Here is a 288,358-nt window from a genome sequence, read left to right on the forward strand (position 1 = left end):
CCTAACGAAATTTTGTTAACGATTTTTCCTAATTTCTTGGAAAATACTGTTATTATTGAGGACTTCTGGGCATAGCTAAGCTATCTGTTTGCTGATAGACCTAGCTGACATAATTTTCTGGTGAAGTGGGTAGAAATATATAATTGATTTACTCTGTCTCATTCTATTGAAAACAGATAAGATTTCATCATTGCTATGTAAGTATTAGGCCTACTGCTCAAAATATTTTGGTTATATACGTTATTTTTGAAATTTAGTGTCTTTAAATAGATTAGTGGTATTTTATAATGAGGATATTTCACACTGTAATGTAAGCATTATTTAGTAGTGTAATTGTGACGCATCATGTCTTTCCATGATTTACCATGCAAAGCAGCTAATGTTAGCAATAAAACACTACCACAATGCGGAACAATTAACAGTCATAATCGCTATCTTACTTGTAAGCTATGTTTACAGACTAAATAACTAAATACTATTTATAAATCTATCAATCGAACCTCATCACTTGACACTTGGCTACTCGATCCTGTCGTAGACGATGACATAATTTTTGGTACTGACAGGCCACCGTAGCTTCTCCTACGTCGTTGGAAAGGGAGGGGTGAGGGGAGATGGGGGGGGGGGGGGGTGGGGGTAGATCCCACTAAATTCTACACACTGCCCCTTTAAATAGGAATTCATTAAAATTACAACCCTCTGCATGCACAGTGCATTCTCCCATCACGTGTGCAGCCCAAATTACTGCCAACACTACCGCACTGTCTGAGCCAAAGGACTACATGCTTTCAGGTAAGTTTTGATTATATTACTGGAGTGAATATATTTTATGCAAGGTACACAGTTTATACCTTGTTAACACCTTCTGCTAGCTAGCTGTTACCATGTGATGTAGCTTGATTGAGCATGCTAATTGAGGAGTTTTTATTAATCTATTTCCATTCATTCTTTATTGTAAAACATTTATTTTATAAATGAGTTGTTCACTTTAAACCCTAAGGCCTATTCTGAATTGTTATTTTGTTATGTTTTGTTTCCATCATGGAAAAAGGGGTCGTAACGAATATTTTTAGTTGACGAAATTAACGCCGTCTGATAAGTAGGATATTTTTATCGCTGTGAAGCGGCATGGAGACGTCGTATAAATATTGGTAATTTTGGACAAGCAGTTAGCTTCTCTTCAAAACTTTCCGTCTTTGGTCACGTAGTGTGCTGCCGACGTCACTTGGCACTACTCACGGTATTCTACTCGTCACTAGAACTGCCGGGTCAACTGACCCATTGCGCAGTAAAATGGGATGTATTTTGTTAATGTTTATTCCACATGTCTGTCATTCCTTGACTTTTTCTAAAAACTCTTCAACTATCTATGTAAGTAGAATTCTAAAACACTCGGAAGACTGTTTTTAGGTTTTTTTTTTAGTTGTTAAGATAAAAATCTTTTTTTTTGGAGGGGGTCATAGAGAATATTTGCAATTATGTCTGCTTATGATATAGTAAAAGGTTTGTTTCTATCTGCATATGACAAAGTAAATGCAGTCTGAGCAAATAGGGCTATATTTCCATTTTATTCCCATTGAATGTTTCCATCCTTGAATATTCCCGGAATTTTGCAACCCTAGTATAGACACACAGAGGACAACAAATAACGTTACAGAGATGAGGACATGCCATAGCTAGCCAGCTATATAGTTAGCCAATTTTTACTCATGACACTTTTAGGATATGACTAATCCCTGGAACATAATCGCTATTTTCTGATATTTTTTATATTTGCTGTATATGATATTCATATATTTGCTGTATATGTAACGCTATGGTGCGCCGTGGGTCTGGACGGTTTCGTGCTTCTTCTGAGCTATGTGCCGTCATTGAAATGCATTGACGCTTGAGGGCAGTGCCAGTTGGAATTTGAAGCAAGCCCACACAATTCCTTCAGGCATTGTAACCTTTCTAGTTTCATTTATTCTCTTGTTGCGTGTCCATTGTTGGTTGAATCGGACGTACTTCCGTTTACTCAGAGTCTTGTTGCCTTCCGGTGAGTTCTCTCTTTCCCCCCCTGTTTGGCTGCTTTCTTTTGGTGTGGGAGGAATAGTATTCATTGTTGCAATCATGGAATTTGATTTAGTGATGTTTTCACTTTATACTACCTCGGAGCAGTTTGATAAGTGCCGTAAAGATGATGTGCTGAAAATCGCACTTCTTTGATATACCGTTGTCCTGTAATGAAACCAAACAAGTAATTAAGTTGTTACTTGAGCAGAGGATTTTGCCTGATGAGGCAGATGACGGTGGTGCTGGGGACAGCACTTCTGGGTCAGAGGAGCGTGCCTTGAAGTCATCTCCTGTCATCAGTCCCGGTACACCTCTTTATGAACCCCATCCGGTGGACTCATATTTCACTGCGTTTGAACGTGTGGCAGGCAAGTTTAGGTGGCCTAAAGATATGTGGGCTTTACTTTTTCAATTTAATCTTACACGTAAAGCTCAAGAAGTATTTTTAGCCTTGCCTATTAGTCAGTCTCTGGATTATGATACTGTTAAAATTGCTGTACTCTGTGCGTATGAATTGGTGCTTGAAGCGTATCACCAGAAATTTAGAGCCCATTCGAAATAAGCCAAAAACATTTGTTGCATTTGCCCGTGAAAAGTCTGTTTTCTTTGAGAATTGGTGTGTAGCAACCAAGACAACAAACTTTGAGCAACTTTGTGAACTTGTCTTTCTGGAAGATTAAAAAAACTGCGTTCCAGAGGGTGTACTGCTTCACTTAAAAGAACAAAGAGTTAATTGTCTTTCTGAAGCCACAGTATTGGATGATAAATTTGTCTCCAGCTATAGAGGCCCCACTAAAAGAAACTTACCAGGTTTTCTCCAGGCCAGTAAAAACGAAGGTGGCAGCTGAAAACCCGAACACACCCAAAATTCTCTCTGATGCCTAGCTGAAAAGCGTGTGCATTTCTATTGTCTTGATCCAGGCCATTTTATCTCTGATTGTAAAGCTTGGAAACAAAATAATAGTTCTCTAAAGCCAAAAAGTGTTGGTTTGGTACGTACTGTGTCCGGTTCCGCTAATCTTACCCGGCAGTCTGAGCCTTCTGTGTATGACCCCATTTCTCTTAACTGGCTCTGTGTCTCTCCCTACTGCGACAGAGACCAGACCTATTTCAATATTGAGGGACACAGATGCTGCAGAGTTGTTTATCCTTGAAGTGTGTTGCCATTTTCAAATGAAACTTTTTGCGGCATTTTGGTATTTTGGTGCAGGGCGTTGAACTTGGTTGCGTTAAAGTTCCTCTACACACCGTGTATTTAAAATCTGAATTGTGACTAATTTAGTAAAATCTGGCTTTGTGAAAGTAGGGGTGCACTCTCAGCTGCCTGTTGAAGGTGTGAGTTTTACCCTGGGGATTGACTTGGCAGGTGGAAAAGTCTTTCCCCATATAATAGCTGCTGATATCCCAGATGTCTGTGTTCAGCCTGAGGTAGCAGAATAGCTCTCCTCTGTGTTCCCTGCTTGTGTCGTGACTCGTGTGAAGACCCAGAAACTTGAGGACGTCGTTGATCTTTCTGACTCGTTCATGGCTACTCCCCGTAACGCTGTTGAATCTGAATTGTTAGTGCAATCTGAAGATTCTGTTGTGTCCGATTTAGGAGGACTTTTCTTTAAAGACTGGCAGAAAGCAGTTGGCTGCTTCACAAAAAACTGACCCCTCCCCAGCTGGTTGTATTGCTGTGGCAGTAGAAAAAGACCAAGTCCCTGAATCAGGAGTTCCTTTCCTTTTGGGATAATGGTGTGCTTATGCCCTGGTGGATGTGTTGATGCGAGTTGGAGAGCCACATATAAAATTGTTGTGCCATCTACTGCTCGCAAATTCTGAGACTAGCTCATAATCACGTTCTCTCAGGCCATTTAGGGATTAATAAAACCAACCAGAAAATGTAAAACTATTTTTCTGGCCTGGTTTGAAGATGGTAGTCTCAATGTATCGTCGTTCCTGTCATGCCTGGCAACTTTCAGATAAACCAAACCAGATAATTTCCCTGCCCCACTCCGACCCATCCCAGTTTGAGCCGAAAAGACTGTTTGAACGACTTATCATTGATTGTGTCAAAATCTGGACATCAGTACATTTTAACATTAATATGTGCTGCCGCTCGGTACCCTGAGGTGATTCCATTGTGGAATCTGAATGCTAAAGCAGTGATTAAGGTGCTGGTAAAATTCTGTTCTACATTTGGGCTGCCAAAGGTCATTCAGACACACCAAGGAACACATTTTACATCAAAAATTATTATTCAAAGTAATTCAAGAATTGGCTGTGAAGCACCAGCTATCTAGTGCCTGTCACCCGGAATCGCAGGCCACTTTAAAGCATTTTCACCAAACACTCAAAACAATGTTGGACACATACTGTGTTGAGGCAGGCAGAGACTAGGCAGAGGGTTTGCCTCTGTTGATGTTTGCTGTGGAGGAAACTGTACAGGAATCATTAGGCTTCAGTCCATCCGAACTTGTGTTTGGTCACACAGTCCATGGGCCACTGAAGCTTCTGTGGCTATATGCTCAGTGAACACGAGTGAACATGTGCTCTCTCAGCCTCCTACCCTCTTGTCTGTTCTGGAGTATGTCTGTAGTTTTTTTGAGCGACTTCATAATGCCTGTAATGTTTCTAGGGCCAGCTTAGCAGGTTCACATCAAAATGAAAGAACGCTTTGATAAGAGTGTCAACTGGAGAGTCAGTTGACAGCACGGAAAGACGGCAACCGGGGCAAGTTGGGCTAGCACCCCAACTTTTATCTTGTACCGTGAGGAAGAAACCAAATCCAAGCTACGAGTGAACCTTCTGAAGCATACCCCCAGGGGATCCCGGGGGGGGGGGGGGGGATGAGATCCCCAACAGGACAGACCCAAGGATTTCAACCCATGCTAACGGCAGATTCATCTTGCGTTCATCGTCATGATGAACGCAAGATGAATCTGCGCAGCCTCAAAAGCCATCAAGAGAAACAGGTGCAACGCACAGGATCACATCCTGGTAAGACGCAGGAGGAGCAGGGCCAGGACTCACCCCACAGGGCCCAGTCCCTCCACGTGCCTGTACCCCCGACTCCATGCAGAGTAGTTCGACAGCAAATCAAATGGCCTCCAGGAAATAACAAGAGTGAGTGGCAGCAGTTTGAAGAAGACGTGTGCAGAATCCTACAAACAACAGCTGAGGGCGACACTGGCAGACGGTTGCAGTCAATGACAACCATCATTGTTAGCTATGCGTCTGAGAGATTCGGCCACATCGAAACGGGAAACAAGAAACCCTACAACAAAAACCGCAAGGCCACCAAAATACAACAATTGTGGCAGGAGCAGAGAACTCTCAAGAAACAGTACAAGGGGGCCAGTGAAGAGGAATGCCAACCACTAGCAGAGCTGCAAGACATCCTGAGGAAAAAGCTCATAAGTCTTCGCAGAGCAGAGTGGCACAGAAGACAAGGAAAGGAAAGGGCCAAGAAGCGGACATCTTTCATGGCTAACCCCTTCGTCTTTACCAAGAAGCTGCTTAATGATAAGCGGAGCGGCCGCCTCGAGTCCCCAGCGGATGACGTAAACACCTTTCTTCGGAACACCCTGAGCGACCCTGCGAGAGAGCAGGAGCTTGACCACAACAAGGCCCTAATAAGCCTAGCACCCCCAACAACTGAGTTTGACATGAAGGAACCAAGCTGGAAGGAAGTCCAGGAAGTTGTTAAGGCAGCAAGATCAGCCTTTGCCTCAGGGCCCAGCGGAGTACTGTACAGTGTGTATAAACATTGTCCGAGACTCCTCCAGCAACTGTGGAAGATTCTGAGAGTGATCTGGCGGAGAGGAAGAGTCGCCAACCAGTGGAGGTGTGCCGAAGGTGTTTGGATCCCCAAGGAGAACTCCAAAATCATTGAGCAGTTTAGAACCATAGCCGCGTTTCCACCAAAATTACCCGGAACTTTCAGTCCCAGGAACTACTTTACCAGGAACTAAAAGGTTCCTTCAGCCAATGGTTGTCTGCGTTTCCACCGGGGTCTAAAGTACCGCGAAGATTAGGCAAATTAGCCCACTGACGTTGTCGTCGGTCCATCTGTCATATGATTTCTTCTGTAACCCCATAGGCTACTACCACCGAATATTTTCTAATAACCGGGACAGCCCGGAGGGGTTTATTCCACTTATATACAACTGGTTACCAACAATGACTATATATGGTTACTTTTGTATTTATTGATTTTCATATATCCTCTCAAACACATTCATTAACAGCAGAAAACATGCACACGTTGTAAACAATTTGCTGTTTTATTACCTTCTCGTCGTCAATTCCATATAGGCTAATCGCAAAATGACAAGAATAGAACGAAAACTCGGACTTGCGTGAAAATGTAAATTAGTAGTGGTACAGCCACCGTTTGCTTTCCTTCGAAGTTACTGCTAGCCGAGCAGCGAAGTGTGCCCTCCAGATGCGAACCATGCACTATAAATTAGTCCATAGTCTTCCTGGTCTTTTCGTGGAAGTGAAAAATGGCAGTAAAATTGAGTAAAATTACGGCAGTCTGAAAAAGCTAAAGGGAAGATTACTAGAATTAACCTGTTATTTTACCCGGATAAAAAGTGCGGAAGGTGATTTCCAGTTTGCTTGTACTGTATCACCAATGTTAATTATGCAGAACTACCGCATACCTCACATAACTGTATCAAACGTTTTGAGTCAATTACAACGGGCTAACAAAGAAAATCCGGAAGAAAATATTCAGCAACCGAATTAATCCGTTTGAATGTTTTGGTAGCCTACGTAATATGATGTCCCAGAACGAATGCTTAGCATTTTATAAAACGAATACTAAAGCAAGAAAAGAACAGAAGAGCACACGTTATAATTCCAAGACGTTGACAGGCTATAACAAAAAGTAGGCTACTGCGCCGCATAACATACAAGTTTGATTTGAAGTTATTATGAAAATAAATTGGTTTGCCGCTGCATATTTTCAAACATGGCGGGTAATGGCGGAAAATAAATACAACACAAATGCTACGAGTACTCGACCAATCAGAAATGTTCAGCGCTGCAAGCTCCACCCAAAAGGTTCCTGTACTTTCGGAAAGTACTACCCCCCGAGCAGGAACGTTTTGGGGGGTAAAACAAAGCCCCCAGAACTAAATTTAGACCCTAGTTCCTGCGGTGGAAACGCACTGAGTTCCTCAAAAGGTTCCTAGTTCCGGGGTATAGTTCCTGCGGTGGAAACGCGGCTCATCTCACTACTCAGCATAGAAGGCAAGATATTTTTCAGCATCTTGTCCCGACGGATGACAAAGTTCCTCCTAAAGAATAATTACATCGACACGTCGGTACAGAAAGGTGGGATCTCTGGAACACCTGGCTGTTTGGAGCATACAGGGGCAGTCATGCAGCTCTTAAGAGAAACAAAGGAAGGCAAGGGACGCCAACGCCTATGGGTCCATACCGCACAAACTGGTTGAGGAGGCTCTTCGAAGACACCATGTTCCCAGCAAGATCAATGACCTCATTCTGGATTATTATAACAACTTCCGGAGGAGAGTTACTTCTGGATCTACAACATCAGAGTGGCACAGGTTTGAGAAGGGAATTATAACTGACTGCACCATCTCAGTCATCCTTTTCGCCCTCGCCATGAATATGGTGGTCAAGTCAGCAGAGGTGGAGTGCCGAGGACCCCTGACAAACACCGGTGTGCGGCAGCCACCAATAAGAGCTTTCATGGACGATCTGATTGTCACAGTATCATCAGTCCCTGGCAGCAGGTGGATCTTACAAGGACTTGAGAAGCTCATCTCATGGGCAAGGATGAGCTTTAAACCATAAAAGTCAAGGTCCCTTGTGCTGAAAAGAGGGAAAGTGGTGGACAATTTCTGTTTCACCATATCCAAAACCACCATCCCAACATTGACAGAACAGCCAGTCAAGAGCTTGGGGAAACTCTTTGACTGTAGCCTGAAGGACACAGCTGCCATCCACAAAACCAGCAGAGACCTTGAGGCCTAGCTTACCAAGGTTGACAAATCTGGGTTGCCCGTTCATTTCAAGGCTTGGATATATCAGCATGCCATCCTGCCTAGGGTTTCATGGCCCCTGTTACTATATGATGTCCCTATGTCAACTGTGGAAGCCCTGGAGAAGATGATCAGCAGCTATTTGCGGAGGTGGCTTAGCCTGCCAAGGAGCCTAAGCAGTGCTGCTCTGTATGGATCCACTAACACCGTACAGCTCCCCTTCAGCGGCCTCTCGAAAGAATTTGTGGTGAATTGAACAAGAGAAGCCATGCAGTATAGAGATTCCAGGGACCCTAAAGTAGCAGCAGCTGGCATTGAGGTCTGCACAGGCAGAAAGTGGAGTGCTGCCGGAGAGTTGCAGGTGGCAGAGGCACGGTTGAGGCAGAAGGCTCCTGTTGGGACGGTGGCAACAGGACGATCAGGCCTGGGCTACTTTCCAAGCAGCCAGATTGGCATAGCCAAAGGGAAGGAGCGACAACATCTCCTCCAGGAAGAGGTTCGCGCAGGCGTAGAGGAGGTACGGGTTAGAAAGATGGTGGGACTCAGTCAACAAGGAGCCTGGACAAGGTGGGAAAACATACGGCAGCGGAAGATCACTTGGTCGGATTTCTGGCGGGCGGACATTTACCGCATCAGATTCCTGATCCAAGCTGTCTACGACACCTTACCAAGCCTGACAAACCTTCACACATGGGCAAGAGTGAAACGCCTTCCTGCCCTCTGTGTGCTGGGAGAGGGTCCCTTCAACATCTCCTCAGCAGCTGCCCCGAAGCCTTGGCTGACGGCCGCTACCGCTGTCGCCATGATCAGGTGCTCAAGGCAGTTGCGGAAGCGGTCACCACAGCCATTCAGTCCAGTAAACACCACCCCAGGAAGAAAACTATCCCTTTTCTCAAAGCTGGAGAAAAGCCAGTGCCTACTTCCCACAGCCCCAGACTGGCAGCTGAGAGTGGATCTTGGAAAACAACTAAAGTTCCCTGATCACATTGCACAAACAACTCTCCGCCCAGACATGATCATCTTCTCAGATTCCACCAAGCAGGTGATCATGTGGGAACTGACAGTGCCCTGGGAAGAACACATGGAGGAGGCTCACGAGAGGAAGCTTGCCAAATACCAGGAGCTGGTGGAGCAGTGCAGAAGCCGAGGCTGGCAGGCTCGCAGCAAGCCAATTGAAGTGGGCTGCCGGGGGTTCGCGGGGCGCTCACCCTGCAAAGCTCTGGCTGGGCTTGGAATCACTGGTGCAGCAAAGAGGGGGGCCATACGTTCCATCACTAAAGTCGCAGAGAAAGCCACTAGGTGGCTTTGGATAAAGAGGGCAGGCCTGTGGCTTGTTGCTGCTGGGATGCAAGCCGGGACTTGATCAACCCTGGCTGGGCCACCTGGGCGAGAGGGTCCGATGTTGAAAGACCCGAACCCCCCTTTGATCCCAGGAACATCACTGATGATGCATCCCAGAGCATCCAAGAGATGTATCTTGCAACCTGAGTCGAAGCTTTTAGCTTGGTGATTCAGTGCTGGTTTTTCTCCCTATTCCTCGTTCGGCAATGCAGGCTAAGTTCTCCGGTCCTTATAATGTCAAAAAAAAACTTTGTGACACTGATTATGTTGTGTGCACACCTGACCGTACACAGAAAACATATTAATATGTTGAAACTTTATGTTGCCAGGGATGTTACTGATCATTCCTGTCCTCCCACACCCCCCCACCCCCCTGTCGGAGTCAGTGAATGTTGTGCCTGCTGCTGCGTTGTTGTCTGACTACTGTCTTGGGGAGGATGGTTTAGTTGCGTGTCATATTCCATTTGGCTGTGGACACCTGCCAAACTTTGGTATTCTGGGAAATTTGGATGCTTACCTGGAGCATCATCCTGAACCTCAGCATGGTGATGTGGTTAACTTGATCATACTGTAAGTTATCCTACACTGAGCTCCCCCTGCTTATTTGTTCCACAATTGTATGGTTCTTTTAGATTTTGCACTGATTATCACAAGGTAAACAGTGTTAACAAGCCTGATTCCTTTCCTCTTCCCCGTATTGAAGACTATATTGATAGGATCAGTGCTGCAAGTAATGTAACCAAGCTAGATCTGCTGAAGGGTTATTTGCAAGTGCCTTTAACTGAGTGTGTATCAGAGATCAGCGCATTTTATACTTTTTTTAACATTGCCTTGTTGGTCTGGTCAGTGCTGGGGACGGGAGAGAGGATTCCCACCTAAACCATATGTGTTGTGCCCCTAACCTAGACTGGGGAATTGGCTGTAATTAGTCTCCTGACAGAACTTATGCGTGCCGCTCATTAATGCATAGGCTGTTCACATACTGAAATAATGGCACCTGCCCTGCTTATTTACACTATATAGCCAAAAGTATATCAACACCTGACATCCAACATGTCATCCAAAATTATGGGCATTAATATGGAGTTGATTCAACCTTTTCTGTTATAACAACCTCCATTCTTCTGGGAAGGCCGTATACTAGATGTTGGAGCATTGCTGCAGGGATTTACTTCCATTCAGCCAAAAGTGCATTAGTGAGGTTGGGCGCTGATTTGGGATTAGGCCTGGCTTGCAGTTGGCTTTTCAATTGTTCCCAAAGGTGTTGGATGGGGTTGAGGTCAGGGCTCTGCTCAGGCCAGTCTATTTCTTCAGTTCCATTCTCAACAAAACCATTTTAATATGGACCTCACTGTGTGCCTGGGGTCATTGTTATACTGAAACAGGAAAGGGCCTTCCCCAAACTGTTTGGGAAGCATAGAGTCATCTATAATGTGATTGTGTGCTGTAGCATTAAGATTTGCCTTCACTGGAACTAAGGGCCCTTGCCCAAACCTTGATGAACAACATCCCCAGACCAACGGGTGTCCAAAAGTACTAGATGCTGAAAACACACTTGCAGCACAGAGCACACTGCACTGCTGCGTATAAATACTTCAGAACATGCCTCAGAAATACACGCTATCAGTAGGACTGCCACTTCATACCATACTTCATTCTAATGACAAAGATGATGGTGAAAGTTAAAGTACACTTTTTGGGGATAGGGATGTTTATTTCCACGAAGGATGGCATGCAATTGAGGGTAAAGTTAAATTGTAACTGACAAATTCTAATCGGTTCAAATAGGTTACATGTTTTTTCCACAAAATAGTGGAAAATAAACCTGAATATTTGCTACACCATTCCTAATGGTTGACTAATGCCACATTTGCATGGTAGTATCAAGTCAAGACATCAACGTGGCATGAAGTTTCATGATGATCAGCCAATGCTAAGCCTGTAAAATGGATGCTGATAATAGATTGGCTGGCATCGGCCATGTTTTTATAGATATATTTTGATCTTTGGACCCCCTGTGGGGAACTTGTACAGAGATGTATGATACCAAATTTCAACCTGATTGGCTAAAGAGTTGAAAAATTATAGGCATTCTTATAGGCAAACTCATTTGCTTGCTATATTGCAAAACCTCCATTCCATAAGGGAACTTTTCACATCAATTAAATTTCCTCAGTTGGACTGTTCTCATGCCATCAGCAGGGTGTTCTGTAGTGATCTGTCGTCCCAATCGCAATGTAAAAATCTGATTTAACCGCAACTTTAAAATGGTACTCACAATTTCCCAAATAAACTCTTTCTTTGAAAGAAAATCTATCATTGGCAGCCTGTCGAAGAAAACCTGCAACCAATGTCAAACACAGTGAGAGAGAAACCCCATGGGGACGATTGTTTTGGTACATCATAACAGACTGGCCAGCCGAGGATGGATAACATCATACTTGTTGTTTTTGGTACACAAATTTGATCGTTCGCGTGTAATGCAAGATGCATATCGATCATTTGCTGTAATTTTGTATCCTTTTTCATATTAGTCTAATTTATGGTCAAACTAAGATAACTTAAAATTGACTCAATTTCATCTTGGGGTGGCACGGGTGTGCTGTTAGTAGCATGGTACCAAGTTCGATTCCCAGGTGACAGTCAAGGAGTAAGCTGTTCAGAAAATGGATGGATAGACAATTTCATCTTTACCAGCTTCTCAAACTACTGTATATGCATACATACTGCGGTACTCTGCCACCTTTTGTATTATCTGCCTAATTAGCTCTACAGGGACAGGTATCAATAAAATAAGTGAAATTAGCAGCTTTATTACAGTATGAAATCAGCACACATGGGGTGTTCACTGGATTATGGTAGGAAAACACTGCACTACAATGCCTTTGACTGCAAACAAATTAGAATTACAATTACATTACAAATTTATGTTCACAAATTATTAGCAAAGGCATTTTTAAAGACTGCAAATCTGTTTGTAGACCAACAACCATTTGGAAGGCTTACAGTTCAAAGTTATTTTTAACTGAACTGGTCCATAAATGTTAATTCATGCACGAGTCAAAAGAGATTTTTCAAACATAGAATGTTTTGTTTGTATTAACTGATTTTGAAGAGGTCAGGAGCTGAAAATGTTCATAGAGTTGGAAAGAGTGTAATTCAGTCTGTCCTCCACTCACCCCCACCCCCCTTTACCCAGTCTGTATTACTTCATGAGCAGACGTCCTCCCAAAGACTGGGCATGAAACTTGTAAAAATTATTGTTAAATCTTTTTAATAATAATTTTCTTTAACAGAAATTTTCTCATGTTCTGCATTTCACACAACCTCATACTAGAAGTGCAAACACCAAGTGCAAAAACAGAAGGAGAAAAAGCACACACCCAGAACTTCCTCATCTAAAGGACATGTGATATATGTACAGGAAATGTAACAGGAAGACTTGAAAATAGTTTCATGCAAACGGTTGTGCACATAATTTCACAGCAATCAACTGATGACAGGAATGGAAAGGATGTCTCCATTGCCACTTGCCTCACTCTGCATCAGTCTAGCAGCCATAGGTAGGACAAGTTAGATATACTGCTCTTCTTTTGTCAGGGATCTAAATTTCAAGTCCTGTTGTATGCACATAATATATTCAGATGTTATGTATGCATAGATTTTCTCCAGTGCTTTTGAAGACTCACTGTGAGACTTCTAACTTTTCATGTGCCGAAAAGACACATGCTTCGAGTGGTATTTCACTGGGAAATTGCAATAATCTATTGATTTCTGAGTTAAGCAGATTCTGAATTTAAATTTAGGCATTTTTGTAATACCTGGGTGATTTTTTTATTCTTGTGAAAAAACAACAGAAGGTAAAAGAGTGACAACAAATGCCCCGACGAAGGTCTTGTACCGAAAGCTTGCCATTAAAAAACACATTTTTTGCAATACCCTCAGTGTGCCATCAGCCGTTTATTACATTGAAAGAGTGACAACAGACATTTATATTGCACAAAATTAATTGCATATAAGATTAAATGAAAGCTTTTAAATTGCAACAAAAATGTTGGTAGTCAACCTTTCTCTGGTTCAGATTGTTAAATATGCTAATTTTATTGTTATTAAAAAATAATTAATACTTTTTTCAGACATTTTTTTGCAACATTAATTGCATTCACCTCAGGCCATACTCAAACTTGTATTTGGATGTGTGCACCTGCCTAAGTATTTTTTGCAAAGCATGAATTATACATGTTTTCTATGCATATTTTCAGACTTGTGCACATGCTTATCTTTTATACTGAGAAGTGCTTCCTTGTATGTAATGGAAAATGTAAATGTGTACGGGTTAACCACAATGCCCATAGATGGACAAAAATACAGACACCAGAATTATTACACTTAGACTGCATTAATAGTACCTTAGACTAAAAACGGAGGAGACTTTAATTATGAAAAACTATTAAAATAAGGCTCTTGAAATCAAGAAATAGTTTCTGCATATCTGCCGTAAAATATCACCATAGTCATCACTTTAAAGCTGAAAAATATTAGAAAAGAATAGGAGGCTTTACAATAAAACAATGTCAAAAAAATCTTCCAGTTTGGAAGCCAGCTGTTATTTCGGAATGGTTTTCAATAGGTCCATATGGAACAGTAGCCTTTTGAAGAAAACATTAAAGAAGAAACATAAAAAATATGTGTAATTATTGGAATGGCAGGTATGCCATCCCGCCAAGTTACGCCATGGCGGGGCGGCATGCCCCATACCTATACAGCACCAAGACTTTGGCACTTTTCAGGGTTTCCTACAGAAATAACAGCGACAGACTCTCAGCCCTTAAAAACATTAATTTCTGTACATTCTGACCCTATTTCCACAGACAGAATTCATAAACAACTTCACATGTCCACACAATAAAGCCCCAAACTAAGGGGATTTTGCGTTTTTTCCTTCTTCTTATTTTTCAAGTGACTTGAAACAATTGAGGAAACATTGGGTAGCATTGCTTTGGAATATATGCAAGGTAGCATATTGTTTGTAGTACAGTAACTTGGCATCATTTTGATATCAATACGTTTAATGGCAGGCGTAGATTTTGCCAGTTTGAATGAATGAGTTATAGACAGTGCTTTGTATGTGTGAGTAACTTGGCATTTTTGTAAGTTGAAAACGTGTTGTTTTATGAGATGTATATATTCACAGCCCATATTATCTTCCCATTTGATCAATATGATGAGAGAGGCTGCACATGAACTGTAATTGTGTAAATGACAACATTTGAATCTAGTAATTTTACCAATATTTTTTCAAAATTTTACAAATGTTAGTACACACCAATTTCTCAGCAACCAAAATAAATAGAATATTATGCAGTGCAAATTTTTCCTTGGATGTGATTTTTTCCATAAACAAAGCTTTCAATATCAGCAGACAGTAAAACATCTGTTGATTGTACTGCAGGATAACCTTCGTGATCTTTTTTTGCTTGTGAGCCTTGGGCCTTTTACTTGTGAACATTGGGCCTCATTCACCAACCGTTCTTAAAAATAATTTTCTTCTTGAAACCCACTTATGCAGTTTTCACAAAGATTCTGACATTCACCAATGTTTTCTTATCTAGGATTTTTTCTTAGGTAACCATTTTCATTATTTTAAGGTGCATTAGCTTTAAGGTGCCAGGTTCCGCCTTAGAGGGTGGTTGCCTCAGCGGGAGTTCATCTGTAAATAAATGATAAAAATCAAACCATTGTAGTGACCTTTTATTTTGGGGTGGTTTCAATTATGCAATGTCTGGTCTATATCGCAAAAGCAAATGTTTAAATTTATGAATACAAACTAAGCACTTTTTAAACACATGGACATGTTGAAGAAGAGAACACATTCAGAGGCGTCACTAGGGGGGTGCGGACCGCACCGGGTGACACCATCAGAGGGGAGTGACACTGAAATGACTGGCAATAAATTTTTTGTGCAGTGTTTTGTGTAGCGACGGGTTGAAACAGCTAATTTCTCGCGATGCAGTTTACTGCTGGTTGATTTAATTAGCGGTATTAATGTGACGAGAAGCGCTTTGTCGTTCGAATGCATAACACGCAATTCCTTGTGCCCACTCCCACCACATTTTTTTTTTTTGCCGCCTCAGATTTGACATCAAACCATTTTTTTTTTTTTTTTGCTTAATCAGTTGTGCGCCCTTCTCCGGATACAGCATTCACTGAACGAGTAATAGCATCCCATGCATCTTTTTTTGTGTGTTATTTTATATCCACTACTGACGCTACTAAATATGACAGGTCGTTTGCTGTTCACTTCCTGCAGCAGTACCTCCACTTCAGAACTACTGAAGTTTTTCTTACGTTTGGAGTCCGGTGCTCCACCGTCTTTAGATTTTCGTTTGGGCATTCTTGACTTCTGTCTCAACTTTTCTTTTCAATTTCTGTGTGCACACGGCCCTGCAGTCTCATGCCCTTTTATGGGGATTGGCAAGGCGTTTACCTATGCTAATTAGGAACAACTAGCATGCGCTTTCAACTTAAGAAGACAATGAGATTCATCATTATAAAAACACGGGTGCAAATAATTCTGCGGTTTAAGAACACGCCATGAATCTGACGTAGACTTTTCTTAGGACCTTTCTCAAGAACAAATATAAGAAAAAACTTAGGAAGATATTGGTGAACGAGGCCCATAGTGGCTTTGCATGTTGACTTTTGAGCTTGATCTTTCAAATCAATGGAATATTCTCAGCCCTGGTTAACAAGCGAGGGATGACTGGAAGTGAGGTGATGCTTAAGTTTGCTTGGAACCATTGCATGTTTTGAGTTTTTCCCTATGTGCAATGTGTAATGGAACAGGGTAAAATTAATCCCCTGTGTATATAAACCTGCAGGAATAACTGTCATGGTGGAGTCTAATGCTCATCAGTCTAGCTTACTTACTGCTCTCCATTAAATAATCAGTGCTGCCACAGGAGGGTGACAGTGATGGGTCAGGAGGAGTTGGGGTGTTTTGTTTGACGGATTAGTTGAATTTAGCTTAGGTCTAACTTTTCATAATGTAGCTGTCCTTGCTAAATTAGCTAGCTAATGTTGCAGACTACATTTTCCAGTGCAATCAAAAATAACAAACTCACTCACATTGATGTGATGCTATCAAAATTCGAAAACCATTACATTTATGGCAACTATCCCCTACTCTAACATTCTGATGTCTCTTCTTATGAATGGCCTTGTTGATCTTATGCTGGAAAGAAGTTAACACCCGCTTTTTGCAGACATTAAAAAACAGATGCAGTTACCTTTGCCGCACTGGCCACCAGCCATGATAAATCACCTGTAGGAGGTCATATGCATAAATTTACATTATCTCCTCCAATATTTTTGCAGTCTAACATCAGAACACCCTAAAATACATATGCATTAACCCAAACACAGAAATTTTATGGATGTCGCATTTCTCTCATTTTACCAGTGCAAACCTCCAGTGTGACACCTTACTACATATGGAAAAAGCTATTTGTCTTGTTAGTGTCTATAAAAGTGCCAAGGAGGCTTAGTAAATATGGTCCTATGGCTCTTGTGAATGAGAATCATTCATTTTACAAGACAAGAACAAATATTCCTAGATCAGAATCTGGGAGCTCTATTTTTTGGCCAGTGCATGTGGCGAGCTGTCGCAGGGGTTGAATTACCATTTTCATCATGGATTTTGATGTGCTTGAGCCTTTTTGGTAACTTCATGGTTCGCTATGAGTCAAAGTGGCACTGCTGGGGGTGTGTCAGTGAAGAACAAATTAGTTGTTTAATATTATCCAAGGTATTTATGTTCAGTGTTCACACTGAAATACAATTATTTTCTACTGTAACATCTGAAATAAAATTTGTTGGTAATAAATATGTCCTTTGGAAATGGTTGCTGGAATAAATTAATTAATGCATAGGCTATTCACATACTGAAATAATGGCAGTTGCCATGCTTACTTACACTATATAGCCAAAAGTATGTGGACAGTTTAGTTACAATATCAGTAAAACACCTGAAATCCTATTCTGATGGGAATATAATATTTTAACAAACTTCATATTAAAGTAATAATCTTGAGGATTTTCATTAAAATTAATGTCTGTTAAGTCACTATCTATCGCCAAATTAGGTAAAACAATGGTGATTAAGCGTATTATTATATTAATTTATATTATTATTATTATTATTATTTATGATTAAAGAACTGGGTGTCTGTGGCGACATTCCGCCAGAGAGGGTAGGCAGAGCTAACGCAACAGGCTTGCTCTTCAACTCACTTGTGTGTGAACGGCGTACTGTTTTTTCCGGTGTCTGCCAGCATTACAATAACAGAGAAGGGGGGGCGGGTTATGAAACCCTAAAACGTTTTTGTGTAACATGAGAGGTCATATTATTTGTTGATGTAGATTTCGTATTACATTTGATGACAATGTAACCTTACTAAATTACATAGCTATTTGCACAGCTAACACTAGCTACCGGACCATGTCAAGAAAGGCAACATTAGTTTAGACAACGTTGCGCACAGTATCCATCTCTCATATCAGGTAACGTTGCGTTAGCTAGCTAGCTAATGTAAATAACACAATCTGATGTCAGCTAACAATTATAAAAAACATTAGCTAACGCTACCGACCGGTACCGACCTCGCAAACCGTCTCTCGAATGCAATGCTACCTAGTTGCAACGTGCAGTGTAGCTAACTAAAGGCCAGTTCAGATCAATGATTCGCAACGAGACTGGATGCAACTTGCAAAATTCCAAGACGTCTGATTGTAAACGTTCTAAAACTGCACTTGGCGATTTGACAAGGTGGGTCTTTTGAGACCCCAGGCAACGGCTTCAGACGCTCTGCAACTAACCAGTTCACACCACTACAATTTTCTCTGCAACATTCTAAAACTATTTTGTGTCGTTGCGGATCATTGATCTGAACTGGCCATAACGTTACCGTTATTTACATTGCCATCAAGTTAATAATGATCGAAATAAAGCCGGGGTATAGGTGGGGCAGAGCCGGGTCTAATTTCTGTGTAAAGATGTCAAGCCGGCGAAAACTAAATAAAAGAATACGGCAGTATGGATTAGCGTTGTTATTATTTTATTACGCTTCCTCATATGTTCCTTCAGCCTTGATGCCCTTTTTTGATGAAATCTCCTTTGCTTTTGTTTTGTTCTTCTTGTTCTGATTGCTAATTTAACACCCAGCTCAGCTTTATCCTCGAACGGTTTAGCTAGCAAAACCAGAAACACCAAGGGTAACATTTTGCAAGGTGGTTGTTTCAAAAATATCACGCGACAATCATTCACCAAAAAGACTGTTTATTGTGCACGAGATACATAATTGCACGAACCACAGCGAATCCCGCGAATTCTTCTCTGCAGTGTAAAGACATACCAGGCAAAAGGTGGATAAAGAACGTTTGTGGAAATTGATCATCACTAATTCTACCCCAGGTCTGCTACAGCATTTTAACTCGGCTCAGCAGTGTAAAGACAGTTTAAGTTAGCCTAATGTTAGACAATGAATGAGTATGTACATATTGTTACTTTTATAACAACCATTTTTTATTCAGTAAATAGTAAGTGTTATAGTTGGCGTGGCCCATGTGCCAACTGACTGACGTCACACGAGCGACACTGGTTGGATCCGGGTGGATCTATGGGAAGTGAGGTCCAAAAACACACCTGCAATTACTGCTTCTCACCATTGGTACCGCCAAAGAGAACGAAACGGAAATCTTCGAGATTGTAACTTTAATAGCACAAGTTATAACTACTCCTGCTACACCCAGTCCCAGTTCACCTCCTAATCACTCTGCCTACACAATAACATTCATTTTGCACATTTGCGAGAGTCGCCATCTTATACAATTGTTGTCCGAGAACTGAGTAAGCCAAATATCATCCAGCGGGAGGTGTTCAGCCCTCTGATGCTCCCTCAATAATGTGGAAATTAAAATGCTGGCTTAAAAGCAATTGCTGACCCAGCAGGCATCGTGTTGCTTAATGCCGTTACTAGAGTTATTAACCAAATTTTTGTCCTTTTTCAAAAGAGAGTTATCTGAAGCAAAGTTATCTAAAGCAAATACCGTTGATTAAAGTGTACTGACCAGTGGCGTAAGGTAGTTTTGACGGGCCCCAGTTCACGCTAGTTACTAGTTATGAAGCACACACACACACAAACACACACCATTAGGCGTATATATATTTTACCAACAATAGCCTACCTAGCATCTACTAGGCTATTAGCTAGCTAACCATAATTTGTAGGCTGGCTATCCACCTGGTAGCGACCATAATTTACCCAACTTGTAGCCTAGTAAGCCTACCATAATGTATGTATAACTTGTCTTGAAATTTATATCTAACAATAGCCTAATGTTACGATTATTTAGGACTAACGAAAGGTTATTTCACGTATGATTTCACATTTGAAAGCAGAGAACTGAGAAGCTGGTTGGGGCCTTGCAGTTTCACGTTGAGCTCAGATAGATAGTGCGTAATGTCAACCATGAAGGCTAAATCACACAGCCACTTGCTATCGCTGAGTTCCGCAAAAGGTTTCCCCTTAGTCTCCATGAATTGTTTGACCTCATCCCGCAATTCATAAAACCTCTTGAGCATGTTCCCTCGGCTCAGCCATCAAACTTCACAATAGTAAACCAGATCCCCGTACTACAATTCAAGTTCCTTCAGTTGCTCCTTAAACTGGCGGCTGTTTAGCCCTCTGCTTTTGATAAAGTTTATGCATGACACTACTGTTGACATCAGGTTGTTGAACCACAGGGACTGCGCATACAGATTCTCTTGATGAATAATGCAATGGCATATAATTAAATCAGTTGGATCAAGACTGAGACGATTCATTTCTTTTTTGATAAATGCAATTAACCCTTTTTGCGAGCCAACCATAGCTGGGGCTCTGTCTGTTGTAAGGCCACTTAACTTGTCAAATAGTAGCTGAAGCTTGTTCATCGCCGAAACAACTTTCTCAAACACATCCTCACCTCTGGTAGTGTCATGCATGGCCTCTAAAGACAGAAGTTCCTCTCGCACTTCAAAGTCGGTGGTAATCCCATGAACGAAAATGGCCAGTTGGGTGCTGGTAATGTCCGTTGTTTCATCACAAGCCAGAAAGAAAAATTCGAAGTCACTTGCTGAGTCCTTCAGCATTTTTTCAATATCTTGTGCAATGTCAGTAATTTGATCTGACACGGTTCTTCGAGACAAACTAACACTCTGAAACAATTTGACTTTTTAACTCTGCAGTAGCGAAGATGCACTCTTTTACGAACTCTTCCTCTGCATGAGGCCTCAGATTTTTGGCGATTAGCTCACTCACCACATAACTTGCCCGAGTTACGTTGTCTTCCTCACAATGAGGTCTCGTGAAAGTGGCTTGTTGTGCATCCAAACCCCGCCAGAGAGCTTTGATTTTATCCAGTTGTATTTGTCCTCGCAACTCCTCGAGTTTCACGTTTCGTGCTGTAATGATGCTCCAAATTGGCCTTTTTCATTACAGCTATCACATCCCCACAAACCAGGCAGACAGGCTTGCCTTTCACTTCAACAAAAAAATAACTGTTTGTCCATTTTTCTTGGAAAGCTCGACATTCCGCATCAACTTTTCTCTTCTTTGCAGTAGCCATTTTACAGAGGGGGACAAAATGTAATGTAGCCTACAAACGTAGCAACCTTTGCGCTCTCAAAAAAAACAACCAATCACAATTAAACTCAAGCTTTACATTTAGTGTTGATAGCCCAATCAGGACTGTCAGTTCCACTGGCTGGCTGCAGTAGGCTATGTTCGAAACTGAAAGTAGCCTGAACAGCGTCGGCAATATTTTTTTGTTTTTTGTCTGCAGCCTATTGATGAAATTGCATTCATGGAATTTCCTCACGGGCCTGATCCAATGGCCTGGAGGGCCGAACCCTGAGGTTCCCCACCCCAGGTCTAGACGTTCAGATTTTGCGCCTAAACTAGCTATATCATATCGTCTCGTCACATGATCAAATAGAGACTTGACATTGGACAGCAACATACATATTACCCAGCGATCATCATTGCATATCTGTATATGACAAAAATACTAAAGAAAATAAGAAATTATTCATTTAATCGAATAGTTTTTATAGTTTATTTGTAGTTTTTATAATTAATGTAGAATAATCATATAATTTTGTTATAGATTACTACAGACTATTTTACCAAAACAAAAAGAAAACCATGACAGAGCTGGGTCTGCCTTTTCGAAGGCATATATAGCAAATGGCACCGTTTTTAATTTAACGTGAGTTCCTCTTTGAACACAGGTGTACTTCCGAGGTGGCAATCTGAATCACTCGCAAGGGCCCGTTCTCCGGCAAACACATTGTTGGAGGGCCCGCTCTCTCTAACCCTAACCCTAACCCTAACCCCCATACTATAGTACTATACATCCTGATCTTAAGGAATTTACATTTTTCTCAAGCACTCAAGAACAACTCCGGAATAGACCCAAAAAACAATTCAATCTTCAGTTGTTTCTTGTGACATAGGAAGCTTCTGTATTTCAAACCACAGCCTGGTATTATTACAGCTCAAAGTTATTGAAAAGCAGCACTCTTACAAATCCTAGAGATTTAGCCCCCAATTACTCAGCAACCCAAAATTTATTTCATATTTTACGTTGAGTTCAAACTGTTTTATTCAGTAAACATCACATATCTCATTCAGTATTGTGGGAAATTTTTAAAGTATACAGTGCCCTTGGAAAGTGTTCAGACCCCTTCATCTTTTCACATTTTGTTACACTACAGCCTTAAAAAATTCATTTTTATTCTCATAAATCTACACACAATACCCCATAGTGACAAAGTGAAAACAGGTTCTTAGAAATTTTTGCAAATTTATTAAAAATAAAAAGTATTCAGACCCTTTACTCAGTACTTTGTTGAGGGACCTTTGGCACCAATTACTAAATTTGGCCTCGAGTCTTCTTGGGTATGACGCTACAAGCTTGGCACACCTGTATTTGGGGTATTTCTCCCATTCTTCTCTGCAGATCCTCTCAAGCTCTGTTAGGTTGGATGGGGAGCGTTGCTGCACAGCTATTTTCAGGTCTCTCCAGAGATGTTCGAGAGTGTTCGGGGCTCTGGCTGGGCCACTCAAGGACATTCACAGACTTGCCCCGAAGCCACTCCTGCATTGTCTTGGCTGTGTGCTTAGGGTCATTCTTCTGTTGGAAGCTGAACCTTCGCCCCAGTCCGAGGTCCTGAGTGCTCTGGCGCAGGTTTTCATCAAGGACCCCTCTGTACTTTGCTCCGTTCATCTTTCCCACGATCCTGACTAGCCTCCCAGTCCCTGCCACTGAAAAACATCCCCACAGCATGATGCTGCCACCACCATGCTTCATCGTAGGGATGGTATTGGCCAGGTGATGAGCGGTGCCTGGTTTTCTCCAGATGGGACGCTTGGCATTGTGGCCAAAGAGTTCAATCTTGGTTTCATCAGACCAGACAATCTTGTTTCTCATGGTCTGAGAGTCCTTTAGATGCTTCTTGGCAAGTTCCAAGTGGGCTGTCATGTGCCTTTTACTGAGGAGTGACTTCCGTCTGGCTACTCTACCATAAAGGCCTGATTGGTGGAGTGCTGTGGAGATGGTTGTCCTTCTGGAAAGTTCTCCCATCTCCACAGGGGAACACCTCTCTGACCAAGGCCTTTCTCCCCCGATCGCTCAGTTTGGCTGGGCGGCCAGCTCTAGGAAGAGTCCTGGTGGTTCCAAACTTTTGCATTGGGTACAAAGCATTGGGTACAGAATGTTTCATTTGTGTTCAATATTGTTAATAGTAACTTGGCCTAATTTTGATATCAGTACTTTTAATGACAGGCCTAGATTTTGCAAGTGTTATGGGCTTATATTGCTTAGTATGTGTGAGTAACTTGGCATTTTTGTACATTGAAAACGTGTTTATCTTCAGATATCATTTCTTTTTGCAAAGTGTTTGTTCTGAGAAAGTAGACTATGAGAAGTATATGCGTACAGATACATACATGCAAGCATGCATACATCGTAGCTGGTCCCGGTGTAGACTGGTGTGATTGGGAGGCAGAACAAGGTTTTGCAGGAGCGAAGTTTATGACATAATTCATGATGAGTAGCGCAGCGGACCTGGGTGTAAAAATGCAAAGTAACCCTTTAATAAATGATTGTGGATAATGGTTATCTTTGTGTGAATTTTTACAATGTGATGAATGTGTACTGTTTAGCATTTTCACTTTGCTAGATGTATAAAGCAATGGCTGTGAGAAACGTTGGGGTGGCGGAAGTATAAGAGACTGGCACCATGAGAAATGCAACAGAAATCCCCCCAGTGTATGTACTCACTGATGTGACGGCCATCCAACAAGCCTTCATTGAGAAAATTGTAAGCAAGGTCCTGCAATTAGATCTCCCGAGGTCTCAACTTGTGTACCCTTCTGTCCTGCTCCGTTTTCTGTTATTTATTCTGAGATCGACTTTTTGCGTTTATAAGGCATTTGGATACGCTTAGCTGTAGGTAGGAGTCCTCTTTGCAGTTTTCCTTAGGTAGAGGACTGATGCTACATGAGAATTCGAGAAGTAAAAGTAGATAATAGTTGTGAGAAGTAGAACAGTTGACATTGGACAAGAGCATGCGCAGACATATTTCCCAGCAATCTTTGCATCTCAGAAAATAACAGTAGTACCAAAGAAATGACCAGAAATTATGAAATTGAGTAGCTGAAACAGAAAAAATATGTGTTCAGCAGAATGGGCATTTATGTGAAGTTTGACATGATCACTATGGAGGAATATTTTGGACAAAATTAAATAAATAAACACATCATAAAATGTGAGCATAAATAATTAAATACATCATGAAATAAATAAATACATAATGAAATGTGAGCATAAATAATTAAATGTGGCACAAAATGTATGTATGTATTTATTTATTCAATTATTTATTTATTTCAATGACACTACGTGTGCGACATGAAATAAGGCTTGAAATTAAACCGTCACTTTCACCCATCAAAGTTGGGAGGGCGGGCTCTAGTGAGTACACAAAACACAGGAGGCTTAGTGATAGGTGGAGTATTTCTGAGAGACCCGCCTCTAGTGGCTTCAGTCTACCGCAATCAAGCGATGAGCGATAGGATTCCCAAGGCAAGCAAAGCGCAATAGCACACCATGTTGTGCCAGCGGGCGGTCAGGACCAAGCGGCCAAAACCAGACTTCGTTTTTGAAGCTCATTTCCTGGTGTTGTAGTTCCTGGTTGCTCACTAGCGCCACTACGGATGGCTCCAGTATAGGTCTTTTCATATCCGGTTTCCATGTAAGTCTACGGTACAAATGCGATCAAAATACAAAGTCAATAATTTTTTCTCACAAGAACAAATAGTCATAATAGGTGTATTTTATTCGTCTTATGACTGTCCATGGGTCGATTTCATGATTTTTTGTGTCATTTGGGCACAGTGCCAATATTTGTTCTGGACCAATGAGGTACAGCTTGCACCGGATTACTGCGGAGGACTAAGCTACAGTAGGGGCTACAGTCTATGGTCACTGGGGTAGGCGGTGGCGCCTCTTGGCCTTGACATTGCGGCTCCGGCCACGGTCCACCTGTGCGAAGGCAGAAAATGCAGGCATCCCATTTCGTAATGGTTTCATTATGGTGTGTGCTATTTACAGCTGCACTAGACGACCATAAAATAATCTTCCTCTTAAGTTTTTCGGTAGCCGAGTCATTTTCACTATTTCCTTTAGCCTACTTAACCAAATAATTAGTTGGCAGAAAGCGTAATCAGCTTGCTATATTTGGTAGTCCAGTAGCCTATGCTAAAACAGTTCGCAACTTCGGCTACCAAGCCATTTGACTAGCTAACTAACCTTAACCGGCAAATATTCAATCTGTCAGACGTGTTTGATGGCTTGTCAGTCGTGTACATACCGTAAATGTCTACCTGGGCCATGCTTGACGCATGTGACAAAGCTACTATAATCCCGATTTTGGATAAACATTTTTTCAGTTTCACGAAGCGAATTAAGAGTCTCAAGGTTAATTTGCTGAATAACATACAACACACGATGAAATCACACATACAGAATTTAACGAAATTAACCATCTTGGCATTTAGAAAGGAACATGTTTTTAGCATTTAAGAGACCGACAAGCTAGGCATTTAAGGCAGTGGTTTTCAGAATCGGTCCTGGGGGCTCCTTGCGTATATTGGCTTTTCTCCATTGGTTTTGATGATTTACAAGAAAAAAATAATAGCCTAATAATAATTAGAAATTCAATGTAGGCTACATTATTTTTGTCTTCATGCACCCGGTGGAAAACTTGCTGTACAAAGTGCGTTGTCATATTTACACGCAGATCATTTATTAAAATACTTGGTAGATTTGTTAATCACCGCTGACAGTGTTAATTTTTATTTGGTAGAAAGTGATTTTCGAACGATCGGTCAGCTAGCGTCACCCAGCAAGTGAACACCACAAACGGCGATGGAGTAGCTAGTAGCAGTTACTGGCTCATTAACTGACTGTGGCGAAAACCTACGACGATAACTTGCTCGGTTAACAGCAGGTCTACCAGACAGTTATACGAAAATTAGCCTTGTCAAATCACCAGTAGCCTACACATCACTGATTGATTGACCATCAGTGTAGTCAATGTTCTTCCCCTGTGGTTCATATTGCTAATGCGTGAGCTAACCACGGATAGCCTACCTAGCTCACTGGCAAGCTGATATGCTAGCTAAGCATATTCGTTTTGCTGAGAAACATAAATTAAAGCTAACTGAACATAATTTTATTTTTAATGTCATACATATAACGTGATTACATGACACAGTACAGTCACGGATGGAAATTAAACTCCGTAAACATCTGATAATATATATACAGTGGGGGTGCTACTGGCGTCATCACATGCACATTTTCCTCAACAGAAAATTCTGTCTTTGCTGTGGAAGATCCTGTGTTGTTTATGATATTGAAAATTGGAATATTGGAATTCACGGTTCACAAGCAGTTTGAGTGACATAAAAAAGCATGCAGAGATTGTTTTGAGTATACTGACCATGATGTTCAAGGATGTGTTCATTGATGGTTTGTTTTCGATAAGTTCACATGTTGTTGAGAGTATACTGCCTACTTTAGCATTACTCAGAGAAGTGAGAGTTACCGTTAACTGTAATGACTTATTGCACACCAGTGGCACATGCTGGTGGATTACATGCCCACAAGCCTGCCTGTTGAGCTGCACACAACATGTCTTCTTCCTACTCATGTCTGTGTAAAGCTGACCGGGCAAACTGCAGTGTGATGTGGACAAGTGGTTTCTGACATCACATGCTTTGTCAGAGAGCATGTACATCTATCTCCTAGTGTTGGCAATCTTCTCCCTTTGTGGAACCAAGTCGGGACCGGTGAAGTAACACACTGACAACCACTATCCAACTGAAATGGTTTTATTACAATACATGAAGGGAGATGCGCCATGGCACATCGACAGTTGTTCTGTCCGAATCAAAACAAGACAGACACAAGTGAGGGTTTACGTATCCTATTAAGCGGTGTAACAATTGCCAAGTGTGAACGTTCCCAGGAATGAATATACATTGCACTCAGACTTCCCGAGGACACCCATTTGGTCTGCTGCTAGTGACACTCCTTTGATCAGTGACTTTTTTATATCATCACAAATCATAACATAACATAATATAATTGATTGCCTACTGATTACCTACAGACTAGATAGTATCTAACACTGTATCAAGCCTAGTCTTGAAGATCCCCAGATTTTCTGCCTCTCCTGCGTGACCTGGCAGGCTATTCCACACATTGAGTACTCTGCGTGAAAAAATTAATCCTAATGTCTGTATGGAATCTACCTTTGGTTAATTTCAATTTATGTTCCCTTGTCCTACAAACGGAACTCAACCTGAAGAATCTCTTGTAGTTCACTTTGTTGATCCCCTTTATGAATTTAAATGCCTCAATCAAATCTCACCCCTGAGTCTCCTTTTACTAAGCTTGAAGACGTTAAGAATTTTAAATCTTTCCTCATAGCTTTTATCTTTCATACCAGGAATCAATTTTGTTGCTCTTTTTGAACTTTTTCCAGAGCCTCAATATCTTTTTGTAGTACGGTCCCCATAACTGCACACAATACTTAGAATAATTAATTAATTATGAATAATTACGAGGCAGCTATTAACCAGGGCTGAAATCTCGCCCAGACCTCCGTCTCGCGGCTACGCCATGGATGTATAAAGAGAAGGGCTACGTGAGATTACAACACAAAAAGTTAAAAGTGTTTAAAGTGGCTTTAGTTTATCTAATATTTTTTCATGGCATTATAAGCTGACAGCAAAAGTCTTGCATGATTACCATGAAAATTAATTACAAATGAGGTTCAAATGATTCATAATCAGGTCTGACCACTTTCTTCCATCTGCTTGTGTCAACAGTGTCACTTTCTATGACTTTCACCATTGATGTCAACAATACCGAACGCTTCAGGAAGAACACAAATGAAACAGGATACTTTGGATACAGAGCTCTGCAATATATGAATGGGACGGAGAAATGGTGAGTGTTGTTTTACTAACAGCTATGGATGAGTTTTGCCATGCAGTACAACATGTATCATAATATTATACCCATCGTATTATACACATTGTATCACAATTAATGTAAAAGCAAAATGTCATCAAAAATGTCGAAAAACTTGTATGAAGAATAATGGATATATGCAAAGCAGAGGCTACCATACAGACATGGTTTATCCATCTATTAACCATCTCAACATAGGGTCATGTGGAAGAATCATAATTGTATATTTAGGTTTATTCTCAGGAACTGATGCATGTTTAGTCTTTACTGCAATACCTTGAGCCACCACAGTAATTAGCTAATATGCTGCATACCTTGTTCTGTGTGCCTGAATACAAAGAGCTTTATTTTAACAATCATAGTGCATGGTCTAAAGTGCATGTGCATTTATGACATATCCAATTCCACTTTTGCTAATTTAACAGCGGATATATTTGAGCACAAAGTAAGGCACAAGGTTCAAATGGGTGGAAATGAATTAATTCAGTTCAATTTTATCGTATTTGCGCTTTTTACAGAGAACTGTCACAAAGACACTTTACAGAGTAGCAAGGTAACAAACGGCAAAAAGTGTAAACAAGGCAAACACGAGGCCTGAACCCCAAATAGCAAGTACATAAGATTAAAAAAAAACTCCCAGTGGGGAGAAAACCCTCAAACGGTGGTGAGAAAAAACTGTTCATTGGGAAGAAATCTCAAGAGGAACCCAGCCCATTCTCCACTGGCCAACCTGGTGTAACGTAGCAGCTGGATGGAATGTAGCAGAAATGCTACAGGGGCTCTATCACAGCAAATAAAATTAGTTAAACAGATTACAGCTGAGGTGAAAGCTAACAGGAATAATAGAAGATCAAATTGTATAGTTCAGAATACTGCAGTTTAGAGGAGCCGGGTGATGGATCTGAAGCTCCAGGCTACATCGAGGCATGGGCAGGGGAGGAACAGGACTGAAGCAGTCTATGACTATGGAGTGAAGGACAGGGCTGAAGAGCGATCCCATGGATTCAGGCCAAGGAAACAGGCTGGAGCGGTCTTTGGACTCAGGGCGAGGTAAGGGGTGGGAGCCCCATGGAAAGAGCAACAGAAGACAGGGTTACGGTCAGCTAAGCTACCTGGTGTGTCAACTCCATAGGGCCAGCTTGACACTTCTCCCGTGTGGAACCAAGTTGGGAAGGGTGAACACACTGAGGACCACTTTCCAATTGAAAAGATTTTAATACGATGTGCAAAGGGAGACTCGCCACGGTGCCACAACAAGCGTTCCGTATGAATCTCAACGAGACAGCCACAAGTGAGGGTTTAAGTATACTGTTGAGTGGTGTTATTGTCTAGTGTGAACATTGCCAGGTAGGAATATACATTGCAACAGACTTCCCGGGGACACCCAGATGGCCTGCTGCCGGCGACACCCCTTTGATCTGTGGCTATTGTATATCCTTACAAACAGTGATTGAACTCTATTTGTAGCCATTTGTCTATAACAATGGGAAACAGTCTCAGAGTGTGAGTGTGGGAAGTCATAGAGTGGGAATGTGTGTTCAGATGAAGTTAAGGTACATGAAGGAACTTCTTCAGGCTGCACCTCTCTCCATCCCTCCCTTCCCCCCTGTAAATGACTAAACTTAGGGTTGTAACTAGGCAGCTGTTTCATAGGTTACTTAGTTGATGCGCCTGTCCTAACGACTACTTGTATTTTTATTTATTTTTATTTTTCCATAGATTGCGTTGTTGCCGTTCTCGTTGTTAGTGTTAATCAGTTTAACCATCAGGGTCCAAGTTGAACTATGCGGTTGTTCCCTGTACTTGGACCGGTACTTCTCTCTAGGGGTTTCGTCATACTTGTTCCTGGTTATGGTTATACACTTTGTTGTACGTCGCTCTGGATAAGAGCGTCTGCCAAATGCCTGTAATGTAATGTAATGTAACTTAATTGTTCAAACCTATCAAGGCTAAGCCAACTAGTGTGTCCGCTCGGTTGATGCAAGCTTGACACTTAATGCTAAGGTCCCTACCCAGCCCAGACATGCATATTTCATTTAATAAACTCTGTGATTGTACTTGACCATTTAACAGGATTATAGGACTATAGGAATGGCAAACTATAAAACTGACTAAAGAGGTAAATTTTAAGCCTTCACTTAAAGACAGAGAGCGTGTCTGAAGCCTACATAGGGAGATTGTTCCATAACAGAAGAGCTCTATGAGAAAAGGCTAGATAGTCAGGGGCTAAACCATTTAAAGCTTTATATGTAAACAGCAACATCTTATAGTCGATTCTAGATTTATCAGGCAGCCTGTGAAGAGATTTAAACACTGGACTGATATGTTCCCATTTCCTAGTTCAAGTAAGAACCCTAGCAGCTGCATTCTGAACAGTACAAGTTGTAGACGTTTGACAATATAACATTACAGTAATCAAGCCAAGAGGATACAAATGCATAAACCATTTTTTCAGCATCCTGGGGTGACAACACCTTTCAAAATTTAGATATGTTCTTTAGGTGGAAGAAGACCACTCTAATATGATATTATTAATGTGGGCCTGAAAGGAGAGATCTGAATCAAAAGTTTAACAACTGCTTTGGAGGGAGGTGACAGAGAAGCCATTTATATTTAAGTAAAAATTGAGAAATTATCTCTAAGAGATTTGGGAGCTACTACGAGCATCAGTTTTATCAGAATTCAACATGAGTAAATTTTGCTTCATCCAAACCATTGCATCTTTAAGACAGGTCTCTAACTTGGCTAGTGGATCAACTTCTCCTGGTTTGAAAGGTATATAATGTTGGGTGTCATCCGCATAGCAGTGGTAGTTAACACCATGACTGCTTATGATGCCCCCACAAGGGAAAAAAGCAAAGGACCCAACACAGATCCTTGGGGTACTCCAAAGTTTACCCTGGAATACTTAGAGGACTTATTGTTTAATTAACAGCCTGAAATCTGTCAGTGAGATAGGATTTAAACCATGTAAGGGCTTGCCCAGTGACACCAACTGATTTTCATAAACTATGGAGAAGGATATAGTTGTCAATGGTATCAAAAGCAGCACTCAGATCAAGCAGGAAAAGAACAGAGATAAATCCACAATCAAGGGTGAGAAACAGATAGTTCAATACTCAGGCAAAGTCTGTCTCAGTACTATAATGCTTCCAAAGACCAGACTGAAACCTCTCATACACATTGTTATCCTGTAGGAAAGAAGATAGTTGTTGTGCTACACATTTCTCAATAACCTTTTTATAGAAATGGGAGGTTTGAAATAGATCTATAGTTAGCCAGGTCTGTCTGATGCAAATTTGATCTCTTGAGCAGTGGCTCGAATTCTGCCTTCTTAAAAGATATTGGAACATAGCCAGATAATAGTGAAGAGTTAATTAAATTAAGAATTGGTTTGCTGAGAACAGGCAGTAGCTCCTTCAGTAGCTCTATGGTTATGGGGTCAAGAGTGCAGGTGGTTGAGCTGGAAGAAGAAACTAGTTTGACTAGTTCACTCAGAAGTATGAGAGGAAAGGATTCCAGTCATTCTATGTGTCAAGGAGACAGGTCTGTTATATCTATAAAGCTGTTGTTGACTAATGTGGAAGCAGACACATTTTTTAAATTCCTATTATTTTACTGCAAAATGAAGTCAAGAAATCATTGCTGCTACAAGAAGCTGGAAATTGAGGTTTAGTTGCTGCATGATTATTAGATCAGCAACTGTTCTGAATAGGAACTGGGTATTATTCAGATTTTCTTGTATAAGTTTTAAAAAGTAAGTAGACCTTGCATTGGAGAGAGAATGCTTATAGGCACCAAGATTCTCTTTCCATGCTAGGTGATATACCTGCAGTTTAATGGAATTCCACTTGCATTCTAGTTCATGAGACTTCTGTTTGAGAGCCTCTGTATGATCAGTATACCTAGGTGCAAGTCTGCTCTCTAACTTTTTTACTTTTTAATGGAGCCTCTACATCAAGGGTTTTACGTAGTGCAGTAGCCAATCCCTCCGCTAGATCATCAATAGACAGAGAGGAAGCTGAAACGTCTAAATCAAAGTATTCTGAAATTATATCAATAAAGTTTGTAGCAGTGGAAGTAGTAATAGTGCGACCTAAGTACATCTTAGGTTCAGATGTTATAGGTTGAGCCAAATTTGTGTGCACCCCAGACAGTTTTTAGGTTGCTTGCTTCAATATTTAGATATTTAGATATACCCGTGTAAGCAAACACCCCCCCCCCCCATCCAATAGAAGCCCATTCAACATCAAACTCCACGTTAGACTCATTGTAAACTCACGTCCCTGCTTCTCATGACTGATATTGTCCTTCTAATGGACAATATCATTGTCCTACAACTGCTGAATACTGCAGTTTGAACCATGTAGTAGACCTACTCCTGTTAAGAATGACCAAAGTATGCAACAGTCTCCCACTCTATATTTAGAGCTACAGCTTTCAAAATACTTTTGCTTGGATACTTCTCCTTTTTAAGAATACTAAGGATATCACTTCCTCTTGTGAACAGGCAGTTGCCTCTTGCAGCACCTCAGTGAAGGAGGAAGTTCTTTGACCTTTATCTGCATCTGGTACATATTTCTGACTATGCCTCTGAGCAGCTGGTTTATAAGTCAGAATATAATTGCATTGTGTCTGTTATATTGTCCTGGTGCTTGTTACCACTCATTTGATAGACTGTGAAATTTAAAGTTGAGGCCAAAAGTTTACATACACCTAGGCTAAATATATTCAAACTCAAGTATTCAAAAAAAATATTAAAAAATTAATTAGGACATCTACTTTGTTCATATCAGAGGTCATTTTAAAACAATCGATTAGAGACAGCTTTATTTCACTATATCAGTGGGTCAAAAGTTTACATACACCAATTTGATTGTCTCTATAAACAATCTGGAAGATTCCAGAAATTGATGTAATGAAACTTCTGATTGGCCATTGTCATAATTAGGAGTTAATTGGGAGTTATTTGCCACCTGTGGCTGTATTTAAGGGTCTACCTTTAGAGCCACTGCCTTTTTGCCCTTAATACCATGTGAAAATCCAAACAAACTCAGACAAGTCCTCAGAAAAAAATTTGTGGACCTCCACAAGTCCACAATTTTTTAGAAGCAATTTCCAAACAACTGAAGGTACCATGAGCATCTGTACAAACAATTGTATGCAAATATAAAAATCATGGGGCCACACAGACACTGCATCATTCAGGAAGGAGGCACAAATTAAATCCCAGGGCTGAATGAACTTTGGTCCAAAAGGTTCAACTGAACCCCCAAGACAACAACAAAAAAAAACTGGTGGAGGCATCAGGTACCAATCAGAGGTGTTACTAGGATGTTATCTTTGGGTGGGCATTTGGATTATTTGGGTGGGCAACAACAAAAATGTTGCTTTTCCTATAGGGTATGTAGTTTAATTTTGAGAAGGGGGGGGGGGGGGGATTACAATTACAGCATCCACTTTTTGTAGGGGGGTCCGGGGGCCATTACCCCGTGAAAAAGAAAAAAATGTCATAAACTGAATCATTTTGCACGCTGGTGCCACTCCCCGCCTGCACAGTCACCCTCTGCTGCTGTTCCTATAAACATAGTGCAGAACCAGCGGGCCACATTCAGGCATTGCACATGCCGTGTGGGCGGAGCCTCCATACCGCTCCTCATTGATACCGGGGCTGAAGTGTCCCTCCTAAATGAAGCCACGTATGAACGCTATTTCAGTCACGTGTCCCTTGATGTAGCTGCTAACTCCTTGTCAGGCTACGGCAATGCCCCTATCTCCACTTTGGGTGTGGCCTGTCTCCCGGTGGAGTATAACTGCCAACGTGCTCCTGATGCTAAATTCTACATCACACGTACGGGAGCTAACATAATGGGCCTAGACCTCTTCCACGCACTGAACTTTTCTCTGACTGATGCTGGGGGCCTGCGGGTCCTACAGGTCACAACCTCCTGGCCTGACCGCCACCCGAAGCTGTTTGAGGGCCTGGGGTGCATGTCCGGGTTCGTACACCAACCTACGCTGGACTCATCTGTACGGCCAGTTATTCAGCCATTACGGCGCATTCCCCTGGCCCTCCGTGACGCGGTGGGGGAGGAGCTTCGTCGCCTCGCGAAGGCCGATGTCATTGAACCAGTCAACGCCTCACCCTGGGTGTCCAACCTGGTGGTAGCCAGGAAGAGGGGGGGTGGACTCAGTCTCTGCGTCGACCTGACGGACGTCAACAAAGCCATTATCCCTGACAAGTACCCTCTCCCCACCGCAGAGGAGCTCACCAGCCATTTTCATGGCTCTACAGTCTTTAGCAAGATGGACTTACGGCATGGATATCTGCAGGTTCCCCTGGCGCCGACCAGCAGAGACCTCACAGCCTTCGTCATGCATGTGGGGGTGTTCAGATATAAGCGCATGGCGTTTGGATTGTCCTCGGCCCCAAGCTGTTTCCAGAAAATAATGTCACTCATCCTGGCTGGCATTCCGGGGGTCTCCATCTACCTGGACGATGTGGTGGTGCACGCGCCCTCCACCGCACTGCACGACGCTCGCCTGGAGCAGGTCTTCCAGCGCTTCAGACAGCACAACGTCACCCTGAACGCGGAGAAGTGTGTGTTTGGGGCCGAGGAGGTCGAGTTCCTGGGCTTCAGGCTCTCCAGGGCAGGCATCACTCCGATCATGTCTCACACTGAGACCATTCTGTCCCTTCCAGACCCACGGTCACCGTCCCAGCTGTCCTCGTTCCTGGGGATGGCTACCTACTACCTCCGTTTCCTGCCACACTACTCCGACGCAATAGCCCCTCTGCGCCAGCTGCTTCGCAAGGATGCTGTTTGGGACTGGACCCCGGCCTGCCAGGAGGCCGTGCGCATCATTAAACGGCAGCTCACATCCCCACCCACTCTGGCCCATTTCAGCCTCACCGCCCCCACCCTGGCGGGCGGTTATACCAGAGACACTGAGGACCAGAGTCCTACACATGGCACATGAAGGCCACCTGGGAGTGGTCAAGGTGAAGCAGCGCTGCAGAGACACAGTGTGGTGGCCTCGCATCGACTACGACGTAGAGGAGCTGGTGAAAAACTGCACCTGCTGCCTTTTGAGCGGGAAAACAGGCCAGCCAGCCACAGCACCCCTCACCCCACTCCAATGGCCATCCGCGCCATGGGAGCATATTCAGATTGACCTCTGCGGCGAGCTTCACGGGGCACCTGCACACGCAGTTCGTCCACTTGAAATGGCCGGAAGCCTTTGAGCTGGGCTCCATTACCACACACGCCATCATCACCTGCCTGGACAAGCTTTTCGGGCGCTGGGGGCAGGCTAGCACCGTCACGTCGGACAATGGGCCCCAATTCATATCGTCTGAGTTCTCAGAGTTCTTGTCACGGCGGTCCATCAAGCACATCAGGACAGCAGTGTACCACCCGGAGAGTAATGGGGGGGTAGAAAGACTGAATAAAACCCTTAAAAACGGAATACGAGCCTGTTTGGAGGAGGGGAAAACCTTCAGTGCTGCACTCAATCAAACCCTCTTGACAATCCGGGCATCCAAGCACTCTACCATGGGGGTGTCACCGGCCCTGCTCATGATAGGCCGGGAACTAAAACAACCACTGGACTGCCTGAGAGCCAAGCCAGCCCCTGCACGTGTGAGCCCAGGTCTCCAAAAAGCCAAAGTACAGGTCCGCAGCTCACAGGCACAGATGAAACAGAGGTTTGACACCTCGCGCAGAGTACGGGACCCCTCCCTGTCCGCAGGGGACTGGGTCCGGATCAAACATGCACACCGCAAGAACAAGCTGCAGTCATACTGGTCAGTGCCTCGACAGGTGACTCGGCAGCTAGGACCGGCCACCTACAGACTGGACGATGGGACTCGGTGGCACTCGAACCGCCTGCACAGGGTTCGGGCCCCGACAGGCCCTGCATCATCCCTGTTCCCCGCTGCATCTCTCAGCTGGCAGCCTGTTCCGGGGACTGGAGAGTTGGGGGTTAACACCCCGCCGCCTCCAGGTCCTGCTCCTCAGCAGGCTCGCCCTCAGAGAGCAAGGGCTCCACCTGTCTGGTTCAGGGACTATCTGCTCCTTGGCAGTAACATCTTGCCAAACCTTGTAAATAAATCTGGACTGCTTGAACATCATCTCCCTGTGTCGGAATCCCGAAAGAGATTCTGACTGACCAGGGCACAGAGACACAGGGGGATGATGTTCAAGCAGTCCAGATTTATTTACAAGAGTTGGCAAGATGTTACTGCCAAGGAGCAGATGTTAACACTGTCATGACAGAGAGGCTCCCTTGTGTGGGTGGGGATGGCAGATTTAACCTGTGCGCACTGATTACCTCACTATGCACAGGTGCAGCCACTCCTGTTCCTGGGTCCAATTAGCCTGGCCAATTATCTCATTCTTAACCAATTATCCAATTGGCCAGGTCTAATTAGCTTGACCCAGGGCAGGTGTGGCTGCTTAAACCAGCCATCCCCACACCACAAATGTATTTCCAAAAGTACATGTCTCACCTCAATGAAAACACCCTGCAATGTAAGTCCAGGGTGTATGTAGTACCCACACCAAATATCATGTCAGTTGAACTTGCTATTGCTTTACAATGTGGCAGTATGTACATGAAAAACCTGGCGCCTGAGCCTTGCACCAGAAAGGACACTAGACCTAAAAATGTTGATAGAAATATGTTTTTATTCCAAAAGCACAATTGAAATACTATATATATATATATATATATATATATTAGGGCTGTCACTGTTAACGCGATAACGCATTAACGCAAATTCATTTTAATGCCACTAATGTTCTTGACGCATTAACGCACGTTCTGTTATGATGACCATTTACCCAACCCTTAGCTTAGGAATCAGCTAGCATTAACGTTAAGTCGGATGGTGATAGCAAGCAGCACTGGATAAAGAAAAACGTATTTTGAATGGCAAATTCGGCTACAAAGCCCTGCCAGATGGGTCTGTCGACAAGACCAAAGTTATTTGCAGTTACTGTCGATGTAAATTGTGTTACCACCGGAGTACATCTAGTCTCAAATACCATTTGCTAGCCAAGCACACAGCTAATGCAGACAGCCGCGTTAGCCCCAAAATATCTCGCTTGCGGCAGACCACGCTTGATAGTGTGCGAGGAAAACCCCTGGACAACTCTACAAGCAGCAAGCTTTCAACAGCAATAGCTAAATGGGTGGCTACAGCTTGCAGGCCAATTAACATTGTGGAGGACGAGGGTCTGCGTGAAATAATTCAGATCGCATCCAACAACTGCTTATGAATTGCCTTCGAGAGCCACCACTGTATCGAAGATACACAACTTGTATGAAGACGAGAAAGCAAAAGTAGCGGAGGAGTTGTGACTCACTACGACGGTTGCACTCACTGGAGGCTATTGGACTTCACTCAGCAATTACAGTTACTTAGGGGTAACAGCACATTATTTTGACCAGCAGTGGGAACTTCGGTCACATGCTTTGCCTGTTATGAAGACAGAGGAGAGGCATTTTGCTGAAGCGTGCGCCGAGCACTTTACGTATGCAAGTAGCCAAACAGTGGAACATTGAACATAAAGTCAGCACACTCACCACCGATAGTGCGTGCAAGGGGATGTTTTTGTGAGCCTTTATTTTTCCTATGTGAGGTTGGACACAATTACATTGTGTGATTTGTTTTAGAAGTGTGAGGGATCCAGGGAATGATCTTGGAGTAATGGAAAATTTAGCTGACCAATGTACCTGTTGTACAATGTGTCTGTTGTTGCGATGCATTGGGGTCCATCGTTTTGTGTTAATGCTTAAAAAAATGGGATGTTTTTGTGAACCTTTATAAGCGTAAAGTTGGACACACTACATTGTGTGAGTACTCATATTACTAAGTAATGTTAAATTTAGCAGGTCAATATGCCCATCTGTTGTTGCCTGTTGGGCTTGAGTTTGCCATGTTATGATTTGAGCATATTTTTTATGCTAAATGCAGTACCTTTGAGGGTTTCTGGGCAATATTTGTCATTTGTTTTGGGTTGTTAATTGATTTCCAATAATAAACAAACATACATTTGCATAAAGCAAGCATATTTGTCCACTCCCATGTTGATAAGAGTATTAAACACTTGAAAAATATCCCTTTAAGGTACATTTTGAACAGATAAAAAATGTGTGATGAATTAGCGATTAATCGCGATTAACTATGGACAATCATGCAATTAATCGCAATTAAATATTTTAATTGATTGACAGCCCTAATATACGTATATATTTAACGTCATTGTTTTGTTATTGTTTTTTTTATTATACCAGCTTGTTTTTGCGTGTTTGCAGAGAAACGCAAATACTATCAATAAAAAATGGTTTAGCAATTTCTCAGCATAATAACGGATTCAAAGACTAAACAAACTCACCCGATATTGTCTTCAAATGGATCCATGCCAAAGAAAAGGAATTATTCATCCTCTCAAACTAACAGACTTTAGCATGAACTGTGGCACTGTCCTCCATTGCTCCCCGATGCGCAAATTTGGGCATTTTTGTTGACATAGTTAAAGCACCATAGATTGTACCCGAATGACTAAAGATACATGCCACTCAAAGTTCAGGGCCTCCCCTCATTAATAAAATAAAGAAAACTGAGTCGGCTTCGGAAATTACGGAGATCTTTGGTAACGACAAATTGTAGTGATTTATGATGCCAGAAGGCGTTATCCAGGTTCATGCACTTAAGAGAATCCTACATCGCCATGGCCTGAAAGGCTGTCACGCAAGAAAGAATCCCCTACTCCAAGACTAGCATAAAAAAAGCCAGAATGAAGTTTGCAGGTGATCACCAGGACAAAGACCTAGCCTTTTGGAGGAGTGTTCTCTGGCCAGATGAAACAAAAAAAAAGAACTGTTTATCCATAATGATCAGCGCTATGTATGGAGGAAAAAGGGTGAGGCTTTTAATCTAAAGAACACCATCCCAACTGTGATGCATGGAGATGACATCATGTTGTGGTGGTTCTTTGCTGGAAAAGGGACTGGTGCACTTCAGAAAATAGATGGCATCATGAGGAAGGAGGATTATCTAGAAATACTGAAGCAACACCTCAAGACATCAGCTAGAAAGTTAAAACTTGGTTGCAACTGGACCTTCCAGCAGGACAGTGATCCTAAGCATACCTCCAAAGTTGTAACAAAATGGCTTAAAGACAACAAAGTGAAAGTATCGGAGTAACATTCACAAAGCCCTGACCTGAATCCCATAGAAAATTTGTAGACTGAACTGAAAAAGCATGTCTGAGCAAGGAGGCCCACAAACCTGACTGAGTTACACCAGTTCTGTCAGGAGGTATGGGCAAAAATTCCAGCAAAGTATGGTGAGAAGCTTGTGGAAGGCTACCCCAAGCGTTTGATTCAAGTTAAGCAATTCAAAGGCAATGCCACCAAATACTAACAAAGTGTATGTAAACTTTTGACCCACAGAAAATCTGATATAGTACATAAAAGCTTAAATAAATCTGTCTCTAAGCTATTATTTTGAAATTCCCTCTCATAGAAATAAAGTATATACCCTAATTGACTTAACACATGGTAACATGAAATTTGTGGAGCTGTGAAAAATTGAATTTGAATGTCTTTAGCTTAGGTGTATGCAATCCTTTGGCCTCAACTGTATGTATGTATATATATATTATTAGGTACACATTGCTAGTACCCGGTGTGGTATTCTGCTGCTGTAGCCCATCTGCTTCAAGGTTCAACGTGTTGTGCATTTAGAGATGCTCTTCTGGATACCTTGGTTGTAACGAGTGGTTATTTGAGTTACTGTTGCCTTTCTATCAGCTTGAACCAGTCTGGCCATTCTCCTCTGATCTCTGCCATCAACAAGACATTTTCACCCAGAGAACTGCCGCTCACTAGATATTTTCTCTTTTTCGGACCATTCTCTGTAAACCCTAGAGATTCTTGTGTGTGAAAATCCGAGTAGATCAGACGTTTCTGAAATACTCAAACTAGCCCATCTGGCACCAACAACCATGCCACATTCAAAGTCACTAAAATTCCCTTTCTTCCCCATTCTGATGCTTGGTTTGAACTTCAGCAGATTGTCTTGACCGTGTCTACATGCCTAAATGCACTTAGATATTTACGTTAACGAACAGTTGAACAGGTGTACCTAATAAAAGTGAGTGTATATATATATATATAATGTATGTATATATACAACCGATCTAGAGTTTAGAACACCTCAATTTTTCTAGTTTTATTGAAATTTAAGCAGTTAAAGTCCAGTGAACAACCTGAAATGGTACAAAAGTAAGTGGTAAACTGCCAGAGGTTTTTTTTTTTTTTAAAGTTTAGGTTACCAAAAAGTGGAAAATGAGGGATTCTGCATTTTACAAATTTCACCACCAAAAAAATACTTGCACTATAACTAATGTCATAATCCTAGAGGCAGTAAGAACTCTCATACCTTGCTAAATGTACCCCTAACACTGCTAAGACAGGTGTAGTGATTGAATCAGAGTGTTGGTAGTAAGCTACAACCAATTAAAAATTGGGTTTATTTTATGTGAACTACACAAAAGTAATTGCCCAACAACTTTGTTTGGAAATGAAATAAAGTATTCAACTTGAACTAAAAGTGATTTTACCAAAAATTTTATTTTAAATTACACAGGTTTTAATATTACATTGTAATGTGCCCTTGCTTTTACTTGGATTAACTACATTAGACAGTTCAGAATAAGTTTTCCCATGGCAGTGGCATATTTAGAATTACCCATGTTACATGAGTGGATGTGTTTAAAGACAATACCTCCTTGTGTACTACAAGATTTACAAGCAATTCTTAAAACATTTTAATTCCTGGACACCAAACATTATAATCTTATTCTGTTAATTTTGTTGTTTTCCTATACTCATATTTTTTGTTTTCAATGCTGCACAGTGGGAAATTTTGAGAGTTTGCAACAGATGATTGCAACCTATTTGTCATTTTCACACTGTAGAGCTGAGCTCATCTCAGCTAGCTTCCTCAGGAAATGAATCAGTAGTTCATGTGTGAACATGTACACACAAAACAGCCTTTCAATTTGAAGCAAGTACATTCCCCATTGTGGTCATATTGTCTTGTTGGCAAAGCAGTCTAGTTAGCTGCTGTACAGTGGGTTTAACTACGCTAGCAGGATGAGTGTAATTTTTCTTTTTCTATTAGGAGAATCAAAGCACAATTCTTTAAATTATTTTAAAACCTTAAAATTCAAATTCTATATGTAGTATATACATGTTGACATGTAGAGCTTGACCACTCCAAGTTTTCATGTGACTGAATGTTCTGTACAGAATAGTCATGTTTTTTAGTGGGCTTGCTTCGACAAGCCCACTTTTGATATCTTTCGTATGTTTTTTATTTTTATTATCTGCACTTTCCGCCTAGCTCTAACTAGTCCTACAGTTTTTGCAATACATTCACTTTTTCAACTTTTTACACCAAAATGAAATATTCTAAACCTTTTGAAATATTCAACTTTTTGTCAGCATTTTTTCCCCATAGGAAAGCATTGTAGAATGTTCATTTAGGTGCCCTCTAGAGTCCACAAAACATATTGCTCATACCCATGGGTAAGCAAGCCCACAAAATTCCTTCAGGAATTGTAACCTTTCTAGTATCATTTCAAGTCCTAGGGCTATATGTAAAGGTAAAATATAAAATAATTTGCTTATTCATTTTAATGTACCATGCACTATTGGCTTTTAGGAAAGCAGGCTGCTATTCACATTACAGTATTACAGCAGTACATCTAGCTCTCCAGCCATAGTATTTTGCAAACTAGTTATGTAGCTACTGCTATTAATGGAAGCTAGGGTATCTAATGGCTATCTAGTGCTCTAACCAAAGTCAGCATCTGATGTCATGCTTTCTAGATAATGGCTAATATTCATTTACTCATAGTGCTGTATGATGAACAGGACATCAATCAGTGAAGATTGAACAGCCTAATATTAGCAATGAATATTAACTGACCATGACACTGCTTGGTTAATATTAATGCATTTTGTATCTGTAATCTACCTGTTTGATTGGTTCCAGTTGTTTTATTTTCCTTTGTAGGCTCACTTTAGTCTCAATTGTGCACCTTGTAAAAAAAAGAAAGAAAAAAACAAAACAAAATGCTTTACCATGTTTATTTCATGGATATAAAAAATGGAATTCTGTGCAATTTCACCTTCTTAAAAAGGTCATGGACCTCAGGGATGTCTGTCTGACTGCTTCCATATTACATTTTCTGCATTTGTACTGATCTTGTGTGGTTCGGGTTTTGACTCGCATCCTGCTTGATGAGTGCATTACTGTGGTTGCCCTGCCACACCCACACTTTATTTTTAAATACAAGACAGAAGGGAGTGGCAGTACAACCACAATGATGTGTTTATCAAACAGGATACATGTCAGCACAAGGCCATTGGGGCCTTAACCCCTTTGCCCAGATTCTATGCAACTCCAGATGTGGGCATCACAGAGACTTGGAAAATGGCTTAAATGAAGCTAGATAGGTACCATTTACCATTCTTACATTACTTTCATTTATATTCATAATTTAGGCGGAAATAAAGTGCTTCAAATGCAACTAGAAAGGTTACAATTCCCGAAGGAATTGTGTGGGCTTGCTTCAAATTCCAACTGGCACTGTCCTCAAACCTCAATGAATTTCATTGAGGGCGCATAGCTCAGAAGAAGCACGTCCAGACCCACGGCGCACCGTAGCGTTACGTATACAACCGGGGATCAGCAAGTAGCGATTATGTTCCAGGGATTAGTATATCCTAAAGTGTCATGAGTAAAACTTGGCTAACTATATAGCTAGCTAGCTATGGCATATCCTCACCTCTGTAACGTTCTTTGTTGTCCTCTGTGTGTCCATACATCTGTATCAGTGGTTGTAGCGTCCATGTGTCCATACATCTGTATCGGTGGTTGTAGCTGTGTGTCCGTAGGTCCTACTCATGCGTGCAGGATAGCATCCGTATGCGCTAACTAGGTTAACTAAAGTAGGCGAAACGCTAACATGTTAGCGTAGGCGATAAAGCTGTGCTTAAAAATCTTGTGCCGTTGGAAGTGCGTCCTACTAAACAGGCATCACTAGGGGGGTGCGGGGGTGCGGACTGCACCGGTGACACCATCAGAGGGGGGTGACACCAAAATGACTGGAAATAACTTTTTTGTGCAGTGTTTTGTGCAGCGATGCAGGTTACTGCCGGTTGATTTAACTAGCGTTATTAATGTGACGAGAAGCGCTTTATCGTTTGAATGCATAACACGCAATTCTTTGACCACCTGTGCATGCGTCCTACTACAGCGTTTGACTAAACGTCCTGAGTGACTCTCTATGGAGTAACCACAAAAATAGTTTTGAATATTTAAAAAATCTGAATACAAGCAACAATGTCTGGACCTAGCCGGTCATTTGGTGTAAAAAGTTTGAATGTAGTGCAAAAACTTTAGGAGTAGTTAGAGCTAGAAAAATTGGGCAGAAAGTGCAGATAATAAAAAAAAAAAAGCAAGATAGCAAGAGTGGGCTTGCCCGGAAGCAAGCCCACTAATTATCTTGGTGAAAATGCAGAAATGAAGTTGTTCTTCTTTAGTCTGAAATGAAATGTGGACAGATCACATATATAAAACAGATAAAACTATAGTCCTGATCTTGACCAAAAGTCTGATATGTGGAACTACTAAAGATCTATGAAGGAAAAAGTATTGTGCATTGCTGTAAATCATTACATAATCATGCACTACATGGCCAAAAATATGTGGCCACCCCTTCTAATTAGTGGATTTGGCTACTTCAATCACACCCATTGCAAACAGGTGGATGAAATATGCAATCTCCATAGACAAATATTGGCAGTAGAATGGGTTGTACTTGGTGACTTTTGGGTGGCACTGTCATAGGATGCCACCTTTCCAACAAGTCAGTTTGTCAAACCTCTGCCCTGCTCGAGTTGCCCTGACCAACTGTAAGTGGACTGGAGTGGTATAAAGCACACCACCATTGGACTCTGGAGCAAGGGAAATGCATTCTCTGGAGTGATTAATCACGCTTCACTATCTGGCAGTCTGACAGACAAATCAGGGTTTAGCGAATGCTAAGAGAATGCTGCCTGCCCAAATTCATAGTGCCAGCTGTTAAAGATTGATGGTGGAGGAATAAAACTCTGGGGCTCTTTTTCATGGTTTAGGCTAGGCCCTTTAGTTCCAGTGAAGGGAAATCTTAATGCTACGGCATACAATGATATTCTAGAGAACATTGTAGCAACAGTTTGGGGAAGGGCCTTTCTTATTTAAAATTCTTTCTGTCCATTATAAAGCATATAAATTTGCCCCTCATGATGGTTAATGATGAAACATTGATGTAACTGATAACACACCACACTGTGGTTCACATACCTATTAGTGTTTGGAAGTTCAATTCTTTAAAATAAGTCAGTACATTTGAGTCAGTACATCAAAATGAATCGGCTTTTTCGGTTTTTGAGTCATTCGAGTTAAGACAAAATGCGCTTTGCCAAATATTTTTTTTATTTCTGATTGTCTGGCTTGAGCTGGCTCACTTACAACTCAGCAAAATGTAAGTGCTCGATACACTGCATTTTAACTGTTGGGGGAAACTGTATTTCCCTTTTCCTGCTTAGGTACTACCCATCATCATTAGAAGAATGTATGCTCTTATTAGAAGAATGTATGCTCTTTTAGCACCAAGATAAACCTCTTCATTGAGCACAACACTATGGGGTCTTTCCCATGCACAGGCTACTCTCACGTGGTATGAAGTCACCCTTAGTTCAATAATTATCGACAAAAACGCTACTGCAGACTTTACTTCTATAACACTTCAAAATTTTTAGCAACTGCAACATTTATTTTGCAATATCAGTCTTATAACCTTTCTGCGCCACACATCCTCTGTCAAGAAACAACTTTGTAATTGCCTCCATTCATTTCATTGGGAGTCAAGTTTTTGCGTCCGCAAGGCATACTGGGATGGCTGGTGATGTGAGGCAAGTGGGCGGAAAGACAGGGAACATGGTGCGATAACCAATCAGATTAAAGATCCAACATGAAAAATGTCTTTGATTACATTTTTTCACCCATTCCACATAGTTCTATTATGGAGGACTCGTTAATTATTGCTTTGTGGCGATGAATGAAAGGCTATTGGTGGTGATGAGGTCCTGGCAGTGCATAGGTGCATAAAAAGTAAGAGAGCTGGTATTCTTGAATGCCAATTTGCAATAATTTACTCAGTATATAAAATATATAAGCTATGTGGCTATAGTGGTTCATGTAAGAGAGTTTTTGTATTTTTATTTTATTTATTTTCCGATTTATATGTTTATATTAATTATTCGTATTCCTTATTAATATTATTATTCCTTTCCTTCATTGTAATTTCTTGATCATAGATCTTGCCATTGGCTACCTTTATTATATTTTCAGTGTGGATTTTATATATATTTTATAGTCATGTATTTCTATTTCTCTTGATTTGTTGTTGTTGACATAAAGATTTGCAATTACGTCCAACATCATTTAATTGTATAATATCAATCACAAATAAGTCAAATTTAAGTATTATGATCTGTTCGTATTATATAATTAAGAACAAGGAAACCCTTTCTAAGGACAAGCAAAATAACAGTTTGCTAGGCTGCATCCATTGGGTTTTGTATAGAGAAATAGCCCATGTGCTAATGTGGTCATTTTTATCACGAGGGGAATATGCCCATGTAGCGTTTAAAAATTTCAAATTATAAACATCCCCGTGACATTATTTTGAAAACCTAAACACTTCTTTTACAGAGAATTTCCTGTTTCTGTTAGTCTTGCTGCTGCTCGCAGCAGGCAATAGTACGCCATACACTCGGCGAGTTGTTTCTCTTTCAGTAGGCTACTTTTTGAGTTTTTGTATCAATTGAATCTTTCAGCACATTTTGTTCATTTGCGTTTTTGGTATGTCATGGTAGAGACCCCCTGGCTCAATGACACTCAGTGACTGGAGAGAGATGGAGTGGGGTTAGGTCCTTAGGGGAGGGTGTGTCTGTGACTGAATGTGTATGTTTCAATAGTATATTTTAAGGTTTGTTTATTAATTGGATTAGTGTGTGTATTTGGGATAAGTCATTTGCCATATTGGAGGAGGTTTTAGGGACATTAAGAATACCCTTATATTCATTAATTAATCACCCTAATGCAATAATAGGCTATTGGTCATGCCAGTGCATCAGTTATTGGCAACTCATCTTATTCGTTTAAACCCATCCTTCATTGTAAGGTGGTTTGTGTTAAGTATGTATAGGTGTCCATATGTGATTGGTCCCTGTTAGTTTAAATGTGTGTCTGATGGTGAGGAAAAGGGCCGATGGACAGTGGCTGGTTGCCTCTTGCGAGGGTCAGTTTTGCTACCAGTTTTAGTGCACCACATCTTTTTGCCAATAAAGTCTACAAAATGACAGTCGGTCTCCCTGCACATTTCTGCTGTGCGTCTGGGCTACTAGGGCAGCCCGTGACACAGTAGGTTCAGCATATTCAGTTCATTTAGTTTATTTGAGCCTTTCAGTAGGTTTAGTACCACCCGTTCATTTTCTTCATTTGAGTCATTCAGTAAGTTCAACATAATTAGTTCATCTTGTTCATTTGAGTCTTTCGAAATTTCAGTAGACAAACAAATTGAACGAAACTAATGAAAGACCGGTCTGACCCACTTGTACAAAGTGATTTTGCGTCATTGATTTAATGACATTAATAGTATTTGTAATACGTACAGTGCACATACGAAAAAAATCCCACTTGTGTTGTAATTGCTGATGCTTACACTTTAATAATGTAGTGTGTCTTATGTTGGTAATAGTAATGAGAGCCACGCAGTGGCTGACAAGAGAGCCCAACTTGGTCATGCAAGCTCATTCTTGAACTGGTTCAGTGAAAAACTGCTCAGAAATAAGTCACCTACTGTCCTTTGTAGTTGAATTCCTATCATAGCATACATCGTTGTTAGGATTTTCACCAATATTTTCGCAATATTTAGCCTGCATTTAGAAATAAATATGTCTGGGCAGGTATTTGTGTCATTTACTAATGTAAGAGGCGTAATACACACACCAAATCGCTTGCCAACTTTGTGTTATTTCTTTCACCATGTTCACATTTGGTTGTGAGAGTTGGGAAATGAATGTGCCTACAGTTAGATCTGGTTGCTCAGAATTTTGAGAACACAATAACTTCTGTAAGTCAGAACCTGAAAAGGTGGATATCAATGCTGATCTCTCTTATAGGTTGCATTACCATTTTAAAGAAGAATATTGTACCTACGTTTATTATGCTCCACCGTCTCTGTTTTTCACCAACATGAAATGACTCTTTTCCAGATTTATCCCAAACCCAAGCTCCGTCTTTCACATCTATACCTCCAATATGATAGGGGAGGACTCCAATTCCCCAAATTAAAATGGTACTACTGGTCAGCCCAAATACGATCAGCAATGTTTTAGTTCTCTGGGAAACCATACGTGTCCTGGGTACATATTGAAATGACCATAGTGCAAGGCCTCTCTATTGATTCATATATGTACTTCACATCTGTAAAGAAAATTAAGACGTGTGCTAATAACCCCTTTGTCAGGAGCACTCTCATTGTGCCTACAAATAAGGAATTTTATTTATTTTTGTTTTCTTTGAATAAATGCCTTGGAATAGGGCAGCTTTCAATGATTTATAGTAAAAAAGTTGCATCCCACAAAGACACAACAAGGTATAAAAGACATGGGTGAATAAAAGGCCTACAAGATTATATAACAGAGGTTGAATGGAATGAATTATGTACAAAAGCTCTATCACAAACAATTAACACATGGCTGAGACTTATAGAATATACATGGAATATGAGAATATGTATCACACCAGTAAAGCAACATGTATTTAATCCCAGTATTTAATCCCAGTGTGTATTAAATGCAGTTTTCAAAAAGGGACTTTGATCCATTGCTTATGGAAATCCCCCAAAATACAGTCCTGGAGAGTGATAGATTACATTTCAGAAATTACAGAACATCCAGTACCTATATCATTATGTATCCTTGGTCTTAATCCAAATAAAGTTTCTTTACGTTATAATGAGAAAAAAACGAATTAATTGATTCCAGCTTTATACTGGAAAAATGTATGTTGCCCTCCTCTTAGCCAGTGACTTAAGGAGCTTTCTGCAAGTCTGGCCCAAGAAAGAATCTCATATACAGTAAAGAATAAAGCTGCAGAATTTTACAGCATATGGGGCGTTTTCTTACACTTTTTAAAGAGTAGTAACATTTCTGATCTAGGAACATGACCATCTGAGTGAGGAACACTTATTTGTCACAACGATTACATCCTTCTCACACACATACTAATAGACAAACACACATACACACGAATTAATTGTACATATATAAAGAGCAAATAAATATTATAGAGGAGAGAATAAATACTTTAACTTTATATAGAGAGCAGAAGTATCATTAAGTATGTCTGTTCACTTTTTTTTTTAGTATGATTGTATATAACTTATTTTGGGTATATACCTTATTTTAAAATTTTGTTGCCTGTTTTTTAAGTCTACTTGTCATGTGTTCTGCATTGTTCATTCATTTTACTTTTTTCTTTTCCTTTTTTACTGTATTGGATGTTGTTTTTGTGTGTTACGATTGTTTGAAGATGTTTAAATATAATAAAAAATAATAGAATCCAATCTTATAATTTTTTAAAGCATTCTGTAAAGTTTAGAGCTGTGTGATGTCACCCCATTTACTTCATCAAGTCACATATTTTTTCATCAAGTTTTTTTGCAATATACTATGATGTGAGTATAAAATCACTATCAGATTCAGTAGGTGGAGCTCTGGGTGTGTTAATCAACTTGTTGGCGTAATCCCAGAGTGGCCATGACGCCAACATCCTTAGATTTTTCAACTCACACTTTCAGTGCTACTGCAACCAAACTATGAGTTGAAAACACAAACTCTGTGTTTGGGGTATATTAGTAGACATTTGGGACAACTATACCAAATACAGAGTTTCTAAGCGTCACCATTGTTGTGCTGGTCGTCAATTTAAGAAGCACACCTTCCCTGCAGTCTCATCTGCAACTACACCTCCCACCCACAACAATAGTGTTCATTTGAGCATTCATAAAAATATTCTTTCACCACTAAAAATTTGTATTCTGTCATAACAACAAGATAAACCAAACAATAACCCTAAGATATGCCAATACAGCAGTGTGAATGCTGCTCACTGAATAACAAAATAAACAAGACAAATTTTTCTAAAATGATACCATGTCATTCTACTGTCAATATCTGGGACTAAATATGGAATAAATATACAACCTTACCATTGGTTTTACGCATAGAGATGTCCCCTTTGAGACTGAGTGGTCATATATTGTCTTGGACAATCCATTTGTGAAATATATGCTAATTTGTGATGCCTGGGAACCTTTCAAAATAGCTGTGCGTAATACCACACACGTTGTTTACGGTGTTGTCACCCTTTGTAGTACAATCTGACTTGATTGACAATCAATCTGTCCAATAGGTGACAGAATAAGCTTTTAAACAATGTATAACATGCGTAATTTCACTTCTGGAATAGCGTTTTATAGCTCGGCGTAACCAAACGTTTGCTCTCATCATCGCCTCCTTACATATTCTCTCTGTGCTAGCAGTACAAGATACTGCACCTGGTGAAACTTCATTGATGAGTTTCCTCATTTCTTGGAAAATTTGATTATTCTTAACAACTTCTGAGCATGGCTAAGGCATTTGTTTGCTGATAGACCTAGCTGATATACTGTTTTCTGGACTGTCAGAAGCGGGCAGCATTGATTTTCTGTCCCTGTCTCTATCTACTGAACACAGATAAGATTTCATTGTCCATATGTAAGTATTACTGCTCAAAATATTTTGGTTATATGTGAAATTGAGTGTCTTTAAATAAGTTAGTGGTATTTTATAATGAGTATATTTCTCACTGTAACACTGTAAGCGTTCATTGGTAGCTAAGCCATTAGCTGAGTAGGGTTTCTGTTTCAAGCACCGGATGTGATCACCAAAACGTGGTGGACGGTTGAATATTGTTTTAATGTCGTCTCATCCCCATAAAAGAAAATATTACATACTATAGAGTACAGAAAAAACATAGGAGAGTTAATTATTACACATTTAGGTGCTGTACCACATTGTGTGACAATGTTTGTGCATTATTTTAAAATCTGATATCAATGTTTCATCTTAAACTTTCATAGGGGGCACATTTATATGCGTTATAATGGAAAAAAAGCATTTTATTCATTTTTTGAGAGGTTTTGGATATGTTTCGGGACCCCTAGATATTTTAGACTTTTTTATTTTATTTACTTACTGATGGAAAGTAATTCCCACTTGAAAATGATGCAACAGTGAGTTTCTTGAGTAAAATGTCGTGAAATAGGCCTACATGATGATAATGTGATTTACAGCAATTTATAATTTAGACATTTTGGATAGATTTGGAGACACTGAGTACACTGCTTAGAGTTCTGCATATCCACCCTTAGATTCTACTCACTTGTGCTCAATTAGTTGTTGATCCAGGACATGTATAGTTTAACCTGTTTGATATATGGGATCTCTCAGTATTTCATTGCAAACTAAAAAAGAGCAAATTTATTTTTGCTTTTTTGACTAGGCAATTTAATTTGTGGCACTTTATTTCTTCCTAAATTATGAATATAAATGAATGTTATTCGTATTGTAAATGGAACAAATGTCCTGCTTCATTTATCAAGTCTCTGTGATGCTCCCAACTGGAGTTATAAAGCTTTAAATAAGATACCCCTTAAATGGGCTAGGATTGGGCAGATTTGGTATCTATGCAAAGGGATTATGAAGATGAAAGTGTGTAAAGATCTAGGATACCATTCTTACACCAAGATTTATGAAGGATATATTTGCCCTGTATTAGATTATGTCTCTTGCATAGGGAGATTCAGTGACCATGTTCAATGTAATGCTATCCAAAGCCATCAGTGCAATCCTGGGTGCGCATAGCTTCTTGGATGTGCATATATTTGACCCTAATTTGGCCATTAATGGGTACATGGGCTTGGAACCTTGTGGTATTAGACATAAAATAATTATGGTATAAGACTGTAGAACAGATTGTACATATGCCTATAGATTCACTATGAAAATATTCGATTGGGATGTGTCACAACTTTCCTTGGCTAAAGAGGTACTAGATATTTTTAGTGAGGCTGGTGTAGGTCATGTTTTCAGGAATAGATTACCATGTGGTGTTAAGAGAATTAATTACCTTGTCTGATCACATTTTTTTTTCTTCATGTGTTTTATATGGCCAGGACACCACAAGATGCATGACAGTATATTTTTCCCTGGGGCTTCTACACTTCCCTTGGTCTGAGTTCCCAAGCCACTCACTCCCATGGTTCAAGCCCACGGCTTAACACAACCTGGAGCCCCAGATGCATCATCCTGCCCCTCTAAACTGAATATCATACACCCCTTCTTTTGGACTTTCTACTTCACCAGCTAGTTTAATATCTCAACAGTAACTTGCTCAACCCATTTTATTATTTGCTCTGATGGATCCCTAATTACATTTCTGTTACGGTCCATTTTACCTCTACGTTGGCCATCAGAGGATGCCAGGTTCCTCCCAAGATTTCCTCCCATTGTGGAGTTTTTTCTCACCACTGTTTCAGTTTTTTTCTTCCCACCAAGGAATTTTTGTAACTCTGCTTGCTTTTTGGGAGTTCAGGCTTAATTTTCCCCTAGTTTTCCTTCTATTTCTCTGTAAAGCATCTTTGTGACAGTTCTCTGTAAAATGCGCTATACAAATACATTTGATTTGATGCTATATTTAATTAATTTTAATTAATCCATCCTACTGTTGTCGAGGAGTTCAACATGAGCATTAAGCTGCCGTATAAGTGCATTTTTGAATATTATAGTTTTGATTGTTAATATGTTTTAAAGAAAAATAACACAGATGTAGCATATGTCAAAAATTGTGAATTTTGAGTGTTATTTAATGTAATTATATATAATTCTATAAGTAAATATGACATTTACCAATTAAGAGTCCATTACATTAGTTGCTAGTGGAAGGGGTTTGTTGCCTTACCAACACAGGCAACCTTGCAAGAAGCAATGAAACTGAAATTGATTCAATTACTTAATTCTATCCTGCTGTTGCAAACCTACAAAATAAACATGTATTATTTAATAACATCACATTAATCCAAACACTTGCAGTTTTAAAGATTTTTAAAAATAAAACCTCTTATGCACAATGCATTCATCCATATCAATCAGATACATTCTGCTAGGTGACTGCTCTATATGTATTTAGTAACTAGAAGCCCCTTCACAATTTCAAGAAATGTAAGTATTTTGAAACAAATAATATGATTTTTTTCAGCATTTGTGAAACAATCACATGACCGGGCTTCTCATGCAAGGCTTCAGTTCATTACTCAGTACATTCCTGCCTATAAAGCCGAAGCTATTTAACACATCAGTTTCTAATGTAACATCACAACAAAGGGCTAAAACACATCAACGTGGCTCCATAAACCTGATCATCAATTAAGATACGCCATGGTTCTCCAACACCCAAAACAGAAAAGCGATGGATAGTAATTGTTCAGAACGATTACAAGAGATGATTAAAACATGATAAAATAATACAAGTAATACTTTCTAGTATATATAGAATGCATGAATAATGTTGTAACTAAAATAAAACAATATTTATACTCCTTATTTTTAAATGTCCAAACATGTTGTTGCATGAACAGAATATTGTGACTAATTGAATTGCACTTAATTTGTGCAGGTTGTGCCGCGTAGATTAAAGGGAACTAACTGTAATGGGTGCGTGATTCCAAATGTGAAATGATCCATATTTTTCAAAGTTCAAACAGCATTCTATAATCTTAATAAACGATTAGTTACTGTTTTTATGTTGATACAAATTATTTCCTTTTAGGTTGTGGTATAGGGGCTATTTTCTTTGGAATGGACTGACATTTCTTTTGTTTAAGTTTTACAAATGAGCCAGTTGGCAACTTGCAATTGAACAGATGTCATTTTTATTGGTTGAGAATATGTCTGATTCGAACATCTTTTTTTTTCTTTTAGGATTATTGCCAGTGCACCAATGTTTCGAAATGGGACTGGAAGAATCTACAAGTGTTCTCCAACCAACACAAGCTGTGAACCATTTCACATGGAAGGTATCCATTATTTTACATGATATACTGTACTGTATTTGATAGAGAGCAAGCTTTTTAATGGACTATGGAATTATGCTGTCATGTATAAAATGGTGATCCAACTGTACCAGAAAGTATCTCATCTCATCTGTTACAGCGAATGAAAGATGAAAATGATAGACTTGAGTATTTGGAAAAGAAGCATTGCTAAAATAAAATTATTTATGAATATACACTCACCGGCCACTTTATTAGGTACTTGCTAGTACTGGGTGTGCTCTTCTGCTGCTCTAGCCCATCTGCTTCAAGGTTTGACGGGTTGTGCATTCAGAGATTCTCTTCTCCATACCTCGGTTGTAACGAGTCTCCCCCTCACTACCCATCTTCCGCTGTGGCCTGAAGACTCAGTTCTTCAGACTATACCTAGACTAACTGCCACCACTCTGTACATTTCACTCTAAATCCACCCCCCCGCTTTTATGACACTTGTTACATGGTGCCCCATCCCAGCACTTTTTGGTAATTTGTATTTGTCCTAATACTGTCGCTTATTCTTCTGCCTAGTTGGCTTTGCAGAGGTTAGGTCAGAATAGCGTTCACTGTGTGAACTAAACTGTGTTCTTGGCTAGAAATAGCTGTACAAAATAAGTATTGTACCTTATTGGACCTGTGTTTAGTAGTTGTCTATGACCATGAAATGCACTTTTTGTACATCGCTTTGGATAAAAGCGTCTGCCAAATAAATGTAATGTAATGAGTGGTTATTTGAGTTACTGTTGCCTTTCTATCAGCTCGAACCAGTCCGGCCATCCTCCTTTGACCTCTGCCATCAACAAGGCATTTTCGCCCAGAGAACTGCTGCTCACTGGTTATTTTCTCTTTTTCGGACCATTCTCTGTAAACCCTAGAGATGGTTGTGCATGAAAATCCCAGCAGTTTCTGAAATACTCAAACCAGCCCATCTGGCACCAACAACCATGCCACATTCAAAGTCACTTAAATCACCTTTCTTCCCCATTCTGATGCTTGGTTTGAACTTCAGCAGATCATCTTGACCATGTCTACATGCCTAAATGCGTTGAGTTGCTGCCACGTGATTGGCTGATTAGATATTTGCGTTAACGAGCAGTTGAACAGGTGTACCTAATAAAGTGGCCGGTGAATGTATAAGAGGTGAGGGGGATGATATATTGGACTTTGTTGGGAAACTGTTGGATGAAAAGTTTTAAATCCCTCAAGAACAACTGAACACTATGTGGGCACCTCACTCACCTACAGGTAAAACCCCAGAATCAGGTTCAGGGACATTATATTGTGCTTTCTTGACTGGGGTATGAAATGACATGTCTTTACTTCTGCTTGGGCAAAAAGGGATTTGAATTCCGCTGAGCTCAAATTCACTTTGAGTCTTATTTTACACTAAAACGTGAACACAGGCACATTCAGTGTCAGCCAATTAGAAAATATGTCACAGAGAAGGGATTTAGATCCCACTAAGGAAAACTTAGAGGAGTACGGTGTTGTTGTCAATGAAAGCCCAAGAGCAGGAGGAAATGCTTCTTGGATTCCTATTCTGGCATGGGGAGAATGGTGAACCTAGATATGAGCACCTGAAAATCCTTTTGTGGAACATGCTGAAATCTGAAGTTGAGAAGCACCAGCAAGTTGATATTAACTAGTGATGGTGATGTACAGCCATAAGGTGCTGTTAGTATGTTCCTTTTGAAACTTAAATGCAAACTTTCGTTACTGATTCTTTTTGTCTATAGAAGGATAATTAGAAATGACTACTTGAAAGTGATAAAAACAATTAATGCGTAAATAGTATGTGAATTTGAACTGGATATCTTTCCTGGAGCATGACAAATGGACTGTATTTCTTCTAATTTTTTTTCTTTTTGTATTTTCTTGTTTTTAACACTGAAACACATAGTAATATTGAAAGCATGGCTATTTGCCTCAATTGTAAATACGAACATAGACCTAGGCATTTTTCACAACTCCACACATTTCATGTTACTATACATTTCCTGTGTTAAAGGGGAATTGCACTTTATAACACTTCTGCTTCTGGTGATTGATATTGTCTTTCTAATGAATGTGTCGCCCTCCACTTTTCGATTAGTTATTTCATTACGTTATTATTTTACACTGTTTTGTTGTTTTCCTTTACAAATGCAGGAAGTAGACCCAGGCAGTTTAGTGTCGAACTCGAGGATCCATATCATTGCGCAACTTCCGATGTGGGCGTACCTGCAGACAATAACATTAGGTTGGTCGTAGAAATAGTGTTGTATGACTACTAGCTAGCGAAACCGAAAATGTCTTAGGACATTAGCTGGCTAATTTGCAGGCTGATCATGCGAGAGTGAGAGTGAGTCAGGAGCGGGCTGAGATTGAGGAACCATAAGCTATTCCCAGGACAAATGACAACTGGTGGTAGACATCTTATGTATCACAGACAGACGCGATAGCGTTAGCCAGTCCGCATAGTACCTACCTTGAGCCGTTCGACCAACGATCGGAAAACGGTGGGTACAGCTCCAGGCTTCAGACGGTCGCCTTGGTAGTCGGTGCCTTCAGAGTAGTTGCTGCATACCCTTAGTCCTCGTTTGCAAACTTCTTTGGCTGTTATGTTGGGGTGTCTGATTACATCCAGCCATGTCTGGCACAAAGTTGCATCGCGTTGAAAACTATGAAAATGTGCTTTCAAGGCAAGTTTAACGGGGCCATTATAACAACCGGGTACCAATATCGCATCAGACAAAAGCTAGCAGACGTTAGTTTGTTCGATTTCAACGCTAAGTTAACGGAATGTTTTGCTTCGTTCTTCTCGATTTTGCTGCGAAACGAAATCGAAGAAGAAGAAAATACCGGAAACCATACTACTATGTAGACTTTGTTTCTAACGTTAGACATTTAAAATGAAATAACTAATCGAAAAATGAAGGGCGACACATTCATTAGAAGGACAATATCAGTCATGAGCAGCAGCAGTGTTATAAAGTATAATTCCCCTTTAAGTCAATTCGGAGATCTACTTTATTTAGAATATTTTATTTGCTCTATTATTGGACATTTGTCAAGCTGAATGGTAATTTGAGACAAAGGTAACCTGAGGAAACACAAAACAATAAAATAATTTTTAAAATAATAATAATTTATTATTTATTATTAAATGACAAAAGTTTTCAAACACCCATATCACCCTTGTGAAAAAAACAATTGCCCCATTAAACTTAATAACTGGTTGCATCACCTTTAGCAGCAATAACTGCAACAAAACGCTTCCTATAATTTGTCTTTCAGTCTTTCACATTGCTATGGAGGAATTTTAGCCCGCTCTTCTTTACAGAACTGTTTTAATTTGACAAAATTGGTTGGTTTCCAAGCATGAACTGCTTGTTTCAGGTCCTGCTATAGTAACTCTATTGGGTTCAGGTCAGGAGTTTGACCACGCCACTAGTCAAAGTTTTGTTTCTTTTCAGCCGTTCAGGTGTGGACTTGCTTTTGTCTTGCTGCATAACACATTAGTGCTTCAGTATTCTCCTTATTAATTTTATAGTATAGTGCTGAATTCATGGTTCCTTCAATAGTAGCAAGTCGCCTAAGTGTTGAAGCAGCAAAGCATCCCCACAACATCACACTACCACCACCGTGTTTGACTGTTGGTATGATTTTCTTACTGTGAAATCCTGTATTTGCTTTATGCCAGACATAATGGGACCTGTGTCATCCAAAAAGTTCCACTTTTGACTAATCTGTCCATATAACATTATCCCCCAAAGCCTGGAAATCATTCACATGCTTTTTTGCAAATGTGAGACAAGCATTGATGTTTCTCTTGGGTAGCAATGGTTTCTGACTTGACTCTCTGCCATGAATCCCATTTTGCCCAGTCTTTTTCTTATTTGGGAGTCATGGACACTGATATTAGCTGACGCAAGAGAGGCCTGAAGTTCTTCGTATGTTCTTCAGGGATCTTTTGTGACTTCCTAGATAAGTTGTTTCTGCGCCCTATGAGAAATTTGGCAGGCCGGCCAGTTCTGGAAAGATTCATCACTGTTCCAAGTGTCCACCATTTAGAGATAATGGCTCTCACTCTGGTTCAGTGGTGTCCCAGAGCCTTATAAATGGTTTTGTAAACCCTAATTTCCAGACTGATATATTTCAACCATTTTTTTCTCATCATTTCTGTAATTTCCTTTGATCGTGGCATAGTGTGCTTCTGGAAACTGTGGTGACTATTTCACTCTCTTGGTAAGGGTCAATATCAGTGGGGTTTAGATTCATCTGGGCTAGCTGCAATCAAACCTGGCTGTGTTCAATCAACTGAATAGCAATTATATTAGGTTAATTGAGTAACCAAGGGGGCATTCACTTTTTCACATGGGTCATATAGGTGTTTTATAACATAACATATTGATGAGAACAGGCCATTCAGCCCAACAATGCTAGCCATTTTCCTGACTAAATTAGTGCTCTGATTACCTACACTGTATCAAGCCTAGTCTTTAAAATACCCAGAATTTCTGCCTCTGCTATGTGACCTGGCAGGCTGTTCCACACATTGACTACTCTCTGCATTAACTTTTGCTAATTTCCATTTATGTCCCCTCGTTCTGCTAACAGAATTGAAATCTCTTGTAGTTTACTTTTTTTGATCCCCTTTATGAATTTAAAAGGCTCAATCAAATCACCCCGACGTCTCCTTTTAACTAGGCTTGAAGATATTAAGCATCTTAAGTCTCTTATCTTTCATACTAGGAATCAATTTGGTTGCACTTCTTTGAACCTTTTCCAGAGCCTCTATATCTTTGTTGTAGTATGGTACCCATTCCTTGGATTTATACTCAATACTTCTGGCTATATAACCCAGTATCCTGTTAGCCTTTTTTTTTTACGGCTACAGCACAGTGCCTAGAATCTGAAAGGCTTTGATCAACCATTACTCCAAAGTTTTTTTTAAAAATTGAGCCCATTCCGAATTTGTTTCTCCCATAATGTAATCCTGCCTAATGTTTTTATTTCCCACATGCAGAACTTTACATGCTACTGAATTCCATTTGCCAGGTATCTGCCAACTTCTGGATTTTATTTAAATGTTCTTGGAGTACTTTAGTAGATTACAAACTATCAGCTGGCCCAGTTTTGTATCATAGTAAACTAATGTACTCTCTATGTCCCTGTCAAGGTCATTGATATAACTGAGGAAGAACAGTGGTCCCAGCACTGATCCCTTTGGGACTCCACTTCTAACAGTTCCCTGCTCAGATAATATCACTCTTACTACTACTCTTAGCCAATTCCAAATGTAATCTGAAATGTCCTCTAATTCTTACTGTCTTCATTTTGCTAACAAGTATTTCATGTAGTACCTTATCAAACGCCTTTTAGAAATCTAAATATATAATATCATAAGCCCTGTTATAATCAAAATACGTGGTCTTCAAAGAATACCAGAAGGTTTGACAGGCATGATCTTCTCTTGCAAAAACCATGCTGGCTATCGCTTAGGATCTTGTTATTTTCAAGAAACACTTCCAACTTGTCTCTAATGATAGATGGCAGTATATTACATATGATGCAGGCCTGTTTCCTGGATCAGTACGGTCCCTTTTCTTATATATTGGTATTTTATTACCTTGATTCCAGTCCTAAGGTATTTCTCCAGTTTCTAAGGACTGTCTAAAAATACCTGCTAGAGGTTTAAAGATGATCACAACTAACTCTTTGAGTACCCTTGGGTATATGCCATTACTTGTCTTTAGTTTACGTAATTCATCCAGTACTTCCTCTATCTCAATATCTTATAAGACATTCTGAGTACAAACTATGTCTTCCAGGCTATTAGTAACCTCTTCTCATATATCAATCAATCAATCGATAAAAATGTATTTCTATAGCCCACTTAATCCACAGAGGCATCCCAGTGTGCTTTACATAAATAAAAGCAAAAGGAACAAACAAAGTACAAAGTACATAAAATAGAATAAAAACAAAATTAAAAAAACCATAGTCATTCCCATCGGGAATGACTAGAGGTCTACTTAAGTGCAATAAGCATAGAGTGCAAGTTTTAGAGTTCAATCATAAGCACATGAAAAGAGAAAAGTTTTTTACCTGGATTAAAAAATTTCAACATGTGGGGCACATCAAAGTTCTTCTGGTAATTTGTTCCAGTTGCATGCAGTATAACAGCTAAATGCTGCTTCACCATGTTTAGGTTGGACTCTGGGCCCTACTAGCTGACCTGAGTCCAAGGATCTAAGAGTCCTACTCGGTTTATACTCTTTAAACATATCAGATATGTATTCTGGGCCTAAACTATTCAGTGATTTATAGACTAGTAGCAGCACTTTAGAATCTATTCTGTAACTAACTTGAAGCCAGTGTAAACATTTTAGAACTGGAGTATTGTGCTCTGTTCCTTTCATCCTGGATACAACTCTAGCAGCCGCATTCTGAATGAGCTGTAGCTGTAGATTTCGGACTTGGTCTTTGGTTTTTAGAGCCCGAGAATCAAGGTGTTTACTAATACTAATTCTCTTCTCTTTGTTGCCAAACACAATAATCTCTGTTTTGTCCTTATTTAATTGAAGAAAATTTTGGCTCATCCTGTCATGGGTTTGGGGTGCAATTCCATTTTTGGCCTCCCGGCCTAATTATTTCCTCATTGGATGTACCTGTTTCCAATTATTCCTCCCTATGCCGTGATTTCGGCCACCTGCGTCATGCAAGACTATTTAAGACGCTGTCTGACTTTCAGTCCTTGCTTCAGTGTAAACTTACGTTCTCATTGAGCCGGTAAGGTATTTCAGAGCCTGTTCAATAAACCTCTTGTTCTCTCGCTTCTCAAGAAGCGTTTCCCCCTTAGAAGTTTTGTATTTCGGTCTGTGTTTCTGGGCTTCCTGCCGGCAGACCGTTAGGGCTTTACCTTTTTGTTTTCCTAAGTCTTAGGTTCTTGGGTATCTCGGTGTTCGACCCCAAGTTTTCCTTTTTGTTTTTGGTCTGAGTTGCGACTCAGTTACGCTGGGTTTCCTTGGTTTCTATCCCAACTATATTTAGTTCCTGAGCGGTGCTCAGTGTTTTTATTTCTCGGTTTCTCGCCCTTGTTTTTACAGGGTTGTTTTCTGTTCGGCCATTTTTTAAGGCTTGACAGGAAGTTTGAGTTTTCACTCCTGTCAGTCTGTTATTTTTTCCCTTCCTCGTTTCCTCTAGCCTCAGTGGCTTATCACCTCGGGGATGAGCTTTTCAAGTCCCTGTACAGTTGCGTGTGGTCCTCCGACACTCTCCCCTCCCTCACACATCCAATAATTTATTTGCTCTAAACATTGACACAGTGAGTCTATTGGGTTATAAGCATCTGGTGAGAGTGCCAGATATATCTGTGTATCATCTGCATAACTATGGTAATTAATGTTGTTGTTCTGTAGAATTTGGCCCAAAGGCAGCATATAGAGTTTGAACAGAAGGTGTCCGAGAACTGATCCCTGGGGGATTCCGCATGTCATAGCCACCCTATCATATTTATAACTGCCAATGGTGACAAAGTAACTCCGGCCTTCTAAATAAGATCTGAGCCAATTAAGGACTGCTCCGGAAAGTACTACCCAATTTTCCAACCTGTCCATCAGTATTCTATGATCTATAGTGTCAAATGCAGCACTGATATCTAGTAAAACCAGAATTGATATTTTACCTGAATCAGTATTCAGCCGTATGTCATTTAACACTTTTATAAGAGCCGTTTCCGTACTGTGGTAAGGTCAGAAGCCTGATTGAAATTTGTCAAAATGACCATTTGAGTTAAAAAAATTGCTGAGTTGATTGAGAACAACTTTCTCAATGATCTTAGCTATAAAAGGAAAATTTGATACAGGTCTATAGTTGTTTAACACAGAGACATCCAGAGTTCTCTTTTTTAAGAGTGGCTTAATGGCAGCTGTTTTTAGTGACTTTGGGAAAATGCCTGATAGTAGTGAGCCATTAACTCTGCTGCAAATCAGTAGCTATAGTCAGACGGCAGTATGTCGAGACAACAGGTTGATGATTTAAGATGCTTAACTGTTTCCTCTAGAGTTTTTTGGTCAATTATATTAAATTGTGACATAATAGTCAATTTATTTCTAGGTGGTCATAGGGACGGCATAGTTTCATTGTTTGACTGTGTTGTTAATGGTCAGTCTAATAGTTTAGATTTATTCACTAAAGAAGCAGGCACATTCATTACATTTCTCTGTGGAATGGAGTTCTGGGGCTATCTGTTTTGGGGGTTAGTAAGCTTGTCAACCATGACAAATAGAGTGTGGGTATTGTAGGTGTTCCTGTTAATCATCTTAGAGAAATATGGCTGTCTAGCTCTGCATAACTCATTGTTAAAACGACTAAGGCTTTGTTTACAGAGGACATAGTGGATTTGAAGTTTAGTTTTTCTCCACTTACGTTTAGCTTTCCTACATTCTCTTTTCAAGGCTTTTACCATCATGGTGTTTCTCCATGGTGCTTTCTGTTTGCTTAAAATTTTCTTGACTTTTACCGGTGCTACAACATCCATGACATTTAAAATTTCAAATTAAAATTATCCAGGACTGTTTCTGCACTCATGATTGGTGACATAGCTATGGTCTCCATAAACTGAGCACAAGTACTCTTGTTAATGTACCTTTTCTTAACAGAAACGGAGCTTATTTGAACATCCGGAGTGATCAGTAAGTCAAAGAAGACACAAATGATCAGAAAGGGCCAAGTCCTTCACCATAACAGAATAAATGTCAAGATCCTTAGAAATAACCAGATCCAAAGTGTAGCCTTGCGTGTGCGTGGGCTCTTTCGCGTGCTGCTAGAGATCAAAAGTGTCAAGTAGTGCAAAAGATTTCTTTGGCATTAGTCCATGTTATTATCTATCTATGTGGATGATAAAATAAAATTTACTGGAGCTGACTCATTGAGGAACAGTAGCACTGCTGCCTTCTACTAACCATGTCTCAATACAAAACAGAAAATTTAAATTGTAGGATGTTATAATGTCATTAACTAAGAATGATTTGTTGGCTAGAGATCTGATATTAAATAGAGCTAGATTTGTAGAGATAATAGGAGCCCCTAAGTCAGTCTGAGGTTGTCGTGATACAGGTAACACATTAGACCGATTTACCTCATAAGCTAAGTGCAGTCGATTCCTTCTATTTCTAATCAACGCAGGAATAAAGAACATTACAGGCATACTGGGTCCCAGCTTGGTCTCAGAACAGCTGTCAGTAACATCTTTACTATAGCAGGGACCCTGAACACATCATGTGCTGTCAGTGTTTTGTACTCTGCTGCTGTTATCAGTAGCACTTGCTGAACTTGTGGGCTGAGATGGAGAGTGAGAGTTTAGTCCCAGCATGCACCAATTCCTTCACTTTCTCTGAGAAATCCAAATGTGGAGGGGATGATGTTGAGAAAGAGAGGGTGGAGGATGAGAGGGATGACTGCGGAGAATCTGCTGGTGACTGTAGCATGATTATCTGATTATCTCGTCCAGTGTCAGGAACTCAGCCTGAGTCATGTTCTCCATTGGTGGGGATTGTGATTGTACCTGTATTCTGTGTCTCTATTTGTGATGAGGTGTTTGATGGTTCTACATCATGGTCGGGGGCAGGTGGAGGAGGCTGTGGCTGCACCTGTAGTGTTGAATCAGTGCAGGGGGAAGATGGGTGGCGAAGAGCAAAAAGAAGGTTATCCTTCAGTGCTTTCACTCCAGTTCCGCTTAGGTGGGCACCATCGGGTCTAAATAATTCTCTGCGCCCCCAGAATAGATTAAAATTGTCAATATAATTCAGAACTTTTAGGCTGCAGGTTCTGCTCAGCCATATGTTGAGGCTAAGCAGATGAGAGAACATATTAGTTCCTTGGGCTGGAAGAGGTCCACTGATGAACTTTTATGCTGTTAGCTTCTCAAATGTATTAAACAGTTCAGTGAAGTCCTTTTTTAGGATTTCCGACTCTTCTCTACAAATGTCATTTTTTCCCACATGCAAAATAATTTGATCGATCACCGGGTGCTGGGAGAGAATGTTGCGGAGCTCCTTGTTTAATTCTGAAACTGTCGCGTTGGGGAGACTGCATGTTAGCACCGGTCTGCTGCCTACGTTCCGGACAGTGGAATCACCCAGGATCAGAGCACTCGGGGCAGTGTTGGCGTCAGGCAAGAGCCACAGCTTGTTAGGCCTTGTGTCTTTGCTAGCCCGCTTTGAGTCCCATTTCGTAGTTAGCGTCGCTGATTTTGCTTCATTGTCGTTACCACTTGGAATATACTTGCCCAGATTCATTAGCAGTTCGAAACGGTTCAGCAAAGGAACCGGTTTCAGCTGCATTATTGCCCTTTTTTCACGGGGTGTAGTAGCGTTAGCATTAGCTTTCCGAGCTCATGATGGACAATGTGGTGTGGAGGATGTTAAGACTGCAATCTGTTGGTTTCATGTTTTTGGTTTCGCTCCAAGCTTGTGCCACCGGCTTATACTCTCATATTGCTTAGTTTTGTTTACCATTTTTGAATGAGCTATGTCGAGCTTCGGGAAGTCTGTTAAGCACTCTAGCCTTAGCTTAGCTTGTTGTGCTGTATTAGCGTTAGCTTTTGTTGACTCTCCCCCGAGTGCCCGTGGAATAACACTGGAGCTATTTCTCCCGTCCTCTCTTGGTTTGTGGTCTGGCAGAACGGTGAGCATTTTTGTCTCAAGTTCTCTGTCATTTTCCAATGCGAAGATTCTGGTTTCCAGTAAAACAATCTTCTGTAACAGTTTACGACAGTCTGAGCATTTGAAACATTCCGAGGTATGAGGAGGCATGTTTGACAGTGGCTACAACCAGTCTCAAAGCCAAGAATAAAATCCAAGTAAAAACCGAAGAATCAAATATAAGACAATATAAAACAGTAAAATAATAATAAAATAATAAATAAAGTAAAAAAAAAAAAATAAATAAAAATAATAACAGAGGCTGCGAAAGAGGCTGGGAAAGAAAGTAGAACGATAAAGCTGCGGGAGCTCACAGAGACACGTCTGCTCTCTCCGGAGTCCAAGGTTCGAGTCTCTCATATAAAACTCTCAATAAAATAACTATTTAAGGCATCATCAATACCTCTGGTCTTATAAAGCAATGCTCCTTCTTCATTCTTGCTGCACCCGATATCCTCCTTAACTTTACTTTTCCTACTACAGCATTAAAAGAAATGTTTAGGATTATTTTTTGAATCTTGGGCATTTTGCCTTTCAAAGAGCCTCTTGGCTTCCCATAGTTCTTTTTTAATGCAACATTATTCAGCCTTATTACTCTGTGCTGTCATTTTTATATATCTTATATAGTTTCCTCCCCCTCAAACTCTCTCGTATGGCTTTGTTCATCCACTGGGGAGTCCGCTTCTTCAACTTAATTTTCTGCACATTAAAATTTTCTTTTATATAGAGAGCTACACCCCAACCTCTCTTACTGGATCTATCCTTCCTAATGAGTTTGTACCCGGCTACATCCCATTCCTCCTCCCCAAGCCATGTCCATACCAACTATGTCATAGCCTCCACTATTCATACCAGCCTCAAATTTCAAAAATGTTTTTTTTCATACTTCTAGCGTTTAAACAAAGAAATTTCAGATTGTTACTTCTTCACATTCTCATCCGTTCCCTCACCCCCTGCCACCCTTACTACAATTTTGCTTTACAAAGATTTCATTGGTGTTCACACTATTGTAGGAATCCTTGACAGGCTGCACCTCCCTACCCTTTTCACTCTTTGACCTCCCTGCCCTCCAAATTCCTAGTTTAAATAATCTTGTGCTATCGCATATGCTGGCTCAGTGCAGCAGTACTCTTCCGGTTCAGATGCAGCCCATCACACCTGTACAGGTCGCCCCTGTCCCAGAAGGAGTCCCAGTGCCCCATAGACCTGTACCCCTCTTTCATACACCAAGTATGTACTCATGTGTTAAACCTCCAAATAAACTTTTTTCATTAAATAAATAAAATCATTTGTGTTCACTCGGTTTCCCTTTCCCTAATATTACTTTTTGTCTAAAGATCTGAAGCCATTCTCATGGCACTGTACATTCCTCATAGTAGAGACTCCGCTACAATGTAGCCTATGTCTGACTGTATTGAATAATTTGTGAGTAATCAATGCATTGTTAATCAAGGAAAATGACTAAAAACAGGTCAAGACCAAGAATGAGTTTAAGGTAAAATTTTATGCCCTGTCAATTTTCAGCTCTGCTGCCACTGGTGTATCGGCTATGGGCAAAAATACGGGAGAACCTGAACCCTTTGTTGATTTGTGCTGGGGTTTTGTATTTCATAGAGCTATACTTTCCTGTACACACAATAGCATCCTTTAATCCATTATGCTGGGACTTCAGTTATTTTCGCATGCTGCCAAATTGCAGTCTGTTTGAAAAAAATGATTGTTTAAAATCTCAGAGCATACACAGATAACATGCAAGTCCCAATCATCAGAAACCTGCTTATATTTTCATATAAATATTATATGAGAATATTCTCTTTAGATGGTAGGATGAAAAAACACAGGGCCAAGTTACTTGAAAATATTAAGAATAACTTGGGTAGCAGCATTGCTTCGGAACATGGTGTGTTAAATTTGTGTGAGCTAAGATAGGCAATATTGTTTCTTATAACTTGGCCTAATTTTGATACCAGTATTTTTAGTGGTAGGCCTAGATTTTGCAAGCATGAATGGCTTGTATACAGTGCTTTGTATGTGTGAGTAACTTGGCATTTTTTATGCTGAAAACATGTTTTTCTTCAGATGTATACAGTGCCGTGAAAAAAATATTTGTACCTTCCTGATTTCCTCTATTATTGTATATTATTCACACTGAATTGTGACAAGGCAAACTGAGTAAACACAAAACAACATTTATTTAATGAAAAAAAGTTATCAAATACCAATATCACCCATGTGAAAAAAATAATTTCCCCTTTAGTTACTCAATTAACCTAATTTAATTAGATTCAGTTGATTGAACACAGCCAGGTTTGCATGCAGTTAGCCCTGTTGTATCTAAACCTCACTCATATTGAACCTTAACATAAGAGAGAAGTAGCCACCACCACTGCCTACCAAATTTCTCCAAGGGCACAATGACAGAAAAAAACAGAAAGAGACTGGGAAAAAATGGATTCATGGGAGAGTAGCAAGGCAGAAACCACTGCTAATGAAGAGAAACATTGATGCTCATCTCACATTTGCAAAAATGGGATAATGTTCTATGGAAGTCAATAATGGAACTTTTTGGATGGCATGGGTCTCATTATGTCTGATATAAAGCAAATAGAGCATTCACAGTAAGAACATCATACCAACAGTGAAACATGGTGGTGGTAGTGTGATGGTGTGGGGATACTGCCTCAGGGCCTGGATGACTTGCCATTAATGGAGAAAACAGGAATTCTACTCTACTAGAATATTCTTAAGGACATTTTCAGGTCATCTGTCTGTGAGCTGAAGCTGGAGCAAAAATGGGTAATGCAGCAAGACAATGATCCATGACACAAAAGCAAGTCCACATCTGATTGACTGAAAAGAAACAAAATTAAAATTTTGGTGTGGTCCAGTCAAAGTCCTGACTTGAGACCAATAGAGATGCTGTGGCAGGACTTGAAACATGCAGTTCATGCTCAAAAACTTACAAATTTGTTTGAAGTAAGTAGTTCTGCAAAGAAGAGTGGGCTTAATTGACTGATATCAAATTATAGGAAGTGTTTGGTTGCAGTTATTGCTGCTAAATGTGGTGCAATCAGTTATTAAGTTTAAGGGGGCAATTATTTGACTTTTACTTTACATGAGTGATTTAGGTGTTTAATAATTTTTTTTCATTAAATAATATTTTTAAAAATATGTTTTGTGTTTACTCAGGTTCCTTTTGAATAAAATTACATTTTGCCACAAGATCTGAAACCATTCAGTGTGACAAATATGCAATAATAGAATAAATCAGGAAGGGGAAATCCTTTCAAGGCAATGTATATAAAACTACAAAAAATGGCTCACAGAGGAAAATGTAGTAAAAGACATTATCCTTTGAAGTATGGTCCTATCAATATACATAAAAATTCTAATATATAGATTTATTTTTCAGAAATGAACACCACCAAATCAACTGGAATAGCTCTGGATATCCGCTCCACTTCCCCTACGCGGATCACCGTAAGATTACTTTTATTTACATTGTTAAAAATTATTAGTACATAAATCTCCATATTTTAGCCAAGTCAAATTTTACTACAGTAATATGCAATTGTGGACCTGAAGTCCTGTGTTGGCTGGTTGGCCAGCTGATTGGTATGCTCATTAAGCAATGTAGAATGTCAAACTAGCTGATTGCTGCTTAATGAAACTTTCTTATTCACAGTAATGGCAAGGCTTCCATTCATGTCAGAAGAAAATATATTCAGAAGAATATATTTTCTTCTGAAAGAAAGTGCACCATCAGGGGTTTTGGGCTCCACCACCCCTGAAAATCTTATGTTTGTAACACACGTAGAAACTGGTTAAAATTGGTTAGGAATGCACAGGGTTAATTTTTTGTCTCCAATGTGTTTTTCTGTAATTGAACTTTTGATGCTGAGTGGTCATGCTTGTTTACTGTATTCCTTTTGGTGAATTAGTTGTGATCATGCATGTTTGTTTGGTTTTGACCTTATATGTGATTGGCTGCGCAGTTTAGTTTGTTACATTGTTGTAAATTGATGTCTGGGTTGGAATGGTTACAAGAGAAAACAAAACGATTAGAGATCCTTCTTGGTGAGAGTTGAAGCCAGGGAGAGTTGGGAGAAGGACGGAGAAGGTTAGTGAGACTTAACGGCAGGCAAATGTGCAGCCGAATGTCTACAATTCAGAGGACAGACTGCTCGTACCCTGGAGAGAACCTACTAGGAGATCGACTCAGGTGTTTCTCAAAGGATTGTCTCCAGTGCTGGAATCTCCAAGTTCTTCCTCACCAATTCTCTGTAGAACTGTGTAGGCAGCCATGAGTACGATGACCACAGGTGCCCCAAAGCCACGGAGAAGCATGCCAAAAGGTTTAATTTTATTGGCCATTTGTGTACGTTTTTTATTTTGTGAATCTGTTTAGCTGTGTATGGATTAGGGAAGTATTTTGTTCATTGGTTACGAAGGCTATGTGAAGTAAAACAATTCCCTTTAAAACTTACTTATGGATTACCTGGTTTGTGGGTTTTGTAATTTATATGGGGGCTCATATACATTGTTTTAATTTCACCAAAGTTAACTACATGGTCACTTATGGTTATAGGGTAGCTCATAGCAAATTCAACATCTACATTGCTAGCCCAGGCCTCTAGACATGAGTCATAACCAGAGTGAAGTTTGGATGTCGCTGTCTCGTTTCCATCCAGGAAATAATTAAATTTAAATACTAGTTAAGAATTTGTTCTTTACCTCTGCTGGTACAAATTAAATTGATTAGACATGATTTGGAAAGGCACACACCTGTCTATGTAAGGTCCCACAGCTGACAATGCACGCCAGAGCAAAAACCAAGCCATGAAGTCGAAGGAATTGTCTGTAGACCTCCAAGGCAGGATTGAATCGAGGTACAGATCTGGGGAAGGGTGCAGAAAAATGTCTGCAGCATTGAAGGTCCCGAAGAACAGTGGCCTCCATCATTCTTAAATGGAAGAAGTTTGGAACCACCAAGACTCTTTCTAGAGCTGGTCGCCTGGCCAAACTGAGCAATCTGGGGAGAAGGGCCTTGGTCAGGGGGGTGACCAAGAACCTGATAGCCACTCTGACAGAGCGCCAGAGTTCCTCTATGGAGATGGGAGAACCTTCCAGAAGGACAACCATCCCTGCAGCACTCCACCGATAAGGCCTTTATGGTAGAATGGCCAGATGGAAGCCACTCCTCAGTAAAAGCAAGGCTCCAGAGTGCGACCATTTTGCTCACACATGCGACCAAAAATCTGTCAAGTGCGACTAAACATTTTCATCGGTCGCACCGGTGCGCCTGACATTTAGCAGGTCTGTCTCTGTGTGTGTATGTGTGTAGCGTTGTTTTTTGTCCCCACCCGCATTCTGAAAAGCCCCTCCCCTACTCTGCCTCTGGTTGGCTCTGACCCTGATATTCTGGGTTGCGGGTGGGTGAAATAACACATAATTAATGAGGCAAATATGAATTACATTCTCTAAAATGTGAACATATTTTAAGATTCATTTTTCGTCAGGCACAAATTAGGAGACTAGACTCTCATTGTGCCAATTACGGCGTCCATTTGTCTAAAGCAGCAATTGAGGCAAAAAAAGATACGAGAGAAAATTTAAAAAAGGAGAATTAAAAAAAAAAAAAGGAAGGGCAGAAAAGTTCCGTGTGGGAGCGATTTAGTGAAACACTTGACGAGTCAAGTGCTGGGTATATCATATGCAACAGCTGCGAAATAATGAGAAATAACGGTAAAGTGTGATCGGGAATTAGGGCCAAATTGAAAGGGAATAAAATCGGAGATTTTGAGAATAAAGTCGTAATATGAGAATAAGGTCGTAATTTTACGAGAGAAAAGTCAGTATTACGAGAAGAAAGTCGTAATTTTAGGCTACGTGGGGAAATATCAGAAGAGCAGCCTGCCGCCTGCATTAAAATGAGGAACGTGGAGCATCTTGTGAAGTTATACTTTAGTATAGGTTTCACAAATAACGAGATACTTAATCTTTTAGCACATCAGCACCACATTATCATAAGTAACAGGACTTTGAAAAGATTGTGCAAGAAACTTTTCTATTCCGAAAAAAGAACCACACGGACTTGGAGAAAATTGCAGGCTCAGGCTGCCATTAGACTGTCCTCTCGCCCATTTTGTTGGTTGCTAGTAATATATTTTCCTAAAAATGATGTTTTTTTCCCTCAAGATTTTCAGATTTTATTTACGTAATATTATGATTTTTTCTCCTAAAATTATGACTTTATTTCTTGAAATATTAAGACTTTATATTATTCTCAATAAATTATTACTTCATTCTCGTACTATTATGACTTTTTTTCTCAATTACGGCTTTATTCTCGTAATATTACGACCTTATTCTCGAAATCTGTGATTTTTTCCCAATCAATGTGGCCCTAATACTCCGTCGTAGGGGTGCGGGTCTCTAAATTGGAGAAAATAATTAGTTCAGGTGGGTGGCGGGTGGATGATGCGATTCGGATGACATCAGAGCCGATCCGTGTATCACTAGTGTGTATGTGTGAAACCGCGCCCTGTACTCCTCCGGGAGCAGCGCACACTTATGTTTGAGTTATTTGAGTTTGATTTATTTATTTGAGTTTGTTGAGCACTTTAAACATCAGCACTTTTTTTTAGTTCATTTTTTAAACAATTGAGGTTATTGCGATTTATTGTTTGTGCTGTGATTTAAATAAAGAAAAAATATTTATCTGCACCTTTATTTTTGTTTACAATCATTTACATAATGTGTTAAGAAATTACCAATGTGTATAGGAACTGACAAAAAATGTAACGCTTAAAATGTATTATTGCGGCACCAAAAGGTACGGTGAAAGAGTTAGGCGTACCAGTGCAACCAATGTAAAAAGTTAGTCATGAGCCCTGAAAAGGTGTATGACAGCCCGCTTGGAGTTTGCCAAAAGGCACGTAAAGGACTCTCAGACCATGAGAAACATGATTCTCTGGTCTGATGAAACCAAGATTTAACTCTTTGGCCACAATGCCAAGCATCACATCTGGAGGAAACCAGGCACCGCTCATCACCTGGCCAATACCATCCCTACAGTGATGGATGATGGTGGCAGCATCATGCTGTGGGACGTTTTTCAGTGGCAGGAACTGGGAGACTAGTCAGGATCGAGGGGAAGATGAATAGAGTGAAGTACAGAGAGATCCTTGATGAAAACCTGCACCAGAGCGGTCAAGACCTCAGACTGGGGCGAAGGTTCACCTTCCAACAGGACGACGACTCTAAGCACACAGCCAAAACAAAGCAGGAGTGGCTTTGCGACAAGTCTGTGAATGTCCTTGAGTGGCCCAGTCAGAGCCCGGACTTGAACCCGATCTGACATCTCTGGAGAAACCTGAAAATACCTGTGCAGCAATGCTCCCCATTCGGCGTGACAGAGCTTGAGAGGATCTGCTGAGAAGAATGAGAGAAATACCCCAAAACAGGTGTGCTATGCTTGTAGCATCATACCCAAGAAGACTCGAGGCTGTAATCACTGCCAAAGGTGCCTCAATAAAGTTACTGAGTAAAGGGTCTGAATACTTATGTGATATCAGTTTTTTATTTTTAATAAATTTGCAAAAAATTCTAAAAAGCTGTTTTCACTTTGTCATTATGGGGTATTGTGTGTAGATTGATGAGAATAAAAATGAATTTTATCCATTTTATAATAAGGCTGTAACGTAACAAAATGTGGAAAAAGTGAAGAGGTCTGAATACTTTCCGAAGGCACTGCAGTCCTTTCTCTGAAGGCACAAAATGCTTTATTTCTGAATAAGCTCCCAAATGAGCCTGTGTCTGTTACATTCGACATTCCAACTCCATCTTCCACTTCTCTTCAGCATCGCCAGACCCCTCACGCCGGATACTCATAATTTTAAGATCAAAGCTATAGATGACACTGGGGGGATTAACAACCTCTTTGCATGTAGTGGAGGCAGAGTAACACTGCACAGTACAGTAATATGCTGCTAAAAGGAGTATCTAATGTTTCATAAGTGGTGCAGAGTCAGGGACATTACCAGTGGATGACTGCAGGTTCATATAATCGTGTGAGCCAAGAGCAGGTGAGAGTATTTAAAGGGCATTTTCATCACTAAGTAATATTAGCTATAGTGGCACAGCTGCATGGCACACTTGTAATATGAGCGATACTGTATTTACTATGATCCCACTCAGTTCAGTTAAGTCATGCCATTGTTGTGAATTAATGACAGACTCGTGTCATAATTTTTCTGTCATTTATTTAAGCACCACTGATTCATTTTACTGCTTTAAATGGAATCACTGGTTTATTTTGTTTGATAAAATGTTAAGATACTGCTGTCATTATTTCTTAGCTATAGCATAGTTTTTTAAGCTGAGCGTTTAGGTAATGTTTGAATTCTGACAGAAAAACATTTGAACAAGTGCAAACAAATTTTTCTTATTTATGAGATTCGTTTGGACTCATTTTTCAAAAAAAGTGACAGCCCAACACTGTCCCTCCCACAAAATAACAGATTGTGAGAAACATCTGATTGATATATCATTATCCTTGAAGTTGGCAGTTTACCCTGCGCAATGTGCATGACTCTTAAAGGGAATGAAAAGAGGTAATTAGATTGGTCATTAATAAATCCACCTGCACCACACCCACTGATAATATATTCAGTATAACCCAGCTCTGTTTGTAGGTGCGCTACACATTTTTCCCAGTGCGCTCCTCACCTCTGGTCTCGAAAATACCAACTTTCACTAGCCACACCAGCGTGCCCAAATGCCATTGACTGTGCCTATGCATCGTGTGACATTGATTCCAGAAAATAGAACCCTTTATGTTTACAAAGTTGTAGTAATTCTGGACTCCCTAAACTGGGAAAAACAAGAAGAAGAATTGCTTATAACTGTTTGTTAATGTTAAGGACTAGGGATGGGTACGAGTAATGGATTGATCTGTTACTTGTTGGATATGTGCCAACTCAGTCTTTTTTATTTTCTCATTAAGGCTATGTATGTACAACTAATTGTTATGTATGCACAACTTATTTATTTATCATACAGTTACCTATGTAAAAAAAGAAACATTAAAATAGAGGATATTTCTTCATCTAAAATGAACAGAATAAAGCAAAATATTTTTTGAAATGCATGTTTTGATTGAAATTGTGCTTTTTGTTGTTGAGCCATTGTATAAGTGGGATAATGTCTGAGCAGATGAGCATTATGCAGTTTGAATGCCCTGCACTAAGGGCAATTGCCGAGGCCAATTTACTACCTCCATCAACTGTAATGAAACCATGTGTTTCAAAACATGTGATTCCATTGCAAAGGAAACGTCAGCCTACTTAAGTATTCTAGCAAATATTCCATACCCTGTAGGCTACCACCTAGTAATGAACACCTCTGTCTAGTTTAGTACCTCAATCGAGTTACCTAATATTAAAATTCAGTCAGGTTTTAAGTCAAAATGGTTTCATAGCATGTTTAAAAAAAAAAAAAAAAAAAAAAAAAACATGGATAGCTAGCTAGCCAGCTACTGAAATATATTCAAAACAGAGGCTATTAGCTAGACCAGCTGCCCTCTATACTGTACAGTCATTCATGGGCATCAAACAGACTCAAGTATGATTATGAAACTATTGGCTTACTTGCGCTTTCAAATTTCCACTATCGACTCCGACGGATGGACATTAAATTAGAATGGTGATTGAACTTTTGCAGACGCTGCTCCATATTCAGGATTATCTCGAGAAATAATACACATGTCCCAGGCAATCAGAATTGAGTATTCAGCCAAGCCATTTTGTATTGGTTTTTTTTGAGTTGAAAATAAAATTGTGTTGACATTGACTGTGTTTATTGACACAAACTAAGTATTAATACTTTATTATGATGGAAGAACTTGGGTACTGATGTGTGTTGTTTTGTGTTCATGCATTTTCTATACAACCAGTGGTGCTGCCCCGCCAAGAAGCGTTCTGAAGATAGATTCTTCCCAATGCTAGGAATTTATTTGGAATCAAGCACATTGTGTGATACTGTGAGATAATTGAAAATCAGCATCTCTATTAAGGACACAGCCCCAATTATGAGGCCTACTGCTTGCAAGTGGATTTGAGTTTCATTTAATTGCATCCTGTCTTTCTGTTTCTAGACTTGCAGCCCAAGTTTGTTTCATGAATGTGACAGCAACTCATACCTAAATGGCATCTGCTATCACTCCACTGATAATTTCAACTTTGGGGGTAGCTTCAAAACAGCATATCAAGGTACAGTTTTAAGACTTTCTACCTCTCAAAAATGCATGGCCTCCACTGTGGATGAATAAATATTCTTGTGAAAGTTTAAGATTTACAGAATGGGTATAACTTACAGTAGCATTGGCATAAGTTACGGGGGGGATAGGGGGGTTATAACCCCCCAATATTACAAAACAGGCCAAATAACCCCCCCAATAATATAGCGTGATGATAAGAAAAATTGTATACTGTAATAAAGATGGGGATTTCATGATGTGTTTGGGATATAGGCCACCAATCAGTAAGGCTGGGCGTATGCCGCAGAAGTCACTAAATTCCTCCATTTTAGTGATTTCCATGGTTTCGGCAGTTTTGGATGGTAACCTGTCACTGTTAACGTAGTCTGTATTATATTATTTGTATAGGCCTATGCATTTTAACAATAGCCTATTGCCAACTGTTGGGAGAAAAAAGTGTGATAATGTAGGCCTGTACACATTCTGGAATGCATTGGACACAAGATTCCTGTCCTTGTCAGTTCTTGTTTGATGTTTGACTGCCCCTGTCAGCAGTGTTGCCCAGCAGTCATTCCCCATTACGGTAATGTTAGTGACAAAAGCTCCATCAAAGATTCAAATCTCGCAATGTACAACTTAACAACTGTAACAAACTTTTAAGAAATAAAAACAGATGCAGTCACAATTTTAGTGATGCAATTCAAGTATGCTCTATTTCTAACAATGTTCAGTCAAAGGCAAAAAAAGCCTGTTCTTTCTTGCACATGTTATTTAAATCTTTTCCCACTAATGTGATGGGATCTAATTAATTAAAAAAATGAATGTAAAAAATCTCTGATTTCTTCCACTTTTTTCCCAGTTTTTTGTGACTTTCATGGTGTGGACATGTTTCGAAAGAATTGAAAAACTATAGCTTAAAGGCATACTATGCAGGATTTTTAGCCTTGCTGTGGTCCTGTGTTTACAATCAAAGAAGTCTCCTCTGTCTTCAACCACTTCGAGTACCCTACCTAACATAGCAAGCTGAATAGAGACGGAGTGTAGCACAGTGGGTAAGGAACTGGGCTTGTAACCGAAAGGTCGCAGGTTCGATTCCCGGGTAAGGACACTGCCGTTGTACCCTTGAGCAAGGTACTTAACCGAAATTGCTTCGGTATATATCCAGCTGTATAAATGGATACAATGTAAAAATGCTATGTAAAAAGTTGTGTAAGTCGCTCTGGATAAGAGCGTCTGCTAAATGCCTGTAATGTAATGTAATGTAATGTAATAGCTAGAGGTAACATTACTTACAGGTCCAGGAGAAACCAAGTGAACTCTGTGCCGCTTTTTGTCCTCTTGGCAAACTTCAGCTGATACCACTGAGGAAAAGCTATTCCAAGGTTAAAAGATTGCCGGTGCATTATAGATATGCCTTAGCATGGTTATTTTTACAATATGTTCAAGGTATTTGAATGCCTTTTTCAACATTTGAACGCCTCTATCTATGAGCTTTTGCCAGACACTAAACACCAGCAAGGTCTTGGTCATTTTTTTATTGGCAGTCCTAGCCCATCGAGGTCACACCACTTAGTCTCACCTCTTCTTCGCCTGGGTTTTATGGTGACTACAGCGTGACAATTTGTGATCAACCTTTTTACACAATTCCTAAACTTATAGCCCTCAAACCTCTCCAATTCATAGTAGCCGTGGAACTCGAGATTACAATTATACTATATTGTTTTTTCTTAATTCATATATGTTAATTACGATTTCTCCTTTTTTCTGATTAACACTACAAGCATTGTATCAAATGTTTGTGTACTCATTTTTTCACCATTGTAGAGTAACGCTTTGCATTTCATATTTGTAGTGTTATATTTATCTGTGCAAGTTGTTTCTATTTGTGATTGCTTTCAGGTTTCATGTCTATAATTCTTCAGGAAAAAAAATCTAAATATAAAGGATTTCTGTGACCTGTCTTGTTTAATCAGAATGCACTAAGAGGAAAGTGGACCTTGCCTTCCTGTTTGATGGGTCAGAAAGCCTGAAAGCAGACGATTTTAAGAAGAACAAAGACTTCATTGCTGACATCATGAAGACACTTTCAAATACCTCTATACAGGTCTACACACTTGTACTATATTATGTGTACACCATACACGACAACCAGTTCATTGACATAATTTGCTAAAAAAATATGTCAATGAAGTGGCTGCACCTGCAGATTTGCTTCTTCAGGTGCACATGAAGTGCTTTCTTTGACTCATTCACATCTGACTGCATATAAACTGCATTGTGATAAAAGCAGCAGTTGATGTCACATGCATTAGAGGACACACACATTAGTAGCAAGATCTTGAAGAAAAATATTTTCTATAGATATCTCCAGCATTCAAACCTTACAGTCATAAAAATCACACAGTCAACCACACACTGGAATGTGATGCTGATAGCCAAATTTTACTTTACTAATGGACCAACTGAAATTAGCAGATGATGTGTAGCTTGAAATATGAGAGCATTCAATCTGGATAATATGGAGTGATGGAGAAGGTGCATGGACCTCGTGGAATAATGTGGAATAATTGTCATGTGGAATAATTGTCATTAAATTATTTCATGAGAAACTTCTTTAAAATTTTTCAGTTTGCAGCAATGCAGTTTTCGAAGACGTCCCGCACTGTTTTCACCTTTAAAGACTACCAGGAAAAGAAGGCATTCGATCTCTTAGAAAAGGAACAACACATGAAGGACCTCACCAACACATATGGTGCAATGAACAATGTTCTGTGAGTCACTTTTTTCTTAGATGGCTAAAATCAATGTGTATCAGTATTGTTTATGCTGAATAGATACTGTGATAACCTTAGTCCTGGGGCCTCATTTATAACACTTCACGAAGGTTCTACATCAGAAGGTGAAGCATGCACAGAAGAAGAAAAGTGCATATGGTCCTGATTTATAAAACTGTGTAATTTTCTCTTTAAAAATCACAATCAAATTGACGTTTTTAGTACATGCATGGGCCTTGTATCCTGCCTTGTTAACTCCCACAATGAACCATAAAAGGTTAATGGATAGCCCATTGTGAATATGGACATGCATATACAGTAAATCAGCCTGTCATTCCAATGAAATGTCAGGGAGAATGGAAATTCTCCCTGACATTTCACAGCAACACAAAGAGCAACTTCACAGAGTGTGAAATGGAGATGCTTGTTACGGAGGAAGAGGTCAGATGTACCATATTGTTCAGTGGAAATAGTTCTGGCATATCTATCAATGACATGGTAACAGCATCATTGGAGAACATGCCAAATAGGCCGTTGTGCCCCCCTCCCCCAATTTCAAAGGTTAGTCTACCATAACCAGGAGTTTATAATAATTGTTGCGATTAATTGGGTCATGACACTTGCCAGCCCGTGATGAGACATTATTCAAAATCCAATACAACATCATACAATAAGATAGTTGCAAAAATGAAAGACAGATACATTCACACAAACCATGCAGATATTATATCCATGTAAATATCTCCCCAACCCCTTACCATCAAATTAAAATCACATTGTTGGACCGCACATTTTGCATTTAAATGGATTCTGTGATAAAACATTCACATGAAGTAAATACATTGTATAAAATTTCTTATGTTGCAGAGAAAAAATTTTGAACAACACAACAGCTGGTGCCATTCCAGATGCTACAAAGGTTCTAGTAATCATCACAGATGGAAATCCATCTGACAAGGATTGGAAAAATGTTGTCAAAACTATGGATGACAGGAATATCACCCGTTATGTTATTGGGGTAAGATATGTGTAAGAATTGTTTTTCTGATATGTGAATATACCATATCCAAGAGTGACTTACGAGATATTTATCAGAAAATTGATTATTTTGTTTGTGAGGGGAAAAGCTAAGCAGCCTTGGAAACATGCTTGTCCCTGCAAACAAGACTAATGCAAAAATGTAATTAGATAAATAAACAATCCTAATAAAGTAATCATATTTATTGATTGCAATTACTATCCTATGCATTCAATGACCTCCTGAAGTCTGCAGCCCATAGACATCACCCGATGCTGGGTATCTTCCCATGGTGCTCAGCCAGGCCTGTACTGCAGTCACCCTCAATTCCTTTTTTGTTTGTTTTGGGGCTTTTGCCTTCAGTCTTGTTTTCAGCAAGTGAAATGCATGTTTAAGTGGATTCTGCTTGGGCAACTGATTTGGCCAGCCTAGAACATTCCAGTTTTTGGCTCTGGTCCAGGCATTTGGCTGGATCTGAGCAGATAAGATTTCTGACTTCAGAATTCTTCCTGCTGTTGCCACAAGCAGTCACAGCATCTTTTTTTGGTATCGTTGTTCCAGAAATCTATGGGTTTTATCTACTTAAAATTATTATTATTTTTTAGAAAACCCTAACCCATTCTGTTCCTGAGGCTGACCAATGGCTTCCATTTTGTGGTGAACCCTCTGAGCTTATGCTGGTGTCTTCTTTTCATGGTAATCTCAGAAAAGGAAAAGAGGTTTTCTGAAAGTGAATGTAGTCTCTGAGGATCCACTACAGTGGTCTTCTGGTTGTCCTAACAATGTATCAAACAGTTCATTTTGACACCCAATGTTTTGGCAATGGTCTGCTTAACTGGCATTGATATTTTTTGTCCTCATGTTGAGAGACAACGGGTACAGACTCCAAATGCTGAACTTAAATCAGCTCTAGACCTTTTGTTAGCTTTTTGTGCATGAACTAATGGTGCAATGGCACACAGCTGGCTGAGTAACCAATTGTCCAATAACTTTTGGTTCCCTTTATAATGGGGGGAGGGGGCCTATGTACATAAAGGACTGTAATTCTCACATGGATCACCTGATAGGGATGTAAATACCCTATAATTAAAGCTGACAGCCTGCATTTTAACTCAAAGTTTAATTTGAAATCCAATATGCTGGAGTACAGAGCCAAAACAACAAAAATTGTGTCACTGTCCAAATACTTATGGATGGCACTGTATCTGCCATTCATATTGGTTAAGGGTCAATGACAAATACGGGGTTTAATAGTGAACAGCATATGAAAATATATATGCACTACATGGCCAAAAGCATGTGGACACATCTCATCCAAAATTATGGGCATTAATATGGAGTTGGTTCACCCTTTGCTGCTATAATAATCTCCAATCTTCTAGGAAGGCTTTATACTGTGTTGGAGCGTTTCTGCATGGATTTTTTTTTTTGCATTGTCATTTGCCTTCACTGGAACTAAGGGGCCTAGCCCAAGCAATGAATAAACAGCTCCAGACCAAGGGGTGTCCAGATACTTTTGGTCATGTAGTGTATTTCAGCACTCAATATGAAATGATAATTAATTACTGATGAAACTTCTGATTGGGATAAAATAGGATCATGATAATTTGTGACCTGGTATTTTTGCCAGGCAGAATTTCCCCTAAATATCAACATTGTCCCCTGAAAAATAAAAAAAATTGCTTCAGTTGAGATTGGAAGATAAGTTTTCTATATTGAAATAAGACCCCCTATGCATATATCGTACAACTAGTGCATGTACCCCTTTGCAAGGAATGGCTTGTACTGAATGGTTTTACAGTTGCACCGAATGATACTGTATATTATTGTATGATCAGTGATATCAAGATGATTTGCAAAAAGAATTAGCAAAAAACTTGAAACTCCTATATTATGTCCACGATTTCATTTGTTGAAAAATTACATTTCCTCCTTGGCGGTTTGATGAAAGACATGTGACATACATTCATTCGTTCAGGAGACTTACTGTAAAGTAGGCTTATACTCAAAAGACCATGGTTGCAGGAAGCCAACTAAAATTGATGTGGCATAGCTTAACACATAAATTCTAATAACTCCCAAGTGGTTTGATGTAAATTAATAAAATTTGGTAGCTATATTTGTGCTGACCCTAGCACAACCGTAAGGTATTAACTGAAGTCCTAACTGAATCACGTGGCGCAAGAGGGCACAATTTTTTTAAATTGATAAATTAATGAAAAATCACTGTCGTCTTTAAGACATTTACAACTTGCTGTAGAGAGCAATTTCCTGATCTGGAACACACTGTCCCCAGTTTTGGTGTAACCACATGGCTGAGACCTATGAAACTTGCAGTGGTATATCTCCCTTTGGCCACTGCGTGATTTTAGCACTCACTGAATTATCTGCATTTTATTGTTTTTTTGTAAAAGACTTAAATAACATCTAATGGTCATTTTTACCATTGGTAATCTAATGGTGTAGTCATGTGATATTTGGACCAACCATGTGATATTTGGACCAATAGCTGAGAGGGGGAGGTCGGAGAACAAGAAAGACATTTTCTAGAAGTTCTCCCTGGATGCCGTCACACACTGCACCATGAGAACACACAACACCGTGTTTTTGTTCTTCAGTTGGTCTCATTGCGTCTTTTTGCTCAAAAAGTTCTACTTCTTACTAAGTATACCACCTACTTAACTCGGATCCCCTGCCTTACGTCTTTCTCTGCCTCTGCCCTTATGCCTCCACCCAGCTGTTTCCTCTCCTAATCTCTATAGACCAGTTTGTAAGTCCCCCCACGCAGAAGCTGCTTGGGGTGAGTAATCATTACTTCTATCTTGCGTCCTGCATCTTGCAAGCGCATTTTAATAGATAGCGGAACTTTTAACTTCATACACATGGGACGTTGTACCATCAAAATATATTATGTGGTCTACACTGGAAACTCCTAAATTATTTATTGCGTGCATTGTTCTCCGATAACATTCTGAAATAAATGTATCAAATGATTTTGCTTCCATTCTCTGATTGTTCTGCTGCTGTCTATCTGGAGACATGTGCATTCTGGTCCTGACCCTGACAGTTCTCCAGTTTGTAATGATGATTGAGGTTTTATGGAATTCTGCACTCATAAAAACCTTGGTTTTATTACATTGAAATTCCACAAGTTAACTACCAAAACTGGATTAGCTAAAGGTAAGAGGAGAGAGAGGCTGTGCGACCAGTGGTAGAGGTAAACAGGTAGAGGCAGAGATTCATTTCTTTTACATTGCACATATTATTATCAAGAAAGGGAGGAATTCCTTAAAAATATAAACATTGTGTTCCCCAACATCCAAAGAGTGACTCCAAAATTATCTATAATATTAGCATAAGGGCCTATAACCCCACAAACAGCTAAACATGTAGCCACATGCCATACGATGATGGACATGGAACAAATACTCTGCATCAAATATTTATATTTGAAACATGTATTATTTACTGTTAATTGTTTTTTTACATTGTGAACATGTTTTTTAATATTATTATTGTTATTGTTGTTGTTATTATTATTGTTATTATTATAGTGCTGTGGGTCACACTTGTTGCATGTTGTATATGTGGTTTCCATGTTTCTGTGTATTGTATGTGTTGCTTTGTAAATATGACTTGTTGTCCTGCCAATAAAGCACATTGAAATTGAGAGAGAGGGAGAGGGAATAATTCAGTCTCTTATTTGGCAGGTTGGGAATGTCGCCCGGGAGACACTGACAGCCCTGTCATCACATCTCCCAAACAAGAATACTACCTTCCCCATAAATGACTACAATGGACTGAAGGGAATCTTGGATAGTCTACAGAAACAGATCTACAACATTGAAGGTATTATCATATTAAGTATCCACCCATGGAATACACTGGTTATTACTTAATGTTTTGTCTTTGTGTTTAATCTAATCAACAATTTAAATACTTGGCAAGACACATGTCTAAGCTGTCTGCAGTTCCAGAAGTCATGTAACACAAAACTTGTAAACTTGGCTCTAAAGACTTAGGACTTGCCTTCCAGTAACCTACATTCTCAGGGCTTTTATAGAACTAATGTAATTATTCATTTCTGTTGTGTGGACCTCTGTAGTGTGAATAGCCGGAGCAAGTGCCATGGTAACCATCTCGCGTGCCACTACAAGCGTTCCATAACAGCGCGTGGAAGTTGGGCTGTCAGCAGGAAACTGGCAAAACAGTCACTCGGCATTAATTCAAGTGATGGAGAACTGTAATAAATTGGAGCTAACTTGCTAATAATATTGTTAAGTTAATAGGCTTCGATGGCCAGCAGCGAAAGGGGCAACAACTGGGGGGATAGTGAGGTGAGGGAGCTGTTGATAATTAGAAAGGAAAATTAAATAAAAAAAACAAATTGACGGGATTAACGTTATTATTTTATTACGCTTCCTCATACGTTCCTTCAGCCTTGATGCCCTTTTTTGATGAAATCTCCTTTGTTTTTGTTTTATTCTTCTTGCTCTGATTGCTAATTTAACACCCAGCTCAGCTTTATTCTCGAACAGTTTAGCTAGCAAAACCAGAAACACCAGGGGTAACATTTTGCAAGGCAGTTGTTTTGAAAATATCACACAACAATCATTCACTAGAAAGACAATGTTTATTGTGCACAAGATACATAATTGCATGCGCCGCAGCGAATCCTGCAGATTCTTCTCTGCAGTGAAGATGTTCATACCGGGCAAAAGGTGGATAAAGAACGTCCGTGGAAATTGATCATCACTAATTCTATCCTTGGTCAGCTACAGCATTTTAGAAAGACTTAGGCTGTGTCCCAAACCGCATACTTCCATGCTCTGAGTGCGCATAGCGAGCATGCCTCCATCTTGGAGTGCGAGTCCAAACTGAAGTTCAGTTGTGCGGAACACGGATAAAGTACCCGGATGCGCACTCCATTTGATCAAAATTTGTGTGCATCCGTGCATGCTCCGACTGGGAAAAATTCCATAATTCCTTTCACGAAAACGGTCAAAAAAATGGTAATGGCAGATGACAGTCTAGTGTAGGCTACTCTCTCGGATTGGAAACTGAAATCATGTCATAGGAAAATGGTACACAGTGAGGAGTTGGTATATAAATAAAGTGGTACAGTGTTAATGAATAACGCAATACGTAAAGTATCAGTTGTATTTTTAGTTTAAAGATATGGGCTGCGTTTCCCAGAGTCTCCTTAGTGCTACGTGAATCGTAAGGTATACTTTAAGGTCTTACTTTAGGTCTCAAGCTGTTTCCCAGTGCCTCCTTAGCTAAGGTATACCTTCTGAAAGGTATACCTTTAGAAGGGTGGTCTGAGGCACTCGTAAGCTGTCCCTTAGCGATGCGCTTCGCTCATGCTGTCACAGGTCTAGCCTTATTATGCCATTTTTCTTTTCAAATCAACAGTTGTACTACAGTGCGCATCTAGTAGCACATCTGCATGCGAAAATGCCATAGATAGTTTAATATTAACTTTACGAAAATTAATTATCCACTCAACGTTTCTGTGCATAGCACGTCATGAGAATGTTGTCGTTTCACCTGTTTATTCATATCATGATGGTATTTTAAGTATAGGGCCATATAATACTAATCCAATTTGTGAAAAAAAATAATACATTTTTTCAATTTATACATAGTGGAGCTAACTGAGGATATGGCTTTTCTGACTGCACACCCTGTAGAAATTAGTTCGTTTGTGTGTGCATCAATGATCACACTGACTTGGAACAAACCGCCGGTTTATTAAGAATATAAAACCCGTGTGAGCAAAGCCGACGTGGAGTGAGTCAACTTGAGCCGCGTTTCCACCGCAGGAACTTTACCCCGGAACTAGGAACCTTTCGAGGAACTCAGTGCGTTTCGACCGCAGGAACTAGGGTCTAAATTAAGTTCCGGGGACTTTATTTCACCCCCAAAAAAGTCCCTGCTCGGGGGGTAGTACTTTCCAAAAGTACCAAAACCTTTGGGGTGGGGCGCAAGCGCTGAAAATGTCTGATTGGTCAACTACTTGCAGTGTTTTATTTCAACCGCCATTTTTAAAAATCTGCAGCCGCAAACCAATTAATTTTCATAATAACTTGAAATCAAACTTGTATATTATGCGGCGCAGTAGCCTACTTTTGGTTATAGCCTGCCAACGTCTTGGAATTATAATGTGTACTCTTCTGTTCTTTTCTTGCTTTAGTATTCGTTTTATAAAATGCTAAGCATTCGTGCTGGGACAGCATATTACGTACTAAAACATTCAAACGGTTTAATTCGGTTGCTGAATATTTTCTTCCGGATTTTCTTTGTTAGCCCGTTGTAATTGACTCAAAACATTTGATACAGTTATGTGAGGTATGCGGTAGTTCTGTGTAATTTACATTGGTGATACAGTAAAAGCAAACTGGAAATCACCTTCCGCACTTTTTGTCAGGGTAAAATAACAGGTTAATTCTAGTAATTGTCCCTTTTGATTTTTTAGACTGCCGTAATTTTACTCTGCCATTCTTCAATTCCACAAAAAGACCAGGAAGACTATGGACTAATTTACGGTGCATGGTTCGCTTCTGGAGGGCACACTTCGCTGCTCGGCTAGCGGTAACTTTGAAGGAAAGCAAACGGTGGCTGCACCACTGCTAATTTAAATTTTCACGCAAGTCCGAGTTTTCGTTCTATTCCTGTCATTTTGCGATTAGCCTATATGGAATTGACGATGAGAAAGTAATCAATTCAACAGCAAATTGTTTACAACGTGTGCATGTTTTCTGCTGTTGTTGCCAGTTATTTGTGGAATGTGAATGCATTCTGTCGCCTCGAATGTCAAGACATGAAAGTGAATGTTCGCATAAAAACAATGAATGTGTTTGAGAGGATACATAAAACAATCTGACTATTAGCCTGTTATATCCTATTTGTTGTATAACAATGGTCCAAGTTTAACTACCAACAACAGTTTTGCTTGACAACGGTAAAATATGCCCAAGCGGCTGCGGAAGAATATTTCAATTTCAGGTGATTAAATCAATAAAAATCAATAAATACAAAAGTAACCATATATAGTCATTGTTGGTAACCCGTTGTATATAAGTGGAATAAACCCCTCCGGGCTGTCCCGGTTATTAGAAAATAATGTAGGCTACTTCGGTGATAGTATGGGGTTACAGAAGAAATCATAGGACAGATGGACCGACGACAACGTCGCTTTTTCATACGTCAGTGGGCTAATTTGCCTAATCTTCGCGGAACTTTAGACCACGATGGAAACGCAGACAACAATGGGCTGAAGGAACCTTTTAGTTCCTTGAAAAGTAGTTCCTGGGACTAAATGTTCCGGGTACTTTTGGTGGAAACACGGCTTTGCATGACCAAACTAGAGGGAACTAGAGCACAATGATTGGCCTAGCCATAAACACACATACAGGTACGGTGGCTCATAATGAACAAACATAGCCAAATGATCTACATCCCCTTCCTTTAGCTCACACCTCCTATATAAAACAAAATAGCACTGGGTAAATATCAACATTACCGAACATTTCTTTCTTATCATGTCGTTTTCAGATTTTCGGTAAACAACCCAATAATGATATTCTTGGTTACATTTAAGATTATCCAACAGCAAACCAAGGTTGATGAACATATCACTTTAACAGGTAGGCCTATTCATAAGGCATACCCGGTATAGAATTAATCGTGATCAATTTCCACAGACGCGCTTTTGCCTTTCATCTACCATCATTTTTGGACTGCAGAGAAAAGTCTGTGGATATGCTGCTACAGTTGCCTATATATTGTGTGACAAAAACAAATTAACATTAGACCTTTGTTTCAATAAGAACAAAATAATTCACCCATATGTTGCCTATATCCTTTTTACTGGGCTTCCAAGAAGTTCCAGACCATGGCTAATATGTCCCGATTGATGCTCTTTATTTTATCTTTTGTAGCCTATATGTACGTATTTATTGAAACTATCACAAGGTCTCGTCTTGACTCTTAAAGAGATTAGCAGATTATCTTTAGTAGGTATAGCTTCCTCTTTCGCAATATTATATTGATGTCAAATGATTATGACAACACTTGTTATATTAAAACGTCATTCATAAGCCTTTACAAGTGAGACAATCGATTCGCTTGGCATCGATTGATAAACTTTTCAGCACCACAGTGTAGGCCAGCTCCTTTGGAAGTGTCTTAAGTGTCTTAATCCCTTAAGGGACACTTCCAAAGGTTCCCTTTTAAAGGTATACCTTATGCTACCAATGCAAGTAGGAACGAAAGGAGTCTCGAGTAAAAGAGAAGAAAAAAAACAGATCCTTTTTATTAACATTAATTTCATAAAAACTATGGTAGGGAAGCTTCCTTTATTTTCTCCAATTCATAAAATGGTTTAATAAGCAATAACATACACAACATTTAACATTTCCACCCCTTACTGCAAACAGACTACCCAGCTGGCTTGTACCTTACTTGTGTTTGCTGCGACCTTAGAGAAGGGAATATATACGCCTGTGAATGACACACTCCATTAAGGTACACTGCAATTGTAATCACACTGCAAACTCCATAGAGCAAAGTAGAAGAACACACAAATAGTTAAAGCAAAGCCAAACGCTCTTAGTCAAGCACAGAAATCTAGAAGGGGCGTAAAGCAAACCCAACAGCATGCAGATAGACAAGCCCCCTCAAATTAATGGCAGGCAGAGCACTATGAATAGGCACAGCAAGACTGGGTTAGCTGATTGAGTTAGGGCGGGGGAGAATGGCTAACATGAAAACAAAAAACAATTAAACAAAAAGAAATGCTCAAGCTAGCTGACCAGCTCCGCGCGCTAGCTGATCAACACAAGGGCAGATCCTATGAGCGGAAGCACGCTCACTCGCGGTAGCTGGGCAGCTAATTTGCAACATGCACATAAATCGAAAAGAAGGAACAGCGGTCAATCCATGCATCGGCCACCTATTCAAAATAAACCTTCTCCAGCTTACATACAGTACATGCACTCCCGGATAGGCAAAACAACCTGCAGTCCTAACACGGGACCAGCACAAACCATTTATCAACGCCGCACACAAACGTTCCACTCACAACTATTAACCGGTGTAAGGTTGCAAGGACGTTACCATGTCATCTAATTGCCTGCTCACCTCTAGCGGCTACACTTAGAAACCTTCGTAAAACGTTAAGGTACATCGAAATTCGGAAACGCAGCCATGTACTTTTAACGAGTGTAGCGAGCTATGTTGAATTCATCGGTGCTAATCGTCCGGGTCCCGTTTTGAATTATAAACTGCCGTTTTATCCTCGCCACTGCCCATCTTCTTTTCATTTAATTTGAAATACACCCCTTGCCTATGGAGTAGCCACCACAAACATGACAGGCTCCATATATGTTGTCTAACTGAATACCCAGTTGTTCGCACACAGTTGGTATACAGCGCAAAACTAATGAACAAAACAGACACGACTGTTTACAGTGAAATGGAAACTTTATTATGGGGTTGACAGTACACTGAAAGCTATCCAAACTGCAATTAATATTTTCCAAGCTATCGTTGCCTTCCACTGCTCTTCTGACAGCAAAAAGGAGAATTCAATTGAAGTGGCTAGCTTGCAAAAAGTTGCTGATATTGCTGGTTAGTCTAGATCATAATATTTCAGCAATAGCCTACTACTTTACTTATAGAGTGTGAGCATCTATCAACCAAGTTTGTTCGGTAGACAGAAAAACATCAGATTTTCAACTGTATTATTACAGTTATTATTACGTTGTTTTTGAAATTGAGTATCTTTAAATAGGTTAGTGGTGTTATATAATGTGGATATTTCGTAATGTAAGCGTTGGATGGTAGTATAATAGTTTTTGTGAAGCATGCAACAGTGATGACCTGAGAGTTGGAACATTGCCAAAACGTGGTGGACGGTTGAAAATTGTTTTCAAGTCATCCCATCCACATACAAGAAAACATACCAGAGTACAGAGCATAGAAATACACACAAGTTAATTATTACACATTTAGGTACTGTACCGCATTGTGTGACGATGCATTCTTTTTAAAATCTGATAGCAGTGTTAAGCTTCATAAACCTTCATAAGCGGCTCATTTATATGCTTTATAATTGACAAAAAACATTTTATTTAATTTTGGAGAGATTTTGGATGTGTGTCTGGACCCCTAGATATTTTAGACCACTGTATGGACTGAAAGCTTGTAATTCCGACTTGAAAATGATGCAGCAGTGATTTTCTTGAGTCAAAACAGTTGATTTGTAGTGAAATACGTGAATATGTTGTGATTCACAGCAATGCATAATTTAGACATTTTGGATAGATTTGGAGACGCTAAGTACACTGCTTAGTTTTTGCTTCATACATCTATAATAGTTCTACATATCCACCCTTTGATTTTATGAACTTGTGGTCAAAAAGTTTTTGATCCAGCACATGTATAGTTTAACCTGCTGTATATATGCAATCTCTCATTATTTCATTGCAAACTAAAAAATTCAAATTGCAAATTCATTTTTAATTTTTTGTCTAGACAATGGCATGTGGCACTTTATTTCTAAAATTGTACAAATGTCTAAAATTGTACAAATGTCTTGCTTCATTTACGCCATTTTTCAAGTCTCTGTGATGTTCACACCTGGAGTTATAAAGCTTTAAATAGGGTACCCCGTAAATGGGCAAGGATTGCCAAGATTTGGCCTGTGTGCTAAGGGGTTAATTAAAATGTGTATAAATACTTGGTGCAATCCCCGAGTGGCCATGACGCTGGTGTCCTGAGATGTTTCAACTCATACTTTCAGTGCTCCTGCAACCAAACTATGAGTTGAAAACACAAACTTTGTATTCGGGCTTTATTAGTAGATTGGCTTGCGAGGCTGTCTCTTTTTTCACTTCGTTCAACAGAGCCTGGCCGATGCTTTGACGTTCTAGGCATAAATGAAGGAGGCAACCTTCCCAGGATAGTTGTATTTTCCCAACCAATCAGAGTTCAGAGGGGTGGCGCTCCAAATGTGGTGACGATTTTGGCCAGGCGAGGTCTGAAACATGCACCGGAAAAATATTACCGGAGGCAAACTTTTCCACAGACCCGCATCAGTTCGCCACTAATTGGGGAAAATGGCTAATGTTAACATCAGAGCACCAACCACACCATAAAAGTTTATCACCGAGATATGCAGAGTCTGCGATTCGAGGTTTGATAATAAAAGAAACAAACACAATTTATTTATCGGTGATAAATTTATTTATTTAATTTCTTTTTGGTTCAACAATTCCACTTGCTCTTCCATTATTGATTGTAATGGGCAAACGATAAAAACCATTGCTTCTTCTGGCCGTTTTTCTGGGTATTTATTTGATAGCAGACTGCATACCGTAGGTCACGCTTGAAAAATTTAACTTTTGCCAAATCCTGTAGGCAAGCAAGCGAGTACATCTCTGTTCGATAATAGCGTATCCAAACGTACGCGCTGAAGGTCCTTCAATGAAGTCACGCCATGTATTTGGCAAGTCTGTGATATAACAGAATTAAAATCTTCTTCGAATTTGTCCATAATTCTGTTTTTAGCAGATAATTTGGGTTAGCTCGATAGCTTTGTCTGTTTCGCTGGTGTGTTTCAGTTGAGACTTAAGCTGGCGGTATACTCAGTAAGAAGAAAGAATTTCAGGATTGAGAACCACCAGCGAACATGTCCACGAACACCGTTGTCGGTATACTCAGTGAGAACACCGCATCGTTTAATGTCACTCCACGCCGCTGGGGGGCACAGAATAATTATGAGGCAGCTATTAACCGGGGCTGGAATCTCGCCCAGAACTCCGTCTCGCGGCTACGCCATGGATGTTGTGATAGAAAAATTATGCTTAGCCATAGCAATAAGAAACAGTAAACTGAAAATTACAAATGTACCTCTCACCCCTCCCTTAAAAGATGTGTTGTTTGCTTCACGCGAAAAGGGAACTATGCAAGACATGCCTATGAAATGTTAGAAGCTGTTCAGAGAGCCTTCATGCAGAAACTTTTTTTTCTATGTGTGAACTCTCCTATTTGGCCAAATAAATGTTTGAACTGAATATTGTGTGAAAGTCTATTTGACTCTTCTCACCGAACTTGGAGATCTAGAGAATTTCCACCACAATGTATAAAGAGAAGGGCTACGTGACATCACAACACAAAACAACAATGGCGGCGGTGATAGAAGCACAAATGCAACAGAGACAGAGAGAGGAGTTTAAAGTGGCTTTAGTTTATCTAGCTATGCAAAAGAAGAAAAAAAGGCAAAGGAGACGGTACGTTTGCCCTCTAAATCAGAATAATATGGAGAATGGATAGTTTTGTCTGTACATTCGGCAAATACGGAATTTAGATGAGGAGGTCCACTTCTCTTATTTCCGAATGTCTGAATGTTTGATGACTTGCTGAAACAAGTAGCACCATTCATAAAACATGCGGGAACTCACAGAAATCCCATATCTACAGAAGAGAGATTGGCGTTGACTCTCCGTACATTAGCATGTGAAGTCTGCCCTCTGAACTCTCAACCGTGACGTAACCAACCATGTGTTATTTGTATCAATCGCTGGGAGGGGAAGGTCGGAGAACAAGAAAGACATTTTCTAAAAGTTCTCCCTGGAGGCTGTCGCACACTGCACCGTGAGAACACACAACACCGCATGTTTTTGTTCTTCAGTTTTCTCATTGCGTCTTTTTGCTCAAAAATTTCTACTTCTTACTAAGTACACCGCCTGCTTTAGATTGCAGCACACACAAACAATGGGAGTGTCGGGGGGGGGGGGGACCGGCACACTGAGACAGACAGTTAGATTTACCAATAGGGAGCCGCTGCTGGCCCCGTACGGCAGGCGAGGCTCCTCCCCTTTGCCCTGGAAAGTACATGTGTTCGTCCAGACGAATTAGACAAGTAGACGATTCAGGACAACTATATTCATAAACGTTACCATTGTCGTGCTGGTCGTCCATTTACCAACAACCCCCTCCCTGCAGTCTCATCTGCAACTACACCACCCACGACACACTGGACAATAGTGTCTATCTGGGCATTCATAAAAGAATTTTCACCACTAAAAATTTGTACTACGTCATAGCAACAAGATAAACCCAACAAAAGCCCTATGATATGCCAATGCAGCAGTGAAAACCTTGCTCACTGAATAACAAAATAAACAAGACAAATTAAAAAGGATACCATGTAATTTACTGTCAATATCTGGGATTAAATATGGAATACAACCTTACCATTGGTTTTATGCGTAGAGATGTCCCTTTCGAAACTAAGCTTTCTAATGATGTATAACATGTCTAATTTTACTTTTGGAATAGCGTTTTATATCCCAGCGTAACCAAAAGTTTGCTCTCATCATCGCCTCCTTACGCATTCACTCTGTGGTAGCAGTAAAAGACACGGCGCCCAGCAAAACATTATTGATCAGTTTTGTCTTTTTTGGGAAATATTATTATCTTTGTGAACTTCTGAACATGGTTAGGGCATATGTTTTTGCTAATAGACCTAGCTCATATACTGTTTTCTGGACTGTCATGAGGGGAGAACGACGGCATTGGTTCTCTGTCCCTATCTCCTTCCACTGAACACAGGTACGATTTAATTGTCCATATGTCCAAGTGTTACTGCTCAAAATATTTTGGTTATATACGTAATTTTTTAAATGGAGTGTCTTTAAATGGGTTGGTGGTATTTTACAATGAGGATATTTCACACTGTAACGTAAGTGTTCGTTGGTAGCTAAGTTGTTAGCTGAGTAAGGTTTCTGTTTCAAGCACCAAATGTGACCTGAGCTGGAGCATTGCCAAAACGTGGTGTACGGTTGACAATTGTTTTAATGTCATCCCATCCCCATACAAGAAAACATTACATGCTGTAAATACAAGAGTTCATGATTACACATTTAGGTACTGTTAAGTTACATTTTTGTTTTATGCATAAATTATGCATATTTAGTTCCTAGAGCTGGTTCATAGAATCACAACTTTTATTGAAATGTACGGCACATCAACCTGAACAAACCAAAATTTTAATGGTGTCGATTGGTAAAAAAAATGCAGAAACTACAGCTAATTTTGTGTCTATGCAGGAAAGCTAATTTAATCCTATTGTTTTGAATGGGCTTAATTGCCATTATACTGTGTCTTGATGTTTTTTGATTTTGGGCAGTCCAAATACCTGGCACAGTGGAAGAGGGTTATTTGCAGTTGTGCAGAAGTATTTGTGACGCTATAATAGTCATTTGAAATTGCAGCTTAATTAACCCCTTTGTGCAGATTTCAAATCTGCCCAATCCTTGCCCATTTATGGGGTACCCTATTTAAAGCTTTCTCACTCCAGGTGTGAGCATCACAGAGACTTGGAAAATGGCTTTTTAGTTTTTAAATACTGATATTATTACACTCTGGATCAGAGCGGTACGGTGGTGCATTTGGTAGCACTGTCGCTTCACAGCAAGAAGGTTGTGGGTTCGAATCTTGGCTTGGGGCCCTTTCTCTGTGGAGTTTGCCTATTCTCTCTGTGTCCGCATGTGTTTCCTCCGGGTACTCCGCAGTAGGCTAATTAGAGACTCTAAATTCCCCATAGGTATGAGTGTGTGAGTGAATGGTGTGTGTGCCCTGTGATAGATTGACGGCCTGTCCAGGGTTTATTCCTGCCTGTCGCCCAACGCACGCTGGGATAGGCTCCCGCACCCCCCATGACCCTGCTCAGAATGAACAGGTATAGATAATTGATGAAAGGATGGATGTCCTGGATCAAAAACTTTGACCACAAGTGCGTAATATCTAAGGGTGGATATGCAGATTTACTACACATTGCAAAAAGTAAGCACTGTCACTGTTACCTTGGAATCGCAAAGTCCCAGGATCTAATCCTGCCTCGGCCTCACGCAAATCTTTCATTTCTTATGCACATTTATTTGCTAACATATAATTGTCTATTGCTTTTAAACTACTGCTGTTGCAGTTATCAGAATATCAGAATCTTCAATGCATATGTTTAGCAAATGTCACGCACGGCCAGCATATGCATTTCATGACAGCACGTTCATTGATTTTCTTCAACACTCACAATAGCTGACCACTGTGGCATTTCTACTAACTGCTTCTTGGTGACTGTAGAAAGCGTTCTCATCAGCAAATGGCAAGTTTCTACATTCATGTTACCTCACCCTGTTCTATCTACCAACATACAAACAATTAGTATGTCTGTACTGTCTGAAACAACACATAAAAACATTACATTTCAAAACATAACTCATTTATAATTATAACTACTAGTAGTCTGTGTGAAAAAAGAAAATTTGTACAGCAGTTTTTCTATGCAATTTCACGTGTTCCTTGAACAAACGTATACAGTTGAGGCCAAATGTTTAAATACACCTTGGATAAAGACATTAAAACTAAATTGTTCACAACTCCTCACATTTCATGTTACCATACATTTCCTGTGTTAAGTCAATTAGGGTATCTACTTTATTTCCATATGAGGTAATTTCTAAATGATAACTTAGAGACAGATTTATTTCAGCTTTTATATACTATACCAGATTTTCAGTGAGTCAAAAGTTTACATACACTTTGTTAGTATTTGGTAGCATTGCCTTTTAATTGCTTAACTTGAATCAAATGCTTGGTATAGCCTTTCACAAACTTTTCACAAATATTTTGCCAAAATTTTTGCCCATTCTTCCTGACAGAACTGGTGTAACTCAGTCAGGTTTGTGGGTCTCCTTGCTCAAACATGCTTTTTCAGTTCAGTCCACATATTTTCTATGGTATTCAGGTCAGGGCTTTGTGATGGCCACTTCAATACTTTCACTTTGTTGTATTTAAGCCATTTTGTTACAACTTTGGAGGTATGCTTAAGATCATTGTCCTGCTGGAAGACCCAGTTGAAACCAGGTTTTAACTTTCTAACTGATGTCTTGCAGTGTTCCTTCAGTATTTCTAGATAATCATCCTTCCTCATGATGCCATCTATTTTCTATTGAGTGCACCAGTCCCTTTTCCACTAAAACGCCCCCACAACATGATGCTGCCACCCCCATGCTTCACAGTTGGGATGATGTTTTTCGGATTAAAAGCCTCACCCTTTTTCCTCCATACATAACGCTGATCATTATGGCCGCACAGTTCAATTTTTTGTTTCACCAAAGTTTTTTCAGTCCTGGGAGTTAATTTGTGCCTCCTTCCTGAATGATGCAGTATCTGTGTGGTCCCAAGTTTTTTTTATTTGCATACAATTTGTACAGATGCTTGTGGTACCTTCAGTTGTTTGGAAATTACTCCTAAGGAGGAACTGGACTTATGGTGGTCCTCAGTTTTTTCTGAGGTCTTAGCTGAGTTGCTTGGATTTTCCCATGGTATCATGGTGGCTCTAAAGGTAGGCCCTTAAATACAGCCACAGTGCCAATTAACTCCTAATTATGACAATTAGCCAATCAGAAGGCATTACATCAATTTCTGGAATCCTCCAGACTGTTTAAAGAGACAGTCAACATGATGTATGCAAACTTTTGACCCACTGGAATTCTGATATAGTCAATTTAAAGCTGAAACAAATCTGTCTCTAATCAATTGTTTTAAAATTACCGCTGATGTGAACAAAGTAGATGCCCTAATTGACTTGCCAAAATAAATGTATGGAAGATAACATGAAATAACATGCATTGTTGTAAAAAACAGTTTGAAGTGTTTGAGTTTGAATATCTTTAGCCTTGGTGTATGTAAACTTTTGGCATCAACTGTACATTCAGCATTCTAAAAGCCAAGTAAGAAATTTTTAATTGTACCTTGAAATTTTGCAAATTACCATAAGTATTTCAAAGACAGATTCAGGAGAGTTTTCAGTCAACCAGTCACACTATTAGCTTATTCTGCTCATTCGTTTTAACTGGGAATACAAATTGGCAGGTTTCCATGATGTCTTGTGTTAGCCGTTTCTCGCACTCCCAAACTGCAATGTATGTCTTGATAAACCTCTTGATAAATGTGTGTGGTATAGAAATTTAATTCTACTGACTATTTAAAAATGTGACCATGCATTCTTATTTTTAAAAAAAGTCAATGTCATTCCATATTTCCTGTTAGGTACTCAGAATGAACGTGGCAGGAAATTCAAACATGAGATGTCTCAGAGTGGATTCAGTGCAGTCTACTTGAAGGTGAGGTGCCATCAAGAGGGTCTACAAAATCTCACCATGCAAACCTTCCCTATATCAGTCATATATTCTAGGTCCAAACATGTCTTTAAAACATAAACATGTTTATCTATGATTTTAAAAAAGCTTTGTTTATGTTTTAAATATGTTCAGCAGACAACCAAATGAAAAAATGCTTTCTGACTCCATGTCATGTCACCTAAAGCTGTGACAGCCATCTCAGATTTTTTGACAAAAAATGTTTATTGGTTGCATAGGAATTTGCTAATTAATTTGGGTCAAAGCAGCCTTTTTCATTTAAGATTGTTCTATTAATATTTTTTAAACAGAGACCCAGCAAAACCACAGCCTTTCATTAAATTTCTGAGCCCCTCAGTTTGAACATTTAACTGAATGAGTTCTTGTCCTATCTGTGCGGTGAACCTGTTTGATATGCATTTCACAGCTGCTCCTGACATGTTGCCCAGTATGGGTGCAGGTTTTTGTTTTAGCCCAGCAATAAGACACCTGATTCTACTTATCAAGGTGACTGAAGGCCATGATTAGTCAAATAGTTAAATCAGGGATAGTAGTTTTGGGCTAAAACAAAAACCTGCGCCCATACCGACCCTTTTCGGATACGATCAGACACCTCTGGTGTAATCATTGCTGAAATGAGTGTGCCTACAATGACACCTGGAGGATGACTGTTGATATTTTCTCCGGGCTTTAATTATTGGTTATTAACTTGCTTCAGAGTAAGAGTAGTGCATTTAAAATGACCACGTAAGTAATGTAAGTACCAATTCCAATAAAGGAAATGGTTGCATTTTTTGTTTGACTTCACTTTAACAAGCATTAAACACTTCTCTTTCCAAGCATATCAAGTTCTAAAAGACTTCAATTCCCAAAGTTTTTGAATTTCAAATGTTTTTACTTTGCATTTGTTCTTCTGCAGGACACGCTGATTTTGGGATCAGTTGGTTCCTACAATTGGAAAGGGTCCCTAATTGAAGTTGCTAACGAGTCAGATTACAATGAAATTGTGGATGATAAAATGGAGGAAGACTCATATATGGGTAAGAAGTCACAAGATTCTGTAGTTAATGCTATTGTATTTTATGAGATTCTGCCCATGAGAATGTTGATTTCAGGTGGGATGCATTGACATGGTTTTGGTTGTTTTGATGTAAAATTTGAAAAACCATTGAACATTTTATTGCTTCCTTTCTATCAATGCAGGGTATTCTGTGGCAGTTGGAAAGAAAGCTAACAAGTCTCTATATTTTTCTGGAGCACCAAGGTTCCAGCATATGGGACAAGTTTCGCTTTTCCTCAAAGCCAACGAACATTGGGAAGTGAAACAGAGGGAATATGGGTCACAGGTAGGCACTGGTACTTTGCAACTCAACTTGAATTTCTGTGGTCTGAAGTGTCTACAGGTATTTTCTGCAGCCATGCTCTACACCAGTCGAGGCAACATGTATTACGCAAGTGCAGAGGTGGGTAGAGTAGCCAAAAACTGTACTCAAGTAAAAGTATTGTTACTTTAAAATAATAATGACTCAAGTAGAAGTAAAAGTAGTCATCCAAATAATTATTTGAGTAAGAGTAAGAAAGTATCTTGTGAAAAGACTACTCAAGTACTGAGTTACTTCATATAATCTGATTTAATGTTGAAATAAGCAGAGCAAGATGAACGTAAAAATCCAAATGTCCAAAATATAAAATTGTAAATGCTTGTCCAATAGAAATAAACAAAATATAAAATAGCCATGTGCAAATTCAAATATGGCCTAAATCATATCCCTTTAAATAAAACAATACACAGGAGGTTCGTCAGAAGAGGAGGATTTTCGCTTTCTGTTGTACTCTATTAAGTCTGTATACCTCATCAGTTTGTTGGGGTGAACCCTCCGTTGACAGAAAAAATATCAATGAGGCTACAGGGGATTTATCCATTAAAATAGACTCATCATCACAACAAAGAGGAGCCTGCTCAAATTCAAACAGAAACTTTATATGTGGAAAACATAATGCTTTGTCGCACCATTATTGTACCTTATGATGCACTTATCCACAATATTCCAAAGTCCCATGATGCCTTGCGCGGAATATGTGCAGAACTTCCGGTTTAGCGTAAACAAACTTTGGCTGTGTCTCAAACCACACACTTCCATGCTCCGAGTGCGCATAGTGAGCATGCCTCCATCTTGGAGTGCGAGTCCAAACCGAAGTTCGGTAGTGGGGAGCACTGATAAAGTACCCGAATGCGCACTCCATTTGATCAAAATCTGAAGTGTGCATCTGTGCATGCTCCGACTGGGAAAAATACCATAATTCCTTTCGCGAAAACGGTCAAAAACAACGGTAATGGCGGATGACAGTCTAGTGTAGGCTACTCTCTCGGATTGGAAACTGAAATCATGTCATAGGAAAATGGTACACAGGAGTTGGTATATAAATAAAGTGGTACAGTGTTAATGAATAACGCAATATGTAAATATCAGTTGTTTTTTTTAGTTTAAAGGAGTACCATGGTGATTGTCACACTTTCTCGGTTTTATGTGCTATTTGCACAAGAGGCATTGAAGAAACACAATGAGTAAAGTATTAAATATGTCCGTTCTGTATTTTTGAAGAAATATGCGTTTTAACTTTATCGTCCTATTTTCAACCGGTTGAGAAAGTTGTCAACTTGGTGCTTCACAAACACAGTAACCACTCCCCTTTCCACGCCCCGTAAACCGGGCAAGACAATGCAAATATTTGACTAACGTTAGGTTCACTTAAATTAGAGTGCCTTTTAAGGACTATTAGATTATTTCTGGTTATATTAATTTAGCTAGCTAGATAACGTTAGCTAGCTAGGTTGCTTTTATGAGGACGTTATAGTTGTGCGTTTATCTTAATGTAACTAGCTAGATAGCAAAAATTATAATTGGATATAAGTCAACGTCCTTACCTTAGCTATCTATCGATACTTGATATACTACTAAGCTAGCTAGCTTATGATAAGTGTCTCAAAAAGAGCGCGTATTATGAGGGTAGCTATGGTAACGGGGCACGGTCTGTCAATCATAGCTAACTGACAGTTCTCATTACCACACCCAGACGGATTGGGTGAACTTTTATAGTGGGAAATTTAGGCTTAGAAAAATACGTTTTAAAGTACATTGAAATGACTGAATAATTAAAAAAATGCACATTTGTTTTTTTGTTGACTAAAGACAACTGGGAAATGTCACGTTCAACCACCATGTTACTCCTTTAAAGATATGTACTTTTAACAAGTGTAACGAGCTATATTGAATACATCGGTGTTAATCATCGGGTCCCGTTTTGAATTATAAATGGCCGTTTTATTCTCGCCACTGCCCATCTTTTAATTTAATTTGAAATACACCCCTTGCCTATGGAGTAGCCATCACAAACATGACTGGCTCCATAAATGTTGCCTAACTGAGTAGGCTACACAGCGCGAAAATAATGAAAAAAAAAACAAAAACAGACACTACTGTTTACAATGAAATGGCAACTTTGTGATGGGGTTGACAGTACACTGAAAGCTATCCAAACTGCAATTCATATTTTCCAAGCTATCGTTGCCTTCCACTGCTCTTCTGACAGCAAAAAGGAGAATTCAATTGAAGTGGCTAGCTCGAAAAAAGTTGCTGATATTAGCCTACTGGTTAATCTAGAGATCATAATATTTCAGTAGCCTACTACTACTTTAGTGTGAGTATCTATCGACCGGGTTCGTTCGGTAGACAGAAAAACATCAGATTTTCAACTGCAGTCTATATAAAATATAAGTAACAACCTGTACCTAGTTATGTAGAAAAAAACGTCCTTGTTATCCTCCATAGTTAATTTTTTCAGTACTTTCGCAATTTTTTTCTGTGCCGGGAAATATATATATAGACCTAAAAAACGCTATTCCAAAAGCAAAATTAGACATGTTATACATCGTTAGAAAGCTTATACTCTCACCTACTGAATACATGAATTGTCAATCAAGCCAGACTGTACTAAAAAGGGCGACAACGACGTAAACAACAGGTGTGGTATTACACGCAGCTATTTTGGAAGATACCCAGGCGTCACGAATGCGCTTGTATTTCACAAACGGATTGTCCAAGACAATAAATGACCACTCAGTCAAATAGTTAGCTATCCACAGCCAAAACTAACCTACAACTTACCGCCACATATTTTCTCAAGTTCGAAGTTGAGTTCTTGTAGGCTGAAATGTCCACATTTCTAGGCAGACAAAGAAGGCAGCGCATAATGTAACTACTGTTTTTGTAAGTAAAACATAGTTTGAACGTGAGGCCAGGGGTGTTCTGCCTCCTACGAATCACCCGCCGTTGTTCCAGCCATTGTTCTCACCCACTCATCCTTCTGTGTGCTGTTTCTGGCTACGTTTGATTGGTGAAACAGAGTCATGTGGGGCTATGACAGCGCCAAAGCATAGACCAGTCAGCCTCATTGGCTGAAGTCTCTCTGAGAGAAAGAAACAAACAGAACGTGCGTTGAATAAAAAAATGGGTAAAAAATAAAAGTAACGAGCGGAATGTAGCCGAATATAACGGAGTAAAAGTAACATTTTTTCTTCGCAAATATACTCGAGTAAAAGTGAAAAGTATGTTGCATTAAAACTACTCTTACAAGTACAATTTATTCAAAAAGTTACTTAAGTAAATGTAACGGAGTAAATATAACGCGTTACTACCCACCTGTGGGCAAGTGTAACGTCTTTGCTCAGTCTAGCGTCAGTTTGAAGCCACGTCAATTACAGACATGGCAGATGGGGAGAAGTGGATCCACAGGTCAATAGTTTATACGTCACATGTTCTGAAAGAAAATACTTCTGGAAAGGATGCACTTGTGTATCCTCACAGTGAATTATTCAATTAATTGTGGATATCACAGCACTGTCCCTGGCAGACCTGGGTCAAATGCAAATACTAATCAAATAATTTTCATTAAAAATATTTAGGGGTCCTACGAAGTAGGAACCCTATTGTTTTAATTGGTATTATATTATTATTATTGTTATTATTATTATTATCATTATTATTATTATTATTATTGTTTTTGTTGGTATTATTATTATTATTATTATTATTATTATTATTATTATTCTTTTCCTGGACTTGGTCAAATAACTCAAAGTCCTTGACTAAAAATGATATAAATTACCAGGTCAAAACTAGAGACCATGAGTAACTATGCCAGAAAGAATGACCATGATCCGTCCATAGGTGGCGCTACAGTAACCAATTCAAAACGCAAATTTCAAAATGCTGGTATTTCCACTCCGTTTGATAAAAATTAATGAAACCATGTGTACTTGTGTCATTCCTCATGAGGAACAAATATGCCTCAAGAACCGATTGGTCCGAAATTACCCATGTACATGTATGGTGCATGTCTCCCTATAGCATGTTAACAGCTAAGAGATCCATTCCAAGATGGCGGAGAAACTGGTGTTTTAAAAAAACAAAATTTAGTCATAAATTTCAAGTGCTTATAACTTTTTACAACAATAATCTAGGGTCTGGACTGGGCATAAAGAGGGCACTACCATGTTGTAGCATGTCGGCGCAGTTGCAGATATCTCAAAACACACCGAAATTACAGGCATTTGAAATTTGACAATTTTGGTGGGAAGCTAATCCTAATATAATGGTTTAAAACTCATCTTCTCATGAACACTTTACCTGATTCCATCACCATCACACGTGTACTCTTGGGTATTCTCTCCATCAAGGGTGATAAGGATAAGTTGTTTCGTTAAAAATTGCGTGATTTGTGGCGTGACAAAGTTAGCACTTTATGCTAATGCACATTCATATTTCAAAGTAATGTTTCTCATGAACTGTAAGTTGGATCGTCTCACGCACAGGTATGTAGATTGTCTAAAATCTTCTGTAGCAAATGAGCGACAGAAAATTTGCTGGGTTAAAAGATGACCGTTTGTAGGGCCCCGCATTGCTGATTGCAGCTATATTTGTTTTGTTGATTTAATGTATTCCTTTTATTTGAGGTATTTGTAAATCAGTGGTAAATAGAACAAATGCCTTCATTTTAAATAATGGATATAATTCAAATAATGGTTTCAAATGCTATTTTAAAGAAATTGAATTTATACATCATATTGTTCTGTGTAATTACTTCAGACACTTTAGAAATAGTTTCAAATTAAATTTTAAATATATTTAATAAAATTAGAATGTCTCAGAACTAGTCATCCCCGCTTTTGTACAGTGGTTTAAGAACTCATTTGGTGCTGCCTTCCTGAGAAATCTTCCCGGCAGAGGCAAATTGGCATATATATTTTTTTGTTTTTCTGCAGTAACTGCACAACCACCACCAGGTGGCAAGTGTGAGCACTCTAAATCATAGCTGACTGTTATGGGGCTGTTACAGGCCATTCCGGCGGTCAAGGCATTCTATTCATTTTCTATGGATAGGCCGCATGGTGCATGATTGATGCAGTTTGGCGAGTCATGTGGTACATTCCCTGGTTTTGTATTTGCATAGAATACACTCTGCCCTTATTCTATGCAAATGACACGTCCAGCGCAGCTTGCCTGGCTCAAGAAACTTGGAAACTTTCGAACAAGGCTTTCCAGCTCAAATATGAATCAATATGCAGCAACTGCATCTCACCTCAAATGTTTTCAGAAACATATTTTTGTGGAATGTTTATATTAAATAAGAGAAAGTTTATCAACATATTGTTTCAGTTTTGAAAATGGGGTGCCGAAACCAACCACAGTGCACCTATCCAGGCAGGTGCTCCCAGTGCTCTGTGGTAGAACACTGTTAGCACCTGATTGGGTCGATGCATTTGTTCATATTCTGCCTATAAAATGGACAGTTTGGGAGTCTGGTGCGTCCCATACGTCCTCACCAGATTCGGAGAGAATGCAGCTTGAAGCTGAGAGTACACCTTGTGGGACTGGCATGGTGTGCTTTGTGGACTTGGCTTTTTTCCCCACAGTAATAGGTAAAAACAGGACGTGCTACATTAATGGCTAAATTTACTTTCATTTTTAACTAAATGCTTTCACAGTTTCACAACCTAGTCCACCCGGAAAGAGCAGAACACAGCCCCATTTAATATTAGGGAATCTTTGAACATTGTCGGTTAGAGCTAGCCACTACCTCTAAACTTTCGTTTCTCTTCAGTAATGCTTTATTTAGACAGTTAATCGCAGCTGGCTATTAGGCATGCATACCCATTGCTTGAAGAGGCATAGAAAATCTGATGTGCTGTGTAGTGCTTATAACACAATATAACCAAAACCAACCCACTGCCAGCTTCCAAAACTTTAGTGTAGATGTTATCACAGTTGCCCTTCAAACAGATGGCTGGGGTTGGCGTCCTGCTTGTGACTGGGATCATAACTTGTCATTGTATTGCTCATGCATTTAATCATACCTATTGAGTTTTCAACCAAATGCAAATAGCCTAAAAATACAAATATTTTTGGACTTGAACAGATAGTGGTATTCTGTCACACCTCTAACGATTAGGCTAATTCACCACTTCATTGTTTCTGTATTGTTTTTTCCTTAGTTTGTTATTTTTTTGTTCAATTTATTCATAGAGATAAAACCATTATTTTATTTATCATTTGTTCACTGTCTAATTAGAAAATTAATCGCTTATAATTCAGTGATTGCAATCTCATAAAATGTCTTTTTACAGTGTACAGACATAGCCATAACACAATTGGCTGACATTTTTGAAAGTGCAATAAAAAAAGAACATGGGCATTTATATGAAACAAAAGTGTTGGCTGTGTCCTTAAATGCCAGAGGAGAGACGGATACTTTGGCACTTGGGTACAAACACCTTTGGGCAGACACAAACTTCCTGTGTTTCACTCTGTAAACTTTCATAAATTTTAAGCCATTCTTTCAGATTTAGCCTATATGTTTGTTTGAATAAAAATATCCATAAGTTTAATGTACTCCAAAAATTTAAATAAAAACATTTTTATTAGTTAGCTAGCTGGCAATTATTAACAAATAACTAGCAACTAATATGTTTCATGGCCACCTTTATTTCTGTGTTTCTCAAACAACCAGTTACGTATCACTCTGCTTCAGTGCCACTGAATTAATCTTTTATAGTCTCAATTAGATGCCAGCATCTAAAAATAGCATTCTTTTAAATTATTGCTTTTATTTGTCACTGATTCAAGGTGCACAGCTGCAACAACTACACCGTTGTAAAGCTTAGACTCATCACACTTTAATTCAAAAAACCCTGTCTCAATCGGTAAACAACTGATGAACACTTTCACACACAAAAGGATATGCTTATACTTGCTTCTAAAGTTAATTTTACAAAATGTACAAGCTCTTTTTTCTACATTTGTGATTGTAAAATATTGTACATACTGTACATCCATAAATAATATACAATTGATATCAATACTTTTATTGACAGGCCTAGATTTGAATGAATGACTTAGACAGTGCTTTGTATATGTGAGTAACGTGTTTTTGCAAACATATTATAGCTAAAAGAAATACATAGATATGGATTCAAACATTTGGAATAGAAGTGTTTTTAATGGGCTATTGTACACATCAGACCTATCAATTGTTTGTATGTCAGTAGAGGATATATAAGGCTAGCTAACATTCATTTGTAAATGTGGCATTGCAGGATAGCTACAGTAGCCTAGTTAAAATGTAGTTACCAGTATAGGCACAGTGGTGAATGAGACCAATTTGACTTAAAGAAAATAGATATAGCCTACCTGCTATGAATAAGTCATTACCTTGTGTCAGTTTCTATACGTTACCTATCGGGCTGAGGCACACCGCAGATTTTTTTAAACAAAATGCCGACAGCAGAACTGCATAAAGTGCGGATGTATTTTATTTGGATTTCAGTAATATAAATAAGTTTCCTACAAAGATTATACAGATGCAAAAGCAATTGTTTAAATATTTTATTTCTTGTTACCTAGCAAACCAGTGTAATGAGTTCGAGCTTTGCTTGAGGGGGGATGTAAACCTGGCACTGTCACTCGTCCAAGAGTCCCATACGCAAATGCGCTATCCAGTGAGCACCTTGTAACGTAGATGTTGGGGCTGCAAAGTTTTGTTCTTTTACATTACATTACATTACATTACATTACAGGCATTTGGCAGACGCTCTTATCCAGAGCGACGTACAACAAAGTGTATAACCATAACCAGGAACAAGTATGACGAAACCCCTAGAGAGAAGTACCGGTCCAAGTACAGGGAACAACCGCATAGTTCAACCTGGACCCTGGTGGTTAAACTGATTAACACTAACAACGAGAACGGCAACAACGCAATCTATGGAAAAATAAGAATAAATAAAAATACAAGTAGTTGTTAAGACTGGCGCATCAACTAAGTCACCTATTAAACAGCTGCCTAGTTACAACCCTAAGTTTAGCCATTTACAGGGGGGGAAGGGAGGGATGGGGAGAGGTGCAGCCTGAAGAGGTGGGTCTTCAGTCGTCGTTTGAAATGGGTCACAGTCTCAGCTGTTCTGACCTCCACAGGGAGGTCATTCCACCATCGTGGGGCCAGAACAGACAGGAGACGTGTTCTGGAAGTGCAGGTGCGAAGAGGGGGAGGTGCTAGGCGTCCTGAGGTAGCAGAACGGAGGGATCTGGCTGGCATGTAGGGTTTGAATATCTTGTGAAGGTATGCTGGGGCTGATCCCTTGACTGCCTGGTATGCTAGAACCAATGTTTTGAATTTGATGCGAGCTATAACAGGCAGCCAGTGGAGGGTAGTGAGCAGGGGAGTTACGTGGGAGTGTCTGGGGAGGTTGAAGACCAGACGAGCCGCAGCATTCTGAATGAGCTGCAGGGGTCTGGTGGCAGATGCCGGTAGTCCAGCCAGAAGAGAGTTGCAGTAGTCCAGGCGGGATAGAACCATTGCTTGGACCAGGAGCTGGGTTGAGTAGGTGGTGAGAAAGGGGCGGATTCTGCGGATGTTGTATAGGAAAAATCTGCATGCCCGGGTTACTGCTGCAATGTTGTTGGAGAGGGACAGCCTGTTGTCCATCATCACTCCGAGATTCTTGGCGCAGGGTGATGATGTCACTACGGTGTCCCCTAAGGAAATGGAAAAGTCGAGGAGGGGAGAGGATAGAGCAGGAATAAAGATTAGCTCCGTCTTTCCCGGGTTGAGCTTCAGGTGGTGATTGTCCATCCAGCTCTGTATGTCCCTCAGGCAAGCGGAGATGCGGGCGGGGACCTGTGTGTCCGATGGGGAGAAGGAGAGAAAGAGTTGCGTGTCGTCGGCATAACAGTGATAGGACAAGCCATGGGCAGATATTACAGGGCCAAGGGATCTGGTGTACAAGGTGTACTTTTAAACTAGTTCCCTTCTATATATGTCTATATATGTTGTGTAAGAAAAAAAATCAGCAGGATAAATTGTCAGTTTAGAAATGCCCTCAGTTGTGACGTCACAACTGACCTCCTGTGAAAATCGGAAATTATTTTAAAATATTTCATTAACATAAACCGGCCCTGGGTTAGCCTTGTCTGAGTAGGCAGTAGACGAGCAGGGGGTAACTTAATTTTATGTGATGCTCTATGTTAAGTTATATTGTAGCATATGAAAGTGTATCGGTACATTCATGTAAACAATGTTTGTTCACTTTTCTGGAGAGGGATTGTAGGCAGGAGATTGGAGGGGCGATTGTCCCATTCTGGGTTACTTAACCAATCAATAAAGAGTATGAGAAAATGTGAATACATGTCAGTTCCCACCCAAAATGGCCTGTTCAGCTCAAAGAATACACCCGCTGGATTTATATTTTTAAAAAATGGACTGGAATATTTTTCCCTTATCAACATATTTTATTATCAACGTATTATCATTTCAACTTGGCCCTGTGTTTTTTTAATTTTTTATCTTTCAGCAGTTTTACAGCAATTTAAAAAATTGTTGAAGAAATTATGCTATTGTCTTATTTGGCAAAACATCTTTTGAATATCAAGCCTATAGAACATTATTGGGGAAAACATGTTTGGATAGGTTTGTAAGATTCAGTATCATAGGCCTAAATATTATGTGTATTTATTTGTTTAAATGTGTGTTTGTAAATGTGAATACTATATGCTGCTTGGAAAATATTGTCATGGGGATAATGAAGTATTCTATGTATGTATGTGTGGATGTATGTATGTACTTATGTATGGACAGTATTTAGAGTATTTTACAATCAGAAATATTGAAGATATTGAGAGCTTGTATATTTTTTAAAATGAACTTGACAAGTATAAACATATGCTTTCTGGTGTGTAAGTGTTCATCAGGTGTTTAAAACCTTCATTTAAATGATGTGTTCTTCCATGTGGCCATTTTTTACTTTCATGTGACACTTAAAAGTTTGAATTTCCACAATGTTTTCAGTTGGTAAGATGAAAAAACACAGGGGCAAGTTACTTGAAATAATTTACAAAACATTGGGTAGCAGCATTGCTTTGGAATACAGCATGTTTAATTAGTGTTAGCTAAGATCACCAATATTGTGTATTGTAACTTGGCCTAATTTTGATATCAGTACTTTTAATGGCAGGCCTAGATTTTGCAAGTGTTGAAGACTTATAGTGCTTTGTATGTGTGAGTCAGCATTTGTTTTTCAGATTCTGGTATACTATCCCATAAGTAAATTCAATTAGGGAAGGGGATTTCTAAAGTACCTTTGTATTTTTTTCAGATTGGTGAATATTTTGGTGCAGAGTTGTGTGCCGTTGACATTGACTCAGATGATGAAACCGATTTCATCCTTGTGGGTGCACCACTGTATCATGAATCACACAGAGAAGGAAGGATGTTTGTCTACCAACTAACTAGAGAGGTAATGTTTATTTTCCCATACTGTGATTTGAAGCAATCAAGTTCATTTCTTTGATTCATTTTTGTATTGAGGACTTTGAGTCAGCTGTACTTATTTCCAGGGGGTAAATGACAGAGAACTGAGAAGCATACATTGGTGGTCAATATTTACACTGTGACTGCAACATACACAGCAAGAGGCACATTTTTGTAATTGTATTCCATAGTGTCTGTTAACTATACCACAGGCAAAATCATCATCAAATAAATTGCTGCAATAACTACTAGCATATGGAAAAATATTTTTGAATACTATATCACAGCAGTCACAGAATGGACATCTACATAAACGATAATCAAATTTTAATTTGATAGTGGCAACACATTAGTTAATTAAATTGCACAAAATGTATTTGACACTGTTCTGTTTGATAGTGTGCATTCCTTTTAACATGACCCTCTATTTGTACGTGATGTGCAAATTTCACAGGTGTTTTAATAGTGCATGGTTCTCACTTTGTGTCACAGACATGTTTGGTTTTATTTTCCCTGGAAGCAACCTATAGAAATGTGCCACAATTTATTTTTTGTAAAGGATAATGTGGTACTTGATGTTTATCGATATATGCTGTTGTATATTACAAGCTGTTACATTATGACCACACTAGGAGGCATAGGTGAAAAATACCAATTTCTACCTTTGCCCCTTTTTTCCGCTGACTGAACGTTTGAAGATCTAAACACCTCAATCATATCATTCTTGTTTCATTTTACTAAGATGTAAGAGATTACGGGCCAGATTTACTGAAGGATTGCAATGGTTTTCTTTACATGCAAAAGCAGGTGGTACAAGGAACACAATATCTACACTGGATATGCTAAACAGCACAAATCGGTTAAAATAGCTATTCGTGGATTCTGTCCTTTTTGTACAGTTAAATCCGTTCACACACATGTGAATCAACTTACCCAAGGTATGCCTTAATTGTAACTGGCCACTTTCCATGAGGACTTTAAGAACTCCTGAAAGTTGAACACAAATTGAATCAAATGTATTTGTATAGTGAATTTAGCAAATATTTGTCATAATATGCTTTACAATGGACCCAGGACTAAACCCTCACTAGGCCAAACCTAGGGTGATGGTGGCAAGGAAAACCCCCCTAGGTGTGACAGAAAGGAACAGACCTTGGGAGGAACCAGAATCAAGGGGGGAGACAATCGTCCTTTGGCAATTGTTCAATGTTAATGTTCATGTTAAAAAATTAACGGCAGCTTGCTGGCAGTCCTGAGGTTGTGTCTGGAATAGTGGGTGAGGCCAGGCGACCACGGTGGGATTTGGGGCAAGGATGGGGAGAAAAAAATAGAGAGCAGGCGGTTAGACAAGTGATAGATAGCAACATGGACCCCATTAGGGATTATGTAATGTGTGACTCCACCAAGAGTTTTCTATATCTGCAGAACTACTAGAAACAAAGAATGTCGTAATTTGCTGAGCACTGATATAATCTTGGTCATGTTCTATAAAAGGTATGTTAAAAAGAACTTTTATTTCCCAAACATGGCAACAGTCATCAGAACCAGTAGAAGGCACAGAGGATAAAGGCAGAACAGTATAAAACAGCAGAGGGTTTTTCAGTTAACTGAACATCAAGCAGTGAAGCAATATAGGTTGCACAGCCATACAATAATCATATTAGTGGAAAATATAAAAGAGGAATGTGAGCCCACAGATCAAATCTCTAGCCAGCTATGGTGAGGTTGCTCTCAATTTTACATTTGTTTCCTTCAGAAAGAAAATTAAGGAAAATTAACAATCCATATTTGGTTCTTTACTGTCTCGGGTACTGGATGATTAGTTTTTATACTTACACTTAGTGCCGTCCATAAAGAGACAAACATTTGCACGAGGGGCACTGAATGGTTTGATGAGTATGAAAACGCTGTGAATCATAAGCTCTGGCCCTCGCAGTCTCCAGATCTCCGCCTAATTGAACACCTATGGGAGATTTTGGGTCGACGTGTTAGACTCCACCACCATCATCAAAACACCAAATGACTAAAAGTATCTGGAAACCCCTTGGTCTGGGGCTGTTTTTCATGGTTTGTGAAGGCAAATCTTAACCCCTTCGTGCAAGCCCCCTAGTGGTCAGCATGCGGGCGTGCCCAGATTACTGAACTCAGACATTCAGTGCTACTGCAACCAAAGTACGAGTTAAGAACAGAAACGCGTTGTTTTAGTTTCATAAGTAGACGATACACCACAACTATGCTGAATATGGAGTTTTGCAGCGCCACCATTGTCACTCTGGTTGTTCATTTAACATGCCCCCCTCCCTGCAGTCTCATCTACAACTACACTCCCCACCCATGACATAATGGACAATATTGTCTATCTTGGCATTAATAAAAATATTATTTCACCACTAAAAAATCGTATTCTGTCATATCAACAAGATAAACCCGACAATAGCCCTAAGATATGCCAATACAGCAGTGAAAACTCTGCTCACTGAATAACAAAATAAATGAGAAAAAGTTTTTTAAAATTATGCCATGTCATTCTACATTCAATATCTGGGACTAAACATTGAATAAATATACAATCTTACCACTGGTTTTACGCGTAGAGATGTCCCTTTTGCGAATGAGTGGTCATATATTGTCTTGGACAATCCGTTTGAGAAATATAGGCTACGCGCATTTGTGACGCCTGGGCTATCTTCAAAAATAGCTGTGCGTAATACCACACCTGCTGCTTACGGCGTTGTCGCCCTTTTTAGTGCAATTTGGCTTGATTTACAATTAATTTATTCAGTAGGTGAGAGTATAAGCTTTCTAACGATGTATAACATGTCTAATTTTGCTTTTGGAATAGCATTTTTTTAGGTCAGCATAATTGAAAGTTTTCATATCATCGCATTTACTTACTGATAGCAGCAACAGATTTAATTCTGAAGTGCACAGAAACATCTGCTCTGGTTCAAGCAACTGCCTCCAGACTCATTGGATGGCCTCCATCCTACAGCAAGACAATGATCCCAAACATACTGATAAAGCAACAGAGGATGTTTTCAAAGGACACTTGACTGCCCAAGTCATTCACCCAATCTGAATCCAGTTGATCATGCATTACATATGCTTAAAAGAAAATTGCAACTAGCCCAAAAACCAAGCCGGAGTATAGGAGTTGAAGATGGCTTCAGTACAGGCCTGGCAGAGCATCGCCAGTGAATATACTCAGTACATAGTGATATCTGTGGTTCACAGGCTTAAAGCAGTCATTGCATGCAAAGGATATGCGACAAAGTACCAAACATGATTACTTTCATTTACATAGCATTAAAATGTTCCAAACATTATGGTGCCTTGAAATAGGGGGCTATACTTAGAATGCCCTGTAATTTCTATATGGTGTAACTAAAATGTGTAATAACGCTGAGAATCTGCACTTATAACCAAAAGTGAATAGTTGTTTGTTTTTGTTTTTTTGTTTTTTTTTTACAAATCTAAAATTGTGAAGTACAGTGCAAAATCAAGGGGAAAAAGTGTCTTTGTCCCAGAGATTATAGAGGGCACTGTATTACTTCTAATTTATTTTATAGCAAAATTTGCAAATGAGAGCATTTTTTATCCTGGACTGTGAGTATTAGTAAATTGATCATTAATGTGTCAGGTTGTGCGACTGCAACAGGGACACAATATAGTAAATATTGTTGTAATGGGACAGTTTACTTATAAAAAGCCTGTCCTTGTATATTTTACATGTTGTACCAATAAACAAATGATTTCCCCTTATTTGTACATTTTCAATAGCTTCTACATCTTCCTTGTGGTGAGGAAATCAGCAATCACAAAAGTTAGCCATTAGCCAATCAAATTCTAGTCTTTAATATCAATAATGTTTTTGCTATGTCCTTTTTGCATTTGCACATTGTGAACATCTTGCTACTTGAATTCACTGTATTTTGGTTAGTGTCAATAGGTTTTCCTCTTTCATGTCTTCCTCAGCTTACGATGCAGGAAAAGGCAAGTATTACAGTGGCATCTCAGGGCCGATTTGCTTCTTCCATCTCCTCACTCGAAGATTTGAATGGAGATGGTCTGAGGGATGTGGCTGTGGGGGCCCCGCTGGAGGGTGACCAGAAGGGGGCGGTGTATATTTATTTGGGAGATAGGCAGAAGGGCATACGACTTGAATATTGCCAGGTAAGAAAGAAACATATTGAAAACCTAGCCGTAGATATTGAGTGTTTTTTATAACAGCTCAACTTCAATTATTTTATAAAGTAATCTGTTTTGGTGATTTAATCTACAGCGTATAGCAGCCCAGGAAGTGTCATCTGGACTGAGGTTCTTTGGACAATCAATTGATGGTAGGATGGACTTGGAAAAAGATGGACTGACAGACATCATAGTGGGAGCATATGAAGAGGTTGTACTATTTAGGTGAGATTGACAGTTTTGGAAAGCGACTCATCTTTCTTTCTGTATATTTTAGAATGCTCCATACAGTTCATATTAACATATTAACCTTTTCCATCAAACCACTGTAGGTCCAGGCCAGTTGTCAATGTCTCTGCCCAACTTTACTTCAGCAAACCACAAATCAGTACTGACAGATTTATCTGTCAGGAGAAGGAGAACATCTTAACTGTTGGCGAATTAGCAGTCTGCTTTGTGGTGAAAAATGCATTGAATAATGCTACAGGTAAATTGGGTTTGGGTGCCTTTGAAGCATTCCATGTTTATACACTGTTACAATTTCATGCTGCTATACAAAAAGCCTTTCGTTGGAGTTCCAGAGTAAAACACGTGGTGTTATCTTAGCTGAACCACCACACCCAGTTGTGAATCTGTTTGATGAATCTTTGACGATCAGTTTATTCACTGTTCAAAATATGGGGGAGCAACCATCTCTTCCTCATCCACTGTCTCAGTCTCTTTCACCATTCTAGAAATACCCTTGATAACCCGCTTGTGGTTCTGCTCCACCTAGCTATAGGCAGGCCTAACTATGTGAATATTTCACTATGCTGATGGGTGATTTCCCTGTTCCATGCTTTGTCTAGTGCTTGTTGAAAGGGCTAAACCTTTCCTTATGCAAGAAAAAAAAACAGCTGAATTGGAATTAAAACCACAACTAGCTAACGTTCACAGCTACAGCTGGCACTAGTTAGCTACTTCTGTAGCTGTGGCACTAACAGATCTACCATCCTGTAGGTTTTCACTCTAACCCTAACAAAGCACACCTCATTCAACAGCTACAGATCATGTTGACCAATCACATTTGAATACCCCACCTAACGTTGCTAGCTGGATATCTAAAGATAACAGTACCATGAAATGCACGCCCATGAGTGACAGTAAGAAGGCAGATTCGATTTTAGCTTAATTCTGTTATTCTGTATGTATTGTCAATTATGTAGTGCTTAGATTATGGCCTTAGAGAGGGAAACGGTGAATTTGATACAATATCATATTGTTTCTAAGAATGTGGGCTGCCCTGCTTTACACAAGAATCTAAGCAAATGTCATTGGGCCAATTCAAAAACCTCTGATTCCCTAATCTCGGCTGATGATCAGTGGGTTTTACCTCCTGCAGAGTTTGTCTCAGAAGAGACAAACCAGAAGACACAGGACACTATATTGGGGGTCAGAGACCCTGCATGGCTACACGCTTAACATTTCCCTTTACTTTAAGTTTGAATGCAATCTTCAGGTAGGCCAGTCCATGTCATAAATGAGTCTGACCCCCTTTCCCTTCTCCCCTACACCTTAACTCGGCATCACCAAATCAGGGCAAACATCCTCTAGTCGTGCTGGGTAAGGTATTTAAGATGGCCATAGGAAAAAGTTGTTGCGGTTGGTTTCGGGCCTTGGAGAAGAAGCGTTTTTCTCTCTTTATTATGATTACATCATCATAAATGCTCCAGGCCCACAAAGAAAATGTCCCTTCATTGGAAATGTAGTTACATCAGCCAATAATAACACTGGATACACATGAAAAATGGACATACATACAAGTGCACACATTTAAAAAACTTCACTAACAGCTCTCTTTAATCGACTCACCGTTTAATTATTTATTCATTTTTTGCTTCCCACCCTTCATAATTGCTGATGCCATGCATGAAACAAACATACACAGAAAAAGGAAAGAATCCATACAAGACATTCCATCAAGGTCCATGAGAAGCAATTTACTCTTCCAAGGCATTCTGGAAAAAACAGCAAAAATCCATAAGAAAGCATTAATACATTCATGTTGACTGACTGAATAACATATACCTGAAGAAACAGTAAATCAAACCTTTACAGACTGCACAGACTGGGTAAACTGAAATCATATGCTTTAGCACTGACATCTTATGCAAAATCTGCCTCTCACTAAGCAAATACCCAAACTGCTCATCACAGGCCTATCGTTGCAAAATGTTGAACAACGCAAACTGGTCCAAGGGTTTGGGAAAATTTCTCTCCAAAATAGTACGGCAACGCAGGGTGCTTTTCCCTGAATTTTCAACATGCTCTAGGAAATTTTTTTCCCCTCAAAAAAAAAAATTACTTACTAAACGTTATTAATTAAAAATGTAAACTTGGTGGATATTTAGAAATTTCAAGTTTTCTGTGCTGTCTCTTTGTTTTCCAGGGTCAACAGATCTAGGGCTGACTGTGTCCTACCAGCTTGACCTAGACAGTGTGAGACAAAAGAGTCGAGCCTTTCTGAAGTTCAGCGACAAAGGGAGCAGGAAAAATCACTCTTCCCTGGAGCTGAAGCTAGGGCAGACCTGCCTCAACTACTCTCTCTACATGCCAGTAAGATGGAAAGAGCGAGCTAGAGATAAATTGTACTGAGAAATAAATGAAAAGTCAACAGAACAAACAGGAAAAGAGAAATTTAATCATGAGAAGAAAAGTGTAGGGAAGGGTGAAGATTAACAATTCCGTCAAATGTGTCATCATATCCTTTGCATCTAATATTCTTGGTGCAATTTAATATGGTGTGTAGTTTATTGTTCCTTCAGTTATAGCAATTACATTGTTACAGAAAATTTTAATTGATGTCTTTTTTTCTGTAAATTTAAATTCAATGTAAGTTACCACTGTATCACACTGACCCCATTCAAGGAGTCCTTTAGCTGAAGCATGTGCATTCCTCCAATGCACACACTACAAGCTATTGACTTTTTCTTCAGTCCAGGCCGCACATTATTAAAGGAGGTATGTGCAGAGGTGTAGCTCTCACTGATGACAAATGCAAGACAGAAGACCTGAGTCAGGCCAAAGTTAATTTGTATCATATGGTACTTTTTAGTTTGCATTTCCACACTTGATGCTTTTCAAATTTTAGTCCTTTATAATAATAATTGAATAAGGTATTAACAATTGATAGCCTGTGGGTACCTGGCATGTTACGGAGAGGAACCCATGGAAGTGTGGCTGACATAAACCCTCCCAGCCTCTGGGGTTATGCAGCCAAATGTTTCCCACCACTGTGGACTCTGGGTCTTTGTCACCCAAAACAGAGCTTAAGTTTGAAACTGCTGTACTTCAGCAATAGTGCCATATCTCAGTCTATGTGAGGTTTGATCCCATGTATATAAACACAAAAGCAAACGAAATGAAACAGAAAAATAATGTTCAATCTCTTTTTTTGCAGGACTGTGTGAAAGACACTGTGTCACCCATGACCATTAAACTCAACTTTTCCCAATCTGACAGCCCTCAACACATTCACAATACTGTTCTCAACATTGACAGCAAAAATGTAACTCTGATTGAGGTACATTTCCCCTGGGATTTTATTAGATGTTCGGGCAAAGTGGCAGACTGTGTGGCGCATTCTCAACCCATATACAAATCCCCCAATCAGGAAACATGTACACTCAGTGGCATCTTTATTGGGTACACCTGTTTAGTCCTGGGTAGGACCCCTTTTGCCTCCAGAGCAGCTGAATTGTTTGCTGACTCAATAGCATAATGTTTGCACAAGGCAGGATGGATCGATGGATTCATGTGGTTTATGGCAAATTCTGACTCATCTGTATGTTTCATCAGAAATGGATATTTGTGAGACCAGGCAACATTTTTCCAATCTTTAATCATCCAGCTTTGGCGTTCACTTGCCTACTGTAGTCTCATCTTCCCGTTCTTAGCTGACAGTACTGGTTCCCGGTGTGGTATTCTACTGTTGTAGCTAATCCACTTCAAGGTTTGATGCATTGCACTTTCAGAGATGCCCCTCTACACTAAACTGTTGTAAACAACTGTTGTTTGAACATTTGTAGCCTTTCAGTTAGGTTGAATAATTCTGCCCATTCTACTCTGACTTCTCTCATTATCAAAGTGTTTCCAACCACACAACTGCTGCTCACTGGATGTTTCCTGTTTATCACATCATTCTCTGTAAACTCTGGAGTCTGTAATGTGTGAACAAGGAGGGATGCTGAGATGCTGGAACCACCATGTCTGTCACGAACAATGCTGTCTTACCACAGTCAAAGTTGCTTATATCATGCTTCTTGCTCATTCTACTGTTTGATCACACAACAACTAAACCTCTTTCCCATGTCTGCACGCTCTATGTATTGAGTAGGAGCCACTTGGTTTGCTGTTTGGAGCAGGCTATTTGTATTGATGAGCAGGTGTACCTAATAAAGTGACCACATGCTTTTGCTTTAAATTGGGATGCTTGAATGCCCACACACCTGACATTGTAAACCCAGCTGTTTGTTAGAAACTTCTGTAAGCAATCAAAATATCCATCATTGTACATAAAAAATGAAATTGAAAACATGCACAGACAACAACTGAAATGATATAGAAATACTCCAGGAAATGAACAATTACTGTTATATACTTGCTGACGTCTGGTATAGAATAACTTGTTGGGATGGGATTTGAAAGGATCTTGGTTCAGAATGTTGACATTACTCATGTCAAGGGGTCCAAATACATATGGCTGTTGTGAAAGCTGGGGGGGACTCAAAACTGAATAACTGACAGTATGAACAAATACCTCGGAGACATCAGTATATTTTGTGAAGGGTGTTCTGAGAATGTCAATATTGTTATTAACTTTTTCTCTACACACCAGGTTCCATTCGAAAAGAACTGTAAAGGGAATGAGACCTGTATCTCTCAGCTGGAGCTGGAGCTGGACGTTAATTCCACGTATGTATCTGCTAAACAATAATTGTGAAACTGTGTTGTACTATGAAACTAGTATTATCATGTGTGGTATAACCTATATACATTGCCATGATGTATAAAGGTTATACATCCTGGTTTCCCCTATTACTGCATATTTGTCACACTGGACGGTTTCAGTTCTTTCAACAAAATGTAATATTAGACAAAGGGAACTTGAGTAAACACAAAACACGTTTTTAAAATTATAATTTATGTTATGAAAAAGTTATCAAAAGTTATCACTGTTATGACCCCAGTTTGTGTTTACATTTGTTACTTTTGCGTGTGTTTCTTTGTTCCGGTCATCATCTGATTGGTTGTTTCTGTATCCGGTTGCTTGGCTTGAAAAAGCTGCCGTTTACTGCCTACCAGCAGAGACTAGCTTTTCAAACTCGTGGTTGGTGTGGTGTGATTAGTGATTGCTTCGTTTGACTTCGCATATTTGACCCTATCTTTGTTTGACTCCGATTCCCATCTAGCCCTTCTGGTTTGTTTGCTGATTTGATCTTGTGTATGACCATTGACTCATTTCCTTCGACTCCGATTCTTTCCTTAGCCCTTCTAGTTTGTTTGCCCTGTGATTTTGTTTTTCGGACCATTCGCTCTTGTATTCAATTCCGATTCTCGCTTAGCCCCTCTGCTTTGTTTGCTGATTGGATTTCATGTTTGACTGTATGCTCGTTTTTGACTTCAACTCATGTGTTGCTCTTGCCGTATAGTGCTCCGGTTAGTTAGTGTGTTCCTGGCTGGACTAAAAATCCTTCCATCGGGGCACAAGTTTGTTATTTTGTTTTGTTATTTCTTTTATTGTTTTTGAAGCTACCCTGGGTGGAGATCTAACGCTCCGAAGGGGGTACGCTATTCGGGCTTGTAGTTTCCAACTATCAGCTAATTGTCCAAAGTTCAGCGTTCAAAGCCGCCCCGTGCCCAGCAGCCTCTGAAGACTAGCCAGCAACCAGTTAGATTTGGATAGACAGATAGGGACCGGAGTTATTTATCGGTTCGTAGTACATTTCCCTACTCATTTCCCTTTCATTCACCCTGTTACGGCAAGACCAGGTCGTAACAATCACACTAATGTGAAAAAGGTAATTGCCCCCTTAAACTGAATAACTGGTTGTACCACCTTTAACTGCAATAACTGCAACCAAATGCTTCCTATTATTTGATATTTGATATCACATCACTGTGGAGGAATTTTATCCCTTTTCTTCTTCTTTGCAGAACTGCCTTAATTCAGACAAATTGATAGGTCTTCAAGCATGAACTGCTTGTTTTAGGTCCTGCCACAACATCTCTATTGGGTTCAAGTCAGGACATTGGCTAGGCCACTGTTATGACCCATGTGAAAGTAGCTGGTTGTCCTCAGTTGCCAGAAGCAAATAATTTATTTTATTCTAGGCAACAGGGTGTTATGGAACCCTAAAAAGTATTTGTGTAACATGAGAGGTCATATTATTTGTTGATGTAGATTTCGTATTACATTTGATGACAATGTAACGCTAACTTACATAGCTATTTGCACAGCTAACGCTAGCTACCGGACCATGTCAAGAAAGGCAACATTAGTTTAGACAACGTTGCGCACAGTAGCCATCTCTCATATCAGGCAACGTTGCATTAGCTAGCTAGCTAGCTAATGTAATTAACATAATCTAATGTCAGCTAACAAACAGAAAAAACGCTAGCTAACGCTATCGACCGGTACCGACCTCGCAACCCGTCTCTGGAATGCAACGCTACCTGGTTGCAACGTTGCAATGTAACTAACTAAAGGCCACTTCAGATCAATGATTCGCAACGAGACGGGATGCAACTTGCACAGCTTAAGTTAGCCTAATGTTAGACAATGAATGAGTATGTACATAACGTTACTTATATAACAACCATTTTTTATTTAGTAAATATTAAGTGTTATAGTTGGCATGGCCCAGGTGCCAACTGGCTGACGTCACACAGGCGACACTGGTTGGATCCGGTTGGATCTCTGGGAAGTGAGGTCCAAAAACACACCTGCAATTACCGCTTCTCGCCATTGGTACCGCCAAAGAGAACGAAACGGAGATCTTCGAGATTGTAACTTTAAGCAACTAGCCTTTATTTCATGGTATTTACATGCATATGTTTTACCATTGAGTACCATCATTGTGTCACCCCATTTTTAGCTGTGCAAAAGAAAGTTACTTGATGAAATTATATCAAAATCAGGGTAAATCAAAATCAAGTCTAACGTTTGTTTGGATAGCCAAGAACTGCATCAAGATTACGACCCATTGATATCACCTTTGGTGTGTTCTTTGGAAATGCCTTTCCGTGCCTTTACTGCAGCCAATTACAGTTGATCATTGTTTTAGGGTTTTTCTTCACAGCTCTTAGAATTTGTCTTTCATCAACTGCAGTTGTCTTATCTAGCTGACCTGTATGCCATCTGCCAGTGGTTTCAAGACTCTCTGAACTGCTGATAGACTTGATATACCAAGCTTCTATGGCAGGGGTCCTCAATCTTATCCAGAAGGGGCCGGTGTGGGTGCAGGCTTTTGTTCCAACCAAGCAGTTACACACCTGATTCTGCTAATCAAACACTAGAGTCTTCTTTGCAAAGGATCTTGATTAGTAGAATCAGGTGTGTAACTGCTTGGTTGGAACAAAAGCCTGCACCCACACCGGCCCTTTCTGGATAAGATTGAGGACCCCTGTTCTATGGTATCTTTCTTAATTAATTTTGTCTTATCGACTTACAGTAGTTGTTTTTCAGCCATAGTTAGTCCTGTGGTCTTCTGACTCCAAATGCTCTCACCACAGATTAAAACAAAGTCTAAAACCAAGACTACACACTCACTGCTTTTTTATGTGTGAACAATCTGTACAAAAGAAACATCTGAGAAACAGTTAACACCTGTCAGTCATCCATTAACTTCCTTTTACATAGCTGCAGCGGCGACTAGTGAGCTGAAAATTGGTGGGGCGCAAAACTTTCCTTTAAACTAATCATTGATCTCAACCTGTTTTCATTAATTTGCCTTTATTATCAAGCGTGCCAACAATCGGACTAATCAAATGGCAAGTAGCCTAACACACAGTGTCTTCATACCGTGCTAGGGGGATTAAATCATAAATTCAATTTATTCGTCAAATATCAGTTTTAATCACCAAGTAGCCTACACTTAACAAACAAGATACACCAGTCTTTTATCTACCGTGTTAGCTTTCAGAATAACCAGCAAAAACAAAACCTGCACTTCAAGATTGTTTACAATCTATGCATTGCAGATATTTGCCATGAATACGAGTGTGGAGAAAGCAGTGCATGTATCCGCAAATAATGTTGATTAAGAATGGGCACAATTTCGTACTGCAAATGAAAATAAATATAGGCCATAAGGCCTAGGCTACTCGCTAAAACTGCCTATTTGGGGAGAGCTGGCTATATATGATAGTATTGAGTAGCCTATTTTGTGGATTAATTGTATTGATACACAAGGAAAATCAGGGGAAGTTTCCACCACTGCTTAGTGATTAAAACAGGTTTTTCTAAATCGCATTTATCATTTAACCTCTCTAACACAATGCGAAGAAGCTGTGTATTACTTTCCAATTGATTAGTCAGATTGTTGCATGCTTGTTAATCACTGAAAATTAATTAATACAGTTTCAGTCAATGATTAGTTTAAAGGAAAGTTTTGCGCCCCACCACTTTTCAGCTCACCAGTCGCCGCTGCATAGCTGAAAATGGGGGGACTCAACAGAACAACAGTTGTTGTAATATGTATTGTAATATGTATATATATATATATATATATATATATATATATATATATATATATATATATACCCCACGACATATTGACATTAGTACTTTCATCAATGCATAGATAGTTTGTGCTTTAAAACTATAAATTTTGGTTATGTCCCGAAATGTGTGCTAGTTAATTGGGAGCCTGACACCAGAGAGGAATTGCAATGCAATTGATGGTCAGCAGGGACAGCTCATGTTGCTAGTATACACACATGTAAATACAATGGGGTAGGCTCTACAAAATGACTTGTGTTGTACCAAAGTGAAAGATCCCTTTAAGTGCGTAGCAAAAATAACAAATTTCACTCTGCTGCTCCCATACTATTGGAGGGATAGTAACATTAACTATCAAGGGCATGGGGTAGGAATCAGTTTATCAGGTATATTGCCATATATTCTGTTATAATACTATACCACTGGTCACAGTATTAAATTGAAAAGGATAAACGAATAATAGTAGTAATATCTCCTTAATAACTGATACTATTGACTAGAATATAGATGTTTCTGAAAACCAAAAAAATATCTGTTCGAGTCGAAAAGATTAAATAAGTATCCAGCTGAAGTGCTACATAACAAGGGGCTGAATTGAATATAGAGAGACCAGGATGTATTTTGAAAATACAGTCATACCTCTTTTTGAAATATAAAGGTTTTTAAAATACATATTTGGAATACTTATAATGGAAACTTCCCATACCTGACAGGAAAACACAAATGTAGCTATTGCAATTCATGTTCATCTTTTTTTCGTTCTTTGGAGGTTACCGATACTTTGTATCTTTATCTTTGTATATTGTTTTGATCTTATCTAAATAGACACAAATTGCACAAATCAGTAACATAACTTGGAGTGTGGTGTAAATCTAAGCTATTTATTATATCAAATATGTTTATATGTTTTCTGTCATAGATGCATTTGTTTGTTCTGTAAGTCAAAACACCATATTGTTTCTTCCCCTTAGGACTTCCACTCTGCTAGTGGTTGACCAAGACTATTTCAGTGTGACAGGGAAGTTGTTCAATCATGGGGATGACTCCTATAATACCAGCATCACCTTCCGCTACCCTCCTGGGCTATCCTTTTCCAAGATGGAAGTTAAAGAGGTAATCTGTACAAGGCAATATTTGATATTAATTAATGAATTATAATTAAACATTAAGTATGTGGGAAGTTATCTTGACACTTCAGAACAGTTGGTGTAATGTTAAACATTTAATTTTTAAGAAGTGTTTTGAGTGATTGCATAAATGCTGAAATGGCAAGATGGAAAAACAGGTGGATTTCCCTGAAATAAATTAAGGAAACAAGGTAATTGATTTGATTGTGTGAGGAATATGGTTGAAATTAGTTGTAAATTGGCTTAATTTTGATGTTGATAATATAATACTTTTTAGATTATTACATATTTGCAGAAATTCTTTGGACCAATTAAAATTCTGTGTAATGTTTTGTAAGTGTAATATACTATGAGCTCCGTTATGGTTGAAATAAACCCCCCCCCCCCCCCCCCACATTAGGGCACCATAAAATTTGGGACATATTAGTGTTATGTAAATGGAAGTAGTCATGTTCAGTACTTGACATGCATATACTTTGCATGCAATGACTGCTTGAAGCCTGTGACCTACTGTATAGACATACTGTACATATAATACATCTAGCTAACAATACGGTCTGAAACCATAACATATTAGCAAGTATATAAGTTAGCAAGTACAACACCATACATTTAGCTAACATTAACCAGAAATAGAAAGTTCGATTTCTAAATATAGCTAATGTTAGCTACTTGCAGTAGCGCGCTTACTCAAAAATTAACGGATCACATTGATATAATTAGCTAATTACTGAGCAAAGGCAGACCAATTTAACACAATTTAAATACACAAAACAAATTGTGAAAAGGAATTTATTAATGTTCATTGTTCCATATCAAATTAGTCAGTTATCTCGCTGTTTTACATTGGAGAGCTGACCAAACTTATAATGAACGCTACTGCATTAATATCATATAAATGTCCCTTTATTAAGTATTTGAAGACTAACTAAAGCTCAAACATCAGATTAAAGGAACACTAAGAGATACAAGGAATACAATAAGCAATCAAAAATGCAGTGTCATGCTCCAGCTCACAAACTATGGGTAGCCACAGGTATGTGTTAAATCTGTGTCATTTCTGCTTTTGGAATTAGCATTAACTGGCTAGCATTCTTTATCGAACCATTAGTGGCTGTCATATGGCAAAGTAATTGTATCGAAGGAATACAAATTCTCAACATGCACCTTAAAATCAGCTTATATGCAGATGACGTACTGCTTCATCTGCAAAATCCACAGACGTCACTTGAAGAAGTCATTAAACTAATAAACACATTTACCAAAATATCAAATTATTCTTTCAATTGGTCTAAATCCACTATATTACCACTTAGAAAAGAGAGTTGGGATTCGGCAGCCCAAATTCCACCCATTCCTTTATCCACTGGCACTATCAGGTATCTTAGTATTAATATTTGCACCAAGCTGTCAGACCTGGCCCATTCAAATTTCAATCCACTACTAAGCTACAAGTTATCACCAATTGTATCCACCCTATGGAGCAAAGTAACACATGGATAACATGCAAAGACATAAACATCTCGGACCTCCCATTTATCAACCCTCCCATTAAACGCCATAACTGTCTCAAAAGCATTGCCATAGCAACGGCTCTGTAAACAGTTGTGCAGGTCGTTCTGAATAAGATTGTCTGCTAAATTCCAGTAATGTAATATAATGGCTGTGACAGGTTGGTGGAAAGCTCACAAAGTCACTAGATCACCAATGGCACCATGCAAATACACTCAATTGTGGAATGACCCTCACTTTGTACTTAACCACTGTAAAAAAAAAAAACTAAAAAAAAAACACTGTACTTCACATATTGGAAACAAGCATTGCACAACTTCAGTACTTTATTCAAAACAATACTTTTATGACATTTGAGGACCTGGTCCAGAAGGAAAATATTGGCAACAAATCCTTTCTTCAATATCATCAACTTAAATCCATTATCACATACATCAAAAATCAATATAACACAATATTATTTACATCCTCCTGCTCTAGAAGAAGACATTTTAATTTCAAATTCCACAAAAATCCTTTCAAAATTATATAAACTGCTCAGCTACTTGGACTTGAAAATATCTGGATGACTTGAAAAAAAACTGGATGACTACCAGTACTAACTTGCAACTTATTCAATATAAAATAAACCACAGAATACACATAATAATAATAATAATAATAATAATAACAATAATAATAATAATAATAATAATAATAATAATAATTAATAATAATAATTCACCAAATGGCTTTTTTGGAATCAGGAACTTGTTCACTCTGTCCCACCCACACCCCAGATGACTATATTCATGCAATTTGGCAGTGTCCACCTGTACTTAATTTCTGGCAATAAGCAATGAATAGACTGTTATCTCTTCTAGGCTGATAAATTCCACTCTCCACACCCCTCAGTCTACTCGGAGATGTGTCAACAACCATTATTCCCAGTCACCTCATCCAAATTACTGTCATTGCCATAACTATTGCCAAAAACCATCCTCCTCAAGTGGAAAACAAGAAAGAAACTAAACACTACACAATGGATTGAACTCACTGAATACAGTGCCTTCGGAAAGTATTCAGATCCCTTCACTTTTTCCACATTTTGTTACGTTACAGATTTATTCTAAAATTGATTAAATACATTTTTTAAAGTATTGAGACCCTTTGCTATGACACACAGGATTTAGCTCTGGTGCATCCTGTTTCCATTGATCATATGTCAGATGTTTCTACAACGTGATTGATCCACCTGTGGTAAATTCAATTGATTGGACATGATTTGGAAAGGCATACACCTGTATATAAGGTCCCACAGTTGACAATGCATGTCAGAGCAAAAACCAAGCCATGAAGTTGAAAGAATTGTCTGTAGACCTCAGAGACAGGATTGTGTTGAGGTACAGATCTGGGGAAGGGTACAAAAATATTTCTGCGGCATTGAAGGTCCCGAAGAACACAGTGGCCTCCATCATTCTTAAGAGGAAGAAGTTAGGAACCTCCAGGACTCTTCCTAGATCTGGCTGCCTGGTCAAACTGAGCAATCAGGGGAGAAGGGCCTTGGTCAGGGAGGTGAACAAGAACCTCAGAGTTCGAATTACGGAGGGGATTGGAGGGGTCTGGCCCCCCTAATTAAGACTTGGACCCCCCAAAAGAGGTAAAAACAACAGGTCGGGGGGGTTTAAACATTTATATATCCCTCTTACCTGTAATCGTAAATATTACAACATATTTAGACACCAACCCTAGTGATGCCACTGATGGGAAATATATTGTCACCTAAATAAATCTCTTAGCTATTATTTTGAAATTACCTTTTATGGAAATAAAGTAGATACCCTAATTGACTTAACACAGGAGATGTATGGTAACATGAAATGTGAGTTTGAATAACTTTGGCCTAGGTGTATGTAAACTTTTGCTCTCAACTGGATATCTGAGTATCATCCGCATAGCAGTGAAACTATGCCATGTGCCTGGATAATATTGCCAAGGGGTAGCATATATAATGAGAAAAGTACTGGCACTACTCCTTGTGGAATACCATATTTCATTGTTGAATAGCTGGACTTACAATTTAACAAACTGCTTCTGGTCACATAAGTATCTAAACCATGCGAGTGCCTGTCCATGAAGTTCAACACAGGCCTTGAGTCTGTCCAGTAGAATTCCATGATCTATTGTATAAGGTCAAGAATTTATTATTTATAATTTATTGTCTGCCAATTTATTATTCACGACGTGCATACAACTTGCACGCACCACCGGCAAAATTGCAACTTTGAAAAATTTATTACAGTCATTCTGTTTGACTAATTTTTTCAACATGTCTACCACCTCATTTTGAACAAATAATATCATAGAACCCCTTGTGTATGGCTTATTGATTTCCGCCATTTTTAATTCTTTGAAAAACAAACTTTTTCATACTTCTCCTGGTGTTTGTCTGATTCTCACCACATTTGGCATGTTTGGTCTACAACATGCGTGTAAAGGAAATATTGATATCTCAAAAGATGTCCACAGGCCGACCACACCAAAAATACGTGTTTGTGTCGATTCTGATGATACTTCACAGTATTATGGACAGCAATATTGTGGACGAACAAACACAGCCTCGCAGTGTTATAGTGCAGTATGGCCTGAAGAGGGTGCTTTTTGAAAAATACTCATTTACATAGGCTCCATGAGGCCAAATTGTAATGAATTTAACCAGAACCCTCAGAAGGCTTCCCTTACACAACCCTCAATGCAAGATTCTTAAATATAATCAATTATGAATATGCAGAAATTGTGGAAAAGATATTTGACCACATCTACTTTAAATCCGACCACTGTTCAGATCATGTATGTCACATTTTGTGCACCTACCACCTACTGCACCACTTCAAACGTTCAAATTGCAATGTTTAAATTATTATTGCACATATATCTTTACATCCAATGAACACCACATTCGGTATGGATCATACTTGGATAAGGTTTGCAGTCCATGATACAGTTTAAGTGAATATGATAAATTTTGGCTGAGCAACAATGACTTCTATAATATAATTCAGTTCACATACAGAGAATTCCTTTTTTGGCAGGAGCTGCAACAAGCAGGCCATAACCCCCCCGCCCCCCCAACACACACACACACTCACACACACACAACTACAGTGAGCGGTTCCTGAGCCCCTTAACATACTGTATAACTATATTCTGTTTTCTATGGTATGATGACAGCCTTGGAAATCGTTTTATTTTTTAGTTAAATAACAAATAACAAATATATTGGACATTTTGAGGTTAAACACAACATCCCTGATGCCTGGAATACATCCAAATAACAATATTGAGTGTATTCATTAGGCTAAGAGACTTCCTAAAATACTTCCATGTACAGAGATCACCTTTTCAAAAGACATGAAATTATTTTCTCAGCTGGTCATTGCAACCTGGTTAACTTGGCAACAATTTAATTTCCATGGAAAGCATGCATAATATGCTGTAACTGCAAAAATTACAGCAAAAACTTAAAGAAAACTTGCTTTCACTTTCTATGCAGGCCAATGTCTCTAAGCACAAACAGATCAACTGCACCATCCAAAAGATATATATAAAAAGATATATGATAATTTCTCCCTTCAGGACAGCACTGTTGGGCAGCAGTTAATATTATGGTCCTGATTGTAAAGGTGACAAAGCTTTTATTGAAAGAAGGCATTACTCATAGCAACACTATCATAACTTCACGTCTATGTCTTAAACCAATTTAGGGAAGGTAATTATTCTCTGCTACCATAAGTAGCACTACATGTAGGCTACAGCTACAGTGCATGTGCAAAGACTGTGATGAACTGCATGTGGGACTCTAGTGATTGTGGGCACTAGTGATTGTCTCTGTGCATACACTGAGTGCTGTGTGTCAACTGTGGCTGAACCCAGGGAATATCAGTTTTAATCCATAGCCTGCATTTTTTGTTTTGGAGCAGCATGCTTTACTTGCATTTCACATTACATGAGTGCTTGTAGATGAGAACGGTGATGGCAGGAAAGCAAGGATGGGCACCACCAGGCCACGAGGGAGGGGTCAGCAACTCAAAGGGGCACTTTTGCTCCAGAGTGGCAAATTGGATTGTGTTTCAGCACAATTATGACCTCACGGGTGCACGTTCCAGGCAGAGAGGAACGAAGGACTGGACCTTGTACACTCTGAGTGTCTCCCTCTCCCATTGCAGCATGCAGTGTACCCCCACAGTACACCTGTGGTATGCATACAACTAAATTGTTGCAAAACTTTGTTTATATTTTTGCAGACATTTCAGAAAAATTCAAATTGCGCACAATGCTCAGCAGTTCACCCTTGGTGCTTGGCCCTCCACAATGCTACTTGCAGCTATAATAAATAAAGGTTGCACTAATGTGTGCTGACAAATAAGAAAACATTGATGTTTTACTGTACTATTCTCTCTGTGGCAGGCCACCAGGAGGACACTCATCAGCTGTACTGGCCTGGAAGGCCAAAATGAGACTTTCTGCACTGTGAGCCTTCCTGTCTACCCCAGCAAAGCATATGTAAGTAATTTTGCATATCTGTTGAAACAACATGATTGTTAGCATATAAATGTTCAAGACAGAATGTGAAGTCACCAGTTGTTGTGAAACAATAAGGTTAGGTGAGGGGTGGGGGGGGGGGGCTATTGGTCTTTAGCTCATTGGCCTAGCTGTAGTTCTTGTCAGTGCCCTAGCCTTTGAGGGGCCCAAAGCAGGATTTGATTTGGCCCACCCTCTCCCAAATCAATTGACATTTTTATGAACACAACACACATACAATTTGCTAATTATTAAAACTAAAGAGGGACCTGTTAACAGTCTCAATACCTTTAACTGTCAGCTCTATCTACTGTTTCAGTGTGTATCCCTGAAACAAGATGAAGATGAAAAACAATTGAGAATGTCAGTTCAGAACAATAAATATCCATATTCTACTGCAAGAAAACCATTTTATTTTAATTCACAGATAAAACTTTCACAGATAAATATGGTTTATGCCCCATACCTTTATTATATGGAATTATTAAACTATAAATTCATTTTTATCATGGATGAATGACACTTTCATTCATAAACGTAATCTAGCAGAGGTAAATGGAAATAAGTAACCACACATAATGTTTTAACCATTTTGAATTGAAATAAAGATTACATATATTGATTATTTTTCCATAAGTTATATTTTGTAGTGCTTTAAAATCACAATAATGTCCTGGGTATGTTTGACCCAGGCTAACTGTTTCACAGGTGCAAATAAATAAACAGAACACAATCATTAAAAGGTGATTTAAAAATGTCGACAGATATGGCCCAATAATGGGGGAAAAAATATGCTATCATACAATCATTGGTCATATTTGTTGAAATTTTCAAAACTTTTTTTTGATTATTCCTTTGTAAATTTGGTTGTGAATATAAGGGAGATTTTCACAACATGGAACAGTGCAATGCTACATTTAACCCACTAACCGAGCAATGGCTTGATTACTGATGTTTTTTTACTTCTTCTCTTCTTCAGTTTCCTTTCTCTTTCTCTTTTCAGCAAGTTCATTTTGAGACATTATGAACCTGTAACTTTGCCTAATCACTACTAACAAACAAATCTTTAGAACTACCAAATAATAATTTTTAAAATATATATTTTTTTATCACACTAAATGATGCCATTATTTTATATATATATATATGTGTGTAAGGTTTGTAAGATTCAACATTTATTTAATAGGACTAAATATTTGTAATGTTTATCTGTATTCATTTATGCATCCCTCACTTTTCTGCAGTGTAAAAGCTTTTCAGCTTGTTCTGCACTATGTTTCACTTAATGCACCTCCCTCATGTGCAGTTAGATGACGTTGTAATGTCACACTTCTGAGCAATGAGTCTTAAAAGTCCCAGTTCAAGGAACGATTATCATAATTTCTGCATTTCAGCAAAGATTTTCTTGACAACCTAAGAGTCCTCTGGGATGCTGTTAAAGGCTTTATTAGAGCCTTTATTCTCTTCTCTATTTAGAAGAAAATTAAATCACTGAATTTATGCAATTTTAAATTTAAATTGATAGTTTTTAGAACAATCGATGCAGTACAACTATTCAGATAATCTTGCTCTGCAATGTGAAATGGTACAGAAAGAAATTAATGCACTCAACTCAACATGCCAAATTTCTTATACATTAAACCAGGCAATGTTATTATTTTAATGGGTCCAGACCAAGTCATCTGCTAGCCATGAGACTAACAGCACTTTGTGGACATGGAGTATATATAATGTTTTTTGTGAGTACAATATACAAGCACTTAATGCCAGAGATGTCCACAGATGTCAAGAGAGGAGTCTCCGGCCTTAGGTGCTCCTATATTGTATTTCTTAACAAAGCAGCTGTACAGGAAAGGCAATAAAGCAAAGTGCCAGGCTTGGACGGGAATCCACATATCCAATATTTTCTTGCATTCTTGGATCTTCTAGGCCCCTTGCTTCTTAACATGATTAATTTTGCTGTTGAGAAGGGCATGTTTTCAAGTGATGCAAATATTATATCTCTTGTTAAAGATTGACAGGAACCTGAATGAGTGTGCAAGCTACAGACCCCTCTCACTCTTACCCCTTTGCGCAGACGCCAAATCTGCCCAATCATTGCCCATTTAGGGGGTACCTTATTTAAAGCTTTATAACTCCAGTTGGGAGCATCACAGAGACTTGAAAAATGCATATGAAGCAGGACATTTGTAGGATTTACAGTGCTAAGATTAGATTTGTTTATATTCATAATTTAGGAAGAAATAAAGCGCCACAAATGCAATTGTCTTTTTTAGTTTGCAATGAGAAATACTGAGAGATCCCATATATAAAGCAGGTTAAACTATGCATGTCCTGGATCAAAAACTCCTTGACCACAAGTGTGTAAAATGTAAGGGTGGATATGCAGAACTACTAAAGATCTATGAAGCAAAAAGTAAGCAGTGTACCCAGTGTCTCCAAATCTATCTAAAATGTGTGTGTACTGTTTTGACTCAAGACACTCACTGTTACATCATTTTCAAGTGGGAATTACAAGCTTCCCATCAGTACAGTGGTCTAACATATCTAGGGGACCAGCAATATATTCAAAATCTCTCCAAAAATGAATAAAATGCTTTTTGTCCATTATAAAGTATATAAATGTGCCCCCTATGAAGGTTTAAGATTAAACATTGATATCGGATTTTAAAATAATGCAAAAACAAGGTCCCACAACGTGGTACAGTACTTAGATGTGTAATCATTAAGTCTCGTATGTTTTTCTGTACTTTACAGCATGTAATGTTTTCTTGTATGGGGATGGGATGACATTAAAACAATTTTCAACCGTACACCACGTTTTGGCGATGCTCCAGCTCAGGTCACATCCGGTGCTTGAAACAGAAACCCTACAGAAACCCAGCTAACGACTTAGCTACTTACGTTACAGTGTGAAATATCCTTATTATAAAATACCATTAACCTATTTAAAGACACTCAATTTCAGAACTTACGTATATAACTGAAATAATTTGAGAAGTAACACTTACATATGGACAATGAAATATTATCTGTGTTCAGTAGATAATGACAGGGACAGAGAATCAATGCTGTTGTTTTCATTCTGACAGTCCAGAAATCAGTGTATCGGCTAGGTCTATCAGCAAACATATGCCTTAGCCAAGATCTCTAGGATAATAATATTTCCTAAAAAAGACTAAACTGATCGATAAAGTTCTGCCGGGTGCAGTGTCTTTTACTGCTACCACAGAGTGAATACGTAAGTTGGTGATGATGAGAGCAAAATTTCATTTATGCTGGGCTATAAAAACACTATTCCAAAAGTAAAATTAGACATATTATACATTGTTAGAAAGCTTATTCTGTCACCTTTTGGATAAATTATTTGTCAATCAAGTCAGATTGTACTACAAAGGGCGACAACAGGGGAGGTATTACACACAGCTATTTTGGAAGGTACCCAGGCGTCACACATCAGCGTATCGTTCAGAAATGTATTGTCAAGACAATATATGACCACTCAGTCTCGAAAGGGACATCTATTTGTGTAAAACCAATGGTAAGGTTGTATCTTTATTCCATATTTAGTCACAGATATTGATGGTAGAATGACATGGTCTTATTTTAGAAAGATTTGTGTCTATTGTGTTATTCAGTGAGCAGCGTTTTCACTGCTGTATTGGCATGTCTTAGGGCTATTGTTTTGTTTTATCTTGTTGCTATGACGGAATATGAATTTTTAGTGGTGAAAGAATATTTTTATGAATACCCAGTTAGACACTATTGTCCAGCATGTCGTGGGTGGGGGATGTAGTTGCTGATGAGACTGCACGGAGGGGGTGCTTGGTAAGTGTTCGACCAGTTGATGCTTAGAAACTCCGTCTTTGGCATAGTTGTCCTGAATCATCTACTAATAAAGCCCAAACACAGAGTTTGTGTTTTCAACTCATAGTTTGGTTGTAGGAGCACTGAAAGTATGGATGCTGGCATCATGGCCACTCGGGGATTGCATCAACAAGTTAAATTCTGATGTTAATGCAATAGTATTATCACTCCATCTAATGGTCATATGGCCAAGCTTGTACACTGTGACCAGCTTTATTAGAACCAAACTTGCTTCTGACAATCTTAGTAGACACAACATCAACATAAAGTCTCCCATAGCCATATTATCATTTAACGCAATAATGGCCCTATCACTGGTCATGACTGGAGACTATGGCCTTTGGTGTAGATTTTATTAGAGTGACAATATTTTTATGTGCCAATCCAACAGCCAACTGCTCTCTTGAATTTCCCAAGGTACTCACCAAGAATATCCCCTCAGTTGTTCACTCTTTTCCTTGATCATTTAGCTCAGGCTGTCCATCAAACAGTTAACATTATCTAATCTCAAGCAACAATACTAAACATAACATTTTTTTTCCTTACGGTGATGATATGCTGCTGTTTGTAGAAAATGCTCCTCAGTCAGTTAAATAATTACTATCCATCTTTCATCATTATAGTACCGTATTCAGCTTTAAAATAAACTTGCTAAATGATGCAATGAGGAATATTAGTTTACATCCTACAATGATTCTCTGGCAGTTTTGGATGGAGGCTGTCAACTTTCAACAACCTGCCATGTGATTTGTAGCCTGTAGGCCTAAGCATTTTAAGCATATTTCCAAATGCTGGGAGAAACGAAGTATCATCTGAATGCAATCAGATGTTTGATGGGCCCTGTTGATGTCGAGTGCTCCTTCCCTGTTACAGTAGGTATGTTGTTCATGTCAACACATTCTCAGAAAAAAGGTGAAGGTGCCTAAAAGGTGCAAATGCTTGTCATTGGGGCGGTACCCTATAGGTACACAAATTAGTTAATAGTTCCTACAATCTGGGACAAAGCACTTAATTTCTGAACCTGTTGTGTTTAAATTTCCATCCAACTAATTAAGAATATAGAATATAATGTAGAGTAGCTAGCTAACACATAGGTCTATGCCCCAGGGCCCATCTCTTTCTCCCTCCTCACTTATCCCTGTATCTCTGCTAATGCTGCTATAATTGCTGCTCTTATTGTGAAGAGATATTTCATATATGCCCATCCACTTTAAGACATTACGTAGGCTAATAAAGCATGTAAAAATAAAAAAGGACAAGTGGATTAAAATGCATACAGTGTACTTAGCAACCAATAAAACTGTTTCTATAAAGTGTTCACATTGTCTGTTCGAGCTGTTAACTTGGCAAAAGTTAGCTCAGCTGGCTATCAATATCTATACTTCTGCAAACGCATGCTTCCGCAAAAATGTCTAGAGCCAGAGCATAAGAAAGTAAAATACAGCCGAGCAAAACTTAATTTTTCCATTAATGTTACACTTCGGGGGAAAAAATCATTCAGACTTCATTTTCACAATGATCACCTATCTCAAGAAAATGTCTGCAAGTTGATTTTCATACCGTATGCAGGGGTTAAATTGGAGGTGGACGTGGGTGGATGCTGTCCACCCACCTTTGGTAAATAAATAAATAATTTTGACCGGCAGTTTTACAAATAACTATGACAATCCAGTCATGACAATCCATTTTTCGTATGCTCCAGTCCATGTGTTCCCTCTAGCCAGTCACTCGCTCAACCAATAAAAAATCTGAAGAAAAAAAAACTTGTTTTAACAGTCGTTTTAGACAGGCACAGAAAGAAAAATATCGTTGGTTGTCTTCATTGTTTGGAAGCGGGCGCGGTAGGTAATTTCATTAACATGTAATTTCATCTATGCAACATTTTAAAGAGAGATGAATAAACAGCCCCCACGAACGCCGGCTATTATTAACGGCAACTTTGATTGCTTGAGCAAAATCAGCAGGTTGCTGGCTAAACTAGGATTGAATATTTCCCACATACATAATGTTTTATTCAGCGGCGACTGATGAGCTGAAAATTTGTGGGGCGCAAAACTTTCCTTTAAACTAATCATTGATCTCAACCTGTTTTCATTAGTAATTATTCCTTTATTATCAAGCGTGCCGATGATCGGACTAATCAAATGGCAAGTAGCCTAACACACATTGTCTTCATACCGTGTTAGGGGGATTAAATAATAAATTCAATTTATCCGTTAAAAATCCGTTTTAATCACCAAGTAGTCTACACTTAAAAAAGAAGATACACCAGTCTGTTATCTACCGTGTTAGCATTCAGAATAACCAGCAAAAACAAAGCCTGCACTTCAGTTTTGTTTACAATCTACACATTGCAGATATTTGCCATGAATTTGAGTACGGAGAAAGAAGTACATGTATCCACAAAAAATGATGATTAAAAATGTGCAAAATTTTGTACTGCAAATTAAAATAAATGTTGGCTATAAGGCCTAGGCTACTCGCTAAAACTGCCTATTTGGGGAGAGCTGGCTATATATGATAGTATTGCTATTGAGTAGCCTATTTTGTGGATTAATTACATTGATACTCAAGGAAAATCAGGGGAAGATTCCGCCACTGCTTAGTGATTAAAACTTATTTTTCTAAATCGCATTTATCATTTAATCTCCCTAACACAAAGCAAAGAAGCTGTGTGTCATTTTCCAATTGATTAGTCAGATTGTTTGCATGCTTGTTAATCACTGAAAATTAATTAAACAGTTTGAGATCAATGATTAGTTTAAAGGAAAGTTTTGCGCATCACCAATTTTCAGCTCACCAGTCGCCGCTGGTTTTTATTTTGTTTCAATTCGACAGTTTAAGAAATATGGATAAAGGAGGAAGAAAGGGAGGACAAAAGAGGAGGATGACTGATTATTTTCGTGGGTAAAAAAATTCTCAGCATTAATGACACTTGAAATATTTCATGTAAAAGCTTGCATCAATAGTATACATTCTTTTTAAAACATTGTTTTCCTTAATTACAATTATGTGCACAATACATTAAAGATACAACTATTTTGAGCTGAGACATTCATTGGTTTGTACCTTTTTTCACCCACCTCCCACCGGATCTCAGGGTCCACCCACCTCCCAAATCCCAGTTTAACCCCTGACCGTGTGGAAATGAATAGAAACCAGTTGCTGCCTGGAGGGTTGTAAAAACAAATTCAGAAATCTGACAAGTTGTTGTATGCATTGCACATTGGTTTGCCGCAATGTAAAGGCAATAAAGTGTGTATTTACGGTATGAATGACAACTTCACAACAACAGGGCATGCTAATAATTTACCAGTAGCCTAGACTCTCATTCGTCCATGGGTGGGCATTAATTCTCATTAAAGGGACACCTCAGCCTTTTAACAGTTATGAAATCAATGCGCTACAAAATCCAGCATTCTAAAGCAGTTAAAACAGCAACATTCGATTCTTTCGATTTTGAATTGTTGTTACACCCCCTCCCCTTTTCAATGTCCAATTTCACAACTGATGGCAACGTTGAATCACGGTTCTAGTTACTGGCTTCATTTAGGGTCACCAACCATCCCGCAAAATACTGAATCGTCCCTTATTTGGACAATAGAATAGGCGATCCGTATAGCTAGTTTATAGTAACTGCTGTTTTGAATATAATTCAGTAGTTAGCTAGCTAGCTAGCTGACCGGGATAAAAAGCATGCCGTGAGACCATTTTGACCTAAAACCTAGCTGAATTTTAATAATGGCTGGGTGACATCGTAAAGCTAGCTGGCATTCAAACCCGGTTTCAGAGGGTCTTGAAAAATGCTGTGTCTACACTGTGTGACCACACCATTTTAAAAAGCAAGACAGAGCTTGGAAGATTATTTTGATTGAGTTATGGTTTCATGCAGTTTTCTTCAATAATGTAATGACAAAAATGACCAAAATTGGTGCTAATTGTATGGTATAAAAGAAGGGACTATTTTTTCTTGATAGAATCATTGTTTTCGTCGAATGAACGCCCAGAGGATTTTGCTTAACAATGGTGCAAATAGAACTACCAACCAGAGCTTTTGCATAACAACGGTCCAAATAGGTGATTAAGTTGGTAAAAATCAATAAATATTAAAGTAACCATATATAGTCATTGTTGGTAACCCATTGTATAAGTGGAATAAACTTCGGTGGTGGTTAAGCAACCTCGACTTCGCATCGGCCGCATCACCACCCGTCGCACATTATTTTCCAATAACGGGACAGCCCGTCGTGGTTTATTGCTTATATATATATATATATATATATATATATATGCACCAAGAAGAATTGTATAGTTGCATGCTTTTGGGCACATGAGATAATGCTGGTCTTATGTTGAGTGTATTACACCGATCGCTACTTCACTTCTTCTCTACCACTTTTACTTTCTTTGAAAAATTAAAGATTTTGTGTCAGTGGATGTTTAAGTTACTTTTGAGTTTTATAAACTAAAATGTGAACCAGTTAAATCACAAAGTTGTCAAAATCAGACTAGTTGGCCTATATTTAAAGTTAACGAGTATCCTACAGTTTTTATTTTATTTTATTAAGGGGGTGGTTTCATGGTTTTAAAGACTCCACGCGACGATGACATTATACACAGATTGACGAGCGTTTTTATATTTTTGTATAGGGTAGGTTTGATCTAAATTCAGTTACAGAACATAGCGCTTTTTTCCTAAAATAGTATTTCTCGATGTAATTGTGTTGCCGTGTTAACACATTTCTACAGTTGCGGGTCAGGCACTTTTCACAGTAAGAAGAAATTTTTTTTCCGATATATTGCTTGTGTTGGAAGTGCTGTGATGAAAACCACAATAGATTATTTACCCAGGAGCCACATCTGTTCAAAATGTAAACAAGTATGGCATTCTTCACGGTCAGGAAAATTTTATGACAACGCTACATTGGACACACTTGATGCTCCCGAAGCAGGGGCAAACACGGAAGAGATGGCAGGTGTTTGTTGTTCTTTTTTCACTTGGGTCTTGTGTTTCTCTGGCTGACCATGCGATTCTAAAGCCTTTACCCCCAATGGGCCTCATTCACCAATGTCTTTGGTGTTTTACTTTTTTCTCAAATTTGTTCTTAAGAAAGATCCTAAGAAAAGTCTACGTCAGATTCACGACCTGTTCTTAAACCGCAGAATTGTTCGCACGTGTTCTTAAAATGATGAATCCCATTGTCCTCGTAAATGTAAAGCGCGTGCCAGTTGTTCCTAATTAGCATAGGTAAACGCCCTGCCAATCCCCATAAAAGGACATGAGACTGCAGGGCCGTGTGCACACACAGAAATCAAAAAGAAAAGTTGAGAGCGAACAAAGTCAATAATGCCCAAACAAAAATCTAAAGACGGTGGAGCACCGGACTCCAAACGTAAGAAAAACGTCAGTAGTTCTGAAGTGGAGATATTGCTGTGGGAAGTGAACAGCAAACGACCTGTCATATTTAGTAGCGTCAGTAGTGGACATAAAATAACACAAAAAAGATGCATGGGATGCTATTACTCGTTCAGTGAACGCTGTATCTGGAGAAGGGCACACAACTGATGAAGTAAAAAAAAATGGTTTGATGTCAAATCTGAGACAAAAAAAAAAATGGGTGTGGGCGCAAGGAATTGCGTGTTATGCATTCAAACGACAAAGTGCTTCTCGTCATATTAATACTGCTAATTAAATCAACCGGCAGTGAACTGCATCGGAGTAAACCCGTCGCTGCACAAAACACTGCACAAAAAATGTATTGCCAGTCATTTTGGTGTCACCCCCTTAGTGACGACCCTGAATAAGTGTTCTCTTCTTCAACATGTCCATGTGTCTAAAAAGTGTTACCTAAGTGCTTAGTTTGTATTCAAAATTTAAACATTTGCTTTTGTAGTATAGACCAAACATTGCATAATTGAAACCTCCAAAAATAAAAGGTCATTACAATGGTTTGATTTTTAGAATTTATTTACAGATGAACTCCCGCTGAGGCAACCACCCTCTGAGGCGGAACCTGGCACCTTAATGCTTTGTAAAATAATGAAAATAATTATTTAAAAATATTATAAATTATAAAAATATTATTGTAATTTAAATCCTATAATATTATACAACTGTAGAATTGAAGAAAACGCAATAACCAATTATTTTGCACAAACATGTCAGCACTCAAATGTGCGTAAGTGTGCTCTTGAGTGTGCGTAGATTCTGTTCTTACCTAAGAACAAATCCCAAATAAGAAAACATTGGTGAATGTCAGAATCTTTGTGTAAACTGCGTAAGTGGGTTTTAAGAAAATTTCTTAAGAACGGTTGGTGAATAAGGCCCATTGTTCCTAGTTTAACTTTTCTTTCATAAGGTGCAGCGGGCTTCAAAAACGTTCCCCTCTACTGGTTTCAACTAAGCACTAAATGTGCTTTTCTCCAACCACGTATTGCTAAACTTACACTTCCCCATAGTTCCCCATGAAGTTACAAAAGTAAAGATTTTAAGACATATAATCGCGACATGCTAGCAGAATTTCTCTGATTTTTCTGCTGAGACCCAGTTTACATTGTTACATTGTAGTGGAAGAGTGAAATGGCTGAAGATAGATTACAACACTGCTATCTAGCGGTTGGGGGTCTAAACACAACACAAAATTAACCACTGTCTGCCACAAATCTTTGCATGTAAACTATTGATACAGTGTTTTTGAGAATCGATACAGTATCGCAAAACATAATATCGCGATACTCAAGTGTATCGATATTTTCTTACATCACTAATGTCATATTCATTCATCCATCCATTATCTATACCCACTTATACCTAGTTATGGAGTCTATCGCAACGTGCACTGGGCGAGAGGCAGGAATACACCCTGGACAGGTCGCCAATCTATCACAGGGCATTGTGTCATATAACAAATGACAATTACGGCATATCATTTTAATTATCTTGTTTTGTACTTTACAGGCACTTTTTTGCAGTTCATTCCTGATATCTGATCGGTTTAACTGGAGTGACTCAATGGAGATCGTCATCGTAGCCCACAGGTGCAGTTTTTAAAGACCGCATGTAATGCATCACATATAGTACAATTCAAACTAAGTCTTCTCAACCTTCTCATAAAACAATAAAATGGTAATGAGTTTTTACATGTTTAGAATTCTTACAAATGTATTTTGGACAAGACAGTACTCATGTTTCCAAAATACAATAACTGCAAAAAATGGTTTTGCAGTCCATGTGTTACTACCTAAGCTGTAGTTATATTGTGAGGAGTAGCCCTTTCCGCACTACACCATATGTGTTCTATAAGTAAATGAAACAGCTATATCATTTTGTTCATTTTCTGATTGAAATAGTTTAACTAGTTTAATTTGTTAATCTAAAATTGAACAATATTATGGACACTCGGACTGTAGCTAACCTAACCTAGAAAGCATACCACAATCAGAAAGTAAATATATGTTTTTTTCTCTTCAGTGACAATGGGAACTCCACTGTCAGAAAAATCTCTCTCCCAGTGCAGTTTGCTGTTGATCTTGCTGTCAAAGGGTAAGTCATAGGCACATTCATTATGTAAACCCAGTATATATGTATTTATACCAGGATCAGGTAAATACTTCATACTTATTGGTTAAGAATATTTTGATTATTGTTCTGTAATCAAAATAATCCAACTGGGAGAAACTATAATATTGGGCAAGGATGTAAAGTGCAGGGCTAGAAGGTAGTTCCAGCAATAGTGACTGGATCATTTTTCCAAATGGATACAAAAGCTAGTCAGTTATGTGAAAACCTTTTAATATTTGGCAACAGATCTTCAGGTTTACCTATGAATTTAAAATATAAAACCATAAATCCCTCAAAAATATGCATTCCTGTTTTGCTTAGATGCAGGGAGAGCTATATCTCTGTAGCTGTTCTCATATTTGCAGAGCAGGGTGGAGCAAAGGGATAAATTATTATATCCACACATAAAAATCTTTCAGGTTTTACATGTAGATAGACATATAATTTATTGCGCCATACACTCTGACCACCCCTACAATAATTTTTTCCCAAAAAACCACTGCCAGCAGCACAACTTCATCTTCCTAGTATCCCAATTTAGAGGAAAAACTTCAGATATTAAAATACTGCCTACAGAAAGCAACGGATGCAGGCACAGCTTCCTTCTCCCGCAACAATTAGCTATCAAAAGAACAGGGATTTTTATATACATTCTTCTGTAGACTGAGGGAAAATTGTCTGAATATATGCAAATCAATAAGTATCAATTCTGCATTAGTCAAACAGACAGAGTTGACAAATACAAGAGAAGGCATAACCAAAGTTTCTATTTTGTAGCTATTTAAAAAAGATATATAAAGGTCTCTCTCTTGATCGAGAAATGATATTGTGATATTCTGCTCATCTAATCACCAACCAGAAACCATTAAGCCTTGTTACATTACATTACTTGCTATACCAATATATTGTACCCTGCTGTTAGACCATGCTGCACCCATTTACCTTTGTATTAAAATGATTTAAATAATTATCTTATTTCCAGTACAGCTGCATCTGTTTCATTTTCCTGCATGAATAGTGTGCTCTTAATGTAAAACTACATCAAGGTGTGATGTGAATACTGTCTCTGACTTCCTTTTGAAAGAAACCTTACTGCCTCATTAGCTGACTGACCTTTCTTGATTTGTCCTCCGATGCCTAATAAAGTTAGATTATTCATATTTCATGAAATTATTATTTTGTTCTCCTTTATAACTAAAATCTCATGCTGTTAAACCTCAACTGTAAATGTAATTAACTTGGTGTATGTATGTAAGCTTGACGATAGTTTATTTGTCTAACCCAAAATCAAGCTTACCATTATTGCCACTTCATTAGTTTTTTTGTTAAGTTATTGCATTTAGATTGCATGTGTATTGCTTACTCTTGGTGTCATCTGTATTTCTTCTGTATTCATCTTCCCAAAGCCAAGATGAAGCCTCTGTCACATACTTAAATTTCTCGCTGGAGGACACAGAGCCCAAAACATTGAAGCATGTATTTGAGGTAAAGTCAACTTCACCCAGGCACTATAGCTATTCCTCACATTATCCTTATTTGTGGTTTGCAGCAAGCCACACTAATATACATTGCAATGAAAAGTATTTTCCCTCTTCATGATTTCCTCTGAATGGTTTCAGAATTTCTTTAAATAAATTTTTTGGGCTTTTTCAGTTTTATTAGGCAGGATAGTGTAGAGAGACAGGAAGAACTAGGAGGAGAGAGAAGGAGAGACATGTGACAAAGGTCAGCGGTCGGACTGGAACCTCCGACATCGCGGCTCGCAATGAGCATGTGGAAAGCACTCTATGGGCTACGCCACTGGAGGCCCCGGTTTCAGACTTTTAGTCCTAATGTAATATTAAACAAATGGAACCTGATTAAACAGAAAGCACATTTTAAAATCATTTAATTTATTTAATGAAAAATGTTCTCAAACACCCTTATTACGCATTTGAAAATAATTACCCCCTTAAACTTAACTGGTTGCACCAACTGTAGCGGCGTTAACTTCAACCAAACACTTCCTGTAATTTGATATCAGTCTTTCACATCGCTGTGGAGGAATTTAAGCCCACTCGTCTTTACAGAACTACTTACAGACAACTTGGTAGGTTTTCAAGCATGAACGGCTTGTTTCAGGTCCTGCCACAGTGTCTATATTAGGTTCAAGTCAGGTCTTTAACTAGGCCACTCCAAAACTTTATTTTGTTTATATTCGGCCATTCAGATGTGGACTCGCTTCTGTGTATTGGATCACTGTCTTGCTGTATAACCAGAGACTGTAAAAAATATGGACAAAGCCACTGTGACGTCACCCATTGCCTCTCTGTGGGTCTCTAAAACACATTTTGAAGCTCAATGGCGGGCGCGGCCATTTTGTCGATTTGGAGCCAAAACCATAGAGTTAAGCGGTCTTGTGATTTTTACAATGTGATTGACAGTCCGGTGCGGAAAAGCTCATCAACCTGAACGAACGATTGCAGAACAAACTTGAGGCTAGCTGACTGTCTGCCGTTATGTTTTAAAATATATTATCAAATGTTTACGGAGTTTAATTTCCATCCGTGACTGTACTGTGTCATGTAATCACGTTATATGTATGACATTAATAATACAATTATGTTCAGTTATCTTCAATTTATGTTTCTCAGCAAAACGAATATGCTTAGCTAGCATATCAGCTTGCCAGTGAGCTAGGTAGGCTATCCGTGGTTAGCTCACGCATTAGCAATATGAACCACATGGGAAGAACATCGACTACACTGATGGTCAATCAATCAGAGATGTGTAGGCTACTGGTGATTTGACTAGGCTAATTTTCATATAACTGTCTGGTCGACCTGCTGTTAACCGAGCAAGTTATCGTTGTAGGTTTTCGCCACAGTCAGTTAATGAGCCAGTAACTGCTACTGGCTACTCCATCGCCGTTTGTGGTGTTCACTTGCTGGGTGATGCTAGCTGACCGATTGTTTGCAAGTCACTTTCTACTGAATAAAAATTAACACTGTCAGCGGTGATTAACAAATCTACCAAGTATTTTAATAACTGATCTGCAGGCGTGTAAATATGACAACGCAATTTGTACAGCAAGTTTTCCACCTGGTGCATGAAGACAAAAATAATGTACATTGAATTTCTAATTATTATTAGGCTATTTTTTTTTCTTGTAAATCATCAAAACCAATGGAGAAAAGCCAATATACGCAAGGAGCCCCCAGGACCAATTCTGAGAACCACTGTCTTAAATGCTTTTGTCAGTCTCTTAAATGTTAAAAACATGTTCCTTTCTAAATGCCAGTCTTACAAAGATGGTTAATTTCGTTAAATTGTGTGTGTGTGATTTCATCGTGTGTTGTATGTTATTCAGCAAATAAACCTTAAGACTCTTAATTCGCTTCGTGAAACTGAAAATTTTGCAGTGTTTATCCCAAAATCGGGGTTTTATTAGCTTTGTCACATGTGTGAAGCATGGCCCAGGTAGACATTTACGGAATGTACACGACTGACAAGCCGTCAAACACGTTTGACAGATTGAATATTTGCCGGTTAGGGTTAGCTAGCTAGTCAAATAGCTTGGTAGCCGAAGTTGCGATGTTTTAGCATAGGCTACTGGACTGCCAAATATAGCAAGCTGATTACGCTTTCTGCCAACAAATTATTTGGTTAAGTAGGCTAAAGGAAATAGTAAAAATGACTCGCCTACCGAAAAACTTCAGAGGATGATTATTTTATGGTCGTCTACTGCAGCTGTAAATAGCACACGCCATAATGAAATCACTACGAAATGGGATGCCTGCATTTTCTGACTTCGCACAGGTGGACTGTGGTCGGAGCCACAATATCAAGGCCAAGAGGCGCCACCTCCCACCCCAGTGACCATAGACTGTAGCCCCTACTGTAGCTTAGTCCTCCGCAGTAATCAGGAAGTGACGCAAACTGTACCTCATTGGTCCACAACAAATATTATAACAGTGCTCACATGACACAATAAATCATGAAATCGACCCATGGACAGTCATAAGACGAATAAAATACACATATTGTCACTATTTGTACTCATGAGAAAAAATTATTGACTTTGTATTTTGACCGTATTTGTACCGTAGACTTACATGGAAACCGGATATGAAAACACCTATACTGGAGCCAACCGTAGTGGCGCTAGTGAGCAACCAGGAACAACAAGACCAAGAAATGAGCTTCAAAAACGAAGTCTGGTTTTGGCCGCTTGTGTATAACCCAATTACGCTTCAGATTCAGCTCACGGACAGATGACTGGACATTCCATTAAGAATTTTCTGGTACAAAGCTGAATTTAATAGCAATTCGTCCTGGTCCTGAAGCAGTCCTGAAGCAGTAAAGCATCCCCACACCATCACACTCCCACCACCATGTTTGACCACCATGTTGGTATCATGTTCTTACAATGAAATGCTGTATTTGTTTATACCAGACATAATGGGAAATGTGTCTTCCAAAAAGTTCAGCTTTTGACTCATCTATTCATAGAACATTATCCAGTCATCCAGGTGCTTTTTTTGAAAAAGTGAGAGGAGTATTGGTTAGCAGTAGTGCCCACCTTACTACTCTCCCATGAATCCCATTTTTGCCCAGTCTCTTTCTTATTGTGTAGTTGTGAATACTGACCTTAGCTGAGGCTAGGGAAGCCTGCAGTTCTTTGGATATTCTTCTGGGATTTTTAAAAATCTTTCTGGATGAGTTCTTGCTGTGGCCTTGGAGAAATTTTGGCAGGCCGGCCACTACTGGGAAGATTCACCACAGTGTTTTCCATTTGGAGATAATGGCTGTGGTTTAGTGTAGTCCTAGAGCCTTAGAAATGGCTTTGTAACCCTTTCAAGACATATTTCGACAAAACTTTTTTGTCATCTCTTCTGGAATTTCCTTTGAATTTCTGTGGCATAGTTTGCTTGTAGAAACTTTGTGATGACAACTTCACTCTGATGGTAAGGTCAATATGACTGAAGTTTAGATTCAACAGGGCTGGCTGGAATCAAGCCTGGCTGTGTTCATTCTGCTGAATCGAATTATCAATTAAATGTGGTTAATTGTTTGATTGAGTAACTAAGGGGGCAATTGCTTTTACACATGTGATATGGGTGTTTGATAACTTTTTAAATAAACTGAATAATTCAAAAAATGTGTTTTGTGTTTACTCAGTTCCCCTTTATCTAATATTACATTTTGTCTACATATCTGAAACCATTCAGTGTGACAAATATGCAATAATAGAAAAAATCAAGAAGAGGGCAAATACAGCACTGTAGTTCACTTTTCCTTTTTTATTTATATGTGTGAGCATGTCAGGTGTCACCCCCTTTTGCCTCCAGAGCAGTCAGAATTATTTTGGAGTTCTGGATTCAACAAGGTGCTCTTTAGGGATTTTGCTGACTCAATAATATTACGCAGTCCCTCAGAGTTTTCAGTCACACATTGATGCTGCGAACTTTCCATTCCATTCCACCTCATCCCAAGGTCCTCTACTGGATTGAATCTGAGGACTGTGCAGGCCATTGGAAAACTGAAGTAACTGTCATGTTTGTGGAACCAGTAGAAATGAAGATTCATCAGATCAGGCGATGTTTTCACAAACGTCAGTTTCCCAGTTGTTGTGATAATGTGCCCGCTGTAGCCTCATTTTCCTGTTCATCACTGACAGGAGTAGAACCCGGCATGGTCTTCTGGTGCTATAACCCATCCACTTCAACTTTCAAAGTATTGTTTTCAGAGATGCCTTTCTGTTATTTAAGCATGTGGACTTTCTGTTAGCTTGAACAAGTCTACCCATTCAGACGCATGATCTCAGTGACTTTGACCGTGGTATGATTGTTGGTGCCTGATGTGGTGGTTTCCGAAATTTCAAAAATAGCTGCCTCCCTCCCATGATTTGTGCACACTACAGTTTCTAGAGTTCACAGAGAATTGTGCAATAAACAGAAAACATCCAGTGAGCAGCAGGTTTCGTGCACCTTGTTGAGTCCTTACCTCATATTAGATTTGTGCTAAACCGAAATGCCCGCTGTGTGTGTGTGTGTGGCAGGTATGTGGCAGCTTTAAATGCTGAGCCTTGGGAAACTGAGTCTGTGACCAAGAGTCCAAATAGCGTACCCCCAGGGAGATTAAAAAATTTCCACCCAGAGTCACCTTCAAAAATAACAAAGGAAAAATGACAAAGCAAAATAATGAAGTGTCCCAATGGAAGGATTTGTAATACAGCTGGGATCACCCTAACTAAGTGGAGTTGCTATATGATGAACATAGTGGCAGACAACATTTAATCGGGACAGGGTCAAACACAAAATCCGCTCTAGAAGGGCTAGACGAGAGTCTGAGTCAAATTGAACAGAAAAAAATCAAACACGCATCCACTTAGCAAACAAACTTGGAGGGCTAAGCATGAATCAGAGACAAACAAATTAAGGTCAAACATTCAAAATCCTCAATGAAATCAAAATACACAAGCACTGAGCAAATCCGAAAGATAGTCTACCCCAGTGAATGGCAAACCACACCTTTTTTCAAATCAAAGTAACTGGAGACAGAAACAGCCAATCTGATGACACACAGTGTACATTATTGAGTGTGTATACTGTATAATGTATGGAAGCTATAGAAATGACTGTTTTCAAGTTACAGAAATTATGTTCAGGAAATTATGTTTTGGTGTGAACAGACAACACAAAGTATATTTACTTTTCAACACACATGAGAATATTATACACTGCATTTAATATTAAATTTCTATTTCCATATTTAGGTGAAGAATCTGGGCTTCAAATCCTTGCCTGTGACAGTCAACTTCATCTTTCCCACACAACTTGAATATAACTTTATCATGGAAAACATTATAACATCTGTTTCAGAGGTAACATTTGCGACATAACTTCCGTTATTTTTGTAAGTGCCATGTGTTTATTAACAAAAAGGTACATAAATGATATGTGGAATATATTTCATTTTTCTTTTCTTTAAAAAAACAAAAACATTTCATTGATGTTTTATTTGTATTTTTTCATTGGAAAATGTACTGAAATTATTCAGTTTGTACTGTGCAAGACAAAGGAGGACCTGACCTACAAACCACATTGCAAAAAATATTTGTTTTTATTATTGTTGTGGTAGCCATATAAATGCCCATACAAAGCAGACTTTTATTGAAAATACATGAATAAGTACCTATTACATAAAGAAATAATCATCAGCAACTTTATTACAGCACTTGACATTTTCTGGCAAATATAATGATTGTTTAAATTATTATATGGCTTGCCAGGGTAAGTGCTGGAAATGTGCCTGTCAGTTTCATATTATTAAACAAGAGTAATGCACATCTGGATTGTGGAGGTGCTAGCTGGCGTAAACTAGAAGAAAAGAAGCTGCTGTACTGTCAAGCTTCAGCACACAAAATTTCTTTATTTAAAGCCAACAGTGTCAGCAGCCTTCATCAGGTTATCTACCTGAAAATGTACACATTTTATACAGTTGAACAGGTGCATGCAATCATGTGGTGTGGGAGGGTCATTACATGCAGTATGATATGAAGAACAAAAAACAGACAAATCTAAAAGGGAGCAGAAATTAAAACGCACTGAAAAAAGTTCTGAAACAGGAAAAACCAGAAAACACTCCTCCTAGATTGACATATATTTAGCCTAACAAAAGGCCTTTAGTTACATTCAGACCGTGAGGAGCCAGGGTTGAATTGGGCACACAAGTTGCATTTGTAATTGCCATTGGGGACAGGTAGAAGTTTATGTGGCAGAGACTGGCACTTAAAAAGAGAGAGAAGATCAGAATGGACTAGCATATCCACACAGTTTGATAATTCCGATGTCAAGGTGGAATTTTTAAATAAGTGTAAGGTTAAGGGAATTGTTCCGCTCTCCCACCAATATTGAGCCAGATGAGCCTATTGAGACAACAGCCCAGGTCCTTTCTCAGGACAGAACCTCTTTTAATGGCAAAAGCTGTCAACCATAAGACATCTATTGAACCTTTTTGTAGATTGGTTGATAAAATAAATGTTTTTGCTTCACTGTTCTGTTAATGTAAAAACTATTGATTGCTATTCAGTAATTTACCATTTGCAACAGGTAGATACGTTTGCAAGATTTATTCACAGTAATTGTTTGATTTAGTTAAGCTATGATTTGAATTGTCTCCTTTTTCAAAGAAATTACATTTTTAAAAGTCCTTCTGGAAATTTTATGTTAAAAGAAAAAAAAATGCTGAAAAAGAACAGAATCTGTTGAAACGCAAGTAAATAAAGTTTAATACTAGCAGGTCAAATTTGATTAGTAAAGTCTGAGCAAATAATATGAAGCATATTAGTCTTGAAAATAATATGAAATTGAAATTGAACTTGGTAGAACAAATGGCCTTAAGGGCCCAGCTTTTTTCAGTATATATGAATATATTAACATGCATTCCTAACAAATTCATATTTTCTCCTTCTCAAGAACCTAACAATGTGTGGAAAAATTTCTGATCAAAAAACACAGGTGAGTCTTTATTTCTTTCCTTTAGATCATGTTCTGCTGACATTTTTGTTGTCAGAATGAGCTCTGTGAAAAGTTAAACTCGGATATTCATCAGAGGAAAAAGAAGGGTGGCAGGCTAGGTTTTAGGACAGTGCAAAACAGCATTGTGAATGCTGCCTTAGAGTAAATATTATTGCAATGTTTTATGTAGACACTTTGACCTCTGCTTTTCTCTTGTGCCATGTGAGACATGTCCCCTAAGATCATGCGTTTCTCTATTTGTGGAGAAGGAAAGCATTTGTAAAGAACAATCATCTGTGCTACACATACAGTACTATGATCGCTTGACTGGTTTAGCTTTAGCAATGTAAATATTTAATGTTAAACAGATATTTCATGCAACAATGTCACTGTAACATGAAGAACATTGCTTTTTCTTCAATGATTTTTCATGAAGGGGCATGGTCAGCAGTGCAGGTAAATACTATTGACTGTCAGTGAACAGGAATGCTGATCAATGCCATACTACTGACAGTCAGTAATATTTCCATAAAGGATCTCTGAATAATCCAAAGAATTGTAGGAATTTCCTTTAATCTTATGTTTGTAGAAACTTTGTGGTGACTACTTCACTCGGATAATAAGGTTCAATATGAATCAGGTTTAGATTCAACAGGGCTGGTTGTAATCAAGCCTGGCTGTGTTCAATAAGCTGAATATAATTATCAATTAAATTTGGTTTATTATTTGATTGAGTAGCTAAGGGGGAAATTACTTTTTCACATGGGTGATATGGGTGTTTGATAACTTTTATTAAATAAATGAAATAATAATTTTAAAAAGCATTTTTTAAATTTACTCAGTTATTCTTAATTTAACATTACATTTTGTCTAGACAAACTAGTGATGGATTTGAAATGACATTTTCTCTTTTAGTGGCCAACGCTGGACCTAGGAAAACATAACATAATGTGTAGCAATTTCTTTGGAATAGGCCTAATGTCTACATATGTTTAGTGGTGGAAGTACTGAAGCATTTTGCATTCTGTTTTATATGAGGAAATGGAAAATTTGGGAATTTTCAGGGACTTGGTTCTTGTCTGTCAACCTTATTGTACAGGAATCATTCAAAAAAGTGTTATGTAACATTTACTGCTAGTATCATGTCTCAAAGTGGTAGAGTATAATCCAGAAATATATTTTGCCCAGAACATGGTCTTAGAGGATGTTTTTTTCTATTTTCTTTTTTCTTTTCTTCCAATCTTACTGTAAATCAGAACTTAAGATAAGGCATTAGACTAGCAAATAATTTGGGTTGGCGGTAAATTATTTGCTGGTCAGTTGTGCTCAATCTAGTTTGCTGCATGGAAAATGTAAAATCCTTTAAGTATGTAGTTCTAAAGTATTAAACAAGATGTATAATAAACAACAGTTTACGACATACGACATGGGTTGTATTTGTTTTTGTTCCTCATTAAAACCCATGCCACCAAATTGTTGTCTATGAAACATCTTGTGTAATAGTTTAGAACTACATACTTTGGTCTGAAAAATTATTATACTCATTTTAATAAATAAATGAAGCAATGTCTCAGCAATGCACAAAGGAAGGTCATATTTTTGTACGTCTTGTTATAGGACTGCTCCAAAGAACACTGCAAGATAATTGAATGTAATAAATTTCCATTGAGACAACGTTCATCTGTTCTTTTCAATCTGTCTTGGAGGGTATCTTTCGTCAATAAGGTAAGGTCCAATCACATAATGCGCAGTAATATACACATATTCAAATAAAACTCCTTTAAACATGTCATCCAAAACCAATGCCCAGATGCAAAATAAAGTTCCGGAATTTGAGCCTGAGTTTGAAACTGAGTCTAGACAAACCCAAAATGAATGCATCACTGAAGCATTTGACTGCCTCTAAACATTTTTTCTCTCTTCAGACACTTATTCCCAGAAAACCTTTTTCTTTTGAAAGTTTGGAAGTGCAATTCTCAAGCTGGGTAAATCTCAGCTATGACAAAAACCGATATGTTCAAACTGTAAGCACCTCCGAGGTAAGATTTCCTCATAACATTCTAACATTTCAACATTCCAACTAGAAGGAAGGAATATGTTGAAGTGAAATTAAAACAACATTTTTCCTTTTGACAGGACCAAGATCCTACAAAATTCCACAAAGCAAAGGTACTATTGAATTGTTGAAAGACTTATGTTTGTAGGGTGATGTAGTTGTGGTAAGGGTGGCTTGGGATGGCGGGGAGTGAGGGAATGGGAGAAGGGTTCAAACTCATTAGGAATGATAGATCCAATAAGAGGGGTGGGGGTGTAGCTCTCTATGAAAAAGAAAATTTGAATATGCAGAAAATTCCAGAAATCAACTAGCTTGTGCCTTGTGAGGATAGTTGGATAAAGCTCATGGGGGAACATGAAAAGGGCCTTACGGTAGGAGTGTGTTACTGGCCGCCAGCTTCAGACAGTAGTGTGAACTCACCGCTCTTTGGAAAAATAAAACAAACTTGTTAGGATTGTGAGACTCTTATTGGGTGACTTCAAATACCTTGCTGTTAATTGGGAAATTACCTTTTTTGGCACCATATGTCAATCAGCCCACAAGAAGGAAATCAATTCTGGATCTGGTGCTATGTAATGATCTGGACAGAATTTGTAGCACGGAGGTAAATGGGCCATTTGGGACTAGCAATCATTCTGCAGTTAGATTTGATGTATTATGGCAAATTAACAAGGCCTCCTCAATGGCCAGATTTGAAATTTTTTTAAACTGGAGAAATACCTGAGGACTGGAAGTGAGGAAATATAATACCAATATGTAAGAAAGGGGGCTGTACTGATCCAGGACACAGGCCTTCAAGTTTAACTTGCATCACATGTAAAATACTGGAATTTATCATTAGAGACAAGTTGGAATTATTTCTTGAAAATAGTAACATCCTGAGGGATATCCAGCATGGTTTTCGTTAGAGAAGGTCATGTCTGATAAACCTTCTGGTAGTCTTTGAAGAAGCTACCATGTGTTGTGATTATAACGAGGCATATGATATTATCTATTTAGATTTCCAAAAGGAATTTGATAAGGTACCACACGAGAGACTTGTAAAATGAAGGCAGTCGGAATTAGAGGATGTATTTCAGAGTGGATTCGGAACTGGGTACAGGGTAGAACACAAAGAGTAGTAGGAGGGATATTATCTGAGCAGGGAGCTGTTAGAAGTGGAGTCCCACAAGGATTGGTGCTGGGACCACTGGTCTTCTTCATTTATATCAATGTACCTCAACAGGGACATAATGTACAGTAGTATATTAGTCAAATTTGCAGATGATACAAAACTGAGACCCAGCTAATAGTTTGGGAGCTACTAAAGTAATCCAAGAAGATTTAAATAAAATGCAGAATTGGGCTGAAACCTGGCAAATGAAATTTAATATAGCCAAATGTAAAGTTCTGCATGTGGGAAATAAAACATTAGGCAGGATTACTTTATGGGAGGAACAAAATTGGAATGTGTTTGAAAAAGACTTGGGAGTAATGGCTGTTCAAAGCCTTTCTGGTTCTTGGTACTGTGCTGTAGCAGTAAAAAAAAAAAAAGGCCAACAGGATGCTGGGATATATAGCCAAAAGTACTGAGAATAAATCCAAGGAAGTTATCTTATCTTATTAACTTATCTTATACAATACATTTGTTAGACCACACTTGGAGTATTGTGTGCAGTTCTGGGGACCATACTACAAGAAAGATATAGAGGCTCTGGAAAATGAGGAAAGACTTAAGATGCTTAACCTCTTCAAGCTTAGTAAAAGGAGAATTGGGTTATTTGATTGAGGCTTTTAAATTCATTTAGGGGATCAACAGAGAGAACTACAAGAGATTCTTCAGGTTGAGTTCTGTTAGTAGAACAAGGGGACATAAATGTAAATTAACAAAAGGTAGATTCCATACATACATTAGGAAGAATTCTTTCACACAGAGAGTAGTCAATGTGTGGAATAGCCTGCCAGGTCACGTAGTAGAGGCAGAAACTCTGGGGATTTTAGAGACTAGGCTTAATACAGTGTTAGATACTAGTTAGATCTAGTCTGTAGATAATCAGAGCACTAATTTAGTTAGGAAAATGGCGAGCATTTTTGGGCTAAATGGCCTGTTCTCGTCATTATATTATGTTATGTTATGATATGTTATGTTATGTTATCTTGTAAGCCAGCATGGCCAAATTTCTATTTCCTCTATCCCTTTAATATTACAACATTTTTATGAATTTGTTATTTCTATTACTGTAGTTCACTGTTAATCTGTTGTATCATTTAATGATCTTCCAGATTGACTGCCGAGTTGAATTAATAATTCCACCCAACAAAATTGTGATCTGTGGGGTAGGAGCTGGAGGAGGATTTTTAGTGCTGGCCATCATTTTTGCGATCCTGTGGAGGGTGAGTGTCTCTGGTGTGGTAATAAACAGTCATTTAGTTTTATTTAAAATGTGAGTTTGTTAAAGGCATACCATGCATGATTTTTAGCTGAAAAAATATTATAAATAACTACGCTAAGGCATATTTATGATGCATTAGAAATCTCAGTCTTCACACATTTTCACCAAATTTGTGCACCTTTACCTGTATTTGTGATTCTAAAATGTGTTTGGGACATTTCTAGATGCAGTACCTTTTCTGTGTGCGGAGGGGTGTACTGTAGACTGTGGACTGTAGAGCTAGCTTGCAAAGAAGTCCAGATACAGCAAAGCAAAAAGACAAGTTGACAGGGCTCGTTCAAGAACTAGAGTTAACCTTGGAATTGCTTTTCCTCTGTGGCTGAAGCTGAACCAAGGGGATTAAAAGTGACGTGGAGTTGGCTTGTTTTCTGTTTAACCTGTAAGTAACATTACCGGCAATGTGAAGGTGGTGAAAAAAGGACTTGAATGAGGGTATGAAATTTTCTAATTTACTGTTTCAATGATAAGACCACTATTACATTCAATATAACAGAATTTATTAAGCAATAATCAAATTTGCATTCTTACTGTCTTACTGCATTCTCATAAGCCGCGTTTCCACCAAAATTACCTGGAACTTTCAGTCCCAGGATCTACTTTACCAGGAACTAAAAGGTTCCTTCAGCCAATGGTTGTCTGCGTTTCCACCGGGGTCTAAAGTACTGCGAAGAGTAGGCAAATTAGCCCACTGACGTATGAAAAAGCGACGTTGTCGTCGGTCCATCTGTCATACGATTTCTTCTGTAACCCCATACTACCACCGAAGTAGCCTACATTATTTTCTAATAACCGGGACAGCCCGGAGGGGTTTATTCCACTTATATACAACGGGTTACCAACAATGACTATATATGGTTACTTTTGTATTTATTGATTTTCATATATCCTCTCAAACACATTCATTATGTTTTTATGAGAACATTCACTTTCATGTCTTGACATCCGAAGCGACAGAATGCATTCACATTCATATGTATAACTGGCAACAACAGCAGAAAACAAGCACACGTTGTAAACAATTTGCTGTTTGATTACTTTCTCGTCGTCAATTCCATATAGGCTAATCGCAAAATGACAAGAATAGAACGAAAACTCGAACTTGCGTGAAAATGTTAATTAGTAGTGGTACAGCCACCGTTTGCTTTCCTTCGAAGTTACTGCTAGCTGAGCAGCGAAGTGTGCCCTCCAGATGCGAACCATGCACCATAAATTAGTCCACAGTCTTGCTGGTCTTTTCGTGGAATTGAAAAATGGCAGTAAAATTGAGTAAAATTACGGCAGTCTGAAAAAGCTAAAGGGACGAGTGGGTGGACTTGAAGATGGCGGAGAAGACTTCTTTGACTGAAAACACAGGCTAAGAAATCCTGCATAGTGTGCCTTTAATGACTGAAAATTAACAGTACAACTGTTCTTAAGATACTATGAAGTCACTAATGCCATATAACATGACAAAAGATAGCTTGGTAGTCTGTCCATGAATGGAAGGTGCACATAGTACTGGAAAAAGGATCGCCAATAATGTTGATATCTATCTTTTTGGGAAAGGAAAGTATTACTTGTTTTTCTATGAACATGTATTTCATTGCAAAGGCATTGAGACCGTTGTGTCAAATTGGTTGTTTTTCCTGTGTATACATCTAATTTGTATTTCAAATCCAGTATTGACTATGAGGAAAAATTTCTGCATTATTTCATATGGTTTTTAAACAGACATTGAACTAGATTACAACAACGCCAATCAATGATTCAATATCCCCTATTTAAAGTCAGCATAAGTACTGGGACAAATGATGTTTTGATAAATGTATAACTTGGAATAATATTTGAAATATTTCCTTGCATATAGGTTTTAGCGATTCCGGTTGCCATTCAGATTCTGCTTATCAAATCTGGTTCTTATCAAATCCTAGTTCCCGCCAAAATAGATTTCCCGCAATTCTTGCTGTGTTTCCCAGACAGTGTTTCCCACCAAAATAGATTTCCCGCCGCCCAAAAAGATCTTCTTTAAAAAAGGAAGGCTAGAGGAGGAGGAGGAAGAAACTGCATCACAGATGGTTTCCGTAACATTACTGTTAATGTTAACAGTTAGTTAGCTCCCTCGCAATCTCAGAACGCCCCTCTTGAAAAACCTTATTCTAGACTGTTCTGCTTCCAAATTTTGGTAGCATGACAATGCCCCCGACCACATAGCGATGTGCATGTAGAAATGATTTTGTCGAGATGAATGTGGAAGAACTTGACTGGCCTGCACAGAGCCCTGACCTCAACCCCATCCAACACCTGGATCAGTTGGAAAGCCAACCGTGACCCAGGCCTAATCGCCCAATCAGTGCCCAACCTCACTAATGTTCTTCTGGCTGAATGGAAGCAAATCCCTGCAGCAATGCTGCAACATCTTGCCTAAAGTCTTCCCAGAAAAGTGCAGATTGTTATAGCTGCAATGGGTGGACCAACTCCATAATAATGCCCATAATTTTGGATGAGATGTTGGATGTCAGGTGTCCACATACTTTCAGCCATGTAGTTTTTATGCAGTTTCGTGATGATCTGACAAAGCATTCACAATTCATTTCAGACTCCACAGATTCTTCAAAGCCTAATTTGGTGACAAGCTTAAAGAGTAATTACACTCTCAATCAGGTTTTTAAAAAAAGCTGTAAGCAAGTTTCTATGCCTACTTTATAGCGAAACATTTTCATCCATCTTTTATGTCAACATTCCTGAAATACCATTTGGTAGAAAAAAGTTGGTGAAAAAGCATCTTTTTACTGCTCTATAATGTTTGAAATTTTCTTTCTGAATTCCACTCTAGCCCCCCGGCAATCATGATGTCTTTTTATGATTCTTTTTGCTACACTGTAAAACGTCTTTGTGACAGTTCTCTGTTAAAAGTTCTGTACAAAGGGCCGTCTGGGCAGTGTAGAGGTATAAGCACTCGCCTACCACCAGAGACCCGGGTTCAATCCCCGGCAGCGGTACTTCCAGCTTGGTCAGACGTTCCTACGAACACAATTGGCAGTGTTCGCAGGTGGGAATCGGAGTCCTGATCATTGCATTAGCGACTCCTACTGGTTGGCGCCTGTTCAGTAGGGAGGGGATCTGGGGGAGATAGCGTGAACCTCTGCACGCGTTACGCTCTCCCAGTGAAACTCCTCGCTGTCAGGTGAAAAGAAGCGGCTGGCGACTCCACATGTACCGGAGGAGGCATGTAGTAGTCTACACCCTCCCCAGACCAACAGAGGATAGCGCATCGACCAGGACCGTGATTCACACAGGGAATTGGTATAACGACTAAATTGGGGAGAAAATGGGAGAAAAATGGCAAAAAAAGAAGTTCTATACAAATTGAATTGAACGTCAGAGTATCTCTTTAGAGGTACTACTACATCATAAATGTCAATCATGATATCCAGCCTGAAAATTGCCAACCACAAATTTTTCTGTTTACTTTTTAATCCCTTCGCACCAAATCTGACCAATCCTGACCCCTTTAAGGAGTGTTGTAATTAAGGCTTTATAACACCAGATGTGAGCACTACAGAGACTTAAAATGGCTTAAATGAAGCAAAACACTTTTCATAATTTAGGTAGCAATAAAGTGCCACAAATGCACTTATCTTGGCAAAAATAAAGCTGTTCTCCATCAGTTTGAAATGAAATACTGATTCACGAATATATAACAGATAAAGATTATGAATATATAACAGATAACACTATACATGTTCTAGATCTTAAAGTCCTTGCCCACAAGTGTGCACTATCTCAGGGTGATGTGCAGAACTACTAAAGGTCTATGAAGAAAAAAGAAAGCAGTGTCCCTTAATATCTCCAAAACTATGTAAAATGTCTAAATTGTGCATTACTGTAAATTACAATCAAAATCATATTTCACTACAAATCAACTGTTTCGACTCACAAAACTCACTTCCGCATAATTTTCATGGGGGAATTACTATCTTTTCATCAGTATAGGATTAAAGATTTCTAGGGGTCCAAAATCCTATCCAAAATTGATGAAAAAACATTGTGAAACAATGTGTTACACATACCTTAATATGTAATCATTCACACTTGTATGTTGTATGTTGTTCTGTACTCTACAATGTGTAATAATTTGTTGCATGTGGATAGGATGACATTTTAAATGTCACTATTTACTCCAAGGGAAATTTTACATTCATCTAGCCCGCAGTAAATTTGAGTGAGTATTTTCCATGCCCTGTGACAACGGTAGCCCATGGACATACTAATATCCCATGTTATATACAATAAGATTACAATAAAATAATATTCCACCATCACAGATTTTTCTCAACATAATAAACAGGATTTTCTGAACACTGCTTAAGTATTTTAAGACAGCAAATGTTGGAAGTGCAAATAGCTTAATGCAGGACTAGGACATATGCTGGCTGAATGTTCTATATTAAATTAATTTTGGAATAGAATATTTTTCGATATTTGAAGGATAACTAGAGGCAATGTGAGTTAATGTATAGCCTCAGTCATTTCAGTTGAGTAAACGCTATGTAAAAAAAAAAAAGTTGTGTAAGTCGCTCTGCATAAAAGCGTCCGCTAAATGCCTGTATTAAGTTTATTGAACACAGCTAGGCTTGATTGCAGCCAGCCCTGTTGAATCTAAAGCTCACTCAGCATCAGAGTGAAGTAGTCACCACAAAGTTGTCAACCACACTATGCCACAATCAAAGGAAATTCCAGAACAGATGAGGGAAAAAGTTGTTGAAATACAGTCTCGAAAGGGTAACAAAGCCATTACTAATACTCTGGGACTCCACTGAACCACAATCAGAGTTATCTCCAAAATACTTGGAAAAGTGGTGAATCTTTCCAGTTGTGGCTGGCCTGCCAAAATTTTTCCAAGGGCACGGCGACAACTCATCCAGTAAGTCATAAAAGATACCATAAACACATCCAAAGAACTGCAGGCCTCTCTAGCCACAGCTAGGTTCAGTGTTCATGACTCCACAATAAGAAAGAGACTGGGCAAAAATGGGATGGGATTGATGGGAGAGTAAAAAGGTGGAAACCACTGCTAACCAAGAGAAACCTCCATCCTCATCTCACATTTTCAAAAGAAGCACTTTCATGATCCGCAAGCCTTTTGGGATAATATGCTATGATTTAAAATTGGATGACATAGGTCCAATTATGTCTGGGTTAAAGCAAATACAGAATTTCACAGTATGAGCATCATACCAACTGTCAAAAAAGGTGGCGGCAGTGTGATGGTGTGGGGATGCTTTGCTGCCTCATGACTGGAGGACTTGCCACTACTGAAGGAGCCATGAATTCTGCTCTTTACTGGAGTGGCTTTGTCAAACTCCAGACTTGAACCGAATAGCGATGCTGTGGCAGAACCTGAAATGCGCAGTTCAAAAACAGTTCATGCTCAAAAACCTACCAATTTGTCTGAATTAAAGCAGTTCTACAAAGAAGCGAGGGAATTCTTCCACAGCGATGTGAAAAACTGATATCAAATTGCAGGAAGCGTTTCATTGCAGTTACTGCTGATAAAGGTGGTGCACCCATTTAAAGCCCTATTCGCACGGGACTAGTATTACCTGGGGACCTCATGTGATTTAGAAATTAACCCCCCACGTCTGTGTTCCGTGCGGCGCATTCGCACGGGGTAAGCGAAGTCTGTATTTTACTCGAATTTACTGACATTATCCCCCTGGATATGATTGAAAATGTCAAGGCTGTGCTCTGCGTAACAGTAAAATACGACCCCAAATCACCAAGATGCCCATTTGCACGGGACTAATATTATCACATGACCTCTGGGTTTGGCGAAATGTGGTAGGTAATTTGCAGTGGAATTTTTACTTTACAAATTACAGACATGGCAGATTCGCACGAGATTAAGATCTAGAAGATTACTAGAGGTCCCCAAGTGATACTAGTCCCGTGCGAATAGGGCTTAAGACAGCAATTCATTGTCACTTGGGTGATATGGGTGTTTAACTTTTTCATTAAATAAACAAAATAGTAATTTTAAAAATGTGTTTTGTGTCTACTGAGGTTATAATATTAATTTTTATTCAATGATCTGAAACCATTCAGTGCATAATAAATATGCACTGAATGGAAATCAGGGAGGGGGCACTATTTTTTCACAGCACTATATTTGGATGAATTTAGTGGACAGTAAGACAGGACTCCTTACTTACAGACTATTGTTCAACAATATGGTCAAGTGCAGCAAAAAATACCTGTATGAGCTGCTTACTGACACTGATTTGAATTATTGAACTGAATAATTGAATTGACTGAACCGAATTACTGAGGTTCCTTCGTACTTATGTAATGAAAAAGTACTTTTCTATTTTTTTATTTTATTTTGTAAGAAGAAAATCAGTTTTATGTTTTGGACACAGGGTTCGTACAGTCATGAAAAACCTGGAAAAGTCATTGAAATTTAAAATGCAATTTCCAAGTTTTGGAAAGGTAATGGAAATATAGCTAAAGTTGCATCAAATACAATTGCTAATTAATCCAATCATAAAAATAGTATGTATAGTAATAAAACGTAAATTGGCACGTAACCTTTGCGGTATTTTGGTGGTGTGAGAAGTTAATTCGGTCTGGCTCAGTCTGTTTACAGGCACGCCCAACAGGCACGCTTCTGCTAATGTAGCAGTTAGTAAACATAGGCCCTACTGTGCCAACAATATTCCAGGGAAGTGCAGCTTCAATAATATATCAGGGCTCGAAATGAACTTTTTTACTTGGTAGCACTGGTGCTCCCAACTTCAAAAAGTTAGGAGCACCCACCAAAATGTAAGGAGCACCAACAATATATGCAATAGATTTTTTATTGATAAAAAACGACAGTATAACAGTACGGTTTACAAGTAACAGTTAAACTGTCACGCCTAAAATGTGTCGACTCTTCAAGGAATTGCGTGTTATGCATTCAAACGACAAAGCGCTTCTCGTCACATTAATACCGCTAATTAAATCAACTGCCAGTAAACTGCATCAGAGAAATTAGCTGTTTCAACCGGGTCGCTACACAAAACACTACGTTAATGTATCAAAAAGAATGCCGTAATCGTTCGCTTCAACTTTTCAGCTTTCGATAACGCTAATAAATTGAACATAAACTTTTGTCTTCAGGTAACATAAGTTAACGCATTAGCTTTCTGTGTCGCATGACAGTGGAGTGCTGCAAAAGGGAGTGATTGAAGGCTAATATTAACCAATTTAAAATCTGCATTAAAGGTAAGAATGTCAAGCTCACGATTGGTTAGAAGGGTCACCGTCAGCTCACAAGGCACATACTGAGTGTACTAACTAGCGAATGTACAGATAAAGAGACGTTCGACTGAAAAAAGAAAAAAAAAAAGGTCGCACCAGAACAATTATTTGCACTCGCACAAATGCTCCCAATTATATTTTGAGGTCGCACAGATTAAATTTCGGGAGCATAAGCGACCAAAATGGTTGCAATTTCGAGCCCTGTTTGAGACATTGGCAAAAATGTTAAACTATTTGAATTAAAATATAAAAGAATGTATCTAAGTGTGTCTGTCTGGTGTTTATTTGTTTTAGAGAGGCACCATATGTTTCAGATGCAGACCTAATTTTACTTAGTGTTACAATAAATAATTTTAAATCGTCCTGCTGAGATAAAGTCATTTGTTTTGGTCATGGAAATTCAGTTAAAGGTTGTGGAGAAGTCATGGAAAAGTCATTGAAAATCATTGGTGAAAAAGTGTATGAACCCTGTGGACAGTGTGTTTGACAGTGTTCCTTTTTCCACAGCTTGGGTTCTTCAAGAGAAAGAGGCCTCCTTCACTTTCAGCAAATGATGAAATGAATGCAGACTCCATGGTGCTATTCAATAGTGAAGATGAAAAAGAAAATCAAATGAAGGATGCCTCAGAAGAAGATCCATCCTGTGATACTAAGGCAGATTACTCAGCCATTTAATAATTTAGTCAATAGGAAAGGCAAAGAGAGGGAAAAGTATCAATAATGCCTTTTTATGTCAATTTGTTTTGTTTTTTTACTGGAAAGTGCAAATAATTACCAACATTTGTTGAAACTTACGCATTCTTTATTGTACATCCTTAGATGTTTATTACACAAGCAGAATTGCAGTTGCAAGAATATGTTATAACAATGCTAATTTCATTAGTTTGCTTGTTAAAGGTGCAGTGTGTAGAATTTAGTGGCATCTAGTGGAACGGACTTGGCAAAAATGGAATATAATATTCATAAGTACGTTTTAATTAGTGTATAATCCCATGAAAATAAGAATTGTTGTGTTTTTGTTACCTTAGAATGAGCCCTTTATATTTACATAGGGAGCGGGTCCTCTTCCACAGAGGCCGCCATGTTGCACCACCATGTTTCTACAGTAGCCCAGAACGGACAAACCGCTCTAGAGAGGGCATATCGTGTTTTTTTCCCCCGCATTTTTAATTTTAGTGGGTGGCTCGAATGCACCGGTTGGAAGACGAAGAAGAAGAAAGAAGAGACTGAGTGGTCATATATTGTCTTGGACAATCCGTTTGTGAAATATACGCGCATTTGTGATGCCTGGGTACGCCTACCTTCCAAAATAGCTGTGCGTAATACCACACGTGTTGTTTACGGCGTTGTCGTCCTTTTTAGTACAGCCTGGCTTGAGTGACAATCCATTTATTCAGTAGGTGAGAGTATAAGCTTTCTAACGATGTATAATGTCTAATTTTGCTTTTGGAATAGCATCTTATTGTTCAGCGTTATCGAAAGTTTTGGCATTCACTCTGTGGTAGCAGTAAAAGACGCTCCACCTAACGAAACATTGTCAACCATTTTTCGTAATTTCTTTGAAAATACAATTATTATTGAGGACTTCTGGGCATAGCTAAGCCATATGTTTGCTGATAGACCCATCTGACATCGTTTTATGGAGAAAAACATAAGCGGATAGAAATATATCATTGATTTACTGTCTCTCTCTATCTATTGAAAACAGATAAGATTTTATCATTGCTATGTAAGTATTACTGCTCAAAATATTTTGGTTATATACGTTATTTTTGAAATTGAGTGTCTTTAAATAGGTTAGTGGTATTTTATAATGAGGATATTTCACACTGTAATGTAAGCGTTAGTTAGTAGTGTAGCCTAATAGTTTTTGTGACGCATCATGCCTTTCTATGATTTACCATGCAAAGCAGCTAACGTTAGAAATAAAACGCCACCACAATGCGGAACAATTAACAGTCATAATCGCTATTTTACTTGTAAGCTATGACCTATAGTATTACAGGCTAAATAACTAAATACAATTTATAAATCTATCAAGGAACCTCATCACTTGACACTTGACTACTCGATGCTGTTGTAGACGATGACATCATTTTTGGAACTTACAGGCCACCGTAGGTTCTCCTATGTCGTTGGAAAGGGAGTGGTGAGGGGAGGTGGGGTATTCAGTTGGTTGCAATCTGCAACCTGTACCTTTAAGCCAGTGTATTAATAAATCATTAATTAATCATTAATAATGTATGCCTTTGTATCTTTGAGGATATATCCTGAGCCCTCTCTTACTGCAATGATATTCTGTGAACTGTGTTACTTTCTAAAATGCCCTCACATGATAATAAAAGCTTTTCTGTCTTTATACAGACTTTTTAAACCAATAGTTCGCATGACGAAAACATTCAACCGGGTGGCCACTTGTTTTTAACACTGGGAAAGTTGAGACAGAGTTTTTTACCCCCCAATATTGGGTTTATAAATGCTGTCCAGAAAGTTATGCCCCATACCTGTATAGTGGACAGCAAAGAAATTTTCTTAACATACATTTATTTGCAGCAGTATCATTATCTTGATATAATTACAATGATACTAGAAAACTAAGCAGATTATGACAGACTGAGCTAGATTGCTTGCTAGCTGACTCACAACAGTCTTTTTGCTGTAACTATATAACAGTAGCTCACATGCAGCTAAACAAAAACACCATAAATGTAGCCAGCTAGTTATAGCAAGCAATCTTGGTCTGGAATATCATCATGTTAGTTATGTTGACTGTAACGATGACATAGATTTGTAGATACTTACCATCTAGCTGGCTGGGTTTAAATGCTACAAGTTACAGTATTCTTGTGGGTTTATGCTTTTTTTGGATAATTTGCTGATCTGATGTTACATGTCACTTTTTACAGGAACAATGTTTGAACTCTTGTTCTTCACCTGAAATTTAAAAAGCATGTTATTGTGAGACATTGCTTCATTTACTAAAATATTGGTAAGATTTCTAGAAGGTTTTAAAGGTTAATTATTATTTGAGGCTTTTATGTTAGCTACCTATAAATGCAACTTGCTGAATGTTAGACATGATATGCATCTATTTTACTGAGTTGCAGTTCTTACTCACTGCAATGTTATCATCTTTTCCTGCTTGCAACTGGGGCCGGGTAGTTGTGTTGCCAAGTTCTGCAGTTTCCTACATGCCATTTGTCAACAGAAGATGCTACTGTTCTGCATTTTTGGGGACTGCCAATCCTGTGCAGTTTTAACTAACTACTTAAAATTAGTCTATTCCATTAAAAGCTTGACTCAACTGTATTCATACATTTGTCCCCCACCAGATAAAATTGGAAGTGACACTGCCTCATTGGTGAGGGACAACATGTCTACTATTATTTGCTTGTTTAGGCAGCTGACTAGATATAATTGTATCATCTTATTATGACAGCTCAGCAGTAGTAACTGTTGAAGGACAACTAGCTAACTAGCCAGTGACATTTGCTTTCTGTACACACTATTTTTTATTTCATTTAGCTGCATGACTAGTTTACCATCTTGCAGCACTTCAGGCATTTTATAATAGAGTGGTAACTAGGGAGCTAGCAACATATGACTATTATTCACCATTTTAATGTATAGAATTATCTAGCCCAGGTAAAAATCACACAGTTTATCTGCATGGTAACAATAAATTTCATAATTCCTCCACGGGAGTTGCTTGTGGAATGCATCTACAATTACACATTTGATAGTTTGTTCACACTGTAAAAAAGAAAACTTGAAATTGCTAGTCTTAATGTGATTTTGGAGTAAGTTGAACAAAAAATATTAAACAGTCACATGAACTATATCGAATAAACTGCTCCAACGGTTGATTTTCTTGTTAAAAGCCAGACTTACTAAAACATTGCTGTTAGAAAAATAGGAATATTTCAGTCAGAGTTCAGCGTGGCCTGGCCAACTATTTTGCACATGCTCATTTCAATATCTTAATTGAAACAAGGGTCTCCCAGAAAACTCCCGGAGTTTTTTTTTCCACCATCATGATTTTCTTCCCACATAAGTGGAGTATTTTTTAAATACTTTAAATAGCGAACTAGTAAATGAGATTTTTTTTCATAATTGTGTTATCAATAAAATATTTACAGTTGGACGTAACCTGCTATTGGAGATTCAAATGCTTGCTAGCTAGTGGATGCAGCTAACGTTAGTTGGCTCATAAAATAACATTAAGTGGCTTCATTTTCATTTTGTTATTTGCAGGCCAATGTGACATTATACAAAATGCAAGTTTCTGCCCATGTACAGTGTGGCTATTTAATTTTAGTTAATGTATTATACCTCAATTAGATGCCAGTCTCTTAGATTATTGCTTTCATTGGTCATTGATTCAGGGTGTACTGCTGCAACACCTACACCATTGTAAATCGTAGACTCGACACTTTGATCCAAACCCTTTCTCAATTGGTTAAAGCACTAATGATAATAAGAGAAAAAACAAGGCAGTCCCCTTCCCCAAAGGAGGGCTGAAATTGACACCCCAGATCGATGATTATGCTATTTTATCATTTATAACATAGTCTATATTGTTTGTTGTACAGTAACTTGGCTTCATTTTGATGTCAGTATTTTTAATGGCAGGCCTAGATTTAGCCAGTTTGAATGAATGAGTTAGAGACAGTGTATGTCTTGTATGTATGAGTAACTTGGCATTTTTGTATGTTGAAAATGTGTTTTTTATGAGATAGTAGTTTTACCAATCAAGAGGGTTTTTTGCATCACAGTGCAAAGAGTCTAAGCTTTACAACGGTGTAGGTGTTATGGCAGTACACCTTGAATCAGTGACTCATAAAAGGGGCAATTTGAGAGAATGCTATTTTTAGAGGCCAGCATCTAATTGGGGTTACAAAACCCTGTTGAACACTTTAATGGGAAAGACTTTATTTTGAATTTATTTTTAAAAGAGCAAAAATCATCACCTGGCACGAAGGCCAATGAGCAAGATCAAGTTACACAATGGGACAGAGGACAAGTAAATGCACTGGCTAGATGGCCTTCCACTACCACCAGAGGTTTTTTTAGCAATAGCAAAATTAGTACACAATGATAGGCACAAATGTGAACTTCAATGAACACAGCTAAGTTGGTGACTAAAGCACACCTATGGGATCTATTCACACTCACTAAACGCAGTATTGCACTTCACCCGGAATAAGAATAAGTAAACACTTTAAAGATAAATAGAAAAGTCACACACCATTATATCCACCAGTGTCCCACGGCAAACGGTAGTGGGGCTTAAAGCACGAAATACACAAAATCCGAAGCTTACTGAATGATATTGCATGTTGCCCATAGCTTAGCTAATAGGGAGAAATATTCTGGTTGAGTATCCTAAAATCATAGCTAAAGTGGTGGTAGTGGCTGAAAGTACAGTAGATACATGTACATATACAAGATATGACAATATGAATATGATATGAAAATATGTGATATATTTAATTTAATAGGGATGCCCCCCTCTCGCTCTCTGGAGCACCAACCCCTCCTTATTGCAGTTGGCTCAAGCTATTACTTAGTTAAAGTACATAATAAAAAAAACACACATCAGCACAGTAAATTGTGGTAAGGCACACTACAATTATTACTTGAATAAACTATATTTACGTCTAGAGAAAACAGTGGCTGAGCCGCATTTAAAGAAGCTCCTGCAGTGAGACAAAACAGCAATTACTTGCATGTCATCAAAGAATGGAATGCAATGGTTTAAACGTTACTGATTACCTCCAACTATGTCTACAAAAAAGGAGTGTTATAGTGTGCAATGCTGCAGCCCTAAATGGCTGCTTCCCCAAGCTGGGCTATGGTACAGATACCCTCAAATAAACATACATTCACAAATAAGAAAACCAAATAAAATAAATACCAACAAAACAAAAACCCTCCAAACATATACTCAGAAAATATAAGGAAGAATTCAATTATAACTAAAAGGGCTAATGGCCCATCCAAAAGGGAGCCTTACCTAACTAGAAGACTGTGCTACCCCTCCTTTCCCCAACGACTCTGAAGTTGGCTCCCGATTCGCAGCTCCCGATTTGAAAATTCCGGTCCACCTTAAATCGGTTGCCTTATACGATTGGATGGTTTTGCAGTCTTCCTTATGTGTTTGCAAAGGCTATAATTTGCAAGAGAACCTGCCTGCAGCAAGCTGGGCAACCTCCACCAGGAGGACCTCCATGCTGGGGACCAAAAGCACACAACCTCCATGTGAAGGACCCAATGAGCTAGTGGAAGGACCAGAAATCACGTAACCTCCACACCACGAATAGAAGTCACCTGGCCTCCTTTATTTAGGAAAAAGTTTGTTTGAAAGTGAAGATGGCAGCGGTTAGCCACTGGCTAGCTGGTGTGTGTAAACAAAGGACTGATGCAATTACCACTGATTTGTAAGGTGTTACCACTTGTATACAGAGTCGTTTATGATTGCATTCCACTTTGATAAATCTCTGGTTACAATGTAGCAGCACTTAGCTACGTTAAGATAACACCCTTAGTGCTCCGTACTAGGCTAATAATAAGCCGGACGTAATGTTGGCTTCATGGGTTTTAATGTATAAATTATATATAATGCATATTTTAATTACTTTTTAGTTAATTATACATTATTCACTGTAGCCTTACAGTAGGCCTAGTCTATAATTTGTTTTAGAAGTATCTTAGTATGCTGTGACCCTAAGACATCCCTGCCTACCCTCGCATCTACAATACCTTTTGTTTACCTTAAAAGGGAGTTGTTATCTCTTCTCTGGAGATACTCTCACACCTGTTTGTCTGCATTTACGATATATCAGTCTGGTATCTCTCATGGAATACAACTGATAATTTCTAATGATTAATGAGTTTATAACAACTTAAGTATTCATGTCTAATGAGAATATTTTTGATTAAACTCATTTTAATCTTACAGAGAATTACTTTTCCAAGATCCTGATGATGACCTTTAAAACAAGTGTAAATGTCCAATGTAAACATGGTCCAAATGTTCTTATTTATTTATTTTAAGAATAAATAAGATGTGTTTAAGAATAGGAATCACTTTTATTTCATATTATTTCATTGGATATCTGCAGATAACAGGCCCTGGATGCCATGCATGTGCAGCAATTCAATTGTTCTAAAACAATAGAACATTGACCTTTGTTTTTCCAATATAAAACATCCTTATACAATATAAAGCCACCTAGACATGCCACAGACCTTCCCAATTCTCCCACAAACACACACAATCCCTGTGAAAGCTCTGAATGGCATATATGAATGTATACATGTTCATCTATTGCAGGTGTCGCTCGCTTCACAACAGAATGTCCCTTCCCTCAAATGCGGATGGGATGGACCAGCACAGTCTGTGTGGAGCCACCCTTCACAGTTGTAGCATTGCACCCATTCAATGGTCTGCATGTCTGGATACAGCAGCCTGACAAAACATAAAAAAATTACTATATTTACATGCAGGCTTGAATAGGACTATCAGTTTAAGGAGACTAAAAATGAGTTGTTTGCATGTTTGTACCCAGTGAACAAAATAGGCTCATTTTTGATATTGGCAGCAAGGCCCCTGGTGAAATGGGCCACAAAGTCCTTGGTGAGGGGATGGGTAGAAACACTGGTCAAGGAGGGGGAAAAGGAGACGGATGGAGGGGCAGTTGTAGTGGGGGCCACAGAGTTTTTGGTGATTTGCTCTGAGAGCGGGGGAGGTAGGTATCTGCTCTGACAAGAGGATTGTCTCAGCTAACATGCAGGAAGCGGTCAGGTAGAAGCAAACTGCAAACAAAGAATGCATATCAGGCCAGTGCTATACGTACCACAATTAAACCATCAGTGCAAGCGCAGTGTATACTGGTATATTTATAAATTAATGACAAACTATGTTCTACAGCATATTGTGGAGGAAAATTTCCTCTTAGGTTCGATGGGTGAGTCGGTGATGTAATAATAAAGACTAGAAATTATGATTTCTTCTAATAATCTTTTTATTCTCTTTCAATCAATAATCCTGTTCATGTATGTAGGCCTACGGGAGGTCTCCAGTACCATAAAGACCCACAGAGAGCTTCCTCGAATTATGTTTTACATCCTTTTTATACAACCAGATCTCCTCCCACCATGATGTATCTTCCCTTTAAAATAACCAATCCCAGCCTAGGTCAAATTTATGTTACACCAGTTAGTTTAACAATAACTATTATATAATCTTCAATTTTAATCAATGACAGATATTTCACTACACACACTTACAGAGGAATGTATATGCAGGACTTGAATAACAAGTATTTGTTCTCATGATTAACAATTGTTTAATCTTCCAGTTCCAAAGTACATGCAATTTAAATGCATTCAATACATGCTGTAATCCAAATGAAATATTTAACTCATATACACAACACCATGTTCTAAAAGACTATGTTTATATCATTACCGTTGCTTTTAATACTTTGATTTTCATTCCTTTATTTTAATAGTATATAATCTATACAATTACTAGATATAGCACATCAGTTCTTTCTAGGTCAGTATCCGTTCTCTTCTCTTGCAACTCAAAGGTCTTCTGCACAAGACTGTTTCCCAACAAAATTCCACTAAATAAATGTTTAGAATTTTTCCTCCTGCAACTGGGGTTCAAAGATTCTCTAGGTAGTATGCATCAGTGTACAAGGAGGCCACTGTCTTTCCTTAGTTACAAATTCTTAGACATAACACAGAATACCTGCTGTTCTTCATTGATCTTCCCATAATCACATACATTTAAATATATTCTTGATCAGTACAATCTTTAATAAGAATAAATTTAAAAACATTAAAAGAATGAAGGAGAAGCATACTTCCACAATATCCACCAATTTACCCACCCAGATATAATTTCTGATTAACAATATTGTACATTTTAAGTCATCATAAAATGCCAGTAGTACAGATTCTGATGTAATCAGCTGAACAGAACTTCTTAGCTCACAAAGGAGATGGTACAGTAGAATGGGCACATCCAATTTGTTCAGGTGCAGGGCATAAACAATATGTAGAGTAAAAAAAAATTCTGATGTTTGAACAGGCTAGGCAGAATTTGTGTCATTTCAAATAGATTGGAATATGGGTTTAACATCAGCATACCTTTGTAATGCACTGTTTTGCATTTACGTCCACACACCTCTGAATATTTGCCTTCTTTGTTGGTTTGAAGGTTGGGCATAGCAGGCAGTGGAATAAGTGTCCACAGCGCATGTTGCATTCTTCAATTGTTGATGGAGAGCCATCATTCCATATGGATATATGCATGTAAAAAAAGATATAGATTTAAATATTATTTACAGTAACGTTTATGTGTTCCAAATTGTAATTACAAGAACAGTGGTCATTATATCACTTCACAGCATGGGGCTAATAATTTGTTTACATAATAAAAATATGTTAAGTTTGGATTAAAACCTATGATTCCTAACCAGGGGTGTAGGCACCCCCAACGACTAAATATGACAATCAAAGATATTTGGAAATAAAGGTAATTTATTATTGGCTGAATAAATGTCAGGATATTCCTTCCAATGTTCAACCTAATGTGCCACCAAACAATGTCACTGTGGCGCAACAAACAAATAGCCAATGTAAACAAAGAAAACAGTTTAAGTAAACATGAGTTTGGCATCATAAATTGATGACCACTTATAAGGAGGGCATTAAAGGTTTTCGGGGGAAAGACTGTATAATTCAAATAAACAGAACATCTAGCTAACCTTATTATTGTCATCAACATGTCGTATATTCGCCCGCACTCATTTGATCAAGCAACACCGAGTAGCAATGACCAAGGCTAACAAATGTTCAGCCAGCATCTGCAGACGATATCCACTCACCAAAGCATTATAAAATAGCTTCCATCCTAATATGTTATATTAAAATTACTGAAAGTAATAAAATATTGATTCTCTCGACTTCAGCTTTGTATGTTCAAGAAACCTACCTTCTTCACCTTTCCCTTTCAATGGTTCTGTTGTTTGTTCCGTTCATTTCCCGTCGTCAAACTCCACTCCAATTAACTGTATACTAAGTTTGTTCGGGTCAACTCACGTAAGTTCCGTTTGTGGTGTAGAGGTTACATTAATCTGGTCCTTCCATTAGTTCATTGGGTCCTTCACATGGAGGTCACAAGCTTCCGGTCCCCAGCGTGGAGGTTCCCCAGTCTGCTGCAGCCAGACCCTTTTTATAATTTGCTTCTAAAAGTGAGATACGCTCAAGGGAGAAATTGAAAAATGGTGATAATGTGAAAAAAAACTTTTATTGTTATTTTTTATTATGTTACGTTCACTTCACATGTCTTTTAAGGCAGTAATATGGAAAGATCAGGTACCCAAGTAACACACATTTTGTTTTCTCCTCAAAATCTAATAGTCTCAACATTGCATCACGTGTGTATGAGAGACCAGGAAATAATATACATCTGAAATGGTGTGGATGAAATTGTTACGCCTTGGTGGGGGCATGCCCCATACCTATACAGCACCGAGAGTTTGGCACTTTTCAGGGTTCCCCACAGAAATAACCACAACAGCCACAGACACTCAGCCCTTAAAAACATAAAATTCTGTACATTCTGACCCCATTTCAACAGACAGATTTCATAAACAGCTTCACATGTCCACACAATAAAGCCCCAAACTAAGGGGATTTTGTGTTTTCTCCTTCATCTTCTTCTTCTCTTTCTTCTTCTCTTCTTCTTCTTCTCATTCTTATTTTTCCTGCCGCCAATCCCACTAACAACATGTCTCCCCATTGGACATTTTACCGACATCAGCCAAATATTCACCTACACGACCCAATCAAAAACTCGCATACACACGGAAAATACCCATACCTTTTTACTCTGAAACATTTCCAGTTTAAACAGCTACTCTGCCTGTGGTCTAGTGGGTAAGGTTACAGTCTTGGGAATATGGGGTCTTAGGTTCAAGCCCAGCTAGGGACATGTTTCTTTAACCTGCTTTCACCCTCACTAATAATTGTCTACTACTTCTCAATTATCGCTTTTGCACCATATCTACCCACCGTTCACCGAACGTATACACTGCGTATATTTAATTTCGGTGAGGGAAGATATATTATATTGCCTATATTGTTTGTAGTACCGTAACTTGGCGTCATTTTGATATCAATACTTTTAATGGCAGGCCTGGACTGGTCTTGTATGTGTGAGTAACTTGGCATTTGTACGTTGAAAACGTGTTTTTTATGAGATATCACTATACCATGTGCAAATAAAACTCCAAACTGTCTGTATAAACAAATACAGTAATAAAATCCTATTGAAAAATTGACATATTAGATGGCCATTTCTCCTCAAAATTTGAAAGTCTCAAAATTTGACATTTAATTATGACAGAAGGGGTCCTGAAGTAGTACTGACCTGATTTGGGTGAAATATTCCCGAAGCATTTTTAAATAATCCCACCCTAAATATGTAATCCAGTACAGGCTGAGTGGGAAAAAAAGAAACATTTTGGATTGGAATATCTCCGGAAATTTATCATTTATAATTTTTTTTTTTTTAATTGTATGTTTTAATTGTATGTATGTACCATTTATTGTAAAGCATATTGTAAAGCGCTATATAAAATACATTTATTATTATTATTATTATTATTATTATCCAATGCAACGCAATTGAGAAAAGTGAAAATTTGGATTAGAATATCTCCTGAAATTTTAAAGTTCTCGAAGTTTTGACACTTGTTCATAACAGATGGTGGTCTACACCCTACCCCATTTCTGTGAAATTTTACTGTAGCAATTTTGAAAAATTCCACTTAAAACCTTCTGTGTAATCCAATGGAAGCCAATTGAGAAAAGTGGTAATTTTGAATTGGAATATCTTCTGATAATTAAAAGGTCTCAAACTTCTGACACTTGTTCCTGGCAGGAGGGGTCCTGGTCTACATCCTACCCCATTTCTGTGGAATTTTACAGTAACGTTTGTGAGTAGTCCCACTTAAAACCTTCTATGCAATTCAATACAAGCTATTATAAAAAAGTAACATTTTGGTTTGGAATATTTTTCCAAAATTAAAAGTTCTCAAACTTTTGACACTTGTTTATGACAGAAGGGGTCCTGATCTACAGTTGAGGGCAGAAGGTTACATACACCTAGGCTAAAAATATTCAAACTCAGTTTTTCACAACTGCACATTTCATAATACCATACATTTCTTTTAGCAAGTCAATTAGGGCCTCTACTTTGAACAGGTCTCTTTCAACAGTCTGGAAGATTCCAGAAATTGATGTAATGACTTTTTAAAGGCTTCTGATTGGCCAGTTGCCATAATTATGAGTTAATTGGGAGCTAATTACACCTGTGGCTGTATTTAAGGGCCTACCTTTAGAGCCACTGCCCTTTTGCCCTTGATACCATGGCCTGAAAGGCTGTTGAGCAAGGAAGAAGCCCCTACTCCAAGACCGGCATAAAAAAGCCAGAATTAAGTTTGCAGGTGATCACCAGGACGAAGACCTAGCCATTTGGAGGAGTGTTCTCTGGTCAGATGAAACCTAAATTTACCTGTTTGGCCATAATGATCAGCGCTATGTATGGAGGAAGAAGGGTGAGGCTTTTAATCCGAAGAACAACATCCCAACTGTGAAGCATGAGGGTGGCAGCATCATATTGTGGAGGTGTTTTCCGGGACTAGTGAACTTCAGAAAATAGATGGCATCATGAGGAAGGAGGATTATCTAGAAATACTGAACCAACACCTCAAGACATCAGCTAGAAAGTTAAAACGTGGTCGCAGCTGGGTCTTCCAGCAGGACAGTTATCCTAAGCACACCTCCAAAGTTGTAACAAAATGGCTTAAAGACAACAAAGTGAAAGTATTGGAGTGGCCATCACAAAGCCCTGACCTGAATCCCATAGGAAATTTGTGGACTGAACTGAAAAAGCATGTCCAAGCAAAGAGGCCCACAAACCTGACTGAGTTACATCTGTTCTGTCAAGAGGAATGGGCAAAAATTCCGGCAAAGTATTGTGAGAAGCTTGTGGAAGGCTACCCCAAGCGTTTGGTTCAAGTTCAGCAATTAAAAGGCAATGCCACCAAATACTAACAAAGTGTATGTAAACTTTTGACCCACTGAAAATCTGATATAGTACATACAAGCGGAAATACATCTGTCTCTAAGCTATTATTTTGAGATGACCTCTTATAGAAATAAATTAGATATTCTAATTGAAATGTGTGAGTTGTGAGAAATTGAGTTTGAATGTCTTAGCTTAGGTGTATGTAAACTTTTGGCCTCAACTGTATATGCTGGGCATTAGGTATCATATGTTATTATTTTATAACATGATTTCAATAAGGCACCACTTTTATCACCAACAATTTAGACTTCTTTAGGCTATCAACAGCCCAGTAGTACCCTAGGCTGAATTAGCTTTTTTTTCTTCTAACATTACCCAGCTTTTTTCTCTGCTATGACTAGTGCACGTCTCACTTGTTGGATCATTTTATGTAGAGCACACAGCAATGTTGACAAAATTCAAAGCGAAAATAATAGGGCCATGTTTCACAAATCTATCCAAATGAAAACAACAGCATGCACATTTTAACCTTTTTGAAAATAATATCGACAACCTTGTGTCCTTTTAACAAAATTAACTCAAAAGGCAATTTAGAAGTAAAAGAAGTAGGCTACTAAACTGATAGGCATATTGGTAGAGTTGTGGGTTATGAATACGAGAAATCAGCTAAAGCACAAGTGAGTGTATGGAGGAATGCTGTGCCATTTCAGAAATCAAATAGTCAGAAATCCAAAATTCCAGCATTGAATAAATTTCATAATTTTAGCGCAGTTGGCTCGGTGCCACTGCTGGACATACTGTACAGATGGGTGACAAATCAAAGGAAAAACCAACATAAAGCATCTTATTAAGTTTTTGGGCCACCATGAGCTGCCAGAACAGCTTCAATGTGCCTTGGCATAAATTACATTACAGGCATTTAGCAGATGCTTTTATCCAGAGCGCCTCACAAAACTTTCACATGGCATTTATTTAAACGGCTGGATATATACAAAGGTTCTGCAAGTTAAGTACCTTGCTCAAGGGTACAATGGCAGTGTCCTAACCAGGAATCAAACCTGGCAAGAGAGCCAAGATGTTGGGGTAATGCCGGCAGCCCTCTGATGTCATTGGGTACATCTTTCGGTCCTCCTCTGTTGGATGGTGTAATGTAATTGTTCGCTCACCCTGGCACAGGTGACCTGCCAGGCCGATCTATCGAGTGTCAGAGGTTCCAGATGGGTGGAGTTTATGTTGCAGTGCTTCAGGAGATCTTTCGTGTAGTCCTTGTAGCGCCTCTTTTGTCCGCCAGCGGCCCGTTTTGCGGTGTAAAGGGCTTGGTGGGGTAGGCGGTGGTCAGGCATGCAGATGGTATGCCCTATCCAGCGAAGATGTTTTTTTGCCACTGCTGCTTCCATGCAGATGGAGTTGGTCATGGAAAGAATCTCTGTATGGGGGATTCGATCTTCCCCAGACAGGCCGAGGATCTTTTGAAGGCATTGGATGTGGAAGGCCTCCAAGTTTGTGATGTGCCGTCTGTATGGGGTCCACGTTTCTGCCCCATAGAGCAGAGTGGAGGCACATACCGCATTGTATGTGGCAACCTTGGTGCTGATCTTCAGGTTTTTGTTCTCAAAAACCCTTCTGCTGAGGCGCCCAAAGGCTGACAAAGCTTTGTTGATGCGGCTGTCTATCTCAGTGTCAAGGGAGCAGTTTGAGGAGAGTGTGGAGCCAAGATAGGTGAACTGGCCCACTACTTTAAGTGGAACACCATTGATTTGTAAGCTGGGGGTGAAGGAGGTTGAATAGTGAATTGTACCATGACTTCAGTTTTTTGAATGTTGACCTGGAGACCAAAGGACTGGTATAGGCCAGAAATTGTGTTTAGGGCATGCTGCATGGACTCTGGGCTATGTGCCAAGACAGCGCAGTCATCTGCGTACTGAAGCTCAAAGATTTGGCAGGTCTTTGTCTTTGTATGAGCCTGGAGCTGTCGGATGTTAAATAGACTTCCGTCAAGGCGGTACTCCAGGTGAACTCCATCTCTGTGTCCCAGGGCATGATGGAAGAGGTGGGTGATGGCTGAGAGGAGGAGACTGAACAAGACCAGTGCCAAGACACAGCCTTGCTTCACCCCAACGTCGACCTTGAAGGACTCTGACTGGAGTCCTCCCGTGAGGACTCTGGCTTGCATCCCATCATGCAGTTGCTGCAGGATGGAGAGAAACTTGGGTGGTACCCCAAGTTTGGAGAGCTGTTTCCAGAGAATCTCAGGGTTTATGGTATCAAAGGCTTTGCTAAGATCGATGAAGGCTATGTACAGATCTTTGCGCTGCTCTCTGCTCTTCTCAAGTAGCTGCCGTAAGACAAAGATCATGTCGGTAGTGGATCTAGACTTCTAGAAACCACATTGTGTTTCTGGAAGAACACTTTCCGAAATATGTTCCACCAGGCTGTTGAGCATGATTTTTGCCAGCACTTTCCCTGCAGTGGGGAGGAGAGATATTCCCTGGCTTTCCCACAAACTGCTCTGTCCCCCTTCTGTTTATAAATGACCACAATGTTGGCATCCTTCCAGTCCTGTGGGAGGATCTCGGACTTCCGGATGTTTGTAATCAGGAGGTGTAGGCGGCGTGTGAGGAGGTAGCCCCCCATGTTTGAAGACCTCTGCCAGGATGCTATCAGGTCCTGCACTTTTGTTGTTCTTCAAGCCCCTAATGGCTTGTCAGGTTTCAAAGAACTGTGGCAGAGTGTCGAGATGCAGGATTGGTGGGAGATCTGAAAGTTTATTGAAGATATGAAGATCAACAGGGTTAGTGTGGTTGAGGAGGGTCTCAAAGTGAGAAGAGTGTCCCCATGTGCTGATCGGACAGGGGCATTAGTTTGCTTTCTGGGGCCATATAGGGCTTTGATGGCATCATAGAAGCCCTGGGTGTTGGTGCAGTCTGCAAAGTTTTTGACTTCTTGTGCCTTCTGAAACCACCAGGTGTCTTCCATGATCCGGAGAGCATGCTGGGTCGCAGCTCTTGCCTCAGCAAAAGTGGCTTTCAGGGTGGAGGATCCAGGGTTGGACAGGAGAGCTTGGTGGGCTTCATGTTTTGTTTGTAGGATGACTGTATTTCGGCAGAGTTGTTATCAAACCAGTCCTGGTGACGTTTCCTTGCTTCCAAGGCTGCACTGTGGATAGCTGTGTGCAGAGCTGACCAATCAGTGGATTTCTCCGGAACTTGATCAAGGTTTCTTGCAAAGAGCCATCGGAGGTTGCCTGTGGTGGTGGGGTTGTTCAGTGCTGTGCAGTTGAGTTTTCTGTTTGGGGCTCTCTTTGGGCGACGGGGTTGAATATCTATGAGGAGTTTGGATCTGACCATAAGATGATCAGTCCAACATTCAGCCCTGCGCATAACTTGGGTGGTAAGAACATCCTGTCTGTCCTTTTGACGGATAATGATGTAATTCAGAAGGTGCCAGTGTTTAGAGCAGGGGTGTTGCCAGGTGGTTTTGAGCCTGTTCTTCATCTGGAACGTGGCATTGGTAATGACCACGCGATGTTCCGCACAGAGGGAGAGGAGCCGGAGCCCATTGCTGTTCAATTTTCCCACTCCATGCTGGCTAAGTACTTTACTCCATACGAGATGCTCTGTGCCCACTCTAGCATTGAAGTCTCCCATGAGTATCAGTTTATCTGTAGCCGGGGTTTTCTGGATGATGGAGTCAAGACCTTTGTAAAAGTCGTCTTTGATGCTATTCTCTGCTTCCAGGGTTGGTGCGTAAGCACTGATGAGGGTGGCAAAGCGTCCTTTGTAAGGGGAATGCGCCATGTCATCAGCCTTTTGTTGATGCCGGTGGGGGATTCTGGAATGCGCTGCAGCAGATGGGTCTTCACAGCGAAGCCCACTCCGTGGAGGTGGCGTGTGCCTTCAGGGACCCCTTTCCAGAAGAAGGTGTACCCCGCACCAACTTCTGTCAGGGAGTCCTCTCCATGTAGCTGGTCTCGCTGAGTGCTGCGATGTCAATATTATACTTCGCAAGCTCAAGGGCCACAAGTGCTGTTCTATAGCGGGGCCTGTCAAGTGTTTCAGCCATATCCAAGAGTGTGCGGACATTCCATGAAGCGATGTGCAAGTAAATATTTTTTCTGATTCTTCGACCGCAGAGAGGGATGCTCCGATAGTTGCGGCTTACCGTCCGGAGTTGGGGGAGCAGATCATTTTTGGACCACCTTTTCTAGGTCCTTCCCCACCAGGGGTGAGCAGTGTGGGGCTGCTTAGACGCAATGGAAGCTGCTGAGGTGACGCGCTGCTCCGTCCCACAATCTCAATGACCATCACTCCATTGCCGCCTGTGTGCATGGTTTGGCTAGGCATTTCCAGCCACATCCTTGGCCTGCACCTGCCACCATTCCATATTACCACAGGGCTTTGGGGGGGGGGGTGGAGCAAGGGGCTTGCGCAAGGAAAAGATTAGGGTGAGGGTGTGCAGTCCTCACTCCCATCATCTTCACTCCACCAGACATACTTCCAGTGGCATGAGGAAACTCATGACGACCTTCATCTGGCTGGAGCTGCAGGGAACTGCTGGTGGTCCGGTCTGCTGGACTCCACCTCTGCCTATCCCCAACTGCAGATTTGAGCTCAGGGTTTACTCCCTTAGCCATCGTACCTTCCAATGGTTAACCCACGTGGCAGTGGGGCAGTGGTTGGTGGAACACCTCTAGGGACCACTGCAGCTCCGAGATCCCCTACTGATTCAGCCTGGGGTCGCGAAACCCCAGTTACCATGGGCTGCCACAAGGAGGAGTAGTAGGAGTCTTGGTGAGGGAGAGGCTATTTACTGACCACAGAAGACTTACACACTGCTTCCTGGGGTGGCCAGTGGCAGAAGCTGAAGGAGGGAGATTGCAGGCATCCCTACATGCAATGGCTCACATAGCAGACTGCACTAGACACATCACAACACCCTGCTGGCAGTACAGCCGGCCAACCCATTATACACACTGCCACTCATTATAGATTCTACAATCTATAGAAGGCATAGATTCTACTAATCTCTGGAACTCTATTGGAGGGATGGAACACCATTCTTCCAAAAGATATTCCCTCAGTTTGTGTTTTGAGGATGGCGGTGAAGAGTACTGTCTAACCCGTCGGTCCAAAATCTCCCATAGGTGTTCAATTTGGTTGAGATCTAGTGACTGTGAAGGCCATGGCGTATGATTCATACCATTTTCATACTCATCAAACCATTCAGTGAAATAAAAAGAAAAGAAAAAAACTAAACTGTAAACTGGCTACATGTGAATTTAAAATATAAACCCACTAGTCTGACTTTGACAACTTTGGGCCTAAACTGGCTCATGTTTTAGTTAATAAAATTCAAAAGTGACTTAATTAGGCTAAAAATCCAGTCAGAATTAGTGGCTTAATAGCCTACTAGTTCAGTAATTTAGTATCATTTTCTGGAGCCTACGTGAGTAGCTATACTTGATATACTAAAAGTTCTAAAGAAGTTCAAGAATAATTCATCCGTAGTTAGTATATTAGTAAAGTTAAGTGAGCACCAGCCATGTTCTTGGGTTAATGAAACTGTCTGCACAGGCGAACATGTTATTACTGAGAAATCATTGAAAATGTATGGAAATAGGACAACCTTATTCCTGAACTCCCCTCAATGCCAGAAGAACATCAGACAACCAAAAATACATCCCAGTTTAAGTAAGCTTCATGTATTCATGCCTCTTTGTATATGAAGTTCCCAGTATGCCATTGTCCACTCCTAAATCTTTTGGAACTGCTCAGGTGTTTGAACCATTTGTACTGGTCGGTATCACAGGTGCCAACTTTTAAAAATGACTGGGGGTGTTCGTTTTAAAGAAAATGTACTGCCTTTATTTTATCAATCACAACAAATCAAAACGACAGCGTTTATTTTTTGTTGCAATTCTTGCACAAAATGTCCACATTTCAAGAAAAATTGTATGTTCCGTATTCCGATGTCTTATTAAAAACATGTGTTCTCCCTTTTTTGCGTGATGGAGGTCCAATGTTAGTAGAGAGGACAATCGAAAAATGTAATTCCGGAAATTAACATAAGTATTGTCATTAAAATATCAGTTTAGCCTTAAATTAACATATTGTGAACAGCGATTGCACATATAGAATATTAATGTGATATATTGGCTGTTTTTGTGGATTTCACTGGATATTCGATTGTTTACATTTATGGGGTTCTGATCAGTGACATCATAATAGCCCTAACTGGTTGATTTTACGCGCTCATTTATGACAGTTGGTTCTCTCAGAATTCTGACTGATAGCCAGGTCAATATTTTCACTGGACACTTGATACATCCCGCCTTATAACTTCAAAGTCCCAGGTCATTTGTGAATGGTTTAAATGGATTTTGAAAATAGACACTTCCTGCTACAATCATGATAACGGCAATGAGTGTACTGTGAAGTTTAGGTAGCAAACAACAAGGTTGAATCCTTCTGACGTAATTTACATAGCAACTATACGCTCAGATCGCTTAGTTTCACTCACTGTGGCCAAGCGGAATCGATAACGTTTCAGAAAATATATAACTTTAAAAGATTTAATTCAATATTCAACTGGGACTTTTGCCGTTTATTGAGGGTGTGACAGAAAATTTTGGTGCCGCTGACTATAATTGAATGTTTTTCACATTCACCGTTTGATTGAGCAAGTACTGTTCAAAGTACATTTTTATGGGTTAGTGCTGTCCGATTGTGCTAGCTACTTCACATTAACCTTGTACTGCGATCAATAAGGCTAACAGCACAGTACCACTTAATTCTTGTCACTTCACCACTGTAATTAACTAAAAAAACCCGACACTACCTTTTCTGTGAGAAATGTATTGTCGAGCTCACGTGCATACACTGCTGGCGACATTCTAAAGCTCCGTTTTGCCCTCCCTAATGTTAGCTTCTGTTCCGGCTTGTTCTGTAGGTATCGGCTGCGGCTGACTTGCGTTGGCAAGTCGATCCTCCGTGCGGTGTTCATCGTCGGTAGTTAGGTTAGCAGGAGGTTGAACAGGTGGTAGTTTTGGTATTCTTTTATCCATATAGCAAATTTATCCATTTTTGTTGTTCCTTTTTAAAATGACATAAACCTTTATTGCCAGTGCAGCAAGACTACCTGGTGTTATTAGCTAATTAGGCGGCAAGTCATTTTTTGTTACCTTTACCGTCGTCACGTGATTTACAGTCATGACAGCTGAGCGGACTAACCAAGAGTTAGGACAAGATACAGAAGATAACAGACCAAGAGCACCCACTCGCGTGGGCATTCCAGGAAGCACATATTTTGGCAACAGCGCTATACATTTTATTTTAATATATATATTTTAATGGTAGCTCACTTTTAAATGTTGAACTCTGAAATATTGGGGTGCTCCAGCCCTACAGCACCCACAGAGCTGGCACCTATGGTCGGTATGGGTCTTGCGGGGAAACTGACAGGAACTCCAAGAGGCAATATGTACATATGATTGACTGAATTACAAAGTGGGCCTAAGCATATCCACTAAAGTCTAAGCAAGCGTAGGATATAGCATAATGCATTGTGGATTTTGTCTATAGGATTGGGGCTCTTAAAAGAATTCTCACTGTCTGAGGAGGGGAATTTGGGAATAAGGTGCTTTCCTATTATCCTACTACTTGAGTAGCCAGTTTTACACTGAATGGAACTTTGACAAGATGGACCCATTATAGGGCTCTACAGTGCTCCTATTTTAGCGTGTGCCAACAGGAAAAATAATTTTACATTACTACGGTTGCGGGTCAGGCACTCTTCATGGTAAGAAGAAATTTTAGGATAGCGCTTCCGATATTGCTTGTGTCGAAAGTGCTGCGACGGAAACAACGATAGATTTACCCAGGAGCCACATCTGTTCAAAATGTAAACAAGTAAGGCATTCTTCATGGTCTGGGAAAATTTTACGACAACGTTACTGTCAAGTATGTGCTAGTCTAGATGCAGTCGAAACTTTGGACCGGTAAGCCATACAACAGATAGTTCCCCATTTTATTGTAGTTGTCTGCTGCTTATAGTTAATTTACCTGAAAACTTGCATTGCGTACCACATAACCTAGCTATATGAACACTGCTGATACATAATAAATGAATCTTGTGATTTTAACCTGCTAACATTAGCTGCTAGCTAGTTTCCCCGCTAAAAAGTAGCGATCATGCTAAACTAGCTGTGAGATTAGCTAACAGGTTAACATTAATGTTAAACGTGTATCTAATTTAGCGAACATTAACTCTTGAATAACACTTTATCTGACTCCTCACACCAAAGGGAATGTCAGCAAAGAGGGCGAAAACAGATATTAGGCATTTCTTCCCCTGCTGGAAAAACCAGCATGGACCAGCATAATTTCCATGCTGGTCTATGCTGGTTTGGTGTTGGTTTAGCTGGTGGACCACCAGCATGAGCTTCACCAGCATGGACTTGCTGGTGAAGCTGGTGAAGCTTGTCCACCAGCAAGCTCTCATTAATGATGCTGGTCCACCAGCAAGCTCTCATTAATGATGCTGGTCCACCAGCATGGTCTTGCTGGTGAAGCTCGTCCACCAGTAAGCTCTCATTAATGATGCTGGTCCACCAGCATGGTCTTGCTGGTGAAGCTCGTCCACCAGCAAGCTCTCATTAATGATGCTGGTCCACCAGCATAGTCCTGCTGGATTACCATTTTAGCTCATTACTTTGTGCGTATTTATGCAGCCAGTACTTACATGGTCCTTGCAGTTGTAACTTCTTTGCTTGTTTATTTCTAAGTATAAAATAACTGAAATACAAGAGAACTGAAATAGAAATTAGGCTAGCAATGTCAAGGAGTTCTTTAAGGGAAATAAATTAATTTATTGTAAATACTTGACCTGAAATACAACACATACCACTGTCTCTATTTTCATACAAATGCATTTACAATAAATAAAAAACTGAAACTAAACTAAAAAAAGAAAAGATTCTTGAACATTAACATCTGATTGGAATTAGTTTTACTATCACAACAATATATTTGCAACACAGTCATAGGAATTACTTGATAGCATCTCTACCATGGCAATATACAGTACATTCATTATTCACATTAATAAAATTATTATGTGTCATCTACCTTGTATATGAATTACATGCCTCCTTAAGCCTCTATATTTTCTAGCCTTTCTGGCAATATGGCCTGTCACATTCAGTCTTCAAACATTGTACAGCAGTATAACAAATTACATTAACAGTGTTCCTACAATCATCCTCTGACAATGTATTTTGGAGGATGTTCAATCAAAAAGTACATTAGAGTAACTTTGGAAAACAGTTTGTTCATCATTGTCAGTTACAATGTCAGTTGCAGCTCTTAAGGCCCCTTCACACTGAGCGAATATCAACGAATATCTGGAAACAGACACCCACGGTCTGTGAACTCCAGACCAAAACTGCTCACAGCATCGACTGGGAAGGATATGGCGTTTATATAGTGCCAAAACCCGCGCACATAAAAACCAGGTTGCGCATGAGCGGAAAAGCATCCTTGCGAGAGACCATTTGTGCTCTGCAAGCGCACAGAACAGTATCCGCGAGCGGAAAAGCATTCTCGCGAGCACAAATGCAGTCCCGCGAGCACGGGGCTGTAACGAGCACTCGCTCGACCCTCCTACGCGCACGCAACTGCTCAGAGCGCTCGCTCGACCCTCCCTATGCTTCCGACGCACGCTTATATCGTCACGACTCAACTGGAACATGCTTGCGCCCTTCTACTTCTAGTGTCAAATTACTGGAAATAACAGATTTGTTACTAATAAGTTATATTGTTTATTTCACATCATAATTGTACGGTCGTGATGACAACACGATTTCCTTTCAGGAAAATTAAATTAATTTAATTCCCAAATTAAAAAGGTCTCAAACTGTTGATACTTGTTCATGATAGAAGGGGTCCTGTTCTACATCCTAGCCCAATTGCGTGTAGTTTTACTATAGCATTTTCAAATAATCCCACTACAGACTTTGTGTGCATGTCAATACAGCCATATTGAATGAAGTGATCTTTTGGAGTGGGTTTATTTGAAAACAGCACAGAAATAGTTTCACAGTTAGGGGCAGACATACAGCAGGACATCATCGGTGGTAATCAAATGCCAACATTTTGAGGCATTAAAATTTTCAGAAGAAATTGCAATCCAAAAGATTTTTTCAATATGGCTGTATTGACATGCACACAAATTTGGGGAGAAATTCCAATCCAAAACTTTACTCTTTTATATTAGCCTGCATTAGATTACATTTAATGTTTGAAGTGGGATTATTAAAAAATGCTACAGTAAAATTTCACAGAAATGGGGTAGTATGTAGGCCAGGAACCCATCTGCCAGGAACAAGCGTCAGAATTTTGTGAATTTTTACATTTGGAGAGAAATTATTGTCCAAACATTCATATTTTTCAATTGGCGTCTATTGGATTACATTGAAAGTTTTAAGTGGGATTATTAAAAAATGCTACAGTAAAATTTCACAGAAATGGGGTAGGTTGTAGACCAGGACCCCTTCTGCTAGGAACAAGTGTCAGAATTTTGTGAACTTTTACATTTGGGGAGAAATTCTTATCTAAATTTTCATGTTTTTCAATTGGCGTCTATTGGATTGCATGGAAAGTTTGAAGTGGGATTATTAAAAATTGCTACAGTAAAATTTTACATAAATGGGGTAGGTTGTAGACCAGGACCCCTTCTGCTAGGAACAAGTGTCAGAATTTTGTGAACTTTTACATTTGGAGAGAAATTCTTATTCAAACTTTCATATTTTTCAGTTAGCCTCTATTGCAGTGGTGTCAAACTCGCGCCATGGAGGGCCGTGTGTATGCAGGTTTTCATTCCAGCCTCAGATCTTGATTATATAATTAGTTAAATTATTTGCTGAATTAGGGATGCAGGTTTGTGCACAATGGTGACCCGACGTCTATGGTGACCCGCATTGTCTAAATAAAAATTTTCTTATATTCTGTGCTTCAATGCAGTTAAACGCATATGGCTGAATGAGTAATTGGACTCAATTAAGGCAGCATTAATTGGTTGGAATGAAAACCTGCATACACACGGCCCTCCATGGCACGAGTTTGACACCACTGCTCTATTGGATTACATGGAAAGTTTGAAGTTGGTGTCATGGTTCTGTGTTTTCCTGTCTGTGTTTCCCTTGTTGGGCCGCCAGATGGCGGCACTTCTGTTTTGTGTCCTGCTCCCCCGTTTAATTGTATGATTGTTTTCAATTGTCTAATCATTGTTTTCTGGCTGTCTCGTTTTCCCTTCCCTCTCTGTGGCCTGATTGTTCATTGTGCCCTCCTGTGTCTCGTCTGTGTCGTGGCCTATTTAAGTTTCCTGTCTCCTGAACTCAGGGCTGTATCCTTGTTGGTTTGTCGGTGTTTGTTGGTCGTTTGGTTGCGTGTCTTTGATCATGTTCCTGCCCAGTGTGTACCTGCCATGTTCGGTTTCCACGTGCTTTTGGATTTGGGATTTTCTTTGTTCATTGTTCTGAAGTTTCCTTTGTTCTGAAGAGTTGCCCTGCGAGGCTTTTTGTTCCCTTTTTGTCCTGTGTTAGTAAAGTCTTTTGTTCTTACCCTTTTGGAGTTGAGTTTTTCCCCTCTGCATTTGGGTCCTAACCCTCCACGGCACCCTGACAGTTGGATTATTAAAAATTGCTACAGTAAAATTTCATAGAAATGGGTTAGGATTTAGACCAGGACCCCTTCTGCCAGGAACAAGTGTCAGAATTGTCAACTTTTATATTTGGAGAGAAATTCTTGTCCAAACGTTCATATTTTTCAATTGCCGTCTATTGGATTACATGGAAAGTTTAAAGTGGGATTATTAAAAAATGCAATGGTAAAATTTCACAGAAATGGGGTAGGATGTAGACCACTTCAGGAGCCCTTCTGTCGTAATTAAATGTCTAATTTTCAGACTTAAATTTTGATAAGAAATGGCCATCTAATATGTCACTAGGATTTTATTCATATTTGTTTATATAGACAGTTTGGAGTTTTATTTGAATATGGTGCAGTGATTTTTTTTGTCCACAACATTTCAGATGTGCATTATTTCCTGTTCTCTCAAACACACCTGATGCAATGGTGAGACTATTAGATTTTGAGGAGAAAACAAAATGCGTGACACTGATCTGTCCACAGTACAGCCTTAAAAGACATGAGAAGTGAATGTAACATAATTAAAAAGTTTTTTTTTTTTTTTTTAATTCTCATTACCACCTTTGTTCAATTTCTCTCTTGATCCATCTCTCTTTTAGAAGCAAATTATAACCTTTGCAAATACGTAAGGAAGACCGCGAATCCATCAAATCATAACGCAACCGATTTAAGGTGGACCGGAAAGTTCGAATCGGGAGCCAACTTCAGCGTCGTTAGCAACGGTCCTAATAGAACTACCAACCAGAGTTTTGCTTGACAAAGGTAAAATAATATCCCAATATCAGGTGATAATATCAGGCTCCAATCATGGTATTAATCTATCCAATACCCATATATTGCTTTCACATTGCTTTGTTTGTTTGGTTTGTTTGTATGCGGGTCTTGTATTACACTGTGATGCCTTTTCCAATTATGCTTATGTTTCCAGACAAATCAGAAAAAAGCTGCAGAAGAAGCCAAAAAAAAAAAAAAAAACCTCTTGGCCCTACTACAAGAAAGAAAAATGAGAAAAAACGGTCTCCAATCTGCCAAACCCCGAGCAAAAAATTCAGAGAGCATACCCGGTCAGATACGTTCTCAGAAGTGGACGATGATGATGATGGTGGGGTTGTTCCGCAAAAACTTTTTGAGGAGGCAAATCAGAAACAATGCCTCTACCACAAAAAATTCAATAACATGTCTCTGCAACTGCAGGAAACCAAAAAAAGTAAGGGAGTTTTGAATAGCCTTAAACCAGATTTATGCTTTTCTGTCAATGTGTTCTGACATGAGAATTGATCTTTAGCCCAATGCTTGATTTAACCTGTTTGTCATAGCACCATAGCAAAACTAGATGGTTATGTAGTATATCATGACAATTAAAAGGTTTCCACTGAAAAAAATTCTAGCCTCTGAAAGGGATTATTGAGCCATGTAATCATTATTTTCCCAAAGAAATTGTGTTTATACTCTTCAGTTCATTGTGTGATGTGATATTTTGTGCATTGTATGCCAAAATAGCATGGTACGAGGGTGCTACTTGTTTAGGTTACATAAGTACCAAATACAATCCAGATTTGGTCATACAATGATTTTTGAATATTGACAAACTGTGTGCAGGTGCACTACTACCTATCTCCACTATAAGTAGCTAGATAACTTCACCTAATATATTTCACTAAATATTTTTTATTGTTTCTTATAATGTCAGTTAGTCATGACATATTTCCTTCTGTTATAGGTTGGAGGAGTAGGAGAAGATTAGAGGAGCAGTTCAGGCTGAAAATAAATCACTATGTGCTCTAAACATAGAGTTGCAGCAAAATCTGCTGAAGAAGTTGAACTCCACATCAACAGTGAAGTGCAGTGGTGAAGATTTTTTTCCCTCATTTTCCCTGACCTGACGGGGACTGATAATCAAGAATTATTTAAGCACATAAAATTTTGCTTCTTACTGCCACCACTTCCTTTAATTGTGTAATTTAGTGGCATATTATCTGTGTTCTAATCCAGTCCTTGCCCTCTAACAGTTTCACAACTAATGATCAATGTTCTGTTTTGCACAAGCTTTGCCCCATAATATGATTTCATAGGCATGACTACTTTCCTATGCAGTGCAGTTGTTATGACCCCATGGGTCTAGGGGTGCATGGGGTATGTAACTGGATGTTAAGAATGCCAGGAGATGTTAATGCTGTATAAATGGTAACAACAATAAATCAAATGCAGACAAAAGCAGCAACTCAGTGCATGGGTGTTTTACTGTGGGAACAAAACAAAAGGTGCAACAAACTACTACAGGACATACAACAACCCAGACACACACTACCAGGGTCAAAGGACGCTGGATGTTGCCAAAAGAACAGAAAAACAAGCTAGCTAAACCAGAGAGTAATTTAATCTAGTGTATCAAGTACACAAACAAAAGGCCTATCTACTCTAACTAGCAGACTGAAAAAACAATTGGTTGGCAATCACCCCTAAGGACTAGTGGATCTATACACAACATAGCCTACGGGCATATGTACAGGAGCCCCCAGTCTTACCTGTCCCAAGCCTTGGAAGTGTACACAAAACAAGACAAGTTCAAATGAGTGATTAACATAGAGTCAAATACTAACACAACACAGAGCAAAAAGTCAGACACTCATCATGGCAAACAGTCAAGGTTTATATAGCAGAGGTGGCGAGTTCTGATTGGTTGATCCAGAATTGACACGGAGGGTGGGGATTGGTGAAGGTGGGACTTGGTGGATGGTGATTGACAGGCGGCGCAGCCAACGAAGATGATGGCTGGTGAAGGCAGGGAAGTCCACACAAAAGAAAACACATGGCACGTAACAGCAGTGCACTGAAATGTATATGAACTTGCTCAGCCAAGCGGTACAAGCCTTTTCTTTACTATAAGGATTTGCTTTGTGTGAGGGGTTCAGCAACTCCACTCGGCTCAAAGGTGATATTGCCTCAATTTTCAGTATGAGACTGCCCCTTCTTGTGATGGCCCATAGCAGCAGCTAATGCTCACCCAGTCTGTTACATCTGTTTTGGAGCTGTTGGCTGAAACTACATGGCATCCATCCATCCATCCATCCATCCATCCATCCATTTTCTTCTGCTTATCCGGGCCCGGGTCGTGGTGGCAGCAGGCTAAACAAGGTAGTCCAGACGTCCCTGGTTCGGGCATCTGATCAGGATACCTCTTAGGTGCCTTCCCTTGGAGGTTTTCTGGGCACATCCAACTGGTAGGAGACCTCGGGGTAGACCCAGAACACACTGGAGGGATTATATATCTCATCTGGCCTGGGAACGCCTCGGGATCCCCCAGGAGGTGCTGGAAAACATTTCTGGGGAGAGGGATGTCTGGACTACATGGCATTCCTGTTAACTGGAAATAATGCTGGGACTACTTCCGGGGTGAATGTATAATGTTCCATATTTGGAAACTTTCCCTTCTGTAATGAAACAATTATCAACTGTTCAGAAATATACATTTGAACCAGGAAATAAAGACAAAACATTAAAATTCAAGGAATAGCAGCTATGCATATAGCAAATTCAAATTTCAGCACACTGCTGGATAGGAGATTGGGGAAGCCTGTAAGTCTTGTTGGAGTGCTTCAGCTGTGATCTTAGAACAAGGTTTATGATGCATAATCTTTGTTGTCATGTTTTCCATCATCATATTTGTGAAATATTTGTTCTCTTTCTAACTGTCAAAGATCCTGTATCACCAAGCCCAAACTTTACAAAGTAAGTGCAAAAAATTTATTACTCACAGATTCTTGAAAATAACTATCTAGGCCTGTATTTACCAAACGGGTATAAGTGAAATTGTGAAAGTATAGGCCCTGGTGCAAGTGAGTGAATTTAGGCAAGGTGTAGCTGTTGAGTATGTTTACATTATGCTCTATATAGTTGCAGAGTCTGGCAATGAGAATGCGGTGGAACCATCTGTATCTCCAAAAGGAGACAAGGTACAATATGTGTCCTGTTTACAATATATGTATACATTGCCACTACAAGCATAGCTACAAAACCTAAACAACTAAACATATAGTATATAGAACTAAACAAGACCTCTGCATCTATGTGCATTGGTTAATATAAGAACCCCAACTACACTTGAAGTGTCTCTGACTTTTGTATTCATATGTACAATCTAATACCTTGATTATTTTTGTTTTGGATTTTTGTCAGATTCACTTGGGAGAAGAAGTTCGAGTTTGCAAAAAGGCCTGGTCCAGGATCAAAAAGAACACTCGAGATTCCTTGTTTGTGAAGGAGTAGGCTGTGGCAATCTGGGGCACTAAAACACTGGGGGAAAAGAGCCTTACAGGGAAGGAATGCCCCACCACAAAAACCACCAGGCAGCCTTTAACCCCGCAGAAACTCCAAACATTGAAAGGTATGGCATTCTTGGTAGCAGTAGCCACGTGGTATTTGTGGGATGCCAAGGACTGTGTTATTTGATATGGAGTATTAAAATGTTCTTTGTTCTGGTGTGACAGAAGCATCACTGTTTATCTGTACATTTCTTTTCAGTCTGCTTCAAGGAGTGGCTTCTCAACAAACATTTGGAGGAGACAGAGTTGCAGGCCAGATGGGGAAATGCTGGACGGTACATAACTGAAAAAATAATGGACATTATCAACAAAAAAAAAAGCCACTTAAAGAGTGAGAATGTGAACCCATGGTTACTTGAAGGTTACTTGAACCTAAATGCATGTTTTGAGGTTAAATGCAGATGTTAGGGTAAGTTGATGTTGATGTGTCAATCGTTTATTGGAATTTGCCTGTTGCTCTTTGTTAAATAATCATTGTACTGTGTTATTTGTTATGCTTATTTATTAAATGAACACACTGTTATGAAAACCTTACATTGTCTTTATTTTGGTAGTTACTAGCATACATGACACAAAGAAGCATTGTAATATTTTCATGTGCTCTGGCTTTTATCATCATACTAACATTCGATGTGGTTGTCCAGCATACTAGCATCCCACCCTGGTGAACAGGCTACCATCCTCAACATCTAGTACTGTTGACCAGCATAACATCACAGTTTCCCATGCTGGTCACCAGCATCCCATCACCGGCATCCCATGCTGGTCACCGGCATACCAGCACCAAAACACAACATATACTGGTCTTGCTGGTATAACCAGCATGTGTTATGCTGGTGCTGGGCTGCTGGTGACCAGCATGGGATGCTGGTGCTGTGGGATGCTGACAATCGCCAGACCTGCCTCACCAAGTCGGCATGTAAATCTTTATCTCTTACTCATAGGTTAGCTAACGTTACGTTAGCTAGTTAACAACCTGAATGAAAATGAAGGTTAAGGTTAGTCAGGTTAGCTAATTTTAGCTGCTTCTAACCTTTTTTTAAAACTACATGTCAATACATCAACATATGTGTGTGTTTAAAAAAAAAAAAAAATTAAAGGTTCACTTAGCTTGGTGTTTATTATGTTCATCCCCCACAAATCAGGATGTATTTTAGCTAATGTTAGTGTCTAGTGTTTAAATGCACCCTTGTGATGTCATGTCAGGCAGCTGAGGAGACTCCCGGCAGGCTAGTGAGGAGCCAGAGGAGAGAGAGACAGGGCTACAGGTGAAATTTCATTAAATGTACCCTTGCCTCTCTTTTTGCACATGTTAGTAGAGGTGAGATTTCATTAAATGCACCCTTGTCTCTCTTTTTGCACATGTTAGTAGAGGTAACTGAAAGACCTACCTTTTCATGGTGGACTGTCATTGCAGTGTCCACTCCAGGTTATTTGTGTATTACTAAGCTTTAAATTTTAAGTATCTTAGTGTTTATTATGTTCATTACTCACAAAAATAAAGTTATATTGTAGTGGGGTTAATGCACCCTTTTGATATAATCATGTTAGGCAGCTGAGGAGGCTAGACCTAGAGAGGAGCCAGAAGAGAGAGAGACAGGGCTACAGGTGATATTTTTCTTTTTATGTTGGTAGAGGTAACTGTAAGACCTTCCTCTTCGTTGTATAGTGTCATTGCAGTGTCCACCCCAGGTTATTTATGTATTTCTAGGAGGTTATTACGTTTGGTTATATTTTATCATGTGTTGTAGGAAATCGAGCCAGATGTCAGGGATGTCAGGGACAGCTTCAGTGATGCAGGGACTGAGTCTGAAGATATACTTCGTCAAGTAAAACCTCATCACCCAGATCCCAAATTCATACCTGTGCAAAAATTGTCCAACAAAGTGTTACATTTTCAAGAAAGGTGGTTTAAAGACACATGGCTCCACTATTGTCCAAAATCAAAATGTGTTTTGTGCTTCTATTCCGGAAGCACAAAACAGAGCATTCCAAAAAAGTCACTCCTAGCTAAGAAAGCAGACAATGCTTTTGTCGCAGAAGGTTTCAGAAACTGGAGAAAAGCACTAGAAAGATTTGCACTACATTCAAGAAGTCAGGCCCATATTCAGGCTGTCACAGCCTATGCACATAAGTCAAGGCCCATAAACACCCAGTTGTCCAATGCACTGGAAAAACAGCAACAGGATGCTAGGCATTGCCTGTTGAAGATTGTAGGTTCGGTACAATATCTTAGTAGACAGGGTTTAGCTTTTAGAAGGCACGAGGCAGATGAATGTAATCTGTACCAGCTTCTGAAGTATGAAGCAGAAGGTGACCTCCGGCTTTCAAATTGGTTGGTAAACCGTAGCCACGATTACATCAATCCACAAGCACAGAATGAGATTCTGAAATTACTTGGCAATACAGTTGTGCGAAACATTGCTGCTACTATAAGGTCTCTACCAGTGCTTCAGTTTAGTGTAATAATTGATGGCACACAGGACGTCTCCGGAAAAGAGCAGGAATCCATCTGTTTAAGATACCATGATTTGGTGCTGCTTTCATTGGGATGTTGCGACCCTCTGCTGTTCCTTCGCTGGTGTTTCCCCTGTAGTTGCGGTGGAGTTCCAGTTTAGGCAGCAGAGGGCGTAATTAGGAATTATTGGTGACACCTGGGCTGTTGCCTTTAAAAGCTGAGAGGATCTGGTCGTTTGGTCTCCTTCCTCCTCTACTACAGACGACTCAATATGGTTTTTCTGCTAAAGACAACATCCTTTACTGACTCCACACTCAACCATCACCACCCACACTACTGACAATACATCACACACTCTACACACCTCATGTATTTTTGTAAGTATTTTGGGTTCTTTTGTTAATAAATATTATTTATTGCAACTACTTTGTGTGTCTCCCACTTATGTTATGGCTTCCCCTAGCAGTCATAACAGGCATGTATGGTACATCATCAACTACAGGAGGAAGCTTGCTTCAGATGTGCTCACAAGATTAAACTTGGCGATATCTGGTTTGAGAGGACAGACATGATGGGGCAGCCAACATGGCAGGGAAGAATTTAGGGGCACAGGCATTTCTGAAGAAACATCAGCCCTTAGCTCAGTGCCTCCATTGTGGTGCACACTGTATTGATCTAGTTACTCAGGCAGCCTCCATGAGCTGGGAAATCTGTTCAACCAATCAGGAAAATTCAAGACAGTTTTCGAGAGCGTAGCAAAGTGCTTAAGCCTTTATGCCCAACAAGGTGGACAGTAAGGCACAAGGCCCTTATTTCAGCCATTGATCAGTATGAATCTGTGCCGGCTAGTCTAGAAGAGATGGCTTCAGGTTCAACAGACACAGCAGTAAAGCAAATGGTCTTTTGGAAAGATTTAACAAGGGTAAAACTGTGCTAGGCCTTCTCCTTGCATCAGAGGTAATGGGAGAACTGGAATGTCTCAATATGTCTCTGCAACAGAGGACACAAACAGTTGTGGGAATGCAGGCAGCTGTCAAATGTGTAAGAAGTACACTCCAGCATAAAAGAGATGATGATGCCTTCCAAAATGTTTTAAAAGGCAGCAGGGATGACCTCCCTGAATATCGAGGCAATTCAGATGCCCCATCTCAGAAAACCGCCCAAGCGCTTCTGTGGTGGAGCAGTTATGCATGTGCCAGAATCAGCAATTGAGTACTACAGAATGGAGTACTTTAAGATGTTGGACACTGTAGATTTGCAGCTGAGGGATCGGTTTGACCAAGAAAGCCTTGAGGTGCTTCAGAAGCTTGAGCGAGCGAGTTCTCCTTACAGGTGAAATTGACAAGACAGTAGACTAATACCCATCCCTCCCTACCCCCCTGTAAATGACTGTAAGCTTAGGGTTGTAACTAGGCAGCTGTTCCGTAGGTGACTTAGGTGCATTAACTGTCTTAACTACTGCTTGTATTTTTTCCATAGACTGCGTTGTTGCCGTTCTCGTTGTTTAGTGTTAATCAGTTTAACCTTCAGGGTCCAAGTTGAACTATGCGGTTGTTCCCTGCACTTGGACCAGTACTTCTCTCTAGGGGTTTCGTCATACTTGTTCCTGGTTATGGTTATACACTTTGTTGTACGTCGCTCTGGATAAGAGCGTCTGCCAAATGCCTGTAATGTAATGTAATGTAACTGAACAGGGATGCCCTTAAAGTTGAGTTGCCTATGTTTCTCTCAATACATATACAACTCCAGTGCAGAGGCTGCTGACCTTCTAAGACAAATGCCAGTAGAAGTTTGAGGTTTGTTTTGTCACGTTGAAGCTCTTGTCAGGTTGCTATTAGTCGTCCCTGTTTCCTCTGCTGTAGCTGAGAAAAGCTTCAGCGCACTGAGAAGGCTTAAGACGTGGCTTCAATGGCACAAAGTCGACTGAGTAATGCAGCTGTATGCCAGGTCCATAAAGAAAAACCTGATCTTTTAGATCGTAAAGTTATCTGTCAGGAATTCATTGAATCTAGTGACAAACACAAAAAGGTGTTTAGATCTTTTGATTAAAACATACTGATGTAAATTTGTATCATTCACTTCAGTCTTATGGATGAAGTTAAGTCCCATTCAGGCTACTACTACGTCCTAAGTATGTCAGTGTGATTCTCTGCCGAGGTTGAGACAAAGGTGCAAGGTACCATCTTTGTTTACCTGATCACATCCCCGATCATCGTAAAAAAAAATAACCAAAAAAATTGTTATTTTACTTCTCAGAAGTCACAGATTGCAGGAAATGCGTTCTAAAAAGCAAAATTTTTAGTTGACTCTCAGTTGTGTTTCCCCCCCATGTTAAAATAAAACCTATGCTCTTGATTAGTTAAATGAAATTTAACAGGAATAAACTCAAACTGCTTTGGTATCGACATAAATTTTATCACCACAGAATTAAATTTAGATTTTACATATATAACAACTCCTCCTCCCTTTTCGGGTCTGTCTGATCTAAAGATATTATAACCGTCTATAAATGGACTGCATTTATATAGCGCTTTTATCCAAAGCGCTTTACAATTGATGCCTCTCGTTCGCCAGAGCAGTGAGGTGTTAAGCCGGGCACCCACCGCACGCGTATCGACCGCGAGCGCACTACGCGCGTAACTGAAGCGTAGTTGAAGTACTGTTATTACAACGGCAGCGGGCGACATCGTCTCCACCAGATGCAAACGCGTCGCGAACCGGCTGCGTCACGATGGCCTGTTTATACACAGAAATATGCTCTAAAATGCTAGGTATACATGCTCTGATTTATATTTCATCCTTATATTACTGGGGGTGTGTCCCTAGTTCTCTCTTGCAGTAGTGGAGAACAAGATAAAACCAGATAAACACCAGGTATTTTATAAGCGGCTAAAAAATACACGCCTTTTCGTTTTTCTATTGTCCTGGCAGGAAAAAAAAAATTAAAACTGGAACCTGGGAAAAAGGCAAACTTAGTTTCGCTATCTTATTTTGCGGAGGGGGCGGGGTAAATTTGAAAATACACCACAGAAAGACGTAGCCTATTGAATGACTTTTCCGATGTCTTCGTTCGCTGCGCTTTCAAAAAGGGCTTGTTAATAAAATCAGATAATCCACAGTGCTTTAAAAAATCAGATTTAGTGGTCTTGCCGATGAAAATGCACCTATTTCATAAAAGAAGTTGTAAGCAAGCCTTTATTGCACTTGTATTTCAAAGCTTCCGGTGTTCATGACGTTGTGGTGTTCATATCCCTTCAAGTTTAAACTGTTACGCTATCTTTTTGACGATTAACTGATTTTACTAAATATGATCATATAAATGTTTTGACGTGAATAACAAGACGACACGGGAATTCCCAATGGTTGATTATGGATTATTATTATTATTATTATCATTACATATTCTTCATAAAGTTGGCACGCTTGTTAACCAAGCAAATAAATTAATGCAGTTTGAGATTGATTATGATGTAGGCTACGTTGCGATTTAAGCTTATGGTAATTCTTTAAAGCGTTTACTTTCTCACGTATTTACATGTGTTAAAAAATATTACCATATTAACAGACTGAAAAAGGTCTCTCACCAAGTATTCACTTACCTATAATCAACAGTCGTGAACAAACGTGAAATACACGATGTAATCCCACTGCAGACTGCGAGAGCTACTAGGAATATAGAGCTTTAAGCAAGCCTTTGCGCGACACAAACGGAACCAGTGGAGACACACTACGCGCCGCGCTGCTTCGCCGTGCTGCTTAAGCCGGGCACCCACCGCACGCGTATCGGCCGCGAGCGCACTACGCGCGTATTACGCGCGTAACTGAAGCGTAGTTCAAGTACTGTTATTACAACGGCAGCGGGCGACGTCGTCTCCACCAGATGCGAACGCGTCGCGTACCGGCTGCGAAGCTCGCGCGACACAAGCGAACTGAAGCGTAGTTTTTCGCTTCTGTTCTATTTTTTCGGCTTGTCGCGCGTCACGTTGGCCTGTTTATACACAGAAATATGCTCTAAAATGCTAGGTATACATGCTCTGATTTATATTTCATTCTTATATTACTGGGGGTGTGTCCCTAGTTACCTCCCAGATATTTTTAAGCAGCTAAAAAAAATACAAGCCTTTTCGTTTTGTAAAAATAAATAAATAACTGGAACCTTATTTTGCGGAGGGGGTGGGGTAAATTTGAAAATACACCACAGAAAGACGTAGGCTATTGAGTGACGTAGAAGGGAATGCACAGAGCAGCGGTTTGTTAGCTCGAGTATTGGAAGATAGTTTTTAACCAACCATTGCTCAGCCTATTTGACTTCTCCGATGTCTTCGTTCGCCGTGCTTTCAAAAAGGGCTTGTTAATAAAAATCAGATAATCCACAGAGCTTTAAAAAAATCAGATTATTTAGTGGTCTTGCCGATGAAAATGCACCTATTTTATAAATGAAGTTGTAAGCAAGCCTTTATTGCACTTGTACTTCAAAGCTTCCGGTGTTCATGGCGTTGTGGTGTTCATATCCCTTCAAGATTAAAACTGTTACTGACTTTTTCATGATTAGCTGATTTTACTAAATCTGATCCTATAAATGTTTTGACGTGAATGGCAAGACAACACGGGAATTCCCAATGGTTGATTACAGATTATTTATTATTATTATGATCATTACATATTCTTCATGAAATTGGCACGCTTGTTAACCAAGCAAATAAATTAATACAGTTTGAGATTGATTGTTATGCAGGCTACGTTGCGATTTAAGTTTATGGTACTTCTTGAAAGCGTTTACTTTCTCACGTAGGCTATTTACGAGTTAACGAAATATTACCAAATTAACAAACTGAAAAGGTCTCTCACCAAAGTATTCACTTAACCCATAATCAACAGTCGTGAACAAACGTGAAATACACGATGTAAAAGCCCACTGCAGACTGCGAGAGCTACTAGGAATATATAGCTTTTACGCAAGCCTTTGCGCGACACAAACGGAACCAGTGGAGACACCCTACGCGTCGCGCCGTGCTGCTTCGCCCTGCTGTTTACGCGACGCATACGCGACGCGTGCGGTGGGTGCCCGGCGTAACGCGTAGTTAAAAACTATCTTCCAATACTCGAGCTAACAAACCGCTGCTCGGTGCATTCCCTTCTACGTCACTCAATAGCCTACGTCTTTCTGTGGTGTATTTTCAAATTTACCCACCCCCTCCGCAAAATAAGACAGCGAAACTAAGTTTGCCTTTTCCCCAGGTTCCAGTTTTTTATTTATTTATTTTTACAAAACGAAAAGGCTTGTATTTTTTTTGGTGCTTATAAAATATCTGGGAGGTAACTAGGGACAAAGGCTTGCGTAAAAGCTATATATTCCTAGTAGCTCTCGCAGTCTGCAGTGGGCTTTTACATCGTGTATTTCACGTTTGTTCACGACTGTTGATTATGGGTTAAGTGAATACTTTGGTGAGAGACCTTTTCAGTTTGTTAATTTGGTAATATTTCGTTAACTCGTAAATAGCCTACGTGAGAAAGTAAACGCTTTCAAGAAGTACCATAAACTTTAATCGCAACGTAGCCTGCATAACAATCAATCTCAAACTGTATTAATTTATTTGCTTGGTTAACAAGCGTGCCAATTTCATGAAGAATATGTAATGATCATAATAATAATAAATAATCTGTAATCAACCATTGGGAATTCCCGTGTTGTCTTGCCATTCACGTCAAAACATTTATAGGATCAGATTTAGTAAAATCAGCTAATCATGAAAAAGTCAGTAACAGTTTTAATCTTGAAGGGATATGAACACCACAACGCCATGAACACCGGAAGCTTTGAAGTACAAGTGCAATAAAGGCTTGCTTACAACTTCATTTATAAAATAGGTGCATTTTCATCGGCAAGACCACTAAATAATCTGATTTTTTTAAAGCTCTGTGGATTATCTGATTTTTATTAACAAGCCCTTTTTGAAAGCACGGCGAACGAAGACATCGGAGAAGTCAAATAGGCTGAGCAATGGTTGGTTAAAAACTATCTTCCAATACTCGAGCTAACAAACCGCTGCTCGGTGCATTCCCTTCTACGTCACTCAATAGCCTACGTCTTTCTGTGGTGTATTTTCAAATTTACCCACCCCCTCCGCAAAATAAGACAGCGAAACTAAGTTTGCCTTTTCCCCAGGTTCCAGTTTTTTATTTATTTATTTTTACAAAACGAAAAGGCTTGTATTTTTTTTGGTGCTTATAAAATATCTGGGAGGTAACTAGGGACACACCCCCAGTAATATAAGGATGAAATATAAATCAGAGCATGTATACCTAGCATTTTAGAGCATATTTCTGTGTATAAACAGGCCATCGTGACGCGCGACAAGCCGAAAAAATAGAACTGAAGCGAAAAACTACGCTTCAGTTCGCTTGTGTCGCGCGAGCTTCGCAGCCGGTACGCGACGCGTTCGCATCTGGTGGAGACGACGTCGCCCGCTGCCGTTGTAATAACAGTACTTCAACTACGCTTCAGTTACGCGCGTAATACGCGCGTAGTGCGCTCGCGGCCGATACGCGTGCGGTGGGTGCCCGGCTTTACACGCCGCTTACGCTACGCGTGTGGTGGGTGCCCGGCTATTCAGACAGGACTATTGCATCAGGATCAGCAGTATGGACCCAGACATTTATAAGATCCAGTTTAGGAATGAGACTTCTCACATTCATGTGCAAAAGACCAATACCATTTCTTAACTTAAAATCAGCAGGTGTGGTAAAACCAAGATCGGTGGCAGGTCCAGGGTTAGGCTTAATATTCCCAGAAATGAAAAGTAAAAGACAAAAACAATTATAAGCCTCGATCATGAAACCCTAGCACCAGGCATATCATTATTAGAGACATCAGGACTGGGAATGGACTCAGGGCATACAACAAAAGATTGTAAAATCACAAAATTTTGGAGGTCCAACAGAAAGAGGCAGTCATGCATACAATGTTCAAGACTCATAATTCTGTTAGCCTCCGAAATGCAATGTAGTTTGGTCATTTACATTTAGCCTAGATTATTAGCACCATATCCTAGCCAGAAAGAGCCACCAGAAAGGAGGTGAACCCGAAGGAGGCCAAGTCCAATGACCAAACTACATTGCAGCGCCATGATTGAGCACATTCAAGCTACATACAGTGGGCTCCAGAATTATTGGCACCCTTGATAAATATGCACAAAAAATGCTTAAAAAAATGCTCAACTAAAAAATAATACAGTTATTGACATAAGCTTTATTTTATAACATGTGTAAACTAGCGTGCTTGATTAATGATTCATTGGAATCAACCAAAGTCTTAAATTTTTTAATTAAAAAAAATATTTCCTCAAAAAACAGGTTCCACAATTACTGGCACCCCTGGTTTAATACTTTGTGAAAACACCCCTGGCAAAGATGACAGCCATGAGTCTTTTCCTATAGTTTAGAAGGTTAGAGAACACATTTGGAGGGATTTTTGACCATTGCTCCATGTAGAACTTTTCAGAATCATTGATATCTTTGGGTTTGCGCTTATGGACACCCCCTCTTAAGTGGTATGTTTAACCGTGTATGTCTTTTTTTGTACCCATTACCAGACTTGTGGCAGTAAATTACCATCAATCTCTTCTGAATTGACAGTTATTTGGCTTTTCCCATGCTGATGGATGACAAAGGGATTTTGTATGCTTGTTACCTCATTTTTATTCTCTAGTGAAACTGGAAGTGATAGAATGACACAATATAGTTCCTTTAGACTGATGACACATTAGAGATGAACTAAATTAAGTAAAATTGTATTGCCAATTTCATTTTGTTTGATTTTACTTACAATAATTGTTAGGGGTGCCAATAATTATGGCACCTATGGTTTTCAGAAAAAATTAGATTAAAAATTAGATTAAAAATATTGAAGCATGAGAGTAAATGTATTGAAATAAAAGTATATAGTTTTCCCATATGTTTGAACATAACATATAGATTATTATCTGTGTCATTTATTATATGCAGCCTTTTTTCTTCATTTTTATTAAGGGTGTCAATAATTCTGGAACCCACTGTAACACTTACGGCCTGTCCGACAGCTGTGTGGAGTTCTTCTATTGTCCGCGGGATTCCTGATGGTAGTGTTGTAGTCGAGGCCACGACCGAGGGGGGGCAAGACGGAGACCAAGACCAAGGCCGAGGGGTGGCGAGACCGAGACCGAGACCAAGACCAAGACCAAGACCGAGGGGGGGCGAGACCGAGATCAAGACCAAGACCGAGGGGGGCGAGGAACCCTGGATCTGTATGTGAGAGTATGCTGTTAATAAACAGAAACATTAGTTTATAGTAGTTATATTAAACATATATATTTATTTGAAATTTAAATTTTCAACAAAATTTTGAAACAAGTTTAAATTTGTTTACTGTTGGCCTGTGGTAAAAAAATTAAAAAAAATTTTTACCACAGGTAAAAAAAAAAAATAAAAATTTTTTTTTTACAATAGAACAGAATATAACAACAATTTAACAAAAATATTTTAGCACAATGTCTGTAATGGTGCTTGCCTAAGTGAAAAATTGAGATTTAGTTGAACTATTTTTCCATTGTGAAGTAGCTCTTAGTTTGGTAAACTAGTTTTAGAGTAGTTTCCTCAACACTGTTGAAAGGTGAGTCTGTAATCAACCAAAATACAGATTTTAATAGATTAAATTTTTTTCAGTTGGCTTTGTGACATCTGTCCGTTGCCCTGCCTTTACTCCAAGAACCTGAAATACAGGCAAGAAGAATCTATATGATTGTTGGTAATATGAACATCAATCACATCAAAAGAGCAATCTTAATCATAATGTATAACAGGATACTTTATTGGCAGGAAGGCCACTTTGAAAAATGTATTTTATGGGGGGTGGGGGGGGGGGGGGGTAGAGTACAGTGGCACAGGGGTCTGTATGCGTGCTTGTTTTTGTGGTGCATATTTGTGGACCCAAATTGTGACTTTATGGTTATTCTGTGGTTAAGTATATAAACGACGATATTTAAACTGCAGCTTACCGATTTTTTTCCTTGTCAAAATGTCGCGAATTTGGAGCGTAATTTCACTTTCCCAGTAACTTAGCATGAAGATGGCTGGTATGTCTAGATTTCACTAGGTCTCTAGTTTCATATGATACCCATATCTTCACTCTAGCGTTAAAACTGAGCTCGTTAGACCCTCCAGAAGACGGCGAAATGCTCGTCTTCAGATGGTTCAAATCAAATATGGTTTTGGAAATATGAAGTGATATTGATAAATGACCTCGTGGGCCACTGAAAAATGCTTATTTCATATTTTTTTATTGGGGGGGACAAATGCACGTGTTCTAAATTTTGAGGGGGACATATCCCCTGCGTCCCCCCCGAAATCTACACCACTATATCAATACATATAATATGTATTGATATAGTGGTGTAGCTAAGTAGACTATTTAACAATTAGCTAGCTTCTAGCGCTAGCCAGCGCTACGCTACCATCAACACATCGCACACAAGTACCGTGAAATGAGCAACCGTGAGTGACAGTAAGACGGCAGATTTGTGGAAATCGTTCAAAATAAAAGTCTGTCTGCGTGAAAGCGAGAAACGCAAAGTTTATTTTCAAAACTAGCAACATTTTGACATGTAAAAATGCTCCTTCATTATAATTATAATGCCAATTACGTTTCTGGAGTAAAGTTTACATGTAAAGGCAATGTATTTTTATAAAGCTTTTTTTATATTTCTGCCATTCTTGGAAGTGCAGTCATTATCTGCACTCTGAATTAAGCCAACAAGTTTTGCTTTTGTAAGTCACACAAAAAATGTCACTACAAAAATTCTGTTCACTGATTATTGTTATTGCTTCATGTGAAGGTCAGTTGTACTTTACATTCTGTTACAAGCCCAGGTGCCCAATACTGGCTGTTTCCTGCTATGAAATGTATCATAATTAATGACTATGTGTGTCATATTCTGAATTCATAAAGAGATTTTAATTCATTCAAGACTGTTTGACTTGTATGTGCACTTGTTAAAAACTGTATGCATTCAACAACAGTACTAGCAGAAGATAGGAATACACTATTTGCCAAGAAATGGCGAGTTTAAACCCCAGCAACATTTTCTGTGATGCTTATTTGATATAAGTGGCACCATATCTGAAGAGCAGAGGGTCCAAGGTTTTCAAAACACCCCCATATCATTGAGACAACATGTCCGAGGGAGGCAGCAGAGCATGATATCTGTTATGGTATCAGAAAGCAACTGAGATTTAATTGAATGAAATTCGCCTATACCCTGCATGTTCAAACCCCAGCCACATTTTCTATGACGTTTATTTGATATAAGTGACACCATATCTGAAGAGTGGAGGGTCCAAGGTTTTCAGCCCACCAGCCAAGCAGTGCAGTCACTCTTCACAACATGACTAATAGACATGAGACACTTGCACCGAATGACACTTGCACATTCTATTAACATAGAAATGCTCATTTTCAAATGCTCCGGAAAACACTTTCAGCTCAATGGAAACGATGCATAATGAATAATGACTATACAAAGACCAGATTGTTTGCTTAGGGATCAGAGGGATTTTAGTAATATCAGTACCATCACTGTAGTATTTGCAGTTGTCTGATTATTTGCGGACAGTTATTGGATTATAAAATGCCATAATCATCAACCTGGGGTGTTAATTTAAGCCCTACTTTGGGAAAGGGGGACTGCCTTGTTATTTCTTTTGTTATTGCTAGTGATTTTACCGATCAAGATGGGGTTTTTTGCATCAAAGTGTGTCTAGGTTTTACAATGGTATAGGTGTTACAGTGCACCTTGAATCAGGGACCGATAATTTTTTAAAAATGCTATTTTTCTGTATAATGGGCACATTAAGTTTGACATGATCACAGATTATTACAAAGAAAGCATATAAACCATGATCAAGATGGGTTATTGAACGATATATAATAAAACAGATGGCACTATGAAAATAAATGTGTTTTCCGATGTTTAATGAGTGTCTCAAATGCAAGGACGCGAGCATCAATGTACTGTTTTCATGTAGATCTAGTTATCCGCAAAGTGTGTGTGTGGGGGGGGGGGGCAAAGGAAAAATGTGGGGGGTGGGGAGGCAATGCCCCCTGCTGCCCCCCGTAGATCTGGTCCTGATGGGACCTGAATATTGGACAGGGGGACGTTGGTCTGAAAAAGGTTGAGAACCCCTGTCCTATAGGAATTTGTGCAATTGGATTGGTTCCTAAATCTTATAGGACTTTAACTTGATTATATTGGAATCCTATAGGACTTCTTGTCTTAGGCCTCTTGTACATGAACTGGCACAGGTGATTTGAAGCTGATTCCCATTCAGTTCTGTCTGAGGTCTGCTTATTTTGTCTATTATAACAATTCTCTTTCATCCCCCCTCTACCCTATCCTGGGCACAGCTGACTGTTTGTCAGTACTTGACCTCGCCCAAGTATTGCCCTGACACTTGGCTTTAGTCACATCCGCCATTTTCTCTACCTCCCTTTTTCAACCTGTTTTGTTCTTATTTTCCAGAGGTGATTGTTCTGTGTTTTTCTTCCATAGCTTGCTTTCACTGACATCATTAACTACAGTGCCTGGTTGAGTTCATGTCCCTTGCATTGAGATTGTATCGACAGAGCTAAATATCAACAAAAACAAATACAAAAATGCAAAGTTACTCACGCATACAAAGCTCTGTCTATTAGTCATTACTTAAAACTTGCAAAATCTAAACCTGCCATTAAAAGTGTTGATATCAAAAGTTGCCACGGTACAACATATATCAAATGAGGCCAAGTTACAACAAAAAATATTGGCCATCTTACTTCACACAAATTAAACAAACTCCATTCAAAAGTAATGCTACCCATTTTATTTATGTTACATAAATAACTTGGTGTTTTTTCATCTTCAATGTGATCATTAAAACTTTGTATCAAATATAGTGGAAATAATCTGATTTTCGTATTTGGCTCAATTCTGAAATATTACTCAAGCCATTACTTTTTTGAATACAAACAACCTACACCCCTTGGCTGTGACTACACACCATAATGAAATTTCTGGGACATAACATTCACTAGCAATCTGACCAAAAGTACCGGGAGTACCCCACAGGTGGGGAAAAAACAAACTTTCCCTTATATTTTTTCATTGTAGGTATATTTGTGCATCGTATTGTATTTGTTAGCAAAATGAAGACAGTAGGAATTAGAGGACGTATTTCAGAGTGGATTCGGAACTGGCTACAGGGTAGAACAAAAAGAGTAGTAGTAGGAGGGATATTATCTGAGCAGGAAGCTGTTAGAAGTGGAGTCCCACAAGGATCAGTGCTGCGACCACTGCTCTTCCTCATTTATATCAATGACCTCGACAAGGAAATAGAAAGTACATTAGTCAACTTTGCAGATGATTCAAAACTGGGAGGCCCAGCTAATAGTTTGGAAGCTACTAAAGTAATCCAAGAAGATTTAAATAAAATCCAGAAGTTGGCGGAAACCTGGCAAATGAAATTTAATATAGCCAAATGTAAAGTTCTTTACATTTGCTTTCTGAATGGGAATGTAATGGGAAATAAAAACATTAGGCAGGATTACTTCATGGGAGGAACAAAATTGGAATGTGCTCAGTTTGAAAAAGACTTGGGAGTAATGGTTGATCAAAGCCTTTCTGGTTCCAGGCACTGTGCTGTAGCAGTAAAAAAGGCAAACAGGATGCCGGGATATTTTGCAAAAAGTATTAAGTATAAATCCAAGTTATACTTATCTTATACAATACATTTGTTAGACCACACTTAAAGTATTGTGTTCAGTTCTGGGGATCATACTACAAGAAAGATATAGAGGCCTTGGAAAAACTTCAAAGAAGAGCAAAAAAATGTATTCCTGGTATGAAAGATAAAAGCTATGAGGAAAGACTTAACCTCTTCGAGCTTCGTAAAAGGAGAATCAGGGGTGATTTGATTGAGGCTTTTAAATTCATAAAGGGATCAACAAAGTGAACTACAAGAGATTTTTCAGATTGAGTTATTTTAGTAGAACAAGGGGACATACATGAAAATTAACAAAAGGTAGATTCCATACAGACATTGTCAATGTGTGGAATAGCCTGCAGGTCATGTAGTAGAGGCAGAAACTCTTTTCAAGACTAGGCTTGATACAGTGTTAGTCCTTATTGAGTCCAGCGCCTAAGCATGGATATATGTTCTCCTCTTTTGAAGTTCTTATTACTAACTGTGTACAGCCCGATCTAGCTAATAAAAGTGCTAGCGGGCAGTCCTTTTTTCTTGTGTCTGTTTACAGGCCACCTGGGCCTTATTCTGATTTCTTAAGGGAATTTTTTTTATCACACCTTGCAATTTCAGCAGATAAGGTCATAATTGTTGGTGATTTCAACATACATGTGGATAAAAATGGTGACCCCCTAGGAACAGCTTTTGCCTCTATTATTGATTCCATTGGTTTTGTACAGAATGTTTGTGAGCCTACTCACTACCGTGGCCATACCTTAGACTTAGTTTTGTCCCATGGTATTAGTGTGGTAAATCTTACCATCGCACCTCATAACCCTATACTATCAGATCATTTCCTTATTACGTTCAATATTAAGGCATCAAATCCTCCTGTATCAGAGCCTAGACATTACTACAGCCGCTCAGTAAACCCTGAGGTTATTCCAAAGTTTTTAAATATGCTTCTGGAGTCATTCCTCTCCACAGAAGAAAAGGCTGATGAAAATGCTGATGAAGCCGCTCTGGACCAATTGACTAACCAGCTAACCCTTACCCTCAGGAACACTCTTGATGTTGTTGCCCCCCTTAAAAGAAGAAACCCTAGTCAGAAAAAGCACACTCCATGGTATAACGATACCACCCGGGCCCTGAAGCAGTCTACTAGAAAATTAGAGCAAAAATGGCGGTCAACAAAGCTAGAAGTATTTCATCTTGCATGGAAAAACAGCTTTCTTCAGTATAAGCAAGCTCTTGCTTCTGCTAGATCTGCCTTTTTCTCAAAACTTATTGAACAAAATAGACATAACCCAAAATTTCTATTTAGCACTGTGGATAAATTAACTAAAAAACAATCATCAGAGTTTTCATCTTATCCCTCCAATCTTGGCAGCAATGACTTCATGAACTTCTTCGATCAGAAAATTGAGGCTATTAGAGACCAGATTTCCAAACTGTCTCCATCATGCACTATTTCTGTTCATGTTAATAAACAGCCCCGCACCTGGTTACAACAGGAAGATTTACAGACAGCAGTACTAAGCTGCTTTAGGCCCATTAGCATGGTTGAGTTATCTGAATTAGTTATGTCTTCAAAACCGACGACCTGTATACTCGATCCTATTCCTTCAAACTGGATTAAAGAACTATTTCCAGTACTAGGCCAGCATATACTAAAAATCACATCCCTAGTCACAGGATACGTACCTGAGTCACTAAAAATGGCAGTCATTAAGCCATTATTGATGAAACCAAACCTAGAACCCGATAAATTGGAAAATTATAGACCTATTTCAAACCTTCCATTTCTTTCAAAATTATTGAAGAAAATTGTTGCTAAGCAACTAAGTGCATACCTTAGCTCTAACGGTATCCATGAAGTATTCCAATCTGGGTTTAGACCCCACCACAGCACAGAAACCACACTTATCAAGGTTACAAATTATTTACTACTGTCAGCCGACCGTAACTCTGTGTCGGTTCTTGTGCTCCTCGACCTGAGTGCAGCTTTTGATACAATTGACCATGGAATTCTTCTGGACAGACTCCAGGTCTGTGTTGGATTTCATGGACAGGCACTCGCATGGTTTGGATCATACCAATGTGACAGGAAACAGTTTGTCAAATTAAAAGAAGATGAGTCCAGCTCCTCAATAATGAAATACGGTATTCCACAAGGATCAGTACTAGGACCAGTACTCTTCTCGCTATATATGCTACCACTTGGCAATATTATCCGGGCACATGGCGTAGAGTTCCACTGTTATGCGGACGATACCCAGATTTATATTTCAATGAAACCTGGCGAAGCACTGCCGCTTTCATGGCTAGAGGCCTGTATTGTAGATATCAAGGTTTGGATGCTTTCAAATTTTCTTCTCCTAAATTCAGACAAGACTGAAATGTTGGTTTTAGGTCCCAAAATATTAAGGGAGAAATTGTCTACTCTCACCTTAAACTGTGATGGTTGTTTGGCTGAACCTAATATGGTCGTTAAAGACCTTGGTGTCACCATTGATCCTGATCTATCTTTTGACACCCATATAAAAAACATATCCAGAATTGCCTTCTTTCAGCTGCGCAACATAGCTAAAAGTAGACATTTCCTGTCAGTCGGGGATGCTGAAAAATTGATCCATGCATATGTTACGTCTAGGTTAGACTACTGTAACGCCCTGCTTTCTGGCTGCCCTAATAACTCGTTAAAGAGTATCCAGCTTGTGCAGAATGCAGCTGCTCGTATCTTGAGCAGAACTAAGAAGTATGAGCACATTACACCAGTACTAGCGTTGCTTCACTGGCTACCCATTAATCATAGGATAGGCTTCAAGGTTTTGCTCCTGGCTTTTAAAGCTCTGCATGGACGTGCACCTGTGTACATATCGAACCTGCTCCTACCTTATAAGCCCACAAGGTCACTCCGATCTCAAGACGCAGGCTACTTGGTAGTCCCAAGAATTTCCAAGAACCTAAAAGGTGGTAGGGCTTTCTCCTACAGGGCCCCACTACTGTGGAACCAGCTTCCAAAATTTATAAAGGAGTCAGACACAGTCTCAATATTTAAATCTAGATTAAAAACGCACCTCTATGCTCAGGCTTACAATCAGTTGTAGTCTGGAGACAGGGTGCGAGAAGCCTGTAGTCATAGAGCTTTGTAGGTGGCAATCCTTTCCTAGCTGTCACCTGTCAATCAGCTGTGACTCGACTTTACATGGGCTGGCTCTTGATAGGCGGGTATGGTTGTCTACCCCTCATGACTGCATGGGCTCTCCATCCCTGTCCTAGTAGATATGCAGCCATATTCTACTCCTGGCGGGGTCCCCCCAATACATACCACTGGCACTTTACTCACTGTCTGCTATATTGCAAATTCCCTAATTGCCGTTTCCACCCTCTTCCCCACGCTGCCGGCGGGGCTCTTGCCCCAACCCTCGAGAGTGCTTCGAGAGTCGTCTGGTCTCCCCCACCTCTGCGGTCCAGTCCCTCCTTCGTCATTGCCTCCACCCTGCCCACATCTGCTGCCACCTGCTGTTCCCCATCACCGCCACCCGGCCCCACCCATCATCTGAGCCACATCACATATCATATCTTGTGCATAAACTGGCTGACATGCTGGTCACCAGTCGGCACCCTGAGCCGACCAGAGGAGGATGGGTTTCCCCCTTGAGCCTGGTTCCTTCCAAGGTTTCTCCCCATCTGCCACAGGGAGTTTTTTCTTGCCACTGTTGCCTTAGGCTTGCTCCTGTGGGGGTTTAGGCTAGGGTTGTCTGTAAAGCGTATTGTGACAACTGTTGTAAAATACGCTATATAAATAAAATTTGATTGATTGATTTGATTGATACTATCTAGTCTGTAGGTAATCAGAGCACTAATTTAGTTAGGAAAATGGTGAGCATTGTTGGGCTGAATGGCTTGTTCTCATCATTATATTATGTTATGTTTTGTAGATCAGGGTGCGAAATTAACACCAGCCACCAGCCAAATTCTGAGAATTTAATCTGTGGCTGGTAATTTTGTCTACTATACCAGCCACTTTGGCAGGTAACCACCCATCATTTGGTGATACTGTTTTATTCTGCATATCTAGTTGCCTGGTACTGTAAAACAGTTAAATTGGCTGGTAAATTTAGGGATTCACCTGCCACTGTGGCCAGTGAATGAAAAAAATAGTTTCCTGTCCTGATATAGATGCTTAAGAAATGTTATCATTGAGTCTATTAACCCCTTAGCGCCAAATATTGCCAATCCTTGCCCATTTAGGGGGTACCCTATTTAAAGCTTTATAACTCCAGATGTGAACACCACAGAGACTTGAAAAATGGCTTAAATGAAGCAAGACATTTGTACAATTTACAATACTAATGCAGATTAGTTTATATTCAAAAAAATGAATTTGCACTTTTTAAGTTTGCAATGAAATACTGAGAGATTGTATATATACAGCAGGTTAAACTATACTGCCGTCCAAAGGCTAACCGCAGTAACTACATTTTGGTCGAAATTGAGTTATAACTAAAAATGATATCTGTTTTATCTTGTGACAAAGTTTCAGAGTTAAATTTTGCTTTGTTTTAGAGAAAAAACGGTATAAAAATTGCAGTAACTACAAAACCCGACTCAAAACCATGGCAGACCGCAGTAAGTGAAGTTACTGCGGTCTGCTTTGGGATCCTACCAGCCGATTTCGTGCTCTACCCATCTAAGTTACCTCACGCGACTGCTTTGGGATTCTACCACCAGCCGATTTCACCCATCTAACCGCACACAACAAAGCTGTTTAAGATGGCACTATCCAGGGGAAAGAGGATAGTGGTACTGGTGTTGAAAAGAAAATACCCAGGTAGGCTAAGTAACGATGACATTAAGCATTGAGAAACTAGCAATCACATTATAAAACACCTGTCAGCCTCGCTATATATTCTGACTGACAGGCGATGTTTAGTTAGCTAGCGTTAGCTTACCTGCTCCCTGAAAGCTGTAACATTATCATCTGTAACTTCACATCATCGCCGATGCCATGTCATGCACTTCAAGATTGTTTACAATCTAGCCTACGCATTGTGGTTATTTGCCATGAATACGAGTGCGGAGAAAGAAGCGCATGTATCCGCAAATAATATTGATTTAAAATGTGCACAATTTCGTACTGCAAATGAAAATAAATGTAGGCTATAAGGCCTAGGCTACTCGCTAAAACTGCCTATTTGGGGAGAGCTGGCTATATATGATAGTATTGAGTATCCTATTTTGTGGATTAATTGTATTGATACTCAAGGAAAATCAGGGAAGTTTCTGCCACTGCTTAGTGATTAAAACTGATTTTTCTAAATCGCATTTATCATTTAATCTCCCTAACACAATGCGAAGAAGCTGTCTGTCACTTTCCAATTGATTAGTCAGATCGTTTGCATGCTTGTTAATCACTGAAAATTAATTAAAACAGTTTGAGATCAATTAGTTTAAAGGAAAGTTCTGCGCCCCACCAAAACACGCCGCTGTTTAAAACATGTAATATAATGAACACGTTGTACTGTGATTCAGTGTAGCCTTGTATTTATTCATTGTGTTAAATAGTAAAGACAAGGATAATGAAAATTATTAATGTGATTGTCATCAAGGCAACAACAGTGGTGGTGGTGACAACGATGATGAAATTGAAGATGATGATGCAAAGTTTAATTGATAGGAAAATAATTATCTAGATAGGTGAATAAGTAAAAAAGTGAAATGAAATTATATTAAGACTAAACGTCTAAAATTCTCAATTTGTCCAGACTTAATTAAACATGCACAAATCCATAAGTAGAGTTGTTAAATAGCCTACTGTTAAATACAATTATAACAAAATCAGTGTCAAAATAGTTTTTGTTCACTGAAAACACAATATAAAAGCTGAGAACATTGTAGTTACTGCACTTTGCTTTTGCATTGCTCTTAGAACCATTTATGGCAATGCAAAGGCAGAGTGCAGTAACTGCATTTTTGGGGTTAAAGGTCAAATCAGCCGTCATGGTTTTTGGGCATAAAATTTACCTCATGAATACATGTACAATTAGTGCAATATCACTGATATACCTATAACACATTTGGCTGGCCAGTTAAAATACTTTAAAGCCATTTTTCTCAGTTTTACCCTTTGCGTAGTTACTGCAGTTAGGCTTTGTAGGGCAGTATACACGTGCTAGATCAAAAACTTCTTGACCACAAGTTCATAAAATCTAAGAGTGGATATGTAGAACTACTATAGATGTATGAAGCAAAAACTAAGCTGTGTACCCAGTGTCTCCAAATCTATCCAAAATGTCTAAATTATGCATTGCTGTAAATCACAACATATTCACGTATTTCACTACAAATCAACTGTTTTGACTCAAGAAAATCACTGTTGCATAATTTTCAAGTGGGAATTACAAGCTTTCAGTCAGTACAGTGGTCTAAAATATCTAGGGGTCCAGAAACATATCCAAAATCTCTCCAAAATTGAATAAAATTATTTTTGTTCAAGATGGAACATTGCAATCAGATTAAAAAATAATGCAAAAATATTGTCACACAATGCGGTACAGTACCTAAATGTGCAATAATTAACTCTTGTATGTATTTCTATACTCTGTGCTCTCCTATATTTTCTTGTATGGGGATGGGACGACATGAAAACAATTTTCAACCGTCCACCACGTTTTGGCAATGTTCTTACGTCATCACTGTTGCATGCTTCACAAACATATCCACATTATATAATACCACAAACCTATTTAAAGACTCTCAATTTAAAAAATAACGTATATAACCAAAGTATTTTAAGAAGTAATACTTACATAGCAATGAATGAAATCTTATCTATGTTCAGTAGAGACAGAGACAGTGTCTCATACTGTTCTATTCGCTTCTGTTTTGCTCCAGAAAACGATGTCAGCTAGGTCTATCAAACATATGGCTTAGCTATGCTCAGAAGTCCTCAATAATAATAGTATTTTCCAAGAATTTACGAAAAATCGTTGACAACGTTTTGTTAGCAGCGTCTTTGTTTTGCTGCTACCACAGAGAATGCGTAATTGAATGCGATGACAAGAACATTTTCGGTTACGTTGACCGATGAAACGCTATTCCAAAATCAAAATTAGACATGTTATACATCGTTAGAAAGCATATACTCTCACCTACTGAATAAATGAATTGTCAATCAAGCCAGACTGTACTTAAAAGGGCGACGACGCCGTAAACAACAGGTGTGGTATTACGCACAGCTATTTTGGAAGATACCCAGGCGTCACAAATGCGCCTGTATTTCCAGAACGGATTGTCCAAGACAATATATGACCACGCAGTCTCAAAAGGCACATCTCTACACGTAAAACCGACAGTAAGGTTGTATATTTCTTCAATATTTAGTCCCAGACATTGACTGTAGAATGACATGGTACCATTTTTAAAAATCTTTTCTAGTTTATTTCGTTATTCAGTGAGCAGCGTTTTCACTGCTGTATAGGCATATCTTAGGGCTATTGTCGAGTTTATCTTGTTGCTATGACGGAGTATGATTTTTTAGTGGTGAAAGAATATTTTTATGAATGCCAAGATAGACAGTATTGTCCATTATGTCAAGGGTGGGGGGTGTTTTGTAGATGAGACTGCAGGGAGGGGGTGCGTGTTAAATGAACGACCAGAGCGACAATGGTGGGGCTGCGAAACTCCGTTTTCGGCATAGTTGTCGTGTATCGTCTACTAATGAAACTAAAACAACGCGTTTCTGTTTTTAACTCATACTTTGGTCGCAGTAGCACCGAATGTGTTTAGCAATCTCGGCACACCGGCGTGCCGACCACTAGGGGCTTTGCGCTAAGAGGTTAAAAACACTTTATCTTAGGCTTACTATATTCTGTCATTGGTGGCATACAAGTAGAGGAGACCGAGGTTGGTTGACAGACTTTTCACTTTGCCATGTTTCTCCAGCATAATCTATGCTTGAATATTCTGACCAGTAGCAAATTAAAATTTAAGGTTGCAGGTATATATATATATATAGGTCATTAGGTCATTGATGATTAAAGGAATGTTGTGCACAACGGGCTTGGTTGGCACACATTACGGGTTTGGTTGGCACAATGTTAAAATGCTATAGTTACAAAGAATGAAGCAACCAGTAGAAACAAACAAGCATGCCTCCACACATACTCTATACCCTTTTTTCTGATCATGATCAAACTTTTGTCATTAAATTGGAATGGAAGTCATGGAAGAGAATGGTCTGAATATTTATTTTTCTTTCTTATAACAAGCAAAATACATAGGCAGTAAAATAGTACTGTCTTTGCTATTTGACACAGCTCTACACATACAAATACAGTTTGTGCAGTTCATAAAGCAAAATTCTTCCTAGGAGAAGATTCAATTTTAGTGAAGTCTCATGCTGCCATTATTGGTTACTACTGTTACTGTTCATTGTTATTTTGAACAACGTTAACCAGTGCAACAGACTCATTGCAGGGGATCTTTTTCATTGCTGGATGACTGCACCTTGAGGGAAAAGTCCACAGTGGGGCACCCTTGGGTGATGCAGCCCATAGAGATGATATCCACATTTGAGGAGAAGTACAGAGGCAGTGAAAGTGGTGTCACCCCACCACTGGCTTCAATGAGCACAGAAGGAAACTGTTTCTTCAAGGAAAGAGCGGCAGTGTGTAGTACCTAATGTGAGAGAAGAATGACAATGTAAACTATGTACTGAAAGTGAATAATGTAAATAATCTCAATGTCAATTTGAAAATTATAGTTGTGTCAATGTGCCTAACCCTCAGATACCAAATCGGTATCCAAGAACATGGCACCCTCCAGAACTGATGCTCAATCATAGCTCATCTGCTATTGAGTAAACCTCCTGTCCCCTATTTTCAATTTTGGATGCCAAATTGCCTCATTCACTCTCTTACTTCATAGTCTCATGCACAATTCTACCACAGTAACTGGAATGCTTTTCTGTAAGTGTGCTACACACACTGTGAACCAGCTTGACAAATTAATCCAAGGTGGGAATCTTTGGTACTAACATACAGGTGGACTGGGATAGAAGGGAAAAACTACATCCATCCATCCATTTTATATATATATATATATATATATATATAGTACTTACACCTCCAATACTGCCACAAATTATGAAAACTTAGAAGAGCATTTATAAGCAGTTTGACAATTAAAGGAATATCTTGCAACAATTACATAAATGTAATGTGTAATAAATATAACTGCAAAATAAAACAAAAATTAAGAAACAATTAGCATTTGTGTTAAACAAGCAATATAATTTGTGGTAAACAAGCAATAATCATTACACCTTCCTATATGTATTAATTTATACCTACATAATAGATCAGTCTAATTTATCTTACTGTTGAAAATTGAAAATCATCCTGAACATGTATTTGTCCAGTATTTTTCTACATAAAATTTTAATACTCATGCAAAGAAAAACATTTTTTGGCATGTATACTTTATTTCAAATTACTGATTGTTACATAATGTTGTTACTACTCATGGTCAAATCAAATACTGTTCTAAATACATTTTTACAGACGCATGGCTCTTACATGGCTCTAAGAAAAACAACAGAAGAAAGGGCACTGATAAAAGTTACTTAAAGGGTAATTGCACTTTATAACACTTCTGCTTCTAATGACTGATATTGTCCTTCTAATGAATGTGTCACCCTTAATTTTTTGATTAGATATTTATTTTTAAATGTCTAACGTTAGAAACAAAGACCTATTTTTTTTTGCATAGTACGGTTTCAGGTTTTTTCTTCTTCGATTTTGTTTCACGGCAAATCGAGAAGAAGCGAGAAGCAAAACATTCCGTTAACTTAGCGCTGAAATCGAACAAACTAACGTCTGCTAGCTTTTGTTTGATGCGATATCGGTGTAATAATGAGGTGCATGTACCCGGTTGTTATAATGCCCCCGTTAAACTTGACTTGAAAGCACATTTTCATAGTTTTCCACGCGATGTAACTTTGTGCCAGACGTGGCTGGATGTAATCAGACACACCAACATAACAGCCGAAGAAGTTCGCAAACGAGGACTAAGGGTGTGCAGCGACCACTTTGAAGGCACCGACTACCAAGGTGACTGTCTGAAGCCTGGAGCTGTACCCACCGTTTTTCCATCGTTGGTCAAACCGCTCGAGGTAGGTACTATGCGGGCTGGCTAACGCTATCGCGTCTGTCTGTGATACACCGGATGTCTACCACCAGTTGCCGTTTGTCCAGGGAATAGCCTGTGGTTCCTCGATCTCGGTCCGCTCCTGACTCGCTCTCACACGATCAGCCAGAAAATTAGCCAGCTCTTCTTCTGTGTATTCTGGCTCGAATCGATAGGGCACAACAATCCCATGATCAAAAACAAAATCTCCTTCGTCCTCAGACATTTTCGGTTTCGCTAGCTAGTAGTCATATAACACTATTTCTACGACCAACCTAATGTTATTGTCTGCAGGTACGCCCACATCAGAAGTTGCGCAATGATATGCATCCTCGAGTTCGACACTAAACTGCCTGGGTCTACTTCCTGCATTTGTAAAGGAAAACAACAAAACAGCGTAAAATATTAGCATAATCAAATAACTGATCGAAAAATGAAGGGCGACTCTTTCATTAGAAGGACAATATCAGTCATGAGAAGCAGAAGTGTTGTAAAGTGCAATTCCCCTTTAAGTGCTAAACTTCTTTAAACAGCGTTTCCATAATTTGTGGCAGTATATATATTTGAATTCTTTAAACTAATGTATGCTTTGTATATGTGAGTAAATTAGTTTTCCATGTTGAAGACGGTTGATAAAGGGTTTTTCATGACCAACTGGTTAAGAGATCAGCAGTGTCACCTGTGGGGTATAGTTGTCCAGCATGATGATGTCAGCTCCAGCTGTGGCTGCCTCTATAGCCTCTTCATCACTCCTACACTCAACCTCAATCTTACTGCTGAACCCACACACTGTGCGGGCATCTCTCACTGCCTGGAAGAGTGGAGAGAGGAAAAATAGTTTGGTGCACTGGTTATATATGCTAGGACTAAAATAAATTTAAATCTAACACCTCATTTGAAATACTTACTCAGCAAAATTATTGTTCAATCCTATTTGCACAATCTGTACAACTATTAAAATAGTTCTACATTCATTTACCCTCTTTCGTCTGAGGAGCGTAGTGTATTAAGGCATAAGAAATTAATTGTATGTTCCAATTGATGGATTCTTATACTCGCTCATTCAATAGATAATACAACACTTGTAATAGTGTTAAATTGATTTAAATAAAGCATACACACAATAACCAGTACGTGTGCACAAATGCCCACCTGTGTGATACTTCCTGAGGCCCACACATGGTTATCTTTCAGCATAACCATTCCACTGAGATCATATCTGTGCATTGATATACCTCCCACAAGCATGGCATACTTCTCCACAAGGCGAAAGCCTGGTGTGGTTTTGCGGGTGCCAGCGAGCTGACCTTTCCAACACTCAGTCTGAGCTATGTCAAGTAGCTGCCGACAACGAGTGGCAATCCCAGAGGTGCGAGCCAGGCAGTTGAGGGCTGGTCTCTCTCCCAGCAACACACACCTTGCTGGGCCTCTCACGACTGCTGTCTGAGTCACTAATTCCATACCTGATGGAAACAACTCGTAAGGAAGCTGAAGCATAATGACACAAATTATATCCTCCCAAGACCTGGTGGAAAAAAGGTTTATTATACAAGCATATACATACAACAAAAAAGTTGTACAGTAAAAACATTTACGTAATTTCTATTGAATTTCCCTTGTGTAGGTTCCAGCATGGTAGAATATATGGTTCTTGAGATTCAGACCAGAGACTCATGCCACCTACAGGGAACATAAATTAAGAGTGGGGTCTTATCAGACTATATAAATGAAGGCGTTAACCTGTCAGTTTTTTATGGAGAATGTATGTTATAAACTTCAAAAATATCACTTATGCAACAGTCATTATTTATAAACTTATACATATCTGGTTTATAGTTCCTCTTTTAAGAAATAAATGTATCCCTCATAAGTGAAGTCACCATATTTCACAAAATATTTTCAGTGTTGAAACATACTTAACCCCTTTAGTGGCCAGGATGCTGGTGTCATGGCATTGCTAAACTCAGCACTCCTGCAGTCAAACTACAAGTGGAGACAACAAGCTCTGTATTCTAGCTTTATTAGTGAATGATACAGAATAACTATGTTAAACACAGAGTTTCTAAGTGCCACCATTGTCGCGTAGGTCGTCCATTTAACAAGCACCCCCTCCCTGCAGTCTCATCTGCAACTATATGCCCCAAGCATGACACACTGAACAATAGCGCCCATCTTACTTGGTTTTACATGTAAACATGTCCCTTTCAAGTTTCAGTAATAATGTATTGTCTTGAACAAACTATTTGCGAAATAAACACGCAAATGGCAAGTGCGGGTAGGTATTTACAACAGTCAAACGCGAAACCCCAATTGCATTTTATAGCAGTGTAACTCCTTTCTGTTCATTCTGATTTCATTGATAATTCTGGTGAGGGCAGTACAAGTTTTCCAATGTTATATGGCATATTTAATTTAAATTTTATTAGAGTGAGAGCCCCGCATATCTGCATGAGTGGTTGCTTCAGTGTTGTGCATTCAACTGTAACATTATGCAGTACAAGCACTCGTTATGGTGTAATTATTTTTTCCTTTGGTTTTTGGAAGATTTTACTGATATTACCAACTCATCAGCATCGCTAAAGCAAAGTCTCTGGGGAGTTGGTCAGAAGAACAGGAAGCATGAAGTCTAGGTAGCATATATACGAACATGTAAGTATTACTACTTGTAACATTTCAATTATTTATGTTGTGTCATATTTTTGTTATATTATTATATTCATATTGGTCGTAAGACAAAACAGTTAGCCTTTGTTAATAATGCTCAGAACATTTGTTTTTGGGGCTAACAGTATGGAATGGAAATGGTATGGAAAATACTCATTCAAACTTACTTTGTGATGATATGTGCTAGATAAACGTAAAATTTCCCTTGGAGTGATCATAATAGTAACATTTCCACTCCCATCCCCATGCAACAGAAGATGGCATACAAGACCTCCCTACTACATGCGGTGTCAATCGCCATTGATGCCACCACAGTGACTGCCTCTCACTCTGCAAAGAGCCTGGGGGTAGTCCTGTACGACAAACTGGACCTCAAGGTGCACATCAAAGCCAACATCACAGTCCTGCAGATTATATATATATATATATATATAACATCAGGAGGATTCGACCACACCTGACCACATACTCCACCCAGCTACTTGTCCAGGCTATGATGACCTCCCGTCTTGATTACTGCAACTCGCTCCTTGCAAGCCTGCCAGCCTGTGCCATACAGCCGCAACAGATGACCCAGAATGCTGCTTCTCAACTTGTCTTCCTAGGTTCTGTCACGTCACTCCCCTGCTGAGGTCACTCCACCTGCTACCGCTCACTGCCAAAATTTCCTTTGCATTTTAACACAGGGAGATCCTGTGAATCAAACATGCCAAATGTGATGAGAATCAGAAAAACATTCCAGAATTTTTTTTTTTTTTTCAAAAAATTGAAAATGGTGAAAAATCTATAAGGCAGACACTAGGGGTTCAATGATATTAAAAGTTCAAAAGAGGTGGTAGACGTGGAAAAAAATTGGTGGATGTACATCAAACAGCATGACTGTAATCATTTTTTTAAAGTTTCAATTTTGGAGGTGGCACTGTAGCACCACCTAGAGAGCCAGTAACATGCGTGTCATACATAAGAAATTGACAGAAATACTGAAAATGGCTCTCAAATTTTGTGAGATTCTGAACATGGGAAAGAGGTGGAAATATAGGGAGAAGCAGAATAAAAACAATAAGAAAAAGAATCCTATCAAAAATAATAGGGGGCCTACACATCCTTGGTGCTAATTACATCCTTGGACCCCTAATTAAACATCCCGGTACAAAAACTAAGGAAATTAAATTGATCAGCCCTAATGCTAACATGGTGTGAAAATATCAGTTGTGGACTGAGGAAGGCTGCTTCATTGTTTGACACCTTTTTGTATAATCAAAATATTTTATCTGAGAACAAGACTGATGCTGTTCTGTCTGAGAAATAAGCTTTTTGGTTTGATGAAGCTAAATTGGATGACAAAGCATGATTGATAGCCAGAAGGCTGATAAATAATATATTTTCACATAAGGTTTGACAGATAATTAAAACAAATTTAATGATACCTTAAAATAGATTCAGTACTTTCTCTTTGCCAGGTTGAAAAATGCTTTTACATTTTTCTTTTTTAAACTTCAACCATTCCAAAGGAATGAATGCAGATAATTAATTGCATATTTTCTCCAATCACTAAAGGATCTGCCAACAGAGTAAGTTATGTTCCTTATGATTTAACAATCAGTGACTCTGTAGAGCTGCTAAGAATACAAGTACACAAAAACACTTAAATGGTCAGTAAGACTGATTTAATCCCTTGAAATGTGTAGGGGCAAAAGCACCAAGACCATGAGACCCTCACTGTAATTGTAAGGTTTCTTTATAATTTTTCCTTTTGAAAATAGCTATAACCCCTCAACATATCCAAGGAAACTTTTGCAGGCTGAAAGTTCCACAGCATGAAAATGTTGCATTTGCCTAAACCATAAAAAAAATAAAATAACAAAAATTATTTTGGTGAAAAAATACTGTTCGCATACTATTGGTCACATTTCTGGGCACAATTGTCCATCTGCATTGCCTATAAATGTTGCCTGTGTATCAGGGCCTTACTAATTGTGAAGGCAATGGCAATTATCTTTAATAGAATTAAAGTAAGAACCCAGCCACTTATCAAGAACCCTAATGGGAACAAATATAGTGATGAATTGATACTGACAATGTACCTTCTCTGGTCCTCACTGCCATGGAAAAAATAATAAAATTGAACTTTAAATACTGAAGAATGCATAAACAAGGACAATGTAGGTCTATGAAAAAACTGGTTCCCATCAAAACAGAAAATTTGAATAGAGGGTAGTATAGGTTTTAATTTACATGGTTACATAGCCACACTTAGCCTCTGTTCGAGCCATGAGAAACCCTGAACTTGCATGGGCTTTTGTCCATGGCACTTTGAGCATGCACTGATGTAGTGCACACCCCTACAGCCCCTGCCATGCAAGAGCCCCATGCCCTAGGGCCCTGCCCTAGTCTGATCTTTTCTTTTTTTTTAAACTGACAAGCTTTTTAAAATTTTGACAGAACAAGGCTAGATTTTGTAGACCATAAAGTTGATAGTCAAGCAAAGGGTAGGGGCCTACAATGTGAACAGACCACCCCTTTGACCATTCTGAGTAGCCAATACCGTCCATCATTGCGGAGCCCCCTACCCACCTATCATGCTACCTTCGAATCATGTCTAGTTTAATACAGGTAGAACGTACCTCTCTGGGGCTGACCAATGTGAAAGGGTGAGTATTATGTTCAAAACATATAACAGCAAAGACTGATAATTTTCTTTTGCTAACTAGCTGTACTTACTTTTAAAGTGAAGAGAAAATATCTGATTGGTGCTCAAACAAGACAACTGAAAATGAAGAGCTGAATAAAACAATGCTACTGAAAATATCACGAGATATCTCTTTGAAATATCAAAGAGATCAGATCAGAGAGTGAGTACATGGTATTTCTGAAGATGGCAAGTAAACCATCTCCCACTGGCACCCAAAAACAACACAAAAATGTCTGAACAAGCTAAAGCTAAAATAGCAAAAATAAAGAAATTATTATAACCAATAAGAGGCAATGAAGATACGATACCGACCAAAACTGAAACATTGACCACTCATAGGTAGTTATAGCCTACCTCTATTGAAGATGCTTTTTCTGAAGTTGCCATGGCATTTAACCCCTTTGCGCAAGCCCTCTAGTGGCCAGGATGCCGGCTTTGGCTGAGACTGCTTAACTCAGACATTTATTGCTCTTGCAACCATTCTAGAGGGGAACAACAAACTCTATGTTCTAGCTTATTAGTACATGATACACTATAGCGATGCCAATTATGGAGCTTTAAGTGCCAACATTGTCACGTAGTTCATCCATGTACAAGCAACCCCCGCCCAGTCTCATCTTCAACTTTACCAACCAAGTGTAACAAACAGGACAATCGTTAATTTATTAAAATATGTTTTCACAACCTAAAATTAGTATTACATCACAGCCAACAACAGGCCAAAACTATGCCAAAGCAGCGGTGAAAAATGCTGCTGACTAAATAGTGAAATAACTGAAATTCTTATGTAATTACACCATGTCATTCTACTATTAATATCAGCTACTAAATATGGAATAAATACACAATCCTACCATTGGTTTTACATGTAGAGATGTTCCTTTCAAGATTCAGGAGCCATTTATTGTCTTGGACAATCTATGTGTTTAATACACACTCATTGAAAATGCAGGCATGCCTTCTGAGATAGCTATGCATAGACCACACGCCACTGTGGCCCTTTCCAGTTCATTCTGGTTTGATCGACAATTTTTTTATCCAGTAGAGGACAGTATAAGCTTTCCAACTCTGTATGATGTGCAGGGTTTCCCCCAGAAAAGTTGTTAGGCCCGGTGGCAAGTATCTTTTGACAGGGCCCGGCGCGGGCCAGCGACAGACTGATGGCAGCATGAAGGTAGGGCCCTATAGTTTCTGTGATAACAGAATCACGGACGGAATCACGGAATTGAGAATTTAAAAAAGCTATAAAGAATTATACAGTAAGTGTATAATTCGTCCAGGTGCGTAGAACTGCCGAAATCCGTCCTGCTAGAGTGGATAAGTATCTGCGTTCATTTACTAATTACATACCGCGTTAGATTTTAAACTTTTCCCTGTGTGGAAACTGGTCTTTGTTTTTAAGTTGCGTTAGGTGTCTTTGTTTTTAGGTTGTTGGGCTTCACTTTGATTCTTAGAATTGATAGATTGCGATTATTGCACTATCACAAACTGTTAACCTCTGTAATCAGTGCGTTATTCGACTCAGCTTTTCAGCTGCTAATTAGGTACACTCGGAGCGACGCTTGCGTCGCTCCCTCCTAGTTTATGAGCCAGTTCCCCATTCCAGTCTGTGCTCTTCCCCATCAGAAGGCGCTTCCAGCGACGTGGCCCCCCTCGACAACGGAACCCCTCTAACCTCTGCTACCCCCCGCTGACCCCCTGTGAGAACTTCACGGTCACAGGGGGACTATGGAACTGCCAGTCTGCTACGCGCAAGGCAGACTTCATTTCCGCCTATGCCTCCCTCCAATCCCTGCAGTTCCTTGCCCTCACAGAGACCTGGATCACACCAGACAACTCTGCCACTCCTGCTGCCCTCTCACCCTCCTACTCCTTCTCCCACACCCCCCGGCGATCTGGCCGTGGTGGTGGTACTGGTCTACTGATCTCCCCCACCTGGAAATTCTCTGTTCTCCCCCTCCCTGACCTGTCCATATCCACTTTTGAATTCCATCCTGTCTCTATCACCTACCCTGCTAACCTTTATATTATTGTTATTTATCGCCCCCCGGGGCCCCTGGGAAGCTTCCTGGATGAGCTAGACACCCTGCTCAGCTCCTTCCCTGAGGACGGCACCCCGCTGATCCTCCTTGGAGATTTTAACATCCACCTAGAAGCCTCCCAGTCTGCTGCCTGCCTACCACTACTTCATTCCTTTGACCTCTCCCTACAACACTCTCCTCCAACCCACAAGGCAGGCAACCTCCTAGACCTGATCTTCCTGAGGACCTGCTCCAGCTCCAATCTTACGGTTACCCCCCTGCATACGTCTGACCATCATTTCATCTCCTTCTCCCTCCCCCTCTCTCCACACCCTCCCTCTCCCCCTCCCATCCCCACTGTCACTGTCCGCCGTAACCTCCGCTCCCTATCACCCTCTTCTCTTGCTCCCAGAGTGACTGCTTCCCTCCCCCCTCTTCAATCATTTTCCAAGCTCCCCACTAACTCTGCATCCTCCACCCTGACGTCATCTCTCTCCTCAGCACTCGACTCCCTATGCCCCTTTGTCCCTAGGCCAGCACGTTCATCCCCTCCCAGTCCATGGATGTCTGACATCCTACGCACCTCCAGGGCCACCCTCCGCGCTGCTGAGAGGAAGTGGGCCAAATCCAGGGACCCATCTGACCTCTCAGCCTATCAGTCTCTCCTGACAGAGTTCTCTTCTTCTGTCACTGCCGCTAAGGCAAAATTCTACCAAACCAAAATTCATAACTCCATTTCTAACCCTCGTCAACTTTTCTCTATTTTCTCTTCTCTCCTCAGCGTGCCACCTCCTCCACCCCAGTCTTCCTTCACTGCAGATGACTTTGCAGCATTCTTTGACGAAAAGATTGCAGACATCCGCAGCTCCTTTGCCCCCTCTGCGTCCTCCGCCCCCTCTGCGTCCTCCGCCCCGTTTCTCCACATTTTCTCTCCTCTCAGACACTGAAGTCTCCCAGCTTCTGCTCACCCACCACCCTACCACCTGCGCCCTCGACCCTATCCCCTCATCTCTCCTTCAAGCAATCACACCAGACATCCTCCCTTTTGTCGCCTCCCTCGTGAACTCATCCCTATCTTCTGGATGTTTCCCCTCATCCTTCAAGAAGGCCCACATCACCCCGCTGCTGAAGAAACCCACACTAGATCCTTCAGTCATTCAGAACTACCGCCCGGTATCTCTCCTCCCTTTCCTATCCAAAACACTTGAATGTGCTGCATCTAACCAGCTCTCTGCTTTCTTCTCTGAGAACAACCTGCTTGATCCCCACCAGTCTGGCTTTAGGCCTGGCCACTCGACTGAGACTGCACTCCTCTCAGTCAGTGAGTCACTCCATGCCGCACGAGCAGCCTCCCTCTCCTCTGTCCTGATTCTTCTAGACCTCTCCGCTGCATTTGACACTGTGGACCACTCTACCCTCCTGTCCTCCCTGGCAGCAACAGGGATCCGCGGCACAGTCCTTGACTGGATTGAGTCCTACCTCTCTGACCGCTCCTTCCAGGTTGCCTGGGCGGGTAAGGTATCACCACCCCGTCCCCTCACCACCGGAGTTCCCCAGGGCTCAGTCCTTGGTCCCCTTCTCTTCTCCATGTACACCAGATCCCTTGGCCCTGTAATATCTGCCCATGGCTTGTCCTATCATTCCTATGCCGACGACACACAACTCTTTCTCTCCTTCTCCCCATCGGACACACAGGTCCCTGCCCGCATCTCCGCTTGCCTGAGGGACATGCAGAGCTGGATGGACAATCACCACCTGAAGTTCAACCCGGGAAAGACGGAGCTAATCTTTATTCCTGCTCTAACCTCTCCCCTCCTCGACTTTTCCATTTCCTTAGGGGACACCGTAGTGACATCATCACCCTGCGCCAAGAACCTCGGAGTGATGATGGACAACAGGCTGTCCCTCTCCAACAACATTGCAGCAGTAACCCGGGCATGCAGATTTTTCCTATACAACATCCGCAGAATCCGCCCCTTTCTCACCACCTACTCAACCCAGCTCCTGGTCCAAGCAATGGTTCTATCCCGCCTGGACTACTGCAACTCTCTTCTGGCTGGACTACCGGCATCTGCCACCAGACCCCTGCAGCTCATTCAGAATGCTGCGGCTCGTCTGGTCTTCAACCTCCCCAGACACTCCCACGTAACTCCCCTGCTCACTACCCTCCACTGGCTGCCTGTTATAGCTCGCATCAAATTCAAAACATTGGTCCTAGCATACCAGGCAGTCAAGGGATCAGCCCCAGCATACCTTCACAAGATATTCAAACCCTACATGCCAGCCAGATCCCTCCGTTCTGCTACCTCAGGACGCCTAGCACCTCCCTCTCTTCGCACCTGCACTTCCAGAACACGTCTCCTGTCTGTTCTGGCCCCACGATGGTGGAATGACCTCCCTGTGGAGGTCAGAACAGCTGAGACCTTGACCCATTTCAAATGACGACTGAAGACCCACCTCTTCAGGCTGCACCTCTCCCCATCCCTCCCTTCCCCCCTGTAAATGACTAAACTTAGGGTTGTAACTAGGCAGCTGTTTCATAGGTGACTTAGGCGCATCAACTGTCTTAACGACTACTTGTATTTTTATTTATTTTTATTTTTCCATAGATTGCGTTGTTGCCGTTCTCGTTGTTAGTGTTAATCAGTTTAACCATCAGGGTCCAAGTTGAACTATGCGGTTGTTCCCTGTACTTGGACCGGTACTTCTCTCTAGGGGTTTCGTCATACTTGTTCCTGGTTATGGTTATACACTTTGTTGTACGTCGCTCTGGATAAGAGCGTCTGCCAAATGCCTGTAATGTAATGTAATGTAATCTATAACACAGATTCCATAGGGCCCTACATTAAGTCAGTGCTAAAAGCTGACTGGAGATTTGAAAATATGACTACATAATGTGAATGTTGTTACAAATAAGTCATTTATTCAACACGCATTTTAAAAAATCAACAACTACTTACAGCATAGCAGAGTCTTACAAAGAATCTGACAACAATGTACAGTCTTGGAATTCTGTGTTTTCAACAACAACAAAAGAAATTAAATTAAAATAAATAATATCAAAGTTTTTGCACTCTACAAAAAGCTTGTATTCAAGTCCTGATTGGCTACTGAATCTTATAACAAGCCTTGGAATGCTGGGCACATTTAAACATTTAAAAAACTGTTTAAAAAACAGTTTAACTGTTTAAAACATTTAAAACATTTAAAAAAGGTTTTTTGGCTTTTACAGTAGGCTACCTTTCCTCCTTGACATTATCCCTAAATGGCACCAAGGAAGTATCTGTGTTACTGACTGTTTGGCTATCTAGCTAATTTAGCTACATGACCACGTTGTCATAAAATTTTCCTGACCGTGAAAACTACTTGACTTGTTTACATTTTGGACAGATGTGGCTCCTGTGTAAATCTATCGTTGTTTCTATCTCAGCACTTTAGACACAAGCAATATCGAAAAAATCCTGAAATTTCTTCTTACCCTGAAGAGTGCCTGCACCTCAACCGTAGCGTTTTTTTACCCAAAGATGGTATTTCTAGATATAGCCTAATTTTGCCGCTGTGTTAACACATTTATTTGCCGGTCAGGCGCTCTTCACCGTAAGAAGAAATTTTAGGATTTTTCCGATATTACTTGTGTCGAAAGTGCTGGGAGATAAACAACGATGGATTTACTCTGTAGCCACATCTGTCCAAAATGTAAACAAGTCAGGCAGTTTTCACGGTCGGGAAAATTTTTATGACAGCGTTGTCGTGGATATCAATGTCATCAAGCTAACGTTATTAATAAACAAGTGAAGTCGTTATTTAGATTAATAAGTCATGTAATGTTACAATATATCGAACATTACATTCATGCTACTAGTTTAACGTTACCTACGCACTGCTTAATTAATATAAAAAGAATGTACTTACCAACGAGATGAAGTGATAACGCAGTTTGTAACGAGGTTAGTTAGCCTACTAAATAAGAAATGGTGGCTTGCTAGGTAACGTTAGCTTGTGATAGTTGGAAGCGTGTTGAATGCAGAGACTGTAAAAAGGTTGAATGTCACTCCACGCACAATGAGGGTAAAGAACACTGATCTCAGACCTGCTGTTTTCCTATTGCGTTCACATTTTAACCAACAGATGTCGCTGGTGAGCTTTTCAACCGAGCCGCCCCACTGTAACTGGAGTTTAAAAACATTGTAAAAATACATTTTTAAAAAAAATTCCCCGATGCTTAGGCCTGGCGGGGGGTCAACTTAGGTCCGGCGGGCCGCCGGGCTTGCAATACACTGGCGGAAACCCTGATGTGTCTATCTGGACATAACAGAAATTTTGGTAGTATCATCACAGCTTTAAGCGTGTGTTAGCAGGAAAAGTGGCACACCCGATGAGGTGTAATTGTTATTTTCCTTCAATTTTTATAAAATATTATTATTATTATTAATCTTGAGAACTTCTCAAATGGTTAAGGCATATCCTAGCTGATATGGATTTAGGGAGAGAGTCAGAAGAGGAGAGCGAGGGAGGCTACTCTGAGCCAAACAGCATTGATTCTCTCGAGAAGGACACATACAGTACAAACATGCCGAATAAGTCCTCTTTGACATGTAGGTATTGCGGTTTAACTGACAAGCCTTTGCTAATAATGCTCAGCACATTTGTATCAGGGGCTAGCTAATGGCTAATCACTGTTATGAAAATGGCTTGTGGCGGTCAGCTTTTTCAGTATTCATACCATTCACACCATTCACAATGAAATTTAGTGTCTTTCTTCCCATGAAGCTAGATTATTTCCAGCATATTGCCTGTTGGTGGAATATTATCTTTTTATTGTACATAAGTTAGATTATGAGGTATTCGTGTCTCCATTGGCATAGAAACGACTTTTCAAATTTCAAAATTCAAATTTACTGTGTGCTGATGATTTACATGAATGCAAATTTCCCTCTGACTGATTATAAATAGCAACACTTGTGAAACACACTACAGTGAATGTCATCCCTGAGCATGCAACAAAAGGTTACATATTATAGAGTACCAAAACAAAATAGTTTTTTTTTTTTTTTTTTAAGTATAGAATTACATATTAAGGTGTGTGTACAAAAATGTATTATAATGCTTTTGCATTATGTAATTTGTTCACATACTCCAATTCTCCTATTCTAACATTTCTAATGGGGCTCTGGTGAAAAATGAACAAATTTACAAGCTTTATAATAGATAAAAAGCATTTTACTCATTTTCAGCGAGTTTTCGGGTAGGTTTTTGGACCCCTACATATCCATCCCCCTATACTGATGAAAATATAGTAATTCCCACTTTAAAAGGATGCAAAAGTGAGTTTCATGAGTCAAAACTGTTCATTTGTAGCTAAATATTTATACGTAAATTATAAAAATGAAGTGAACTAATTAGTATTGTAAATGGTACAATACGTTGTCATACTTCATTTAAGCCATTTTCCTAGTCTCTGTGATGCTCACATCTGGGGTAATAAAGCCTTAGATACAACATATAAATGGGTGAGGACTGGCCATATTTTGCATCTGCACAAAGTGGTTATGCTCTTTTTAACTATTCCTGCGACTGCGGCCTCTGCTGAAACATTACGCTACACCTGTTAGTGCATGTGTCATCTTTTAGAACTTACAATCTAACATTAGTGTGGTACCTCTCATTGACAGTAGGTTACATTCATTTCACCACAGGATGGTGCAATAATAAGCAAAATAAATTTTACACTGTTATAGGTCAGCCCCCATCAGACTCCCTTGAAGTGTGTAGAATTTCCTAAACCCACCCAGCTGCTGAAGCTAGGACCCAGTAATATAATTACCAACACAGTAACCACTTTCTTACCCAGTGTTTGTCCTTCTCTGTAAATCCAGTCCACAGTGCAGCCAAGTTCACTGAAGACTTCTGTGAAGAAAGGACATCCTGCAAGCACACTCCCTGGTGATTTACATAGAAGTGTTGCCCTGACCTCCTTTGACCCCACACACACTCCAGCAGGATCAAAGTTGGGCGTATCTTCTGCCAGCCACTCCCTTGCAAGTCGGCTCAGGGCTTGTGGTGGGATGATGTGTGCCAGGTCAACTGCTGGTGACGTCATTATTGAACACAGGCCACAGGCAAAAAAGAATGGTGGGATTTTTGTCCTGAGGAAATATGAAGAGTTGAACTTTCAGGTTTTACAGCAACATGATCTACTGTCAAATTTCCACAACTGGCATGGCAATTTATTCTATCCATGAATAAATCTAGGATTACGTTTGATTACTACAGGAGCCTCCCCACTAACCTTAGTGCATGAAATCATTTCTTCACATTTACATTTAAGTGATAAAAATAAGAAAAGAAGTAGGCCTGGCCTACCATACCACTGACAATATAAAAATGGTGTGCTATGTTATTAACTGCTTTAATACACATGGATTAAATCTAATATAGATCTAAATGCACATCTTGAAGGATCCATGTAATGGTGTGTTATTTGCAGCAAATCAAATCAACAAGACTCAAATGAATTGGTGCCAGGCAGCATGTGTTAAACTAGACATAGTGCAGTAAATTGAAAAGACCAAACTGTAAGCACAAACAATAATGTAGCATATATTATATGACAGTTTACTCAAACATCTTCAAATACAGTTGACAACTCGGTGTCGCTACACGTGTGTTGACAAATGCAACTACAGGGTGTGGTTGTGCTATGTGCTAAATCTTGTTGTCTAATGTTGCAACTACGGGGCATGGTTTGTGCTAAAGTGGTTTGGGGAAAAAATGGGTAACCACGTACCCATGCCATTAGAGGACCAATCTGACAACATTTCACAGGTGCAGGAGTATGATGCATGTATGCATTTCACCTCTAGAGCAATGAAAATACAGGATGCTCTTGCATTTAAAAGTATATTTTAATTAAACCAAGTGTTTTTTTTCAATATGGGAACTGACGTGCTATGATAAACTGGGATGGCAGGTATGCCATCGAGCCAAGTTACGCCTTGGTGGGGCATGCCCCATACCTATACAGCACAGAGAGTTTGGCACTTTTCAGGGTTCCCCACAGAAATAACCGCAACAGCCACAGACTCTCAGCCCTTAAAAACATTAATTTTGGTACATTCTGACCCCATTTCAACAGACAAAATTAATTAACAACTTCACATGTCCACACAATAAAGCCCTAAACTAAGGGGGTTTTTGCGTTTTCTCCTTCTTCTTCTTTTTCCATACACCAGCCAATCCTTCAGCAACACCAGCCAATCAAAATGTCACATACACAGCTAGTCACTTCGTGACTCAGTGGTAACGTCACAGTCTACGGATCACTGAGTCACAGGTTCAAGCCCCACCTGAAGAAAATTTCTTATACATACTTATTTGCTCACTAATAATTGACTTTTATTTCTATAACTATTGCTTTTGCACCACATTTAACTCTCTGGGGTCTAAGGGTAAAATGAGGCACACTGGTGATTGTGCGATGCTCTGACATTTGTGTAAATCAACTTTATATACAGTGATTCCAAAGTGTTTCATATCTTTGTTTTCAGCACAAACTCAGCTACAACAATATGGCAGCAGTAAGTAGGTCATAATAATGTGTAGATTGTAAACTGCTCTAAAAACACACAAACTGTAAACAGTAGTTTTGAACATGCACAGGAATGTTGTAATAAAACACACTAAACAATTGTGAATAAGACTTTTGGTCACTGAAATGTGTTCTTCAAGGTCTTGGGTATCAAAAGATGACAAAATATTTTAGCAAATCCAATGAGAAATATAAAATAAATTGCTAAAAGTTAGTGTTGTGACTACTATTTTTCAACACCAGGTGAGAATGGGAGGGCAAATGGCCTTTCTGTAATGAATATGCATTGGGTAGGAATACCTGCCAGCTAAGTAGGCTATTCACACCTGGCCGCATGCCTCCCCACCACTAAGACAAAGACTCAGTGAGCCATTTAGAAGACAGAAACAAAGACAACTTTTGATTTTAGAACATTTATTGAAGTAAACTGCATGGAAGATGAGATGAGACTGGTGTACTCTTGCAACGTCTGCCTGGCCTCTTAGCTAGTGGTGAACTAGGCCGTGTTTCCTGATCAACATCTCTGCAAATATAATAAAAACAAAATTGTTAGGAAATGTGAAATCAAATCAAACTTTATTTATATAGCACATTTCCTTCAACAGGTGAAAATTAAATGTGCTTTACAAAAAAGGGACAAACCACTAACTAATGAAAACAAAATTTAGGAAATGTGACATCATATACAAACAAAGAACCAAACAAACACAACCAGACGCAGAGAGGTAGCCTATAATTTTGAGAAGCAATGGTTAGAATCATTCGTAGTGTGGGAATTTACAAGCGCGCATATTGGTGAATATTCCTACAAACACACAGAGAATGTAATACAGCACACATTTACAAATAATGCAAGCTATCAACGAAAAAAACATTTGCTTAACTAAATAAACACTGATATTCCAACTAAACTACACGCAACTCATCAATAACAATGCCTCAATCTGAACTAGGCTAGGTCTGTTTAGCTAAGTGGTTATTTTATTGCTATTTCCCGAACTTACTTAGAGTATGCTAATATCAATTGTGCAAGGACATCAGTTTTAGAATCCTAGCCACGCCACTACACGCCAGGCATGAGCTATTTATTACGAATATGATCGAAAAACATACAGTCTACCTGATACTTCTAACACAACCAGACGCAGAGAGCCTAGCCTATCATTTTGAGATGCAATAGTTCGAATCGTTCGTAGTGTGGGAATTTACAAACGCGCACATTGCTGGATATTCCTACAAACACACAGATACGTTGCAATAAAGTACACATATTTACCAATATGATCATAAGAAATATACTTACGCATGAAGTTGATCCTCAGCTGGATCAGTTCGCTGTTCGAAATGACACCGCTCTTCATCAGTGTCGGCTTCCGGACGGACCATTTTCCAAAATTAAACAAAATGTTCACCTCAAAAGAAGTGAATTAGGCGACACTCTGTGACATTCTATCCCGCTTTCGCAGACTTGGCATTTCTCACATGGATCTCGCATCGCCCCTCCTTTAGTCTCCTTCTATGGAGAGTAATTATAATGTTGTTAACATGTGAATGCGATTTGGGCGGACTTCCTGCTGAGCGAAATTCACATAGTAATGAGTAAAGTTTAGCGAAGCATACATGATCTAATTAATCAAATTTGGAACATTTAAAACAATTTATATTATTTGCCAATGGGCGCATTGGAAAGTCGCGATTCTAAGGTTTCTGTCAATGTTTTTGTTGCGTCTGTATGATAACAGCACGTGAAGTTAATCATCCAAATAGAAACGAAAGTTAATTTCATCTTGTCGAGCTCCACCGGCGGAGCTCTCGACCCCAGAGGGTTAACCACCGTTCAGCAAACGTATAGACTGCATTATGACATACCATCCGCATGTTCAGTTAATCTCCTACAATATCGCCAGGCCATATGGATACAACTGGAGCACAGCTGTGCTTACTGTGACCTGTCTTCTTCTCTAAAACCAAGGACACATTTCACCAAAGAAATTCACCCTTTTAGACAGCTACTTGACGGTGGCGCACTGCCAATGTAAATGACCGCCTCACCCTTCATATCTTAAACTAGCATTTTCTTACACTTAAATTGCTAACTAATAACTGTCTATTGCTTTTGCACTTATCAAAATATCGGGGGGGGGGGGGGGTGCTGGAGCCTATCCCAGCATGCATTGGGCGAGAGGCAGGAATACATCCTGGACAGGCCGCCAATCTATCGCAGGGCACACACACCATTCACTCGCACACTCATACCTATGGGCAATTTAGGGTCTCCAATCGGCCTACCTGCATGTCTTTGGACTGTGGGAGGAAACGGGAGTACCCGGAGGAAACCCACGTGGACACGGGGAGAACATGCAAACTGAACCCACGCCGAGATTCAAATCCACAACCTTCTTGCTGTAAGGCGACAGTGCTACCCACTGCACCACCGTGCCGCCCATTTCTCAACGATCCGTAGACCGTGACGTTACCATTGAGCCACGAAGTGACTAGCTTCATCTCACTCATGGTCACTTTATTTTCTTTGCACTATAGTCTGGGATCATGTCAGACTTCACCTACATGCCCATTCTGCTAACAACATATTGTTTCAACTACTCAATTTCATCTTTTAGCCCCTCCAGGAATTTGTGATCTTGCGATCGCAATAATTCATGCAAATTCAACCAAACTCCGCAATATTTGCGGGGGCTTGCAATTTTGCGAAATTCCCGCGATTTCTCCGCATTAAACGTCCAAATCCAGAGCCGCATTAACGCATATAAAAAATACATAGCAAAATGCGTCTGTAGGGGCTGCGGTCATAAAGAAATGCAAAATGGTTAGGGATTAGGAAAGTAATCATAAGTACTTATCTGTCACAGGAGTCTTCAATAACATTGAATGGTGATCCATTTTGTGAATAAATGTGTTCTCTGATGAAACAATATCTTTGTTGGCAGACGGCTCCTTCGGACAATCTCTGTTATCAACACTGCTATCTAGCATAATTAGCAAGCATAGCGTAGCTCGACCTGTGTAACGTTACTTGTTGCTCGCTGGGAAAGACCGTTCATCACTACATACAATTTGGTTTACTCCAAAAGTCCGTTCGCAACCTCTGTAGCCTATGTATTCTATATTGCAGTCACAGACTGTCTGTATTGTAAAGCTATGTCACTTTAATGACTCAGGAATTTTTTTGTAACTTTAAGCCCATGGTTCTTTATGTTCAGAAAATAAAAAAAGATGAGAAGTAAAATATTTCCAGCTATTTCTGTGATGTGCAGTATGCTTATTATCATAGAAAGTGATTACATGACTCTTTCTTCATTAGGTAGTAGTTTTTTTAAAAATCGCAATTTTCCCCCTCGACTTGCAATTTTTGCCAATTCCCGTAATTTTACCGCAAAAAAATCACATAAAACTTAGCAAGTTGCATTGCAATTTTTGAGAAAAGCCTCTGCAAAATCAAGCATTTTTGATTGCAACAATCACAAAAAAACTCAGCGAAATCCTGGAGGGACCAATCTTTTGTTCTCATTTCTCTCGTAGCCTACTACTGTTATTTTCTAATATGCATATGCATTGCTGGGACATATGCGTGTGCTGCTATTCTCCCCTGTCTAGCTAAGCAAAACAGCGAACAGCTAAGCCTATCAAAACGCCTTATAAACCTTAGAAACACTGAAAGTGCATCTCAATGAAAAAAAAAAAAACAGAAAACGGAGCAGGACAGAAGGGTACACAAGTTGTGACCTACAGAGCTCAAATTCTATGAGATTGCTGATAATTTTGTCAATGAAGGCTCCTTGCATGGCCGTCAGATGAGTGAGTAGACTGGGGACATTTCTGTCCATTTTCTAATGGTGCAAGCTTCTTTTTATACTTACGCTACCGCACCCTTTGTCACAGCCATTGTTTTACATATATAGCAAAGCGAAAGTGCTAAACGGTACATGTTCATCAGACTGTACAAATTCACACAAGGATAGCCATAATCCACAACTATTTCTTAAAGGGTTACTTCGCATTTTTACACCCAGGTCTGCTCCACTGTTCATCACGAATCATGTTTCCCCCCAAAATCTCGCTCTGCCTCCCAATCAAACCAGTCTACATCCGGCACTGCCTATGCTGTATGCATGTTTGCATGTATGTATGTGTACGCATACTTCTCATCGTCTACATTTATATGCATTACTGTTCTCACTTTCTTATAGCAAACACTTTGCAAAAAGAAATGATATCTCATAAAAAAACATGTTTTTAACGTACAAACACACAAAACAGTATAGGTCATTAACACAATTTGTGTCACCTCAAATTATCACAAAAAATGGCCCCATGGAAGAACACATCATTTAAATTAATGTTTTCAACAGCTGATGAACACACACCACAAAGGATATGCTTATGCTTGCCTGTCAAGTTCATCTTACTAAATATATACATTTTGTGTGTATACATACATACGTACATACATACATCCATTCATGCAGTTCATAGAATACTTAATTAACCCTTTGACAACATTTCCCTAGCAGCATATAGAAAAGGGGGGTTGGGGGTTAAACAAATACATATTAAAATTTTAAATATTTCTTATATACATATTTCACCTAACAAACCTATCAAGACATATGTTTGCCCCAGTAATGTACTATAGCCTTGATATTCCAATAAAGTTTCACCAACTAAGTACAATAGTAGGCTATACTTTCTTCTACAATATTATATGACACATATGCTTTGAATGACCGCATTCCCTTCACATGGTAAAATGAAAAATCACAGGGCCAAGTTACGTGAAATAATTTAGCATTGGGTAACAGTATTGCTTTGGAATACAGCTTGTTTAACTTGTGTAAACTAAGGTTTTTTGTATTTTGGCATAATTTTGATATCAGTACTCTTAATCACTCTTAAGATTTTGCAAGTGTTAATGATTTATAATTCTTTGTACGTGTGAGCAACTTGGCATTTTTGTACGTTGAAAACGTGTTTTCCTTCAGATTGTGAATACACTGCGGGCAGACCATTCGACCTCTCTATCGATAGGTCGGATGAAATGTTGGAACACCGGCACAGAAAAAAAGTGCGAAGTAGGCCACCGAAAACAAATTCTCATCCGGAAGATAAAAATGACATTTTTTCTACATAAATATGTACAGCTGGTATGACCAATATTTCGCCTATTTTATGTACGGTTGCAAATACGTTTCCATACGAAGCCGGTCAAAAATAATTGGTCGAACGCTACAACATAGGCTAAGTGAAATGTTCAGTTTCATAGCCAATAGGCCTATTAATCTAAGTAGCCTAGATGAAGAACATATTTATCGGTTATCAATACCGTAACTGTAACACGCTGCACAGTAAGCCGTCAGTGTGAATTTCTTGGTTTTATATTGCTTGACTAGTTGTCTACTTGGCCCTTAGCGCCCCACCCTTCAAGAAAATCCACCGTTATTGACCCCATTTCCTATATTCCCAGAGGCACTACAACGGGTGCCTTTTAGTACACCAGGTATTGTCAAAAAAACTATGTTACGAAGCACAGCATTGCTTCACTGGAAAACTTTTTCACACGCTTGTACAAATCATGCCGCTGTATTTAGTTTGCTGAACCACCCACAAAACACACATTGCCCTATACCAGAATGTTGTAGCCTAATTGCAGTTTGTTCACATTTGCAGTTGGATTTCCCTAATTTTTCTGTTAGACCTAGTGGTGGAAACCAAAGAGAAGTCCAAAGGTGACGCTATTTTAACACGAAAATGCGAACGACCCCGAGGACTTCTGAATGCTGGCAAATAGAGGTTGGTTTCAATAAACGTCTTTAGTGAATCAAACTACAAATACTAGACACATTAGAAATGAGCGACTTCGCATGCCGTAATGCATCGGTTACAAAGTTAAACGACGGTCACAATCTAGCGGGCTACTTATAAACAGGAAATCATAACCACAGCGGAAAGATGAAAAAAAATAATGCATGCTAATTAAGCTTTAGGTAATATTAATAACCGGCTTGACGCTGAATGACGGGAGTTTTCCTGGAAGTTACTTGCCCTTACCCAGTTTGTATAGGCTACTATCCACGGAAAACGTTTTGAGAGTTGACAGCTGTGTAGATCATAGAGCAATATGTGGACCAAGTCACGGTGACGTTGTCATAGAATTTTTCCCGACCGTGTAAACTGCCTGACTTGTTTACATTTTGGACAGATGTGGCCAGTGAGTAAATCTGTCGTTGTTTCCGTAGCAGCACTTTCGACACAAGCAATATTTGAAAAATCCTAAAAATTTCTTCTTACCGTGAAGAGTTCCTGATCCGCAACCGTAGAAATGTTAACACGGCGGAACAATTATATCGAGAAATACCACCGTTGGAAAAAAAAGGGCTAGCCTATGTACTATAACTGCATTTAGATCAAACCTATAATGCGTCAAAAAATAAAATAAAATAAAAAATAGAACTTTTCGTCAATCTCGCTCAATTTGTTTATAGTAGGCTACCATCATAGCGCGGAGTGTTTTAAACCATATTGCACTGCACCCCCTTAAGGAAAAGAAAAGAAAACCTATAAACTGCCTACATGTGAATTTAAAATATAGACCCACTAGTCTGACTTTGGGCCTAAACTGGCTCATGTTTTAGTTAAAATTCATAAGTAGCCTAATTTAAACATCTAGTCAGAACTAACGGTTTAATAGCCTAGTAGTTCAGTAATTTCTTATAATTTTCTGGATCCTACATGAGTAACTAGGCCCTACTTGATGTACTAAAAGTTGCAAAGAAGTTCAAGAATAATTCATCCATAGTTATTACATAAGAAAAGTTAAGTGAGCACCAGCGTTGTTCTTGGGTTAATGAAACTGTCTGCACATGTTATTATTGGGAAATCGTTTAAAATGCATGGAAATAGGACAGCACCTTATTCCTGAACTCCCCTCAGTGCCAGAAGAAGAACATTAGATAACCCAAAAATACATCCCAGTTTAAGAAAGCTACATGTATTCACGTCTCTTTGTATATAAAGTTACCAATATGCCATTGTCCACTCCTAAATCTTTTGGAACTGCTCAGGTGTCTGAACCATTTGTACTGGTCAGGAACTCAGGATGGATCTTGCGGGGAAACTGACGGGAACTCCAAGAGGCAATATGTAGGCCTACATATGATTGACTGAAATACAAAGTGGGCCTAGGCATATCCACTAAAGTCTAAGCAAGCGGGGGATGTTGCATAATGTATTGTGGAATTGTTTGGGGCTCTTAAAATAATTCTCACTGTCTGAGGAGGGGAATTTGGGAATAAGGTGCTTTCCTATTATCCTTGAATAGCAAGTTTTAGACTGAAGGGAACTTTGACAATATGGACCCTATACAGTTTTATAAGCACACTGATATAGCATGCTTTCTTAAAATAAGAAAGTCTACTTGATTCACTTTTGGACATGTATACACACCAGGAAAATATACTTAAGCTTACACTGGAATTTCTTTGCAACCTTTAATACACCAGGTACTGTCAAGTAGGCTGCAGAAATTATATTAAAATACTTAAGTCACTAGTGCTCAGTGGATGTTTAAGTTGCTTTTGAGTGTTATTAACTAAAACGAGAGGCAGTTTAGTCCCAAATTTATCAATGTCAGACTAGTAGTGGGTCTATATTTAACGTGTAATCTACAGTTTTAATTACATTTTATTTTTGGTAAGGGTGGTTTTATGGTTTTAACATTCAGCGCTATGATGGCATTATAAATAAAAAAGATAAAGTGGGTGATTGACAAGCATTTTTATGTTTTTTATGCATGGTAGGTTTGATCTAAATGCATTTACAGAATATAGCATTTTTTCCCCAAAGGTGGTATTTCTAGATATGATATTTCAAACTGTCTATATAAACAAATACAGTAATAAAACCCTATTGAAAATGGACATATTAGATAAATATGAAAGTTTGGATAAGTATTTCTCCCCAAATGTAAAAGTTCAGAAAATTCTGACACTTGTTCCTGGCAGAAAGGGTCCTGGTCTACATCCTACCCCATTTCTGTGAACTTTTACTGTATCATTTTTTAATAATCCCACTTCAAACGTTCCATGTAATCCAATAGATGGCATTTGAAAAAAGTGTATTTTTGGATTGAAATATCTCTCCAAAATAAAAAGTTCAGAAAATTCTGACACTTGTTCCTGGTAGAAGGGGTCCTGGTCTACATCCTATCCCATTTCTGTGACATTTGACTGTAGCATCTTTTAATAATCCCACTTCAAACTTTCCATGTAATCCAATAGACGCCAAGTGAAAAATATGAAAGTTTGGATAAGAATTTCTCCCCAAATATCAAAGTTCTGAAAATTCTGACACTTGTTCCTGGCAGATGGGTTCCTGGTCTACATTTCTGTGAAATTTTACTGTTTTTTAATAATCCCACTTCAAACATCCAATGTAATCCAATGCAGGCTAATATAAAAGAGTAAAATTTTGGATTGGAATTTCTCCCCAAATTAAAAAGGTCTCAAACTGTTGATACTTGTCCATGATAGAAGGGGTCGTGTTTATGTCCTAGCCCAATTGTGTGCAGTTTTACTATAGCATTTTCAAATAATCCCACTACAGACTTTCTGTGCATGTCAATACAACCAATTGAAAAAAGTGATCTTTTGGATTGCAATTTCTTCTGAAAATTTTAATGCCTCAAAATGATTTGATTATCACCGATGATGTCCTGCTGTATGTCTGCCCCTAACTGTGAAACTATTTCTGTGCTGTTTTCAAATAAACCCACTCCAAAAGATCACTTTTTTCAATATGGCTGTATTGACATTAGTGAACAAGCAAAATATTTCCAGTCCATGAAAGGCTACTTTGAAATTTCCAGTTACTATTTAGCTCTGAAAAAGTACCACAAGTAGCTATAGCAATAGTAGGCATAAACATGTAACTCTTACGTGTCTTTTTGGCTGGACCGCAACAGCTGGGCCAGCCCTACAAACTCAAATGTCTGTGACTGAGTGAGTGGTGAAGTTACACCATTGGTAGGCCAAATTATGAAGTTACACCATTGGTCGGCCGGAGAGGTCCAGCCATATAGCCTACTAGGTTTTGACCTGGGGCACGTTCAATCTGGAAACGGTGTGCACCATTTTGCTACGGTTTCCGGGTTGAACGACATGCTTCCTCGATGATGATGGAGCGCGTTCCTGGTCTAAAAGTTGATATTGTAAAAGAGGCTGTATTAATATAACACAATGTATGAAGTGAAGTGTTTCAGATGGTCGATACACGCCCCCCCCCCCCCCCCTCGGGTGGTCGATAATAGGTGTTCTCACTCTAGATATATGTATTTTCATCAAATGTAAGTTATGCGTTTGTTTGATCTGTGGACAGTAATGTCACACAAATTGACCTTGTCATACATCAAGAATTTAGAATCTGAAGGAAAAGATTTCAACAAAAAGAAGAAATGTCTTACTCTGAGGGGAAAAATCCCCCAGTGTGCAAGGTTTTACTCCAAAGCCAAGGACACATTTTAAAACTTGCAGGTAAGATGTAGCTACTTACTAATTCATCATGTAGCTGACAGTTTTTCAATAAAGGCTTTTAACTTACACTATTAAGAGTGTCTTGGATTCCTACTTTTTTGCAACTTTTGATGCATAAAAAAGTCAAACATTTGTAAAAAACCTTTGCAGAGATTTCAAACTTGCTACAATGACAAAAGCCCTCATTAGGAACATAGGTATGTGCTTATTGGGTTGGTGCCATCTTGCATTAACTGCCATTTTATATATATATATATATATATATATATATATCCATCTGTTACTTTAAGGAGTTATTCCTTAATCGTTTGGCCGGTTAGTTTGACACTTTGCATATTGCTAGAGGGTGGCACCCAATGACACAGTACCATATTTGGTTGCGCCTGGCCACTTGGTGGCGTTATAATAGTTGAATTTACAATAATTAAACAATCATAACTCCTCCACTGCTTGACCTAGAGATATGAAAACAATGTCAGTATAGGTCCCTTGTCACAAAGAACAAATTTCCCCAAAGAACCATGAGACCAACGTATTGCATTTTCTGCCTTTTTGAATGTTTTGGGAAGCCCTTAAAATGTATCATCTCCTACAAAATCTACCTCGTCTCGCAGGTATTATTTTTCTAGTGGTCATGTCTAAATATGGCTAAATGACATTCAAATAAATTTTCTGTGGGCTTATCACAAAAATAAATGTGAAAAAAATATATATAGTAGGTGCTCTTAGAACATAGGGAACAAACACATTAAGAATAATAAGTCCAAAATGAACTAAAGAGCGTTCTAGGCACTCATATAGTAATCCAATGAGGAGAGCAGGAAAAGGGTAAAGTTAAAAAGTCTTTGTTATAATGGCTAAATAAACTAAAAAGCCAACGTTTCGAGAACCGATCTTCATCAGGGCATACGTGGCAAACAGGTAAGGCCTTATCTATGTAGACAGTGTATCCAATGGAAAAACAAGGTAGAGATCACATGGTAGCGTAGGCTTACGTGGCAAGTGAGGCCTTACCTATGTAGACAATGTTTAAACAAGGTAGAGGTCACATGGTAGAGTAAGCTAAGCATAGGAAAGCAAAATGAATGTGAGAAATATATACACAATGAAAAAATAAAATAAAAGTAATTGTTATTTTGATATATGAATATTACTAATAATTATTACCTGCCATAATTTTTTTTGGGCCCATTGTTCATGGTGATGAGTTGTGACAAATAAATAAATGTTCAGGCTGTACAGTGGAACACTTAAAGTAATAATCTCGAAGATTTTCATTAAAATAAATGTCTGTTAAGTCACTATCTATCGCCGAATTAGGTAACACAATGGTGATTGAGCCTATTATTATATTAATTTATATTATTATTATTATAATAATTTATGAACTGGGTGTCTGTGGCGACATTCCCGGGAAAAAATTACAAGCGGCACATAGTTAGTGACGCGTTTTCCATTACCCATGAGTGGTTGGTCCGCCAGAGAGGATAGGCGGAGCTAACGCAACAGGCTTCAACTTCAACTCACTTGTGTGTGAGCGGTGTACTGTTTTTTCCGGTGTCTGCTAGCGTTACAATAACAGAGAAAAGGGGGGGGTTATGGAACCCTAAAAAGTTTTTGGGAAACATGAGGTCATATTATTTGTTGATGTAGATTTCCTATTACATTCGATTACAATGTAACGTTACTAAATTACATAGCTATTTGCACAGTTAACGCTACCTACCGGACCATGTCAAGACAGGTAACATTAGTTTAGACAACGTTGCGCACAGTATCCATCTCTCATATCAGGTAATGTTGCGTTAGCTAGCTAATGTAATTAACACAATCTAATGTCAGCTAACAATTAGGAAAAACGCTAGCTAACGCTACCGACCGGTACCGACCTCGCAAACCATCTCTCGAATGCAATGCTACCTTGTTGCAACGTTGCAATGTAGCTAACTAAAGGCCAGTTCAGATCAATGATTCCCAACGAGACTGGATGGAACTTGCAGACTAGCAAGTTCCAAGACGTCTGATTGTAAACGTTCTAAAACTGCACTTGGCGATTTGACAAGGTGGGTCTTTTGAGACTCCAGGCAACGGCTTCAGACACTCTGCAACTAACCAGTTCACACTGCTGCAATTTTCTCTGCAACATTCTAAAACGTTTTGTCTCGTTGCAAATCATTCATCTGAGCTGGCCTTAACGTTACCGTTATTTACATTGCCATCAAGTTCATCAATATATTATAATGATCGGAATAAAGCCGGGGTATAGGTGGAGCAGAGCCGGGTCTGATTTTTGTGTAAAGATGTCAAGCCGGAGAAAACTAAATAAAAGAATACGGCAGTATAGATCAGCGTTGTTATTATTTTATTACGCTTCCTCATATGTTCCTTCAGCCTTGATGCCCTTTTTTGATTAAATCTCCTTTGTTTTTCTTTTATTCTTCTTGTTCTGATTGCTAATTTAACACCCATCTCAGAAAACAGTTTAGCTAGCAAAACCAGAAACACCAGGGGTAACATTTTGCAAGGCAGTTGTTTCAAAAATATCACACAACAATCATTCACGAAAAGGACTTTTTATTGTGCGCGAGATACATAACTGCACGAGCCACAGCGAATCCCGCGAATTCTTCTCTGCAGTGTAAAGATGTTCATACAGGGCAAAAGGTGGATAAAGAACGTTTGTGGAAATTGATCATCACAAATTCTACCCCAGGTCTGCTACAGCATTTTAACCCGGCTCGGCAGTGTAAAGACAGCTTAAGTTAGCCTAATGTTAGACAATGAATGAGTATGTACATAACGTTACTTTTATAACAACCATTTTTTATTCAGTAAATAGTAAGTGTCACGTCATACAGGCGACACTGGTTGGATCCGGTTGGATCTATGGGAAGTGAGGTCCAAAAACACACCTGCAATTACTGCTTCTCATTGGTACCGCCAAAGAGAACGAAACGGAAATCTTCGAGATTGTAACTTTAAAGAGCTTATTTTTTTATTCAACATGATCTATACTTCTTAGAGCATGATTATGACTTCTATCTGAATATATTTAATACTACATAAAGTTAAGGATTATCACAGTTTAAATATGGGAAACATCTTTAAACATTACACTCTCAAAGCAACAGTTGTGGGTGACACATTCACTGTACAAAACTGCACCTAAACATTTTGAGTGGTAAGCCAAATAAGTACTGCTGCACAATCTGTTCCTCAAACATGACAAAATTATATAAGAGCTGTTGACACTATGCAATATTCTAACATTGAAATGTAATATTCAGAAACTATGCAACATTGTACTTGGTAGTGCACAATGTGTAGTAACAAACATTATACATTAAAAAAATCATTAAATCAATGTTCTGCTCTAGTTTATTCACAAGCCAATTTCCCATCAAAGGAAGAGAGTGCTATTGCGAAGGCCTGCAGTGCACAGAGAGGGAAACTGTAGTCCATGGAAAACACATCCTCCGCTACACGTCCAAACTGCATCACAATGTAGTCCACTGAGAAAATGAGGGAAAGAAGCGATTGATCCCATTAAATCTGTTTGCCAATGTAAATAATCAATGTGACAACAGTAATGCTGAATGCCTCATTAAAGGTGAATTATGCAATGCTAATAACAAATTGTGAACAGCGTACATTTGTTATTGCAAGTTGGCATAACATGGAGAGTTATATCAAAAAGCAGTATAGTGGTGTTAAAAAAGCAGATTTAGAAGTTTCCACTCCATTCTTTTGACTGAAACTTGCTTATCAATAATTGTCATGGGGTCACAGAAAGGATTAGGTCACACAGGGAGGCAGTGGTAAGTGAAATAAGTCTTCACTGAGGGTATAAACCAGGAAAACAAAAATAAACAAGGAAACATGAGGAGTATGGGAAGCAAAAACTAGACACATGGAACTAGCACCGAGGAGAACATACAAGAACACATGTACACCATGCGATGAACTGAGGAAAACAAGAAACTTAAATACACAGTGGAACCTGTAGACAATGATCAAAACAAGCAGATGTGTTAGGAATGTGGGGGAACTAAATTATCTAAGTATAATAATTAGTAGACACAGGACATGAAACGCAGGGGGAATCGAAAGGAACAAGGTAAGAACAAAAACATGGAATTCAATGGCCTGTGACAACTAATGTTACAGCTTTAACATTCATTCACTTTTGTACTTTTTTCACTTGCTTACAAATAACTAATCTAAGCCTAACTAATCTAAGCTTGATCATTCATTAATATTTGTACCGACTAACATCTCAATCGTTTTGAGATATTTACTTGCAATTTAAAATAGCTATTTACTGAATAGCGTTTTGACTCTTCTTAATTCAAACAGTCTGAATAATCTACTATAAAAAGTGGTTATATTTATATTTGCAGCTGGGCCAGTGGACATGTACCTGGGACAAGGAGAACAATGATTTTTAAAATCCTTAATGTCGAGCCCCGGAAAAGATATTCACAAGATCACATTGATTGCATCACTGCTTGCAAACACTTACTGTTATTTCAAGCAGCATCACTGATAGGCTAATAAAACATGTGGGTGTATGCCTCACTTTTATTTGAAAACAATAATGGTTAATCAATAATAACTTTATAGGGATACAGCTACTAGCCTTGAGTCCTGTATTCCTTTTAAAGCATTTCCTGTTGAAATTCTGAGAAAAAAATACACTGTGATATATATCATTACAATCTAAAAGTCAAAATAAATTGTGATATAAATTTCAGGCCATATCACCCAGCCCTACCATTATACAGGTTATTTCCTAGTGTAGCACTTCTACATCACTTCATGATTCATTCTCTCACCATTTTCAGGGTGAACAATCTGGAAGTTTTTGACAGAGGCTTGTATGACTCGGCCATGGAAGTTGAGAACATAAGACTGTGTCTGCTCATTCCAACTGGGGGACTTGTTTATCAGGCTGACCAGATTGACAGTATTGCCATTTTCATAACGGCAGAGCAGTGTCTCCAGCTCCTGAGATAAAGAAAGAGTTGAGGTGAAAGACAAAGAGAAAATAGTGGTGGTCAACCTCACGCAGTAGTGATGAACTTCACTATTCAAGAGTGAACATTAACCACTTTGCACACATGCCAAATCTGTCCAATCCTTGTCCATTTAGGGGGTATCCTATTTAAAGCTTTATACAGTGCCTTCAGAAAGTATTCACACACCTTCACTTTTTCCACATTTTTTTACATTACAGCCTTATTCTAAAATTGATTAAATTCATTTTTATTCTCATCAGTCTACACACAATACCCCATAATGCAAAGTGAAAACAAGTTTTTAGAAGTTTTGCAAATTTATTAAAAATAAAAAACACATTTACATAAGTATTTAGACCCTTTGCTATGACACTAAAAATTGAGCTCAGGTGCATCCTGTTTCCATTGATCATACTTGAGATGTTTCTACAACTTGATTGGAGTCCACCTGTGGTAAATTCAATTGATTGGACATGATTTAGAAAGGCATACACCGGTCTATATAAGATCCCACAGTTGACAGTGCATGTCAGAGCAAAAACCAAGCTATGAAGTCGAAGGAATTGTCTGTAGACCTCCGAGACAGGATTGTGTCGAGGTACAGATCTGGGGAAGGGTACAAAAAAAAATTCTGCAGCATTGAAGGTCCCCAAGAACACAGTGGCCTCCATCATTCTTAAATGGAAGAAGTTTGGGACCACCAGGACTGTTCCTAGAGCTGGCCGCCCGGCCAAACTAAGCAATCGGGGGAGAAGGGCCTTGGTCAGGGAGGTCTCCAAGAACCCAATGGCCACTCTGACAGAGCTCTAGAGTTCCTCTGTGGAGATGGGAGAACCTTCCAGAAGGATAACCATCTCTGCAGCACTCCACCAATTAGGCCTTCATGGTAGAGTGGCCAGACGGAAGCCACTCCTCAGTAAAAGGCACATGACAGCCCGCAAGGGGTTAGCCAAAAGGCACCTAAAGGGCTCTCAGACCATGAGAAACAAGATTCTCTGGTCTGATGAAACCAAGATTGAACCCTTTGGCCAAAATGCCAAGCGTCACTTCTGGAGGAAACCAGGCACCGCTCATTACCTGGCCAATACCATCCCTACAGTGAAGGATGGTGGTGGCAGCATCATGCTGTGGGGATGTTTTTCAGTGGCAGGAACTGGGAGACTAGTTGGGATCAAGGGAAAGATGAATGGAGCAAAGCACAGAGAGATCCTTGATGAAAATTTTCACCAGAGCACTCAGGAGCTCAGACAGGGGCGAAAGTTCACCTTCCAACAGGACAATGACCCTAAGCACACAGCCAAGACAATGCAGGAGTGGCTTGAGGACAAGTCTGTGAATGTCCTTGAGTGGCCCAGCCAGAGCCCGGACTTGAACCCGATCTAACATCTCTGGAGAAACCTGAAAATAGCTGTGCAGCAACGCTCCCCATCCAACCTGACAGAGCTTGAGAGGATCTGCAGAGGAGAATGGGAGAAATATCAAAAATACAGGTGTGCCAAGCTTGTAGCATCATACCCAAGAAGACTCGAGGCTGTAATCACTGCCAAAGATGCCTCAACAAAGTACTGAGTGAAGGGTCTGAATACTTATGTAAATGTGATATTGCAGTTTTTAATTGTTAATAAATTTCCGAAAATTTCTAAATCTGTTTTCGCTTTGTCATTATGGGGAATTGTGTGTGATTGATAAGAATAAAAAAGAATTTTATCCATTTTATAATAGGCTGTAACGAAACAAAATGTGGAAAAGGTGAAGGGATCTGAATACTTTCCGAAGGCGCTGTAACTAAAGATGTGAGCAGAGAGAAAAATGGCTTAAATGAAGCAAGACATTTGTAGAAAGAAAATTGTGCCACAAATACAATTGTCTCAGCAAAAAATCTAAAATGTGCTCTTTTTTAGTTTGCAGTGAAATACTGAGAGAGTGCATATAGCAGGTTAAACAATACATGTCCTGGATCAAAAACTCCTTGACCACAAGTGTGTAAAATCTAAGGGTGGATATGCAGAACTACTAAAGATCGATGAAGCAAAAAGTAAGCAGTGTACCCAGTGTCTCCAAATCTACCCAAAATGTCTAAATTATACATTGCTGTAAATCACAACATTATCATGTATTTCACTACAAATCAACTGTTTTGACTCAAGAAACCCACTGTTGCATCAGTTTAAAGTGGGAATTACAAGCTTTCCATCAGTACAGTGGCCTCACCAAAAATTAATAAAATGCTTTTTGTCCATTATAAAGCATATACATGTGCCCCTTATGAAGGTTTAAGATCAAACATTTATATCAGATTAAAAAAATAATTCCAAAACATTATCAAACAATGTGGTACAGTACCTAGATGTGTGATCATTAACTCTCGTAAGTTTTCCTGTACTCTACAGTATGTTATGTTTTCTTGTATGGGGACATACAAAAAATATTAAATCATCTACCACATTTTGGCAATGTTCGAGTTCAGGTTACATCCGGTGCATTAAACACAGACACACAGATACATAACTACCAAATACACGCTTGCGTTATTATAAAATACCACTAACCTATTTGAAAACACTCAATTTAAAAAATAACGTATATAACTGAAATACTTTCAGCAGTAACACTTATATTTGGATGATGAAATGTTATCTGTGTTCAGTAGATAGAGTCATAATCAATGCTGTCGTTCCCCAGTTCTAACTTAGCCCAGAAAACAGTATATCAGCTAAGTCTATCAGCGAACATAGGCCTTAGCCATGCTCAGAAGTTCTCAAGACTAATAATATTCTCCAAGAAATCACGAAAGTCATCGATAAAAGTTTGCCAGTTGCAGTGTCTTTTACTGCTACAGACTGAATGCGTAATGCAGCTATAATGAGACAAAACTTTCGGTTACGCTGAGCTATAAAACGCTATTCCAAAAGTACAATTAGACATATTATACATTGCTACAAAGCTTATTCTGTCACCTATTGTCTAGAATAATTGTCGATCAAGCCAGATTGTACTACAAAGGACGACAACACAATAAACAACATGTGTGGTATTACACACAGCTATTTTGGAAGGGACCCAGGCATCACAAATGAGCATATATTTCACAAATGGATTGTCCAAGACAATAATTGACCACTCAGTCTCAAAAGGGACATTTCTATGCATAAAACCAATGGTAAGGTTGTCTATTTATTCCATATTTACTTGCAGATATTTACAGTAGAATGACATGGTATATATTTTTAAAAATTCCTCTTGTTTATTTCAGTGTTCAGTGAGCAGCATTTTTCACAGTTGTACTGGCATACCTTCAGCTATTGTTGGCTTTATCTTGTTTCTAAGACAGAATACAAATTTTTGTGGTAAAAGAATGTTTTTATGTATGCCCAGATAGACACTATTGTCCAGTGTGTCATGCGTGGGGGGTGTAGTTACAGATGAGACTGCAGGGAGGGGATGCTTGCTAAATGGACGACTAGCGCTTAGAAACTCTGTCATCACCATAGTTGTCCTGAATCGTCTACTAATAAAGCTAGAACACATAGTTTGTGTTTTCAATTTATGATTTGGTTGCAGGAGCAGAGAATGTCTGAATCAAGCAATCTAGGCATGCCGGTGTGCCTACCATTAGGAGCATTGCGTGAAGGGGTTAATAATCCTAGTCAGGATGTTTAACCCCTTCGTGCAATAGTGGCCATGATCCCAGAGTCTGGAGATCAACTCAGGCCTCATTCACAAAACATGTGCATGATCACATTTGATCATAAACCGCGTGTAAGAACAGTTCCGAGAATATTTCGGTATTCATAATTTTTTTTCTTATCTGTATTTGTTCTTGACTGTTTCCTTATGCTAATCACATGAACAGGATGACCCATGAAAGTTATAGTCAGCATTCATCACATCATACACCTGGGATATACACAAAAACAAAGGTCTGCACATGTGTCATGAATCCCATATTGACTTTTCGTAGGAACAAATTTTTTGAACCAAAATAATAATAATTTTTAAAAAGTTTTGTGAATGAGCCCCTATGAGTGCTCCTGCAACCAAACTATGAGTTGAAACACCAAACTCTGGAATATGCAGTTTCTAAGCAGAGTTTTATTGTCTTGAACAATCCATTTGATAAATAAACATGCAAATAGAAAGCGGGGCAGGTATGTACAACAGCCATGCACAAAACACCACTTGCAATTTGACTGATTTAACTTTGTACAGTTTGATCTGGTCTTTGAATGATACGTCTTTTATCCAGTAGAGGACAGTACAAGCTTTCCAACGGTGTATCATGTCTCATTTTCATTTCTTTAGAAGGGTTCAGAACTGAACTTTTGCTTCATCACAGTATTGTGCAGTACACTGTAACATTAAGCTAGTAAAATACAAGCACATAATAGTTTTTTCCTTTGGTTTTTGGAAGACTTTACTAATTTTGCCAGCTCACCAGCATGGGTAAAGAAAATTCAATAGGAAATACCCAGAAGAGGAGGAACCATGAAGTCTAGCCAAGATACATTCAAAGATGTACATATTACTGCTTGTATTCAATTATTTACATTGTGCCATATTTTTGATATTGTTATATTTGCATTGGTCAGAATACCACTTTGCCTTTGCTAATAATGTTTAGAACTTTTGTATCAGGGGATAACTAACAGGCCTGGGTGTTTGTATAGCGGCATTGTTGGAGTACATTGTCAGTGGCTCATGTAGTGTAGTGGCTCGTAATGGCCTGCTTTGTCAGAATTCATATCACTCACAATGGAATTGGGTGTTTTTCAAGAGGTTTGCGCTATTCTGTAAACTGGGGATTTCACATGCTCCAGTGTATGCATTCATAAGTGGCTCAGTCATGTGTTATGTCTGAAACACAGATTTACCGTGAAACTCTAACATAGCCAAAATCAGTGTTTCCTCAAAACATCATGAGGGACAAATTTGTATGTTTTTAGACTGGACCAAACGCATTTGATTCATTTTAGAGAGGTTTTGGATAGGGTTTTGGACCCCTAGATATCTTAGACCCATATAATGATGAAGATATAGTAATTTCCATGTGAACAGCTCATTTGTAGTTAAATATTTGATTTACAGCAAAGCACAATTTAGACATGTTGGATAGATTTGGAGACAGTAAGGGACAACAGGGTACACTGCTTACTTTTTTCTTCATAGATCTTTAGTATTTCTGAATATCACCCTTAGATTGTGCACACTTGTGGTCAAGGAGTTATGATACAATACATGTACAGTTTTACCTGTTATGTACACATTATCTCACAGTATTTAATTTCAAACTGAATGAGAACAATATTCATTTTGCATTTTCACCAAGATAATTGCATTTGTGGCACTTTATTTCTACCTAAATTAAGAATATAATCTCTATAATTATCCAAGTCTCTGTGATGCTCACATCACAAGTTATATAGCTTTAAATAGGGCACCCCCTAAATGGGTGTGAATTGACCAGATTTGGCATCTGCACGAAGGGGTTAATATTCTATAATCCTCTTACATTCAGATACAAGTATAACAAGTAGCATAGTACATTTTTATGGTTGTAAAATGCATATCCTTGAAATAAACCCATTAGGCTGATGACCAGGCATGTAGTTTTTGATTATACAATCCAAACATTAGACTGCAAGGTATTTGTCCCCTTCTGGATGTCCTCTATTATTGTATATTTGTCACACATGTTTCAGATATTTAGACAACATTTTATACTAGACAGAGGGAAAAGGAGTAAATAGAACACATTTTTAAATTTAAAAATTCATTTATTTAATGAAAAACGTTATCAAACCAGGTGATATCACCACGTGAAACGTAATTGCCCCCTTAAAATGAATAACTGACTGCACTACCTTTAACAGTAATAACTGCAACCAAACACTTCCTATAATTTGTTATCAGTCTTTCACATCACTTTGGAGGAATTTTAGCCCACTCTTCTTTGCAGAACTGTTTTAACACCTTCAACCCATGTTTCAGAAATAAACGTTATTAGTAGACCTACCACTTCATGCCATAATTCATTCTAATGAGGAAGATAATAGTCCGGTAGGTGAAAGCGCACTTTCTTGGGGATAGGAATGTTTATTTCCATGAAGGATGACATGCAGTTGAGGGTGAAGTGAAACTGAAACCGACAAATTTACACTATGCTAATGGGTAACTTGTTTTTACAGTTTGTGTAATGAATAATCCCCAGTTTCTATTTAAAACAGTTGCTCATCTAAAAAATAATCAAGCAGCAACTGAACCTCAAATTCCAACTTCTTGTAGCTGTAATATTTCATGAATTTCTTTTGCAGTACAACAATAAAAATTAGAGAAAATATATCTGCTTCCACACTACTCAACAACAGCCTTATTGATATCACAGACCTGCCCCCTAGACACACAGAACGACATAAATCTTTTACTCCCATACTTCTGAATGAACTAGTCTAACTAGTTTCTTCTTCCAAATCAACCACCTACACTCTTGACCCCATACCCACAAAGCGAGTGAATCGCCTGTTCTTGGAAAACCAATTCTTCATATAATTACCTTTCCATTGTTATCCGGCTATGTTCCTATATCCTTTAAGAAGGCAGAAATCAAATTTGGATCCAGCAGACCTGGCTAACAATAGACCTCTTTCAAACCTCTCATTTCCATCAAAGATAGGATAACAATGTGTATGAGAGGTTTCAGTCTGGTTTTAGAAAGCACCTGGGACATCCCTTGTCTGAGCATTGAATGATCTGTTTCTCTCCCTTGGTTGTGGCTGTATCTCTGTTCTTATCCTGCTAGAGCGAAGTGCTGCTTGTGATACCATAGACAACTATATTCTCCCCCTTATTCTAGAAAAAATCAGTTGGTGTCTCTGGACAAGCTCTTATTATTTCCAGACTTTGGAGTACCTCAAGGATCTAATTTGGGTCCTTTATTCTTTTCTTTGTACATGCTCCCCCTTGGGGACATCAAAACCAGTCATGGTGTTGACTATCACTGCTATGTAGATGACACACAACTTTAAATATCTTTGAAACCAGGCAAAGTTGATCCACTAGCCAAGACGTAAAGGCTTGGATGAACCAATATTTCATTATGTCGAATTCTAATAAAACTGAAATGCGGGTAGTAGCTCCCAAATCTCTTAGAAATAAATTCCTCCAGTGTTCCTTAAATATAAAGAGCTGCTCTGTCTCCGCCAAAGCAGTTGTTAAGAATGTTGGCATAATTTTTTATTCAGATCTCTCCTTTCAGACATTAATAATATCACAAGAGTGGCCTTCTTCCGCCTAAAGAACATATCTAAATTAAGGAAGACATCCCTTCAGGTGGCCGGTTGCACTAACTCTGAAAGGTCTCTAACTTGTACAGAATGCAGCTGCTAGTGTCTTTACTAGAATTAAGAAATGGGAACTTTTAGAATTTAGAATTGACTATAAGATTTTGCTGTTAACTTATAACACTTTAAATGGTTTAGCCCCAGACTATCTTAAGCCCTATTCGCACGAGACTAGTATTACCTGGGGACCTCATGTGATTTAGAAATCAATTTAGAAATTACCCCCCCACGTCTGTGTTTCGTGCGGCGCATTCGCACGGGTTAAGCAAAGTCTGTATTTTACTCGAATTCACTGACATTATCCCCCCGGATATGATTGAAAATGTCAAGGCTCTGCTCTGCGTAACAGTAAAATACGACCCCAAATCACTGAGATGCCAAATCGCACGGGACTAATATTATCACATTACCTCTGTGTTTGGCGAAATATGGTAGGTAATTTGCGGTGGAATTTTTACTTTCCAAATTACGGACATAGCAGATTCGCACAAGATTAAGATCACAGACGACCTCCGCAATTATTACAAGTTACTAGAGGTCCCCAGGTAATATTAGCCCCGTGCGAATAGGGCTTTAGTGATTTACTTACTCTCCTCCAAGATTACTTAGTTCACGAGATGCTGGTTATGTGAAAATTCCATGTATAAAAATTCCTTATATTTCTATGTATGTGTGGGTTCAGACACACTCTCTGTCTTTCAGTGTAGGCTTACAAATTACCTCTTCAGTCAATCCTATAGTTAGCCATTCCTATAGTCCTATATCGTTAAAAATGGTCAAGTATTATCATGGAGTTTATTAAGTTAATTCCAGATGTCTGGGCTGGGTAGGGAGCTTAGTGCCAAGTGTCAAGCTGGCCTTTATGGAGCTCACATGCTATGTAGCTTAGCATCGAGTGTCAAGTTGGCTGCTACAGAGCTGACATACTTGGTAGCTTAGCGTAATAGTGGCATTATATACATTTACTCTGTGTTGACAATCTTTATTGTCCCTAACCTTCCCTTCTCTTTTTCTTTCTCCCTGGGGCTCCTGCCCCTACCTCGCCCTGAGTTTAAAGACCACTCCAGCCTATTTCCTCGCCCTGAGTCCGCGGGATCGCTCTAGCCTTGTCCCTTGCACCGTGCTCATGTCACAGTTGTGCCTCTGTCCCCGCCTCTGTGCCTCCTCGGTTCCCACCTCCCCGTAGTTTTTGTTCTGTCTCACGTCCCTTAGTTTGGGCTGCCTGCGTTTGTCTCGTTATTTAATCATTGTGCCCACCCGCCTCTCGTTATCCCTCACCTCTCTGTGTTGATTGTGCATTATGTTCTCCTGTGTCTTGTTAGCCCCGGTGTATATAAGTTCTTTGTCTGCTTGAGCCGGGAACTGGATCCTACTGTTTTCTGCCCTTGCTGTTTGTTCCCTGTGTCTCAAGTATTTTCGAGTTACTCTGCTTTTTGAGGAGTTTTGAGTTCCCTTGCCTGTTTTTCGTGTTTCAAGGTTTTGAGTTTCTTTGCTTATTTTTTCGATTTCAAGTATTTCTGTGAGTTTTTGGTATTGCCCATCGTGGCCTTTTGTTTGTTCTCGGTTTGTTTTGTAAGTAAAGTCTTTGTTTGGAAAATTACCTTTTGAGCCTCCGGTGTGTTTACTCTGCACTTGGGTCCTAACCCGCCAACACTCTGACAGCTCAGGCACTGCTTCAGCCCTGCTCCTCCTTTGCCCATGCCTTGACGAAGCCTGGAGCTCCAGATATATCACCCGGCTCCTCTAAACTGCATTTTACTGAACTATGTAATTCTTCTTGTAAGACAAATATGCAGTAATAGAGGAAATCAGAAAGGGGCAAATACTTTTTCATGGTACTGTACATAACCTCAAAATAATCACAATTCATTGTTAACCAGGAATGTAGTTTCTATTATACAAGCCAAACATCAGACTCAGGAGCTGCAAAGTGGCTCATCCTGTTCTATTGGTGCTGTTCTACTCCATAAATGGGTCCCATGGTCTTGTATTGAATCCAGACTTGTCAGTACCGGCTGTGGCCAGCAGCATAAAATGGTGAAACACTGTTGGCCGCCTAGGGTTGTGAGGGTTTCAGTTAGCAGAGATAACAGCATCTCATGACACACCTAGCAACTTTAGCTAGTCCATGGGGTGCCATGCAAGCCTGACTTACAAACTTCAGTGTTATAAGAAGTAACACTATTCAGATGAGAACACATGCTTTTCTGTGCTACATATATAATATCAGACTCACATTTTTGGGGCAAATACTGACTCGCTCATCATTCTCCCTCATGCCTGGAATTATGACAGTCATTTTCCTTGGGCCCTTGAACCCCAGCACATTCTTCTTCTAAAAATGAAAAATAGGATGGTTCAAAGAGAGAGGGCTTGAAGAGACCATACACACCATTTCCTGGTGAAAATAAAAAAGCAGATAGGAAGGATTGATACAGCTGTTGGGGATCATAAATACATCATTAAGGTAGTTGTTCCTGTTCTTCTGAATATATTAAGAAGGTAGAAGAGCAACTGTTGTGTAACTGACATCGGTGAAATATCCAGCATTTGGGATGATACCAATCGCAAATGGCTTGGATCATAAAAAAGTTACATTTTAATTTAATTGACATAATTGTTCATATTAGAAACACTATTTAATCTTTCAGAAGGAAATACTACTGAAAAATGTTCATCATTCAAGGAAACTTAATAAAGGTGAGCATGAGCATTGTGATATGTGAAATGATTCTTCTCAGAATATTATTAAATGTACAGTCAAAAAAGAAAAACTGTACTGATACTAAATAAAGAAGTGATTTATTTGTTGTTAGATAAATTGAGTGCAAATTTTCACATACATAACAGATTGCTGCGAGCTCCTGGCGAAGTGATTCTGTTTCTTTGATAAAAGGTTTCTTCTCTGGATTCTTCCCACCATCAAATACTGTGAATTTTGTTCCCAGCACATTGGAACTGCAAAGAAGGTGAATGTCACAACAATTAAAAAACAAAAATGTGACAATGTAACAGTGGAATACATATGGATAAATCAATTGACTTCGGATGTATTGTTATTCAATTATTATAGCAGGAAATTGGATGTAAAGACAAAAACAGAAACGATGGGAAAACAAACCGTAATTTGCCTATATAACTGTCTGTGTCCCTGGATAAGTTGGTTGGATCAACTGAGATGAGGTAGTTTGAAGTTTTGCACTTTTTCCTCTTCCTACCAGCCATTAAAAAGACCTGAGAGATGCAAAATCAGGCCATGAGGAATGAAGTACAGAAAACAATGCAAAATATGGCTCAATTACAGGTGGGCCTGGACATAGCAATGCAATTCAGTAGAAACCATTTCACCTACATTATTTCTAAGCAAGAATAGAGATTAATTTCTTATGTGAAGCATTGTACATAATGCAATACGTAAAATTATATATTCATGTTTCAATTAACATTATAAATTCAAAGGCAATGACATACAAATTTGTGTCATGCATAAATATCAGTGCATTAATTTGTGGAACATATGGATTGAAAACAGTCTCTATAGTGCTGAACAGTGAAGAATCCAGTAACTGTGACCTCCACTCATGTTTTCACACTTCCCCCTTCCTTTCACCCCATTTGTGGTCTAACAAACAATTTGTATCCATTCTACAAATTTCCATCCCTGAAATTTCATACTTATTTTAAGATTTTTGAAGGGCTCTTCACATCTTTAAGAAAAAACTTAAGTTTTTCAGAATCAATACGGATCAGAACGAAAACCTTTTTTTATTTAAACAGTGCATCAATAAAAAGGTAAACCAATCTTGATATTGAATGTCAAACATAAATTTATCGAGAACCTATTCAATTTCGTTATTGCATTTAATGCGATATGAATCATTCTCTCACTTTCTCATATCTTCTTTATCTGTCCCAATTGTCTTGTATTACTGCAAACTACCCAGTTGTGTTCTGCATAACCAGCTATGTAGCGAACGAGCTATAAGTCCATTTAGATCAGTGAGGCTGCCGTATTTGTCATGGTTCTGGGCTGCGTTTCCGAGTTTCGATGTACCTTAACGTTTTACGAAGGTTCTTAAGGTATACCTTCTTAAGGGAAACCGCTTTTTTACGAGTGTTTCCCAGACTATACCTTAAGGCAACTGTTAAGGGACAACTTAAAGGTACATCGTAAGTTGGAGCTGGCCTTCACTGCGAATCGATTGTCTCACTTGTAAAGGCTTGTGAATGACGTTTTAATATTACACGTGTTGTCATAATCATTTTACATCAATCTAATATTGCAGAAGAGGAAGCTATGCCTACTAGAGATTATCTACTAATCTCTTTAAGAGTCCGTTAAGACGAGACCTTGTGATAGTTTCAATAAATACGTACATATAGGCTACAATGGATAAAATAAAAAGCATCAATCGGGACATATAAGCCATAGTCTGGGACTTCGTGGAAGCCCAGGGAAAAGGATATAGGTTACATATGGGTGAATTATTTTGTTCTTATTGAAACAAAGGTCTAATGTTAATTTGTTTTTGTCACGCAATATATAGACAACTGTAGCAGCATATCACTGCACTGCACTGATTCCCGCGAACTTTTCTCTGCAATGCAAAAATGATCGTAGATGAAAGGCAAAAGCGCGTCTGTGGAAATTGATCATGATGAATTATATACCGGGTGCCATATGAATAGGTCTACCTGTTAAAGTGATTTGTTCATCCACCTTAATTTGCTGTTGGATAATCTTAAGTTTAACCAAGAATATCATTATTGGGTTGTTTACCGAAAATCGTAAAACAACATGGTAAGAAAAATGTTCCGTAATGTTGATATTTACCCAGTGCTATTTTGTTTTATATAGGAGGTGTGAGCTGAAGGAAGGGGATGTAGATAATTTGGCTATGTTTGTCCATTATGAACCACTGTACCTGTATGTGTGTTTATGGCTAGGCCAATCAACGTGCTCTAGTTCGGTCATGCAAGTAGACTCACTCAAGGTTGTTTTTGCACACACAGGTTTTATATTCTTAATAAACCGGCGGTTTGTTCCAAGTCAGTGTGATCATTGAATCACACACAAACGAACTAATTTCTACAGGGTATGCAGTCAGAAAAGCCATATCCTAAGTTAGCGCCACTACGTATAAATTTAAAAAAAACTTTTTTATTTTTATTTTCACAAATTGGATTATTATCATGGATAGGCCCTATACTTAATTACCATCATGATGGGGATAGACAGGTAAAACGACAACATTCTCACGACGTGCTATGCACAGACACGTTGATTGGATAATTACTTTTCGTAAAGTAAATATTAAACTCATTTTCGCATGCCGATGTGCTACTAGATGCGCACTGTAGTACAACTGTCGATTTGAAAAGCAAAATGTTGGCATAATAAGGCTGAAACCGCGGAGCGCATCGCTAAGGGACAGCTTACGAGTGCCCCAGACCACCCTTTTAAAGGTATACCTTAATTAAGGTATACCTTAGCTAAGGAGACGCTGGGAAACAGCTCGAGACCTAAAGGAAGAGCTTAAGGGATACCTTACGACGCACGTAGGGCTAAGGAGACTCTGGAAAAAACGCAGCCCTGTATTTTCTGTTTCTGTTTTTCCCCTTTTGGCCGCCAGATGGCGGCACTTCAGTTTTGTGTTTCAGTTCATTCTCCCTCCCTGTGTTAATTGTATTATTGGTTTTCATTATTCTATTATTGTTCCCACCTGTGTCTTGTTATCCCCTCCCTTTCTGGTTTGATTGTTCTTTGAGTTCACCTGTGTCTTGTTACCCTTGTCTATTTAAGTTCTTTGTTCCCTGACTCTGGTGCTGGTTCTGTGCGTTTCTGCCTGTTTTGACCTGCTTGTGTTTCTGACTTTGTTTCTGCCTGTGTGTTTCTGTGCATTTCTGCCTTTGTCTCTACCTGTGCTTCTGCCGTTTGTTTTCTGTACTTTGTGAAGTTCTGTTTTGTCCTGAAGTTTTTTTTTTTTGTATTTTTTTAGTTTTCGTTATATGCCCCTCGTGGCTCTTTGTTTGTTCTGTTTTACTTTTTTATATTAAAGTCTTGGTTTGAATTTTCCTTTTGACGCCACCTGAGGTTTTTCTCACTCTGCACCTGGGTCCTCACCCGCAAAACCCGACAGTTTTATGATTAAAATGGATTTAGCTCATGAGCTAGCCATCAGAGCATATAGTTTTCGGTTCTTTTGAAACGTATAATGCAAGGGAACCGATCAGATCTGTCTATTTAAAAAAAAAAAAAAATTTTTAATCTCCCCGTTGCAATTCCCACAATTCAATGTGCTGTCTGCATGTTAACTCCGTTAGGTTCTTTGAATTAACTATTTTGATTTAGTAATAGAGAATTGGTCTTACAAAACCCAAGGTAGGAAGGTCGAATGTTCTGCCCGCAATGTAATCACAATGGGAGTTCCACGCACAAACATAAAACAAAATTGCCATCTGGGCTCAATTTAACAGGTCATTTAACAAGGAAATATCGGAGTATATTGAGCAATTAAATCATTTAAAAAGTACAGCAATGTTACTTTTTTACTTTAGAAATCAGGAATTAGTATGCAAACTTGACTCTGTTTATGAGCATTTGTGCCTACACTTAACGCTTCAACAAAATGAGTGGGCCAGGTCATTATAAAAAATCTAACCATATTGGAGGCATTACTCATTTTGCCCCAAGAAAACTCACTGTGAAATGTTTAAAATGTTAATTGGTTATTAGTTATTGATACGTTTGTATATTTAGGTGTTACAGCTGCCAGCGTCCTGGGGGTGCCATAGGCACTTGCAAAGTTCGCAGAGAGTCGGCATGTCTCCTTTTCACCGTAATTACAAAAAGCACCCATTCGTAAAATTCAAATGCTTTATACCACACTGTAGATAAAACCTTGGCAAAGATATATATATGTAAGCATCTTGTTGTTCAAACAAGTTTTCCCGGTTACTTAGCCACCAGAAAACAAGTATATTGTCAGCAGGTCATAGCCTATTGGCTATGGCTATTCGAGCTGCTGGGGATTTGGAATCCAGAGGGTTGTGCATGTCTCCTTTTGAACGTAATTACAAAAAACACCCATTCATAAAACTCAAAAGCATTATAGCACAATGTGGATAAGATTTTGATGAAGAAATACATAATTATAAAAACATCATTGTTCAATCGAGGTTTAGCTGTCCAGACTTGCCAGAAAACGGTTTATAGGGCCTCTTCCAAAGCATAATATGGACGAAATGGAATTGAACAATCAGAATGATGTCAAGACAGGGATTGGCTACAATTTGAATAGCATTTCATTTCAGCAAAACAAAATCCCTTCTGGGCTAATTTGAATAAGATAGTGAGCACTGGTTTTGTTTTGGTGCCATATTGCTTCTGAAATGCCTGTAGAAGTACCTCGGGATGCTGGCAGCTGTAATACCTAAATATACGAACGTATCAATAAATAATAACCAATTAACATTTGAAATCATACACACTGAGTTTTTCTTGTTGTGAAATTAGTAATAATGCCTTCAATGTGGTTAGATTTTTTATAATGACCCCACTGATTTTGGTGAAGCATTAAGTGCAGGCACAAATGCTCGTAAACAGAGTAAAGTTCACATAATTTCTAACTGTCAGTGCACTTTTGAAACAATTTAATAAACAATTTAATTATGTATATTTCCTTTGTTAAATTACCTGTTAAATTGAGCCCAGATGCCAATTTTGTTTTATGTTTGAGTGTGGAACTCCCATTGTGATTACATTGCAGAAAGTTCAACGCTCCTTACTTTTAAAATTTTATTTAACCTTTATTTACCCAGTGTAGGTTCACGGATGCTCTTTTGCAGCAACGCCCTGCTTCACACTCATACACATTCACACCTGGGAGCTACCCAGTACAACCGCAATCCTCTATTGTTGGCCACTGAGCAGCTCCACTGGTGGAAGCTGGTATTTGTAGTACAGTCCCCAGAACTGCAGACAACAAAGTGTCAAAGTGTGGTCTAACAAATGTATTGGGTAAGATAAATATAACTTCCTTGGATATATACTCAATACTTTTGGCTATATATCCCAGCATCCTTTTGGCCTTTTTTGCTGCTGCTGCACAGTGCCTAGAACATGAAAAACTTTGATCAACCATTACCCCAAGTCTTTTTCAAACTGAGAACCAATTTTGTTCCTCCTATAAAGTAATATTGCCAGTTTTTTTGTATAAAAGTGATCTCCAATGACAATATTATGAAATGTTGGTCCTAGTAAAAATTAATTTCAGCATTCTTTAAGTAGTATTAAACTGTATGCAAGCACTTTCTCTTACCTTCTTTCCATCCTCTTTCTCCATGTGGAGGTAGTAAGTGGGATACATTCCTTTTTCCATGCCTCTCCTATCCCGGGTTATTCTGCATTGAATTGTCAAGTCTCTGGGAGCAGGGCGTAGGGAAAACTGTTCCAGATCTTCAACGGACAGGGGAGAGGACTGACACTTCAACAGACAGAGAGGGTATGAGTACAAACTGACAGTTTGAACCGAAGTTTTTAGAGAAGTTATTTTTGTATTGTAAGTATTATAGTTCTTGCATTCAAGATCTCTGAGCACCAGTTTCAAGTGAGATGATTCCAAATGTTTAGTTCTTACTATTAACAGATTCAAGAAATCTATTCACAGTAACCACTTAAAATGTACGAGTGTTCTGTGTTTACCGTTCTAATGGAGACACTGTCAGAGCAAGAATTCCGACAATTGCTGTTTAGAAGTGCCAGATTTTCATTCTTTTGTCGCTTTTTGGTCTTTTTCTGAGTTTTTATGTTTGTGTTTTGCTCTTCATTCTCTTCAGCACCATCAGTGTCAGCTTGGCACCTTGCTGTGGCAAAAAAAGGCAGTAGTCATACAGTTATTGCAACCAGCTGTGGAAAAAATTAGGTGTTCTTAGAAATTAAGAAAATTAATAGTTTATAGTCTGATTATATGGGCACACACAATGGACAACACTGTACTGCATTGGAAGTAATCATTTAGATTTGTTTAATTAGTCAATTATTGAAACCTCACAAAAAACAATTAAAACTGAAATAGGTTATTCTTGGAATATTGTAAAAAAAAAAAAAAAAGGGGGGGGGGGGGCGGGGGGTTGGAATCTACACATACTGATTACATCAATTAACTCCAATCAAACACCACAGATGGCATGGCTTTTTAATAAGTGTATTCACTTTTAAGAAAACATTTGCAAGAAGGATAGTTTGCTTCCATATTAGGTTATTTGTTTATGGTCATATTCTTGATCACCAGTTTCTATTTATCCATCTCCTCATTTGGGGTAAGTAAAACCAGATGCCAAATAAATACCTGGCCACTTGCCCAGTAGGGCAATTGACGATTCAGGGCTAATTACCTATTTGTTTAACCTCCTAACTGGCATCTGCCTCTATTTGGGCCGAATGTGTTTATTTGCATTCATTGTGCTTTTTATAGTGAAATTTTCTATCCGTCTGGTCACGCAATATTGTTTGTGAGCTTTAAAACTCATGGTTATATAATGTTATAACGACAGTTATTCCTGATTTTGTAACGCATGTCATGGTTCTGGGTAGTAGTGGCTATCTTTGGCCACTGGAGGGCATCCTTGTCACTTTTTCCCCCTGAATGGGCTAATTGGGTTCACCTGCTGTAGCTCTCCTGTTTGGGCTAATTGGGTTCACCTGCTGTAGTCCCTATTTAAGCTCTTGCTGGCCTACAGTCAGTGCTTTTGTGTCAACTTTAGTTACACGTAAGCCGGTATTCTGTAAGTGTGTTTGTAACGTTTCAGTGCTGTAATAGTCTCTCTTCTTATTTTGAAGAGATCTTTGTTGTACTGAATGCTGAGATTTAAGGGATTATTTGCTAACATTGCACAATAACATCTTACTCGGCGTTACATTTTGGGTGATTTTCTATCAATCCTCGTTTCGAGGGCTGGTTTCTTTAGTTTTCACCTTTTCACTCTCAGTTCTTTTTATGAGACAGCTTTATTATACTCATTTTTTCTGTTTGGTTTAGCCCTTTTCGCTGGGTAGTTTTTTGTTAGTATTTAACGGCAGGACTTACCGCCCAGAGGAGTATATTATTCTGTTCTGTCTAGTTTGTAACTTTAAGGACAAGGAGTATTCAAACTCGAAGATTTCCGTTTCGTTCTCTTTGGCGATACCAATGGCGAGAAGCGGTAATTGCAGGTGTGTTTTTGGACCTCACTTCCCATAGATCCAACCGGATCCAACCAGTGTCGCCTGTGTGACGTCAGTCAGTTGGCACCTGGGCCACGCCAACTATAACACTTATTTACTGAATAAAAAATGGTTGTTATAAAAGTAATGTTATGTACATACTCATTCATTGTCTAACATTAGGCTAACTTAAACTGTCTTTACACTGCCGAGCTGGGTTAAAATGCTGTAGCAGATCTGGGGTAGAATTAGTGATCAATTTCCACACGTTCTTTATCCATCTTTTGCCCGGTATGAACATCTTTACACTGCAGAGAAGAATTCGCGGGATTCGCTGTGGCTCGTGCAATTATGTGTTTCGTGCAATAAACAGTCGTTTTCGTGAATGACTGTTGTGTAATATTTTTGAAACAACTGCCTTACAAAATGTTACCCCTGGTGTTTCTGGTTTTGCTAGCTAAACTGTTTGAGAATAAAGCTGAGCTGGGTGTTAAATTCGCAATCAGAACAAGAAGAATAAAACTAAAAATAAAAAATAACAATGCTAATCCATACTGCCGTATTCTTTTTAGTTTTCTCCGGCTTGACATCTTTACATAGAAATCAGACCCGGCTCTGCTCCACCTATACCCCGGCTTTATTCCGATCATTATGAACTTGATGGCAATGTAAATAACTAACGTTAAGGCCAGTTCAGATCAATGATTCGCAACGAGACTAAACGGTTTCAGAATGTTGCAGAGGAAATTGCAGCGGTGTGAACTGGTTAGTTGCAGAGCGTCTGAAGCTGTTGCCTGGGGTCTCAAAAGACCCACCTTGTCAAATCGCCAAGTGCAGTTTTTAGAACGTTTACAATCAGACGTCTTAGAAAGTTGCATCCAGTCTCGTTGCGAATCATTGATCTGAAATGGCCTTCTTTAGTTAGCTACACTGCAACGTTGCACAAGGTAGCATTGCATTCGAGAGACGGTTTGCGAGGTCGGTACCGATCGGTAGCGTTAGCTAATGTTTTTTATAATTGTTAGCTGACATTAGATTGTGTTACATTAGTTAGCTAGCTAACGCAACGTTACCTGATATGAGAGATGGCTACTGTGCGCAACGTTGTCTAAACTAATGTTGTCTTTCTTGACATGGTCCGGTAGCTAGCGTTAGCTGTGCAAATAGCTATGTAATTTAGTAACGTTACATTATCATCAAATGTAATACGAAATCTACATCAACAAATAATATGACCTCTCATGTTGCATAAAAACTTTTTAGGGTTCCATAACTTGACATAACAGACATTTATTTTAATGAAAATCATCGAGATTATCACTAAATTCTTTTCACCCTTTCACGGGTAGTCTTCGTAGTCCTATATACCTGGGATATTCTCCCTTAGGAGTATTTATTTTTCTGTTTGTTTACTTCGTCCCCTTCCTCTAGTCTTTCGAGACCTTGTGGTTACTCCACCCCGTGTGGATAGCTTTCAGATTCCCGTTCACGACTGAACGGGAATCTGAAAGCTATCCACACGGGGTATCCACACACACACACACACACAACATATGGACACAAAACAGGCTTGGGTGACTTCACCTTGTACAATGAGCTCCATAATGTTTTGGTCAGACCCATTTTTTTTCTTGATTTGGCTCTTTACTCTGCAATTTTAGATTCTTAGTCAGGCAATTCACATGTGGTTAAAGTGCAGGTTGTCCGCTTTTATTAAAGAATATTTTTATACATTTTTGTTTCACCAGAGAATTACAGCACTCTATACATAGCTTCCCATATCAGGGCACCATAATTTGGGGGATAAAATGGCTTCACAAGTGTGAAGGTGTACAGGTGTGTTTACTTGCTTTCAGAGTTCAGAATTCTAGGTTTTGGATTCCCTGGATTCTGTTACTGGTGTTTGTCAACATGAGGACCAGAGCTGTGCCAATGAAAGTCAAGAAAGCTACTATGTGGCTGAGAACTAAGAAAAAATGGTCAGATATATAGGCCAAACCTTAGGCTTACCAAAATCAACTGCTTGGAACGTCATTAAGAACAACGAGAGCACTAACGAGCTCATTAATCACAAAGACCTCTACAGTTAATGAATGAAAATGTTTCACCATAATGAAGAAAAAACCCCAAACATCTGTCCAATAGATCAGAAACACTCTACTGAGTGTAGCAATGACTACTGTCTGCAGAAGATTTCATGGACAGAGGAACAGAAGCTACACTGCAAGATGCAAACTGGTTCACCTCAAAAACAGGAATGGCAGGTTACAGCTTGATTGGAAGTACCAAAAAGAGCCTACAGCATGTTCTCCCCGTGTTTGCATGGGTTTCCTGAAGGTACTCCGGTTTCCTCCCACAGTCCATATACATGCAGGTAGACTAATTATAGACTCTAAATTGTCCATACAGTTGAGGCCAAAATTTTACATAAACCTAGGCTAAAGACATTCAAACTCAATTTTTCACAACTTCACACATTTCATGTTACCATACATTTCCCGCATTAAGTCAATTAGGGTATCTACTTTATTTCCATAAGAGCTCATTTCAAAATAATAGCTAAGAGACAGATTTATTTCAGCTTTTATGTACTATATCAGATTTTCAGTGGGTCAAAAGTTTATATACACTTTGTTAGTATTTGGTGGCATTGCCTTTTAATTGCTTAACTTGAATCAAACGCTTGGGGTAGCCTTCCACAAGCTTCTCACAATACTTCGCCTGAATTTTTGCATATTCCTCCAGACAGAACAGGTGTAACTCATTCAGGTTTGTGGGCCTCCTTGCACGGACAAGTTTTTTCAGTTCAATCCACAAATATTCTATGGGATTCAGGTCAGGGCTTTGTGATGACCACTCCAATACTTTCACTTTGTTGTCTACTAATCCTACTAACTTATAGATTGTAAAGTACTAACCTCACTAATATACTAACATGTGAATATTACTAATGGACTAACACACACTAGTTTTGGGTTTTTGATAGTTTAGATCACTATACTAATACATTAACCAGTCTCCCTTTTCCATGCTGCGCTGTAGCTCCGCCCTTTTCTTTCTAGCTGCTCTAACGCTGAGTTCTGCAATTGCCTGCACCTGTCTCTTGCTCTAACTGCACCTCTCTCTCTCTGCACGTGTTTTACCTGCTAAACCCAGGCCGTCTGTTATCATTGTTGTCTATGTGATTCCAGTCCGCGTTTGTCAGTCCCCTGTCATTTAATTAGTTATCCTAATGTTCTTCACCTGGATGTTGTTTGTTACTCCGCCCTCACTCACTTAACCCCTCCTTGATTGTTATCTTCCCCAGTGTATAAATGTCAGTCTTTTCCACTTGTTTCTTGTCAGAACGTTGATCAGATTCATTGTGCCGATTATTTGTAAGCCTTTGTTTTTTGAGATTCTTGCGACACCCCTTTGCCCGACTTCGAGTTTGCCTGCCCCTTTTGGTTTTGTTTGATCTGGTTCGACCTTTGCTTTTCTTTGACTTCTCTTTTGCCTGCCCCTTTGTACCTTCGCTATTTCTGATCTCCTGGTTTTTGACTTTTTGCCTGTCTTTTTACTTTTCTTCTGGAAACTCGATTCTGTACCGCACTATCTCTGATCACCTGGCTTCGAACTTCGCACGGAATAAAGACAACGTTTTCTTGGATTTCCTGGTCTGCGTGTGGGTCCTTACTCTGAACGTAACAGTACGTTCTGACCAGGATGGACCCAGCGGACCCTGCCCAGGTACAATTTGTACTTGGGCAGCAGGGAGCCATGTTGGGACGCCACCATTCCCACTTGGAGTCGGTCTCTCACCAGCTGCAGACTCTAACCTCCTGCGTGGCAGAGCTGACATCTGCACTCCGGGCCTCCTCGCCTGGCTTCGCTCCCCAGCAACCTGCGGCTCCCGCTACGCCTGACATCCACCTGCACGTGCTCGTGAACCCCACCTTCCTCCTCCGGAGAAGTACGACGGAGAACCTGGTGGCTGCCGCCCATTCCTTACCCAGTGCCGGCTGATCTTCCAGCTACAGCCAGCTACCTTCCCCACTGAGCAGGCCCGAGTTGCCTACATAATCACGCAGCTCACCGGGCGAGCTAGGAAGTGGGGAACGGCTGCCTGGGAGGAGGGGCTTCCCTGCGTGCAGACCTCCACGCTGCTCGCAGAAGAGATGAAACGGGTCTTTGACCGCTCCAAGCACGGCCACGATGCGGCGCAAGAACTCCTGCACATGCGCCAAGGTGGTATGACGTGTCGGACTTCGCCATCGATTTTCGTACTCTGGCTACCGCCAGTGGCTGGGAGAAGAAGGCTCAATACGACACCTTCCTCAATGGCCTGTCTGAGCGCGTGAAGGACGAGCTGCTGACCCGGGACCTACCCGAGGACTTCAACGATCTCATTGCCCTGGCTATCCGCTGGATTCACGCATCCAGGAGCGCAACGGGCTCGCAGTCAAGGTGTCTACAACCGAGCAGTCACTGAGAGGTCCAGGACCACTGCTGCATCCCCTACCAACCCCAAACCTCCTCCAGTCATGATGCCGGACCCGGAACCCATGCAAGTCAACCGTGCTCGCCTGACCCAGGAGGAGAGGGATAGAAGGATGCACACCAGGTCCTGCCTCTACTGTGGGAAACCAGGTCACTATGTCGCAGCCTGCCCGTTAAAAGACAACGCCCGCTAGTGTATCGAGGAGCACTAGTGGGCATGATTCCGACTGAATCCTCCTCAAAACACCGGACTTGCCTGCCTGTCACCATTGAGTGGGGGGGACGAACCAAAGGGACCACCGCTCTCATCGACTCCGGGCCGAGGAGAACTTCCTGGACGCTGGGGCCGCCGAGAGATGGGGAATCCCCTTGGAGAAGGTATCATGCCCCCTAGTGGCCAACTCGCTCAATGGTCAGAAGTTGGCGAACATCACCCACACCAGCGTTCCACTCAAGGTTCGGCTCTCCGGTAACCATCAAGAAGAGCTTCGGCTCCACATCATTGAATCTCCCCACTCACCCATCATTCTCGGGCACCCCTGGCTTGAGAAGCACAACCCCACCTTGGAATGGAACTCGCACAAGATTTTGGGCTGGAGCCCATTCTGTTTAGCATCTTGTCTGCGAGAGGCCCATTCTTCTGTTCCCGAGTCACCTCATCCCGAGAAGCCGACGGATCTGTCGGCGGTTCCTCCCGAGTACCTGGACCTTAAGAGGTCTTCAGCAAATCCCGAGCCACCTCTCTGCCTCCTCACCGCCCCTACGACTGCGCCATTGACCTGAAGCCCGGCACCACTCCCACCAGAGGTCGATTGTTCTCCCTGTCTCGGCCGGAGACGGAAGCAATGAACAATACCTCCAGGAGTCCGTGACTGCCGGCATCATCCGTCCTTCATCCTCACCAGCGGGGGCCGGATTCTTCTTCGTGGGGAAGAAGGATGGCTCACTCCGGCCGTGCGTCGACTACCGTGCCCTCAATGACATTACGGTCAAGAACCGTTACCCACTTCCCCTCATGCTTCCGCCTTCGAACTCCTGCAAGGAGCCACGATATTCACCAAGCTGGACCTGCGCAACGCCTATCACCTGGTGCGCATTCGAGAGGGCGACGAATGGAAGACAGCCTTCAACCCCCTACCGGACACTGGGATTATCTGGTGATGCCCTTCGGGCTCACAAACGCACCAGCTGTTTTCCAGACACTGGTCAATGATGTTCTGAGGGATTGGATAAATAAGTTTGTTTTCGTATACCTGGATGATATCCTGATCTTTTCCAAAACTAAGGAGGAACATATCATCCAGGTCCGCAAGGTTCTCCAGAGACTTTTGGAGAACCGCTTATTCGTCAAGGCGGAGAAATGTGAGTTTAGCTGTAACACCACTTCTTTCCTGGGGTACATCATCTCCGCCGGCAGCATTCAGATGGACCCCCAGAAGATCCGGGCGGTTGTGGAATGGCCTCAGCCAGACTGTCGTCGGGAACTGCAACGTTTCCTGGGCTTCGCCAATTTCTACCGTCGTTTCATCCGTAATTACAGTTCTCTGGCAGCCCCACTCACCGCCCTCACATCCATTAAGACCCGATTCCAGTGGAACGCCCAGGCTGAAACAGCCTTCCGAGCCCTCAAGAACCACTTCACCTCTGCACCCATCCTTGTTCATCCTGACTCTGCTGCCCAGTTCATCGTAGAGGTTGATGCCTCCAACATTGGGTGGGAGCCGTTCTCTCTCAGCGTTCACCCAGAGACAATAAGATCCATCCCTGTGCCTACTTTTCTCACCGCCTGACACCCACGGAACAGAACTACGACATTGGGAACCGTGAGCTGTTGGCGGTGAGGATGGCTTTGGGAGAGTGGCGCCACTGGCTGGAGGGCTCTCAAACACCTTTTCTGGTGTGGACTGATCACAAGAACCTGGAGTACCTTCACACAGCCAAACGCCTCAACTCTCGCCAGGCCCGATGGGCACTCTTCTTCTCCAGATTTGACTTTACCCTTGCTTACCGCCCTGGGTCGAAGAATACCAAACCTGACGCCCTCTCCCGCCGGTTTGAACCACCCACCAAGGATCCTCACCTGACACCATCCTCCCGCGGAGCTGTTTCATCAATGCCATCCACTTGGACATCGAGGAGAGGGTTCGTAAGGCCCAGGAGATGAGGCTGGTCCAAGTAATTGCCCAGCGGATCGTCTCTACGTTCCTGCCCAAGTCCGCTCTCAAGTTCTCCTTTGGGCCACGCTTCGCAACTTTCATGCCACCCGGGGGCCACCAGAACCAGGACCTTTATTCAGAGACGCTTTTGGTGGCCTCCATGAAACAAGAGATCTTGGACTTTGTGGCTGCCTGCTTGGTCTGTGCCCAGAACAAACCCTCTCACCACCACCCTCAGGTCTGTTACAACCCCTCCCCATCCCACACCGCCCCTGGTCTCACATAGCGTTAGATTTCATCACAGGCCTACCCCCATCCAACACTTCACCACTATCCTCACCATAGTTGATAGGTTCTCTAAAGCTGTTCACTTCGTTCCCCTCACCAAGCTTCCCTCTGCTAAAGAAACCGCCAACTTACTCATTCATCACGTTATTAGACTACACGGCATCCCCACTAACATAGTTTCCGATAGAGGCCCCCAGTTCACTGCACGTTTCTGGAAAGCTTTCTGCTCACTGTTGGGTTCCTCCATTAGTCTATCCTCAGGATTTCACCCCCAGACCAATGGCCAGACCGAGCGGGCCAATCAAGTTATTGAAACCGTCCTTAGATGCCTCTGCTCCAAGAATCCCTCCTCATGGTTTTATCAGCTACCCTGGGCAGAGTATGCCATAAACTCTCACACCTCCTCTTCCAAACTTTCTCCATTCGAGTGCTGCCTAGGGTACCAGCCGCCTCTATTCCCTAGTCAGGAGGAGGAGGTGGGGTCCCCTCAGCGGAAGCCTTCATCCAGCGCTGCAGAAGGACATGGAAGACCGCTCGCTTCAACTTGCTTCGCGCCAGCGCCAGGATGAAGGTGACGGCCGATCGCCGCCGCTCTAAAGCCCCCTCCTACAGAGTTGGACAGCGTGTTTGGCTCACCACCAGAGACATTCCCCTACATGTTGAGTCCCAGAAATTAGCTCCTCGTTTTATTGGCCCCTTTCCTATTGTTAAAATCCTCAGCCCCTGCTGTTATATTAAAGTTACCCTCCACCATGCGCAGAATTCACCCCACTTTTCATGTTTCCCGCTTAAAACCCGTTGTTACCCATCCCTCTGCCCTGCCCCTGAGCCCCCCCCTCCCCCCCGACTCATTGATGGTGGTGATGCCTACACCGTGAACAAACTGCTGGATGTTCGTCGTCGGGGTCGCGGCCTTCAGTACCTGGTGGACTGGGAAGGCTACGGCCCCGAGGAAAGAAGCTGGATCCCTCTCGCTTCATTTTGGATAAGCAGATTGTTAAGGACTTTCATGTTAAACACCCTGTGCCACCGGTGAAAACGCCAAGAGGCGTTTCCTAGGGGGGGGTACTGTTGTAGTCTGTATTTCCGGTCACTTGTCTCCCAGTACTGTCTCTGTGTCTGTGTTCCCTGAGCTGCTTCACTCCCCTGTACTTGTGATTTCACTATTCGGGTGGTTCCGGGTTTTCGTGGTTTCCCCCCTTCTTTCCAGTCTCGCTTTACTTTCTTCCTGCTGATTTCTAGTTTTACTAATTTCTACTAATCCCTACTAACTTATAGATTGTAAAGTACTAACCTCACTAATATACTAACATGTGAATATTACTAATGGACTAACACACACTAGTTTTGGGTTTTTGATAGTTTAGATCACTATACTAATACATTAACCAGTCTCCCCTTTTCCATGCTGCGCTGTAGCTCCGCCCCTTTTCTTTCTAGCCTGCTCTAACGCTGTGTAAGCCAAACATTTGTGCCTCCTTCCTGAACGATGCAGATTTTTATACTTGCATACAATTGTTTGTACAGATGCTTGTGGTACCTTCAATTGTTTGGAAATTGCTCCTAAGGAGGAACCAGACTTGTGGAGGTGTACAATTTTTTTTTCTCAGGTCTTGGCTGAGTTGCTTGGATTTTCCCATGGTATCAAGGGCAAAAAGGCATTGGCTATAAAGGTAGGTCCTTAAATACAGCTACAGGTCCCAATTAACTCCTAATTATGGCAACTGGCCAATCAGAAGCTTATAAAAAGTCATTACATCAATTTATGGAATCTTCCAGATGTTTGTAAACTTTCGACTGACTGGAATTCTGATATAGTGAATTAAAACTGAAATAAATCTGCCTCTAATTGATTATTTTAAAATGACCTCTGATGTGAACAAAGTAGATTCCCTAATTGACTTGCCAAAAGAAATGTATGGTAACATGAAATGTGCAGAGCTGTGAAAATGAGTTTGAACATCTGTTGCCTAGGTGTATGTAAACTTTTGGCCTCAACTGTAGGTATGAGAGCGTGAGTGAATGTTGAGTGAACTGTGTACAGTGTGCCCTACAATAGATTGACGGCCTGTCCAGGGTGTATTCCTGCCTCCTGCCCAATGCACGCTGGTATAGGCTCCAGCACCTGAGAAAATTCAGCTGTCATGAATGTTCCCTCAAGCACCCTACCATGTTATACATTGTCAAGCCAGATACAAATGCAGGAAACAGCACAGATGGCATACAACAGAAAATAACCAGTGGACTTATTAACATGGATGTTGAAGCTAGGAGTCACAATGGCTATTGTTTCTGTCAAAGTGAAATCAAAGAAAAGTAATAAAACATTGTAAACAAGCATTTTTGGATCCAGGCAGTTCTGAAACATTTTATACAGAAGCACTGCTAAGGGATCTCAAATTAGTCTAAAGATATTCTTCTGCATACCATGAATGGTGAGGAATCCAGCACCTTTTATTGAAAAAGAAAAAAAAACAAACTGCTATTTATTCAAGCAATAATGATATTCTGAAATTTGGACTTCTAAATATGCAGTAAGATCCCTTACCACTAAGGCAGCTCTTGTGAACAACTCAGACCAGGCTAAATATAGGCACATTTTAAACCTCCCATTTCTATCAAAGATCCTTGAGAAAAGTGTAGCACAACAGCTTTCTTCTTTCTCACAGGATAACAATGTGTATGAGCGGTTTCAGTCTGGTTAGTAGGAAGCATCATAGTACTGAGACAGCCCTTGCCCGCGTATTGAATGATCTGTTTCTCTCCCTTGATTGTGGCTGTATCTCTGTTCTCATCCTGCTTGACAGAAGTACTCCCTTTGATATCATACATCATACTTTCCTTTGAAGGCAAGAAAATCAGTTGGTATCACTGGGTAATGTGGTGTAAAGCTTATCTTGCTGAAAGATTACGCTGAACAGCATGTCCTCTGACGCCCCTTTTCCACCAAGGCATTTCGAGGGCCGGTTCGGAGCCTGTGCGTAATCGTGAACCAGTTCTTCCGTTTTCAACAGCAAAAGAACCGGCTCTCGGCCGGGAAAACTGGTTCCAAAGTGGCACCAACTCTTAGCTGGTCTAGAACCAAGAACCTCTTACGTCAGGGGCTGGGGGCGGGATTATCGTGATCAACCAAGACCAACTAAAACTTTCTGACCACCAGGTAGAGTGAGACCACCTTCGTTCGACAGTCAGGCAAACGTAAACTGATTTGCAACTATATATGAAATAGGCGAAATATCGGTAACAACCTGTACCTAGTTATGTAGGAAAAAATGTCCTTGTTACCCTCCAGTGATTATTTTTTCAGTACTTTCGCGATTTTTTTCTGTGCCGGCAAATAAGTCCGAGGTGGTCCAGCGCTATAGCTTTTGGTTGCTAAGGGGATGTGTATCGACCTCCCCATATAAATGAATGGAACTTTACATAAATTTGCTAGCATACAGTTTAAGTGTCCTGTCTTGCGACGTGGTCGCTATCAGTACGTCTAGGAATCTGACATTCACTGTTGTAACCCAAGTCGCAGGATGCAAAATAGCAGTTTGAAATTATGAACTAACATCTGTGCCATTGGATTTAATGGGTCACGATGAGATAATTCTGAGCGTGTTGCTTGTCTTAAAGTTGATATAGTAAATAAGAGGTCCCTCCAGTTTCTCACGATTCAGAATTTTCGGAATTCAACACAACTGAAACAAAATGCCGCATCTTTCCCAACACTGCATAATTCCTCAAACGGCAAATTATTTTGATGTTGTGTTGAATTCCGAAAATTCCGAATCGTGAAAAACTGGAGCGACCTAAATAAGGCTGTAATAATATAACTAAATGTATATGTATGAAGTTGTTTTTTTTTTTTTTTTTTTTTTTTTTTTACATTTAGACAGTTTATTATGTGTATTTTTACAGGACATACATTTTAATAGGTAACAATGTTGCTGGGAAATCGTAGACGTATACAGATGTATACGGTGACGTAATGACGTGCTCTCTAACCCGTGGAAAAGCAAACCGGTTCTTAGAAGGATCGCAAGTTGAACCAACTGCGAACCGGCACTAGCATCAGCCCAGAACCAGAACTAGGTTCGCGTTGGTGGAAAAGAGGCAAGAGTATTCCAGGGTAAGCCTTAGTGTATCTCATGGATGTGTGCTGGGTTCTTTTGCTCTTTCCTCTGTACATGGTCCCGCTTAGGGATATCATAAGCAGACATGGTGTTAACTATCACTGCTATCCAGATAATACGCAACTTTATATATCTTTTACACCTGGCGAAGTTGATCCACTAACCAAGTTAGCGGCCTGTATTAAAGGCCTAAAGGCTTGGATGATCCAGAATTTCCTAATGTCTGATAACACTGAAAGGCTGGTAGCAGGTCCCAAATCTCTAAGAGATCAATTCCTACATTTTTCCTCAAATTTTGTCACCACCAAAGCAGTTGCTAAAAATCTTGGTGTAACTTTTGATTCGGATCTCTCATTTCAGGCCCACATTAATAAGGTTATACACTCGTGGTCGAGGATAATGGCTGGATGGAGCTTCTATCCAAGCCTTTATTCTAGTTTGTTTTTGGCACAGAGACTACATTTAATCTGTGTTGACAATCTTTACAGTATCTAATCTCATCTTTTCTTATTTTTTCCCTGCAACTTCTGGTCCCTACCTCGCCCTGAGTTCACAGACCACTCCAGCATTCAGTGTGTTTACATGCACAGTTGTAATAGATCTATATTAATAACTCGATTTGGCCAAAGATGCGATTTAATTGGATTATTGTCATTGTCCCAATATACATGACTCGGAAAGAAATGATTTATTGACTGAGGTGTTTCTGACGAAGGCTTCTTATAAATCCTGCTTCCTCCAATTTTGTCGCAACTTTTTGAATAATTTGCCATTCCGCGTTTTTTTTCCATCCATGTATTTTAGGATATTTAACTCCTTTAATTGCAATAGCATGAAGTTGGTCTCCTCGTCTGTCCAGAAATGTGTTTTTTTGCCATGATACTAGGGAGGGCAAAACGGAGCTTTAGAATGTCGTCAGCAGTGTATGCGTGAGCTCGACAATGCATTTCTCACAGAAAAGGTTGTTTGTTGCCTTTTTTTAGTTCATTACAGTGGTGATAGAAGTGACAATAATTAAGTGGTACTGTGCTGTTAGCCTTTATTGATCGCCGTACAAGGTTAATGTGAAGTAGCTAGCACAATCGGACAGCACTAACCCATAAAATGTACTTTGAATGGTACTTGCTCAATCGATCGGTAAATGTGAAAAACATACGATAGGATCGATTAATAATGGGCCTTTGAGAATGGTAAATGGTAAATGGACTGCATTTATATAGCGCTTTTATCCAAAGCGCTTTACAATTGATGCCTCTCATTCGCCAGAGCAGTTAGGAGTTAGGTGTCTTGCTCAAGGACACTTCGACATGCCCAAGGCGGGGTTTGAACCGGCAACCCTCCAACTGCCAGACAATCGGTCTTACCTCCTGAGCTATGTCGCCCACAGAGAAAGACTGTCGCCTCCAAGTCTTCTGTAATGGCACAAAATATGCGGCAAATCTAGTTTGATTTTCCAGAACATCAATATGAGGAGTAACAGGGGATGTCAGAGGAGGATCATTTATTCTTAAAGTGTGTTTCAATAGCAGTCATACATGTGGATGGGCACCATAGCATTGGTCTACCACTGAGAAACACAGATGTAACATTTACAAACAGTCACTCTATGGCAGTTCAGCGCATCCTCAATCTTAAAAATAAAAGGTTGAGGGGAAAAAAAGGTTGAGTTATGGGACGACTATACCAAGTTCATGGTTGAAATTATGGATAATTGCAGTGAATGTGTCAAGTGACTCTAATGTCAAAGACTGGAGTAAAATCTGGAATATTCCACACCACGGAGTGCATCATCCTAAAAAACACAAAACCACACCCTGTTTTTGACAGGTGCTTCTTATCAAGGTACATCATTCTGCAACTTCTGCAAGGCCCAGACCTGAAAAATGGCCTGGCTGGTATACTGACACAAATTTTATTTGGTGGCCAAATGGAGATCTAGATTTGGAGCTGGATGAGTACAAATTGGCTGTACATATCTTTGGAGCCACATCTTCCAGAAGTTGTTCTAATTTTGCTCTCAGGCTGAGCAAAGGTGAAAAGATATGGGGCTCTATTTTACACCTGGCGCAAAGCGGCGCCAAGCGCAACAAAAGTGTCTTTTCTAGTTTCAGGCCGGTGCAGTTTTTATTTTCCCATCCAGCGCCCACGTTGTTTAAATAGCAAATGTACTCGCACCCATCTGAGCGCCTATGGTTGGTCTTAAAATTAGGTGTGGTCAGTTGCATTGTTGGCGCATTGCTATCTTGAGGCAGCGGAAAGCGATTGCACGATTTACCAACAAAAACCTAGTCTTAAGTCAATGGCGCAGTATTTTACTGTTATTTTAAGGGTGTATTATTAAGATAGTAATATACACCTACATAGGCGGGTGCACAATGCGCAGTATTTTTAAAAAATACCTGTCATCATGGTTAGTCATAATATTTATCAGAATTAGCTAATCGCAGTAATGACGAATGAAACTGGCTAATTATTTGACCAATCGTGGCAATACACAAAGGTATTTATTTACACATGTATTCGCAAATTATCCTGGGTCAAGCCATGACTCCTTTATACTGGCCAACTCTGTCATTCCTGCAGTCTTCCAGGGGGATCCCCCCCTAGAGGGGTGGCTGTTAGGGGACACTTTGCGCACGAGCAGATCCGTTTCCTCTGCAGAGAAGCGTTCTTTCCTACTACTTGGCAAATCTGCCATTATAATAGCAATCCTCCAATGTGAAAGCGCACCTGGGTTTTAAAGGGAATGGGAGATGACACTCTGACTGGCTTATTCCATGTTACACCCAAAACACACCTATGATTAATTAAGAGACTAAGTACAACCCCTTTGAACCATGCGCCTTACTTTGCGCTCAGATTATCCGCCGTTAAACTAGCAAAAGTGGATTTGGACACGCCCTAAATGCACTTGCACCCTGCGCTTTAGATTGTTAAAATATAGCCCCCGGAGTCATTTTTACATGTTTGAATATAAGGGCAGTGTATAAATATCTGATGAAAAACACTTTCGAATGTACAAAAATGCTACCCAATTGGGAAACATTGGGTAGCATTGCTTTGGAATGCAGCGTGTTTAGTTGTCTGAGCTAAGATAGACAATCTTGTTGCATGTAACTTGGCACAATTTTGATATCAATACTTTTAATGGCAGGCCTAGGTTTGAATGAATGACTTATAGACAGTGCTTTGTATGTGTGAGTAACTTGGCATTTTTGTACATTAAAAAGGTGTTTTTCATCAGCTATCATGTCTTATTGTACGGTAAATGGTAAAAACCCTCCGACTGCCAGACAAACCACTCTTACCTATGCTATGTTGCCAAGAGACATGCATACATGTATGCAAAGAGACATGCATACACATACACGGATGCAGACACACATTCTAGATGAAAGAAACCCATATGGGTTGAAGCATTTTTCCTTTACCATGAATGAGAAATAAATGAAAGTGTATTTCATATTTTTAAATGGAAGCTTTTTCAATGGGCTATTGTACATGACAAACCTACTAATTGTTTGTATGTCGGTAGAGGATATATAGGGCTAGGTAACATGAAAAGGTAAAAATGTGGCGTTGCAGTGTTATCCACGCCTAGTTAAAAAGTATTGAACAGTAATGTTACTAATAAGTTATCTGATCAAGTTAAACACAGAGGTGAATCAATAGGATCCTAATTGGTGAAAGTGTGGACACATGGTCACTAAAACTAAAGATTTGGTACAGTAGATAATGAAGAATTAAAAGACAGAGAAAATGATAACTAGCCAATGCTGCATTGTGTTAATATGTTTAATGGAAAAATTATTATGAAAGAACTTAAACACATACGCTCCACAACCTAATTAGGAGCATTTTGATTCCCCTCAGTTCTGAACTTGATCAGTTAGTTATTTTTTGTTAAAGCTGTTGTTGCCAATACTGCACAATGTTAGCATGGGACTTTTATCTTAATGGCAGGCATAGCTATTTCTGACATAATGTGCCTTAAGACGGTAAATAATCTCTCAAAACATGAAAAGCACCAATTAAGAAAAATTAACAGCTTTCTGAAATTTTGGAATTGCAATTGTGGTTGGAACGAAAACCAGCATAAACAGGGAATCCCCAGAACCGAGATTGATTATCACTGTAATATATATATATATGTTTTTCCCCAAATATATTTATTGAGTTTTGTTCTTTTTTTTTCACAAATACACAGACAACAACAAAAAGCTCAGCACAACATTGTGATGAATCAGTATGAATGTTGACAGTTACATTTTTTAAATTTTTTTTATACAAATAAATAAAAGCTGGGATACAATAAAAGCGCAGATGACAAGGATGCATTACAGTTACAGGATCATAGGCAAGGCACAGATATCTCAATTAGTCCAGGAGAATGCTTGAAAGTGTTGAAGCCACTGTGGAGTTGGAGAAGTGGAGATATGGAGTCCATATTTTCACAAACTGTCTTTTTGAAGAGTGAAGTAGACAGGTCAAGTATTCAAGGGTAAAACACTCCATTATTATCTTATGCCAATTTGCTTTAGCAGGAGGTTTGTAATTTATTCATGACAGAAAAATATTCCTCCTTGCGGCATATGCAAGGATATCATACAGTCTGCCAGAACCAGTACCAACTATTGCATCTTGACTCGGATGGCCCAGGAGCAAAGAGAGAGGGTTCATATGCAAAACCACACCAGATTTTTTCCATATCCTGCAGAATATCCATCCAATATACTTGGATTTTAGGGCAGGACCAGATACAATTAGTGTAGGTCCCTACTCAGATTTTACATTTTAGGCACATAGGTGAAAACTGGGGGTTCATTTTAAATCTTTTGTTGGGGGAGATTTGCAAACGGTGCAGGATTTTAAACTGCAATAGTCTAGCATGGTTACACACTGATATTTTCTTTGAATGGTCCCATATCACATCCCATTTATCCTCGTCAATGTTTACACCAAGTTCATTTTGCCATGTCTGCGCGACATCCTGCATATTTAACACCTCAGTCTGGCTTAAGACATAGAAACGAGTTATAGATTTTTTAGTTGGCCCTAAAAGAAGTAACTGCTCCACTGCTGATATCTTAGCATTGATATTGCAGGTAGTTTTTCTAATTATGAAATCACGAACCTGGAGGTATCAAAAAAAATTGCGTCTGGGGAGATTGTATTTTTCTTGGAGTTGTTCGAACGACAATAGGGATGCACCCTCAAATAGATCACATATTTTCTTTATCCCCTGGGATGTCCAAGTGCTATACCCACCCTCTATCATACCTGGCGAAAAACCAGGATTACCTTGAATTGGAATCAGTAGAGAGGTTAAATTAGATCTGCCCTCCAGTTTTTGTGTTAAAAACCATGCCTTTAAGGTATTAGAAATTATGGGGTTGTTGTTACAGAGTTTCCTAGCTGATTTCAAATCCTTGCAGGACAAAAGGCCCAGCAAGGAACCAGAGGTTTGTGACATTTCCAGGTCCAGCCAAACAGAAGTAGGATCCTCCTTAACCCATTCTGCTATAAATCTTAATTGAGATGAACCTCCCGTCGAGCTAGGCAGCTGTAGTTTTGACATTTTTAGCCTAGGCTTTCTTTTGTTCCAGATAAAATCACTTAACCAACCATTTAGTAACTTCTGCACCTTGTTTGATATAAGCAGAGGGATCATCTGTAGGGGATACAGTAATCTTGGCAGGATATTCATTTTAATGATAGAGACTCTGCCAAGTAATGATAGGGGAAGTGTAGATCTTTCTTTATAGTATCTAGAAGAGGGTTAAAATTGGTCTTAAACAGGTCATGAAACATAGGGGTGATTTGAATACCCAGGTACGTAAATCCTGCCATGGACCAGCGAAATGGAAAAGAGACTATGGAATTAGTTCTATCTCTGAGGCTTCCCATTGGCATTGCTAGGGATTTGGAGAAATTGATTTTGTAGCCAGAAAAGGACCCGAACAAACTAATAATATCAACAAGGCGCAGAATGGAAGTCACAGGCTCCGATATATATAACAAAACATTGTCCGCATAAAGGGAAATTTTATGTTGGGCTCCTCCTACATTTATACCCCTTATCGCTGGATCCTGCCTAATGGCCTCGGATAGAGGTTCAACTGCAAGGGCAAAAAGAGCGGGGCTAAGGGGGCAGCCTTGACGTGTTGAACAATGGAGTGGGAAGTTGTCTGATCTATAACCATTGGTGATGACTGATGCTAGGGGCTTATTATATAAAAGTTTGACCCATTTGATAAAATTTTCCCCCAGATTAAATTTATGCAGAATGCGGAACATATAAGGCCACTCGACACGGTCGAAGGCCTTCTCTGCATCCAATGAGATGACCATACAATCAATTTCTTGTGTTTGGCAGAGATGAATAATACTCAGGAGCCTTCTGACATTGTGACTAGAGTTCCTGCCCCGGATAAAGCCTGTCTGGTCTTCTCTAATGATAAAAGGCAAAACCCTTTCCAATCGTAGTGCTAATATCTTAGATAATAGTTCAATGTCTTGGTTTAGAAGACCGATAGGCCTGTATCCCGAACAGTCCTCGGGGCATTTGCCCTTTTTAAGAATTACGGTGATATCGGCTTCCCGTAGTGAGTGAGGAAGGCTACCAGCTATAAAGGAGTGTTCCAGCATCTCCAGGAAAGGGTCTATAAGTAGGTAATGAAACTCTTTATAAAAATCACAACTCAGGCCGTCAGGACCTGGTGATTTACCTGACTGTAGGCTTTTAAGTGCTAAGAGGGCCTCCTCCCTGGAGATGGGAGCATTTAACTCGCATTTTTTAGCCTCAGAGATAGTATGGAGGGTTAAGCCCTCCAAAAAATATTCCATCCTCTCTGAGGTTCCCAGTGACTGGTCAGCTTCGTATAACTGAACATAAAAGTGCCAGAAAGTGTTATTAATATTTTTGTTATCAAAGTGTCGGATGCCGTTTGCATCTAAAATTGAAGGTAATCACTTGGGGATTTGTCTTAACTTTAGTTAGGCGAGACAAATACTTACTAGGTTTATCACCGTATTCATATAACCCTTGCTTTGAAAAGAGAATAGCACTCCTGGCTTGTTGGGTTAGCAAGGCATCAAGGGCTGCCTGTGTGGCACACTTCCTCTATAATAATAGGGGATCTGATGATGAGCCCAGTGCTCTCTTAACCTCTTAGCACAAAGCCCCTAGTGGTCGGCACGAGATTACTAAACTCAGACATTCGGTGCTACTGCATCCAAAGTATGAGTTAAAAACAGAAACGCGTTGTTTTAGTTTCATTAGTAGACGACACACGACAACTATGCCGAATACGGAGTTTCGCAGTGCCACCATATTCGCTCTGGTCATTCATTTAACACGGACCCCCTCCCTGCAGTCTCATCTAGGAAAATCACCCCCCACCCTTGACATAATGGACAATATTGTCTATCTTGGCATTCGTAAAAATATTCTTTCACCACCAAAAAATCGTACTCTGTCATAGCAACACGATCAACCCAACAATAGCCCTAAGATATGCCTATACAGCAGTGAAAACGCTGCTCACTGAATAACGAAATAAACGAGAAAAGATTTTTTTAAATGATACCATGTCATTCTACAGTCAATATCTGGGACTAAATATTGAATAAATATACAACCTTACCGTTGGTTTTACGCACAGAGATGTCCCTTTTGAGACTGAGTGGTCATATATTGTCTTGGACAATCCGTTTGGGAAATATACGCGCATGTGTGATGTCTGGGTACCTTCCAAAATAGCTGTGTGTAATACCACACATGTTGTTTACGGCGTCGTCGCCCTTTTTAGTACAGTCTGGCTTGATTGACAATTCATTTATTCAGTAGGGGAGAGTATAAGCTTTCTAACGATGTATAACATGTCTAATTTTGCTTTTGGAATAGTGTTTTATAGGTCAGCGTACCGGACAATTTTCTTATCATCGCATTCAATTACGCATTCACGTGGTAGCAGTAAAACAAAGACGCTGCTAAGGAAACCTTGTCAACGATTTTTCGAAATTTATTGGAAAATCCTATTATTATCGAGGACTTCTGAGCATAGCTAAGCCATATGTTTGCTGATAGACCTCATTGTCATCTAGGTGTGACTCCTGTAATAAGGCCACATCCACTCTCTCCCTCTTCAATAGAGCATAGGCCTTTCTCCGCTTTACATTCCCTCGCAAACCTCTTATATTCCATGAACAAAGTTATTTAGTCGGCATCATCCTATCAGTAGATATGATGAACTGAACTGGTCCCCCATAAAGGTAAACAAAGATATGATTTGATGCACCTTGTTTTGTATTGCTTTTTTTGTTTAGCTAATATAACCAGCTGTATTGATATAATGAAATATTTCACCTGGCAGGCCAGTACCGAGCATGAAATACAAACAAAAACACAAAACCATAACAGTAAAAAGAAATAAGTAAGGGGTGGGGTCCTTCCCCAGGTTACGGGGATTGCTATTCTGTGAGGCACCTGTAAGGGTGACCAAAGATTGGTCACCAGTATAATTGTTTAAACCCTACAATAAAAAGGACCGATAGCCACCAATATAAATTACCCACTGTCCAGATTATTCTCTCTTGTGCTCCGCGTATTTATCAGCTCTGGCTTGCTGCGCTGGCCACAAAAGACAGAACTTCATTCAAGGAGAGAAAAGTTTTCTTCATGCCGTTGAGTGACACCTGTAGCTTTGCAGGAAAAAGCATGGAATATGCTGCCCCGATTTCTCTAAGGCGTTGTTTAGCTTCATTAAACTCCTTCTGTTTCCGAAGCACTGCAGCAGATAGGTTGTGATAAAAGGACATTTTCCTTCCCTCTAGGGTGATGTCGCCATTCCCTGCTTTTCACCTTACTGCTGCCATTACCTTCTGCTTATCGGGAAATGCGTGGAATCGAATGATAACCGGACGCGGCTGCTGGTCAGAGCCGGGCTTGGGCGCTAGAGAGCGGTGTGCCCTTTCTAGCTTGACACGGCCTCCCTTGGTGTCCATGTTGAGAAACTTCGGAAGCCAATGCTCAAAAAAGTCCAAAGCATTCCTCCCCTCCATGTTCTCTGGCATGTTAAAAATGCGAATGTTCTTTCGTCATCCTCTGTTCTCAAGCTCGTCTACGTGATCTGCGAGAGATTCAATTTTCCTCTCCAGGGCTAGTATTTTATTAGCTTGAGGTTCATTAGCAGTTCCCAGCTGTAGCGTTCTGGCCTCTACCTCATCCAGTCGCTAGCCCTCTTCAGTTCGTTGGTGAGAGAAAGGACTGTTTTAGCCAGAGGGTCGAGTTTGTCGTTAATGGCCGTCATTAGTTTACTGGTCATCAGTTCAAGTGCTTCAGCGATACCAGGTTCCAGTTCCATCTCGCTATCATCTTCTTCATGCTCGCCGCCATGTTGGGTTAAAGATGTAGGGGTGCTGTCGGTGACTTGTTGTCGCGGTTTGTTCTGTTTTTTGCCCTTGGACAACTGCATTGTTTGGTGTTGTTTTGTCAAGAGACATACTACTGCGCTAACATTAGAAAAAAGAGCCGTATCTCAAGTGAGAATGTTAAATATTTGTTGGGTGTTTACGGTGCTCCCGTGGAATCGACCATCTCCTAAGCTGTCATCACGTGACCCCTCACCACTGTAATATTTAATAAATGTAATATCAACATAAAGAAAAAATAAAAAACAATTCGCAAAAAATAGTTTGCATTTCTGTTAAACAAGCAATAATCATTACAGTTTCCGATATGTATTAGGTCATATCTACATAATTGAGGAGTCTAATGTATCTTACTGCTGGAAATGTTATAATCAGCTTGAACATGTATTTAATTGTCTAGTATGTTTCTACATAAAATATAATATGCATACCGCTCGTGGTCAAGAAGATAACTGTTTTGAATATATTTTTAAAGATGAAAATGGCTCCGGGAAACAACAACAGAAGGAAGGGCACAGATAAAAGTTTTAGGAGTACTGAAATTCTTTGTTAAGCACAGTGGTTTCATAATTTGTGCCAGTACTATATATGTTAATTCACTTCGCAGCCAAAAGTATGTGGACACCTGCCATCCACAATTATGGGCATTAATATGGAATTGGTCCACCCTTTGCTGCGATAACAACCTCCACTCTTCTGGGAAGGCTTTATACTAGATGTTGGAGCATTACTGCAGGGATCTGCTTCCATTCAGCCAGAAGAGCATTAGTGAGGTTGGGCACTGATTGGGCCATTAGGCCTGGCCCACAGTTAGCTTTCCAATTGACCCCAAAGGTGTTGGATGGGGTTGAGGTCAGGGCTCTGTGCAGGCCAATCAAGTTCTTCCACACTGACAAAACCAGTTATATATGGACCTTGCTGTGTGCCCAGGGCATTGTCATGCTGAAACAGGAAAGGGTCATCCACAAACGTCTAGAATGTCATTATATGCTGTAGAAAGATTTGCCTTCACTGGAACTAAGGGGCCTAGACCAAACCCTGAAAAACAGCCCCTGACTAATGGGTGTCCAGATACTTTTGGTCATATAGTGTATATGTTTCAATGACATAAATCAGCCAAAGGAAAAATCCCTGGAGGCCTACATGTGATCAGTGTTACTCCATGTTCCCTACAAATTCTCTCATTTTGAGCTCTCTCACCTTGTTCTTTTTTTATGTTGTTCTTCCATCTTTCATCCAAGGGTTGTGGCTTTTCTTCCTTCTTTAAACATTTCTTTTCACCCCTCCTCTCGTCATCCTCTTCCAACACTGGGACAAAATGAATATTAGGACATGTTGTTTAACCAGTTAGGCTATTTGTTTTAATTTTTTATTATTTATTTCATATTGACCTCCAAATGTATTGACCTCCACACGGACATTACAGCCTCACCTTTTTTAATGCATTTTTTCTTCATTTTTTCACCTTCTGGTAGGCTGTCACTTTCAAATTCTGTTTTCATGGCAATTATGGGCTCTGGAATTGTTGTTTCCTCTCTTACTGTCTTAGGTGTGATGTTGAGTTCACCAAGATCTATCGTGTCCAGGGGGACATCAGGAAACGGTTCAAGCGGAGGGCCTATCAAAGCACAAGAGTTGTTAGAAATCAAAACCAATCAAAAAAAAAAAAGCATGTAGATAACATGTAAAAACAATATTAAATAACCAGGTTCCAGGTAAACGTTTGTAAAGTGGAGTGTGATGGCCCCAGCCACACATGGTAATACTATTCCAATTCACACTCTCACCTCATTAGTTTACTACCTACACAGGTTAATTTCATTTGCAGTCAACCACACCCTAACAATTAACATCACACAGTTTGTTTGATTTGGAATCTGTTTATTTAACCTTACATTGTTTTATATGAAGTGCACACATTTTAACACTGTAGGGTTACACAGGCAATTTTCTGTTATATTAATCATTTTTCTTTGTCTTTGATTTACCGGGGTTGTTGGGGGAGGTCCCTTCCTTGTGAAGCAAAAGGTGTGGCTGAAGGCTGAGGACTCTTAAATACCGGAGCCAGCTCATTAGGCCAAACCATGTGCTGCCATGTCATGGGGGGATTTGGGTTTAGTTAGTTTTGCTTTGTATTTAGTTGTAGTTGGTGTCCATCTTGTGTGTTATTTGGTTTGGCCAAACCGCTATATATGTTCCCTCATGCGTCATTGTGTTAGGTCAATCCGGGCAAGAATAGATTATGGTAGTGTGGTATATGGCTCAGCAGCCAAGACTGTGTTGTCAGACCTGGATGTTGTGCAGGCTCATGCTCTGAGGATTTGCTTAGGGTCAGTAAAAACGGCGCCATTGTGTGCTCTGCAAGTTGAGGCAGGAGAAATGCCGCTGTGTATTCGTAGGAAACATTTGATGGCCAATTACTGGATAAATCTAAGGGGACACACAGAAAGTCATCCAACTAAGAGGGTATTGGAGGCTAGTTGGGAGAGGGAAAAAGCACAAAAAACAAGCTTTGGATGGGTAGGCAAGGACGTTGCAGAACAAATGCAAGTTCATGAAACTAAATTTTGTCCAACTGTGTTGTGGCCTGTGAAACCAGTCTGGATGTTGCAAAATGCTTGTGTGGACATGGAACTATTGAATATTAAGCACAGAAATAAAACAGCAGATTTAGTTCAGGAATATTACATGCATAGGGACAGGAATTACAATGATTATTTACAGATTTTAACAGATGGGTCAAAGGATCCAAGAGGTGACAGGGGCTGCAGTGGTGATTCCCAGTCAACAGACTGGAATCAGTAAGAGAACGTCAGATTATTTGAGCGTATATGCTGTTGAGCTAATTGCAGTTCTGTTAGCATTAGAGTGAGTGGAAGGAGTGACGGCCAATAATATACTCATCTGCAGTGACTCTGTATCAGCATTGTCAAGCATTAAAACAGGATCAGGAAATAATCACCAAGACATATTATATGAACTGTTGTTTAATAATTCAAGGATAACTAATCAAGGGAAAAACATAAAGTTCATGTGGGTACCAGCACACTCAGGAATCCAGGGAAATGAGAAAGCAGATAAGTTGGCGAAGGCGGCGGTCAGGAGAGAGTATGTGGACCTTAATGTTAAACTTTCTAAATCAGAGGGGAAAAGCATAGTTTGGAGGGGAGTAATCAAACAATGGCAACAACATTGGCATAGTGCAACAAAAGGAAGACATTTATATAAAATACAAAATAAAGTAGGAATGGCAAGAAACAGTGGAACCGAGAGAAGAGAGCAAGTAATGAGTAGATTAAGAACTGGTCACAGCAACTTGAATAGCACACTATTTATTATAGGAAAACATCCAACTGGCTATTGCGATCAGTGCCAGGAGTTAGAAACAGTGGAGCATGTCCTGATTGAATGCAGGAAGTATGAGCAAGAAAGAAGAGTAATGTTTACAGGATTACAGAGACTAGGAGTGGAGGCAAGGTTTACAGATCTGTTTGAGAGTGGGGACACGGTGGAGGGAAAGAAGGAGATATTTCGTTTTTTGAGGGCAAGTGGAATAAGTAAAAGGATATAAGAGAACCAGACAGCAATACATGATTAGATCCAGAAGGAGGCAGTAATGCAACTACAAAGGATGCCAACTGCCATAAAACACTGAAGAAGAAGAAGAGGAAGATTGTGTTAGTTTGTTCAGTTAACATCTTTTTTAGTTATTGCTATTTTGAGTATGATTATATTTTGTTGACCTCTTTTATAGGCCTAGTTATTAAATTCTTGGTTTATAATGTTTTTGTATTTTTTTGGGTAAATAAAAAACCCAGTTTTTCATCTATAACTCTTGTTTCCTCATTGCCTCACTGCTTGGTCCCTAACATGGAGCAACAAAGTTAAATCAAGGTTGTGTAAAATCCTCTGCTGCGCATGCACTGCATGCTGTATCCCTCCACTAACTTACTGTCTCACTGCGCATGCACCAAATTTGTCCATTTCTAGCCTGTTTTGAGGGCAAACACTCCTCCTCGCAAGTTTGGCCCGCACAATTTGTTTTGTTATGGTGTGCATCGGTGAAATCATAAGTGTTCTGTGAAAAGTTGTGCTATTATATTGCCATTAATAGTAGTTTATAATTTTGTGTTTATCTAGTTGTTGTTGCAACTAGATAAACATTTCTTTGTGCTGGTATAAAGCAGCCACGTTTCGGATGTGTGATGCTGTTCCCTTCCGGCTGTGTCTCGTAGTATAAGCATTGATATTTGCATTCTGCAATATTATACTTATGTTCCGTGGTGGGTCACATTATGTGTGTGTATATATATATATATATATATATATATATATATATATATATGCAGTATAATATAGTATTGGCCCTTCGAGCCGGATGTACCCACGCTGCGCCAAGGCAACCTCCATTAACTTCCATGACGGACAGCCACCACAGAGTCCCCACCCTAGTTTGCTCTGGCAGCTCCCGGGATATTTTGAAGATTTTGTCCTTGGCTACCTAGTTAAACAGCCTGTTCTAACTACACTAACAGAAGAGTGCAGCATTCAAGAAACAGAATTACTGCCAGATGAGGGTGCTCACAAAGAATATTCTACCCCTGTCCAAGTACTGTACAGGAACCTCGAGTATGAGCAACGGCAACGGATGCCTCAGAGATGTGAACAGACAGATGAAGGAGCTGCAGATAACCATAGAGAGTGCCATATAGGTGCCCTACCCACACAGTCATGCAGGTTCCCCATACTTTAACAGCCTCCTCTATATCCTCCACAATACTCAAGCCTCCCTAAGTTACAGCCATATTCCCTGATCCTAAGCCGAGCACCCTCCCCAATGCACAGCCCAATGGGAAGAACCACCATAGCATCACAAGAGCAGCTTAACAGGACAGCTCAGCACGTTCCACGAGAGCCAGTGTCAGAGTGGGTTTCAGATCCAGCTCAGCCTACCTTGCCAGAGCAAGCTCTCACGTCTGGGCCTGGATTCAGCTCCGCCTGCCCAGTGCTCACAAACTCCCACGCCTAAGCCTCAGCCTATTCCAGAATTGTCTCCGCTTGCCCAGCACGCACAAACTCCCGTGCATGAGCCGCAGCCTATTCCAGACTCGGTTCCACCTGCCCAACGTGCACCAGCTTCTGCCTAGGAGCCATAGCCCGGTCAGTTTCTAGCTCCACCTACCCAACACTCACCTGTGTATGTGCCACAGCATGGTTCAGACCTAGCTCCATGTGCCCAGCACGTTCCAGCTCCACCAGAGCTGCAAAGAGTTCCTGTCACCCTGCCTCCACCACTGCTACACTAACCTCCTCCACGGCAGGCCGCATCATATCCAGTGCCTCCCTATGGTCAGTACGCTATGCCTCAGCTGTTGCCCTATCAGCCTCATGTGCAGTATCCTCAGTATGGACAGCCTTCCCCTGTCTAGCACCCTTCCCCTGTCGTGCCTATGTACCTTCTGGGATTTGGTCCTGTGCACAACTGGCCTCCAGTAGACGCAATGGTGCCCAACCTTATGGAAATGGCCATTGCCTCATCCTTTGGCATACCTAAACCTAAACACCTCATTTTAGCACTGGAAAGGAAAGTGACTTTATTATGCTGAAGAATGGAATTGACAGCCTACTAGACCCCCACAGGCACCTCACAGAGGACTACAAGTACCATGTACTCTTAGACCACCTAAAGCTGAGAAGAATGACAATAAACGCTGCTTGAACTTCAACAATCTTTTCATTTTAATTATGTTATGTTAATTATGTGACTGCAGTTAAAAAGATAAGTTACATACAAGCAAACACATTTTTCTTATTTATGAGAGTTCAATTTTAAATTTCAGTTCAATTTTTGTAAAAAGTGATAGCCCTACTCTACACCTACTCTACACCTCCCTCACAAGATTCAGATGTCAGATTTCTCTTGGGGGGAACTTCTTCTGATGAGCATGTGCTCTTCTTCCATTGCAGTGGTAGACCACAGAAATTGACAGTATGCTGGCTGCAAACCACACAGCTCTTAAAGGAAATGAAAAGAGGAAATTTTATTGGCTATCCAGCTGCAACACATCCACTGATAGTACATTCAGCTTAATCCAGTCCATTTTCCACCAGCGTCATGCACTCCTCGCTTCTGGTGATGAAAATACCAAAATTCAGTCACCATACCCAGTGCATCCATGCGATGCACCACTGACTCCACCCATCAGCAGTGCACCATGGATTCCAGAAAATAGAGCTATTTATGTAAAAAGTGTTACACAAAAAAAATTTAACTGAATACCTTGGTCACACAGTATGCACAAATGCTTGTACAGTAGCATTTCCCCTACATCGTCCCATCTGTGACACAATGTCACAAAAGCTGCACGGCCACCACAAAATAAAACGTCAGTCAATAATGGGATTCTTTTAGGAATAGCGTGTTTGGAGACACATAGTCGTCAGGAATGAACAACCACAGAAATCCTGTCTCTATCACATACCCTACCAACCTCTATATTGTTGTTATTTATCGTCCTCCGGGGCCCCTAGGAAGTTTCCCGGAGGAGCTAGACGCCCTGCTTCAGGCCTGGCCACTTGACAGAGACTGCACTCCTCTCTGTCAGTGAGTCACTTCATGCCGCACAAGCAGCCTCCCTCTCCTCTGTCCTGATTCTGCTAGATCTCTCAGCTGCTTTCGACACTGTGGAGCACTCCATCCTCCTGTCCTCCCTGGCAGCAACAGGGATCTGCGGCACAGCCCTTGACTGGATTGAGTCCTATCTCTCCGATCGCTCCTACCAGGTTGCCTGGTTGGTAGAGTATCGCCGCCCCACCCCCTTGCCACGGGAGTTCCCCAGGGCTCAGTCCTCGGTCCCCTTCTCTTCTCCTTATACACTAGATCCCTTGGCCCTGTAATCTCTGCCCATGGCTTGTCCTATCACTGCTATGCTGACGACACACAACTCTTCCTCTCCTTCTCCCCATTGGACACACAAGTTCCTGCCCGCATCTCCGCCTGCCTGAGGGACATTCAGAGCTGGATGGACAATCACCACCTGAAGCTCAACCCGGGTAAGACGGAGCTAATCTTCATTCCTGCTCTAACCTCTTCCCTCTTTGATTTTTCCATTTCCCTAGGGGACACATTAGTGATGTCATCACCCTGTGCCAAGAATCTCGGAGTGGTGATGGACAACAGGCTGTCCCTCTCCAAGAACATCGCAGCGGTAAGCTGGGCGTGCAGATTCTTCCTGTACAACATCCGGAG

The 288,358-nt window shown here is 39.6% G+C and overlaps 4 protein-coding genes and 2 pseudogenes across 6 annotated transcripts in view; 2 read left to right on the forward strand and 4 right to left on the reverse strand.

Annotated features, from left to right (window-relative positions):
* Positions 1-5,231: 5,231 nt before the first annotated feature.
* Positions 5,232-9,417, forward strand: LOC118220352 (annotated as a pseudogene).
* A 3,395-nt stretch (positions 9,418-12,812) lies between these two features.
* zmp:0000001082 (integrin alpha-M) lies at positions 12,813-159,987 on the forward strand. Of its 2 annotated transcripts, XM_035404225.1 has the most exons (31): positions 12,813-12,958; positions 27,899-28,019; positions 53,262-53,356; positions 67,469-67,536; positions 74,213-74,327; positions 76,288-76,418; positions 76,943-77,085; positions 77,956-78,106; positions 81,817-81,955; positions 95,228-95,301; positions 96,236-96,356; positions 96,520-96,662; positions 107,024-107,164; positions 111,154-111,351; positions 111,461-111,591; positions 111,699-111,853; positions 113,795-113,961; positions 114,806-114,928; positions 116,243-116,319; positions 121,099-121,240; positions 127,213-127,308; positions 138,152-138,231; positions 138,665-138,736; positions 140,161-140,239; positions 145,512-145,619; positions 147,214-147,255; positions 148,873-148,980; positions 149,181-149,294; positions 149,392-149,424; positions 151,574-151,684; positions 159,532-159,987. In XM_035404225.1, exons 1-31 carry the CDS (start codon positions 12,892-12,894, stop codon positions 159,697-159,699), a joined length of 3,513 nt encoding a protein of 1,170 aa, XP_035260116.1. In that variant the 5' UTR covers positions 12,813-12,891; the 3' UTR covers positions 159,700-159,987. The 2 variants fall into 2 exon arrangements, with proteins under 2 accessions (XP_035260116.1, XP_035260117.1); XM_035404226.1 differs by lacking the exon at positions 151,574-151,684.
* Positions 159,988-173,187: 13,200 nt separating this feature from the next.
* On the reverse strand, positions 173,188-174,644 carry LOC118220353. Its single transcript, XM_035404222.1, has 3 exons — positions 173,872-174,644; positions 173,302-173,761; positions 173,188-173,193 (listed from the first exon to the last, which is right to left on the reverse strand). Exons 1-3 carry the CDS (start codon positions 174,489-174,491, stop codon positions 173,188-173,190), a joined length of 1,086 nt encoding a protein of 361 aa, XP_035260113.1. The 5' UTR covers positions 174,492-174,644.
* A 517-nt stretch (positions 174,645-175,161) lies between these two features.
* Positions 175,162-176,768, reverse strand: LOC118220354 (annotated as a pseudogene).
* Positions 176,769-186,061: 9,293 nt separating this feature from the next.
* Positions 186,062-234,759, reverse strand: LOC118221649 (nicotinate-nucleotide pyrophosphorylase [carboxylating]-like). Of its 2 annotated transcripts, XM_035406906.1 has the most exons (5): positions 234,596-234,752; positions 226,789-227,087; positions 214,717-215,027; positions 214,244-214,375; positions 211,604-212,055 (listed from the first exon to the last, which is right to left on the reverse strand). In XM_035406906.1, exons 2-5 carry the CDS (start codon positions 227,039-227,041, stop codon positions 211,846-211,848), a joined length of 906 nt encoding a protein of 301 aa, XP_035262797.1. In that variant the 5' UTR covers positions 227,042-227,087; positions 234,596-234,752; the 3' UTR covers positions 211,604-211,845. The 2 variants fall into 2 exon arrangements, with proteins under 2 accessions (XP_035262798.1, XP_035262797.1); XM_035406907.1 differs by lacking the exons at positions 211,604-212,055; positions 214,244-214,375; positions 214,717-215,027 and adding exons at positions 186,062-187,092; positions 198,685-198,900 and having other exon boundaries at positions 234,596-234,759.
* Positions 234,760-241,173: 6,414 nt separating this feature from the next.
* si:dkey-220f10.4 (tubby protein homolog) overlaps positions 241,174-288,358 on the reverse strand; it is a 48,986-nt gene continuing 1,801 nt past the window's right edge. The window contains exons 2-10 of the mRNA XM_035402849.1: positions 282,542-282,727; positions 282,310-282,417; positions 259,134-259,294; positions 258,751-258,915; positions 253,551-253,663; positions 253,273-253,387; positions 252,666-252,764; positions 242,910-243,081; positions 241,174-241,586 (exon numbers count right to left, since the gene is read on the reverse strand). Coding sequence (XP_035258740.1) covers positions 241,453-241,586; positions 242,910-243,081; positions 252,666-252,764; positions 253,273-253,387; positions 253,551-253,663; positions 258,751-258,915; positions 259,134-259,294; positions 282,310-282,417; positions 282,542-282,727 — 1,253 coding nt within the window. The 3' untranslated portion in view covers positions 241,174-241,452. The remainder of the gene's footprint in view (positions 241,587-242,909; positions 243,082-252,665; positions 252,765-253,272; positions 253,388-253,550; positions 253,664-258,750; positions 258,916-259,133; positions 259,295-282,309; positions 282,418-282,541; positions 282,728-288,358) is intronic.

The sequence above is a fragment of the Anguilla anguilla genome, chromosome 2 (assembly GCF_013347855.1).
Source record: "Anguilla anguilla isolate fAngAng1 chromosome 2, fAngAng1.pri, whole genome shotgun sequence".
In the NCBI taxonomy this organism is placed as follows: domain Eukaryota; kingdom Metazoa; phylum Chordata; class Actinopteri; order Anguilliformes; family Anguillidae; genus Anguilla; species Anguilla anguilla.

What these genes read in the sequence shown, in the direction of transcription:
- zmp:0000001082 (XM_035404225.1), top strand. Translation starts at nt 12,892, where the DNA reads ATGACAGGAATGGAAAGGATGTCTCCATTGCCACTTGCCTCACTCTGC. An exon ending in GGTGCAATGAACAATGTTCT is followed by an intron (nt 77,086 to 77,955) that starts GTGAGTCACTTT and finishes CTTATGTTGCAG; the next exon opens with AGAAAAAATTTTGAACAACA. An exon ending in GGGTATCTTTCGTCAATAAG is followed by an intron (nt 148,981 to 149,180) that starts GTAAGGTCCAAT and finishes TTCTCTCTTCAG; the next exon opens with ACACTTATTCCCAGAAAACC.
- LOC118220353 (XM_035404222.1), bottom strand. Translation starts at nt 174,491, where the DNA reads ATGATCTTTGTCTTACGGCAGCTACTTGAGAAGAGCAGAGAGCAGCGC. An exon ending in TCAATGGTGTTCCACTTAAA is followed by an intron (nt 173,762 to 173,871) that starts GTAGTGGGCCAG and finishes TGGGCGCCTCAG; the next exon opens with CAGAAGGGTTTTTGAGAACA.
- LOC118221649 (XM_035406906.1), bottom strand. Translation starts at nt 227,041, where the DNA reads ATGACGTCACCAGCAGTTGACCTGGCACACATCATCCCACCACAAGCC. An exon ending in CAGAGAAGGACAAACACTGG is followed by an intron (nt 215,028 to 226,788) that starts GTAAGAAAGTGG and finishes TGTTTCCATCAG; the next exon opens with GTATGGAATTAGTGACTCAG. An exon ending in TGGACAACTATACCCCACAG is followed by an intron (nt 212,056 to 214,243) that starts GTGACACTGCTG and finishes CTCTCACATTAG; the next exon opens with GTACTACACACTGCCGCTCT.